Consider the following 220,701-nt stretch of genomic DNA (forward strand, 5'->3'; position numbering starts at 1 on the left):
AAAGGGCACTACAATAGCTTAATGAAATATCTATCTATATACTAGACCTAGTTCGAGGATTCGGGTTTTTTATAATTTCTACTAGAGCTTTACCTCGAGATTTGTTACTCTAGATTAGGTAGGCCTTAACCTTAAACTCGTCGTAGTTTATAATCCTATACCCTTATAGAGCCGGTTCTTCTTCTTCCTTAAACTAGATCTAGTAACTACTAGCGGCCGTCAGTTACTACCTAGATCTAACATCTTAAGGGCCGTATTCTATAAGGTGTCGGTTGTTAGGTAGAGGTTTAGAGTAGTTAGGAAGCTTTACGTTTAAGACACTAGTATAATCTCGACCTATCTATTGTTTCCGAAGCGTAGGGATTTTTATGTCCTTATTAAATAGAATCGGGCTATAGTGTTCCTTAAGCTACGGAAGTATATAAAGGAGCTTAGGTTTACTATAGTCCCGTCGGAAGTTAAACTTAGAGGGATTTAGATCGGTCTTCTTTCCTAGGTACTACTAGTTATTCGTCGCTAAAAAGACATACCCTTATAAGATAAGGAATAGCATCGCGGGGTACCTATTAGCCTAATGTTCCGTACTACTATAGTTATAATAGCACCTATTAAGCGCTTTAGACTACTCGCGGTTCTATAACTACGGGCGCTATATTAAGTAAACCTATAGTTTAGGCACGCGATCGGGGTTTTCTAGTTATATAGACCTTTGATTTTCACTAGGGTTAAAGGATCTAACCTCCGCCGCGCGACCTCGTTAGTAAGCCCGAATACTTATTTCTACTATTTTCTAAATAAGGTCATCGTCGATAGTAGCGGAAACAGCCGGTTTGTTAAGTATATTAATCTTAGGGATCAAGCGCGGTATCTACTTTATAACTAACTAATAAAGCTACGGTAAAGTAAGTAGAAAGTCTATATATACGGCCTTCTATCCTTCTTTACTATTAGCGATACTTGTCGCCTCGTCTAGTATCTTTTAAAAGCGCCGAAACTTCTTAGGCTACTTTAGATAGAGCCTACATTTCTTATAAACTACCTTAGTAACTAACTCTAGGAGCCCCTAAAGTAGAAGACGGCTACGGGAGCTATTATCGAGGTCTTTAGGATCAATTAGGTTACTAGAGGCTACGAAGAGACGGATAAACTCCTTTATATCCTATTCCTCGGGGCTTTTCCTTTACTCGGCCCGGACTATCTCTTCTAGATATTCTCGACTTCCTAATATCGAATAGGTATCGAATCTCGAAAATTTAGCTAAGAAGGACCTCCTAAAGGTACTCCGCCTCACTTACTATCCCTCTAACCTTATTACTAAACGTCGGATAGTAGTCTCGTAGTTACGCTCGAAACGACCCTAGAAGTTGTCTTTCTTAATTAATAGCCTTAGTAGATACTAGTCTATAAGATTATTGAACCTCTCCTAGAATTTAGTAGCGTTCCTACTATTAAAGAGGGGGTTTTCCGGACTCCCTAGAGCAGGGAAGCGAGGTCCTACATTTTCTATAGTAACAGTAAGACGGCTAAACAAGGCTACTATCGCATCCGGACTATAGGGTATTCCTAACGTTATAGTGCCCTTATTTAAGTCATCCTCTTCTTAGTCATTTCGTCGTGCTCTTTCCTTACCCTTATTAGAGCCTAAAGCCTCCGGAGTGTTATCTTTGTCGCTATCCGAGTCTTCTATCCCTTCTAGGATTGTGGCCTCCCTATAAGGCCTATAGGACTTCGTTAGACTTTCTAGTAACTCTCGGCTAGCTCTAATACTAGCAAACGACTCGAACCTCGATAAAGATATAACTAAAACTTATGACCTTGTTTGTAACCGTAACCTTACTCGTTACGTTATACTTACTTTACTTATTACTAAGAGCCTTGACCTTAGGTGCCTTAATACCTTGAGATTTTGACTTCGAGTCGACCTTAACCTTGATTTTGCTAAAATGTACTAATAATACCACCGGGTATATACTTGAAACCCCCCCTTATTAACTACTAAAATATAGACGACTAACTACCCTAGTAAGTAAGGGCGCGCCTAGTGACCTTAGGATAGTTTACGCGTAGGTGTATATATTTGCCGGTCTACGGGCTGTGAAATATATATATAGTGGTCCTAAAAGATAATAAATCTAAAAATTTTAGATTCCCGTATTTTCGCCTTATAGAGAGATTCGTCGTAAAAAATTCTAGCTTCCTACTAAGGTCGCCTCCTAACTATATATATCTTAGTAGTACCCCTATATACCCCTACTACGTAATCAACCGTTAAAGGTTAACGAGATTCGACGCCCAAATTTTAGGGTCTAAAGGGGCCCTTAGCTCGTTAATACTAGCTAGTAGACGCGCCTTAGCCTCGGGGCTACTAACCGGGCTACTAGGCGATTGTAGCGCTAGGATAGAGAAGGAGGGGCCCTATATAGGGTCCTATCGGGCCTATTTCGCTAGCTTCTATATCCTCGCTAGCTTACCGGCGATTTCTTCTACTATAGCCCTCTAGCTAACTACTTTCTCCCTCCGTATTATAGCTTTCTTCTATTAGTATGCCTCCCTATATACGTTCTAGGCCTCCTCGCTATAGCTACTCGTCTATACCCGGCGGGCTCTCCTTACTTCTCTTACTACCGTAGTGCACTTCGGCGTCTAGTATAGTTTAGACTATATCGTTAGTTAGGTAATCGGAACGTAAAGTAAGGTCGCTTTTCCTATTTCGTCTATTAACCCTAAGACTACCTCGTCTATCTCGTCTTTACTATTATATTACTACTACGCGATCTAGACTAGCCTCTCGGAGTTATTAAGGTACGTCTAGATATTAGTCTAGTAGGCCTTTCTCTAGTTTAGCTTAGGGGTTCTCGCTAGTATACGTTATATCTATATCGTAATAGAGGTCCTAACTAGCATATAGTCTAACGACGCCTCGAGTTTATATTCGATCCTATAGTAGGTCACTATATAGTAGTAGCTATCTAAGATCTAGGAGAGGTCGATTATGCCTTAGAGTCCCCCTCTCTTCTAGGTACCTAGGTCCTTCGGGGTATTAAGGGCAATTACGTTGCTTACTATTAAGTTGAGTACTTCGTCGGCTATAGGGTACGGCTATATATAGCTTTCCTAGGAAGGGTAGTATATATTAAAGTCTCCTACTACGATATAGCACCCTTATCTCTTAAGCGTACTGTCTAGGTGTCTATAGACCCTAAGGTCGCGGCTAGACCTCGAGGCTAGCGGTTATATATATAGGTTGTATATCTAGGTACTACCTACGTAGCGGGAGGTAATATCGCCCCCGCCTTCTTCGTCTACGTAGTACACTACCTCCTAGTCGGATTCTAGTATATCCTTGCTAATATAGAAGCACGTACGGGGTCTACCGTCGCCTCGTAGGTATGTCGTATAGCCTAGTAACTTATAGGTCGTTAGTCTCTTATAGTACGGGTTAATCTATAGCTCCTAGATTACTAGGACGTAGTAGACGTACGGGTCCGCCTCGTATAGGAAATGGTTCTAGACTATATCCTTACTATAGTTAACGTTATACTAGATAATACTAAGCGTATCGAGGCTAGTTATCGGCATCGATAATCATTTCCTCTATAGCGTCCTATGTCCTACTACCTTATACGTCCTAGTCTACGCCTATCGGCTATATACTAAAGGGGAGCCGGGCCTAGTTAGATTCCCTCGCCGTAGCTAGTAGAGTACGTGGCCTCCCGTACGCCCTAGGTTACGTATCCTTTATATTATTCTCGGCCCTAGGGCGCTTATACCCGACCGCCGCTAGCTAGTTCCGGTATAGACTAGCCTTACGGTCGCCGTAGAATCTTAGGGCGATAGTTCTGTTTGTAATTGCCTTGTTTTTCGCTAGTTTCCGCTATAGGCATTCCGCGCTATACGATAGGTAGTACCCCGGACAGTTCGCGTACCGTCTCGTAGCCGATATATAGTCCCTAGATATATAGTCTCCTATATAGTTCGAGTAGGCCTACTTATTTATATACGTATAGGTTTAGTATCTATACTATTAGCATTTAAAGTATTAGAGGACACGAAAGGATAAGGAGTACTTTTCTACTATCTTAGGGCTATATTACTAGATTAGGCCTTATTCTATCGCTAGATCCGCCGCTTTCGCGTCTTATAGCTATACTATTAGCGCCGAGGCCTTCTTGCCTTCTAGCCATTTCCTATAGAGCCAAGTCGCCTTCTAGATTAGAGAGTTAAGAGTGACCGGGATGTCCTCTTAGAGAGCGCGTAGGTAACCCTAGTTAGTTAGGTCAAACTCCTTAGGCATATCGTAGACTAGGATCGTAAATTGCTTTGTTAAGACCTTCGCTAATGCCGTAACCTTAGATGCCTACTATAGCTATGCCTCTAGGTGCCTCCTAGTAGTAGTAGAGCTAGTATAGATCTATAGAGTACCGTTAGACTGTTAGTTTACTATAACTACCCCTAGTTAGTTAATTCGTTAGGCGAGCTCCTTATTCGATAGCTTAATAACTTCGGCCTAGTCTTCCTTTACTATAATACAGATCGTAACTATATCGTACGTTAGGCGGGAGCCTAGTATCGACGCCGCGACTAATACCTAGCTATAGAGGTATTGATTCCGGGTGGCCTTACTAATCGCCTAAGACGTCGTTATTATTTCTTATTACCCTCGGTAATACGATAGTATAAGCGCCGTACGTAGCTAAGTGATTATTACCTATAGAGACCGGTATAGGAGCTAATCGTTAGTTTCTATACTTTTTACGTCCTCTATAAGTTGCTACTAGTTGTCTTAGGGGAGCTTCGCCTATAGAGCCGTAGGCGCCGGTAGTACCGTAGCCTAGGCTACTATTACCTAGGAGTTGCCTAATGTAGCTAGGCACCTCCGCGGCGTTTAGAGCTAAAGAAATAGGGTAGAGAGAACTTTAAGCTATATTAAATAGGTACGGGTAGATAGTAGCGGAGTAGAGTAAGAGATCAATCTTTAACTAACTAATAGCACGAGTATATAGCAATATATTAGGAACCAATATGTTGATTATGTTAGATGTCTATCTAAGCTAAAGGGGAGAGAAGGTATCTCCCTATAAGCTAAGTCATCGTAGATGCCTTAGGCTACTAGATCACTTCCTAATTATTGACTCCCTTTGAGATGCTATATCGTAACACTCCTACTTATCTCGTATAGGAGGTTACAGTCTGCTCACTTCCTATTAATAGTACTTGGACCTTTTTATAACAGGTTTAGCTAGCTTATAAACCTCTAGAAGTGTAGACTAGTCTTTGGTTTTATAAACCCGTCTATAAGTATCTTAGAGGTTAGGGTGTACTTAATAGTAATAAGCCTCCTCTACTAAAGTTTCCTAATAGCGTTATAGGCAATGTCAATGTACTTCGACTTGTTATAAACATGTGCATCTTTTACTAGGGTAAGGGTAGCTTGATTATTACCTCTTAATTGGACTAGTCTCAAATTTGATATAGTCTCCTAGTTTCTAGTAATTCTTAGTTAATAGGAACAGTCTCCTACTAACTCTAGACAATCTATTTCTCTTAGTAGTAAAGCTAGGAATTAGGACTGCTTCGTATATACATTTATAGCTATATATTCAGCCTCTATTATAGATGTTACTACAGACTTTTGCTTCTTACTTATCTAAGAAACTAGTGTCCTATAGAGGAAGAAGACATACCTAATGATTGAGACTCTGTCTGCTTTATCTATTATATAATTAGAATTATAGTATCTAATAAGGTGTCCTTTTCTAGACTTTAAGAACTAAAGTCCTAGATTAGGGTATAATCTTAGGTACCTAGTGATCTTCTTTAAAGCCTTTATATAGTAGGTAGATGAGTCACTTATAAATAAGTATATCCTTCCTAGGGCAAAAGTAATGTCTGGCCTTGTGATTGTTACTAGCTATATCTAAGTACTATTAATACTCTAGTACTCTGCCTTGTCACACCTCTTATGTATATGGCTTGAAGTTTTAAGGGCCTTATAGCTGTCTATAGGTGAGTATGTAGGTGCTGCCTTCTTATAGTTCATTTCTATCTTAGCTAGGCTGTCCCTAACAAAGTGTCCTTAGTCAAGTTTTAGGATTCCTCTCTTCCTGTCCCTTATGACTCTTATACTAAGGATCTTTTTAGGTTCACCTAGATCTTTGATCTTAAAGATCTTGCTAAGTTCTCTTTTGAACTAGAGAATATCTATTAACTTTAGTATAGCAATTGGAATGTCATCTATATATATAAGGATTATGATCTCCCTCTTCTTATAGATAAGTAGGTATAGATCTACTTCTGACTGTGTGAATCTAATCTCTCTAAGCTTTGATATATAGAGTTGATTCTAATCTCTAGCTACTTACTTAAGTCTATATAAGCTTTTAAGGATTTTGAACACTATGTTTAGTAGAAGCTCAACTCCTAGTAGTAGTAACATAAAGATGTCTTTATAGAGGGTGCTTTCTATAAATGCATTGTTTACATCCACTTAGTAAAGATGAAGATCCTTCTTATATATAATAGCTATAAACACCCTAAGGGTGTCCTGTCTTACTATAGGTGTAAATGTCTCTATAAAGTCAACACTTAACTTCTGTAAGAAGCCCCTTATAACTAGTCTAGCCTTGAACTTTTCAATAGCTCCACTAATACTTCTCTTAATATTAAAGACCTATCTTAATATAACTAGATTTGCTCCTTTTAGTAGAACAGAATTTTCCTAGGTGTTGTTACTCTATAGAGCATCTAGTTCCTTTTAGATTGCTTCCTTCTAAAGATGTCCCTATTCCTTGTCATTTATAGCATCCTTATAGGATTTTAGAATTAGGACCTCTTGCTTATATATAATAGCTTCTATAGTTACTATAAAGGCTATTTCCTTAACTTCTTCTAGGAATTTGCTATCCTATAGTATTGAACTGTCCACTGATTATATAGCTACAAAGAAAGCTTAGTAAAAAGCAGTAAGGTTCCCTAAGAGGTCTATTACTTCTCCTACTTTAGTAGTTAGTTCGGGCTTAGGGACTATAGATTTTAGGGCTTTCTGTTTTATGTCATAGCCCTCAACATTATAGTCAGCCTTTCTCTTTCTAAGGGATGATTTAGGGACCGTTACTTATGACCTAGTAACGTCTATTTCCTAGGGATCTAGGGAGCTTCTCTTAATTAGCTGATCGATTTTCTGAAATTCCCCTACGTTCTCCGGAGGTTAGGGAAGTTATACAAACAGCTTTCTTAGCTAAGCGACTTTAGGGCTCTTAATTAGCTAATCTATTTCGGGGGTGCTCTAATAAACGCCTAAATAGTAGGTAGATTGTCCTAAGGATACGTTCTTCCTCGGCCTTCCTAAGGGCTTCCTAGCTAGTACACTGCTTAGTAGATTCAATGTTAGAACATTAAGACCTATATCACCTCTAGGCTAGTCCTTAAAGAAGTCTATATATATGTGTTGTTTAACAGCTCTTATGTCTAGTTCCTAAAAGAGCTAGGCTTTAGCTATGTTTTTAACATACCTAATAAACACTACTTCTTTACCCCTATTTATTAGCTTGTCACTTCTTACCTATTAAGGTTAGGATCTTGTGTCTATATAGACAATAGCTTTGCATCCCTAAACTTTTAAATGGTTGATGGTCGGTTTGATACTATTAAAAGCCTTATCTAGTAAAACCTTGAACCTATCGTAATCTAGGCTATTTAGTAGTTTATTCCTTATATAAGTTTGGGCCTCTAGTGCTTGAGGCCAAAATTCAACCGGCATTTTAGCCTCTTCAAGCATTGCCCTTATAGAGTCCTCTAAGGTTTATATTGACCTCTTAACTAGTCCATTCTATAGAGAGTTATATACCTTAGTCGGCTCGAGCCTAATCCCTAAATCCTTCTCCTACTACTTCACTAATGTAATAAGTTCTTTTGTATTGTCAAGTCTTACTACTTTTAACTACGCTAATGATTTCCTCTCTACTTTGATCTTCTAGTTCTAGAGAGCAACTAGAGCATCTTCTCTTTTCCTAAGAGGAAAGGTCTACTTCTTCCTAGAGAAGTTGTTAACAATCTTAAGCTAGTATTTAAATCCTAGTCTTGAGATTGGTAGTAGGCTATATATGTCAATAGATATAAGGGCAAGTCTTTCAGGTCTTCTCTCTATAACTTTGCCTTTATACTTCTTTATCTTTGCTATTGAACATACTCTATACTAGTAAAAGCTATCCTTAGGGATAGGAATAGGTTCTTTTAAGTCTATTACCTTATAAAGATTCTAGAGCAAATTCTTCCTAAAGTGTACAAATCTTCTATACTAAAGCTCCTACTACTTTAGGTTGGTCTCTAATTAAGTAGTCATAAAGGCATTCTCTATTAGTGGTGTACATAATGAGTAATGTGCCCGTTCTTATAGGAGAGGAGAAATCTCATTAATAAATAGAACCCCCCTAAGGAGCTTTGTCTAGACAATAGTCTTACTAGAGGAAGAAACAAGAGAAAATGATAGAGGTTATACACCAAACTACTTACTAAACTAGTTCTATGAAACCAGGTTTACTCCTAGCTTAGGTATAAGTAGGACATCTTCCAAAACAACTTTTCTACTAGCTCTCCTACTTATCTCTACATTCCTAATATAAGTGGCTAATAAAAACCTACCTCCTACTTTGATCTATTTCTTCCTTGTTAAGGGAGTTATAGATCTAAAGAGGCAGCTTTAGTCAGTTATATAGGATGAAGCATAGGAGTTAAGTAACTACTCTGACGAGGAGAACTTACCTTAGACTTCTATAGTTAAGTAAGCCACTTTATCATACTCATCATTATTAGACATTGTCTCTAGGGATGAGCTACATAAGTCACGTGACTCTTAGGCGGAAAACCTTTTTCTAGTCTTCTTTGCTTTAGAGGTATAAGACTAGGCCTAGTTCTTCTAGAGTAATAGTATATTAGAGCTGAGTTTCTTCACCATTTTCTTAAGTTCTTCTATAGAGGACTTCTCTCTTAGTGTCCTCCTTAAAGTAGGTAGTAGAGTTCTCTTCTTCTTAATATATATTATATTCTAGGAAGATAGTAGTTAGGAATAAGATCTAAGGACCTTTCTTGCCTTAGGTAAACTAGGGCAGTCCTTAATTAGATGATCCTTCTTATAGAGAAGGTAGGAGAGTGGTCTTACTAGACCTAAGGGCTTGACCTAGGTGGCTGCCATGCCATACTCAGCCTTAGAGGGATCCAACCTAGCTTCTTGAGCTTCAAGGATCTTTAAGGTCCTTTCATGATCCATCTTTGGCTGAGCTATGATAGTATCCCTGGCTACATAGTAGTCAGGTGGCAGTGAGCTTAAGAGCTGGGTCATCCTTACATTAGCTTTCCTATAATACTGACCCTCTAGGTCAACATCAGCAATCCTTTTTCTAAGAGAAACTAGGTGTGTCTATACAGATCTAATAGTGAACTCTTCACTCATCTTAAAGGTCACAAATTGCTTTGTGAGCTTATATATATAGGTTGGTAGCACCTAGCTATACTTGTTCTAGAGATACACCTACTTCTTAGCAGCTCTTCTAGATTTATATAAGCCCTCAAGCTCAAATTCATCTTCTTCTATAATCCTACTAAGGATACTAAAGTTGTACACTACATTGTGTCTTGTCTATATTAGCGTATTAAGGATCTCTTCGGTTGTAGCCTCTTCTTAGAGTTTTAGAGTCTTGCCCTTGATGTTGTCAAAAGACACTTCTATTAGGTCATCAATTGCAAAGAATGCTAATTAGCTCTCTATCTTATATCTCTAAAGGTTGAACCATCTCTTCTAATTGTCCCTCCTAAGAATTGGGATTTTGCCTCCCTTCTCCTCTATCTTCTCTTAGTATAAATCTATAATGAATTGGATGTAATAAAGCAAGGTGTATATATTCTAAGGTGGTAGCTCAGATCCTGCTAAGGCTTCTAGTATAGAATAGGAAAGTTCGTAGTTGTAGATACTAAGGCCTACTTGGTAAAGTAAAGAAGGAGCGGTATAAGGTCTCGGGGCTAGGACATAGGTCTGTCTCTCCTAGTAGAGCTTCAAATGACTTACTTGAAGTCCTTCTTAATAGTATCTCGATATAGTTCTACCTATAGAGTATCTTTAAGGTATTGGCTTTAAGTAAGCCGTATAGAGTCCTTGTCTAGGTTACCTATTACTTAGTATCGAACTAAGCTCCTTAATAGGATAGACGGGGTAGACTTCTGATTCCTAGATGTTTTCTACTACGATAGTAAGGGATATAAGTAACCTATACTGATATAGGTTACTCTTATTCCTATATAAACCCGGGCTTATAACCTATTAAACAGGTACGGGTAAATAGTAGCGGAGTAGAGTAAGAGATCAATCTTTAACTAACTAATAGCACGAGTATATAGCAATATATTAGGAACCAATATGTTGATTATGTTAGATGTCTATCTAAGCTAAAGGGGAGAGAAGGTATCTCCCTATAAGCTAAGTTATCGTAGATACCTTAGGCTACTAGATCACTTCCTAATTGTTGACTCCCTTTAAGATACTATATCTTAACAAGCTGTCTAGATTGAATAAGGTAGAACTCCCTCAATTTTAGGGGCAGTGGCCTACTTTATAGATCGTTAGAATAGCCTTATTAAGAGCTTTCGAATGTGTCGTGTTTTAGGGCTATAATAGATCGATATCCGTATCGATCCGATTATAAGATATATATTTAGCTAGGAAAAGAGCCTCTATAGGGACCCTTATACTAAATGTCCGAAAAAGAGCTCAAAACCTTACGAGAATAGCTAAAGGAAAAGCTAGCTAAAGGATAGATATAACGATCTACCTTAAGCGTAGGAACTCTATATATATTCGTTCTAAAACCAAACGGGAAACTACGACTCGTATAAGACTACTAAAAGTTAAACGAGATTACGATTAAGAACCAATACCCGCTACCTATTATAGTCTCCCTATAGAGTGTATAGAAGGTAGGGACAGAAGAGCCTTAGAGTGCTTAGAAGTTGTTAAGAAGTAACAGTCTAGCTTAGTATATAAGCGCTAAGAATTATATACCCCGTAACATTTACTACGGGACCTAGCCCTCTAAATTCACCCCTCTACTAAACCTTAACAGATTCACTTCGGCTCGTAACTATATAACTTACGGTACTCCCGCGAGTACTCGCGACCGCGCTAGACCCTAGAAGAAGTATATAGAAGACTCGGAACGTAGGGCAGGTTGGAATAAGGTTTTGAGCAAAGCTACTAAGCGCGGCTTCGTACGGGTTAGCCCTATTAATACGGGGATACGTACTCGTGAGGGTCGCGTATAAATATCTAGCCTTCTTTAGGCCTCTCTTACTTTCTTCGTCTTTCGTTTTGTGTAGCAATTATACTTTACCCTTTTGTATCTACACTTCGTACCTATATTCTTACTTTCACCCTTATATCTTATAGGCTAGGCTCTCGCCCTAATATTACGAAAGACTAACAAACCGTCAACTACTCGAGTTATCCTTATAGGTGACCACGCTACCGATAGAGGTGTTAACCTCGACAACTAAGACACTCTATTCTACTTTAGTAAGTAGACTAATATCCCCTTCTCGAACGCCGCTACCTTCGGTACCTAGGCAAACGCTAACCCCGACACCGCCTACGCTCTTATTAACCGCACCGTCTCCTCTTTCCGCGAGACCGCCTAGTAGGTCGAGTAAGCAAACAACTAAGCAATATACCTTTAAGGTATTGTGAACACCTTCTAGAACCTCGCCCCGTACGCCGACGATAACCGCCGCTAGTACTTCTCTAAGAAGGTTAACGACCTAGACGAGTTCGACGGTAATAAGAGCAAGTTTAAGGCATTTAAGACACAGCTCACTATTAAGCTATTAGCTAATGCCGACCACTTTCCGTAAGAGAAGGACAAAGTTACGTACGTCTTCTCCCTCCTTCGGGGAGACGCCGCGGCTTAGATATAACACTATATCGACGACGCTACGTAGACTATCGGCTGCCCGGACGTCCTTACCTTAATATAGGACCTCCATACTGCCTTTAGTGATCTAGACCGTAGAGCCACCGCCTAGAACGCTATCTATAACCTCCTCTAGAAGAACAAGAGCTTCGCCGAGTACCTCGCGGCCTTTAACCGCGACATCGGGTTTACCGGCTATAACGAAGAGACTAAGAAGAGCACTCTCCGCCGTGGTTTGTTAGTAGAGCTTCTTCGAGCCCTCGAGGACAAGGACGTCGGTACTATAAGCTTCCGTAAGCTCGTCGAGACCTACTAGCGCCTCGACTCTAATATAAAATACACCGCCTCTCTCCTCGCTTCCCGTTCTTAAGGTCGTTAGCCTCGTAGTCCCGGAAGCCACTTCGCTACTCTACTAGGCGCCGCCGCTCCTACGGCTCTCCCTCCCGTCTCTATAGGTAACGCTATAGATCTTAGCGCTAGTACCGCCGTCCCTCGAGTCTAGGGCCTCGTTAACGGTAAGCTCACTCCCGAAGAGAAGCTTCGCCGTCGCTAGGCCGGACTCTACACCTACTACGGCGGTCTAGGCTATATCGTAGCTAACTATCCGTAGCTCGCTACCCGTAACGCCCGTAAACCGGTTCGCGGCGCTATCGGCGCTATCGAGCCTACTCCTACTACTCCCGCTAAGCAGGAAAAAGCCTAGGTCTTCCTTATCGACGCGATAAAGACTAAGAATAACGTTTACCGAAAGTGAAGAGAGGAAAGAAGTTGAGGATTAATATAGTATAGCTAGACCTATACGACGAGACGGGCAAGGACTACGCTTATAAACCGTTCGTTACGAATATAAATATCGGCTTAAAGAAACTCTCTTCTTCTAATCTTACTCTTATAGACACTAGCGTACTAGGCGAGTCTTTTATAGACTATAAACTCGCGACCTCTCTTAACCTCGAGCCCTAGGAACTAAAGTACCCTCGTACCCTTAAACTCTTTAACGGTACGGAGACTACTACTAGTAAGATTACTTATATTATATACACGTTAATCACCCTCGGAGGCAAGCGTATGTCGATTACTAGCTTCCTTACGTCCCTACCGTATTAGAAGTGTATCCTCGGCCTCCCCTAGTTTAGACGACACCGACCTATTATCGCCTAAATCCCCCTAGTTACCTATCGCCTTCCTCTCTAAGAAGATGACCGCTACGGAGTATAACTACGAGATCTATAATAAGGAGCTTCTCGCTATCGTTAAAGCTTTTAAAGAGTAGCGCCCCGAGCTCGAAGGCTCTACTATACCCGTCTAAGTAAGCTCCGACTATAAGAACCTCGTCTTCTTTATAAAGAGCAAGCTACTTAATCGTCGCTAGGCCCGCTAGAGCGAGTTCCTCTCCCGGTTCAACTTTATAATCTCGTATACGCCCGGTAAGGCTAACTCGATAGCCGACGCCCTTACCCGCCGCCCTAGTAACTCTCTAGTTAATCGAAGAGGGGGCCGGCAAATCGTAGAGTAACAAGTCATTAAAGAGTACAACCTCTCTTCCGAGCTTCGAGAGTACCTATCGAACGGCTAGCCTACGCTCGCCGCTTCCTTTACTACTCTCGTACTCGCTCCTACCTACCTTAACGAGAATGATAATGAATCCGAGCCTAAAGAATACGCCTCGGACGCTAAGGACTTAAACGACGATAAAGAGGGCTTAGTAATAACCGACGGCTTATCCGAATTAGACTTTAAGGGGTTTAATAATAAGGAGTAACCCGAAGGCATTATAGTACGAGTACGAATAGCGTACGATACCGATATAGACGCCTAAGAGTTAGTTTAGGCCCTTAAATCTAGCGCGAGGACATTCCCGGGCTTCTCGCTATCCGAGTACGAGCTCTAGGAAGGTGTCGTCTACTTCCGTAAGAAGCTTTACGTACCGTAGCCCGAAGGCTCTAATATCCGAGCTAAGATTCTTTAAATTATCTACGACTCCGCCTCTAGGGGTCACCTAGGCGTAGCTAAGACCTATAAGCTCCTCGCTAGGTATTACTAGTGGCCGTATTCCTAGAAGGCCGTCCGCCGCTACGTACTAAACTACGCTACTTACCGAAGAGCTAAAGCTAACCGCTACCGTCCCTACGGTCTCTTATACCCTCTCCCGGCTCCTAATCGTCCGTAGAAGCACATTACTATAGACTTTATTACCGATCTTCCTTACGGCAAGACCTTTAGCGGCGTGAAAGTAAAGGCCCTTCTAGTGATCGTAGACCGTTACTCTAAGGACCGGTATATAATCCCGTGCTAGAGTATGACCGTAAAGGAGACTACTCGCTTATTCTACGAATTCGTCTAGCGCTTTTAAGGCCTCCCGGATAGTATTACCTCTAACAGAGGCACCTAGTTTATCTCGTACTTCTAGAAGCGTCTATATACTATCCTAGGTATCAAGTATAACCTCTCGACCAGTTTTTAGCTACAGACCGACGGCTAGACCGAAATTACGAACGCTATCCTTAAGTAGGTCCTTCGTTACTTCGTCGACTACTACTAGAAGGATTGGCCTTAGTATATCCCTACGGTAGAGTTCGCTACTCGTAACTAGGACTCGGAGACTACTAGCTACTCTCCCTTCTATACTACGAGAGGTTACTACCCTCGTATAGGTATAGAACTAGAAGAACCTCTCCCGCCTACCGAAGACGTAAACGAGTAAGTAGTAGACGAGTTCGCTACTATACTCTTATAGATCTATAAAGAAGTCTACGACGAGATAGTATACGTATAAGTAATCTACGAGGATTAAGCTAATCGTCGTCGCTAGCTAGCTCCCGACTACTAAGTAGGCGATATAGTCTACCTTAACTCTAAGAACATTAAGACGGACCGCCCCTCTAAGAAGCTGAACTAGAAGAACCTAGGTCCTTTTGAGATCACCGAGCGTATTAGTTTACACGCCTACCGTCTAGCTCTTCCTACGAATATAAAGATCCACGACGTCTTCTATCCCGTGCGCCTTCGGCCGTCGGCTAAGGACCTATTCCCGAACTAAAACTAAGACATACTAGGTCCTCCCGATAAAGTAGAAGTCGACGAGCCTATTAACCTACCTTCTAACGACTATACCGTCCGTAAGATCCGGGGAATCCGCGTAGAGCCTAACGACGTTAAAGGACTACCGCCGATTAAGTATAAAGTCGAATAGTAAGGTTGCCCTAAGTAGGATACCTTATAGGAACCTATCTAATATATCATCTTTAATCGTTAAGCAATCGAAGAGTACTACGCCCGCTTAGACGGCCTAGAAGTTAATATCGGTAGGCTCTTCGAATCTAAGCTCTTCGACGGGGCTTACTAATAGTATATCGACTATAATATTAGGCCTAGGCCTAGTACTAAAGCTGAACATCCTCGATATATAGAACTACTACGGCTTTGTAGGAACTTAGCTTTGTTCGGGGGGGCTACTATTATAGTCTCCCTATAGAGTATATAGAAGGTAGGGACAGAAGAGCCTTAGAGTGCTTAGAAGTTGTTAAGAAGTAACAGTCTAGCTTAGTATATAAGCGCTAAGAATTATATACCCCGTAACATTTACTACGGGACCTAGCCCTCTAAATTCACCCCTCTACTAAACCTTAATAGATTCACCTCGGCTCGTAACTATATAACTTACGGCACTCCCGCGAGTACCCGCGACCGCGCTAGACCCTAGAAGAAGCACGTAGAAGACTCGGAACGTAGGGCAGGTTAGAATAAGGTTTTGAGCAAAGCTACTAAGCGCGGCTTCGTACGGGTTAGCCCTATTAATACGGGAATACGCACTCGCGAGGGTCGCGTATAAATATCTAGCCTTCCCTAGGCCTCTCTTACTTTCTTCGTCTTTCGTTTTGTGTAGCAATTATACTATACCCTTTGTATCTACACTTCGTACCTACATTCTCGCTTTCACCCTTATATCTTATAGGCTAGGCTCTCGCCCTAACACTACCTAATATCGAAGAAGTATAAGACAGATTAACCGGATTAGACTAGTATATAAAGATTGACCTACGAGATACCTTCTACGCTATATAGATAGCAGAAGGAGAGGAGTAGAAAACCGCTTTTAGAACACGATACGGACTTTACGAATTCTTAGTTATACCTATAGGACTGACTAACGTACCCGTATCCTACTAGAACCTTATTAACGAAACACTGAGAGACCTACTCGACGTATACGTTATCGCTTATATAGACGACATACTAGTCTACACTAAAGGATCCCTATAGGAATATATTAAGCAAGTCTAAGACGTCTTCGAACGACTTACGAAGTTAGGATTTAAGACGGTACCGGAGAAATACGAATTCTATAAGAAAGAAGTCAAGTTCTTAGGCTTTATTATTAGTACGATAGGAATCACGATTAATCCTACTAAGATATAGTCGATTAGGGAATAGCTAGAACTAAAGACAGTTAAGAAAGTATAATCGTTCCTTAGACTCGCTAACTATAACCGGAAATTTATTAAGGACTACTTAAAGACAGTAGCACCTATAACGACCCTTATACGAAAGGACGTTATATAGAAATAGGGAAAGGAGCAATATAAAGCGTTTACGAAACTTAAGGAACAATACGCTTTAGCCCCTACGCTTCGACTATTCGATAGTAGTAAGGAAGTCTATATCGAGACCGACGCGTCCGATATAGTAATAGGCGTATATCTTATATAGACATATAATAGGAAACGATACCTAGTGGCCTATTACTCCCGGAAAATGACCGTAGCGGAACAGAACTACGACATCTATAATAAAGAGCTTCTAGCTATTATTACTACTATATAATATTAGAGAGTGTACGTCGAGGGCCTACTAAAGTTAACGATTCTTTCAGACTATAAGAATCTTACGTACTTTACGACGACAAAAGAACTTACCCGAAGACAAGCCCGCTAGTCGGAGCTACTAGGACAGTATAAGTTCGAGATTAAGTATACTCTAGGAATAGAGAATGGCCGCGTAGATACGTTAAGCTAAAGAAGCGACTATATAGAAGGAAAAGAACTAGTATAATATAAGATACTTAAAACGAACCCCGACGGAAGTCTTAGTACTAATATAAGAGAGTTTAATAACATTGTACGAATCCTAAGCGATAAGGAAGAACAGTTCTCTATATCGTAAAGAAAGTACTAAGTACTAAAGGACCGAGAAGAAGAATATATTCGATAACATTACGACGAACTAATCTACGGACATCCTAGAACTTCGAAGACAATTGACCTAATATAACGTAGCTTCTCATTTCTATAGATAAGACAGAAGGTGTTACGCTATATTAAGCAATACGTACACTACTAACGAAATAAGGCTATACGACAGCTAAATACGGTTACCTATAGTTTAGGACACTACCGACGAAACTATAGGACGAAGTTATAATAGACTTTATTACGAAACTCCTACTATCTAAAGATCAGGTCACCGGACAAATGTACGATATAATACTAGTTATAGTCGATAGACTTATAAAATACGTACGCTTTATTCCTATATCGGAAATATATACTATAGAGTAGCTCGGATACCTCGTACTAGATAGATTAATCCGATACTACGGATTCCTAGAGACATTTATTACGGATAGAGACAAGCTCTTTATATCAAATTACTAGAAGACGCTTATAGGAACGATCGGAATTAAGTACAAGTTGTTAATAGTATACTATCTAGAGATAGATAGGTAAACGGAAAGAACGAACTAGACACTTAAACAATATCTACGGCACTACATTAAGTACGTATAAGACAACTAGGTTTCACTACTACTAATAGCGTAGATTGTACTAAACAACTACAAATTAGAGACAACTTCTATAATACCGTTCTTCGCGAACTTTAGGAAAGATCCTAACTTATTTAGAACACCTAGATCCTATCTATAAGCCGAAAGAGCTATCGTGACGCCAGAGACTCTTAATAAAGTCTATAAAGACGTAACGAAGGTAATTATAGATAAATAGAAAAAATTGTCTTAATAACGGCAAGATATAACAAAAATGGCACCTCTACTAAAAGAGGGGGATAAGGTCTATCTCCTTATAAAGAACTTTAAGACAAGGAGAAAGACTAAGAAACTAGATCACGTTAAGGTCGGACTATTTTTATTGTTAGGGCGAGAGCCTAGCCTATAAGATACAAGGGTGAAAGCGAGAATGTAGGTACGAAGTGTAGATACAAAAGGGTATAGTATAATTACTACACAAAACGAAAGACGAAGAAAGTAAGAGAGGCCTAGGGAAGGCCAGATATTTATACGCGACCCTCGCGAGTGCGTGTCCCCGCATTAATAGAGCTAACCCGTACGAAGCCGCGCTTAGTAGCTTTGCTCAAAACCTTATTCCAACCTGCCCTACGTTCCGAGTCTTCTACGTGCTTCTTCTAGGGTCTAGCGTAGTCGCGGGTGCTCGCGGGAGTGCCGTAAGTCATATAGTTACGAGCCGAAGTGAATCTGTTAAGGTTTAGTAGAGGGGTGAATTTGGAGGGCTAGGTCCCGTAGTAAATGTTACGGGGTATATAATTCTTAGCGCTTATACACTAAGCTAGACTGTCACTTCTTAACGACTTCTAAGCACTCTAAGGCTCTTCTGTCCCTACCTTCTATACACTCTATAGGGAGACTATAACATTTATTGACAAAGTTATAGGACTAGTTAATGTCACGGCCGCTCCGCAAGTGAAGGATTAGCAAAGGGGCACGTGACCTCAGATCACGTGACGCTCGGCCTAAAGCCGACCCGCAACACCTCGGCCCTTAAGTATAGGCCTCGACCTTAGAACCTACTTCTCTCTTTAGCTATCAACTTTGTTAATACTATACCCCTATACTCCCGTACTATAGCCTCGTAATAGTTAACTACCGACTATAACTACTACCTAACGCCAAAATCTACCTAGTCTTCTATATCTCTAAGCTAGAACCCGTAGACGCTAGAATACCTTACTAAGAGAACTTCTACTTTAAACCGGAATTAGAAAACGAATTTGAAGTCGAAAAGATCCTAGATAAGAAGGGTTAGAGATACCTTATTAAGTAGAAAGGATATAATAACTCGGAAAATACCTAGGAACTAAAACCTAACCTACGAAACTATTAATAAAAAATACAAGAATTCGAGCACGAATACCTACCTATCTACTACCTTCGAACACGGCGTTCCTACCGGAGAGACTAGAGAAGTCAATCGCGTTATTAATAAAATTAATCGAGGACTATACCGTAGGAGAGAGGCCGATAGTTATATCCGCCGTAGGATAATCAACATCTTTAATTTCGCTAGAAGCCTCTATCTCCGCCTCTAGACACTACGCCTTCTTACGCGTACGCTCTTTAGCTTAGCGAAGTATCGCCTTGTCCCGTATAAGCCGCGCTAGAACCTCTACGAGCTCCTCCTTATCCTTCTCGACCTTCTTTCGATACTCTTCTCGAGTCTTATTAAGAGACTCCTAGGAAAGGTTAACGTATTTCCGACCCTAACGAACGTACTCCGAGTAACGAAGACGAAAACTACTCTCTATAGTAATATAAGAGAATCCGTTAAAGAAACAATAATTATACGCGAGATCTACTAGACGGCCGAGTTCGTTAATTTCTTTCGCGAGCCGGAGACGATTCTTAGAAGAAGAAGACGACATCGTTACCTACCTACGATAAGGGGACATTATATTATCTTATATAAGCTTCGGGACGAAGCTAGGCTAGAAGGGAGATAGTATTACGGTTCGGATAGAGCTACGACGATATATACGGCTATTAGCCTACAGGATTACGTACGCTATATAAGATCACTCGCTTACTAGTAACTTAGTAATTCGAGATCACTCGCTTACTAGTGACTTAGTGATTTGAGATACTAAGGAACGAATCTCCTTTATATTTAGGAACGCTAAGAATCCCTTATAGCTTCGGGGCGTTTAACTTACTGTTTAATATTACTATTTAGAATATACTATAACCTAACCTCTACCTTACTACTACTTAGTCTTTATAAGACAAGATAGCTACTACTTTATTACTTTCCCTTACCTTCTATTAGCTACGAGATAAACCCCGATTAAGCTTAGTCTTCTAATCTTATAATATTATTAGGTTATACTAAACCTAACAAGCGCTATAGGAAAAAAATGTACTATTAGCGGTTATAAACCTCTTAAGGTAAGCGTAGCGGAGTAGAGCTCTCTACTAACCCTTCTAGACTAAAAAGTAGCGTACGATCTACGCTACCGCTACCCGACGTATAGTCCTTATTATACGACGACATAGGCGTTAGCCACGAGTATATGTTTGCGAGTTCGCTAATAGGCACAGTGCGGTAGGTCACGTGACCCTAAAACTTGAAAGTTGACCAATCAGAGCGGGCGCCAAGGCTAGTTGAGGGCTGGTATAGAGCTTCACTCCCTCGCTGACGCCTCACCTACGTACTCGCAAGCTCGTACTCCGATGTGGCTAGCGCTCGGTCGCTACGCTTAAATAGAGACCCAGTCGATGTCATAGAGTTTGGCGCATACATGCATATGCTTTTGCGCTGCCTATACGAAGGCAATGCAAAGTGACAGTCAAGATGTCGATGGAGCCTAAACACCTCACCTTACTCACGCCTGGTCCAATCGAAGTCGACGATGATGTCTTACTTGCAATGCAGCATGGCGCCGAAAGCCATACAGGCCCTGACTTTGGCACTGTCTTTGGCGAGACCTTGCGCATGTTGCGGCAAATGCTGCAGACTCGTGACCCTGCCAGCCAGCCATTCATAATGAGCGGCTCTGGATCGCTGGGCTTCGATCAAGTCGCTGCCAACATACTGGAGCCCGGGGACGCCGCTCTCGTGCTAAACGTGGGATATTGGGGCGACGCTTTCATCGAATGCATGCAGGCATATGGCATCGTTGCCGATGGAATCAAGGCTCCTCTTGGAGGCCAACCAACGCTTGTGGAGATCGAGTCAGCACTGACGGCGAGGGATTATAAGGCCATTACCATCACCCATACGGACACAGCTACTGGCGTTCTGTCCGATGTCCCTGCGATTGCACGACTGGTCCATAAGGTCTCGTCGGGAACTCTGGTCATCGTTGACGGGGTTTGCAGCATTGGCTGCGAAGAGATCATGTTTGACGACTGGCAGCTGGATATTGTGCTTGGGGCTTCGCAGAAGGCACTGGGAGCACCCGCGGGTCTTTCCATTGTAATGGCTTCTGGCCGAGCTATCGAAGTGTTTCGAGAGCGAAAATCACCGCCGAGTGCGTACTTTTGTTCGTGGAGGAATTGGATTCCGGTGATGCGCAATTATGAGTTGGCGGAGCAGCCGCCACTGTACTTTGCGACACCGCCGTGCCAATTGATTCGTGCTCTACACGTGTCGTTAAGTAAGATACTCCGGCAGCCTTTGCCTGATCGACTTGAACAGCACAAGAAGGTCTCTTGCGTGGTCAAGGAAGCCGTCGCAGAGATGGGGTTGGAGCAGATTGCTACGAGGCAGGAGGACCAAGCGCACAGTATGACCGCTTTCTATCTGCTGTCAGGGCTGAGATCGGAGAACGTCTTGCCATTGCTGGTTGGGAAAGGTGTCATGTTGGCGCGTGGCCCGCAAAGAGAGATCGCCGGACAGTACATACGATTTGCGCACATGGGTGTTTCTGTGACTGATCCAGAACGTAGTGATATTGTGAATGGTATAAAAGCGCTTCGCGAAGTCCTGACAGACATCAGCGATAGCACAAGGAACGGAACGTAGCTGCTTCAACTTTGATTGCGTATACATACCATCGTTGTCACAACAGCCAAGGGGTTTACTGCCCGCGCAGGTCAACTGTGGCCAAATGCTTCCAAGTTCGATTCTCCTTCCATCGCAGCATTGCTCTAACGTTCGCGGTTCCTGGGGTGGCCGATGCTGCTTTGTGTATGGGTCCTTGGAGTCCGTTCTCTGCTTGGAATTCGTAGATAGCCAGATACTCGGTCTGTCCAGCAGGAAGATCCTCTCCATAAGCCCTCAGACGCTTGAATCGTCGAGTGCGAACCCAGCCAGGTATCTTGCCCATCATCACCACATGCTCTGATTCGTACCACTCGTTGAATGATTCATCGTCAGCTTCATCAATTCTTGTAGAAACAGCGAGATGGATGGGCGCCAGGCTAGCACTTTGGCCTGTGGCAGAAACGTTGCGATATATCTTCCTGGCTGGGGAAACTGATGCCTCGAGCACAGATTGTTCCCAAGCTGTTGATGTTCCGCCAAACCGAGACTGGGCTTGCTCGTCAAACTGGGCCAGAAGAGAGATGTCGGGAAGTTGGAAGACGAGGCGTGATAGAGGCGTAAGGTCGTCCTTTGCATCATAGCAAGAGAGTGTGCTTAGATTTGGCAGTGAAAGCTGCAGCAGACCAGCATCTGTAGTGTCCCGCCTCTCGAAGACTGGCAGCTCGCGTGTCGTCTCGATATAGACCTCTTCATACCCAGACTGTGCCATACTGTATGCATATGTTTGGCTCAAGATGTGCCATGGAGCGGTAGGGCTTGTGCATCTTTCAAAGGTCTCCTCATATGACGTAGCGTGCCGTGCACGCTTCCAAGCCGGCCACTGTTTGCTGGTCTACCTCTCTGGCCGCCTACCGTGTTTGCATGCTCTTTTTATTCATCTCGTGCGAGAAGAGTCCTGCTGTTGTGACAGCAAGGCCGGAACGAACTGGAGGCTCGAGCTAGTGTCGTCAGACTGTGTCCGGATGGTCGAGGACGTTGCCGCAGCGTTTATTGTATGGGCGGTATTTCCCGAAGAAGGCGATGGCTCGACAGCGCCAAACTCGATCGTGATATTGTCAAGCGAGTAGTGTACATATGCAAGTGAACAAGGGACGAACAGATTGCAAGAACGGCTTGGCGGGAGTGAATGGCAAGGAACACAGACTAACGTGCTCCCAAAGCTGACCAACGAGAGCAGGGCATATGCGTCTGCGGGTGGATCTCCTTCCTCACTTGAGCGATGAGGTCTTCTCGATAGCACGAAATTTCAAGCCTCAACCCGCCACCTCTGGAAGCTAATGGCCTGGATGCCTCCATGACTTATCGTCCTCACATCGACTGTCAATGACCAGGGAGCTCGTACATGAGAACAAAGTCCTAAGGAGGTGCCCCATAGCCCGCGAAAAATGCTGATACGCCTGTCAAGTCCCCCGACACATCTGAAATCCTCCAATCAGTTCCTGAGCTCGCCGTCTCACGCTGGGATAAGCAGTCCGATGCGACAGGCAGAGTAATGGCTCTACAATGCCGACATGCGTTGAGAAAGTCTTTCGAGTCGTCAGACTGTTGTTTCGACGATGCACTTGTCATAGTGAACGAGCTTCTTCGCCACAGCGAAGCAGTTCCTCAGATATAAGATCCCATGGGCTTGTGTCGGAATCCAGTCCTGATGGAAGACTTTCGGCGAGAACTGATTTGATCACGAAGTAGTGACATTTAATGACCGGGGCGTTAATGGCACTGAAAACACGGCTGTTTAAATCCAGGGAAGGGGGAGCTGTTTGGATCTCATCGGCGACAGGAAAGCCGACACTTTCGACATACTCCTTGTACGCAAGGTGCCAGACTTCGACCCATCGCTGAAGTCGTTGCGAGTGCATCGCCTGGTGATCTGCCTGACGGACTCGCATACTGTGCGACATGCCAGAAATGCTTGAGGGCCGGACCACCTGTCTCGTGTGTCTGCCAAGAGACAACTCGCATTCGTCTCCGCATGTCGATGGTCTCTCCTTGGCTGTCTCGCCACGGGTCCTGCTTAATTTCTGTTGGTCAGAAAGGCCACATCTATGCGCTGAATCCCCGAGCTGTAAGGTGGTCAGTAACGTTGCGAGAGCATCAACGGCATCTATCACCTTGCGTTGCTTCTTGCAAATTGAGCATTGCGCGAAAGAGCCATCCGCCTCGGTCGTTTCTCGAGATGATTTGAATCTGAGCTGCAAAGGCAATGGACAATTGTTTTGATGCGGGTCGTCTTTAGATCGAGGTATGCTCTGGTTGATGACACTGATTTGAGCATGTCGATTTTCAAGCGTTTGATAGAGTCATCTGATCTGCCCTTCTCGCTTTGGTACCTAACAAATAGGTAGTCCTTTATTTTCAGGGCATTCTTTGACTGGATCCGCTTCCGAATGGTAGAATACCGCAGTTGCACGAGCAAGCCCAGCTGAAGAGCCCCGCACGCCATGTTCTACAGTACGCCAACGCCACATGTTTGCCAAGCTCTTCAGCCCCCCCGAACCGTCGCTGAAGGATTCACGGCGAGCTGATCTGATGACCGTCCGGGCACGGTGCAGCAAATGGAAGACGGTCTACTCTTCGATGTGCCGGCCTGCACTCTTCATCGGGCCCCACGCTCTTCATTCACCTTCAAGATTGCAAAGTCGGGAATGAGTCAGCCGATACGACCACAGGCCAGTACAAGGTGAGCTCTGGCGATGGTTAAGAAAAGCCACTCGAGATACATTAGACCAGTGGGTAGTATCTGCCGACAAATGGGCTCTCGATAGCATGAGGCGTCAGAGACACCGAAGAGCAGCTGTATTGGCGCAGGTATTGCACCATCAAGGCTCCAGATCGGACATGAACCACAGCTTTCCACAACGGTCGAAGCCTTTCACTGACCAGTGATTTCGACGACCGGCTGTAACGAATGTGTTGAGCATTGCAGGCTCGACGCACGCTTCTTTCCGTCCACAACGCTGGCCTATAGCACCACGCTCTCCGAGTCCGTACTGCAAAGGTCCACTATCTCAGGCACGCTGGCTCTCCCGGCTGCAGGAACCGTCGCAGTGCGGTAGGATTTGATGCAAGCCTTGGGCTTCAGGCCTTTCGACTGGCGTTCTTGCATCGTTGATTTCGCCTCACGGCGGTGACTTGTGCTAGGTTTCGAGATCCTGTATGGCTGCACTTCTGTCTTCTGTATGCAACCTCTCTGATCCTTGGAGCTGCGGTTTTGCTTGAGTGCATCCCGCAGACCTCGATTTTGAAGAATCGTGGCTCGGCCGTTGTTGATGGTCTCAATTTCTGGTTGAGCTGGTTCATCGTGGTCAGAGCTGGTGATCATGATGAAGTGTCGAGGCTTTGTCACTGGAGTGATGGTAGACACTGAATCCTCAAGTTTCATCGTTCCGCTCGGCTTTGGATCATGGAAGCGACCATTGTCGGCATTGGCGTTCCCACTGACAGTCGTGAGACCGTCCCACCGCCCATCTTCTAAACCGACCTCCGTGAGCGCGTAGTACTCAGCTCACACTTCGTCTAAGCCGGTGTATCCAAGTGATGACAGATATTCGACGGCCTGACCCAATCGTTCATGGCTTGGAGTGGACATGGACGAATCGAAGTCATTCTGCTTTGCCGTAGGTCCGCACAAGGCCGTCTGGATCCTTTGGTATTTCCAGGAGCCCCTGGTATCGTCGAAACGACCTATAGCTATGCGAATTGGACAGTGCTTCATCCTGAATGTTTTTCCGATGGTGGTGTGCGGAACAAAGCCATTGTTGACATCCATGGCAAGGATCGCGCAAGTCCCGTTTGATCTAAATCGCGACCATCGCGCGTGTCACGTGCGAATGAAGGCGTTCGACTTTAATTGTGGGACAATGAGGCGAAGACGCAGAGAGGACGGAAGTATTGGTAAAGACTGAATTCCTTTGTGCCCACATCGACCTCGTCAATACGAGTAGAAGCTAAGCGGGAAGATATCCATCGAGTCCATCAACTGCCGAAGCAGGAGACATCAGAAGGCCGTCAAAGTACGAGCAGAAAGAGATGCGAGCCCCCAGTACTGTCGAGGTGCAAGCCGCAGAAAGAAAAAAACAGGAGTGGCATGCAGAGCCAGTGGCGACATGGCGCCTTTTACACTCCCTTCAAAACCATGAAAGCAGAACTTTTTCTTCCTCCACCAGCGTCATCCCTGACGATGCGCTTCTTCCTCATTTTCATGCGATGCGAAAACAGGGTGCTTACTCGTCGGCAGTGCCGCTGAGCGCCCTGTTCTTCCAGTATTCGACCTGTGCCTGTAGGTCTGCGATCTGTCCCTCGAGGTCGTCACGCTCCTGCACCTTCTTCGCTCGTGACTTGCGGGCCGCAGCGGTGTTGCGAGCTCGCTTGAGGGCAACGGTGTCGCCCTCGTCAACGACAATAGGTGGAAGTGGCTTGTCTCGCTTACGGGCACCAACACCAGCGACCTGTGAGTGCTTCACGATAGAGCTGAAAGGAGTTGGTGATGTTGTAGTAGAGCTGCGCTTGCGTGCATTGCCATCTCCGCCTGGGTGGATAATAATGTGGTTTGAAGTTGTGCGCTCCATCTTTGGTGGCATCGCGACATCATTGTTGTCCTCGGGGAATAGAGAGAACCAGCCGTTGCTGGCTCCCATATCCTCGGTGAAGAGTGGTGAGGTCTGGTAGTCGTCCGGTGTATCAAGCAGAGTGGAGCCGGGAGTAGTAAGATTGGTGAAGGATGTTGACGGTGGTACCGAGTCGTTGTGCAGGTCCTTTGGAGAGATGGTGCCGCCAACGTTGGAGTCGCTGCTGTTGATGGCAGTGAAGCCGTTGTCGCCCATGAGCTCAAAGTCGTAGCTGCCGCTGCTGTAGCCGAAGAGTTCGGCGTCCCCAGCAGCGCTGAGGTCGCCGAACGTGCCATCGTAGGCAACGTTGATCTCTGTAGACATGGTAAGAGATGGATCAGGCGTCAACGATCTTGGTGCTGAATTACCTGCGCCACCCATCGCGAACGATGTTATATCTAGTGTGTCCTGGAACTGCTGAGTAGTCTGGTCGCCCAGGTTGCCGGTCGAGTTTGAGTGAAATAGAGGCACAGGTGGTCGAGTGGGCCGGGTAAGCTGAGTGTCGATTTCCTTTGGTGGAGCTGAGTTGATGTATCCGTTCACGCGGAACGCCGCTGGGGTCGCGGTGTCAAACGAAGGAAGCAGCGTCGAATCGAGCGATGGAGCTCGTCGAGAGGAAGCCGGAGGAGCGTGGGTCGGCGTAGTTGTCGGCTGGAACAAGTCGAAGTCTTGCGTGAACACGGGTTGAGGCGTTTGCCTGGGATGCAGCACTGGTGGAAGCCATGTTTGCTGTTGTGAAGCCGTGGTGGACGGCGGGTGGGTTTTCACAGGGCGATTGTCGAGAAGACGGGGCGCGTTGTTGTGAAGGTCCGAAGACGCTTCGAAAGTGGAGAGAAAGTTGTTGATGGGTTGGTTAGTTATGGTGACGGGCGGGAGGCTCAAGCGGAGGCAGCCATGTTCGTGACTGTCTGCTTGGTGATGTTGTGTGTGTGCGCGCGCGCGCGTGTGTGTGTGTGTGTGTGTGTGTGTGTGTGTGTGTGTGTGTGTGTGTGTGTTGGTATGTGGTGTGATGAGGGAAGGAAAGAGAAAACAAGCGGGGAATCAAATCAATATCACTTGTTCGTGCGGAAGCCGCGGCTAGCGTCCGAGCGCAGCTCTGAGTCACCTCGACCTGCAGGCTGCAGCTACGGGTCGCCTGCACTGAAGTCTAACTCCGGCGCCGTCGATGTGCTTGGATATTATCATCAACAATACAACACCATATCCGAAGCGCCCAGTAACGACACGCCTGCATCTCATTGTCATGAGCTTCCCGCGTGCAAATTGGCGTAGTCGCCGGCGATTCAGTCCTTTCACTTGGCGTCACGTGCGATCCGATTGGGCTAGTCTCGCAAGGCATACCGATGTAGGATGTACAACTCGAGACACCGTCTGCACAGCCCGCATAGAAAAGACCTCACCGCAGGCTGTACTCGTGTTGGCCGCCCACAACTTGCCCGGCCGCCCTCTGTGCCCTGGACTCTGTACTCTGTAGGGCGGATGGACGTCTTCACCGGATCCCTTCACAAGCCAATGGCATCGAGTCTGTCTGACAAGGCAGCGACGTCGTGTCCGGCGTGAAAGACCCCACCACGTGCCCACTCACATTCGCGCGGATCGACACGTGCAACACGTTTTCATCTCCACATCGGATAGTTCTCCCGCTAGCTCGGCTCTTGTCGAGAACACATCAACCATGGCTGCAGGCGGGCAAGGTCAGCGGAGTGAGTACTGCACCATAATACCGACGTACCATCTTCGTCTCATCCATACTAACTGCGCATGAAGTTGACCTAGCGAGTCTACCGCCCCAACAACTCTCGCAAGTGAAGAAGCAGCTCGACGATGAAGTCCAACACCTGACCACTTCCTACCAAAACCTGCGAACAGCGCAACAGAAGTTCCGCGACTGTGTGGTCAGCATCAAGAATGGCGTGGCAAACAGCGTGAAAGGTAAAATTTGCAGCAGCCTAAGGAACATCTCATCCCTAACCGTAACCCCAGAGAAACCGTTGCTGGTCCCTCTAACTTCATCCCTCTACGTACCTGGGACACTCGCCGACGAGAAGAATGTACTAGTCGATGTGGGAACGGGCTTCTATGTCGAGAAGACGACAGGCGACGCCGAACGATTCTACAATGGGAAGATTGAGGAGCTGGGCAAGAACATCAAGGATTTGGAGAATATTGTGAACAGCAAGGCGAATAACCTGCGGTTGGTGGAAGAGGCGCTGAGGCAGAAAATGATTCAGCAGCAGCAGTCTGGCCAGGCGAGCGCGGGAGCAGCATAAGTCTGGGAGGGAAATACATGTCGTCGTCTCGAGACGAGAGACAGTCAAGAAGGATCTGCATTGTGGTGAGCTGAGAAAATGCACGCCAGAGGAAGCACAGCGCTCGCCCTTTGTGAGGAGGAGACGACATTTCGAGGGTCCACGAGGGGGAAATCGCCGGAACGGACATTCCACGCGGCGACTTTCGTTTCTCACAACAAGAACGGACGACCTTATGTCACCAAACGCAACAGTGCTGTGAGAAGCATGGCATTTCCCACATGGGCGTGCCTCGCTGCTACTGCTACTGGTAGCCATATCTGTACCGCCACGTCTGCGCCAGCATCGTTGCCTGTGGCATCCGAACATCACAAAAAGACCATCGCGATAAAATTGAAACCTTACTCCAGCTCTCCATGTCAAATCTCATCATCGTCAACGACAAGCCGCGCCCACACCCCAAACTCAACCTCCTCGGAGATCAGTCCCCAACCTTTCAGCTCAACTCCTTTCTGCTAACATTCCCATTCGTGTCAATTTACTCTCAGAAACCCTCCTGCCAACGGAGCCGCGCTCGTCTTGGATGGATCCTTAGCGACCTGGGATTGCGTGCTGTTGGCTGGCGGCTGGATTTGCTCCGTCAGAGGAAGGAATCTTTGCTGAGTGCTGTTCTCCGTTGAGGCGGTTGTGGTGTTGGAGGCGGAAGAAGACGGCGTGAGGGCTGTGCTCGGATTAGTGGCCATCTTGTGAGACGTGGTATTGTTGTTGACCGAGTTCGTGTTGAAGAGGGAGTTGTATTTTTCCCTTGTGGTGTTGGTAGGTAGTCGATGGTCGCGATTCTCGTGTAATCTGGAGAGTGAAGTATTTATGTTATACCAACACATGCTTGCTAGAGATGACGGTGAATATCTTGACGCGCGCAGTGGGTTCACTACACAGGAGTATCGATGGTAGTTGCCATATATATTCGCTGCTTATACTCGATTGATGCAGTCAGCGACCTCGAGTCTATACATGATTCTCGACTCTCTACACATCGTCCGGATCGTCCTGTATCAGCTTCGCATAGTCATCAGCAGAAGCAAACGTCGGCAACGACTTGAGCTTCTTCTTCTCTTGCCGCTTCTTCTTGTTGCGCGCAGTCTTGTCCTCCTCCTCCTCCTCCTCTTCCTCCTCATCTGATGCTTCACCACCGAACGGCACATCGTCTTCATCACCCAACATTGCATCGTCATCGCTTTCCAGTTCTGGCAAATCGTCCATGTCACCTTCATCATCTTCAAAGCCATCGAGCTTGGCGAATGCATCGGCATCACCTTCATCGTCGCCACCTCCGAGGTCCAGGCCGGCTTCAGACTCGTCGTCAGATTGATCATACGCGCTGTCGAGATCGTCCATGCTGATGTCATCGTCCTCATCCAGTCCTTCCACTTCTGGTCGAGATGCAGCGATAGCTTGCCAGATCTCTTCCTCCCCTTCGTCTTCACTGTCTTCGTCATCGCCTCGTGCTTTCTTCTCTTTCTTGGCAGACTTCCTCTTCTTGGCGTTACCGGCCGCGTTGAAGTAGCTGTGGAAGAACACCTCATCCGCCGCCACATCCTCGACCTTCTTCGCCCAGAATTTCTCCGTGTTGACGGGTGTATTCCCGACGCCGCTTCCACCCGATCTGACGAGCAGATCGGCCGAACTGCTGCCGGCAAGTGGCTGCATGATTGAGCTACCATGTACTTTCGCCTGTTTTGTGCTTGGGTTGCGATAAACGAAGCGGTCCAGAAAGTGCATGAGCGTGTGCTGAGTTGGATCAGGCTTTGGCGGCATCTCTTTCGTGCCACACACGGCCTCTGCAAACAGCGCGACAGAGGGATGGAAATGGTTCAGGAGCGGAAGAATGTCCCACAGACATGTCCTCTCCGCTTTGGCGTGCTCAGGATCTCGCTTTCGTGGGTCATATATCACCTTGGGCGCCGATGCTGCGGCTCCATCCACTGGCACGCCGCCATCTTCTGGCACATCGACAAAGTGTTCCTCTCCGTCCTCATCATTGACCTCGGCTTCTGTCAGCATGCTGTGTATGCTTGGGAAAGTGGTGCTAAGTTCGCTGACTAGGAACAGTACACCGCAAGCAAAAGGCGGCTCATGCATGGTGATGACCTGCAACATCCTCTTCACGAAAGCGTGTACACGCTTAGCGTTCAAGTCCACCTTCAAGCTCTTGTAAAGTAGGTTCAAGTACATGACCTGCTTACTTGAACCGAATAGTCGCGAGTCCAGTAACGACTCGTACAGCGTGCGGTAGAATCGCTCGGCGCCCAAGTGCTTGCGTGAGGAGATTTGCTGTAGCAGCATCAAGGCTTGAATGCTGGTGTTGAAGTTGGCGGAATGTGCCACACGGAATATGGTATTCAGCTGCTGTTCGAAGGTTGGATCGCTCGTGTCGGCGTAAGGAAAAGCTCGATTCACACCGGCCAAGACCTGCGAGATCATCTTGTCGTGTAGCTGCACGGCCGCCTCTTCAGTCCGCTCCTGCGCCTTCTGCTTCTTCGCTGCCATCTTACCTGCTTTGCCACCACCACCTTGCACTTTGCCGTTCGATTTCAGCGGTGCACTGTTGACGCCCGTTGCCGGGGCATTGGTCTTCTCGACAGGTTTTAGCAGCTGGACAAAGAGGCTAAAGTAAATCTCAAGCAGCCTGTTGGCAAGTTCCTGGTCTTTCTGGCCAATGATTGTTTGGTTGAGAGTGATGATGGCGTAGTACTTGGCGTGATCGCTCTGGCCCGGCCGGAACAGACAGTCGGCCTCGATGCTGTTGGTGACGATGGTTTTCAGCGCAGGATGGGATGTCTCAAGCTGCAGCAGCAGATGCGAGGCCCGCGATGCAATCTTCCTTTCTGTATCTCCGAGCTTGTTCACCAACAGTCGCAGCAGGTTCTCCTCCTGCTCCGGCTTCTCCTTCAACAGCTCCCACACGAAGGTGATGGCCTGTCTTCGCGAATACTCAATCTCATCGTTGCACCACGTCTCGAGGATCTGCAACAGCTCGAAGATTTTCCTCTTCAACCAGTCCTCGAATGCCCAGAAGATCAGATGAGCCTTCTGCACACGGCTCGGCAGCGCTTCGCGCACCGTCCAACGCGCGCTCTTTCCCTGCAATGCACCCAGCAGTGCGGGCTGTTTCCCAAAAGCACGCAACTTGCGATTCGAAGGCAGCACATCGCCCTGGCCCAACATGTCCTTCAGCGCTGCCACCGCCTGGAGCGCCTGATTCCTGCTCTTCTTCTTCGCCAAGCCCAGTAGACTGTCGAGTGCCTTCATAGTATGCAGCGGCGATTCTTGCACCCGCAGCGTGAGCGCCGAGATCCTGTCCTCCAATGTACCCGATTCCATGATTGTCGACAGAAATTTGGCTGAAGCGGATCCGCTGAGGTGTGCGCCATTGTAGACTTTGTTCTCCGCCTCCAGCAATGTCGTCGCGTATTCGTGCAGCTCGTCGATTGTCCGTTGCGGGGGCAGACTCGTCACATCTTGCGTGTCGAGGGCAGGCAGTTCGGCGGCGTGCCAGTCGGATCGTGCTGGCAGCGTGAGAGATGCCCTGTCCTCCTGGCGGCCATAGTCCGGCTTGAACTTCCTCTGCGGGCGACTGTCCCTGTCAAACGACTTTCGTTCCGCATTCATCTTGGCGCGGCGACTGTGTTAGTGCAAGGACAGCATCGAGACGCCGTAGAAAAAGTGCTGGAGTGCGGCAGATCGTCGGGACAGGTTTTCCTAGCGTCGTCTCGTGCTGCGACGCCAAACGCCATCGCAACACAGTGCACATGATGCATGTACATATACCCTCTCCCACATCATCGCCGTGCTTGCCTCGACCTCCTGCATGAAGGGCAGCCGTGTCCCGAATGTCGGTGCAGCATGGCCTGAAGACGCTGTGGTGCGGTAATGCCGCCTCTTCCTTCGTCCGGTCGATACACGCGCAGAGGCGCGCTTTACACGTCAGTATCGGACCAGCTTCAACACATGTACATGGATACATCTGTCTAACCAGCTCCACAGCACGATGGCCGCAATCGACTGAGTAATTTCTGGACGCCCACTCAGACCCGGACAGCCAACACAGCCGACAACGCCGCCGAGGATGGCCACGATCTGCTTGTGCGGGCGGGCTTCCTCCGCCAGGCTCACTCTGGCATCTTTCACCTCCTGCCGCTGGGTCTGAGGGTCCAGGACAAGATCGAGAAATTGATCGACAAGCACATGCAACGGATCGGCGCTTCCAAAGTCTCGCTCTCATCGCTATCTTCACAACATCTGTGGGAGAAGTCTGGGCGTCTCGATGGTCGCAACAAGGAGCTCTTCCAGCTCAAGGATCGCAAAGATGCCAAGTACCTGCTGGCACCCACTCACGAGGAGGAAATCACGACCATCGTCAAGAATGCTGTCCACTCGTACAAGGACCTCCCACTCCGACTTTACCAGATTTCGCGCAAGTATCGTGATGAAGCACGGCCGCGACAAGGCCTTTTGCGCGGACGAGAGTTCATCATGAAAGATCTCTACACTTTCGACGTGACCGACGCTCAAGCTATGAGCACGTACGAGGAAGTGCGTGCTGCATACAAAGCATTCTTGGACGACCTCAATCTGCCTTACCTGGTGGCCAACGCGGACTCGGGCAACATGGGTGGTAGCCACAGTCACGAGTATCACTTTGCGAGCGCCAGGGGTGAAGATACCATCATAACATGTCAAACATGCGACTTCTCGGTCAATGAGGAGCTCTACTTCCCAGCCCACCGTCCTGCGCAGACGGAAGATGTCGAAACTGCACCAACTGCTGATGCTAGGCAGCCTGCAGATGATGTGCCTTATCAGATATGGTACGGCCAAGTCAGTGAGTCGCTTAATACAACAGACGATGCATCGCAAGAAACATCTCTCGACACATCTGGAAGCGCCCCGCAGCTCAAGACTCTAGTCCAAGTCTTCTTGCCCAACGGACCGTACGAAATCAATCTTCATGCTATGAAAAAGCTGGTGCCCAGCATAGATACGACCGAGACTGTGAGACCAGAGGAGCTCTTTGGTCGTCTCGAAGAAAGCAAGACCTTGAATGATCCAGCGGAGTGGCTTGTGTTTCGAGACCCACGAGTTCCAGTCGCTGCCATCATCAACACTGTCGAACACTGGACCCGCCACGGCCAGAACAGACAAATTAGTCAGACCGCACACTCTGCCATTCCGGACATCGATGTCTCACCATTCACACTCACCAACGCGGCTCGCGATGATTTGTGCCCTCAATGTGGGACTGAAGGCTCCCTCACGTTCAGCCGGGCTGTTGAGATCGGACACACTTTCCACCTCGGCAAGCGTTACAGCACACCTCTCGAGGCCGTAGTCCAGGATGAGAACAATCAGCAGGTCGAAATCGCCATGGGCTGTCATGGTATTGGCGTGTCGCGACTGCTGGGAGCTTCTGCATCTCTCCTGGCTGATAGCAAAGGCCTCAACTGGCCAATTGCCATTGCGCCTTTCAGTGTGCTCGTTGTGGCCGCTGGAGGCGTCTCTTCGACAGAAGTGGGCGCTCTGTACGACGAGGTCGATGCCAGTCTCAGCAGCAATCGGATCGATGCCATCATCGATGATAGGGACCGACCCATGGGCTGGAAGTTGAACGATGCAGACCTCATCGGCTATCCTTTCATCATTGTCCTGGGCAAAGCCTGGAAGCAACGCAGAGCGGTCGAGCTACAATGCCGGAGACTGGGCATTAAGGAAGAAGTGCCGGCTGATCAGCTCGTTGAGAGAATCTTGCAGTACAGCAGCAAGCTATGAAATTATTTGACTCATCATGCCTACAATGCCATGGAGCATGGTGGACCACGATTGGGGCTTGACATTGCCCCGTGAACAAATCATGGTCTCGGTGGAGCCCCCCCCCCCTGCGAACGCGGCTCCCTATGTTCACTAGCGTGGCAGAAGTTTGACGTGGACTCCTGCAGTCGAGGACATCGAGGTCGCTCGAGTGTCCTCCGGGTTCGCGACGCAAGTCAGACCTACAATCGTACTGAGGCGGATTGAGCTAAGTGCACCGAAGCCTCTGAAGCACTTCTGGCGAGCTACCAATTACGGCTTCTACTCCCACAATCGTACTACTTAGTACTTCACAGATCTTGCCAGCCACAGTTGGAAACATGGCGAGATACAAAGTTCAACGACACCAAAGTCCTACTTCACGGCACAGATGCACTTGAGCGTCACGAAGCACCTACACGGTGCCACAGCTCCCCTCTCCATCCGCTGACTCACGGTCTACTTGTATTCACAGCATAGTCACAGCCCCACTTTCCTCACTTACGTTCTTCCGTCACATGTACTCACATACGTGTCACTTGCACGCATAACGCTTTGTCTTTCTGATTAGCAACTTGCACTGCTACACATACACCACCACCACCACCACCACCGTGCCCACCAGTTGCTGGAAGTGCGTCTGGCTGGGTGGCTACTCACTGACAACACGAATACCGACTTGTTCGTTTGCAACGCCTACACCACCACCGTGCTCACCAATCGCTGGAAGCGCGTCTGGCTGGCTGGCTGGCTACTCACTGATAACACGAATACCGACTTGGTCGTTTTGGGAACTCCAGAATTGCCGTGGAAGGAAAAGCGATGGCACCAACACGCGCTGAGAAAGGTAAAGGGGCAACGGGAGGGGCAGGGGCACGTGGTGGAGAAGGAGAAGGAGGAGGAGGCGGGACAGGAAGACTGGGAAGAGCTGCCACTGGCAAGAAGCGTAAGGCCGATGAAACAGAAACCGGATCCGAGCCGACACCAAAGAAGCCCAGGCGGCCAAGAAGGAAATTACAGAATTCTGCAGCAACTGTCACCAATTCTGATGATGAAGACGATATGGTGCAGCCCGCCGCTACAGCCTCGAAGTCAAAAAAACGCAAGGACGCCCCGAAGAACTCGAATGCCGATGCCAATGAGTCTACCAGAAAGAAAGCAAGGAAGACTGCTGACACGACTGCCGCGACTCCCAACGATGATTTGCAACAGCAGGAACAGGAAGAGCAGTCGGCAGGTAAGAAGTCGAAACAACCACCTCAGGACATCAGGAGGCACAACGTCGAGTGGCAAGGCTACCGACCAGGAGAGATCGAGTATCGCACCGCAGATGGGCCCAGGTATGTGGGCTGGTTGGTGGAGTATGTCGATCAGCGGAACGCCAGCAAGATCTTTTACAACGGTGCAGACTTCTTAGAAGGAGGACCTTTCGCCTTCTTGCACCCCAGGTACCTTGCGCCTATCACACTCGCGGGATTCAGGGCTGGGAACCACGTTTTCGACAATGTTCACCAAGCATTTCTGTATTGCAACGCTATCATGCAAGCCGTTGCTCCAGAAAAACATTCCACGCTGTGCGAGGTCAATGGAGATGCGGTAAGCTCGAAGTCTTTGCCAGGCATCCTCATGTCTCTCACAGTCGTCCGCAAAAAAGAGGACGTCAATGCTGCGCACAAGGTGACGAAAGCCACATACGAAGATGTTGCGAACAGCTTCCGAGAGCTGTCCATCCAGGACCCAACGTGGGCCAAACAAGTACAGGTCATGTGGGCTGATGACATCAAACGGGCATGTCTCAAGCACCTCACGCGCTTGAAATATGACCAAAATCCGGTTCTGCGTCTTGCACTGATGATGATGGGGAAGTGCCCGTTGTTCTTCGCGGCAAAAGATAAAGGCCGTGGCGTTGGGATGATGGCACACCAGGTGCCACTCCGCAAAAGCAAGACGAGGCCCTTCGATGGCCAGAATTTGGAGGGGATCATTACGCAGGAGGTCCGAGAAGACATTCGGCGGGACGATGAGGCGAAGGCTGGTAAGGTGGTGTGGCCAGACAAACCCTGCCTGCAGTTCTTCCGCCTTGGAGAGAGAAGACATCAGGCCAAGCAGGCGACCAAGCTTGAGCCCAAGGCGGAAGCAGACATTGCATCGGCGCAGCTCAAACACCGCGACGAATGGATCGCTTCTTCCGAGCATACCAAGGGATGGCTGAACTACCTGATGTTGGCTGAAAGAAAACGCAAAGCAGATTTAGCGAATTGAAATCGACGGCAGGCCAGCCAGCAGGAGGCACTTAAGCGCTCTCCGGAAGTTGCATCGTGGCTGGACATGCTGATCTGATTTCTGCACTTTGATTTCTACACTTTGATGGTCAGCGAGTATGTACTTTACCAATATTTCAAGTATGTTCCGGAGAACTTCGACTTCAGCCAAGTCCACTTCTCCATCAGTGGGCGGTGCTGCAACATACGGAGGATCATCAACGTGATCGTGTTCGCCGAATCCGGACAAGCGATCGGGCAAGCTTGGCTGCTGTGGATATCTCGTGCCGCTCGCGTTATCGACCTGTGTCAATCGACGACGCTTGTGCCTCTGTGAAGGGCCTTTCTGTCGCTTAGTCACTGTGCGTGTGGAAGAGCAGTCTGGGGACGAGCTTACATCAGGTGCACGCGGGCTTGCGTCAGGTTCTTCGAGATCAGACTCGCCGTCGTGGGCGTGTTCCTCCCGGAACTTTGACTCAATGTCGTTCAACTTCCGAGCAAAGTCGCTTTCTGGCGTCTGGCCCCTCGGTCGCTTCCCGAACGCTGTACTGGAAGATGTCGCCCAGCTCCGAGCATGTGCTGGAGCTCTGCAATCTCCTTCTTAGCATCCGCGAGCCTCTCTCGCAGCTGGCGAGCTTTACTTTCTTGCGATTGTACTTCTTTGCCAGGTCATTGAAAGACTTCGTCCACACGAGCATGTCGCTCTGTCCACCTCGCTGCGCGGCTCAGGCATAAGCGGTTCGTCCTCGGAAGAAGATGATGATGACAGACGATCACTCTCACGAGGTGACAACTCGCCTGTCAGGTAGCTTGACGAAGGACCTGCCGAGTGGTTCAAGGCTGTTGAAAGGGCGCGGTGCTCACTGCACTCGCTTGAGTCCCACATGGCGGAGTCTCTGGTCGTTGCTGGAGTGCGGCATGGAACCGGTCGGATCGACTGCAGGGTGACTACTCGCGCAGAGATGTGCCCTCATGTCACTGTCACGGTCAAGTCGATCTTTGCACGCCATCGGTACTGTACACCGGCTGGAAGGACTTCTGGGCGGTCTTTGACGTGACATGATGTGGGTGGAGTTGCGCGCCGTCACGTGGTATCGCGTCTCAGCTCTTCCCGTACCGGCTGCCTGGCATGATAGGAGATACATCTTTTACTCATCACCACCACCACCACCTATCCTCACCACACCACCTCTTGGGCCGGAAGTGCTTCCAGCGTGGGTACTATTGCTCATACTCTGGAAGCGGACTTGGTTGAAATCACACACGTGGCCTCACGTCTCGGCTGCCTGTGGCATGATACATCTTTCACTGATCATCACCACAACCACCACCACCCATCTCTCACCACACCCCCTCTTGGGCTGTAAGTGCTTCCAGTGTGGGTACTATTGCTCACCTACTTGACTCACCTACTTGACTCACCTGGTGCCAAAGCACTCCCACAGCAATGCCTACATCGATTGAGAAAGACTTCGGCCTGGAGCTTAAGCAGCAAGGCATCATGTCCGACTTTGCAACCGTTACCGCCTCCAAGCCCAGTCGACCGGTTGGCAAAGCTGAGCAACACCTTGCGGAGGCCACTGCGGCCAATGCAGAAAGTCTTACTTCCCTGAATGCCTTGGGCAGTCGAGCTGCTGCAGCCGCTAAGTGTGGTGACTTTAACACGATTAACAACATCCGAGGTGAGTTCCCTCTCCTGACATCTGAAGCCTTGGCTGACTGTGTCCGCACTGAGATCAGTCGATGTCTGTCATGGCGTACGTGGTGCAAGGACCGATCAACAACGCGTACATTGACGTTCAAGACTTGAAGATGGAGGAGCTTCATCAAGATCTGGACGAAGCCAATCGAGTGCTCGAGGAGCGTAAAGCCACAGCTCAGCACCAAGTAGCTCTGGCAGAGAAAGCAGTTGAAGACAGATACCGCAAGCAGCTGAAAGAAGCCATCGAGACTGCGGACGCCGAAGCGAAGCGTGCGAACACCGAGATCTCCAACAAGAATGACCTGCTCCAGCACCAAGATAAGGAGCTCACTGAGCTGCGACGACAGAAGAAACAGCTCGTTGTCAGTCATCAGTCTTCTTACGAGCAACTTCGCCTCGATGCACAGCGCCAGATCGACCAGCTGTCGAAAGCTATCGAAGCGCTTCGCGAAGACGTAAAGCGTGCCGTGGAAGCGACAAAGTCGGAGCAACGCAAACACAGCACAGGCCTGCGCCATTGTGCCGAGCAGAAGATGAAGGCACTCGCAGAACTGAAGGCAGAGCATCAAGAGGAGCAAGCAGTCGATAAGCACGAACTTGAGCGTCTCCAAAAAGCCTGGGCAGTGTTCCTCGGCAGCTTTGTGACGCCGATCAACATCGTAAAGAACAAGAGAGTCTTGCTAAGTCTTTTTCCAAGCAAGATGAGTTTGCTTGCCAGGATGTTCAGGCATCAGCACCGTGGGTCCTCCTCTGAGTATCAAGGACAGCTACTTCACTTCGGATTCACTTGACAGGAGACAGCACTGTCACATGAAAATAGCCACAGGCAGCAGCAGCAGGTGCCAAGTCTGGCAGCATATAATATGCTTTTTGCACTCCAACTCGTCCAATTACTACCGCTATACATATTCTTGCACCTGGATGCCGGCTTCGCTACAGCATCTGGTTCTGCATCGGCTTTCGTCTCGACAAGGCTGCTAACGCGCACTCTCTACGACATCAACCTATCCATCGCACCATACGGTCTACACAGCCTCAACACAGACTTCTCTGGTTGCACATCTCCCAATTGAGCTTCCAGCATGGCTGCGCCGACGAACGGGCACGATCTCAACTCAGAAGAGCGAGGTAATGAGCAACAGCAAATCAAGGCAATATCAACCGCCCAACGCAAGCGCAAGCGGAGTGAGGAGGAGCGGAAGAAGAAGGAGAAGGAGGAGGAGAAAATTTTGTTGTCGCAAACAGAGAAGGAAGCAATAGCTGCAAAGACCTACGCTGAGAACGAGAAGGACACGTTCGAACGACAACGTCAATCTGTAGACAATGATTGGAAAGCACGCATCGATCTTTCTATTGGCCACGCCGATTTGGTCGTCGGCGACACATATGAGAGTAACGAACTCAAGGCCACCAGCCTACTCAAACGAGATCTGACAATCGCTGAGTATGAGTATCGTTTCGTCCGCTTGGACGGTGAGAGCGAGGCGGAGGTGAAGAGGCGTGTCAAAGCATATCGAGACAAGACTAATTTCGACTTTGACCTGTCTGATGATGATGACTACCTTCCGAAGGTGGTGGATCCAGCACTGCTCTCCAAGATAAGAGGTACGTCCTTGCGACTGAAAAGCCCACGGTGATACTAAAAATACCTCCAGCGTTGAATAGGCAAGTTCCAAGGTGGCTCTATCGCGTATCATCATGGCAAGGTACGAAGAGTACCAACGGGCACGATCAGATCCACTTCCACCTCCCTGCCGCTTACAAGAACGATCCGCCCCCCCCCCCTTGGCGATCCAGAAGGCTGGAACTATGTCCTCGTTCAGACTATCGACGATGAGTACAACGACCTCGGCCAACTGATCGAAAAATTGGGCCGGCGACTCCTCTGGCTTGATCGGGAAACGATCCCACCCTTTCTTGGACGTCGTCTCTGCTTTTTGCGCTCGTGCTGGCTACCGCATGTCTTGCTAAGAAGCAACAGTTCGTGGTGATTCACATCATCGATACCACCGAGGTCAGACGCTTCGATGATCCCAAGGTGCCAGTGGAGTTCTTTCTTGCCCAAGATCTGCTGAGGGAGTTCGATATCCAAGGCTGGAGCGGCTGGAACGCAGGTCTCGAGCGTCCGAAGCTACGCAAGCCGTACTACACACATGAATGGATCACGCACCACGCTGTATATGTTCCCCAGGCCAGCGAGACATCCGCGTACGAGGCCAAACTAGAAGATCTTATCGATGGCGGGCTCTACGAGCTGATACCGGAGCTTCGTACGACCGAGGAAGATGACATGAAAGGATTGTACCACAGGTGTGTCTACACACGCAGTTTGACACATCGCAAGATCAAACCATGCGTCAAGCCGATAACGCAAGACGATCTCGATCTGGCAACACGACTCGCAGAGAGATTCAAGTGGAAGCACAGAGTCGGCAAGGAAAGCAGAGTCCGCCATCTTGATTCTGGCAGGAAGCCTGCTCTTGTGACACCTCACGTCAATATCATTCTGGACCTCCTGGGCATTCACGAAAGACCTGAGCAGAATCCAGTGCTTCGGAACTGGGCGATGTCAGGCGTCGGAGGTGAGGTTTGATCCAGACAAATCCCGTGCTGCTCATGTTGACTTTCTCTAGGTTTTACCTTCTGTCCTGCCGGATTTCGTGGCCTCACTCGGGTTCCCAACAACATCCCAGAACAGATGCAGACCGTCGAGCTGGCACGCGAGGTCTGCCAAGCTCTGCACGCCGGCCCTCTACCACAGACAAAGGTTTGGTTGGCGGACAGCAGATTCAACTGGCGCGGTAAATGGCTCTGGACGGATGCTTTCTGCATCAAAATCAGACAGAAGGATCCAAAGAAGAAAAGGAAGAGCACCGATAGCAAGAAGAAAGGCAAGGACCAACCACCGGACCAGAATGATGCGTCCGATGCCAACGACACAGCCAATGACGGGTCCACCATGACAAACGATAGCAATGCATCGACAGACCAGAGTCCAAGCAGTGATGATACTCTGCCGCGCAAGCGTCAGAAGACCGGCTCTGCTAGCGAGTCTTTCGCCAACGCCGCCGACCCTGCCGCCGACACAGTCATCGACCGCCAAGCGGAAGGCGATGCCGACGAGACATCGCCGGTTAAGGCGGCAGGCGACGTGGCAGTGGAAGCAGTTGCACAGCAGCTGTTGGCCATGGCATAATATGGGTAGGAACAGAGGTGACTGCTACGACCAGGATGGTGGAGTGCACCCCACATGAGCCAGACATGAGTATGACTTACACCAACATAGATACCACAGAATAGACATTAAACTACTACAATATCATATCCCTTGTCCATGTTTAGGTCACCCTTGAACGCCTTGCAAGCAGTTGCTAGTAATGTACATCCCCAAAAGGAAAGCGAATCCAACCTCAGCCAGAATCAGACTCCATCGTCAATCTCATGAATGATCATCAAGCAAGAAAATTCCTCCACATCATCAGGTCTTGACCGCTTGCCCAACAGCCATCAACCCGACCGCAGTAATCATAATCCCTAATGGCAACAGATCACACTCCTGCAACTTCCCAACAATGAACGGATTCTTTACATGCGGCACAGCATCATGCACCCTGTCGCGATGACCTGGTGGGGTATGACGCTGAGGTCTACGCTTCTTCTTCTCGTCCTTCTCACGACCACTCTACCGCCGCCTGGAAGAGCGCGTATCATACCTGTCCCTCGGCTCATCATCATAATGCCGGTGATTTCGCCCTGAGGAATGCCGCCCTCCAACATTTGTTCCCGCCTCAGCGCGAGTCGTGTTCATAGTCCGTGTTGAAGCAGACCGCTCTACCGTCGGTCGCGCAGCGGGTCTACCACCATCGCTTGGCTTACGGTGATAGAGCCTCCTGGCGGTATCTCTCGCGCTCTCGGAGATAGCAGCAGGAGGCGCATCCTTGGTGAATGTCTTGGGTCGTTGCTGTTGCATCGACGAGTTTGAATGCTGCTGTCTCGTCGAGGGTCGTCCCCCGTCATCGAAGCGCACACTCTTCCTGCGCGGCATCGTATCCTGCGACGAAGGAGAAACAGTCGACTCCCGTCGTCGTGGCCTTTTGTGGTCCTCTGCTGCTAGTTGTAGGCGACTCATGTCTGGCGGGTTGCGGTACGAGTCACCCCGGGGCCGTGATCGACGACCACTGCCGCTGGCAACAGTAATGTAAGGGAAAGCGCTAGACACCTTTGAGAGTCTTGGCATCGTTGCATAGGAATTAGAAACGTACTGTCTTGGGTAGGCGCGATGCGAGTATGCATCGGCGGCTTCACAGTCGTTTATATAGGTGGAGATGTGGTCATCGAGGACACGAACCATGACGACTGTTTTCGCGCGGCGTTGCAGCAGTTCTCTGGATCTCGATTTCTCAGGCCCAATCGGTTGGGAGCGAGTAGGTCCTTAGGTGTTTCGGCTTCGAAGAATGGAGGGTCGCTGGTGATACTTGTTACCCAATACAGCTGGGATCCGCCTGGTTGTCGGGTGTTGGCAGTCGGAGAGTTCTGTCACAGGTGGCAGGGATCTGGGGGCAGCGTGTTCTGCGAATAGAATAGGAAAGGTTGGTTGGGGAGGGGAAGGGGTCAAGGAAAGGACATTAGATGGGCAATGATTACCTTCGGTGGTGAATGTGTGGAAAGTGCTGCTTGCCATGGTGATGATTGCAAGTCGTATGCGGTTCGTGGCGGATGGTTCATTCAATGTTTGTGCCGGGGTATGGCTGCGTCCGTCGTTCGTGGACCCTACTTTTGGACGGCCCAGACACGCAGGTACCAGTGTGACGAATACGCTTCAGGGTCTGCCAGGAAGGCTAAATCGAGTCTCAGCGGACATCGTGATGACTGTGTCGTTATGATGGCATGGTTCGTTTCGAGCTCTGCCTGGTTGTTTTTGTTGGTCGTTCTGTTGATTGTGCCGCGCGTGTGGCTTTCGAGCACGTCCGCAGCCCTGGATGCGACCGTGAGAATTCTCGGAAAGCAGCTTCTGAATGAGGCTGCGCCTCGTTGCGAGTAGACTGTTCCTCGCCATCGCCCCTTTTGATGCCCGTCGTCTCAAATGTTGGGTCTGGCTTACTCTTCGATTGTTTTCACGACTTCCCAACCGCCCTTGAGCTTTTCCTTCCACAGGCTGACCCGGTTGTCACCACCAGACACTGCAAGTACGTTTCCGGCCATGCTCCAGCTCACGCGCCAAACAACGACTTCCAATTCCAACGTCTCACTGTGCCACGCACTCGGGTCGCTTATTTCGGCGCCTGCCGGTAGTGTCCATATTCGCACGGTGTGGTCCTGGGATGCGCTCGCGATGTAGGATTTAGAGAGCGGTGTGGGTGACCAAGCCACATCGCGTACCCAGTCGCTGTGTCCTTGTAGTGTTGTGATGTTGTCGTAGGTGCCTGTGGTGGCATTGAAGGACCATATCTTGACCAAGTTGTCCGAACCACCCGTCACGAAGCGCCTCACTGGCGTCGGCGCTTGGCCTGGAGCTTGTGCGCTGGTCAGCTGTCCCGGTAGGATAGCTGGGCTCCACGACACAGAGTTGACACCTAGGCCGTGAGCGGGGAAGGAGGAGTGTGAGAAGGCATTGTTCTCGAAGGTCAACACGCTGACTTGGCCATCACTGCTCGCTGCTGCCAAATGGCATCCAATCTCGGGAGGCGACCAGGCAATGATGTTGACGGAAGCGGTGTGGTGTGTGAACTCGTATATGCGCTGCCATTGGTTGTTCTGCTCCCGCCAGATCAAGATGCGACCATCGTAGGAGCTTGAGGCGAGGATTGTGCCGAACTTGGGATGTGCCCACGCGACAGACCAGACTGCGCCCTCGTGACCCTTCAGTGTCTCTGTCAGGCGATGTTGCTCGCCCTCGATCTCGAAGATCTTGATGGTCTTGTCGGAGGAGCAGGTCGCGAGTCGTCTGCCGTAGTAATCGAGAACCGCGTCGTGCTGGGAGGTGGCGGTGTTAGAATGCAGGGCATGGTAGGGGGGATGGTGCTATTGTGCTCAGCTGTGGTCCCGTACAATCATGTCATCGTGGCCTGAGTTGGAGATGACTTGCGCCTGTGCGTGTCAGCTGCTGTATTCTGGGCGGAATATCGTATGGCTATCAGATGCTCACCATGTTGATCAGCTGTATGGCGTGTACTGGACAGCTGAGGGTGTATTCTCACCGAAGGCGTGGAATTTGGCAATGTGTTCTGCAATACTTGTCTCCACTCTCTCCAAGAGGACAACGGCCACCGACCCTTGCCTGTGAGCGTGCACGTCGCGTCTCGGTTACTGCCGCACCTTCCCTGCTCACGTGCGACGTCGGCAGTTCTAAGATCACAGACCGACTTGGCCGAGGCATCAGCAGCAGCAGCAGCAGGCGCAGACGTGCTCTTGTGATGGCCTTCTGCCGATGACAATCCCGTGTCTAGCATTCTCCTATTACTGTCTCGTTTCTTGCCATGTGATTCTTGTTTCTCCATTGCACCGACTGGACCATCTCTGCATATACCGGCGTCTTCCTTTGACACCCCATCACCACCGCCACCATGGCAGAGGCAATGTGTGGGCCGTCCAACCCACTGCAGCAGTTCAGGAAGCAAGGCAACATCGACCGCACACTCCAGCAAGATCGTCTGGCTGCACGCCACCACCCGGCTCAAGGCTTCCGCTCTCACGACGCCAACGCGCGATTGCTCGATCCCGAGTTCGAGGCCTTTCAAGCTGGCTTAGAGCCACCCATCCTCGAACATGCACACGCACTCCAAGCGCCCCAGAGCTCTGGCGGACCTTCGCAAGCACCGTCGTGGGCAGCGGACTTTCACCAGATGCACATCTCTCCCCAGCCGATGCAGCAGCATCCCCACTTCCAGGCAGGACCAAGTGCTTCAAACTGGGCACAGGACTTTTCGACACATCTCTCTCAGACCGCGCCCAAAGCGCAGCACTCCTCGCAATCGCCGCTGGACTTTGAGCAAAGAGCGCGAGGCTTCGGCAACCTTGGCTTCCAGAGTCAGTTCGCCCAGCCCAGCTATGCCCCGGCCGTGCAGTCGAAGGGCAAAGAGCCGGTCGTGGCGGAGCAATACGATGAGACAGCCTTTGAGCGGGCCTTTGACCAAGCCCGGGCAGACATGATGGCTGACGTTGAAGACACCGCCCAAGAGAGTATCGCGGTTGATGATGTGCAGGATCTGGTGGAAAAGATCGAGGCTGCAGCTGAACAGGAAGCCACGCAGATGTTGAATGAATCGAACCAGGATCTGGAGGATCTTCATGCCATGCCGAGAATGCACGGTGCCGACGTAGAGCTTGAGGCACTGGATGAGATTCAGCAGGAGGAACAGCCTGATGAAAGACAACAGCAAGAAGATGATGCTCTGGCGGCCACTGCGCAGGAGCTTCTGGGCAAAGTTGAGCACAACACATCGGACAAGTTCAAGAACAGCCAGTTCCTAGGATTGATGCGCAAGCTGGCGGACAGAGAAGTGCGAGTCGAAGGTGACAAGATGGTTGAGACTGTCAGTCCCACCCAGTCAGATCCCGAGCCCGCACAAGCACACTACTTTCACACCCACGCGCCTGTAACGGGCAACGTCCCCGACTCTGTTGTATCTGATCACGAGTTCGATCACTGGGAGTCGCCGTACACATGAGAGTGTGCACACCCAGAATCAAGCTAACATTGTGAGTAGGCGAACGCCTCATCCACCACAGTCGCGGACGATACGCTAAACGCATCTAGCATGGCCAATGCGCAACACTTCTATTACGGGAAGCCGCAGCCTGCCCCTTTAGCCGCGACTACTGTCGATTCCCGGCCGCCTGATTATGGTCTCAGCATTCCGCCGCAAGAGCAGGATCATGACATGGGCAGGGTCAACCCAAGTGATGGGAGAGACGTAGTCGACCTCCTCGACCAGCCCGGTGCGATAACCGATGACATTGGTAAGTCACCTTTGTCACTCGGCAAGCGAAGTGCCTTTTTCTGATCTTGCGCGAGCTTCGCGGACGTCCATCTCGGACATGCTGTACGGGCGTCATGGCATCTTGTCCATGTCGCCTTGATGCTTCCCATCTGCATGTCGAGTCCTCCACGGCGAACGCAAGCTGAGCTTCTTTCTCAGCATACGACCCGCAGTTCGCCGAAGCACCAGACCTTGTCAGCGCAATGACCCGCATCGCTCGTTGAACTGCGCTCTGACTCCGTGACACAGACTCGGAGTTCCTGATGACTTCTCCATACTATCAGCCATAAATTCAGCGGCCACTCTGACCAACCGTTGCAGAGCCACCGGCACTTCACTACAAACCCTGGCCGAACGCTCACATTTACCGCACGGCCGCTGGCTGCTTCTTTCGGGACGATATAGCAGGTGACGAGTTGGGTTGAGGAACACGAGGGGTGTTGATGAGACACTGCGGTCACGACTGGCAAGCGGGATTGGCATGCTCTCACCACATCACACATCTGTTGCACTACTACTTGAACGTGATGGGAGATGCTAAAGATTGAAAGCTGGACCTGGTCAGGAATGTCAGAAAAAGACAAACAACTTCCATACAAATGCTACATAACGCCAGCCATGGACTGCATCGACCTCTTACAGAAGATCAACAGCCAGGCTCTGAGAGTGAATAGCGAAACCCCAAGCTCATCAATACCTAGGTGTCGCCAGGGTTTCTTGGGTCAGGGGGTGACCAGGGCCGTGGTCCTGGTGGGGGCATGCTACCGACTGGCGTTTCGTCGTCTGTCACAGACCTCTCAGCTTTGCAGCGCGAACCTTTCGCAAATAGCACTTACCTTGATAAGGCATCTTTGATGATGTCCTTGGTGGGTGATACTGGTGTTTGGTGGTGTGATAGGATTGGAGCTGTTGGTATTGGGAGTGGTGGATAGTCGAGTGGATGGTGGTTGTGTTGAGGAGAAGGAGTGGGAGGAGTAGGAGTGGGAGGAGTACCCTCTTATAAAGTCGAATTGAGTCTGTTTTACTGCGTTCACGATGGTGAGAAGGACTGAGAGCTGGCACGGGTGGCGAAGCAAGAGGGAGTGCTTCACGAATGTGTATACATCAACAGCCGTGGAGACTGTACGCATTGGGAACCGCCATTGAGGAATGATGCGCTTTGAAAGTGGCGCTGAACAGTTTGATATCAGTCACTGTGGCAAAAACGTCGTGCAATCAAGCAAACGATATGGAATGAAGATCGAGATCCTTGATGTTAACGCTCCGATAGAGCAATCGCGACTTCCAGGCCGCGCTGGATTCATTCAATGTTGTTTATTCTAGCTTGTCAAACGAGTGACGACGAGATTCAATCAGGCATTACGCGCAACCAACTCCTGCGCTTTTCAATCAGATATCTTGTACAGCGTGACTTTGACAGCCGAAAAGCAAAAGATGACCCGGCGTACACTTGTATGCACCTAGAATCTCAGATCCCAACCAATCTTTGGTCCTATCACGGGCAGCTCTTCTGCCACCGACTGTACGTCCTTGTCACCTCTGCCGGACAAGCAAATGACAATGTTCTGATCTTCTTTCATCGTCTTGGCCAGCGCCATTGCACCAAAAATGGCATGGCTTGTTTCCAATGCAGGAATGATGCCCTCCAGTTCCGACAACTGTCTGAACCCGATGAAAGCCTCAGCATCCGTGGCAGCGATGAACTTGGCGCGCGAGCTATCCTTCCAGCCTGAGAGCTCTGGTCCAACACCTGGGTAGTCAAGACCTGCGGACACTGAATGGGTATCCTCGATCTGGCCTTCGGCGCTCTGAAGAACGTAGGTCCGTACACCGTGAAGTACACCTGGCTTGCCTCCTGTCAGAGTAGCGCTATGCCTGTTCGTGTCGACGCCGTCACCACCAGCTTCCACGCCGAGTAGCTGGACGCTTGGGTCGTTCGAGAAGGGGAAGAACATGCCAGTAGCGTTACTGCCACCGCCAACGCACGCCACGACGGCATCCGGTAGGCGGCCGGTGAGCTCATGCATCTGCTCCTTTGTCTCGTTCCCGATGACACTCTGGAATGTTCGTACCATGGTAGGGAAGGGATGAGGTCCTATCGCCGAGCCGATGATGTAGTGAGTTGTGTCCAGCTTCTCGACCCATTTCCTCAAGGCCTCGTTTACTGCATCTCGTAGTGTTCGTGAGCCAGACTCGACTGCAACCACACTCGCGCCGAGAAGCTTCATGCGGAATACGTTCAATGCTTGGCGCCGGACGTCCTCTGCTCCCATGTAGACTGTGCACTTCATACCGAACCTCGCACAAACGGTAGCGGTGGCGACGCCGTGCTGACCCGCGCCTGTCTCTGCGATAATCTCCGTCTTCCCCAGCCGTCTCGCGATGAGAATCTGGCCGACTGCGTTGTTGATCTTGTGTGATCCTGTGTGATTCAGGTCCTCGCGCTTCAGATATACGTTCGCACCATAGCCTTGCTCGGCCTCTTTCCGTACATGTTCTGTCACGCGTTCTGCCTTGTGTAGTGACGAAGGCCTGCTCATGTACGGGTAGTACGACCTGAACTCTTCCCAGAACTTCGGGTCGTTTCGTGCATCGTTGAAGCCTTGCTCAAGCTCCGCCAAACAGTCCATCAGTGACTCGGGGACGTACTGTCCACCGAATTGTCCAAACCGCGAGGGCATCAGCTCGGTGTCTTTGCCCTCTGTGTTGAGAGCTTCGAGCTGATCTGCTAGGCCAGGACCGTTGGACTCCTTCACGACAGCATCGACGTGGACGGTGCCGTTCGACGGTAAGCTCTCGCTGTCGGGCTGTTTTGTAGGGTCCGCAGTGGATATCTCCTTGGGTGCTTCTCCGTTGGTCTTGTTCACCCAGCCGCTGCCGTCGCCACCTGGGTTCGCGGCGGTTGAGATATCATGCCCGTTGGATTCACCACCATTGGTAACACTGACAGCAGGATTCCGTCGCTGAGTGATTGTGTGGCAGTATTCCTCAACAGCTTTGGCTCCCTTGCCACTTGCAGCATTCTTGATTGTTGTGATGATCTGACTGCCAATAACGACACCCTCTGAGACTTTACCAACTTGCACAAAATGCTCACGAGTACTCACACCGAAGCCGACAGCCGCCGGCACGCCTCCAGAGTACTTGTGAACTCTGTCAAGCAGATCTGGCAGGCCGGAGCTCAGGGCTCCCGTAGCACCTGTAACACCCATGCGTGATACGACGTAGATGAAGGAGTCTGCAATGCCACATAGCAACTTCATACGCTTCTCACTTGTAGCAGGAGCAATCAATGGCACATATGAGAGGCCGTATGTTGTGCAATGCCCTCTGAATCGGACCGCTTCCTCTGGTGGCAGATCGACCATGATGAAGCCGTTGACGCCTGCTGCTTTGGCATCCTGCAGCATACGCTCTTCGCCGTATGCCAATAGCGGATTGTAGTAGCCCATGAGCAGTACGGGTGCTCTGAGGCCTCTACTCCGTGCAGTCTTCACGATGTTCAAGCAATGTTTCGTAGTCGTGCCATTGGCGAGTGCCTGTGTGTTGGCGGTCTGGATCGTAGGGCCGTCGGCGATTGGGTCTGTGAAGGGTGTGCCCAATTCTATGATATCGGCCCCGCCAGCTTCCATGGACAATAAAATGTCGGGAGTCTCTGCAATGGTCGGGTAGCCAGCAGTTGTGTATGTGACAAGGGCAGGTCTGCCCTCGCTCTTCGCTCGAGCGAACGCCTTCTTGATGCCGTCCATCTTTGCAGCTGCTTGTCAGCCAAAGTGTATGCGGTCTTGATGTGCCCCAGATGGATGCTGCGTTTGCACCGATCGGCTGGTCGAGGGATTGGGATTCGTGTAGCAAGCAATATCAGTCACAGACTGTGGCGTGTTGATCACAGCGACTTGGTGGTAGAGTGTGATTTGTGTAAAGGTGTGCGGTGTGCGGTGGGAGAACGTTCCGAAGAAAGTTGGTCGAACAATCCAATGCTATGTATGACTCGATCATCATCGTCGTCGGCCGGGATCGCCGTGACGGGACCAGGCGTTGCTCGCGTGCCTTCAACTTTTTGAGCTTCAGGCAAGAACGAACGCTGCACTTGCATCCGTCTCAACACCTTGCTCACTGCGCTCATCACACCACAACATGCTTCAACAACGACTACTACGATCTCTGCAGCAGGCCACACGGCAGCCGCAGCTTCTGCGCGCCTCGAACATCCACAGCACACCCTTTTGCGCCGCCACGTCAAAACTTGCGCCAGCCACATCACATCAACTGCTAGGGCGAAGATGGTATTCGGAAGCTACAAAGGAGTCTGAGAAAACAGAAGAGCAAATGCTAAAGGAGAATTCTGGCGAACAGAATGCTAAGGACGACAAGAGTGCCGCGAAGGAGGACCCAGTGCAGAAAGAGCTCGAGGCCAAGAAGAGAGAGGTCATCGATGTGACAGATCGCTTGAAGCGACAAGTGGCCGAGTACAGGAACCTCCAAGAACAGACGAAGCGCGAAGTCGCTGCTGCGAAAGACTTTGCGTTGCAGAAGTTCGCCAAAGATCTGCTGGACAGCGTCGACAACCTTGACCGTGCTCTTGAGAATGTGCCCCAAGAGAAGCTCACAGATGAGAACAAGGATCTTGTGAACCTGCACAGTGGGCTGAAGATGACTGAGACGATCTTGATGAACACTCTCAAGAAGCACGGTATGGAGCGGATAGACCCCAGTGCCGAGAACGAGCCTTTCGACCCCAACAAGCACGAGGCAATGTTTCAGGCGCCCCAGCCAGGCAAGAAGGATGGTACCGTCTTCTATACTCAGCAAAAAGGATTCGTGTACAATAACCGCGTACTCAGGGTAAGCTCGTCACCTGCCACCACTTCTACAGCATGCTAACACCTTATCTAGGCGGCCAAGGTTGGCGTTGTTAAGAACTCATGATCTTTGTCACAAAGTTGTATTATAGGAAACGCTAGGCATGGCGCCTGTTCAGGCGCCCGAGGTGTGGGAGCAGCTGCTACAGCAGCGTAGAATTGTACAATCTCATCTTAAGTTGCGCCAGCACAAGCGCAGAAGGAAAGCATGGCGCTGGCGGTTGTACATATGTGCAGCATCATGATATAATTAGTGCCAGGACGACTACTTTGTGACATCTGGTAGACCCTATCGGCCCTCAGTTTACGCATTCAATCCAACCATTGACCCCAACAGGAAGATGCATCAGGGCTGTCACAACTCCACTCTCTCGCAAGTGTGCGACGCAGCGTCTTAGGTACAATACATACTGCGTGTAGTCTCGATCTGCTTCGCGGTAATGATCATACATCCAGACTCTTCCTTCCCGCAGTGGAGAGAATGGACATGAGAATGGATATTATTATCATGCACGTCTATGCAAACACCAACTTCGGGTTAAGCTTTCGGCAAAGACGTGCCGAATTCGTGAAACAATCTTCTCACGAGTCACGACGCGACCTTTGACGCGTCCACGGTTCCATCCTTCGGCAAGCAACACAACGCCAAGCACTGTCTGACAGAGCTGACGGTAGGGCCGAAGACACCTGCTCCGCACTGCCAGCTTGGGCGACAGACAGCGAGACCTAGCCGCGACGATTGGTGCCACCATCTGACAAGATGCCCTCCATCTCCTTGCTCCCGCCGGCGGCAGAGCGGGCGAACAATGACATTGCAAACCCGTTGCCAGCAGTACTTCAGACGCCATCCGGACTAGCTATGATCGAGCTTCAGGGTAGCGTGCTCACAGAGAATGCGGATGCTGGAATGGTCCTCGAGCTAGGCAACTTGGTGTTTCCACCTGCAGAAGACGACGAGGACGAGGACGGCGACTGGGACGGCAAGCGGGTCTTCCTCTTCATAGGCAAGCATCAGCGAATGGCCGGCGAGGTGAAGAAGCTCGCCAAACCCGTGGCTGTTATTCGACGAAGGCCTGTCGATGCCAATGCCAACTCCTCTATACCCGGAAGTGAGGATGTCGAGATTGCGGAGATTATTTACTACAGGATACTTTTTGCACACCGCCCCGAGCCCGTGGGGGGCGGACAACAAGAACAACAACAAGAAAAACAAGAAAAACAACAGCAACAACTGGCCGAAGAATGAACCTGCACACATTCGCTGGAGCCACTTGAACAGTGCTTCTGATTAATCAACATGCTGCGACGCGGCACAACAGCGTACTAAATTTGAGGTTCCCGTCAAGACAGCCAGTGCTTGGTCACCTTCGCGAGACAACCTGCATGTTGGCCCTACGTGCCATCCTCCGCTGGGCGCGGCCGCATTAGCCCTGCTGGCGCACACGGTATGTTACAGCTGCTGCTATAAGATCCCATCCTCCTGCCTGCACCTTCAATATCGTTGCTGGGGACTTGCAATCACAATTTCCGCACACTGTCTTCGTGCTGGATGCCCTATATCGAGGATCTATCAGGCATTACCTCGCTCTCCTTCAGTAGTCTACGGACATTGGAAGGGCCCAGCTTTCATTATTACCCTGGTACGCCTCTCCTCAGCAGTACTGTCATACGATTGGTGTAGACACAGTGTACGTCTCGAATCAGTCCCCGACGGCACGGTCGACGCCTTGCCCTTCAACTGGCCCATGTAGACTAGAGCTAATTTTTGGACAGTTGAAGATCGTTACTGACCGTCTCTACAGACGCCAGTTGGCCCCGAAGACTGTACTTCATAAGATCCTGTGACATCTCAGCACAATGGAGGCATCAAACGACCGGGTCCAAATGCCCCTTGCGCTGATAGGCACATTTGCTGCGTTGGTACGGACTTCGAAAGGTCTGATATCTATTACGCTAACAGTCTGGCAGTCATTCACCTACTTCACCGTCAGGACAGTCTACGACTTGTTTTTCGGCCCTTTGGCCCGTATACCAGGCCCAGCTCTCAGCGCCATCTCTCGACTTCCCCATGTGCGGGACTTACTCAGAGGGAAGACTGTCGACACAATCACTGAGCTGCACAAGACGTATGGAGACGTGGTCCGATTTTCCCCAAATGAAGTGTCTTTCATCTCTATAGAGACGGCATTTCCAGACATCTATGGCTTCCGTACAGGAAAGCTCAAGGGTCACGTTAACATGCAGAAAGATTCGGTAAGCAGTTCCTGTGGAGTGTATCCAAACGTGGCTGAACTAGCAACATCATGATTGCACCACTATCTTCTCAGCACTGATCCCTCACTGACTCCCAACTTTTGCAGGTCTGGTACGCAAAACCGGCGAACGGCGTCCCTTCCATTCTGATTGCTGACGATGAGTACCATTCAAGAGGACGAAGGGTTCTATCTCATGCATTCAGTGAGAAGGCGCTGGCCGAGCAAGAGCCCCTTGTTCAATCATATGCCGACCAACTGGTCGACCGTCTCAGGGAAGTCACTGCAAAGACCGGTGAAGCTCAAGACATGTGCAAATGGTACAACTGGACCACGTTTGATGTCATTGCTGATTTAATTGTTGGAGAGCCATTCGGGTGTCTCCAGGACCTCACAATGCACAAGTATGTAATCTCAACCGCTCGGTGAGATGCCTCACGTGCTGCCAGCTGACACCAGACTTAGGTATATCACACTGTTGTTCCAGTCGCTGAAGGGGTTCCGCATTAGTTACATCCTACACTATTATCCCTGGCTCCAAGGCATTGGTAAAAAGCTTATCCCTGTAGAACTACTGGCGAAACGAAAAGAGTTCCAAGGCTGGGTGAAGAGTCAGGTCAGGAAGCGCATCGAAAGGGATACACAACGTCCAGATTTCATGACGCAAATCCTCGCAAACAATGGCACTAAAGGAGCTGCTTTGACCAATGAACAGATCGACGCAAATGCCCACCTTATGCTTGTTGCTGGCTCGGAGACCACCGCAACCCTGCTTTCTGGCGCAACCTATTGCCTTCTCGCGAATCCGGACAAACATGAGACGTTGAAGCAGGAGATTCGTGGTCGCTTCAAAGATAACAGTGACCTCACGCTTGCGGCAGTCAACGACTCGCCGTATCTAATTGCGGTTCTCTCTGAAGCACTTCGATACTTTCCGCCGGTTCCTGCTGGCTTCCAGCGACGTGTGGGCCCTGGAGGCGAGTTCGTCTCGGGCTACTACATCCCGGAGGGAACGTCTGTCTCCGTGTCGCATTATCCCGCGTACCAATCAGCATACAACTTCAAGGATCCAGACGACTTCATCCCCGAAAGGTGGCTACCGGACCAGCCGACATATGCCGAAGACAAAAGATCCGCTTGCCAACCTTTCAGCTTCGGCCCAAGAAATTGCTTGGGCAAGAACCTCGCGTATGCCGAGATGAGGTTGATACTGGCCAAGGTCATTTGGTCCTTTGATCTGGAGCTTGAGGCAGAGTGTCGCGACTGGATGAAGAGGTGTAAAGTGGTCACGTTGTATGATAAGCCGCCTCTGATGGTGAAGGTCAACGATGTGAGAAAGTAGTCGTGAGCAAAGGAAAGCGCTTGGAGGAGCGATGCCATGCGGCATGGGGTCATACGGCGTGGTCTGCAAGCAAACAAGTTTAATGTGTCGATGCAGTGAAAGTGACATGAAGCTCTAAGCTCGTCAGCACTTCTCACCCGCGGTTCAGAGCACTGCTATGCTTGAGTTAATGATTTCTCGAAGCACACGCAAGAATGATGACTGCTGCATGCTATTCCCGGCATGAGATGTAGTCTGTGTGCCAATGGCACGTGAGGCATATTTTGGATTGTCCCGACATCTTCCGAGCAGCACCCAACAACGGCCACAGTCTTCCTCGTACTAGTGTGCTAGCATGAACAGGTGGTGCAGCCATTGTCAGCCCCCGGAGCAATAGCTAGAGCGGTTGTCATCACCTAGCAAACTGCAACCTCGGTATGATAAAGAACCTTAGCTCCCGCGGGTCGAGGGGCCCTACCATGCATTTGGCAGCCCAGACCATCCGCTCTACCGCAGCAAGAGTCACGAGCTTAGCATCGATGCTAGTATACAGTCACGCCTACCTCACTCTCCTATTACGCGCGCACCCACTGCACATATTGTCGTTCCCATCGTTGTCCAGGCCCTGTGGCCTGTAATCGCCCAGCATGTCGTGGAAGAAGTCAGGTTGGTTCCAAGCACTGCCCTCTGCTGTCTGCGTGGTGACGTTGCTAACGACGGTGTGTGAAGCACAACTGATGGACACCATCAAGCACTATTCGAACTTCCCCGCGACCGGAGTGAGTCTACGGCAGATGGTGCAGTTTGGCAGCAACCCGTCCACCGGTATAGTGCACGCAATTGATGTGCAAGAGCATGCATTGAACGACAGCAGGCACTCTGTTCCGCGCCTCCCAGTTCCTGTCTGAAGAGCTGCCCATACGTCTCGCACACCGGGTACAAGAGCTTGGCGATCTCCCAGATGGACTCAACGAGATGGAGAGCATCAAGCGTGTGCAGGACTGGTACGCGGAGTCGTTCGAGGTAGGTTGTAAGAGCGGGCCATGCATGAGAAGGGCAGTCTGACGTCCATACACAGGAGATCACGACGCTGTCAAAGCCGAGCCTGACGAACGAAATCAGAGAGCGACTGCTGAAGCCTGCAAAGGCCAATGGCAGAAACTCCAGAATCCTCAGCGAAACAACGCACAATCCCAGCATCAAGCCCGGCCAGTACAAGTCCGATGCAAAGCTCACGGCGAACGGCGAGACCGACAAGGAGAATGTTAACGGCAACGGCAATGGAGCAAGACGAGCTGCTGCACGACGATACTTCAGCGCCGCCGACGATGGAAACGACTGGCCTCCGGAGCTCGAAGACTACAACACTCGTTTTGCCAAGACTCTCGAGAAGATCAAGAGAAGGCACGACAGCGTCGTCACTACGATAGCCCAGGGTATCCTCGAGTACAAGCGCAAACGGCAAAGAATGCAGATTGACAACAACATTCAGGCCTTCTTGGACCGTTTCTACATGTCGCGAATAGGAATCCGCATGCTGATCGGCCAACACATTGCCCTGACCGACCAACGTACGCAGAGCGACCCAAACTACGTGGGAATCATTTGCACCAAGACCAATGTCAAAGAGCTGGCACAAGAGGCTATCGAGAACGCGCGATTTGTCTGCGAGGATCACTACGGCCTTTTCGATGCGCCCAAGGTGAGGCTGGTGTGTCCCGATGACCTGAACTTTATGTACGTTCCAGGTCATTTGTCACACATGCTGTTTGAGACCCTCAAGAACAGTCTGCGAGCCGTCGTGGAAACACATGGCCAAGATAAGGAAGAGTTCCCAGTGACGCAAGTGATCGTGTCCGAGGGCAGGGAGGATATCACCATCAAAATAAGCGACGAAGGCGGAGGCATTCCCCGAAGCAGCATTCCGCTGGTCTGGACTTATATGTACACGACCGTCGATCAAACGCCGAATCTGGATCCGGACTTCAACAAGAGCGACTTCAAAGCACCCATGGCTGGCTTTGGATACGGTCTACCCATTTCGCGCCTGTACGCGCGATACTTTGGCGGTGATCTCAAACTGATCTCGATGGAGGGCTACGGCACTGATGTCTACCTGCACCTGAATCGTTTGAGCTCCAGCTCAGAGCCGCTGCAATAGCAACTACCAGTCATGAGGGATGAATGGAAAGGTGTCTTGAACGCACCTTCAAACACTTACAACAGCAAGGCCGTCTCGCCAACATCTCGGGGATTGACGCGCGCCGGAAGGCAAATCGAGGCGGCGGGAGGAGATCGCATCGCGGGAATGACCATGGCCACGAGAGCGATGAAGCTAAAGTCGCCCAAAGCAAGTATGTGGGACTTGCAGACCCGGGAGGTCAGCGCAAGGCGACAGGTTGGTGATGTTGCGGATAGTATCAATAGGCCGCCGAGTACTGGTGACAGCGGCGAGAAGCCGTGGTGGAAGAATGTTGGCATGGAGGAGGGAATGTGAGCGCGATTATGTTCGAATGCCAAAGCAGCATTTTGCGGTGTTCAAGGCGTTATGGTGGCGGGTTCTGCCTAGCGACTTGCACAGGACATGGCATATGACAGACAAGGATCCGTCTGTTCTTGACGATTACAGTGTACAGTGTACGTAGCTTAAGAGCGCTGCAAAGCTGCAAAAGAAACGATTATTCATTGATGTGAAAGGAGCTTCGCACGCGCTCGACGGATGACAAGCGTATTACCACGATGCTAGCCACGACTTCAAAGGTGCCCGCGGTATCTGTAACGACTTCCTTGAATGAACGCCAATACCTTGAGCGTGATTCAAGCGTCATTCGTTGCTCAAGATTACGATTACATCGTGCTCGACCTTTCCAAGCAAACGCCAGGTCACAAAGACCCTCCACTGCCGCAAAGATGCTCCCGCAGACTGTTCCTGCAGTCCTCGTTCTAAAGTGTAGCTTCCACCGGGTATATTGAGCTCACTTCACGTCTTCCATTTCGTCGTTATCATCGTCCTCCGCTTCATCGCCTGTACCACCATCACTTTCGGGCTCGCTCTTCAGCACAGCGGACTCTTCCTTGACACCAACACCATTCTCAATATTAAGCAACCGCGCGGTATTGTCGTTGAGCTTGTAATTGCCATTGAAATCGCCGCTCTTGATCAGGAAAGCTATACCCTCGAGGTGTTCTTTGATGAAGGCTTCCGGCTGTCGCAGACGTTGACGCAGAGTCTTCATCTGCCAGTACTGATACTCGGTGAAGCATTGCTGGAGCGCGTCGATGAGCTCGTTTGTTGACATGCGCACGGCCTTCTCCTTTGGCTGCTTCTTCTTCTTCTGGCCCTTGCCTGGCTTCGAAGTGGTGCTGCCGAAGGTGAAGCCGCTGTTGGTCATACCGGGGTGCCACTTTGTCTTGTCGACGGTGGCGTTGAATGTCGTCTTCTTACCACCTTGGAGCGCCTTGTCGTACGCTTTCTTGAAGTAGTCGAGTGAGGTGTCGTCCTCGACTGCCTTGGCCACAGCTTCGTTGACGATGGGTGGTTGGAGGGTGATTTGCTTCGGAATAGCGGTGCGGTATGTGCCAGGCTTCCTTTGTCCCCCACCATAGCGGTCGTTCTTGTTAATGCCTGTCGGTCTACCAGCAGCCAGGTTCTTGCCCTGCCCGAATTGCTGCGCGCGATGGCCGGGAAGGTCCTTTTCTGAGAACACGATCGTGTTGTTGTACGTGGTCGCTCGAACATCGAGGTTGTACATCTTGGGCAGATCTTTATGCGGTGCAAAGCGCTCGTCGTCCTTCGGAGTGAGGAGTCTGATCTGTGCCTTCTGTGGCTCGTCTGGCTTGCTGTGATACACGCGCAGCTTTCCGACTTCTATCTGCTCCCCATCTGGCGCGTTCTGATAGATCTCGTTCCATGCTTTCCACATATCCTCTGACACCTTGATCAGCCATGCGCCTCTCTGCGTTTCTGCCTGGGTCGGGAATGTGAGGTCGGTGTCGTCTTCGAATTCGTCGATGTCTCCCAGCTTTGAGGGCGAGTCCGCCGGGTCGACTTTAATCTCGGGCTTCACTTCTGCCATCGTGTCGGTAGTGATGTGGTTGTTGTTGTAGAGAACATTGAAGTTGAGATCACCAATGACAATGACTGTCGCGGCTCGCGCTAGAGCTCGGCCCGGTGATCGACAAAGCGGGATGCTCCGTTCCGCACGTGCACACACCTCCTGGCTTCACATGCTGAACACAATTCACTTCACATGGTGATGCTAAGCTGCCTGGTGCTCATCGAAGCTTATTGCTTCGCGCATCAACCCATTGGCCGTGATGACTACTTACGCAAATGGAAACATTACTGCATGCTCCTCCACCGGCATGCACGAGATTGCGATGATGGAGACTGGCCGGACCCAATTTATATACATGCGTCACTGTACATTGCTTCATTATATACATATGACAAGGCTCGCAGCGACCCTGCCTTTCCTTCGTAGCGAACGGCTGACCGGGCTTTGCTTTGGTAATGCCGGATCACGACCCAGCCTGTATCGGTCGTGTACCTGTTGCGAATCTACAGTCTCAAAGCACAACTCAGTTATCATCAGGCTACCACCGGATTCCGCTGGTCAGCTGAGGCATTCGAGTGTTGAGACGCGATCGATACGCGAAAGATGCATCATCAAGTCGTAACAATGGTCACATCTAGCCCACATCTCTTCACATCTTTCGGGACACTGCAATCTGACGACCATCGAGAGTGCATGGGCCCTGGATGTCGGAAACTCGATGGCGGGGCGAAAGCGGGCAAGATCAGGGATCTACCCGAGTCGTAATGCTTGCAATCGTGCTCAGAGATTGCAGACCTCTTTCCGCATGACCGAGAGTGGGTCGACTGCTGCTCACGGTGCGAATGCGGTCGTACAAACGTCGCAAATGACGGAGAACGTCAGATGGTGTTGCGCGGGAAGTTCCGAATCCTAGCCGAGGCATTGAGCGGCTGGCATCTCACAACAAGATCGGACTTTCGTGATGTGTATTCGAAGGCCCCAGCAGATGAGGCGCTCTACAGGCGCCATGCAATATCATTGTGCCGTGAATGCTCAAGTGCTCGAGAACATATGCTTGAACTTTTCGATCTTGGTCGAAATGTACTTTTCGACTTCCGGACTGTTGATGCCTTCCTTGCCATCCGTTTTCCACGCAAGAGGAATCATCGGCACTCTTTCGGTAACGCGAACCTCACGGTTAGGCCCTTCGACAGCTCGGATCTTCTCCGGGTTGTTGGTAAGAAGACGGATGCCCCGTTCGCCGCCTAGTCCGAGGTCCAGCAATATCGCAGTGGCTAGACCGTATGATCGAGCATCACCAGGGTGTCGTAGAAGAATGTTCGCTTCCATTGTGTCATGACCCAAATCCTGGAGATTGTAGGCCTTCAGCTTACTCAACAAGCCAATGCCACGTCCCTCTTGTCGGAGGTAGACAATGACTCCGCCACAAGAAGGTAGCCTTGCCTCAGGGGCATGTTCTACAGCTGGGGAGCCGCTTGGCGTCGCCGCAGGCAAAGACATCAATCGTGCCGCCTCGTCCAGCTGCTCACCACAATCGCATCGCGCTGACCAAACAGTCTCCCCAGTGTAGCACTCCGAATGTATGCGAACAAGTGGTGGGCCCAATTCCGATGGGTATGAGGAATAGCTCCAGTCTTCTTGCGCAGATGACCCCGAGCTTGCAGTCGTGGATATGCTGTTTGAAGTGTCGATCTGCGCTCCCGATGCAATGACGGGCGGCCTTACGGCAACGCCTGCATCCTGCCGTATCTGGCCCAATCTGCTATGCGTGCGCCCGGGAAATAGCGTGCCTGTATATGCGCCTCTGATCATGCGGTCTCTTTCCGATTCCCCAGGTCGCGGAGCGTCAAGACTTTGGCTACGTATATGTGGTCCAAACACAATCGCTAGGTGCTCTTTATTATCTGCACTGTTGTGGTACAAGTGGAGAAACATCTCCTGGCCGGTGGTGGTCGGAATTCTGGCGCGAACCTCGCATTGCACCTCGGGTAAACGTTCCAGCAGTTTCGGAGCGCCATGTTCGCTCGCGGCGTCACGCGCGGTAGTAGGCACACTCGTGGGCAGTCTGTCGTGTCGCTGACCGTTTGCAAAGGGCGTGTGTGGAGGTGTGAAGGCGGGACTGACTAAGGGCGGCGGGTGAGCGGAGTGTGTCGAGAAGTCGTTGTCCAGCTGCAAGTCGGATACATTGTGGTCATGATGCTGCGGTTTCGGCGAGGCAATGGGCGTTATGGCCGGCGAGGCAATAGATGGGAAATCGGGCATCTTGCAACTTGTCAAGCGCAACGTCGGACGACTGCATGTGTAAATGCAGGTGGACGTCCTGGCTGATGACATATTATCGAGCCGAGAGCGGAGCACCGAGTGTCGGACCGCAGCACGTAGTCTAAGATTGGGTCCTCTACCGAGACGTCTTGTGCTGCGAGGCTTCCACCTGTTTCGATGGTGTCGAGATCTCAGTGCTTACTCTCGAGTCGGGTCACATCGGCTGCAATGGGGGCATGTTACATCTTGATGGACGGCAGCTCCGGGCAACAAGCCAGAGCAGCGATATGCTGTTCCATTTCGGGCGGACCTTCGCACAGCGAAGCGCGATCAGGAGCCCATGCAACAAGGCCACACGAGTGGACTTTGGCTCAGTACGACCGTAGGTGTGCGCGTGAAGAGCCTCGGAGATCTGGAGTACATTCATGGGCTACGAAAGTGCCTGGCCTTTCCTACTACGAAATGCATGATTGCCGAGCGACACTGGAGCCATACTGTCTCGGACTCTAGCCCTGGTCACTGGAGGAGCCACGGACATTGACACCCAAGGACAAGAGGTACGTTGTTCATCTCCTTGCAATCGTTGTACATGTATTCATCACTCATGGTGTCTGTCGATAACGCAGGCCTGTCCTTACACGGCCTCTTCTGGGTCTTCTCTATCTCTATGCTCTCTTTCTTCCAGCAAAGCTCGACTTTCTTTCTCTGCTATGATAGCCTCCTTGCACTTCTCTTCGTGTCCTTTCCATCCTGTGCCTGCCTGCACAAAGACCATAGCAAAAGCTAGCAACGCTGCTCCATACCATAACGTCTGCAACCCATCCTCGTAACCTTTGACGGCTACTTCTCGTTCTATTCCGTGCAGTTGGTCCACCAGGGCAGGCGACCCAAGGAGTCTTCGCACGAGGTCGTCTCTCTTCATGCCTCGCTCGGCGAATTGAGAAGCGAGCGAGGCTGCCAACGTTCTCGTAAAGAGGCCTCCGCCCACGGCACTTCCGAATGAGCCAGCGAACCCGCGGAACGTCGCATTCAGCGCTGTGGCAATGTAGTGCCCCTCTTTCGGCGTTAGGTGCAAGACATGAGCAAGACTATAATTAAGTGCGGCACCTGCCGAGCAGCCGTTAATGAACAAGACAATGATAAAGCCCACCGGGGAACCGTTACGGTGTGAAAGCATCCCTAGAACGAGCAGAGTCACCGGGAAAATGGCGTAGGACACTACGGTCGGAGTCCAGAATGAGCCTTTACGCCTGATGTGTAGCCAGCCCGCGAGCAGGCCGCCTGTTGCAAAGCCTGCATTCGTTGGGATCAGCATCGCTCCGCCGACCGAAGGTGGCCATTGCCGCACTGCAATGGCATATGTTGGCGCATAGAAGAGCACACACCAGCGGCTCATCATGTAGCCGACCGTGCCGAGACAGGTGAACAGAAGTCCACGATGTCTGAGAAGCGCCACGGGTATGATAGGGTCATATGCCAGATATGCCTCGACCAAGACGAACGCAGTAGCTACGACTACAGACAGGATCAGTGGGAGAATCGGAATGCTTTTCGGCGAGCTGAGTGCGTAGAGCATGAGTACCAGCGAAGTCGTGAGTGTGATAGCTCCGAGATAATCGATGCGACGCACTCTTTTCCATGTGCTGTGATCTGACGTGTCCTTCTTGCCCGAGGTAAAGTCGAATGGTAGCGCAAAGAACAGCATGAGACCAGCAAGTAGAGCGATAGGGGCCTGAATCCAGAACAGAGCACGCCACCCGATAATTGGTAGGAAGAACCCAGCCCCAGTTGCTCCAACTGCGACGCCGAAAGTGTAGCCCGAGTTCAGTAGCCCAATCGCGAGTCCCTTGCGCTTGCTGCCAGTCAACTCCAGCACTATGATTATCGAGATGGTAAAGACACCGCTGGCCCCAACTCCAGCAACGGAACGCCCGACCAGGAAACTCTCCAGTGAGGTCGCGAATGCGGTAATCACTTCTCCAATGGCAATGATGATAGATGATGCGACAATGCAGAGCCTGGGCGTGAACACGGCGCTGAGCTTTCCATTCAAAGGCCCCAATGCGCTCGTGCATATCAGAAACGAAGAAGTGAACCAGGGCGTAGAGTCGAAGGCGTCTAGTTCCGAAGCAATAGCGCTTTGTATTGTTGTAAGCATGGACATGTTCGTTGCTATCAGAAACACTAAGGTCCCGAGCGCAATCGTAGAGCAGACTGCTCGTCCGAAGCCGATGCTCTGGTTGGCTTTGGTATGCTCATCATCTTCGGCCATCGAGTTGATGCTTCCGCTGCTCGACAGCGATCCCGCCTTAGCAACGAACCTCGGAGCAGTCCTTGCATCGTTGTCGTCAGCGTTAGCAACTTCGCTCGCGGCGGCGGGAGGTGTTGACGGGAGAAGGGTTGTTCGTTCAGTGGGAACCAATTCTGAGGTCTTCAGCCGAGCATTGGGTCTGCCCTTCGCACCGTCTCTCGACATCCAGTAAGTTGGCAGTCGCAGGAGCAAGAAGTGCCCAAGTTCGAGGTCCGTGCCGGCCTATGGTGATGCGTCGTGTGGCACTCTGTTGGTCTCGCCACAGTTCAAAGATCGTCGTTGGTTCCAGGCTCGGTTCCAAGGTTCAAGTCCAAAAAAAGACGAATACACAACGGCGACATGCATGAAAAACGAGCGTATCGATGAACAAGATGCAAGTGACGGGATGTCGATGATAAGAATTCTGAGACGATGTCGGCACTGATTACAAACACTGTGTCCCTTGTCCGAATTGAGTTTCGTGCCTGCTCGCGTGGCGACCACGGACCATGCAGCTTCCTTGTTGATCATGTTGTGTTACCGCATCTCTACTCCGACTTCTGTGCCACTTGCAAAACGACTTGTTGGCTCTGATCACGAGAACTCCTCGAAGACCTCGGCGTCAGGCCGGCCGCGAAGCCGCTCTGCTAGCCATGTCCGTCCACCGTATCATCGTTCAGTCCGCTGAGAGCACTTGAACGATCTCGTGGCTGTGGAGTATATTGAAGACTCGCAAAGCTATTAGAACCGCTCCCACGACCATGCTGGACAATTGTACTTGGGACTCTCGCTCGGAATTTCTCAATGGCCCTTCTCCTCGCCACGGGATGCCGATCAGCCGCTTAAGCGGAGATGATCGCTGCCTTGCGTGAAGCGAGGGTGGCGAGGATATTGTACTGTCACTCGAAGAGTCGAGTGCGCGCTGTTTGTCCTGTCTCACTAGACGCGACTTTAACAGACGCCAAATGATATACCATCATGGAGCAAAGACAGATCAATGTCGGCGTTGTGGGCGCTGGAATCGGAGGGCTGATGGCCTCAATTGCCATAGCAAGAGCAGGAGGATCGGTCACTGTCTTGGAGGCTGCATTCCAGCTAGGCGAGATATGAGCAGGCATTCAGATGACCCCCAACGTGGCAAGATTGCTTATCAAATATGGGATCGATAAAGTTATAGGAGACGATTTGGTCCAATTCTCGGAGCTGAATCTGCGGCGAAAGGACGGCAGCAAGGTCGGGCATACTGGCATCAAGGACGTGGAAGAAGTCACTGGCTTTCCATGGTGGCTCGTCCACAGACACCATCTGCATAACGGCTTGGTCGTGGTAGCCAGGAAGGAGAAAGTTAACTTGATCACGGACAGCAGGGTAGCCAAGCTAGAGAGCAAGCAAGATGGTAGAGTGGAAGTTGTGACAGAAAAGGGAACTCGTCACATGTTCGGTCTTTTGATTGAGTCAGATGGTGTGCAGTCAATCGTACGCAAGACTCTCTTCCCAGATGTGAAACCGCGACCGCCGACTACCAATTCCGCCTACCGGGCGATGGTGCCCTACGAAGAAGTTCGAAAAGATCCCCTGACTCGCGAGCTGGTAGAGGATGATAGTGGCAGGCTGAAAAAGACCATGGAAGTGTGGATGGCACCATTGGGATACAGTAGGTCGTTTTGCTCGAGATCACCTGCATTCGTCTTTGTGAAGTCTACTGACACGTTCCTGCTTCGTAGTCATTTCATATCCAATCTCGAATGCGAAGGACTTCAACATGGTTCTAAGCCACTTCCACGATCCGCCCGTAGATAAAGTCTGTGAGGTCAGCATTGATGAGGTTAAGGAGCAATACAAAGAGTACGATCCTCGAATCAAGAGGATGGTCGAAAAGATTTGCCCTCCCATCTCACGCTGGCCATTGCTGCTCACTGGGCCATTACCTTCATGGTCGAACGCCGAGAAGAATATCGTCTTGATCGGCGATGCAGCACATTCCATGTAAGCGTAGAAACTCGGGCATTGCCTTGAGATGTACCGACGTCAGCTCGAAGGACAAACCATATGGCACAAGGTGCTGCGACCAGCATGGAAGACGGAGCATTTCTGGCTCGATGCCTTAGAGCTGCGATAGAAAGGCGCCTTAGCATCGCTGAAGCCATTCAAGTCTACGAGATCGGTCGAATGCCCAAAGCGAGCTACAAACAGCAGATAAGCTACTTGAATGGATGGCTCTGGCATCTGCCCGACGGCGCAGCTTCAGAAGCCAGAGATAGAACAATGAGAGCCGAGTTGGAAGGACACCAGCCCATCAAAAGCGCGAACCTGTATGGCGATCCAACTACCGTTCTTGAATGCTACGGCTACGATGCTGAGGCCCATGCCGACCAGGAGATTGCTACCTTTGCGAACGCACGAAAGCCAGCCAGGGACGGAGCGACGACAATCGTCCAAAGTGAGGCTGACAGGATCGCAAATTGGTTCCTGCCCAGAGAGCATCAGTTCAAGATCAAGCCAAGGATGTAAAGACAACTCGAGTAATCAACATTTACAGCGAACCTTGAAAAGTCTTTGGTGAGATGCCAAAGGTTGCTAAACTATACCTTCCAAGACTCGCAGCTGTCAGCAAATTTAATCGCACACAGTGTTTTCCTTGATCTCGTCAATACTGGAATCTGCAGTCTCTGCGACTGTATGAGCTTGTTGAGGCATCAACTCTACGGTGGCGGTTGCGGGACAAGCTTTCGATGCACGGCATAGTAGCAGGTCCGCATCATCCGATAGATATCCGGATGACGCAACTTTATAGTCGCTTCGGGGAATGCATAGTTTGTGTGACATGTACAGCTTTGAGGGCGAGTCCGCCACAGGGCGTGAGCTGCTTCATGCCTATGACTTTTCATGTCTTCCTGTAAGAACGACGTGCTTTTAGACGACGCTTTCTTTCGTCAGCTCGAGTCACAATTTCCTGGCGGTCCTCAGTCGCCATGGTTCGTGTATGCGATCTTAATTCTCCAGGCCAACGATCATATGGACCTAATCGGAAGTACCTGGGAGTATGTGAAGTCGGAAACGCCTGACGAAGATGAGTTGTTGGTTAAAGCGAGGAAGATGCGTGAAGCTTTGCTGAAAGCCAGTGTGCTGGTCGGGTTCCCAAAAGTGATTCCTATTATGTTAAGTTGGCTTGTGGACCAATGCTGAAGTGTCTCAGGGCATAAATGGCTGCATAGCGTTGCGCAAAGCTATCCTGTCGAGCTCGCCGGACTTGGAGAAGAAGCTCGACCAAGATCCATCTCTCCGACAGAACTTGCAGCGAGCGGAAAAGGATGCGAGAGGCAAAGCTTTCTTCTCCAGAATCTATGCTCAACACACCGAACGTGTGCTTGACAACATGTCCAATGCTTCTGGCGGTGACCTCTTCGAATTCGCTATCAACGCGGTGTATGGCTGAAGAGTCACGTCTCAACGCCAAGGAGACAGGGGTGTTGGAATTCCTGGCTTGCTATGCCACTGGGTGAGTCTCAACAGTGATTGTCCTTATGATTGGGTCTAACGCCACAGCAGGGGCTCAGTCTGAACACAAGCCAAAGGACATGTGTATGGTTCGCATAACCTGGGCAACTCCAAGGACGAGATCTATGGAGCGATCAATATTTCCAAATTGATAGAGCAACAGCTTATATCGTGGTTACCAGAGAACCCGCGGAAAACTGGTCGTGGACTGCGAAAGCGGAGAAGTGGTGATGGCGCCTCTTGCATCCGTGCTGGTGGGACGTCGACGGGAGGTACACTCGCAAGGAGTGAAGTTGATGGAGTAAAGTGGATTGTTGCAAGTCAGACGCGTGATCATTGTGTCAACAGGGGTAACTCGATCGATCTTTGTACCTGCATTAGCCGCGATGTTAGCGCGAGGCCCGAGTCCATATGACGCTGTCACTTTGCTCCGGCATCACATGCCTGCTTGTGCCTTGTGAAGATACCTGTACCTGCATACATGAAGACACGACTCCTGCATCTGCAACAACTCTCCTCCCACTGACACCACCATCTCACTGACACCGTTCACCCCCAACCTCACACCACGACCAGATACCATACACAATCGTGCTTCATCTCCACCGGCTGTGCATTAGGCTCAGACCACGATCTACACAACCGACATCATTGCAGCCCTCCTCGTCCCACAACATGGCGCGAACAACACGCGCGGCAGCAGCCAGAGCGAGCACGACAGCGACCGAGACACAGCAGCTATCAAGCCCGCCTGCAACACCACTTGCTGGACAGGGTAAAAAAGTCGCCAAAGGTGCAGCCAACGTGAAAGTGACCAAGAAGCAAGAGGCACCAGTGACACCTGCAAGTGGCAAGAAGCGCTCAAGAAGGGCTGTTAAGCAAGAGGACTTCGACGTAAACGAACTCCCCCACAATCTAGGACCAGCTCTACCTACACCAGGCGCGGAAGATGCGCCACCTCCGAAGCGGGCGAAGCGTAGCAGGAAAGATGAGGAAAATACAGACGGTGCCGAGGTCAAGCTCGAGGACGTCGAAAATGTCGAAGAAACAAAGCCTACGCCCAAGAAGACTCCAAAGAAGGCAAACTACGGAGTCATACTCGGCCAGACGCCTTTCCCGGACTACCTGAGACCGACTCCTGAGGAATGCTTCGAAGTCACTCGTCTACTGGAGAAGACGCATGGTTCAGTCACAGTCCCAGAAGCTATACCGGCTCCCTCGCTGGATGTGGCAGGCTGTGGAGAAGTGCCCTCGGTGCTCGATGCTCTGATTCGAACAAGACTCAGCGCCAACACCACAAACAATAACTCAAGCACAGCGTTCAGAGGCCTCGTAGCACGGTTCGGCACTATCAAGGAGGGCATCGGCAAGGGCAGTGTAGACTGGGACGCTGTAAGGAGGGCGCCTCAGAACGAAGTCTTCAAAGCCATCGAACGCGGTGGTCTTGCCCAGGTCAAGTCGAAGGACATCCAGGCGATTATACAGATTGCTTACGAGGAAAATCAAGAGAGGAAGGCGGCTTTGATGAATCCATCGGACGATCCAGCCGGCGCTGAGAACGAACCGGAGAAGGAGAAGCAAGATGAAGTCGCCAAAGCAAAGCGGAACATTATTTCGTTGGACCATTTGCACCTGCTGAGCACAAAAGATGCATTCAACAAGATGATCAGTCTGCCGGGTATTGGTCCCAAGACAGCTTCTTGTGTCTCTCTATTCTGTCTGAAGAGACCATCCTTCGCTGTTGATACGCACGTCTTTCGCCTTTGTCAATATCTTGGCTGGGTACCAAAGTCGACCAAGAAAGGCGAGCCGAAAGTAGACAGGCACACCACATTCTCCCACTGCGACGTGCGGATTCCAGACGAGCTGAAATATCCCCTGCATCAGCTGCTCATCGCGCACGGAAAGGTATGCCCAAGATGCCGAGCAGCAACGGGTATGTCCAGTGCAAACTGGGAAGAGGGTTGCCCGATCGAGCATTTGGTTAAGCGCCACGGCCCCAGAAAGGGCGGCGTCTCAGTTGCGGCTCGTAAGAAGGCCAAAGAAGCTGCACTGGTCTCCGAGGAAGGCGATGCGGCAGACGAAGGCGGAGCAGGAAACGCGAGCGAGTTGAGTGATGCTCCAGAGGGCGGCGATGCAGCTGAAGGTGAGGATTAGGTGCACCCGAACAGACGACAACAGAACTTCTTTTGACCATGAATGATGAGACAGATTAGAACATATGGAATGATTATACGATAGTTAAGCGTAGCGACCGAGCGCTAGCCACACCGGAGTACGAGCTTGCGAGTACGTAGGTGAGGCGTCAGCGAGGGAGTGAAGCTCTATACCAGCCCTCAACTAGCCTTGGCGCCCGCTCTGATTGGTCAACTTTCAAGTTTTATGGTCACGTGACCTACCGCACTGTGCCTGTTGGCGAACTCGCAAACATATACTCGTCGCTAACGCCTATGTCGTCTAAGCACTGTACGTCGGGTAGCGGTAGCGTGGATCGCATGCTACTTTGTAGCCTAGAAGGGTTGGTAGAGAGCTCCACTCCGCTACGCCTACCTTTGGAGGTTCACAACCGCCAACAGCACATTTTACTATACGAGCAAGACACCCCTGTATACACTTCGATTTTGATTGGCTACCGAGCGAGCTTCACTTTCGTTCGAGACAAACTTCCTTCCAACGTCACTCCCGGTGCCTGGCGCCGATCTGTCGCGAAGAGACCGCGGCGCGGAAGACGAAGTGTAGTCGTTTAGACGCGTCGTCCGCAAGACGATAAAGTGATGGCAGATCCTCTTGCGACGTAGAATCTGATTTCGCCTAGTTTTAGTATTTCGGACGCGATCAAAAGACATACATTTACTGAAAACAGATACCAGCGGTCATCACACAGCTTTCAATCTCAGCGTAAGGCCCATTTCTACTCTTGCAAAGAGTATTTGAAACTGACATCTTGAAGAGCTTGCACAAACCATGGCTTCTTCAACAAGCAACGTCTGCCTCTACTTCCTCGCGATCTTCCTCCCACCCGTCGCAGTCGTTCTCAAAGCTGGATGCGGTGCCGATTTTCTGATCAATATCTGCCTGAGTATTCTAGGATGGATTCCGGGAGTGATTCATGCTTGGTACATCATCAGCAAGAGGGAACGAGTGGCAGTGGCGTAAGATGTGGCAGTGGATAAGAGCTGGGATAATAGAGGAGCGGAGAATTGTAGCGGGTGATAATGTTTGAATGCGAAGGCGACTCTGGGTACTTAGGCACGAGCATTGTAATGAGCGCGAGAGAATGTATCGAAGTGTTGTCGTTGGCAGAGACGGCGAAGTGGTCTTGGGCAGCGTAATCGGCACACCTGCGCATCCATATCTGTATTGAGCCATCCTGAACGCTGGACTGCAGCTTGTATAGTGGCATCACAGAGATGTCCTCATGCTTTATGTGTTTCTTCTTCAGTGGAAAGTGGTGTCAGGCTGGCCCGGCTGAAGGATGTGCGAGTACCGTAGCCCTTGCTCGATTCGACCGTGTGCAGTCCATGCTTACAGCCGCATCTAGTGAGTCCGGCACGTCGCTCCATCTATGCCATCGATGATGCAGAGAGAGGTAGCGGGTTGTGCTCGTGCAGTGGAATCGACCTGCACGACATGACCGGAAGTCGCTCATAAATGGTGGAATCGCAACTGTCGTTCAGGTCATCGCCAGCGGCTTCTATAATGACACTGCGCGCTGATTCATGATGTCGCCGTACGATCCTATGATCGGACTTGTCGAGTCGCGAGATTGAAAGGAAGACAGATAGCTGAGAGCCTGAGAAACATGCAATCTCATCCAAGCCAAGGCCAAGACTTGCCTTTTGCGCAGCTCTCTACTCTTTCACATCAACTTACCACACCTCATCATGACTTGCAGACCGTTACCTGCAATTACGAGTAGTTGATGCCTGGATGCCTTTTACTTCTTGCGGATCCGCTCGCTTCAGTTCGAAAAGAGATACCGACACCGTCACGATGGAGAGGCGAGGAGGTTCAGCGACAGCATGCAGACGGCTGCATCCATCTACACCAGATTGACGTGCATTTTGCTACTTCAAGCAGGAGAGCAGCTCAACTCGGCAGTGTAATCCTCTAGGCGAGCCATGACACCAATCAGTTGTGCCGAGGCTAACTTGTCCTATGTGCAACAACCTCCGTAGCACACGTTTATGCAGTCAAAGGCCACGTTGGCTGGGACCTGCGCGAATATGAAATGCAACCACGACATCGCCAAGAGACGAGGGCATGTATATATATATAGATAGATAGATAGATATTTCATTAAGCTGTTGTAGTGCCCTTTGGCCTATGCAGCTATGCTATCTTGTTTTTGTATATATAGAGGGGAAACCGTGTTGGTGAAAACCCCTCCTCCTTCCCGCCTGTCTTTTCCTCCTAGTTGTCGTCTTAAATTTCCCTTGTTAGGGGTACGCTAGTGTCATGGGCCTGCCCTGATGACTACCCTATCTGCAACCCCCCTCGCTTCCGCCTCTTGTCTATCCACTCCTCCGTCTCGCTCGCGAGGCTAAACTACTAGAGGTATCCCTACTGTAGTATCCACCGAGAGATTCGGCGAATGTTGCCTTTGTCCCTAATGATTGACTTGTAGTCTCTCCTTCCCGCTCGGTGCCTCCAATTTCCCCTGCCTCTCGCCCACTACGGGCATCGTAGTAGCATATGTTCTGGGTTTTACGATGGGTAGCCACACTAGCAGGCTGGGCTATAGATGTCTAGTGCGCGTCTCCTGAACAGGTAGGCCCTTAATCCAATGTGTTCGGACCTGATTTGGATCGCTATGCTTGCTTCGGCCCTTGTCAGGTCCCTATATAGCTGGTAATTGTGTCTCTAGAAGGCTCGGAGCGCTATCGGGCCTGTTGTCTTAGGGGGCTTCCTTTTCCAGTCCTGCTCCCATAGGCAGCTCGCTATCTGTTCCGCTAGGCTTTAGGTCTTAGCCTTGCTCCCGCCGGCCTAGCGAGTCCTACGCTCCTCCTCCTTTCGTGCTAGCCATTCGGTGCTTGTCTGTACGGCCGTAAAGGTAGTAAGGTCATCCTCTTTTTGGCTTGTCCTATGTCCTGCCCCTCTCCGGTAGCGGCTTTCTATCTTATTCTTTGCCTCCTAGATCGTGGTTTGTACTAGGTAACCTGTCGTCTTTGCCGCGTATTAAATTCTTATTCCCCGGATGTACTGGCCGATTAGTAGTATTCCTGTCTCCATTTCTACCGTGCTTGTTAACGTTGTCTTGTATACGCCTAGTACCCTATGTAGGTTACCTGCCTGTGTCCTGTTTAGGGGTTACTCTATCCGTTTCGGGATCGGCTTGCCTACGCCTCCTGTTCCCTAAATCTGTGCCCCGTATAACATAGCTGGTCTAACGATCGCCTTATACATTACTCTTGCCTTATCGAATGTTGCTCCCTATGTAGATGCCGTAAGCCTCTTTATCGAGGCTTCATTAACTTGCGCTCGACTCTAGGCTTTCTTAATCTGTACATTCTAGCTTAGCTTCGGGTCGAGCTAGATCCCTAGTACTCGTAGCTCCGCTGATGGCTTGGTCTCGTAGCCTTGGATCCTTACCGCCGCCTTTATATTATAGTATGTTCTCGCTTTACTAAAGTGTATAAGTTAGTACTTTTTAGGGGCGAACCGGGCACTATGCTTCTTTACCTACTCCTCGCATTTCTTGTGCCTATCTTTAAGGAGGCGACAGTTCTCTTCTGTCGAGTCTGACTAGGCTAGGATGTTTGTATCGTCTACGAACCCCGATGCTGAGGTTTGCGGAGAGGTGAGTAGGGGGATTAGATCCGACATAAATATCAGAAACAGGATAGGGGAGAGAGTAGATCCCTAAGGTATTCTAGTCTCTGCCTTCACCGGGTCGGACGTGTACCTTCCTAGGACTAGGTATGTCGTCCGTTCCTAGAGAAAGGAGTAGACGAACGTCGTTACCTACTAGGGGATGCCTTTCTGCTGTAGGATATGTATTAGCCTTTGGTATAAGACGTTGTCGAAGGCCCCTACGATGTCGAGGGATAGTAAGGACGCCGCTCGGTTCCTGCCGTAGTGCCAGAGGGTCTGAATTTGCTCCGTAATTAGCTCTATTACTATTAGTGTCGATCGCTAGCTTCTTCCCCCTATCTGTGTTGCTGGGAGTACGTGGTTGTCCTCGGCAAGCTGCGTAAGTCTCTAGGCTACTATCTTTTCTAGGACCTTCCCTATCGTATTTAGAAGTGCTATTGGTCTGTACGACTTGGGCTGAGTATAGTCTTCCTTCTGTAGCTTGCGTAGCACTACTGTCATAGACTCTCTGTACGGCTTCGGGTGATACCCTAGCCGTAGGCACGCGGTAAATAGGTTTGCAAGGCTCGGCGCGATCTCTTCTCTACACTCTTTTAATAGTACGTTTGGTATCCTGTCTAGGCCCAGGGCTTTTCGTCCTTTTAGCTTACTTATGACTCCTGCTACTGTGTTAGAGCTAACCGTCCAATCCATGTCTAGGGGTTCCGGGTATGTGCTCGGGTCGACGTCCGTAAGGTCTGCCTCTACTTGCGTCGAAAAGAAATGGTCGGCTAACGCTTTTGCCTTGCCCCGGGGCGTAGCCTAGGCAATCCCTTCGCGGTCTACGATTAGGGGGAAGTGAGGGGCTTGTTGCTCTTCCGGTAGTCGTGCCCATTTAGCAAGTCTCCACATCTATTCCGGGTTTTCTGTAACGAGCCCGATCGTCGCTCTCTAGTCCTGTAGCTTATCGCGTCTTATCTGTGCCTTCTTCTCTTGTGTCGCGTAACAGTATTGCTCCTACGTCTCTTAGCAAGGAAGGAATCGTATTTAGCAAGCTAGCTACGAGATAAGGTGACAAGTCTTAACCGCGCTTTCCTACTTATCTAGCACTACCGTGTAGCCTCGTTTCGAGAGGTTAGCCCGGAGCAAAAGCTTCCCTCTACACCCTCCCTCCCTGTTTGCTCCTTAAGCTAATATCCACCTCTATAGGCCTAAGCCCTTTAGTGCTCTCTATTGACCGACATGCGCATCCGTCCTCTCGGGCTGTACAGACAGTGTCAGCCGTCGCTGCTAGTATATACTACGCCCTAGGTTTTGACGCCCTTCGCGTTACCGCAGCCTATCTCTAGAAAGCGGCCATCTATGCCTCGCAGGTTTGCTCGGGGCACACACCACGCCGGGTAGCGTACTCCTTGCGTTTCCACCTACTAACCAATATGAAGTTCCTTATTACCCTGCCCTCGATCCTCCCCGATTACAGAACTAATCCACTTGCATTGTACGTCTTTTCCCCGTCCCAACAGCCGTCTTTTCCTTGCTCAGGCTATCGTCTTTTCCTCGTCGCAATCTACCATGTCAGACTAGGTGCGTTGTGTAGCGGGACAGGCAGTGCCTTAGGCAAAACCCTCGTTCCTATACCGGGTGTTCAACAGGCCCTTACAGGCTTCGTCGCGTGTCCACCTACCTACCGCATTGCCCGCTGGCAAACACTAGATTGTTTCGTAGTCCGCTCGACGCCGTCGCATAGTCCGCTCAGTTGTTGTTCTGTAGTCCGCTCGTCTAATGTTCGTCGCTCAGCCCGCTCGGTTTGCAGTCTCCGGAGGTGAAAATTCTGCACTTATACCTGAGGTGTCCTGTCGAGCGTATAGGCCACGGTTCCGCGCCCTTCTTACACGTAGAAAGAAGAAGGACTCGCTCCCGACACGAGTACACGCTCGTCGGATGGTTTTCATACCCGTTTTGCTGGTAGTCCTCTGTTCGCCGCGGCTTCGCCTACGTTGCGCGCCCGTCGCGCCCACGACGCTCCAGCGTGAGAATACTTGGCTCTCTCGTAGCTAGACGAGAGGTTCGTAGCCGACACCACGTACAGGTGATTCTCGTCGTCGACCTATATATATATACTCCCAGAAAAGAAAGCAAGAGGCAGGATTTTGCCCGGACACAACGAACTTCGTAATTCATTGGCGATATGTTTCCATCATTTAACACTCGGCTGTCATTTGCACTGATATCAGCAGGTATTGTCACGGCTCAATACCAGTACGGCACCTGCACGGCAAACGAACAGAATGGCGTGTGCATATCGACAGGCGAATGCGGCGGCAGTAGCACAGCTGGTCTTTGCCCTGGCCCTTCCAACATCCAATGCTGTACCTACGGCCGCTTCAATAACGCTGGCGTAGCCGGAACTTGCGAGTCCAGGTCGACCTGCTCCGGAACTACGTACGTTGTTCCAGCTCATTCGTCAATCGCATACTGACAGCCGTGCAAGCTATTCGGGCCTTTGTCCGGGCTCATCAGGTACGTGACAACAGGCTCACACATTTCCTACCCCATGTCTCAAATCGAGGGAGATGAGTTGCTTGTGGACGATGTCAGGGTATGTAGCAGCTCTCTAGCAGCATAGAGAACGGGAAATGCTGACCATTGCAGGAATTCGAAGTCTGCCTGGGCAATGCCGTATCGTCCGTCAGCCTGAATGCTAACCAATACGGAGCATTGGTCTCGTGGTCTTTCAACGTCGGTTGCGGCAACATGAGATCGTCCACACTGGTCAGGAGACTTAATGGGGGTGAGAGCCCGAACACTGTGGCAGCTGAAGAACTTCCCAAGTGGAACCAGGCAGGAGGCCAGACCGTACGAAGTCGGCGACTTGAACGAACGGGGTAGGGCATGCATCCGGTTTTAGGTTGTCGTTGTTTGTCTACAAGCGTTTGTTAGAGGCAGTATATAGATTTCGGTTAGTCTTGAGATTTAGAGAGTATGAACCCCTTCGCCGAGAACACGATTTCCTACCGTGCTGGGTCTCACCAGGAGAAGACAGGAAGAAGTGCAGCTCTTCCAGACAAGCACCAGTGTTGGAGCTTTGCCGTGCTAGTTGAGCGAGCTTCAAGTGGATGAGGGAGGCATGTGCGCCATGTCGACGCTTAACAGCTCGTACTGGACAATCACGTAGTGGAGGCTCTTCGGGTACCTGCATTATCTATTCAGCAGCAAGCAGCCAACATCCACATAGGGTCATGCTCTGACGAAGCCTCCAAGACAGGAACATCAGTGAAAGGGCCGCGGCGTCTCAGCTCCGCACCTATGTGATCGTGATCGGTCCTGTCCAGCACCACCAAAGCGGCCTATGATGTCGTGGGTAGAGATCTTATCACTCTTCGATGCGGCATAGCGTCGAGTCGAGAAAATGCTCCGGGTGCGTGGTTCTCGAGCCACATCGCAGTGATGCAACACATCGTCATACTTGTGAACGCCACATGCGTCAAGGCTTCAGCTGCGCGGCCCGAAGCACAGCTCTTCAGTGAAAGGCACCTGGTGATCCGTATCTGCCCAATGAGAATGGGGTAACGTTGCGTTCGCTTGGGCCGTGGTGGTGCGAGTTGAAGCACATGCCAGATGACGTCTTTTCCTGGAAGTGTGAGTGTGAACGTGCTGGGCTGCAAGTGATGTGCTTGTGCTTGTGAAGGTGGGGGTAGAAATGCACTACCCCTCCCGCTGTTTTGTTGCTCTTGCTGCAGTACATAAGTTTTATTGTTCAAGTCTCTTTCTTCTGCTGAACATCACCAACAAGACTCAGACTTACCAAGCTACTCCCCAACACCCGAACAAACAAACAACCACCGCAAACATGTCCGACGCACTGTAAGGCCTACTGTTGATGCTGCTTCACTGTTCCTCTGCTGACAACTTTCTGCACAGCCGCCAATCCAACACCGACAAGGCCGCCTCGGCCCTCAAGCCAGACAGCCAGAAGTCCGCCCTCGAGCAGGTCCAGGACAGCGCCAAGAGCACCGCCGACTCCGTTGCCGGTACTCTCCAGCCAGGTAAGCCGTGCAACAGCCAGAATATCAATTCTGCATACTGACGATACCTCGTAGAGGGCGAGAAGTCCATTGGCCAGAAGGCTTCCGACACCGTCACTGGATCCGGTGGTGATGCACAGAAGCAAGGCGAGGGTGTCCTCCAGCAGGCCCAGGACGGTGCCGCAAACCTTGCTAACCAGGCTAGCGAGACCATCAGCGCTGGCGTGAAGCAGGCTCAGGATGCTCTCGGTCTCAACCAGGGCGGCAACGCCGGCACCTCTGGCCGTACGTAAACCCCATTGCGGATTCCATCGTGGTGGCTTTGACTAACAGTCACAAACAGCCAAGTAAAATGCTTTACCCCTCGGCGATCTTGCACGACCGACTTCGATGATTCCCCCAGGCACGGCCTCAATTTCCTCGACTTAGATTGTTCTCGATTAATGGTTTCGAGCATGGCTAGGGTTAATAAAGTCACGACGACTTGATATGGAGATGCATCTGACATACCTCTTACGATGATATGAGCGATGGGCTTTGAATACCGACAGAATCAACATGAAGGTTTTCTTGCGCACGTTGTGTCATTTTCTTCATACTGCACCTTTGATCAGCTGACTTGGTGCCTGCCAGCAGCATGTCACTGACCGTGACCGCACGTTTGTGTCGCTGAAGTTTTACATTTGTATGGGAAATGCTTGCCCCCGTGGGCCGTGGTAGAACTACGACAATGTCGGAGTACAAGCCTAGGAGGTACAAGGCACCTCAACTTTCGCACGCACGGGCCATCACGAAAATCCGCCGGCGCCGAGGTCGCGAAGCTGCTGTATGTTTTTAGGACAACGTGTCTGTCGGTTCCCATAGGCCACAACTCCTCACAACAGCGTTGCATCAGTGTACATATATCTTCGGCTTCTTCCCCTTCGGTCCTTTCTTCACGATGCTGCGTACAGCGACTGCCAGACTGCCCGGCGCAGAAGTTCGAGCTCTGTCTTTCTCGCCTGCAACTGGAAGCTCTCTCCAGGCCCCCGCAAGAAGCTTCACTACTGCACCCTCGACGTCCATAATCCGCATACCAGCTCGTCCCAGACAATCGACACCTCCCTCCACTGCCTCCGCCTCCGCTTCCGCCAGGACGTTCACGAGCACCGCCAAGATGGGACGCAAAGAGAGTGATGCATTCGGCGAGGTCGAGGTCGACGACAAGGTCTACTGGGGAGCCCAGACACAACGCTCCCTAGGCAACTTCAAGATCAACCAGCCACAAGACCGCATGCCACCGCCCATCGTGCGCGCGTTCGGTGTCTTGAAGGGTGCCGCTGCTACCGTGAACATGAATTTCGGCCTGGACCCCAAGCTGGGCAAGGCCATCCAGCAAGCCGCCAGCGAGGTCGCGTCGCTCAAGCTGGTCGATCACTTCCCTCTGGTCGTGTGGCAGACTGGATCCGGTACACAATCGAACATGAATGCAAACGAGGTCATCTCCAACAGAGCCATTGAGATTCTTGGTGGTCAGATGGGCAGCAAGAAGCCTGTGCACCCCAACGACCATGTCAACATGTCTGCCTCCTCCAACGACACCTTCCCAACTGTGATGCACATTGCCGCTGTGCTGGACTTTGAGGAGTCGCTCTTGCCAGCATTGAAGAACCTGCATCAAGCCATGAAGCATAAGCAGGAGCAATTTGAGCACATCATCAAGATTGGTCGTACGCACTTGCAGGATGCCACACCACTCACGCTTGGTCAGGAGTTCAGTGGATACGTCACACAGCTTGAGTACGGCATCCAGCGCATTGAGTCCTCGTTGCCACGTCTAAGGATGCTTGCGCAAGGTGGAACCGCCGTCGGTACCGGCCTCAACACCTTCAAGGGCTTCGACGAGATGATTGCACAGGAGGTCAGCAAGCTGACTGGAAAGCAATTCATCACAGCACCCAACAAGTTTGAGGCATTGGCTGCTCATGACGCTGTTGTCGAGGCTCATGGTCAACTCAACACTCTCGCCACATCGTTGTTCAAGATTGCGCAGGACATCCGCTTCCTCGGCTCTGGCCCACGATGCGGTCTCGGCGAGCTTAATCTGCCGGAGAACGAGCCAGGCAGCTCGATCATGCCTGGCAAAGTAAACCCAACCCAATGCGAGAGCTTGACGATGCTTTGCTGTCAAGTATTTGGCAACCAGGCAGCCACGACATTCGCTGGCTCGCAGGGCAATTTCGAGCTCAACGTCTTCAAGCCTGTCATGATCCGCAACCTGCTGCACTCTTCCCGTCTGCTTGCCGACGGCATGAACAGCTTCCGCGAGCACCTGGTTCTGGGACTTGAGGCCAACGAGGCGAAGATCTCAAGTATAATGAAGGAAAGTCTGATGCTGGTTACCTGCCTGAACCCCGTGATAGGATATGACATGGCTTCCAAGGTCGCCAAAAACGCGCACAAGAGAGGTATCACGTTGAAGGAGAGTGCCATGGAGCTGGAAGCGCTCAGCAGCGAGAAGTTCGATGAGATTGTTCGTCCGGAACTGATGATCGCACCAAAGGATGTGCAGAAGAAGTAAGATACCCTATCACATCTGTAAACCTACAAAAAGGATCTCTCACATCACTCGCTAGCACACGTGGCTGGTAAGCATAGTGACTCGCCAAACCATTTTCTTCTTATGGCAGCTGGCAGTCCATTTCGAGACGTTGAGATTTAGTCTTTCGTTTTAACCCGCCGGAGTCGTGACTGCTGGCGGTGCTCCCACCTTGGTGATATAACATACTCTGAGTGGCATGGTTGGTTGGCTGCACTTCATTATTGTGCATTCCGCCTATGCGAGGTGGTCCATCTTTTGCGGTATCTGGTCAACGCGAACAAGGTACGTACCCACGCCCACAGGCACCGCCGGCACATTCGCTTGACGCTAATGCATAACATATGCACAGATGTGCCGAGCAAAGCGCGACCAACAACAAGTCGTCGATGAGATGCAAAGCTAGCTGATATACGAGGCGACGAGAGTCTCATGGCCTATAAGGTAGAAACGACGGTAGGTACGTTGCGCAATTCCACCACAGCCACAACTTGATCGCAATTCTCGACAGGAGTCACGCAGTTGTACTGGAGCCAGTCAAGGACATGCCTTCATCAGGCAACAGTAGTAAAGTCAGAGTCTCAAGATACAAGGTCGCGACTGCTATTGACGGAAAACGTAGGAGACACAGCAGCAGTTTGTTTGTGTGGAAGGGTCTCCGCGATGCGGTGCTCGGTTTGACAGCAAGAAGTCTCTGGATAAGCACTGTCGAGAGAAACATCACTCTTCGGCGGCTGCGCTGCTGTTTCGTTCTGGCTTCTCGTAAGAAGCTGGTGGGTCGTTGCCAGAACGACAGCACATAGCACTTCCCGTGTGGCCGCGAAAGTAAGCCCGACTTAGGCGCAGGCTTTCCTTTCCAAGACGATACCGGCCTTGCCTTGTTGAAGAAGGTCTTCCGCTGTCTTCGCTCAATGGACATCCCTAGAGCACGTAACACGCCGACGGGATATAGACTGGGGAATGGAGGAAGTTTTGGTTAAGAAATGCTTTCGTACTATAGCAGTCATCAATCGTGATAAGCATGGTTAACATCAACAGACAGAGGCCGCCCAGATTAGTTCCTGTTTCGCCCAGGCTAGGCTATTACTTTCCAACAGAGCCCATGTCACAATGAACGCGTTCAGAAGAAGCCAAATATGCTTCTTGAAGGGGATGCAGCTGGGTCGAATCTCCTCGTTCGATCACAATCGCTTGACCTGTTTGGCCGCCGATCGTCGTGGCGAGGTACTCTTCGGTCTATTCCGGATTGACTGGCCATTGGCCTTGTTCTTGGTTTGACACCGGTAGGCATGTCGATAGTAGGGCGTCTTCCATTTCCCTCCATCGTGTCTGCCGATGTATATCCATTGACGGCAGCCGCCGCATAGCGCCTCAGCGCCTGCAGCACTATTGGCAGGTCTCCATTCGACAGGCTTGTCAAACTCTTTACCGGTGGTGTAGCTTATCCCGTGGGTGTAGTGCATGTGGTACCAGTACGCAGAATCTTTGAGTTTATGCCTGCTGATCATCAGCGGTACGGACTGTACTGAATGCGATTGGTAGTTACCATGATGAGCATAGACCGCACCAGCCCTCGCGCTCAGTCCCGTCGCCCCTAACCCAGCGTGCTGTGTACTGGTCATTGACAAATTTCGGGTTCTGCCGGCGTGGAATCGCTTCGTCAGAAGTCTGTTGTGGAGGAGGGTCTGTCCTCGCTATAGCATTGTCAGATGTTGGGATTCGTGGTCCTGGCTCCATGTGCGCGCCGAGCCATGAAGGAGAAGCTTCAACAGGGTCTGATGCACGCCTTGTGATCTCGAGATTCATGAGCGAATGTGCTTGCTCATGTTGCTGATCATAGGCGCTCCATGGAGATGCACCGGTATTCTGCACGTGGCCACTGTAGGGTCCTTGGGTGGGTGAAGCAGAAGGGCTTGAGAGTAAGCCAGCATCTGGCGGCGTAGTCGAAGCAGGCCATGGCATTCCTTGACCTGAGAGATGTTGCGGGATGTAGCCATAGCTAGAGTACGACTCAAAATACGTGCCGTGGGCGCCGCTGACGAAGTTCGCGTGCTGGCCGAGAGATTCTGTGGGAAGGTGTACTGGCAATTGTGACCGGCGATCGTTTGGAAGGTCATACACAGTCGTTGAGGGCACATGGGTGGATATACCATCGAAATCCACAGGTCCGCACCAATCATCCCACTCCTCGAATGCAGTACTCTCGTACTTGGAGTTCATTGACACCAGCTCGATCGACAGCACACCGAAATATGACTTGGACAAAAGCCGCTTGTAAGGTGAAATGAACAGGTCAGAAAGTGGATATCAAGTCTCCGTAGCAGGTCGATCTCTGTGGTCAATATGACTATCTGGCGCAGTCTGGTGTGTGGCAGACTGCATCCCTCTGGATTCCCTGTACACGGCTGTGCCGCTGCATGAGTCCGCATCGAGCCAGGTTTAAAATGATGAAGACGGAGGCACTACCAGTTGGCATGCATTGGTTGCTATAACTTCAAGCGCAATACACAGGGGTGCATGCACGGAGATAGTCCTCATGGACAGCCCAGAGCTTGCCCACATTGCGAATTGTGGCTGCATGAAGGTCCGCTCAAGATGATCGAAGTAAGGGGTTTCGGCAAAGCGGCCATTGGCCAGTATATTCATGCTGGTGGTGCATTGCCGCAACGATGAGTGGTCAGACGGCCTTTTGGATATATTGACCACAAAGGAGCCATCGCACAGCATCCAATATCTGGCACACGCGCGGAAGGCTCGAATCGCGGACATTGAGCAGAAGGAAGACTGGCCGCGCCAGTACGCACAGAGGTTAGATCCTGGTGATACCGGAGTCCAGACTCCATCGTAAGTGATCCCGTGCATGCGCAGTGCCTGCAACTACATGAAGTCACGTTGACATTCCTCGACGCCTGGCGTATTCATGCACTCGGCACGAGCACGATAACACCGGTGAGGCCAACGGGATCGCTCTTGCCGGCCATGTGTGCGGCTCGCGAGCATGGGGAATGTCTCGGCTGTCCATGGTCTAGCAGTACGGGTACCTCAACTGGTATGTGCTTCGTCATCTGACCTGTGAGCAATGGCACTAACCGGGGCATCAGCTCGATTGTCATGTTTGTTGTGCTCATACTTCGAGTGCATTTGGAGCGACTACCAGAACACGCTGCCCAAATGGCTGGCTGATTCTGCCCAAGCCGACAGCGAGCAGGAGCGACGTGAAGTAAAGATGCGTATAAGTGCTGGCCATGCTCAACAAATGTATAGCGCGGTGTTTTGGGGCCCAGACTCAGGTCGACGGCGCTGATGGTGTCGCACAGAGGAGTGATAAGAGAGAGCGACACTCACTTGCCAGACGGCGAGACGCGCTGAAGATGCCGTCCACGTGCCGCGCTTGCTCCCGTCATCTCGTGTTCTCCCGTCGCCGTCCACCGAAATCCACTCCGCTTGGCTTGGCTCTTCGGCGCCACGCTCGCGACGACGACGACGACGTTGTTGCTGTTGTCCAGCGTCGCTAATGACTGCATCTCGTCACGGCCGTTCTTGGCTCAAGCCATCACCATAGTCTAATCGTCTGAGCTTCATCGCCGCCCTCAGACCTGACCGCATCGCTACCTCGGCATGCCGCATCGCCATGCCGCTGTCCAGTGACCACCAACCAGGATTGTATCGTTATTGTCATGACAATGCCAGACCTGGACTCAGACGTGGAGGCTTTGGCTCGCGACATTGGCCTACGCATCAACGAGGAGCTACCGCGGATACTAAGGCAGCTTCTGAACGAGCGGCCTGGTGTCGATGGAGGCCAATTCCACTTCGAATGCAGTCTGTCAAGCGGACATGCTGCCTTCGGTGACAGGCCGCAGGCTGTCAGACTGGCTTCAGTCGATATTCCTGCAGACGTCGGAACGCCAATAACTTATCATAGCCCACGCGAGAATAGCGACAGTATTCAACAGATTTCTGCCCGCCAGTCCTACACTCCGACCGGTTGCAGTGCCCCTGGCTCTCCAGACAGGCCCTCTCGACCCAGACTGCCGGCACCGTCAACACCAGATGATGACCCTCGGCCGGCCAAGCGCCGAGCTGTTGGGGGCCTCAGAATAGGCAGAAATTCACCGCCGCTTGGGAGCAATGCTATGACCAGAAGTCTCGAGAGTGATGCCAGAGTCTTTCCGCAGCGTAAGAAGCGCTTGTCTGAGAATCCGGCTCTTCAGCCATCTTCCCTCGATAAATTTATCGGTGGCATTTGGGAAAGCATCTTCAGTGGTGTTCGAATGGATCCAGCGGAAGTCATCGAACAGTGGCAGGCTATAGAGGCGAATGGGCAGCCCAGGCTCCTGATGGATTCTGACACAGCAATTGCATCCAGCGATGATTCATCCATCGTTAGAGGGACCATGTTCGGTCGCATGAACATCTTAGCTCGGAAGATAAGTCAGACAAGTCGTACTTGCCGCTCTTTAGAGGTCATCGTCCAAGCACATTGGGTGCAAGCGTTCGATGATCGTGTGTCGGAACTATCCTCATCCATGACCAAGGAGAAGGCCAAAAAGACCGCCATTTCAGAGGCTTGCATGGATTTCAGCTGGAGTGAGAAGGAGCTACGAAACAAAATGGCTATCTGGCGTGGATACCACGACATTCAGAATACTGGAGGGTGGGCAGCACTGGTCTTCGCGGGTATGGGCCTTTATCGATTCTGCAAGTATCGAGTGTCATTCACAGAGGAGACCTTCCAAACGCTTAGGTCTCTCAGACATCGTTTTGAAGTGGCCGCTGATACCTTGCATCCTCGCTGGAGAAGTCTTTTGGCGATTGTGGGTGCAACAACAGAGAGAAAATACACGGGACACCAACACGACTGGGTAGTCAATTCTCCGAACAACGAGGCTGTGCCCCTTGCAACCACATACCATCGCTGGGACAAGAATTTTAGCTACATACATCTTGATGAGTCCGCGATTGATGAAGACGCCTGGGGATTGTTCGATCCGCGAACAGTAGTCCCTGCGACCGACCCGGCCTCTCAAACATGTCAGACCTGTGGCGAGCAACAATCTGACGACCCCCGGACCAACCACTGTTCGTGCTTTCCGAATCTCTATGGGAGTGCTAAGGCTGGTTTCATACCAGTACAGGTGTATCGCACTCCCAACGGCAAGAATAACGGCCTGCTCGCTTGTTCCGCATTCGAGCGAGGTGCGGCTGTGGGCGAGTTTATTGGCGAGATCACCGCCGGGCTAACAAATATGGATGTCATGGTTGGACAGACGGAGCGTGCTGCTTATCAAATATGGCAAGGTAAGCAGGGCAATCACACACGATTCGTGAACCACTCGTGCCAGCCGAACAGCCAGTTCGAACGGTTCGTGTGGCTGGGCACGCAGCGGGTTGTGCTTGTCTCCAAAGGCATTGAAGCAGGTGAAGAAGTAACGGTAGACTACTCTGACACCTACTGGAAGGTGAGAGCAGCACTCATGAAGGTTGTGTCATCTGCCAATTGCTAACATCAACAGAATCTTGACAAAGCGTGTCTGTGTGGACATCCTAAATGCCGATTCAAGGGCAGATCGAGACCGTTGCTGACGCCTCCCGAATCAACCTGACCAGCGGACTGAAACCTCTGGATACTTACGATATCTATTGTGTATATATCTAGTCGACTATCAACGCTCAGGCGACTGGATCGACTGCCTTGGTTTGAACCTGGTGGTGAAGTTCAGCTGTCGCACAAACCAAGCATTATGAGTCTTCCACTCCGAAACTGGATCTGCCATGTCCACTTCAAAGTTTCGCAAAAAGGTGGGCACCAACTTGTAGATCTCTAACAGGCTGATGTTCTTGCCGATGCAGGTCCTCGCACCTGCTCCAAACTGCAGCATGCTGGCTTTCATCTCCCTCAGCTGATCTGGCTTGGCTTGGATCCATCGTTCTGGTCGGAAAGTATCTGGATCGGCACCGAAGACTTCCGGGTGACGGTGGACGACCCATGGATTACAGCCAACAATAGTGCCGCCCGGGATCTGGTGGCCTAGTATGTCCATTCCTTGAGGAGGTACGACGCGCTCAAGAATCAGGCCTAAAAGGTAAGGTAGGTTAGCTCAAACGTCTCAAGGAAATGGGCCGCAGCCGTCATGAGTATGTCTCAATGGTCTCAACCAGGCTTCACTTACCAGGTGCCGGGTGCAGGCGCATGGCCTCTTGGACGACCGCATCGAGGTACGGCAGCTTTAGACTCTCGGACCAGCTCACTCGGTTGTGATCCCTCTCTGCTATAGATCCGTCGCGAGCAGCTTCGTCGAGCTCCACCATCAATTTGCTGTAGACCCTTGGATTCTTGATCAAGAAATAGAAGATGGAACTAAGGCTTATAGCCGTCGTCTCAGAGCCTGCGAAAATCATTGATGTGCACGAGCTCAGGACCTGCTTATCGGTCATGAATTCGGGATGATCATGCTGTGCTTGAGTGAACTTCATCAGGAGATCCACGCCTTTCCCCGAAGCCTCGTTTAAGGAGCCATTCTGCTTGATCTTCTCCATCTCGGAGGCCCTGTCGGCGGACTGCGCCAGCGCGAATCGAGTAACGGGGAACACAGTCTTACTGATGCCCCATTTCTGTAGCTTGAGCTTGATAGGATTCTTCTCGAAGATCATGTCAAGAATCGGCATCTGGCCAACGGGGGCACAATAGTCCAGGAATTTGCCGACAAAACCAACAATGCCGTCAACATCCTCGTCTCTTTCCACGAAGCCCAGACGCTTGCTCCAGGTCAGCTCTCCGATGACATCAAAGGCGAAGTATTGAAGCCATTTCGAGAAGTGGCAGCTCTTTCCGGTGTCGCAGTATCGACGCTTTGTCTGCTCGATGAAGGCGCCCATGGTACTGTCGACAAGTGGTTCATAGCCAATCAATGAGCTCATGGAGAAGGCGTTGTTGACACACCGGCGATAGGAAGCGTGGTAGTTTTCATCCTTGGTACTGAACAGCGACTGCAAACGTTGCCCCTTGGCCACAGCTTGCTGGACGGGGTAGAAATCTGATTTGGTCATTTGCTTGTTCAAGCCACTAAAACATTAGGGAGTCAGTCCATCGTATTGACGAGAAAGCGCAGAGCTGCGCAATCGCAACAGAGCTAGCAGTCTCTCTCAGCACGAGCCTATAGAGGCCTGTTGTCGTGCGCATTGTCGTGTGTGAGACAAGTGAGCGGTTTTGAGATACTGCTAGCTCCGCCGCAATTGTATGTGCTCCCTAGCATTTACTCACTAGATGATCTTGATAGCCTTCGGATCCGCAAAGGACAACACGTTTGGTCCTAGTCGAACCACATCGCCGTAGCGTCGGTGGAGCTGTATGTGAGTCTGTTCCGCACGGCGACTGCGAACATCGAAGTATCGCCACCAGTCCGTGAATGCTGCATAGGTAGGTCCTGGATACTTGTCTAGGCCATGATGGTACTTGTTGCGAAGTAGGTAGAGCCCAAGGAATGCGGCGAGGACTAGGGGCCAGTATGCAAGCAGTATGCTAAGGATTATGTCTGCGATCATGTTGAATCCGCAATGACTGTGCAGTTGAGTGCTCGGAATAAACTGGCAATGAATGGTCAGTAACGGGACAGACCACCTACGATATATATAACCTTCCTGGCGCCATTGTCAAGTGCCGATGCCATGTGATAGCGTTACACGAGTGGCAGCATATTTGCGATTCACGGCGTTACGGCAGATGTGCTGAGACCGTAGGGATAGGGCTCACGCGTTTCCTTCGGATCCTGGGCTGCCCTGGAAGGTCTGAAAGTTGGGTCCATGCTCAGCGATGAGTGCTCGCTAGTTAATTGACTTGCCATCAGTTGACATCGAGCAAGTGCCGGTGATCTCCACAGCAAGTGTGTACGCCGCGTGGAGTACTCCAGATTTTGAACGGCAGTTGACAAAATCCATATGCCGAGAGTAAGAGCGCTCTTACTCAGATGATTAGATGGACAGAAATTTCCAGTAATACGGTCGGCCATGATATGTGCAAGCATATACATGCTTGCGATGGTCAAGGCCGACCGGGTGTAAGACATGTGCTCCAGTGAAGTCTTGTCGGCTACCATAGTATTGCAACACCCAACGAGTCAGACCCTGTGGTAAGAACGCATACTCCTGTTAAGCCGTCAACCCGACGCAGGCCATGAGAGATGTGCTTGTCAAGCTTAAAGGTAGATGCGGTCGTATGTTGCCATGGCGTGTCATCATGCTGTACATCGGTAAGAAAGCCACCGCAGCGTTAATCTTCAGGTATCGCCATCGGCGTCAGTTGTCACCGAATATGCTCAGGAGCATTTGACGTTGTGCATTGCAGTTTGGTCCAAGTGTTGATGTCGCTCCACGATCTTAGTGTCCTTCGTCTTGCTTGCCAACATGTTGGACGCCATTGAAGCCGGGGATTTTCGCACCGTCGACCGTGTGTATTGGCGTCCATGACCTCGCTTGGCGGACTGGCCAAGCGATGACAGTTGTGAGCGATCTGTCATTCTGAGAACATGGTGTTTTCGTTGCGGCATCGCGCGGCAGTAAGAAAGATCCCTTTCGACGAACATCGCATGCGGTCACCGACTTCTCCGCTGAGGCTGGAGTGGAGCAGCTCGTCAGAACCTCCACCGATGCTTGTCCCGATCTTCAAGAGCGCACGAGGGAGTCTGACGTAGCAGTCTTGTATAGGCGAGTGGAGTTCTCCCGCCTAGAAATCTCCGTTGGTCTCCGTTGGTCTGCGCGAAACCGGGCATCTTGCCACGCTCAGATCGTGGCTGCTGCTGCTTCATTGCCCTTGATATCGCACCGGCTGCCATGACATCGAGCAGACAAAGCTTGTAACTCCAGTAGCCCGCAGGCTGTTGTGTAACGTGGATGACGCGAGGGGCGGCCGACGATGGGAGGTGTTTCTGTCGCTGCGCACTATGTCATCGCCCATGAGATCGTCGACTCAGCGATGCGGCGAAATCTTGCATGTCGTTGACTGTTGTCGTGATGGTCGCGCGTCACTGCGCGTGTGAAACACTTGCAAAAGGGTCACTGACGGACCGCTAGTCCCACTTGGCCACGTGAGGTCTCCGAGAGACCACCTAAACTTCAGCCTCAAGACAAATCAGACTTCTGGACTGATCGACGATTGTGCATGGATTGCTCTCGTGCTATGGGTGCCGATGCTGTACATGATCTATCTCCCTGCATGTTGATATCTGGTAAAGATGGCTGTCTAGACCGAGATGGATGCATGGCGGAACGAGCTACCCTTCCACATAGCGACATGCATCGTGCAAGGACCATGTTAATGCGGTCGTCGAGCAAATACGCATGCTGGCCATCTTCTTTCCTTTCGCCCATTATAGCTGGTTCCTCTCCAGGCAGTGTTACTTGCTATAGTGGATAGAAACCGGACTGCTATGGCACCCAGGGTCCCAACATTAGCCCAGAGTGAGTCGAAATCAAAGTTCTTTGAAAGACTCGATCTGAGTAAGGATGACCCGGCGGACAAGCAACTCTACGCGATGATGAAGGTAACGCAGCTTTTAGTGGTGTTGTCGTGTTTATGCTGATGTACTCCAGGTGGAAGCTGCTCAAGGGAGGAAGCGCTTGGTCGAGGACCACCCTTCGTTTGTCGTTACGCGTCGTGTGAATGATTTCCACTGAGATCCTCCAAGATATGAATCCATCAACGAGACTGCGATACACCGCGAGATCTTGATCGTATATCAACGTGCGAGTCGACAGACGAAGGCCATCTACGATCTTGGCCGCGACGTGGATGGGGTCGAGGAAGAGAATTGGATCGTCCGATGGTACGTACGATGGTACCGGTGAATCGATACCCATGCTACACGCTCTCTGCACAGTGCCAGTCACTCAGACATCCCACGTACTCGTTCCGTACAGCTGGGTCTGAACTAACGGTTTCTTCGATTTGCAGGCTCCTGTGGCATGCCTTCCGGTATCGTGATCAGCGCAACAATAGAAGCCGCCGCCCAGCATCTTACCCTTGCGGTTCCGGAGAAGATGGCCCAGCTCGAAACAGCTCAAGCCAATCCACAACACCAGCTTCAAGCACCGAGCCTGCCTGTACTAATATCTCCCAGAACAGTGAAGGTACTTGCCGATTTGCTCGGACTGCTGCTTCACTGCGGGTGCTAATGCTCATGTTGTAGGGTCAATACCGCCTAGTGGGAGCGGAAGATTTTGGGATCCTGTTCGTAACAGCTGGCACGAGCCGTGACACAGCGCAAGTATAGAAGGTTCGCCGCCGGCCGAGGGACGTCATTAGGTGTCTGTTGTATCGGTGGCTCACAAGTCTCCCGGGTGTCTATCGCATTGTTGCCCTCGATTGGAGTCCTGCACGTGATGCTTCCTTACCTGACATACCCAGTGCGGTATCAGTCACGCAGCGGTACAGGGGCGCACTGACACTCAGCTATCCAAATCCAGGCCGTGCCCACTACGCCGGTCTACGCGCCGAGGTTCATTGATTGTGCAGCTGCAGGTGAGATCGAAGGCCGAAGGAGGTGTGCAGCCATGATCTGTAAGGCGCGGCGCATCAGTGCCTTTGGTATGCTCACTCTTCTGGCCTGCTGCTGTTCTCTGCAGCGTCCACCGAAACCAAAAGCTGATGCCCACCTGCATTATGTCCTGTGATCGAGGCGATGGCTCGAAATCGGAATGGCAACGGAGGGGCCACGCTGCCTCAAGGGCGGTGCGGTGACTACGGAAAGGCGAACTCGAGTCAAGGCGACGTCTTGCTGGACTGCTGGATCTGGGGAGTGCGGGTTTCGTCGGTGGTTCCTCCTCACAGCTCGCCGAAAGCTGGAACACGTATCAATGGTCGCGGCCTGACTGACCGATTGAGTGTCGACATCGACCTGAGGTTGGAACAAACTGCAGTGGACTCCGGTCACGGGATGTCCCAGCATATGATCTCCAGCAAGTTACACAAGTGCCATCGATTGCATGGGATGTCAGTACCCTAGCAGTCTTCGTCACGTTGACGACAGAGTGTCCACTCTCTGTGATAGCTTGGCAGCGAGTGATGCAGCCGACATTGCGTTGTGCTGTGACAATACCTCGAAGACAGCAGCTGCAATTCCAAAGATTCCTGGGACTCACAAGCACTTATACTTGTGCCTACACCATCCCGGCCCTGCCGAAAATACAGACCGAGAGTGCTCCCAGGATTGTAGGCGGAGATAGCGCCGTCATCGACATCGACGATGGCATGGGTCTCGAGATGTTGAGCAAGCACGTCTGGCGTGAACACACTTGATGAGCATTACAATTCGCTCTTGCACCACGCGCACCTCCATCGATAAGCCTCGAGGCCAATCTGTAGACTGATCTACAAGGCAGTCCACTTTCGAGCTCATAGCTACGAGGAACGAGGAGCTGAGCGAGATGCGCAGATTCACTCCTCGTCGGCCTGTTGCAAGTGGAGAATGATACGTCCTCGATGTCACGCATAGCTCATGTCGAAGAGGACTTGCATTAACAAACGGTATTGGTCAGGCTAGCCGTCACGAACGCCTTTGAACAATGCATCGACTGGCGTGTGCAGCAGATACTAGCATTTGCCGTCCATGTCGCAAATCGATCACAGTAAGCAGCTATCGGTGCGGGTAAGTAGGTCAGAAGTGAATAGTGAACAATGCTGCGTGGAGCGAGGAAGAAGGAGCATGCTGCTGTTGATCAAGGTTACATGTACAGCACCGTATGTAGATCTACAGAGCCTATGCATACATGCAGACGCTAGAATGGTGCCGGTCAGTGGCACGTGGTGGCACGGAATTGACTCCACAGGCGCGTCGTCATTTCAGCTGGCCGTTTACTTCCACATGCACCCGCAGCCTACATGTCCGGGTAGTCTCTCCTGTTCTCGTCGATTCGCCTTTTCTGGCAGCAAACAACAGATCCACAGGACCATGCTCCATCGCATCTTCCGCTGCTAGGTGCAGCTACGCAGAATGCCGACCACACATCTTCCCGGTACGTGCCGTGCGCTTCATCATCCGTCGGCGAGAGTGTTCCAGCATGCAGCAGCAGTGGTGATGGCGATGGTGGTCCGAGGCCATCCGTGGACCGTAGATGTGGGTTGCATGGACATGCGCTGATGATCCATCTCGCAAACAGGCCACCTGGACTCACTGCGACAGAAGGCGCGACCGAAACACCAGCTGCTGGTGCTCAAGTGCTATCCGCGACTGCCCAAAAACTCCACCGCAGACGTTAAGCCCAACTCATCGGAGCTGAGCTACCTCCTGTACTATGCCTCGACCAGGCAGGACAAGCTGACCAAAGTCGGCACTTTTCTCGAGCAAAAGACGGCCCACGATGTGTACCGCTACCAGAGCACCCGTGTGCTAGTCACGCTCCAGATCCTCACGGCATTACTCGAGCACAAGGAGATCAGCCGCGCCAGTGGCTTCGCGCTCATCGCACCTTCGGTAACCACCACTGTCTCCGTGTAACTACATGTACAAGACCATCGGCTGATGTCATCAGGTGCTGCGTATCTTGCGTGATATCATAAACAACACCAACGACATCAGCTTGATCGAAGCGACTGCCGCCACCTGGCATGTCTTCTGTCAGCACCAGGATGTTGCCAACCTCGCCGCAGACTCGGAGTATCGCACGCTGTATGAGGAGGTAGTACGTCTGTACGGCTCGCTAGCCAAGAATCATTCCCACAAACTAGGCAAGTCGACACAGCCTGTCGCCCACCACGATGCCATTCGCCTGCGAAAGACAGGCGCTGAAGCAGTCAAGAGCATATTCGGTATGAGCGAGCTGAATCGCAATTGGAACCGGGAGTATCATGCCGCAATTGCTGCTGTTCTCACCAACCTTCGCTGCGATTCGGAGCATAAAGATGGGACAAATGAATACCTGCAACATCTTGTGGCAATGAGCACCAAGAACGAGGAAGAGGATCGTCCCTCAACAGTCAATCGCCGACAAAGCATCGCCACAGTTCGAACGTTCTCGGGGCTGCCAGATGAGCAAGACCCCGACCCTCGCACGGCAGAAGGCACCGCACAAGATGCTGATCGATTGGAAGAGGAAGAGGTCGGCTTTCTGGCACTGGAATGCATCAGGGCCATATTCCAATCCCAAAATCGGGCTCAGATCCGCGATGGGGCAGTCGCGTTCATGCGCTACGTAGCGGATGAGGCAGAGCGGTGTTCCGCTGCGGACGCAGTATCTGGTCTTCAGCTGTGGGCCGCAACACTGTTCCAACTGATCACGTCGTGGACGCCGGTGCAGGTAAGTCAGCTGGAGCTCATGGATCACAACTTCGAGCTAACCGCAGCAGGACCGGTTCATCCTTTTGTTCACGGCAAACGAAACTCTCACCAGGCACCCACTGGAGAAATTGCAAGACTTCCGTGTGGCATCATTATACGCAAAGTGCATCTTAGGCGTGCTACGCTCGGACATGAATCTGATCGGTCTGTCGGTGATAGACATGCTTCTCGGCCTCATCAACCAGACAATACGCTTGGCAGCAGCTGTTGCGCCTCGCCAAGTTCCTGCGCTTCATCAGCAACCAGCGGCCGACCTCGAGCGGACGAATACAACAACTTCACAAACAGGCGCTGCAAGTGAGCTACTGCCGCTGCTCAAAGACTGCATCGCGAATCTCGCCCGGCACGTTTATTACGCAGGCCAAGTGACGGATATGATTAGCTTCATCATGCTTCGAGTCAAGGCAGACCCCTCCGCTTCTGATAAGGATACGACCGTCGCCACAGATGGCGGCGTAGGTGACACGAGCTCAACATTGACTCGTAATAAGCCAGCTAGTATCATTGGTGGTGGCTTCTCCAGTGGAAGCGGGCGCCACACTGCGCTCGAGATTGTCAAGAACATTATCGAGATTGCGCAATCAACACGGCAGTACTCAGCGGGCTCCACCACGATTAATCGTCATGCTGTTCCTCTGGGTGTCTGGGAAGGCTCACAATGGCTCGCCAAAGACAGCAGCGAACTGGTACGACGGACCTACCGAGAAGCACTACTGGCCTGGGCCAAGTATGAAGCGGATGATGGGGATGCCGCTCTGATCGACTTCGAAGCCGCCGATTGCATAGAAAGATTGGCGGATAGCAAGCGACCGGCATCTTTGCACGGTAGCACCAGTCAAAGCCATCGCAGCGCGCATCCACAACTTCTGATGCTGCCCAAATTTGGAGAAGAACGAAGAATGAGCTCTGGGAAGAACTCGGAAGGCAGCGAGGAAAAGCCACGGGCGAGGTCGAATAACCTAAGGGATATCATCGATGGGAAAGTCTTTGTTCCTCCTCGAGAGATGGACGGAAACCCAATAGACGTAAGAGCACTGATGGCGACAGTAAAGGTTGACCGCAGCAGAACGGGGCTGAGCATGGAACCTCCATATTATTGAATTCCACAAAGCCGTATGTGCAGTAAATGCCATGCAAGGTTCACGTACAGCCGTCTCTCTCTAGCGAGCACTCTCGGCTCATACGAATTCATTCCTTCCTCGCCATGAACGCCTTCGCTAATCCCCGCAAATGTTCGTGTGTCGCGTAGCAATGATACCTTTCCTTCTACCAACCCGCTCCTCGCCGCCCAGCAGGCTTCTGTTGATGTGTCATCCTCGCGACGCGCTCTTGATCCTTCCAGTACTGATACTCCCCGTTCCATGTCTCGAACCAGTACTGCATATCCGCCGCGACTCCATCCGGCCCGCGCGTATACATCCACAATGCCAACGCGACCAGCCCTCCCCAGAACGCTATCCTCCTAGCCATGCGGAACCAGAAGATGACGGTTTGGTAGAGCATGTTGAGGATCTTGAGGGATATGAAGAGGATGACGAGTAAGAGGGCGATGGTGGCTAGGTCGGGCTTTTGCGAGATCTGGTCGAGGAGCGGCAGCATGTAGGATTTGGCTGTGAGGGCGAGCGAGAGGCCTTGACGGAGGTAGGGGTACAGGCTGAGGGCGGCTTGGGGGCCCATGAGGTAGGAGGTCCAGTCTGTGCGGGCGGTGGGTGTTAGTTCGAGTGGATGTCGGGCGCAGCGTTTGGGCTTGCGAACATACCTTGTACTACGTCCATGATCGCTGTCGCGTGTGAGTGTCGCTGTTGGGTTGAGCTTGGTGGAGAAGTGAAGTCGGAAGATGCAGTTGCTTTGCGATGCAGGTGAAAAGAGGTGCGCTGATTGTGCTTCTTATTTGTCTGCTTCCTGAAGCGAAAGGTGATTCATGTATGTATTGCCTGACAGCTGTTCTGAGACACCACCTGCAAGAGGAAGCTCAAACATGTGATTGTGATGGCGACGCCACAAGCACACCAGCCACAAAGTCAAAGTATCCCACGTGTCATTCACCTATCTGCCATCTTTCTCACAAAAATTGTGTTCACTTTCACGTCGTCATCGTCATGCAGCCTCGCACAAATGCCTGATACCGCCCGCTACGTTGGTGAGAGGCTCAGTCTCAAGCGCCAACTGTGTACCATTCGATACATTGGCGCTGTAGCAGACAAGCTGGGCGAATGGCTAGGCGTTGAGTGGGACGATTCTGACCGCGGCAAACATGATGGCACCCATAATGGTGTCAGATATTTCACCTGTAAGTGCTGTCGATCAGATTCTTCGGGTAGGCACACGTTCTGAGGCTCACGGTGTAGGCAGAAGCCCGACATCTAAACCTGGTTCCTTCCTCAGACCGGACCAGCAATGGGATCAATCCAAGACCTTTCTGCAAGCTCTAAGAGAAAAGTACATGCCCGAAGATGCTGGCACCGGAGGCGACATTGTCTATTTCTCGACGAAGCAAGCTGAAGAGGTCGGCTTCGAGAAGTTCTCAAAGCGGCAAGCACGACTCCAGGGCATTCATGTTCTGGTGCTTGATCATATAAGCATTCGTTTTCAGAATGAAGACCGCGAGACGATCACTGAACTATGCTCCGATATCACCGAGCTGGACTTGAGCAGCAACTTGTTCGAAAGCCTGGGCGAAATCGTTGAGCTTGCAGTGCTGTTCCCGAAACTCACACATCTTACGCTCAATGGCAACCGCTTCCCTATCCCTGATGATTGCAGCAAAGCTGCTCTTAAGCAACTAACGGGACTTCGCAGTCTCGGTCTGTCAGACACACTACTGAGCTGGACGGAGATCGCCAAGGTAGCATGTATTGCACCCAACCTCACAACCCTCTCTGCAGCACGCAACAGGTTGAATCGTGTTACATCCGACCCTTTGCCATCTACACTGGCACATATCGTACTATCAGACAATGATTTCGACGCGCTGTCCGACCTGAGCGGGTATGTACTTGTAGTGTCGAGGCACTCAGGCCCCTGGCTGAATCTGGTCGACATTCTCTCCTGAAGCTGTATACTGATGCATTCGCAGGCTCTCCTCTTGCACGGGACTTAGCTCGCTTACACTGAAGCGCTGCCATATCTCTACGAACGGCAACAATGCATCAGACATCATCGTGTACAGTAGATCACTTCAAGTGCTGGACATCGCGTACAATCGTGTTGCCAATTGGGCGCTTTTCGACATCCTTGAGGAGACCTTTCCAGCTTTGGAATCCCTGGTCATCACTGGCAACCCGCTGTATGGCAGCCTATCGTCTGTAGAAGGGACCACATTGACTGCCGAGGACGGCTACATGCTTACCATTGCTCGCCTGCCTCGCATCAGCTTTCTCAACTACAGTAAGGTCACTGAGAAGGAGAGGCTGAATTCTGAGACATACTATCTGAACCAGATTGTCTCCGAGTTGGGAAAGACGCCCGCAGACAAACGCCCGCAAGTGTTACGGACACATCCGAGATGGAAGGCATTGTGCGAAGAGTATGGCGAGCCTGCGCCGAAAGAGACCAAGTCCGATACCATCAATCCAAGCAGCCTAGCAGCGCGCCTCGTCACTATCGACTTCAACGTCAGCGCTACATATGATTCCGCAGCTGTGACACGGAAAGACACGGTCCCGAAGAGCATGAATGTGTATGCGCTCCTTGGCATGGCTGGCAAACGGCTCGGTATCATGCCACGGAAGCTTCGACTGATCATGGAGACTGGCGAGCGTGACCCGACAGGCAGCGAAGCAGGCCACGCAGGGCCAGAGTGGTGGGATAGTAGCGACGATGAAGACGAGCAGCCGAGAGTAGGCCAAAAGCTTGTTGCGAGAGAAGTTGAGCTCGTTGCGGGTACTCGGCCTATTGGCACGTATATTGAAGGTCGAGAAGCACAGATCCGAGTCGAGGTGAAAGGCCACCATTGAGGTCTTCGAGTCGTCAGCGCTCTCGAAGCCGGGGACAATGGCTACTAGGCAGCAAGTCCTTTGATCGCCGCTGCCGATTCTGAGGTGCTTGAACTGGCACATGACTAGCACCAGACTGTTCACCTGTGCACATGATCCGACCCGCTCGGCCCACTCCATTTGCAGAGGCCCATAACTCATCACAGCACACTTCTCCAACACACCACCTTCTGATACCACAACACCCTTCCTAATCATCGGCAATTACGCGCGTATAGTAGCATTACCACCCGCAACGTGGCCTTGATACTACTACCCTTCTGCGACCACTCTGTGCGACAACATGCCTTTGCCTAGCCATCAACATGGGGCCTCGGTTCCTGCTTCCGGCGAGTGTACGATCGCTTGCCCGACAGACATGGAGGCTGCGCTCGGCGCCAACGCCGTGCGATGCGCAGAGATGGCTGCTTGTGCGAGTCCAAGAAAAGGAAAGACACCTTACGAGCAGGAATTTGCCAAGCGCGTTGAACAGGCTACATATCAGGTCAAGAAGCTCACCACTACCGCCCACAATGCCATGAGCAAGCAGCTCTACTCGCAGTCCGGCCTTCAGGATCTAGTCGGCGCGTTCGGCGAGCTCCTCGAGAAGGTCGCGGCACAGGACAAGCGCAAGCTCAAGCCCAAGGGAGCGGGCTACGAGACTAGGACTATCAACACCTTTCCGACACCAGCCATTATTGTGGTTAATACTTGGGCCATGCTATCCTCCTTGATCGACGACGTTTATACCCTCGACCACCACCGCACGTCGCCGCAACTCGCTGTTGACCTGGAGGGCGCAAAATTCCAACGCAACGGAGACATTTCTATCGTCCAGATCTCCAGCCACGAGCTCGACAGTGTCTACCTCGTCGATATCTACACTCTTGGAAATGCAGTCTTCGATGTCAAGGGTGCGAAGCATTCAACTTGCAGTTTGAGAACCATCCTCGAGTCGACTACCATCTCCAAGCTGATGTTCGATTGCCGTACCGACAACGATGTGCTCCTCCACACTGCCGGCGTGAGGCTCGCTGGAGTGATCGACCTGCAGCTCCTGTTCCTTGCGACTCGAACCAAGTCAGGAGAACGCAAGAAGTTGCCGTCGCTCCCAAAAGTCATCGGATATGCGGGTGGACTGCTCAATACCGACAAGCATAAGTGGAACTTCGACAAGCACTGGGGCAGAATCGCGATGACGACCGGACCCGACGAGGCACTGGAACTCATAGAGAAGTTCGACGGCGAGTGGAACAATAGCGAGTGCGGCAAGCTCAGCGGCCAGGAGGATTACAAGTGGGTCAACCAGCGCCCTATCTCGAAACTCATTCAAAAGTACTGCGCTGCTGATGTGGTCATGTTACCAGCGGCATACGAGTACTGCATCAACCACCGATTCTGGAACGAGGAGTGGGCTGACCGAGTTGAGAGGGAGATGAAGTGGCGATTGGGCATGGCTGATGCCGAGGTCTTTGAGCACAACTATACAGTGCTCCAAGCAGCCCCACCAGGCTGGGATAAGGTCAAACAGGTCGACAAGACAGAGACTGCAGGGAAAGTCGCCGTGAAGGCAAGCACCGCGACATTGGTAGGCTGACACGGGTCTGCATGATGGGGACAATTGAAGATCGTTCTCTTGCATTCGTTGTCTCTGGATAAGAGCTAGTGGCATATAGGACGGCCTGGCAGAATCATAAGCTGCAGCAAGCCCTCGGCGTTCACACTGAAGTCCGACGAACAAGGTCAACAAACCTCGTTGCCAAACTTCCACTCCTTCGTTCTGTCGACAACACCTTGTTCGCCAGTCGCACCAAATTCGGCGTCGGTACTTTCTCTTCTCCCACAACATCTCGCTTCGTCATAGTCGAATTGGAAATATCCACCAGATGTTCTCGCGGTATGCTGGCATCCACACGAGCCTTTAGCCTCCTGGCAGCATCGGCGAGTCTCTGCACCGTCCTCGTGTTGAGCGAATCCAAGCCAGCTACTACATCCGATCTGGATGTGTCGAGCAGCAGGGCGGCTGTACGTGCTAGTAGATCTCTCGCTGATCGTGTTTGAGCTTCGTGTTCTAGCTGTAAGGGAGTCCTGAAGGGCATGCCGATAATGCTGCCTGTTGAGGGCGGTTGATGGAGAGATCTTCTCTGATGAGTGTTTCGTGGTGTCCAGTCTAAGGTTGAAGAGAATGCGGGCAGTGCTTGTGTGTCTGCTATCGGGACTGGATGTGATGTTGCTGTTGGTATTTCGTTGCGCCATAGAGGCGAAGCAGAAGCGATGTTGAGGATCAAAGCTTGTGAGCTGAGGACTACTAGTCCGTACGTGAGACGCATGGTGAATGGAAGGCGTTGTACGCTTCAGGTAGCGAACGCTTGAGCGGTTGGCGTTGACGATGGCAAGGTAGCGGAGTGCAGTGAGAAACGGTATAAACAATCGAGCCAGAGAGAGAGAGCGATGTTCACTGGGTCGGTACACTCCAAATGAACAAGGAACGAAGATGCTCGTGATGTTGATGGTCTTGAATGGTGCTCATAGCTGGACTTCGGGTACATATACGTTACGTCTGTCTTCTGGCGCTATCGTTCAGACACAAGGCATACCATGCAGCCTTTAGTCGCCGTTGTCTGGAAGTGAGGATGAGCACAGCATGGTCAGAATCAGCGACGGGTCTGCGCTTGCTGACCAGGAGTCTCTCGAATATGGTATCAATTCTAAGGCAAAGGATGGTCGTTGCCGTCCAAATGGACAGAGAACAGTATGTTGCTGAGATTGCTACCCAGACTCGGGATGCTTGAGCCACGGATTGGGTTCCAAAAGCGGCAAGAAGATGGGACCGGTCATGGGAGGAGAGTTAGTGGTGCTGCGATCTGTTGAGAATCATCGTCTGCGTGAACGGCGCGTCCCACGCGGTATCGGGAGACGCGGGTCTGTGAGGGGAACTGAACCAGCTAGAAATGATGTCTTTCGTGAGCCTAATCTCATCGTCAATATTTGTAGCCTGTGACGACAGGGAGTGCAGCTATAGGCAATTGGGGGTATTATTTTGTCACAACTCAGGCTCCCTGCACAACGGCTCTACTTGCCTGGTTCTTCCCCTGAGCAAGTCGTTTTCAGGGTCGAGTTCATTCGGTAGTACCGGTCACCGAGCGTGTGGAAGGACATAAGAAGTCCAGATTCGTCTGGCCGGGTCCGTGAAGCCGATGAACCGGCCTACCGGCCACGATGGAAACATGTTCCGTACCATGTTGTTCGAAGGCTTCTCCGGCTTCAACGAGCTTTTTCTCACGTGGCTGTCACTGCGTGGCATGTTGTGTCAAGATCTCGAAAGTGCTCCGACAGCTGCCCCAATGCATAAAGGCTTTGAGCGAGCTGCCTCGCCCCTGTAATGGTGATAAGTCGATCAAGTCGAAGGCAGTGGATCTTCGCTGCTCATTGCGACAGAACGCGCCAAATTCGCGAAGCTCAGAAGTGCAATGAGCTGTCCTGGGCCTTGACTCACTTGTGATTCACATCTTGTTTACTTGTAGCCAAAGAGAGGAGGGCACCTTCCAAGAGCCGAGATGCGCAAGGCCGTTCGCGATGTGCCAGTCGTAGGTCGCGACAAAGATGATCGCGAGCTATACGACAGACCTTGGTCGAGCATGTGCTAACGTAGAGTGCACGGGAAGTGGCACGAAGGAAGCAAGTCGGAACCCTCGGTCTTGGCATGGACGATCCAGTAGTCTGGTTATGGTGCGCTTTCTTTTGCAACCTCCGGGCTCCTCTCCAGCTTCGATGAAGGTCAGCAAAGTTTCATAAAGCTTTCAGCAACTCTCGACCGCGCTCTGCTGATAATCCTGGAGTTTGTCTCATTGACTGCCCTCCCTCTAAACACGTCAGCCTCTAACCTCGTTGACGACGGCCGCTATGGTAGAGCACGACCCTTCTGGAGCTCTCACATATGTGTCGCAGCGAGTCACCATGGAATTGGCGTACGACCTGACTAGTGACTAGTCCGTTCATTCCATGTCTTTCCCACACTGGGTCGTCATAGTGGATGACCAGCACTGAAGCAGGCTTCAAGACGTAGCCGTCCTGCAGCGCAATTTGAGTATTGCTTTCTGATATCACTCTTGCTTCAATCTCGTCTGTTTCCAGATGGCGCCAACCACATCTGGACGATTCGATACGGGCGCATCTCAAGTTGTAGGTGTCTCTGCTCATCTGCATCGGCTTCGACCTACATCGCAATGGCGCCACCACGGGACCCGCAATCAGCAAGCATAGGGCCGGCATTTTCCAGCTCTACCAGGTCCGCAGCTCTCTACAGGATCAGATCCGTTGCAGATTCGATCTCGGATAAGTTGTCCCTGAAAATTATTCAAGCTAGTGGACCAGCGCACATCTTTAATCCGACCAATGTTCGTATGCGCGTAAGATGGAAGGATAGCGGAGGGACGCAGGATCCCTGTCCCGAGATGGCACTCCTGTGGCGTTCACGAGACAATCGGAAGGTATGAAGATGCCATAGTCATAGCCCTGGCACATGGCACGAATGCTAATCGAAATTTCGTTGCAACAGGGACGACAGTCGATAGCTGTGCCTCGTTCAGCGTCTATTGTTGAATCGAGTCGCTTCCCGCAAGGACCGCCAGCTTTCACGGCCAGCTCCAAAGGGATATCTCGAGGTGTGTGGCGCATGCTTTCGACATTTCCCTACTATGATATGGCCTTTTGGGTGGCCTTCTGGTTTGCCCTTGGCTCGGCAATCTACACAGTGAGCAGGCATGTATCACGCATGTCCCGTGTGTCGACTCTGTGGAAGACTGACTGCTAGCAGTCTGTTCGCGTGGATCCCTGTTGCGTTTCCAGAGACCGAATTTGAAGGCGAGAAATACTATCTGGTCGGGCTACTTGGGGTAGTAGGGGTGGTCGCTTATCAGATCGGCGCAATGTTGGCCTATCTAGAAGCTGTTAACGACGGTTGCATCCACGGCAGCTTCCTGCGGCGATTCCTCGAAGTCCATGAGACGGACGAGAAGCGTCTCTTCGATCAGAAACTACGCCTGTTTGCACATCATATGCTTCCGAGCAGGCGCAAGAGACGCGCGGGCACCAACGTCCATCAGACCATAGAAGAGCTTGAGGGAGGCTGGGAGGCTGCCACCGGGGCGGACAGTGCTCTTCAAGCGAGCGTCTCTCATGCCGATTCGGTTCCGCGACGAGGTGGCTTAGACCTGGGCATCGAACAGGGACAAAATCGCGAATATCACCGCTTTCGGTGGTGGCCAACGTGGGAGAACTTCAAGTCACACCATCTCTACGAGATCGGGTTCCTGGCCTGTAGCATACAGTTCCTGGGTGCGACAATGCTCATTGCTCCTGGTATTGTAGCCCTACCAGGAATTCCAGAATCGGTAAGACCAAGAAGTTAGTCCGCCAGTTGATGTATTTAGACTAACCAGGATATCCATAGCTAGCTGATTGGGAGCTGAATGTGGCCTATTGGGTGCCAGACAGTGAGTACCACTTGACCGTGCACCAACGAAACGGGAATTTTTTGCGTGGCTGATTCTTTTTGGCAGTAGTAGGCTCCGTGGCCTTTGTCACGGCTAGCATGATGCTGATGCTGGAGACGCAGACAAAGTGGTATAGACCGAACTTCGGCGTTCTGGGTTGGTGGGTGAGCCTCTGGGCTGTGATGGGCTCGGTTGGCTTCTTGCTGTGCGGTGCACTTGGTGCGGTAGTCAGAAAGTACCATTGGGCCGACTACCACGCGACGTTAGCCAATAGCTTGGGGAGTGCAAGTTTCCTGGTGGCCAGCTTGCTGATGTGGTATGAAGCGGTGAACAAGCGATCGATATCAGAGCTGCGTGAGGTTCCTGGGAAGATGTGATCATGTTTCAATGTGTACAGCCGGTAGCATCACCATTGTTTTGAAGGGGCATTGCGTTTGATTCAGGTCCGGATATCGTCGCTGGGCTGTAAGATTCGGCGTACGTGCATGCAGTCTTGACGAAAATGTCCTGCTGCTGGTGGTAGTGATGCGATGGTACCAACGTCAACGTGGGAAGCTGGAGGAATGATTCACCGTGGGCCGACAGCCTGAGATCAAAGCAGACGACATTGACTCTGCCTCGAGGTCTCCATCCTCATGCCATGTATTCTTCCGCCGGCGGAAGCGGACGTATCGACGTCGACATGTGTTGTTCGCACGATGGCTGGCCCGACGGAATTCACGACGATCGAGTAGACGGCGCTAGAAACCTTGGCTGTGTTGCTGCTGGACCTCGCGCTTCTCGCTCACCAGCCCCCCCACCGTCACCGTCACCGTCACCGTCACCGTCACCGTCACCGTCACCGTCACCCGCTACCTGCAATCGGAGCACCGAAATGCTCAACCAGTCCACGCCCAGGAAGTGGTCGCGATCGAACAGAATCAACGGAGTCGGCTCGAATACTACTACCACCTGACACCGCCTCCATCTCCACCTCCACCTCCACCTCTGCCTCCACAATGACCGACCGAGAGTCTTATCCGTCGCCCGGCCCAGCGAGCAATGGCCTGCCGTTCTACCAGCAGCAACAGCAGCAGCAGCAGCACACGGAACAACAGGCGCAAGAGCACGAGCGGCAGCATGGGTCTGCAGAATCGCGAGCTGGCGTTGCTGCGCCGACCCAGACAGACTACAATGCACAGACACCGTCACAGTCAAATCCACAGCCACCGGCAAATGCACACCATGAGGTGCCAGATGATCCGCACCTGCGCGCCAGTATCATCAACAGGATCGGCAGCTTTGGGACCTTGGGAGCGCCGCCTCCTAACATGACGCGCCAGTCCCCTCCCGCGACACCCTCCTCTGCAATACCCCAAGGATCGGTAGCATACGCACAGTACAATGGCTCTGCCGACGCTGCTCCACCAGCAGCAGACAAGAACAAGGATAAGAGGACGAAAGTCAGTCGTGCCTGCGACGAGTGCCGGCGCAAGAAGATCAGATGCGACGCGCTCGACGAGACTGCGAACATGCCATGCACCAATTGCGCTCGTACGGGCGCGAAGTGCGCCTTCAGTCGACAACCCATGAAGCGTGGTCCGAGTAAAGGCTACATCAAAGAGTTGGCAGAGCGCCTGAATTCGCTGGAGCAGCAGGTACAACCACCTCACCTGCAACAGCAGCACCGATACGAGATACAGCAAGTCCAGCAGGCCATGGCTGAGCAAGCGCAGCAGACGGGCATCTCGCCATACCATCACGATCCTCGCCTACTAGATCCACGAGTGGGCGACAAGCGAACACACGAAATGGCAGAAGCTCTCCACAATGGTCAGGTACCGTTACAAGCCCAGCAGCTACCACCGAATCCGTACCACCAGGCGTCTGGGTCCAACCAGCCCTTCTGGCGTCACAATCCTAACGAGAATCGCCAGGATCCGGTGGGCTTTGCGTACGAAGCCGAAACTACCACAGCGATCACGAGTTTCGACTGGGACGAAGCCGTTATCGAAGAGTACTACCGCATCATCCATCAGACCTTTCCGTTGCTGCCCAACAGCCGACATCGATTGAGACAACGACTCGGTGAGTGCCCTGCGTCGTTGAGGGAAGCGTTCCTGGCTGCGTTGGACTGCTTGATGCGGACATTCCCTACAACGGCGCTCCCACCCAACGATAAATACCCACAAGCACTGAAACGCACGGCTGAGCTCCTCGCTCAATACCCCTTCGACAATCCCAGCTCACACACGAATGCTACAAATCTGGTCTATCTTCAGACTCTGATCCTGATGGCATTGGAAAGCGACAATCACGGCCCCGCCACGATAAGAGGTCAAGCAGGCCCGAGTCGCGCAGAGTGGCTAGGCCGTGCTGCCGGTGTCGCAGGCCAGCTCGAGATCAATGTCATTCGTACTGGCAGCACTTCTGTCATGGAAGGTGATCGCGATTCTGAAGAACGCCTTGCCAGACGTGTGTGGTGGGTGCTGTTCATCCTTGATAGGTGGCACGCTTCGTCTACCGCGGACCTGCTCAAGTTGCCAGAGAATAGCGTCGTGTTGTTGCCCGAGGATCAGATCTTGCTGGGCGAGTCAACTTACCATCTAGCGCGACTGTCATTCATCATAGGCCATCTCGCAGCGATTCTGACCACGACCAAGACTCCATCGACAGATGTGATGGCGCCGTCGAACCCGGCATCCTCCTTGCTTGGTCTGACTCTGGCAGGGGAGATCGACAGGTTTCGAGAGTCGGTAGAGTCGGTCTGGGGCTCCTTAAACCTCGTCCACCTCAGCTATCACCACTGCCATTTACTCATCAAGCGTCTCAACCCTACTACGGAGCCCTCAGAACTCGTGGGTCATGCTGTGAAGGTGGCCACTGTGCTGAACAGCCGCCTCACGCCTGTCACGCCACTGAATCACCATTTCGGAGCGTTGGCCGCGATGACGCTGTGTGAGCTTTGCGATGTTCCAAAGACTCGTGCAGAAGCGGCTAAGGGACTGGAGCAAATGGCGGAGTGTCTGGGTGAAGGTCGAGGCTTGGCAGGTCGACTCGAAAGTGAAGGCTGGGATGGCGCTGTACGCGAGCTTGTGAAGAAGAAGCGAGAGAAACTGCAAGAGCGGGAAAGCTTGCAGAGCCTCGCGGAGACCGCTGTGGGCGACAATGCGAACTTTGACCCTACAATGCTGACAAGATATGGGTATCTCACGTCGCTTGGTCAAGGCTTGTTCGGCAGAGATGGTCTGTAGGCAACTTGTCGACGGCAGTCCTCATGCAAGCGTGTCGCTACATGTGCACTATACGCTCTGGAGTTGAACAACCACTCAGTACCTAGTAGACGGTAGCTTCAAAGCATGGGTAATACACATATACCTAGATGATCAATGGTGGCCCATGATCGGTCAGTTCGATCAGCAAGTGTCTCGTGATCGTGTCTGCCTCCCGATGCAATGTGCATGAGCGGCATCGTAGTACAGCACGTACAAGCGCCAATGAGATATTCTGTAGGCGAAGCATGTCCTGCTGAACGAACCAATGCTGCAGCCAGCGCTTGGACAACTTGGCCGAAAAAAGAAAGCCGCCACGACTTCCTGATCTTCGTGCCGATCATGCTCCACCTTCTTCACCTGTGCCAATCATGCAATGGGTCTCGACCTCCGCAACAACATGCAGGTACGTGTGGGCTCAGTAGCCACTTGAACCTCACTGTCACTTCTGAGCTTCCACTGACAACAACCATGTCAGCCCCGATCACAGTGCGCAACCTCACCGCGCAACCGCTCACGATCAAGGTCGTCGAGCGGTATGAAAGCCCCGACTCGCAGGATGGCTCGCAAGAAGGCCGGCGTGGATCTGCTTTCAGCGTTGGCAACATGACCAAGAACTTCACGAACATGACCACTACTCTCATGAGCAATGTTACCGGTGGAGCGCCGCCTACTCACGCACAGCTCGGCGAAAAGGCCGAAAGGTTTGCTCGCGAGGAAGTTGATGTCCGCATGGAGCCATTTACCACTCACAAGACGGATATCAAGGCCAGTGAACGGAAGCCGGGCGATGTTCTACGACTGACAGTGCATGGTGATGGTCCTGGACGCTGGCGCATTGATACTCCCACGCCATCGGCAGCATCTCATAAGCTCTTGCCACTGGTGGACAATCCAGCGCATGACTATACGGCCATTCACCTGCCGCAGTCGTCATTCCTGGCCATCGTGGAGTCCACTGATCAGCGCAACTGGATGAAAGAGTTCGAGGTGAGTGTGATGGGACGATATTTGAATACTACGCCAATCGATCTGCGACGATTCAACGCTCTCTTATAGCACTGACATTACTCCAGAATGAAACCCCACTCTCTGCTCTCAGTATACCAGGCACGCACAACTCTCCAACATGCCACAAGGCACTGCCTTCCGTACGTTGCCAAGCCGTCGGACCAAAGGAGCAGCTGACCAACGGCGTACGCTTCTTCGACATCCGCGTGCAGCCAAGCAATCCCGAGGACGCGAAAGATGACTCTCTCAATCTTGTGCATGGTGTCTTTCCAATCTCTCTCACGGGTCCGAAGAAGTTTCGTGGCCTCCTGAACGAAGTCGAGGAGTTCCTCCGCGAGAATCCAACAGAGACAGTTATCCTGTCGATGAAGCGCGAGGGACCTGGAAACGCGACGGACCAGCAGCTTTCGGTCATACTTCGTGATCATTACGCAGCTGATACAAACAAGTGGTATACCGAGCCACGAATCCCCAAGCTTGGCGAAGTGCGTGGGAAGATCATACTGATGCGCCGCTTCGCCCTTGCAGATCGGCTAAAGCAAGAGCACGGCGGCCGAGGATGGGCACTGAATGCAGAAAACTGGGCGTACAACACCCCAGACTGCACGCACGGCGACGTCAGAGTCCAAGACTTCTGCGAAGTACTCGAAACGGAGAACATCGACAAGAAGATTGGCCTCTGCTGTGATCACTTTGAGCGAGCTGGGCAGGTAGTATGCCCGGTTCCTGGAGTCACTACCGACGAAGCGAACCCGGTTCCTGCAGGTCCTCTGTACATCAACTTTTTGTCAGCGTCGAACTTTTGGAAGGTTGGATGCTGGCCGGATAAGATTGCTGCGAAGCTGAATCCTGCGGTGACGGCATTCTTGTGTGAGAAGCACGATGTTGGCGACAAGGGTGCTGATGGACCAGGTGAAGCGTTTCCTGGTGATGGTGGTGTGGGCATTGTTGTGTGCGACTGGGTCGGCAAAGATGGCGATTGGGATCTGGTCAGGACGATCGTGACGATGAATAGTCGCTTGCTGCTGAGGCAACGCGGCCGGGGTTGGAAGTGAAACCGATGTCCAGGGGACGTCGAGGTTGTGTGAAAACGACAGATCTCTATCATCCTACAGGTTCTTATCATCCTACAGATCATGTTCAAGATCCTGCTTATGCTGAGGAACGCTTGTGCCAGCTTCCGGCCCTCGACGGTTGCTCCGTGCGCTTGGCTTACATACTTTTATTTTGCAGCTCAGAGATCACGGGTGAACTGTGCCCCTTTCGTAGACTCTCTGATGATGTCGTTGTCGAGGCAGATTGCAGACGTGCACTTCTGGACACTTCATAGCTTGGGACTTGGGCCTGCCCTGTGGCCACGGCCGTTGCCGCTTCCTGCTCCATAGCTGCAGACACCCCGAATGTGTCACGCGTGCAACCACCGAGGGAGCAAGAGCTATAGACTCATGTAGTACTGAAGGCAAGGACACCACAGGAAATAACCACGTACCGGGTCTATGCATGGTCACGATCCCTACACCTGCGACTGCAATATCCTCCAACACACGTACAGTTCCATCTTTACACATCAACGACCGAACATCTTGCCCGCTGCACGTTCACGTCCCTACAACGGGACCTCGCAAGATGCGCCTCCACCTCATCACCGCGTTGGCATTCGCCGCAGTCACGTCCGCGCAGCAATACCAATACCCAGATCCCGGTTCCAAGAACCAGCAATTCACCCTCCTCATGACTCGAGGCGTTGGCGAAAGTCGCACGAACTTGTCTCTCACGGCTGTCAAGAGCGAGGAGGGCTCCGAGGTCTTGCTCCTTGTCGGCGAGGATCCTGTCACCTGTGTTGGAACGCCAGGTCAGTTCGATGTCATCAACACATGTGCAGCACTTGATGAAAGACACCTTTGCTGACCAAGTCTCCCTCCAGCATACCTCAACGCCAGCCTCAGTAATTATGAGGGTTCCGGCGGCGAGCATGTTGCGCTTCAACTCGATGTCGAGGGACAGAGATATGGAGTCTCGGTACCACCCATTGTAAGTCGTGAGACGAGCGCTTGACGAACGCCGGACGCGATCAGCTAACCATTCAATTCTCCGCAGGGAGGCATGCACGGCATCGCATACAGCGTTGCGGCTGACAAGGACTCCGCCGACTTCAAGTTTCAAGTCGTGGACAACGAAGTCTTCTACCAGCCATCATCTGGAGCCAGCGTATTCCTAGGTACTTCATGCAGCTTGCGTACATGTATGATGAGTGAGAGTTTTGGCTGATAATGTCTTCCAGGCTGCGACCGAGATCTCGACGGAGAGACCAGGTCGATTCTGTCGTGGGGATCTGCACCGTTTCCACAAGGATGCTGGCCTACTTCAGTGCATCAGAGGTGCAATATCGAGGGTAGCAGCGTGAAGTGCAATTGATTTGCGTTCGAGCTGGCGCGGTGCGGAAGCGTCGCGGCGTGGATGATGAATGTCATGCTGCGTTGTGGGAGAATGCGCAGTGTCTACCTGTGGGCACTGGGGTACGTGATTGCGTTGGTAGTAAGGACGCTTACTGAGTAGCATACCTATTGCCGCTAGCCAATACTGAATTTCTGCCTCGAATTTCATCTACTTCAACTCTTGCTCCGTGTCTCATAAGTTGGTATCATGGGTCTGAATCGTATCAATGCCGCGAGCGGTCTATGCGGCCTGAGCCTGTTTCTGGACCGAGTAATCCTTGAGAAACTCTGGGTCGTTCTCAAACTCTTCCTTGAGCTGGTGAGAGTAAGCAAACGCGGTGTGGATACTTGCTCTTGAGAACTTACAATATCAAGGCCACCGACAAGCTCACCGTCGACGTATACCTGCGGGAACGTCGGCCACTCGCTGAACTCCTTCAGGCCTTGTCGGACCTCGTCATCGGCCAGGATGTTAAAGAAGCCATATCTGACGCCCTTCTCCCTAAGAATGCTGACTGTCTGCCGGCTAAAGCCACACTGCGGTGCTGATGGGGTCCCCTTCATGAACAGCATGACTGGTGCTGCCTTGACAAGCTCCGACAAACGCTGGTCCAGCTCCTCCTTCGACTTGGGGGCGTCCATCTGCTCGGCGCTATATTGCGGAGCTGTCGAGGGATCCGAAGCACCTGGAGCATACTTGGCCACCCCACCTCCGTTGGTCTGTGGCTGCTCCGACTTGTTCACCTTCTGAGCTGGCGGTAAGCTCTCTCCCCCAGCGCCACCTCCTGCGTACCTGTCGATTGTGCTTCGTATGTGGTTAACATCCAAGCCAATGATCGTCTCGAGGATCTTGCCACCTTTCTGTAGCGCGATGAATGGGACTTGCGTGACGTTGTACTTTTCGCTGATGTCTGAGAGTTCCTCGGCGTCGATGGAGAAGAAGGCTATGCGTGGTGGGCTGGTCTGTTCGTATGTGGCGGCGAGGGTGGAGAGGACGAGGGTGATCTTCTGGCATGGCTCGGCCCAGTCGGCGTTGAAGTAGACGATGGCCAGAGTGCTCGGGGGCAGGGCGGCGACGGTGGCATCGAAGTCTGCCTCGCTGGCCACGGGCTGCAGGGTGCACGTTGGCCCTGCGTGTGAGTTAGTTGTCGCTCGCGCGTGACTTGACGAAGAATGCGCCGGAAGTGCTGTCGACTTGCCTGACATGACCGCGATCCTGTTGGTGATTGGAATGGTTGCGATTGTGGGTGTGTATGCTGGTAAGGCTGCCGGCTGGTATGCGTTGGTGATGGTGTGGTATGTGGTGTAGATGTGTCCAAGGTAAAGAACATATGCAAGACATGATTTCTAACCAGCAAATGACGAATCAGATAAGCCGGCTAATATTTGAACCATCTCGGCCAACATTTTCTGAAGCTTTGGTCTGGTTCTGGCTGGAAGGCGTCAAGGATTAATGACATTTGCCCTTCTCAACATCAACCTGCACAGCGCAACCGGCGCATACACGCCCTCGCACTCGCCACCATGTCGCTGCCTATCAAGGAGATCAAGCCCAAGAATGCGCGCACCAAACGTTACCTCGAGAACAAAGGCCCGCAGGACGTCGAGAACCCGCGAACCACGCTCTTCCTCAAATACACCACCACCAGCGAAGTGCTGCAGCTCGCCCTGAAAGATCTCCACTCCCTCAAGCGACCGCTCTGCATCAAGTTCGACAAGAAGAACAGCATCCACCCCTTCGAAGATGCCTCCTCGCTCGAGTTCTTCGCCGACAAGAACGATGCCTCTCTCATGCTCTACGCTAGCCACAGCAAGAAGCGCCCGCACGCCTTGACCCTGGTCCGCCTCTTCGACTTCAAAGTCCTAGAGATGCTCGAGCTCCTCGTCGACCCAGATACCTTCCGATCATTATCGCAGTTCAAGAACGCAAAAGCCGCCGTCGGGCTGAAACCACTCCTTGCTTTCTCCGGCAGCGCATTCGAATCGCCGACTGCGAACGCTTACACACAAGCGCGGAGTATATTCTTGGATCTTTTCAAAGGCCCGGATGTGACAAACGTAGACGTGGAAGGTCTGCAGTACATGATCCACTTCTCGGTGGACGAGGAAGAGAACGAGAGTGTCAAGCCACAAATCCACATGCGATGCTACTTGATCAAGACGAAGAAGGGCGGAGGCGTGAATGTCAAGGTTGACGTGGAAGAGATGGGTCCGAGGATAGACTTCCGCGTGGGGAGGACGAGGGAGGCAGATCCGGATATGTGGAAGGCGGCGATGAAGCGGCCGAAGACTCTGGAGGTGAGTATTGTTGTTTTGCTGGGGAGTGTACGTGCGCTAACAATTTCACAGGCCAAGACGAAGAAGAACATTGAGACGGATACGATCGGTGACAAGGTTGGTCGTATTCATATGGGTAGGCAAGATCTCAGCCAGTTGCAGACTCGCAAGATGAAGGGTCTGAAGCGCAGCCGTGATGTTGTCGATGACAACTTTGACGATGCCGTGGGTGGAGCATCGGAAGACGGCGGCGTGTCGTTGACATCGGGTAAGAAGGCGAAGGTGTAAGCTATGGGTCATCCGACGGTTGCATTTGTACGGCTTCATGTGCTTGCGTTCTTAGCGTGGCGTTAGACGAGCTTCGTCCGGATGGCAAAATTGTACAAATATTGAAGGCAACCATGAATTTTCGACTGCTTGTTTCAAGATCTGTTTCCCATATCGACGACATCCCGGTCGTCCCCAAGAATATTCCCAATTGCCTCCATGCCATCATCATAGCCGTCTCATCATCGCTCGCGTGTCACAGGACCAACGCCATATCCAAAGTAGCACAGGGTATCCGATATCCAAATTTCATCCGTTATCCAATGTCGACCAGCAGTCAGTGCTTCATGCACCTACGAGCCCAACCCTCTGCCCAGCTTTCATACCAACCCAGCCTCTCCTATCCCGGCCAGTTCGGCCTCTGCCTAGCCAATTGTACTTGAGCGCTCCTGTCAAGCGCTCAACATTTCCTTGGGCCACATCGCCCGTCCGGCAGGACGCAAGGACATACAGGCACTGCAGCATCCTGGCAACAGTCTCAGTGACCTTCGCAGGGTCCGCCAGTGGAACAGGCGATGCTTGTGGCTGGCTGGTGACACCAAATGACCCAGGTCCACCTAACGGTGAGTTCAGATGCGGCATGCTTGTCCCGAAGCTTCCAGCTGATGTGTTTGAAGTTGCCCGACTCCGACTAGCGAGGCTCATGGCTCCTCCAGAAGAATTACTTGCGGCGTCGAGAAGTGTCGAGCCTTGTGAATTGAAGCTGCTGAGGCGAGGACTTAGACTGCCGGCAGTCCCTGGTCGTTCTGCACCCGTCGTTGCAGGATCACTTCGAGCATGTTCTCGACTCTTCGTTCCAGCTTCGGGCGAAACTCCTGCGTTTATGTTGTCAAGCGATAATCTGCTAAAGATGTTCATGAGGCTCTCGTGCTTGGGCAGGATCACGGTATCTCTGAATGCGATCAAAGTGATGCGCCTGATCTCGAGTTCATCGGCGAGATTGGCCATCCGACCCGAGCCACCAGCTGATGATGGTCGCTCGTCGAGCTTTAGCGACTCTGGTACTGCGCCCCAGAACTCCTGCGCTTCTCGGGGTGTCATGAGAGTGCCTTTCCCTTTGAATTCTAGCTCCAAGGGCAGAAAGACAGCCTGTAAGAAAGGAAGTATAGCGCCGTAGACGCCAATCCACATCTCAACCAAATTTGTGACGAGCCTATCATCGGGTATCGTTCGCAGTGTTTGAGCTAGGGAACTGAAACCAGTCTGTAGAAGCTCCCGGACGTCCTCAACCAGGACGACTGGAGAGCGTCGTTGAATACACCGCCTTATGTGTACACTGACCAAAGCATTGAAATCTTCGATAGGGGTTCGCAAGTTCTCTCCCGAGAACAGATTGAGCAGTCGTGCTTTTAGTAGTGGCCATGCATCGTCTGGACCTATGCCTGGCAGGCCCATCTGTGCGCCAATGTTGCTGAATGCCTGGGCTGTGACCGGTAGCGTGGTATCCGAAGGGAATGAGAATACACTGGCGTTTACGGAGGGTGGTCCAGTAAGCGTGTTGTCGTAGCTACTAGGCCCTAAATATTGGTCGGCTGTTCCTCCAGACGTGTTGGAAGTGATCTGGGTCAAGTTGAGATTCGCTGCTGCAGCTGCAGCCTTTTCCTCCTTCTTCTTCTCTCTCAGTGCTCTGCCGCCATGTCGGAGGTCGAAGCCGGACATGGACTTTGCGAATGTACTAGGGCCAGGCGAGTCCGGCGCGAAAGAGTACAGTGGCTGCGGCTTATCTGGGTTTGTGGCTTGCGAATTGGAGTGCGCTGACGACAGAGGTAATTGTGTCGGCTCGTCACGAAGCTTGTTCTTTTGTCGTGACAAGAAGTGATGCCGTTTCTCCTTATCTTTCTCCGATATGGCCGGGACCAGTGTCGATGTGGAAGCATTCGCTGAAGAGTAGATAGAGCTGGCCGCAGAAATAGGGTCCACCAGACTAGTGGTTGAAGCGTTCGCAAAGCCAGGACGCAGAAAGTGGGAAGTCGAAGGCGTCTTCCCGGGAGAGGGAAATGCTGGTGGTGCTTTGCTCTCCTTATCCTTGGACAGCGCAATGTTCTTTGGCTTGAAGAGCTTCATCTTTGAGCTTTTGCTCTTTGGCTCTTTATCGGGTGGTGGTCCCAGTGCGAAGGAGGATGGTACTGGCGGAGGCGGCACACCCGGCGATGGCAGAGGACTTCTGCCATTAGGGAATGCGACATTGGCTGCCGTTGTCGCAGCTAGTCTGTTGCCTCCTACAGTACCGTTACTATACGAAAGCCCAGTAGTGGTGGACAATTGAGGACTATGATGATCACTTGGCCGTCTGCTCCCAGGATGTCCTGCAGTATTGATCGGTGCGAGACCAGGATATGAGCGTTTGCGTTCTTGGCCTACTTGTGACGGAGGTGGCGATATATGATGCATCGCCGCCTGAGCAGCGATTTGCGATGCGCTCAAGCCATTGTTGTTTGCAGTAGCATGCGGCAAAGAAGGTTCAAAAAACCCTTGGCTATGTTGCCGTGCCCGGTGACCAAATTGTTGGCCTGCCATTCCTGGCGAAGCCATTCTGTAAGTGCCATCGACGGAGCCTCGTGCTTGAGCAGCGTGGCGTGGTATACCCTGAAGTGTTATCGAGCTTTGACTGGGTGTCAGTCCGCCTGCAGTCGCGGGTCGAGCAGCTGGTTGCTGTTGTAGATAAGGGGACCTTTTATTGGCAGACTGCGCGATGATTTCTCTGGATTCGTTGGACGCAGTGGAAAGGCTCGATTCGCTCCGCAGTGAACCCTGGGAGAGTGACGACTGCGATCGATTCCCAGTGGGAGAACGCGGTCTCGGCGGAGGCGTGAGATCAGAATTGTCCATGTTTGTTCACTGTGTCTGCGTTGTGCCCTTCAATGTTCCTTGCGGCCACACCATCGTCATGCGGCATGTCGCGGGTCTCGCAAATGCTCAGACTCAATTGCTTGCCGACACAGTCAATCACGCGATACGATACCACATAGACTGTTGTTGTTGTTGTTGTTGTTCGCTCGGCAGAAGATAGGAATAGGTACTCATGCAAGGTCGATCAAGGGAGCAGAAGTGTGGAAGCGGGCGGTGTTGTATCGTAGGGCTGACTAAAACAAAGCTAAGCGAACCTTAAATTTGGCAATTGCGATCGTCGGGTTATGGGAAAGGCACGAGCTATGTTATCACTGCCGACAAATGACTTTGAGAACATATTGTATCACCAGATTGAAATTACTGATTCGATCATGTGAAGTTCGAGGATAAACTTTGTCAGCTACGTACAGCTATGGGATCCTCTCAGTTGTCGTAAACGAAGGACAGTCGATGAAGGAGCGTATGAGTGGTCAGGTTCCCACCTTGCCCCAAGGACGAGGGCAAACGCTGGCCTTCGCGCAGACTGAGCATCAGATGTCCTCGGTCCCGGAGGACCGTTGGACTGAACCAGCCCAAATCCGGAGGAAGAGGATGCCAAATACAACTGCACTGCAGCGCATCTCTTTCAAAACATTTTCTCTTTCAAAAACATTTGTACGCTCGTTACCCGTCAGCTCGAACAATCTCGTCCCTGGACTCAACTCGCGCGGGGCAGCAGAGAAGGTCCAGCGCATAAGATCGCGGCGAATGAGCGGTCATGCCCTAGGAAGACCCTCTCACGAAGATCGGAAATCCGCCTAATGCTAGCACCTATAGCATAGCAACAAATGCCCGGTTCGTACTCCATGCTGACGAGCTTCGTGAAGTTCATCTCTGCAACGGCTCACAGTCGCGATACTCTGCATCTATTAGCGCTTGGGGCAAGCCACGCAAGCACGTCAAGTACCAGGTAGTGCGAAGTGTAGTCCGGAGCAGCGGTCTCAACCCGACGCAAGAGACATGGAGGAGAGGAACAGGGTGGATGGGGCCTCGAGGTCGACTAACCACAGGAAATACAACGCCTTCGCTGCCCACACAGTCGACCAGATCGCCAATGGACACTAGAGTGCGTCCAGTCAAGGGTATCTGTAGTGGCCCGGATGCTGGTGTGGTGGGTGGAAGGGGTTTCGCTCCGCTGCTGAATGACAGGAGCAGAGCACGACGCAAGAACGCTCACAAAAGAAGCTCAGTTTGCGTAAATACCAACCGAAGTTGCGTGATTCGCCCATGCCTGCGCGATGGCTGCAAGGCATAGCGACCGGAGCACTTCCTCGATCTGAGCATATTTAAAGTCTCTTCTGCAGTCGTAAACCTCGTTCGTGTGATCATACGGATGACTACGGGACTCTCTCAGTCGACGGCCAAATCGAGTTGAGAGGAGAACGGTCAGGTGTATGACTGATTCAGTCCATGACGATCTGAATCAACGTCCAGGGTCCACGAATGGATTTCGGGTTGGGTTCTTTGCTTCATAAGTACTGAGGAAGGGATTGGTTTGCCGTATCGGCGAGGTGACTGCATAGTCACCATGACTTGAGGCTCGGACGTGGTTTGGAGTCGGACGACGTATTGCATCGTTGACGTGTTGCCCGCCGACAATTCCGATCTTCTCGTTTTGCGAGGTCAGACCAATGCGAGCGGTGGAGGATGTAGCGCCACTGTCCTCGAAAGTCGGCAATGGGTTCGGTGTCAGTGTGTACTGCTGATCCTGCCACTTGTTTGCTGTGTTGTTTCCTTGCTCGGCTGGTGGGTTCACCTGCCCGTGCTTGGGATATTGTTCCAACTCATATTTGTCTTGACGGCCTGTTGGAACTGGTGCGGGATAGAGACCGCCATCGCCACCCCTGAAGAGCAGATACACGGCTCTGGCGATGCCACCTAGCACCAGCACTACCCAGACCAACAGCAAACAAGTGGATATGATTGCTTCTTGGCGAATCCCAGAGGCAAATGCTTGAATGACATGGGCGACAATACTTTCGATGGCATCGGCTGCCGCACCGTCCGAACCTGTAGCCAAGAGATCTGTCGAAGAGCCAGACAGCTTTTGAGCGGTACCTAGCGATAATGTGTCGTTTGGGAGCAACGGGATGTCGATTCGGGCATTCTCGCTGACCCAGTTCAGGCCTTTCTGAATGCCCGCGATCTTGAGGAACACAAGACAGTCCAGAACCTCTTTGATTGGATCATAGAGGACTGTTCCGCCGAAAGCGTCATCCAACCCGTCCATCATCGTGTCCACAAAGACATTTAGGGTGTTGTTGACGGCGTTGGTGGAGATATTGACCCATCCGAAGACATCATCATTTATGGATGTGCTCGTATCGCTGATGATGCGATTTGTGCCGATAGCCCATTGTTCGCTCGCATTGCTAACCGAGTTGACAACTTTGTCCGCAAAATCGACCACTTGGTCCTTCAAGGCCGGAACTTCCTTCTCAAGCGCCTTGAGGAGAGTGTATTGACAGGCACAACCGAGAAGACCCGCGACCGCCAGTGAAAGCACGAAAAGCGCTGCGGGAGTGGTCGCATATGCTACTGTCCAGCGGACAAGGTTACGGCGCCGCTCAGAGGAGAATATTCTCGAGATCCACAGACCAAATCCAGAAGTGTGTGGTCTTGACACCAGGTAAACTGCGTCCATTGCGTCGAATGCATCGTTCTTGACCAGGTGGGCTCGCTCCTGCACTTTGTTCCAGCGGTGGTATTCTCGCCATGCCATAGGGAACATGACAAGTGTCGCCAAGGCGACGAACACGCCCAGAAAGATTGTCTTCCACTTCCGCTCAATGGAGATGAGATCGTCGAAGAAGCCATCGATGGCGTCGTTGTCGGAGCAAAAGGATAATTGCTCTTTTGGTGGCACTGGAAAGATGGATCCGTTCATGGAGTATTTGGGCAAGCTTTCGTTCAGCAGCTTTTTGACCTCCTCGAACGGGAATCGAATTGCTTGGTTCGTCAAATTCTGAACTTGCGCAAAGGTCGGGATCGAGTTGTTGAGATCCTGCAGACCTTGATCATATCCGCTTGGTAGTTCAAGGTTGTTGAGTTTGTCGATAGCGTCAGTCAAGTCGATAGTCGGTGCCTTGTCATCGTCCTTGCCAGTCAGTACATCCGCTATGGAGTCCACGCCCGAAAGGAATCCGTTCATGGCATCCTGAAACTTGGAGGCAATATCGCCAAGGTCATCTCCAATGTCTTTTGCCGTGGTGTTCAGGAAGTCGCCCACTTTCTCCGCCACGTCAATCGCAATGTGCAAGCCGCCGCGGATCGCCAGAGTCAGTAGACAGACGTAAGTGCTGGTCATCAAGTTGATGACAAACACCACGATTTCCTCAACGCCAGTCAAGCTTAGAACAAGCATCTGCATAAGTCCACTGATGGCCTTCTCGATGCCCCTAGCGCTGAGTTCATTGACGCCTTGACTCATGTAATGTGGCATGCTGGCCATCGCGGAGCCCATATTCTCAACAGAAGTGCAGGCACTAAGTGCTTGTTTCCTCGCACTCCCGAGGTTGTCGTCGATACTTGCGATTGCGAAAAGAGCCCGTATCAGTACAAGAAGAAGAAGAATCGTCCACCGGTTAATCCAGGTCTGTGAGAGGCTAGCTCGAAGACCGAGGTATGGTGTCAGGTATGGTTCATTCTGTGAGGTAGGTCGTGTTGCTACCTGCGCAGCGCAGTAGTCGCGCGTCTCATGACCGCCAGCGGAAAGAGAAGGAGGCGCAGGATTTGGGGTTTGCTGTTGGTTCTCTGAGGGTGCCATGCTGTAGGCCGGCAGGAAAGTCGGTTGGCACCTGTGGGAATCTATCTCAGCTTCTGGGTAAAGCGGAGTGCAGCGTACTCAGGTGCGGTGTGTGAAGGTGACGAATGTGTGTGCCGTGGCTTTTGAAATGGGGGTAGTGAACAAGTTATGCTGTGTTGTGTGTTGCTGTCGCCGCCAGGGCTGTTATGCGTAGTGCAGTGGTGAATATTCGGGTGCTTGAACGCGGTGAAAATGTGCAGAAGGAAATTCGTGACTTCGTTGCTAGGGAGGAGCGAGCTCAAGGCGAGTGCCTATTGTGAAGGACAAAAGGGTAACAATGAATAGTGGTGATGACGCACCATGGTATTTCTTGGAATGACCGGTCATGCGGCCATTGTCGCTTTGTCTGAAACACAGCATGGCTTCTCTATGGCGTTTCGAGTGCCGGCCAGTCGTTGTTGCGTGTGCCCAAAATAAGGCATACTCGCATAGCACGGACCTCGAGTCTGCAGGCGTGCAGCGCTCACGGTCGTCAGCGGCCAACCAAACGGTGCCGCGAACAGCTTGATGATGGAGCAAGGCCGAACAGCTTGATGATGGAGCAAGGCCGAACAGCTTGATGATGGAGCAAGGCCGAACAGCTTGATGATGGAGCAAGGCCGAACAGCTTGATGATGGAGCAAGGCCGAACAGCTTGATGATGGAGCAAGGCCGAACAGCTTGATGATGGAGCAAGGCCGAACAGCTTGATGACGGAGCACATGGCCGGCGAAGCGTGTCTGGATGTTCTTCCTGGGACGATGTTCTCGTGCTTGTGTTCCATCGGAAGAGCCATGTGGTGTTGCCCGTCGTTCGCCGGCCAGGCAGTTTCTGCTGATGATGAGTGCGCTTCGGTCGCGCAGTGCACCTCAGAGACGCCTGAGTGTCGTCGCGCAGCTTCTCGGTCGAAGTGTCATGGACAGAGCCGTCGGGCGCGCTCCTCCATGTCGCTGTAACGAGCGACAAAGGAGGCGTCGCGTCCTTCACTTCACATGGAGATCGGCAGTGTTCTTGTATTTGTCGTTGCTGTGGCGCGAGTCGCGCTAGACTAACTAGCAATCGCCTCCTTCCCTGTTTCGTGTCGCGTAGAACTACAATGGCTTGGGACTGCACTCCACGACTTCACTTCCTCTATTCAACCCGGACAGTCCTCTCCCGCTGCCTGGTCTGCATTCGCATGGTCAGCGGGCCTTTTTGCCTCCATCATGAGCCTCCTATTCCCTCTGAGCCTCGCTGATCGTTCTGCTGGCATATTGAGAGGACAGAGATTTCAAGCCTGTGTCGGCGACATGACGTGTACTGGCAGGGATAGGACCTGGAATGCCAACCAGCTTGTCCTGACTCCTGATTGCTCGGAACGGCTTGGCCAGTAGTCGTCCGTAACACCTCACTTTGTAGTGTGCTATCTGCTATATCCATCCCATCGCGAAGAAGGCCCACCTATAAAGCTGAGCTCATGCCCGCCAGGACAGATAGAGTCCCGGAGATGGCTTTGCTCGCCGACGAGGCGGCATGTCGTGGTAGCTGCTGTCCTTCCTGCTTGCCGTACACTGGGTGGACTACTGTCACTGCAGATGGCACCATTCATGCAACGACGTGCGTTCACACTTGCCCATAGTTCCCCCTTACCGGAGCCCGAGAAAAGGGACAACTCTTTGCGCTCCAGCCTCAACCAGCCGTGTCATGAGAACACCTTCACTTTTCCGTTCCCGTTGCTGGATGCGCGCGCGAGGGGTATAAGAGGTTTCGCTTGCTCTGTCACCACGTGGACCGCATCAACCACCTTCAAAGGGGTAGCCCTCCTCGCTGCTGAGATCCTCTGAGCCACAGAGCAAGTAAACTCAAGCACCAAAAGTCAGCTCCGAGCGGGAGCGCATCAAGCAAAGACGCTATCGACCCAACACCACGCATTACTCCTTGCACCTGCCGCTTTGGCTGCGGCATTGAGCACACCGCACGCTTCCAACAACCTCGTACCTGCCTCTATGTGGTATACGAAGAAGCCTGCTACTCCTATCGACAATTTACCACCAGGCACGTGCCAGTCAGGCAACCTCCTGACAGGACCGCTGCCTAGGAAGTTTATAGCCGTCACGCGTGGCGATCACATTGTCCCGTGGACCTCTATTGTGCTTTGGAACGACATACAAAAGCACACCAACGATACGCCGGTTGGTGACGGATCGTGACATACACTCAGCGAAGCGACAAGATATCAGCGGCATATCCAACTGGCATATCATAGTTTGCGGCCGAGCAAGAGGGACAGTACCGGCTGGCCTCCAGCGGACACAACGACATCAGACAAGGGAGTACGCTCACTTGCTCAAGGTATGGGCTCTTCCAAGTGTCTCTTATGTTCTCGTACATCTCATTTCGCTTTTCTTTTGTCATTTCCTGAAGGCACGGTCGCCATGCCTTACTGACCCGCAAGAGCACAGCTTTCCATCGAGCCCCGATAGGGAGGATTCTTGAAGGAGTACCTCCAAGACAGAATCGACCAGGTGTATTCAGAAGTCATACTTCACCCACTCGTCCGCCCAATTCCGGCGACGCCATAAACCAACGTAAAGAGAAGCACGATTGACTACGGGGACTTGCGGAATGTCAATGTCAGTGCCAGTGCAGCAGGCCAGCCACAGTTTCTCGAAGACGTGGATCTCACCAAACATCTCCGGAAACAAGCAACAGGAGAGGGCGAAGGCTTCTCGAATAAGATTCTGCAAGAAGTCGGAGGCATGGACGAAGGATATGAATCGCGAGCAGCATCGCGTCGATTTCGAACGAGAATGCGAAGATCGAAAAGAGAAGCAAGCACATCGAGAATACAACAAGCAGAAGGGCCAGCGGGCCATCAGGGAGCAATACGGTATCCCAGTGACTACATCCCCTCGGCCTGGAAGCCTGTTGGCCAACAAGATTGAGTCTGCAGTCTCTGACCCGATGCAAAATCTGGATCTGGTACCCGCCTTCTACAACAATTTCTCAACGGTACTGTGCCTTCCGACTGCCTTCTCACGAGGCTACAGCATCAATCGACTCGATCCAAACTGGGCGGAAGGCGGGACTCCAAAGCCAGAGCCCAGATTCCCCGGCATTGCTGAAAAGCAGTACGAAGGAGACGGGCGCATCGCAACCGACATGCTGCATCGCCGCTTCCTCGGTGCTCCGCGGGTGCCTGGCAACGACACAGTCAACTGGTCTCAAGCATCCATCATCCCTCAGTACCCGCTTGACGACACTCGACTGTACCACGACATCGCCCTTCGTGGCATGCCAAACGCCCACGAGGGCATTGTTGTCGAGGAACTCATGTTCCGCTCGTACGAGTGGGATGGTCGACCATGTGCCGGCCAGCCAGCCGTGACCGACGAAGGCGTCCATCTCCTCGATGCGGACCTGCTGGCGTACCTGGACGATTAACGGGGATGGCAGCTCGTACCCTTCATCAGGACGCAGCGAGCAACATTCACGGCAAACGTTATCGCGATCGCCATTATACTCTGGGCTCTTCTCCATGGGCTGTGGGGCCGTCTGAACTACTACTGTGGGAAAGCACGGCACTTCCTCTATTCATCTCTCCTGAGTGCCTGCCATCTGCTCTACGCAGCGCACACATTGCCGGTCAACGTGTCGCTAACCGACAAGGCCAACTCCCGACCACTGGTCGACAGTAGCAGAGGGGGGATGGATACAAGAAGACTCACGACCCAGACTACCACAGCCTGCTTCAGACAAATCAAAGGCATTGTTTTCGCGTGGGATCCTGGATAGCACCGTTGGAAAGTGCGCGCAGCTTCGACCATGCAACACTACTACTACCACTACCATTACGACTACTACTACTACCACCACCCTAATACTCTTCAAAAGCGCAGCCTGTTTCATGCGCTGCGCAACGACATGCACTTTGGGCGTTTCTGGTTTTTGAACACGATGGACTATGAATTTCAATGACTCCAGAACTCTGAGCATTTTGGATGCGACAAACTCTCTGCATAGCGTTCTTTTCTAAAATGTGCTGTTGGCGGTTGTGAACCTCCAAAGGTAAGCGTAGCGGAGTGGAGCTCTCTGCCAACCCTTCTAGACTGCAAAGTAGCGTGCGATCCACGCTACCGCTACCCGACGTACAGTGCTTATTATACGACGACATAGGCGTTAGCGACGAGTATATGTTTGCGAGTTCGCCAACAGGCACAGTGCGATAAGTCACGTGACCCTAAAACTTGAAAGTTGACCAATCAGAGCGGGCGCCAGGGCTAGTTGAGGGCTGGTGATAGAGCTCCACTCCCTCCTCGCTGACGCCACCACCTACGCTCGAGTGTTCGCAAGCTCACACGTCGCTACGGTGGATGGCTAGCGCTCGTCGGTCGTTACGCTTAACAAGTGATTTCACTTTACAAAATGAATCGATCTGGATCCGAGAGAGGACAGTGCAAAAAACATTTGTGAGCGCAACACATTTTCAAGATACTGTTACATGATCCCCAATCTGAGCGCCTGATATGATCTGACAATTTATCCCTAAACAGCAAACAGATGATGTGCACGATTCACTTACTAACGGAACAGACGTAATCCGCGCAAAAGAGTCTTTCGCACACTAAGGTCGCTTGCTGCCCTGCTCAAAGGCGTCAAGTCGAGCGACGAGGCTCTCATTGGTGGCTTGAAGGCTTCGAACCTCGCTTGTGAGCGCCATCACAGCTTGAAGCATGTGATTCATGACCGTAGAGTCAGGCACAGCAGTTGGAGCTGCGACAGTACTCACCGGTCGTGTAGGTCGAAGTGCGTCTGGGTGTGCCGAAGAGCTTCCTGCGACGGGGGTGCTGGCCTCGGGAACTGGTGGAAGACCAGCCTGAAGTCTGCTTCTGCGCACTCTGTTGGCTTTGGTTGGCGATGGAAGAGGCTTGCGCTTGATAGTGAGAGACTTGACCGCAATATCAGGGCTCTCCATCTTCTCAAGGTCAGCATTGTCGTAGGCTTGAGATTGTCGCTGATGGTTCTCGCGGATGAGCCTACTTGGACCTGCAGTGGTGTCGTTGGGTGCACGGCCGAAGTTCGGATCAGCAGGCTGCTTGCCGTTGTTGCGCCCACGGCCTGGGGGCTGTGGGGTGGAAGGCGTAGGTGGCAGTGGTGCGTGTGGTGTGAACGCTGGCACAGGCGCGGCAGGATCACGAACCCTGTCACGATGGTATGACTGATACTGTGATTGTCGTGCCGAAGATGCCGGTGGAGGTGGTGGAGGTGGTGGAGGTGGCGGTGTGGTGGGCATGGGAGGGGTCGGGAGAGGGCGGTCGGAAACGAACTCACTTCGGGGAGCAGTCGCTTGACGACCAGGCTGGTAAGGCTGGAACTTGCCTTGGGAAGGTGCACTCGGCAGCGGCTTGTTGCCGTTGTGTCGATGGCCCCTTGCGTAGTCTCTGACGAATCTGTTAAAGTCAGCCTGATCGATCTCAGGCGGATGGCTTTGGTGGAGTTTGGCCCATGCCTGCTCTGGGCCATCATGAACTCCCGAGCATCGATTGAGATTGCTGCGAAGCGAATTCGCACGGAAAGGCGGTGGAGCAGGCATGTACGGAAGCCTGGGCGTCGCGATTGTAGGCCGTGGTTCAGTAGCGGGAATCTTTGGCGATGGATCAGCGCTCAGCTGTGTGGCCGTACCTCCAATGCCGCGGACTTGGAGTGAAGGTGGAAGTCCGTCAAGGCGCCTATCGCTCTGGTCTCTTGTAATGTCGCTGCGGCGGCCATGGATATTGGAAGGGTTGACTGATCCTCTGAAGTCGGCAGTGCAAGGGGTCTCGAGGTCCTGCGTTTCTGTGGAGTTAGTACTTCTTGCAACATCAGTTGCTTTCGTTGCGAACGAGGCAATCGATGCTGGTGTTGGTAGGGCTGAAATAACATCGCCAACGACAGGATGAGAGAACCGAAGACCTCTCACTGGCTCACTTACCGGGACTTCAGGGCTGTACTCCCCAGTCGGGTTAGCGAGAATGAATGTCGTTCTCTTGATCACCGGCTCAGGCTCAGGCTCCGGTCGTGGTTGTTGAGCGTGAGTGGAAGGACCGCGGCGGACTGGTCTCGGACTTGAGGGAGCCCTCGTGACCGAGAATGTGTTCTGGACAGATCGTCGCTTTCTTCCTGCTCTTCGTCTCCATACCCTGACAGCTTTTTGCACTCCATACCGCCAGATGGTCTTTGGTTTCGAGATGTGGACGGAAATGGTTGTTGCAGTGGAAGCAATTGTGCGGATGGTTCGTGCACTGGTGCTGCCACGACGAGCGACACCATTAGCTGGAGAGTTGAAGTTGATCGCCGAAGCGAAACGGCTCCGCTTAGCTGGGTCTGCCTGCAGACTAGCTTTGAGAGTGGCTGACGGCATGTTTGACAGTTTTGATGTGACCGTCTAGAACTTGGGGTTGAGGTTAGTGGTCGTTGCGGCTTGAGAGACTCGTTTACTTGAGTAGCAGGCCTGCTACTAGGCCCAAGTTGAACTTCTGTGAGTGCTCAAGGATGATAATTGCCAACGACAGACTGCGCTGAGGAGAGAAATCTTCCTAAGCTTAGTCCGATGAGCATATATGCTACTGTACTGGGGCGCGAGCTGTGCAGAACAAAAGAGTGGCCAAAGACTTGCATATCTCAAAGAAGCGACAAAGACGCTTCTGATACAATGTCGATTGTTCTTTGTTGTCGAGCAGGCCTTGTTGAGCATGGTATCGTTACAACCCCCACGCGCATTGCACTTTCCTGGCTCAGCATTGTCTACTAGACAAGGCGAGGGAGTCCATTATCAAGGAAACCTGACGTCGGAGGTGTTGCTTCGGCTTTGCGACGCACATTGCTGGTATTGTGCATCCGAAGAGCCTCGCCCTGGAAGGGTGCTATGATTGTGTAGCGTGTCTGTCTACCATGTATGCCGTGATGTTATCGAGTCGTAGCGCATACCTTCGTGTAAGCGGGATATCGTTCCATGTCCACTCCCATCATCTTCCTGCCCAGATACCTTGACCCAACGACGGGCGCGATTCATTGACCGGTCTCTTCGCCACGCGTCCCTGGCTCTTGACGCCTTCCACCACTCTCTCCAGCCCAGTCTCGACCACAACACCACCCACGATCATCTCTCCCAGCACTGCATGCAACGTCTCAAAGTTGAAGATAAGGTCCAGCTCGCAGACATTCTCGAACAGCCGGTCGAGCGCCTCAACGAAGACTTGAACGAGATCCAGCAGTGCAAGTGGCGACTCGGTCGAGGTGGAGATCAAGATGAAGTACAGTGTGGCATAGTGTCGGTAGGTCACGAGCGAAGGCGCATCGTTGTGCTGCTCATGTGGCTGGGTGGTGGTTGAAGGCGCGAGAAGTGGTGGCAGCGGCAGGAAGTTGCAGCTGGACGCCGGTCGCGCAGAGACGAGGGTGAAGATCTCGGAGATGAGGCGTTGCTGGACGGATGTATCCTATGATGACCATGTTATCCCTATGTTGTTCCTACCTGCAGACACCATCGGCAACGACGTGGACATGCAGCTGCCGCAGCGTGCATGTGTGTCGTCAAGCAGCGCGCATCTCCCTTACCAGCTGGGTGTAGAACTTGGTCAGTCGTGGCTGACCATTGTTATTGAACACCAGTACGGCGTTGATCATGTCGCCGGATGTCGAGATGCTATATGTTGAGAACATACAGGCCGCAGGACAAGCATGTGGGTGTGGGCGTGTCATGTGACTAGATCACGTGACTAGGGTTTGCCAGCCCATGGGCTGGCAAACATCCGGACACCTAGCATCTACCTACACCAACACTGGCGATACTGTATGTAGATACACGCTATCCCATTGGGTCCTTCTTCGTCTTTTGTGTGATCCGCCGTCTTCTACTGCTGCGCAACTCGTACCTGTTTAACACTATATAATCAAGTCTCGAGAGTCAGAGATGCTGATCTGGATGTTGAGACTTGAGGCCTGAGGCTTCGCATGACCCTTGCAACCAGATCAGGACAGCCCGCTTTCCACACTTCTCAAGACCACCTAATCACATCACAACCACAAGATATCACATTTACAAATGAGAAGAGATTGATGGGAGAACAACAAATTGAGGGCAGCTCTGATGAGCATCATATTATCATCGAAAGACAACGCTGACAAACGCTACAGCACCCCAAAAAACACCCATGTGCGCCAACGCCATAAACTCGCCGCGACGTCCTATGCAATACAACCGTGGCGCGTCCTGCCCAACGTCTCTGGTCTTCTTCACCGCCGTCTCTACGTGCCACACGAAGTTCCGGGGACTGTGCAGCGGTAGAGCCATGGATCCGCGGTTGATACTATCGGAACACTCTCCTCAACAGTCGAGGGCACAGTCTCCGTGGTAGGTGATGGAGCGTCTGTCTCGCTGCTCGTGGAAGATTCTGCTTCGCTGCTTGTACCGAGAGAGATCTCGCCGGTCATGACGCTGGTGATGGGAAGATCGAGGAGTGGTCGGAGTGGAGCATCGCGTGTGGTGACTGTGCTCGACGTTGTCATGGTAGGAGGATTCTGGAACCTCAATGACACCGTGGTGACTGTGCTCGAGACTGGTTGGATTGGAGCATTCAATGACACCGTTGTAGTGACTGTGTCTGTTGGTGGTGAGCTGGTCGATGTCGATGCGACCAATGTCGCGGTCACTGTCACAGTTGGAGTTGACAGCGAGGTTGGCTCGGATGCAACCGCTGTTGAGGTGACCGTCACGACAGGAGTGGAGAGCGAAGTTGGCTCAGATGGCACAATCACGACCGTGGTGGTCGACGGCGCTGGTGGTGTGACCGTAAGGTACACGACAGAAGTGACTGGCTCGATAGTCACGGTCGTAGGCTCGGGTGATATGGTCATCGAAGCTTTCGAAGCGTTTGGCTCTGATCTGGTGACCACAGCTGACTGCGTGGTGTTAGCTGAAGGCTCTGCAACAGAAGACGATGGACTTGCCTGGATTTCCTGGCTTCGCTTCTGGTTCACAACATGGACCGCGATGACGACGGCGCCGATGATCATTGCAATGATTGCACCAGCGATGACAGCCCAAAGCCACATCGGGCGCTTGTTCTGCTTGCGCTTGCTGGGAGCCAACGTGTCGTAGTCAATGTCGACGACCTGTGGCTCAGCCTCGCCAAACCGTTGCATCTCGTAATTGACGCGCGACTCGTACTGCGGTGGGAAGTCGCCAGGTGTTGGGTGTGAGAGTGTGTCTCGATCAAAGTTGGAGGATGCATGAGCGCCAGCGCCCTTCTCAAGGTCTGATGAGAACATGTTGAGGATGTGTGATGAGGATGACCGCTTGGAGCTCGTGGTCGCTGATGCAATGGTTGCAGACTCCAGTATTCGAATGAGCTGTGGTATCTGTACTGTGAGTCGTTGGCCGTTGCTTGGTAGATGCGAGACTGCTTGGATGGTTGGTGAAGTTGACCATCTCTTGAAGATATTTGTACCCAAACAGGGCAAGTGTTATTGAGCACTTCACAATGCGTTGTGTTATTGAAAGCCAATAGACAATCCTTCAATAAAGGCTACAACACACAACGCCTTTGTGTATTGAGAAGTGAATTTGGGTCGCTGAATAGGAGTCACGTGGGTGTGATCTCCACACATCTTCCGCTTGCACTCTCTTGCTGCGGAGACGAGCAAGAATTGCTTGTCACCGATCGTGATGGCTTGCATCTTTCATCGAGCGTGTTGAGAGTGTTGCTGTCTGCCATTGAGGTGTACCTGCTGTCGCCATCGTCGTCGAAAGACCAAGTATCGAGTCTTTTCTATAGCAGTGCTTGCCACCCTCATCAAACCATTTTCACAACTCGTCATGTCGCTTGACTTTGGACTGACTGGCGTGCACGTCTTGATAACCGGTACGTTGTCGGATGGAGGAAGCTATCGGCTGAATTGCCTCCGAGCCTCACCTCGCTCGCTCTGTATCCAGTGGCGGAGACACTGCCACCTGCTTATTGACCGTCTCTGACTTGGTTTTCCAGGAGCTGCGGGCGGTATTGGTCTCGAACTTGTCAAGACGTTTCGACTGTTAGGAGCAAGAGTAAGCGCCCACTACAACTCGAAACTCGGCGAGCTCGCAGATATACCAGGCCTCGTAACTCTCCAGGCAGATGTCCGGGATGAAGCGGCAGTTAACAAGCTATTCGAGCAGGCTGCCGAGAAGAATGGCGGTCCCGTGTCGGTGCTTGTCTGCAATCACGGGTGGGTGCAAACGAAAACCCCGACTTCATTGTGAAGTGGCTGCAAGCGAGTAGCTGACTATATCTTCTGATTCCAGCATCTGGCCAGCGAACAATACTCACATAGTGGACATGGACTTGAGCCAGTGGAAGAACACGCTGGACGTCGATCTGACGGGGCCATTCCTGCTGTGCAAGGCATACCTGCGGGCATTGCGCTCCGCACCAGATGAGACCAAGGCGGTGGCGAGTATCATATTCATTGGCTCAACAGCTGGCAAGTTTGGCGAAGCGAATCATGGCGACTACGCTGCTTGTAAAGCGGGATTCATGTACGGCATGGTGCCGACGCTGAAGAACGAGATTGTGGAGATAGCACCACGGGCGAGAGTGAACAGCGTCAACCCAGGCTGGGTGGCCACTCCTCTCGCTGAGGGGACCTTGAAAGACAAGGCGGTAGTTGAACGGGCTTTGGCAACTGTCCCACTCCAAAAGGTGGCCCTGCCTGAAGATGTTGCAAGGCAAGTAGCAGTACTGTCCTCGCCACGCTTAAGCGGACACGTCAACGGCGTGAACTTGCAAGTCGGTGAGTATTTCACAGTTCATAAATCCACTTCGACGCTGACTGTGAACCAGATGGAGGCATGGAAGGCAGACTTCTTTTCCCACCAAGTCTGAAGTAGCTGGGACTTCAGCTCAGGTTTCTTTTCTGACACTTGCCGGTCAACCACCAAGAGCAGAAGTGAGAGTGCCGAACTTGACTGCCATCTTCTTCACAGGGCGGTGTCTCGCCATCAAGCTCGAGCAATCACTTCGTCTTTGGTGTTGTGACGACGCGCTCGGATGAACATTGTCGCCGGGTCTTGTTAGAAGCGTTGGAGTGTCATCGTAGAACCGCCGTGTCGAGCTTCAGGCAGAGTAACGTCTTGTCGCGTGCACTTTCGCGCGCAGCCATGGGATGGCGTTGTGCGGTTGGAGATATCTCAGCCCCAAGAAGGTTCATAACGCGCTCGCGTGCCGGCAAATACTATCTCGCACGTACGCATTCGCTATTTCGCATGTAGATTCGCCGAATCCGGCAAGTCTTAGGTACCTAAGGCACCAAGATCCGACATAGTCGTGACTCGTGAGTGCTTTACTCTTCGAAGTTTAATCTAAACTGCCTCGAGGACAATGACTTTTATTACCCCCCCATCCCCCCGACGGGGCCTTAAAAAGCATAGGGTACGAGGTCTCGCAATTTAGGTATCAGTGCTCTTTAGATATATTTTATTTGGAGTCCATCTAACCTCGCTACTCAAGTGCGAAGTCACTAACTTCAGCAAGATTCAGGCCAGATCAGTACATGCGAAATAGCGAATGCGTACGTGCGAAATAGTATTTGCCTCGCGTGCCCTGTCGAGTCCTGGGATCCCTGCAGCTGCAGGACGTGTTGTTATATTTTTGGATCGAATCCGAACCTAAAATTCGTGCGCGATCCTCCTCCACGGACTCGACGATGAGTGCTGCGAGGTGCACGTCACTGCTGTAACGGTTTCCTTTGTCACGACCACGCGAGCGATTGAATGTGGTATTGCGCAAGGCGCAAGCGGTGATGCTCTCGTCAGCGGTGTGAAGCGACAAGAAAGTGCGCAGAGATTGGTCGGTTCATCCATGGAGGCATCTTTAGCAGCATACGTATCCAGCTGGGCCAGGAGACCTGACCATTGTGCGGTAACGACCCCTGTTGTCCCTGAGATAGCGCGAGAGGGAGTTGTCCGTCTGGTCAACAACCTAATCAGGCGCCGCTGACAGCTGATTCCTGCTTAAGTGGTGAAGGTCGTGTGTTCAATGTTGTGGTTTGCTTTCTGTCCAAATATCATGTGCCACCAAGCCTTCCGCGGCTGTTGTACAGGCAATGTCTGAGGCGTCCACTACCACTGTGCTGGCCCCTCCACAAACTAGCTCTCCTGCAGCTCCATCTAGTCCACCTGCAGGCTCAAGTGTCACTGCAGAAGCCGTTGCGACTGCGACAACGCCTACTTCTCCCGGACCTGCAGCGCCCAAGGTGCGCAATCAAGCTCCTGGCATACCCGATAGGCGGAAGAGCCTGCGACCAGCGAACAGTCGAGCTTCGCGAGGGAGCAAGAAGAGCAGCGGTGTGCCCGCCAGGCTGTCGATGGCCGATATGGCTTCGGAAATGCGTGTCAAGGATGTAGACGAGGAGGACGCGGACAAGATTGTGAGCCCCAGCTTCACATCCGAAACGGAAATATGTAGATCGTGGGACTGACACTGCCTCTTCTAGGAAGAGCAATTCGAGGACGCAGAATCGACACCACGGCCGGCATCGACCGAGCCAGAAAGCAATGCACACGACCATGTGACGACCAATGCCCATGCGCAAGAGGACGAGGAGGGTGGAGTCGACGCCGACGCTGTGGTCGACAATGAACCCCCGATCACGATTGAGGATCACGACAGCGACAATCAATCGACTGCGAAGATGCCGAACGGTGTAGATAGCGAGGAAACGGCAGCTTCAGAACAGCAGTCGCACTCGCGGCAGACGACTCTCGACAGTGTGCAACTGCCTCCATCAGTCAGGAAACCTTCCCCAGCACCCAGCATTCGGGATCGGAGTCTGTCACCTGGAAAGTCGCGCTCTGCTTCACGCCAGCAGTCACCTGTCCGAACTATGCAAGGCCTCTCTGGTGAGCTGCCGATCATCTCGCAACCCCCACCCTCCTCCGCCGGCCGACTTCAAGCGCTCGAACGCCAGAACACGGACCCTATTTCTTCTCCGCCGCAGCCAGGTAACCTAGCGCGAAAGGCCTCGAGTGGCTTTGGAGCGCTGTTAGGCAGGATGGGCAGTATTAGGAAGCCTGCACGATCGCCGCCAGCGCCGAGGCAGGAGAGCAGGTTCAATGAACGGCGCGGCACTGGAGCGTCACTTGCTTCAGTGGACGGCAGCCATACGCCAGCCATACACGATGGTAGTAAGCTCAGCCTACAAGATCAGTTCTCGAACCTAAGACGGCAGGAGGAGTACAGCATCCACGAAGGCAATGGGCATATCTCGGAAGAGTCAGACACAAGAACAGAAAGGGCACAGAGCGATGCGAGTTCCCAAACATCCAAGACTCCAGGATGCGAAGAGCGGGCCAATTCAACTACGGCACTGAAGTCGCCGCCATTGAATCCAAGCCTACCTCCTGGGACTGCTTCGGGCGTGTCAGCAGGTCCTACGACAGAACCTCGGGAAGTCAATTGGGATCTCTGGCAGAAGCTAGTCTACGAAGGTCCTGCTGCCGTCGCGAGGGCCAGCGGACAACAGCTCAATCAAGCTATTACTTCTGGCATTCCCCCTGTCATCCGTGGCGTGGTGTGGCAGGTGTTGGCTGAGAGCAAGAATGAAGAGCTGGAGAGCGTGTATCGGACACTCAAAGCTAGGGGTACAGAATCTGAGAATCGTCCAGCTCCATCGCGGCCAGGCTCGTTAGTTGGTGCCAATGGAACCGCCATTGACAAGGATGGCGTCACGTCCGATGCCTCGAGTGAGCACTCGGATCGTTCGACGACTGCGACGTCCGGTGTCGCAAGCCCTCCAACTTCGGTGTCGGTTGAAAGCACTGGGCCAGAACTCAGATCTAAGCTTCTGGAAGAGAAGCAGAAGCGAGAGGCGGTTGCACTCCAGAAGCTTGAAAAGGCAATCAAACGAGACATGGGGTCAAGGACATCGTACAGCAAGTTCACACAAGCGAACGGACTGCAGGATGGACTTTTTGGTGTCTGCAAAGCCTACGCACTCTTCGACGAAGGCGTCGGGTATGCGCAAGGTATCAATTTTATCGCGATGCCACTGCTCTTCAATCTCGCCGAAGAAGAAGCATTTACGTTGCTTGTGAGGCTTATGAGCAAGTATGATCTCCGGAGCATGTTCACGGCAGACATGACAGGCTTACACTTGCGACTGTACCAATTCGAACGGCTTTTGGAAGAGTACGAACCTGCAGTGTACTGCCATTTGCGACGTCGAAACGTTGCTCCCCAGCTTTACGCCACCCAGTGGTTCTTGACCTTGTTTGCATACCGGTTTCCGCTGCAGCTAGTGTTACGGATATACGATCTGATACTCAGTGAAGGGTTGACAGCTATTCTCAAGTTCGGCATCGTGCTTATGCAACGGAACAGAGAAATCCTGCTGCAAATGAGGGACATGAGTCATCTTACCAACTTTCTGAAGGAGAAGCTGTTTGACGTCTATATCGACAAGTCCCCGTCTGCCTCATCGCTCCTGGACTCTGGCTTCTTCGGCTCAGTCAGTGGCGGTGCCGACAAGGAGCTGTACAGAGCGGATGAGATGGTTAGAGACGCATGCAGCATCAAGATCTCTGACGAAACCCTGGCACAATATACCGTTGAGTGGGACGAGACACAGCGCGTGGACCGCGAACGTGAAGGGGAGTTGGAGAGCCTGCGCACTGCGAATGTGGCGTTGACAGCAAGGGTGAAGGCGCTCGAGGAACGCGTGCAGCAACATGATTCCGAGCACGTCAACATTGCGCAGGATCTTGTCAAGGTGAAGCTTGAGAACGACACGTTACTCGACGAGAACGAGGGCCTCAAACTGAAGGTGGGAGAGCTGCAGAAGATGGTGGATGCGCAGCCTGCCGAGGTCGAAGAGAGACTAAAGGAGGAAATGGATCGAATCATGCAGCGGAATATTGAAGTGCAAAATGAGAACAGACACTTGAAGGAGGAAATGGATGAGATGGAACACGAGCTGGTCAATTCCAAGATGGCTCATGCTCAGGTAAGTGCACCGTCGAGGAAGCCTTGCAGCAAGTACTCTACTAACCTCGTTTTAGACTCAAGCCGATTGCGACGCCATCAAGCAGAAGTGGTCGAGCGTGCAGGCACTGCTCAACGAAAAGTCGTAAGCGTGTCGATAGTGCTCTCTTGACGACGTGCATCTTTGGAGGCGTTTGACATGGGTGCATCGGCCATGGTATGTCAATAATGAAAGGCGTTGGGCATTTCTACCTACGGTATAGAAGCTTATGGGCCTTGATGGGGTCAGGCACCGGGAAGGAAGTGAATGTGTACCTAGGTACAGGGCACGATTCATACCTAAAATCTGTAGCGCCAATGGCGCACTACCTACAAAATCGGCAATATTGCATAGATATGTTCCTTGTGCTGCCGTCTGGCTGTAGCCCAGGCACTCATCTCTACAACAGTCCGATCATATGCCTGCTAAAAGTGCAAATCATGGCGCGGAGCATGTGCTGAAGGCCAGTGAATGAAGGAAGGTGCTGTCGGCATGCACGTAGCGAAGTTCGGCGCGCGAGGAAAGTGACAAGCGGCAGAGATGCCTTCTTCCTTGACGAGCAAAAGTCCCCGCAGATGCAGGTACAAACGAAAAGCTTTTCGAGCACTTTCCAGAGCAGTAAGGTCGTGTGGCCCAGCAGCACAATATTCGCGCAACAGACCATCTCGCTCTCAGCAAACTTGGTGGAGTCGACGCCGTGGTGAAGTTGCACTTTCCAGCACTGTGCACAGACCCGGGGGTCCCCATGTCTTCCCACCCCAAGGTCGACACATCGATACCAGCATACTACCAGCAACCGCAACAGCAACAGCAACAGCAACAGCATCGACACCCAGACCAGAATCTCGACCAAGCACCGCCGCGACCGCCATCACCGCGAGCGCCTGCATACAGTCCGATCACGCCGAAAGTGCAGCCAGTCCTCCCCGTGCCCGTCGCCTCTGCAACGCAGCCACCATTCGTGCCGCCCGATCATGGAGCCGCCTTCACCTTTCAAGCGCCAGTGCCGGATGCACACACCCAACAGCCTGCCAGGGAGAAGCCCTTGATCCCGCCGACAGAGTACATACCGCAGCCGCCGAACCTGCCCTTCTCGAGTGACGATGCGAGCGATGCGATAGCACTCCGAGCGGCAATATCGACCCTGCAATTCCAGAAGAAGAAGGCACAAGGCGACCTCAAAACGCTGCAGAGCCTCAAGCAGCTAGCACTGGACGATCCCGCGCACTTCAAGACCGAGCTTGCGGCAGGAAAGCTGACGGAGCAGAGGCCGACGCTGGGTGACCTGCGCGCCATACTGGACCAGGAGAGCGACGGTGATGACGAAGATGAGGATGACGATACGCCTTTAACGAACGGACGACTTGAGAACGGCACGAATGGCCGTGCGACAGCAAAGAGGTCTCTGTCGCCACATCTACCTGCCGAAATACCGGACTCGCAGCCATCTCAGCCGCAGTCGCAGACAGATACATCGGACAAAATGGACGTGGAAGCTGTAACACCGTTCCCGCGGATACCTGGCCCACAGAATGTAGTGAGAATGCCATACGTCAACTGGGACAAGTATGGCATAGCTGGTGACTCCCTCGAGAGCTTGCACGCGCAGCAGCAGAAGTGGCCGGGAAGCGCAGGGACTTCGCAAAGCAAAGGCAGGGAGTATACTGTAGCTGCTCCATACTCACCCTTTGTGGACAGCATCGATTCACAACAAAGGGCCGAGGGCGACGGCAGGAAAGATTCTGGGGCAACGTCAACGACGCCAGGAGGGACAACAAACAGCGACCGTCCTATGGGAACACGAAGTAGGAATGAATGATAAAAGACGACCACGGACCACGACATGGAAACAAGTTCCACTCAAAGGTAGATAGACAGGTATCACAACTCTGGCGACATGTTGTAATGTCCAGTCTGTCCGTTGCGGGCCTACCTCTATTCGAGCCTCAATGTCCTGGCAGACCAGTGTATACCAAAGGCGCGTCTGCCCGATACTTTTGAACGGGCATGTGGTAAAGGTCACGAATCAGCAGGTCCTCGATCTTGATTGTCACGCGGCAGACGTAACGGTGAATATCAGGAGCGATGCTGCTCTACTCTCCTGCCAATTCTTCGTCATGTTCTCTCCTCACGACCTGCTAATGCTAACCAGAATGTCTAAAATATCAACCAGTGCCATTTCTCGCCGGACCAATGCCAATGCGCAAAAGGGCTTGCCCCGTGCACTCCTCAGCATAGCAGCACTGTCAGTCAATGTCGCTATGAATCCTCATGTGGGCAGGAACAACCGCGCCGACTTGGAAATACTGGAACAGGCAGTCCGACTCACGAAGCCATGGATCGAAGCCATGCTGGAGGAAATACTGCAGCACTTCCCATCACTTGCAATCCACGATAGCCGCCCCGCAGCAAGGCGACCGAAGAGTCTGCAGGACAAAGGACTCCTGGGAGTACTGCTATCACTACTCTCTGCGTTCTGGAAAGTCAGCGGGTTGCTCAAGTCTGGCAATGGCGTTCCGCGGCAAGCAAGAGTGTTGAGGCGATTGCATTCTGTTTTGAGTACTGAGCTTGCTAGTGCTGAGAGGGAGATTGAGAGGTTGAAGGCGTTGGTGGGAGGTAAGCCACATGCAAGGCGGAGACGTCAGGGGACGAAGAATACGGGGACTGAGGATGAGTGGGAGGACGTTGCCGCTGTTGATGCTTCAGGAGAAGCTGCAGGGTCGAATCGACGTGAAGGCACTGCTGTAGAGGATGATACAGTGCTGGAGCGTGAAGAGGTAAGCGCGGATGTGAAATCTACCAAGACACAACGGCAGAGCCAGAGTCCGCAAAGGATACCGACAGCAAATCCTCCTGGACTGGACGCTTCTGAAAAGATCGATCACACTTCGAGACATAGCGACTGTTCGGGCTCACGACGCACTTCTAGAAAGACCTTGAAAAGTGCGCAAAACTCTCCACACTCCGACAAGAGTGCCGCAGGACATGCGAGCCCTAAGGTGGACGTTGTGACTGCAGCGCGCCAGCAAGACAAGTCGCCGGAAACCCGCTCAAGCTCGAAAGATGGTGGCCCGGCCAGCAAGGCCACGAGAACAGATCGCAGCAGCCATAAATCGCCTGGCAAGTCTAGCAAGTCATCGAAGGAGCGTGTAGACTCAAGGGTCTCTGAGCCGGTCTTTCATAGGGTGGATCAAGGATCGCAGAAGCCATCCACTAAGTCATCAGCAAAGTCTCACAGCTCACAGCCTGCGAAAGACAAGGAATTGTGGAGTCCGGCAACAAGTCGCAGTGGTACCGCGAGTACACACAGCAAGCGCAGCACCGTCATGAAGGAAGTAGCGCCCTTGGGGGTGAATAGTGTTAGCCCGCAAAGAGGACGAAGAGCGTCGCCCAAAGAACTCACCAGGACGCACAGTGTCGAAGAGGCAGCGGACGTCACTACTCATCGCGAGCGACAAGCAGTAGCTACTGGAAGCCAGGAGGCTATCAACGGTCAAAGGATGGCCGAAAATGGAGTAAAACCGACGAAAGTAGTTGGGATTACAGGACGCTCGCATGCATCCAGTAGGGCAGCATCAGAGGCGGCCAGTCCTCCAGCACCGACCCATGCGACAGAAGGCTCTGGTGCGCCCGAAGTCGGCGCGCCGCTCCAAGACAACACGCAGAAGCCGCGAAGCAATGCATCAAGCAGGACTTCAAAGACATCAAGATCCAAGCGGCACTCGAGCCACGCGAAGCAGGACACAGACGTTGGTGTCCAGGCTGAGACTGGCAAGCCCGCGATATCACCATCCTCCCATCACTCCGCAAAGTCTGACAAGTCCCGTCGAGGCACACCTCAGGCGCCCCGTTCCCTATCGACAGGCATATCGTCACCTGTGAAGTCGCGTGGCAAGAGCGGATCAGCTTCACCTGGAACCGGAAAGCATTCAACTTCGCGCTCTTGTTGTGCCTCTAGGATGTCCAGCGAGTCGTCTAGAGGCGCGCAACCAGAGGCAAGCGCTCCATCGGCGCATGGATTGTCGACGAGGAGAATGGCTAGCAGGACCAGCTCTGTATCGCTCGAGGACGCACAACACGGTAGCGACAACGACAGTGCCTCGAGTGCCTCAGCATCAACCACAAAGTCGAAGCGAGGTAACCAATACTCGCAGCAGACAACGTCCGAAGAGCACGAAGTTGATGCCGCCAAGCGGTCCGAGTCCAGAACCAGCTCCAAATCGGACTGTCACTGCCAGCAGGCTTCTCGACCTCGGAGGTGCCATCATGCTGGATCTCTGGCGAGCAGTGGTTGCGATTCGAAAGCGTGGTCTTGCGAAGTGAGTCTTGATGCGCAGGGGGTTTTGCAGTTGAAAGCCGAACACTTTCACAGACGGGCAGATGGCTGCTAGATCTTTACGTGTTTCTCGTCGATAGTTGTGATTGATTTTACAGGATTGGGTAGGTGCGAGCTTTGTTGTTGTCCAGGCCTTGTGGTACGGAATATGGGGCTGTTGTTCGGTCTCTGCATCTGGACGCAGCTCGTCGTGCTCGTGTTCCGTACAATACATGATATGTAAGCAGCTCGGAGTATGCAAGTCGGCAGATAGTGGTGCGATGTCTCTCCATGGCTCAGGTACAGTGTTGTTCGATTTAGAAGACCACCCCTCGGATGCGGGAGAACGCGTTGTTTCGCGTGCGGCGTGCCTGCCATGTGTCCCTCGGTCGTTGCCAATCGCAGCAACGAGCAGAACTCTAATAGACGGGAGCACTCGGTGAGCGATCATCGCGATGCGAAGAGACGCCTTGCCTTGCCTTTTCCTGATATGAGTGCGGCCGCGACGATGTGAACCTGAGACCGGCCTGTCGTATGACTGACCAGTGTTATCGCCTTCGATGGCTACATGTACGATGTACTACATGAGGCGAAGAGAGCACCGTTGATATGTGGCGACCTCCAGCTTGAATGCCTAGACCCTGCTCTCGGATGTGAAAGTTCGATCGGGTCGGGCGCTCTGCCAGAACGAGCGGCGATCGTCTCGCGGTCCCACGTGCTGATCTCCACGCCGTGTGCGTCTTTGAAGTTCGGGGCGACATTGCAGTGGAGCATGACGACAAGTTGTTTCAAGCACGCATGCACGAGCGAAGAGGCCGAGGTCAGGCAGTCAGCGAGGTGATTGACTTCGCCTTCGTACACAGAGCTTCCGGCGAATGTTAGGTCACTTAGGCTTAGGTTGGCTGAGTGCCACCACGATACGGCACTCGCCAGTGGGAACAGCACACCTGGCCAGCGACATCCTTGGCGAGCACAAGGCGCACGAAAGCGTAAGCCTCGCCAGCCGATGGCACGCTGCACAGCTGCGTGGACGGTGGAGCTGAGCGGTCCACCCGCCCGTGCATCCCATCTTGCAAGGATCCGACCTTTCTTCTCTCTTCCAGCATCCCGCCGACTTGTTGTTGAGCCTCTGCCTCTACCATACCGCCGCCATCTGTGACACGGGTGGTACAGGCGCACGAATCATGCCCCGGTGGCAGAGAGCGCGACAAGATTCACAGCATCCCTGCCAGGAATATCCGTGAACGCTCAACGCACGTCCAACGTCTCAGCATGACCCCACTGGTAATTGAAAGCTGGATCTGGTGGTCTCTTGTTATTCTCATTGCAATCAGTAGATTGTAAGTCTAGCGCTACCTAGTGTTGAGCTTCGTCTGACCGACCTACAGCATCTCGAGATGGCTGACGCTGGGCTCAACCGATACCGCACGGATACGCATTCCAAGATATCAACTCGATGACTACATTATGATGGTTGTCCTGTGCTTCTACACGACAAATATTGTTGCTATCAACATAGTGAACGACCACGGCTCAAATTTACTGCCGCCGGGCTTTGACGTCGCCTCCCTCACGCCAGAAGATATAGCCGAGCGGTCATGGAGCAGCAAACTGGTGCTCGTGGTGGAGCAAACCCAGTGTGTGACCATCTGGGGAGCAAAGCTATGCCTGATTATCCTCTACCACCGGCTCACGCAGCTGCGCTGCGAGAACATTGGCATCAAAGTGCTTGCCGGCTACGTGATCGGCAGCTTTGTCATTATGGAGATCCTCTATTTTGGAGTATGGTGCCAGCCTTTCCACAACTACTGGGCTGTACCGACGCCATCGCGACAGTGCGATGCAGCTACCAATCACCTGATTACGAACGCGACTTTCAATTTGAGCTCGGACCTGATCATGCTTGCGATTGGGCTGCCAATGTTCTTGCGGATGAAACTACGGTGGAGGAAGAAGGTCCCCGTAGTGGGCGTCTTCAGCCTGGGAATCTTTGTTGTCCTCGCTGCGATCCTGAACAAGGTTTACAGCTTCTCACAGCCCTTCGGATCCCTTTGGTCTTTCTGGTACGTCCGTGAGTCTTCCACGGCACTGTTGGTCGCCAATCTGCCGTTCGTGTGGAAATTCTTCGCCACTGTCACTGGGCTTCAGTCGTCAAAGGGAGGAACGCGAAGGGGAACTGCAGAGCTCGATACAGCCAACAGCGATATCCAGCGGGAAAACAGTATGCTCAGCCTTTCGGCATTCTTGAACGAGTGGTCGGCCGAGGACTCCGAAAAGGTCGATAATCTTCAAAGGATCAATTCCCGCCAAGCGACGGGTTTGAGCTTGGGCGAAATGTTGACCGAGAATAAGGAGGAACGGCCAGATGCTCACGATTATGCGTATGGTCCTACGCCGCCATCGAGTAGGGCAGTCGTGAATGATGGCACGGTGCACGAAACGATCAGGCGCGATTCGGATCCCGATCGACGGAGGAGCACTACGCCAGCCTCTTCGACGTTACCACCATCCATGCAAAGTAGCTGGACCGCAGGATCCTTTGTGTAGAAGTGATCTAGGTCGGGAAGGAACGTGGCAGTCTTGAGGAATTGCAAAGCTGGTGGAGATGGCGTTTATGGCGTTGAGGATTTTGTCGCGAAGATACCCAAGGGTTGTTTTGAAAGGGGAGGGAGGATTGAATAGCTTGCAGACTCACCATAGAGGCATGACGTGTGTATTGTACATAGAGAGGGAGACAGTCTTGAACGAGCGTGTCCTGGGAAGATCGTGGCGCGGAGATTCTTTCGGCCCGACCGTTGCAGCTTTCCATCCTCCATCCTTCCAAGTTTGTGGACGAGCTTGCCTCGGTCATCCTCTCCACCACCTCCAAGATGGCAAGATGATTGCTCAGACCTGCGGACACGCTGTGGCGACGACAGCTCAGTGTAAGTATGATGCGTCGACGTCCGGCGCATCACTCCATCCCCTCTACTTGGTACTGATTGTGGCCAGCCACACGTTCGATCTCAGAGCGGGGCTGGTCGACATTGTCAACAGCCTCACAACGGCGCTAGACTTTGGGTCCTCAAATGAGCATTCACGGTTCACCCGTTTCGCGCCTGACATCGTACAGAGCATCGAACTGTGGCTCTGCCAACCACGTACCAAAGCCGGCTACGTCTGTGTACGTCAGGGCCGCCCGCCAGCGTGCAGCGCGCACTGCCATAGAGACCACGTGCATGTTTACACGCCGACTCCAGGGACGTTTGTCATCTTCGTTGGCGGCGAGCGCTTCGTGCAATCCCCCAAGACCAAGACTTGCCGATGCTCATCAGCATGGCTCCAACATAATGTTCTACGGAACATATATCACAACGAGCACTCTTCCAAAGATGAGCGCTGACCTCGTACTTTTCTCATAGGCGCACACGACTATGTTCATTTGAACACAGCGGTTGGCAAGTACCAAGCAGAATCTGGCGATTCCAGCCATGTCTTCCTACCACCGCATTTCTGTCCATTTTCTATTGCTTTTATGCTGTTCAACATGCGTCTCTGCCCGGCTCACTCATTCATTCACGTTCGTTTGCAAAAGGAAAACATGCTTGGGCTCATGACTGTGGCTGCATTCGCAGTAGCTGCGACCGCATGGGAGGGCGAAGATTGGCAGTCACACAATGATTGGCAGCAGCACAGCAGGCCTCTGATACCACACGTTCATAACACTCGCTTCTGGTCATCGGGTCCTCATCCCTCCTCCTCCTCCTCCTCCTCCTCTCCATCGTTATCTGGCACGACCGCGACTGCTACCACCGAGCCGTCGGTTACGTCAAGGCAGGCCGTGCCGTCTACTAGCACGGAAGTCGTATGGGCCACCATAGACATCACCACCACGGTCTGCACGGCCGAAGCCTGCCAAGCAGCACCCACATCAGCAACACCGATCATACCGGGCTCTGGAGCAGGTCACGGCGATTTCAACGGCCCCGGACCAGATTGGAACTTCGGCCCTGGACATGGTCCAGGAAACCTGCCGCCTGGATGCGCTTTTCCTTCCAGTCCTCTCTCGAGCGACAAGCAGGCTGGACAGTCCCTTTGGGGCTCACTCTGCCAGCCAACCTTCCCCAAGTGGCTACCAGACGGCGAAGGCAAGCAGTATGCTTCCGCTCCGTGGGGCGACCGAACAACCAGGAATGCGGATGGTGTAAAGAATGACCATATCCCAGTCACCGGCGTCGTCCGGCGATATGACTTTACAATCACACGCGGCACAGCAGCACCCGATGGCGTCGTTCGCAACGTGTTCCTCGTCAACAACCAATTCCCCGGGCCAGCGATTGAAGCCAATTGGGGTGATATGATCGAGATTACAGTACACAACAACATATCCTACCCACTGGAAGGCACCTCCCTGCACTGGCACGGGTTCTTGCAAAGAGGAAGCAACTGGATGGACGGGGTTCCTGCTGTCAGCCAGTGCCCGATCGCCCCGTTCCACTCATATACTTACAAGATACCCGCACAACTATACGGATCTAGCTGGTGGCATGCACACTATTCGGCGCAATACACGGCCGGCATCGTTGGCCCTATCATCATATACGGCCCTTCGCAGCTTTCCTACGATATCGATATTGGTCCAGTCATGCTTAGCGACTGGTATCATGTTCCCTACTTCAGTATTGTCAGCGATGCCGTAGGGACCGACATGTCGGTGATACCTCCAGTCAGCGATAGTCTGTTGATTAACGGGCGCGGCCGCTTCGATTGCTCTACACCATCCTACGACAATGGAGCCGAGTGGCTAGCTAGTCACGTCAGCGTTCCAATGACCTGGAGCTGCACTGAAGGCGCAGAGCTAGCGAAGTTCAAGTTTCGCCCAGGAAAGACGCATCGATTGCGGCTCATGAACATGGGCGCAGATGGAGTACAGAAGTTCTCTATAGATGGTCACCAGATGACTGTCATATCGTACGACTATGTCCCAACAGTCCCTCACATCTCCGACGTAGTCACACTTGGCGTTGGACAAAGGGCCGATATCTTGGTCACAGCCAACAACTTTAGCACCAACATGTTTTGGATGCGCTCCTCCGCCCCTGGAGGGAAAACATGCGGCGGCTCTAACATGGATGAGGTTCGAGCAGCGATATACTACGAAGGTGCAGACACAGCAGGCATACCGGCCACCGTCAGTGCCGTCAACGACACAAGCTGCGAGAATCTCCCGCTCAACACTACACAACCCGAATATCGAATCACGCCATCGGCACCACAAGACGCTTTCGTCCACGATATCAGCATCTCGCTGGTCCTCAACTCGACGGGCAATTACGAATGGCGCATGGCGAACCAGACCTTCCACGCAAACTTCAACGAGCCACTTCTGTACAAAGCGGCAGAAGGCAACGTAAGCTTCCCATACGATCCTCAGTGGAACGTGGTCAACTATGGCACCAACAGATCCATCGTTGTCAACGTCACAAACCTTACACCGTTTGCCCATCCATTCCATTTACACGGCCACAACTTCTACGTCCTGAACGTGGGAAACAATGGTACAGTATGGGACGGCACAGCTGTCAATCCGTCAAACCCAATGCGTCGGGACATTCAAATCATTCCTGCCTTAGGATATGCCGCGATAGCGTTCGAGAACGATAACCCCGGCGTTTGGCCATTTCACTGTCACGTTGCGTGGCACTTGTCGGGTGGCTTGGCCATGAACTTCATTACACGGCCGGAGGATATTCCCAAGATCCCGAGCGAGGAAGCGCAGCAGACGTGTCGGGATTGGGACTTTTACAGCAGTAACAACATCGTGGATCAGATCGATGCTGGATCATGAGGAATCATGAGGCTCATTGACCATAGGCCAACACATCTGCAAGCAGGAGGCCAGGGGCGGTAAAGAGCAATGGATTTCGCCACTGTGCGATGAGCAAGGCCTGGCGACAAGGTATGTTGTCGCCGCTACGTTCGTTGACTTCACGTTTGGAGAGCTGCTGGAGGGTCGCATGTCTGGGAATGTACTATGCGTCGACACCTTATACCCTCGACTACATCATCCGGACCTCGCTACTCAGCTATATGCCAGCGTGTTGAAGCAACGGCCTGCGCTTCGATAGGGAGGGAGTCGAAGCGCTCGGCGGCATTCGACTTGGTCACCAGCCCTCGGAGGGCCAGGCCGGCGATGAGCGGCAGTTCAGAATGCAGCTGTAAGATACTAGGAAGAACGGGATGTCTGCGATATCCCAAGCATTGGTCGAGAAGTGAGATTGAAGGGCAGGTGCAATTGTATCATAGGCTCAGGTCATGTACCGACGAGGTACCGCAGCATAGTAAAAATGCCATCGACGTTGCAAAGCACGATGTACGACTTCAACTACATGTGACGAGCGCCATACCAGCAGGCGGGGTGGTGGTATGGTGATAATGTCCGCCGAGAGGAAGAACTGCGGAAGCGAGTATCGTACATTATTCATACAGGACACTATGGCATGGAGCCTCCACATGAGCTGTCAATGCTCCTGACCCTGGTCGTCCAGCTGGGAGTTGCGTTGGTCTCTCCAGCTCTGTCGGGTGACATACAGAGCCATATTCTGCGCTTCAGTTCTGTCGACCGCAGCCCGAAGTCCCAAGCTGGCAAGAAGCTTCAATTGTTCGGTGTGCTCATGACCGTCAAGATGTCCTACCACACCACAGTGCATGAAGTTCAGATTGCGTGACTATGGTCTCGCGCTGTCTCGGAGAGTGTCCCGAGGAAGGCTTTTGAGTGCGGGAGGCCGGAATGGTTAGCTTTAAGACACGGTCGCCAGTACGATCCGTCATCGTCAAGACGCTCATGAAATGAACTCTGACGCCCTCTCTTTAAGCTGCCCGGCGCTTCTGCCGGCGTCCCAGAACAGCGACGTTGCCTCCTGTACATCAGCTCCACTGATCACATTGCCGTCACTACCACGAGCACGAGCCAGAATGCTGGCAGGAGCCAGGAGCTGTAGCGCATAACGAAGAGAGACAGTCTCGCCACGTCGCGTGAGCTCTGCTAGCGCATCTGGGCTTAATGTAGCGGAGACCTTAAGCGCTTGAGGGTTATCTGCAAGCTGTGGCGCTGTTGGGGTCGCGAACTCGAGCTTCGCACGGGTTTGAATGATCGTTCGTATCTCATCCGCGGTGTATGGATGTGTTGGGACGATTAGCAGGCGTGCTAGAAGGTCCGGAGGAAGACCATGGGCGGAGATGAGACCAGGGTCGTTGGCCAGGACCGAACCAGTGCCACGGATCGTAGTCTGACCCCTGTTGGAAGCCAATATGACAATGGGCGAAATGCTAGACTCCAGAGCGCGATTGAGGTAAGTGAAGCATTCAATGTCGAGCATGTGCACCTAAATATCAACGTTAGGTGTGTTTCGACAATACTGTCTTGTCATCTCAAACATACCTCATCAATGAAGAGGACTCCAGGAACCAGCTCCGCAATCCCCTGGTCGATGTACTTGTTGACGACCTTGTTGATCTCGCCGCGCAGCTTCTCGGTGATCTCGGTCTTGCGCGGCTTCATCAGTTGACCCATCATGCTCATCACATCTTGACCACCTTGTGGTCGCGCATTTGCAACGTCCAGATCGTGCAGCGTAACGTCTTGTACAATGTCCTTCTTCTTGTGCACATCGCCCTTGGGCACCGGCACGTACTCTTCTGCTTCAAGGTCGAATTCTGTGGAGAAAGCGTCCGACCTCCCCACTCTCTTCACTGCTCCAGTATTCGCTTCGATATAGATGACATCTCCTAGTCGTACACGCTCTTTCTGGATCGCCTCGTAGATACTAGGGTCTAGCCTCAGCTTCTTCGTGCCCTTGGAACTCCGCAGTGTGATCAGGAGATGAGAGATTGTCCTGCCATATGCGCCCAGCGGGTTTTCGCTCTCCTCGGGTGTCAGCTCTGCCACTTCACCCTCATACACTTCCTTGCGCTCCTGTACCCGCAGACCAATCGCTCGGCGGAAATTCTCCATCAATGCCTCCGTCTTCTTCACTTCTGCACTGTAGACTTCACTCCCAGTCATGGGGCAGAACGGCACCTTGGTTCCCAGCTCGTGGCTGACCGCCAGAGCGAGCGCCGTCTTTCCGGTACCTGGACCGCCAGCCAGCAACACAGCCTTGCCTGCCATCTTCTTCGCCCTGATCAGGTCCACCACCACACCACACGCTTCTCTTGCCGCGGTCTGGCCCACGAAACCGTGCGCGTTCGGATCGGCATAGCCATCAGATCTCAGACCAAGGCCCTTGATATGTGAGTGCGCTGCCGTCCTGTTCTCCCTTGAATTCGATTGCTGCACTTCGCGTATCTGCACTGGTTGGTTGCCGGACTGTGCCGATGCTGCTGGCTGCGCTACGGCGCCATTCGAGGCCATTTTGCTCGCGTGTTGCTTCCCTGCCTGGCAGTTGACCGCGTCGCAGAGGGAGGATGTGGGATTCAGGGTCTGTAGAGTGTCGTGCTCTCCACGTCGAGGAGTATGCTCATGCCAATGGGACGATGGTGTCGGGGAGAAGAGGCGCGATGATGTGTGTGGAGTTGTGGTCGTGTAGAGATTGTTTGGTAGCTGCACGTGGAACTGCGAATCTAGTCGCGATCGCTGGAGCTGGCGGACGTGAAACGCCCTTCGGCGGAATGATCACCCTTCGCCGCTCCAGCCAATCATTGCGCGTGGTAATCACGATGCTTGTGACGTCTGCTTGGTAACCGAGATACTCGCCTTCACTGCTACGAGAAACATCCTACGCTCAAACATCTTACACCGCATACCACTGCCTTGTCTTGGACCTGGACCTCTTACTCTTGGACCTCGTAGCCTCTCCCAGGACACAATCATGGCCACTCTACGATCCGCAGCGCCGCCCATTGCGAGTATATTCCGCTTTGCCTCACAGCCGACAACCGGCAGACGATGTGCACAATGTCTCAAGGCCCAACGATGTCCCTTCTCCTCTTTCCGACCCAGAGCAGCCTCCTCGAAGCGACCTCTAATGACCGAGTCAGCACATAGGCCGCAGTCTCTAGAACCTCAGATGCCACCCCCGAAGAACAGCGGTGCACCAGACACAAGCATCTCGGCAAGTCAGCACCAGACCTGGCCACCGACAGGTCCGTGGGAACGTAAAGATGGTGGTTCGGCCTTGAGCGAACGAGAAGGCGAGGCGCAGAAGAGCAAGCCCACACTAGCGTCGACAACAGGCCAGCAGACAGCCAAGCCCTCAATAACACCGGAAGCCGCAGCGACAAAGCCCAAGAAGAGCAAGCTACGGCCCAGGAAAGCACCAATTGTATTGACACCTAAAGCCGTGGAACAGCTTCGAGGGCTGTTCGATCAACCAGAGCACAAGATGATTAGAGTGGGTGTAAAGAACCGAGGCTGTAGTGGACTGGCATATCATTTGGAGTACGTGGATAAGCCGGGGGCATTCGACGAGACCGTAGAACAAGATGGCGTAAAAGTCTTGATAGACAGCAAGGCCTTGTTCAGCATTATTGGCAGTGAGATGGATTGGCTGGAAGACAAGCTTAGCGCGCGGTTTATCTTCAAGAACCCGAATATCAGTAAGTCCAAATTCTTCGCAGTGCCCAGCAGCAATCCTGTGCTAACACATTCGCCCAGCGGAACAATGCGGCTGCGGAGAATCGTTCAGCATTTCGTGAGAATATATGTACAGGAAGCTCTTCGGCATTTGCATTGCAGCGTCTCAGCGACCGTGTCCTTCACGACCTATCATATTTATACAGCTGGTGAGCACTAGAATTTGCCAGGCTCGAAATCGACCACACGGACATTCTGTATGATGTCTTTCAAACTTGCAACGAACTCCAGGTGCGCTGGATCTTTCTCAAGGTAGTACTGACGATCCTTTTCGTTTTCAAATTGGGAAACAAATCCATGAGAAAACCCTCCCCACATTGACATGTTAGTTTCATGTCTGGGTGGGTCGCCGGGAGTGACCTCCTACTTGTTGGCCCTCAGGGCTGTTGTCTCGTCCTCCGCCATACGATTTGACATAGGTCTGTTTTGTCTCCGGATGTATGCAGTTATCTTTCAGTGCTAGCATACGTTTGCAGACCTGAACGTGATTAGTCGCTCCTTCATTCTTACAGCCTACTCAAGAGCTCACATCTTCGACTTGACTGTGAGTCGTGGTAGGCTTGAACTCGAACAGCACTATGTGTAAGATCGGCATGGTGGAAGATGACAATGCGAATTTCAGTGTATTGATTGCACTGCAAGGTAAAGACTTCAATGTTGGTAATGGATAACTCGAAGGCATGCCGTGAGGTCATGCTCAGTAAGCTTCGGCGTCGACTTCGGGCACACGCTCCTCCCCTACTAACACCAACGCTGGCTACATGTACTGACAAACTTGGAGGTGCATTCGCGATGGCAAGAGCGTACCTAGCGACAGCTTAGCCCGAGATAGCAGATTACATGTAGACGGTCCCGCCGATGCAATCCATATCGTCCGTCACTCCAGGCTGAGCGCGTCGCGACCACTATCACAATCTACGTATACGAAGCATGGACGAACGACCCATTGATGTTGTGGTCCGCTTCTCGACGTCGAACCCGGACATTATCCTCAACATTCCGAAGCCTGGCGCGATCTCGAACCTCGCAGTGAAACAGCGAATCCGCGCAGAACTCGAGCCTCCCGCGTCGACCTCCCGCCTGCGGCTGATCCATGCCGGTAAAGTACTGCAGGACGGTGCAGCGCTGTCAGGGAGCGTCAACGTCACGCCCGCGCCACCGTCACGCGGCGAGGAGAGGAAGAGCGCGAAAGCCAAAGGCAAGGAACCTTTGCGAGACATCAAGCCTACAGCTTCAAGAGTCTATATACACTGTTCGATTGGCGATGCGTTGTCAGCACTGGAGCTCGCGACAGAGGCCCGCAACGCTGAAGCAGCAGATGTTGCACTGGGAACAAAGGCTCTCCCGACGGACACGCCTGCAGATGTGGAAGCGTCCCAATGCAATGCATCAACCACGACTCCTGCCCCTCGAGGATTTGATCGTCTGCTCAGCGCTGGATTCTCTACAAGCGAGGTTGCTGCGCTACGTACCCAGTTCCTGGCTATCCAATCGCATACCCACACGCCAGATACCATGCCGACTGGACCGGATTTGCTTGCGCTAGAGGAGCGCTGGCTCGACAACACTTCAAACCCATCAGCTGGAGGCGGGGATGGTGATACTGGCGGCTTCGGGTCTGAAGATGCGGGAGGTCTCGAGGATATGCTGTACGGCAATCTTATTGGTTTCTTTTGGCCGATCGGCGCTATGTGTTGGCTGATGAGAGAGGAGGGGGTCTGGACGCGTCGACGACAAGTTGCTGTCCTCTCGGGATTCTTGGTTAACATCACGTTCGGCTTCCTTCGTGTTATGAATTAGGCTGGGTCCCTTCGTGTTCGACCACGGTTATGAACGTGGTTTGCGGGCCTGCGCAGATTGATTCGGCGTTTGACAGCTGCTCTCCGTTCCAGGTCCTGGCTACTACCTCCCAGCTTGGCAGCCATGACTGGGCACTCGCCAACCCCAGCTGCCCGTGGCGATTATCGCCAGTGACGTAGACCTGGTGGTCTTCAGCTATCACAGCTATGTGGTTATCCCCAACCGCCATGTCCAGAACATCAGGCGCCTCGCCATCTCCACTGGGCAACTCCACGAGCGCGACTCCACTCTCACTGGCCGACTCGAGAGCGTGCAGGGGCTCCGTGCTGCCTGGCGTCGTATTACCCCATATGTATAGAGCGCCGTCTCGAGACAAAGCAGCACCGAGCCATCCTCCGCTGGCAATCTTGTCGATATGCAGACCTCCCAGAGCTTCCACTGCTCCAGGCTTATCGGCCGGAGTAGAGCCTTCGCCTGTCACTGGTCTTGCAAGTGTCTGGTATCTGGCATCTCCCCAGCTATAGACCTCTCCGCCGTCCATAAGCAGGACAAAGGTGCCATGATTCGCCACCAACTGCTTTGGCCGGCCAGGGAGCATGTGGTGACTGGGCGGATAGTTTTGCTCCGCGCTAGGATCTTCGAACCATTGTTTGAAAGATTGCACGTTCTCAAACTCCACTACATGGCAGAGCCGGCCATTCGGAGCCTGCTTGAATGAAAGCGCAATCCGATCATTTTGAGCTAACGCGATTGCGCCGATCAATGGAGAGCTCTCTTCGCTTTTGAGAACAAGTGGCATATGGGTATCAGATGCTTGTGGCTCATTGACTAGGTAAAGCCTTCCTTGATCGTCCAGACAGCCCACAATGCCATTGTGGTCCCCAAACGAACTTCTCAACTGTACACCAGGGAACGTCAATGGAGCAGAACAGCTGGGTGGATAATCCTGGTTGCCCATGCTGAAGACTTGCCCTGTTGCCAGAACTGTCGTACTCCAGCCGCTGAAAAGGACCGTTGTACTGCTGCCGGCAGGACTGTCTATTTTGTTGGTAAAGATTCTGACATCGCCATCTCGGCCGAATAGCTGGTGGTGCGCATTGCAACCAGCGACCAACAGATGACTTCCACGTTTGGTCGAATTATCAACGGCTGCAGCACAGTTTGCATCATTTTCTGCTGCACGGACAGAAGCATCTGCCGTGCTGGCCATGTCTTTGATGTGAAGTACCCGGGTCCAGCATGTACAATCGATCGCTCAGAAGCCCCCAGGGCAGGTGACAAATTTGATTGCCGCCGGGCGCTTCGACTTGCTATTGAAGCAAAGACCTTTGCTTGAACACGCTGGCGTGCAGCTAAGTAGCAAGGCCGTACCGGTGCAGTCGAGCTTGCAGCGCGTCGCCTTAGGTGTCTTTTACGGCCATGCGGCGTTAAACAGCATTTCAAGAAGTAAAGTCGAGAACCAAGCCGGCAACGTACTTTGTCACCAGCCCTTGCCACCTCGACGCTGAAGACTTGCAGTCAAAATCTTGTATGTTGCTGATGGCTCATCTATATGTGGAAGCTAGCGTGTAGGGTGCCGGTAAGTGGACAGGCACAGAAGAAGCGAGATCGCGAGCAGGAATCTTCACCCCGCTACCGGTCTCTTGCTGGCAGTGGTTAAGCAACGAATGCAGGTACAGTACCTGTTACTTGCCACAGCTTATGACGAGGCTCAAAACGGGGTTCTGGTTAGCAAAGGCGGGGCATGTTGACGTGTGTGTGTGTGAACAATGCTTGTCAGACATCTGCAAGATGAGGAGGAGACCCGCTGATCCGCGTACAAAGTATGGCTGGTGAGAACTGAGAGCAAAGTGAGCATTTCTACATCTTCTCATACACTCCACATCAAAGCAGCCGATATGCCTAACACCAAGACTGTACGAGTCCCACATCTTGGTGGCGTTGATGCTGCCTACCAGATGCCCAAGCCGTATGACGGGAGCAAGCCAACACTGGTACTCGTCAACAGCTTCACCACATCATCAGAACTGTACAGAAGCCAATATGCCAATGCTGAGCTCAACAATGCCATGAATCTCATCGCCATCGAATTGCTTGGTCATGGCCAAACGTAAGGTGTTGCATGCGATCTACAAACGACCGCTATTAAGCTCTACATGCAGGCGCACCAAGTCCGAAAACTTCACCTACTGGGACACTGCGATCAGTGAGTGTGGTCTTGATAAGGCCAACTGGCGCTGGTCGATGGCTGCTAATGCTCATCGTTACGCGAAGTGAGTCTGCAGGTTCTCGATGCTCTTAACATCAAAGGCAAGGTTTTCGTCCTCGGTACAAGCCAGGGAGGATGGATTTGCGTACGAATGGCGTTACTGGGGCCTGAAAAGGTACATTGAAGTCGTCGCAATCGACTCACAAAACGCTAAGCAGGACTCAGATTGCCGGTATTATCCCTCTAGGCACATCGATGGACTATGAGAGTGAAAGGACAAGGCTGCTTGGCTGTTGGGATCCCCTCGATCCGCTCGCACAAAGCATCAACGAATGGACCACGAATGAGGTCACCCAGGACTTCAAGCCCTCCGAGGATTACTGCAACTTTTTGATCGACATCGGATTTGGCAAGGGTATATCTGCCGACGATCGGAAGTTCTGGATGTAGGTTCACACGACTGATCGTTGTGCCCACGCTTACATTACACAGTGACACAATCCAGTCAAATTATGCCGGTGATGACGGCCGACGCCGCGCTCGCATGGCGGCCATCAATTTGAGAGAGCGTGATGGTCTGCACAGCAGACTGTTCGACGTTCGTTGTCCTGTCTTGTGGATGCACGGCACATCCGATGCTGTCTATAGCGTTGCGAATGCGCAGGAGGAGATCAAGTTCTTTGTGAACAGCCCTGATGCAAAGTTGCAAGTCGTGCAGGATGGTCAGCATTTCTTGAGCTTCAGCCATCCGAAGGAAGTCGATGGTGCCCTGTTGGACTTTGTTGGCAGGTATAGCAAGTAAGCGTAACAATGCATACCTCACTTCGCTGGTCCAAAGGCCATCCAAAGATAAAGCGTCCCACTGGTGCTCTGAAAACGCAGCTTCCGCTGATTGACCAGACCTGAGATCAAGCATATGCCGATGCCGAATATCATGGATGAAGAACATCGGAAAAGTGAAGATGCTTTCCTCACGCGAGGCATCACATGCCTCACTTTAGTGAGCCCCTTCCTTGCTGAATCGTGTGCAAATTTTGAGCTCACTTGTTGCGACAGAATTTCTCTATAGTGTACATGAAACACCGAACAACAACTACCATCGACAAAGCGATTAGCTCCTTCTTACGCAACGAGTGACACGTTCGCACCAACATGCCACCAAAGACAGTCAAGAAGAAGAGCGGCGTCCATGACTTCGGCGGCGGCCCCAAAGGCAGTGCGAAGATAACGAAGACTGGCAAGACCAGCACTAATAAGACACCATTCTCCGGTACTAAGAGAAAGATCGGCCGGGTCATTTCCGACAGCGCGAGATATGACGAGACTGAAGACAAACTCAAGGTGATTTCCGAAGTGTACGAGGTTGCTATTCGCAGCTAACAACTTGCTCTATAGAAGCGTACCAAAGCTCAAGATGAGGATGAGGCAGCATATGAGCCTCCAGACGGACAGGATGATGCTGAAGAAGACTACTCGTGGACTGCCGCGTTCGACACGCCGGACGAGTTGTCGGACGATGATGAGGACGATGAGAACGATGAGCTCTTTGAACCAGTCCCTCGCGGCTCAGGTTGGACATATAAGAAGGTCAAGGAGGATGGCGCCCACAAGGCTCGAGAGCAGGTGAGCAAGGAGACTCGCCAAGAGGGGTTCCTCAAGAGATTTGTAAGTGGTGTCTGCTTACCGAATGAGTGACTTGTTCACTTGCTGATGGTAATCCGCGCAGGACAGAGACAACCTCAAGCTCGATGCTAAGATACTGTCGAGAGGGCTGATGAGGTCTTGATTTGCTCGATGTAGAGTATGCATCAATCAACGAGTGACTCGTTCTTGAGATAGAGTGGCCTCCTGTTTCGTACATGGGAATGACTGCCTGGCAGCAACTCTGCCTCGCAAAGTTGACTTCGTGGTCTCACTCAGCCAGGCACCAGCTTTTACAATCTGTTGATATAATCCTGAATGCTCAGCACCTGAAGACTGACAGACCAGGACTCCAGGCACACGCCTATGGAGGATCGTTTCCCAGGAAGTTTGTCTTCGGAGAAGCACCAGCGTCACAGCACAATGCACCATCAGCTACAGTCAAACCTGTTGCGGCTACCATCAGAGCTTCGAATTGCCATGTATGAATACATCCTCGACCATATCAAGACCCAGCCGTTGTACATCGCCAGAGATGTATGGACGTGGAAGAAGCCATGTACAGCTCGGAGTCAACACTCGCGTGGATGGCGATTTCTCAATCTACTGCTAAGCTGTCGCCGAATTCACAACGAAGCAGCGGACACCCTATACCGCAAGCACGGGCTTTGTCTCATCGTCGACTGCACACAAGACCTCAGCTCACAATGCCTGGTGCGCCGGCGAATCTGCCCGATAGAAGGTTATGCGAATGTCTTGAAGCGAGTCCATAGCATACGCTTGAAATTGTTCCTGACGGGAGAGCTTTGCCAGGCTAATGTGATAGTCGCCTTACTGTCTTGGATCAAGGCCGTCTTTGCGGAGCGACACACTCCGCTGGAGCGCATGACCGTGGAGTTCTGCGCCACTTGCTGGAAACTGGAGTGCAGGCCGACCGCTGTCATCTACACGGCACAAGGCTTGCGTGACCTTGCTCCTGCCCGATTCGAATTTCAGTGTGGGTTTAGTGGGATGGAGACGGAGGATGCCGTGATAGCATTGGCCGAACATGCGAACAAGAAGCGCCGGATACCAATCCAGCCGCTCTCGTCGGAGGAGGCTTTGGAGAGATTGTTGCAGGCATGGAGCAAGACTGTTCGCACAGGTATGTTGCATATCCAGGCACCGGAAGTGTGCTGACGAAAGTAGATATGGCCACTTCCATAGCCCATCGGTGGCTCAGGACTAAGCTGTTCGCGTGATAGTACACTCGGTGCGGTCTGGAACTATGTCTTCAGTAGCATATCTATACATAAAAATCAAGCCTCGTATCTGAAATCGCTTGGAACACCTTTGACTCCATTATACCCTTCATGCCTCATCTGTCTCATCTGAACTTGCTGACAACTACAGCAATGATCAAGATGACCAGCACCGTGATGATAGCAACTGTGATGATCTTGTTGGTAGCCATTCTATTGATGAGTCAGTGAATGAGCTTGCCTTATCACCATAAGCCGGGTAAGTACCTTCTCGCCATGCCCTTGAGCGTCTTGTTACTCCGATCCGTGTACCCTTCGCTTTCCAGCAGGGTCCCACGGGTGTGCTCTATTGTCTCGCGCTGTCTGCCCAGGTCGGCCAGAGTGTTCCTGCCAATATCCTCCGTCTCCAATGCTATCCGTTGCGATTCCCGTAACCTGCCACTTGAGCGTTCCAGCCTGTCCGTACCGCTCAGCAACTGTTGCCGTTGTTCGAGCTGATCGTCCTGTGTTGGGTTGTCGGTATATCGCTTGCCGAATAGCGCCTGTCTGTCATCGTGCAGGCTCTTCAGCTTCCTCTTTGCCGCGTCCACATCGCTCTCATAGTTCCTGAAGCGCTGATTGACCTTCACTTTCGATGCCTGTGGGATGTTCTGTTTCTCCAGCCTCATGGAGTCGAGCAATTCTTTGGCCTCCTCCAACGCTCGGTCAGCCTGGGCTATCGCTGCTTTCCGCGGCTCTCCTTGCAGCTCAGGGATCTGATCCAGCTTTTGCGATATGTCCGCCTGTACCAGCTTCAGCTCTGCTTCGTAGTTGCTGAACAGCTCCGAGCCGGCGTCGGTGTCGAGAGGATTTGCCATGTTTGTAGAGCGGCGTGTAGACTGGAAAGGGAGATAAGGAGGCTTGCCGATACTTGGAAAGGCTATCGAGTATCTTTAGTCGTCGCAGCGGATATGTGTTATGTCAGTCGGTATGGTTGGGTTGATGCCTCGGAGGACTACTACACCCCAAGATCACGAGCGAGAAGGATGCAGTCGCGACCATGTGGCGTTGGTGGCTGACAGACGAGAAAGGAAAGTCGCACCCACACTCAAGCTACCTACTCTACGTCGCACGTTCTTTCACGTTGTACATATAGCTTACCAACGGTATTCACCCACTCAAGCTCTCACAACTCCCAGCGTGAGTCGGCGAGATGGCAGCGTACTGTCTCCACTGCCAGGCAACGCCACCGCCACACGCACGTGTCGGACAAAGTCCATAGACTCGCGGCAGGCGGCAGCTTACTGCATTCGGGCCTCGACTGCATCATGAGAGGCGAGTTCCTAATCCCAACCAACTCCGATCCTGCCTCGTTTCCTTATCCACTCCGTCTATCACTATCACTCGTAATGTCTTTCACTCTTCCAAGCGCAAATGCAGCTCTTCAGGCGTAAACAGCCTGAGGCTTCTCAGCCGAACAGCGCAAAGAAACGGGCTATGGATCGTAAGAAGATCGCCATTGTGGGCAGCGGCTGCGCTGGCTTGGGTGCTGCATGGGCTTTGAAGAATAGCAGCGAGCATGAGGTCCATATCTTCGAGAAGTCGGAGCGGTTGGGCGGTCATACCAATACCCAACTCTGGAAACATGGTTCCCAGTCAGTGCCTGTGGACACGGGGTTCATCGTCATGAATGCCGAAACGTATCCGAACCTGCTGCGATTCCTCGATGAAGTCGGTGTACATCCAGTCGAGACAGAGATGACTTTTGGGGTAACTCGCGATCACGGTGCCTTCGAATGGTCTGGCGAGGCACGCGGCATATTCGCGCAGCGACGCAACCTTTTCAGGCCAAAGCACTGGCGGATGATTTTCGACATTATCCGCTTCAATCAGTTCGCCCTGGACTTGCTGGCCGATGAAGACGATGATGAGATTAGGTTTTCTGGGTTTTCTAAGCGCAGCAGAAAGCATGCAGCAGATATGACCATTGGCCAGTATCTTGAAAAAGCAGGATACTCGCAAGGTTTCTGCGATGACTACCTCATTCCCATGACTGCGGCTGTTTGGAGCACTTCTCCCGACAAGGCCAGCTTGGAGTTCCCAGCGCAGACGCTGGTACGCTTCATGTGGAACCATCACCTGCTATCGACTGTATCACAAAGACCTCCTTGGCTGACCATTCCGGGCGGCTCGCAGCGGTACATCGACGCCATTGTCAAGCAGTACCCAGAGGGTCGACTTCATGTGCATACTTCATGCGAGGTTGCAAATATTCTACGTCCTGCTCGGCAAGGTGAAGGCCTCGTGACTGTCTCGTGGATCAATGCAAAGACAGGTCGTATTGAAGGCGATGCTTTTGACCATGTTATTCTGGCTTGCCACGGCGATGAGGTCCTACCTTTACTTGCAAAGCACGGTGCTCCGCAACAGTCAGTATCATCGGCTCCGTCCAGCACGCGAAGCAAATCGACAAAGTCGAATGGATTCATCAAGTCCTCATCTGGTGTTCAATATGTTACGCAAGAAGAGCTTGACATCCTATCGACCTTCCAGACCATCGAGAATGTTGCTTACCTGCATTCGGATCTTGACCTCATGCCGAAGCGACGCGAAGTCTGGACAGCATGGAATTATCTGGTGAACTCAGCACCCTCAAAAATGTCTCACCCTGCAGGCGTCAGTCTGACCTACTGCATGAACATTTTACAGCACCTGTCAGAGGATACGTTTGGACCTGTGCTGGTCACCATGAATCCTTATCGCGAGCCTGACCCTCAACTGACACAGGGCAAGTTCGTGTATCGGCATCCCTTGTACACTGTTGAGGCTGTAAATGCTCAGAAGAGACTTGGGACAATCCAAAACCTTCGCGGCGTAAGCTATTGTGGTGCTTGGACTAAATATGGCTTCCACGAGGACGGCTTCAGTAGCGGCCTTCGAGTCGCCATCGAGCATTTAGGCGCACAGCTGCCATTTGAGTTCGTAGACTCAACATACAGTCGAGGCCACAAACCAGAGCTGTTCTGGAAAGACTATCTGCTTCGGCTGATATTGCTGGTATTGCTTCTTGTAATCAGGGTTGTGGAATGGTCGGCAGGACTGCCTGTAATCGCGTCACTGATAGGCGTTGCATCCAGCGTGGCAGGAATCATGCTCGACATTTGCGAGCATGTTGGCGTGATCTAGATGATGTAGATGGCAGTGGCAATACCAGACATAGATGTAGAAGTGTAGATACCCTTAGTTTCAAAGCCGATCTGCAGGACCCACCTTCAAACACACTTTCCTCCTTCTCAACTCGCACCACCCACACAAACCGCACAACATGCTTCCTCCTATACAACCAGAGATACTGTCTGCCAACCCCAAGTTTGACGCGCTCTATCGCGACCTGTGCACCAACAAATTGGAACACGATGGCACTACCAGACTCGACGCGAAAGCACAAAAGGAGCACGATGCCATGGTGGATGAGCTAAGGAAGGCACGAGTCGCAAACGCGAAGCAAAATCTTGTCAGAGCGTACCTAAGGACTGTCTCGTTCCGTGGTGATGATCTTCCAGATGAGGTGTGAGCGATGTACTTGTTGCGACTGATCTTGATTAACAGACTGCTAGCTGCAAGAACTTGTTTCGATTATCGCTGCCACATTGCAAGCTCGGCTTGCAAAAGAAGACGCTCATCTTCTACGAGACGATGTGGACAAGTTCAAGGTATGTGCATGCTGTGGTACCATGATAGCAGCGGACTTCTGACCCTGCCACTAGGACAACATAGCCCTCATCGCCCTTGTGGTATCGCATGCTGCCGCAGAAGACATCACGGCTTTGGCTCGCATACAATCGCCAGAACAAGCACTGGACTGGAGAGACATGCCAACTCGAATACGCGATAGGCAGACCAGTATCGCCAAGGCAGATGCTGAAATCGCGACCACACGCTTGAAGCTTGTGCACGAGGCTTCCGATCTACACCATCTTTATCGCAAAGTCATGGAAACAAGTATACGACTCCTGGAACAAACAATACACGGATCAGTCGCCCGAAGCACCAAAGCGAAAGCCGACTATCTTGCGACTGTGGCAGAGGGAATGAGCAGGAAGCTTCAACTCCAACACAGCCAGCTTATGAACCAGGTAGGGTCGTCCGAGCTGCAAGATGTCCTTCGCTCGAAATCCGACGATCTGGGTGGAGAAAGTATGACGCTACGCAGGAGAACCCGAGAGCTCGAGGAATATCTCGAGGAGTATAGGAAGGCTCAAGCAGTGGAGGGTCTGGCGGAGGAATACGCCGCAATACTGCGGGAAACGGATCAGGTTCAAGCCGATGTTGAGAGACTTCATTCAGCAAGGGAGAAGCGCAACTGAGAGTCGTTGCAACGACTCGTCTTATGCCTCGCGCAATGCTGCACCGCCAATGGAACTTATGTTCTTCGCATCGCTTCAGCACACCAGCAGGTTCACGCAACGGCATCGGTAGAGAAGACGACAACACGGTCAACACCACAGCAAATTACCACTAAATGACTAAGCTCGGCAATGGAATTGGGCGTCACGGGTGCCTGGCTGCTGATACGAGATATTTTACCGAGGCGCTTCTCCGACTTCTGTTGGTCGACCTTCTTCACCCTCGTACATGACATTTTAACCTTGCTGTGCCCTATTATCATGATGGAGAAGGACGATCTGAAGAGGCTAAACGCTAGCATCGACGCAGTCGCTGACATGGTACGTACGTATACGGGCACTGCAGCGCATATTGTGGACTGTACAGCGATGGACCAACCATGTCAACCCTATCGTGATCTACCAGGGTACGCCACAGTCGTCGTGAAATAAAGTCAGACGATGTGGCACTATCTCACTGTTGAAAGTCTTTGTTTTATGAAGCGGAGGTTGAGATATGGCAGCTAAGCGAGCAGAGGAGACTGCACGATGCAAGAGAATCATTCGTGGAGTCGCAGAGCCAGTTCGCAAGCAAGTCAGTCATTCCAATTCGCGAAAGCGTCTGCGATCCGGCCTGTGGAGGTCAGAAATGCGCGTTGCGCCGCACAAAGCTGCCATGCTCTAAGCATTCCTCTCGGATGCTGGCAGGTTCAAGCAATGGCATGAATAGCGAAGCTGACGACGTATTCGATGGCATTGATCTTTATTGAGGGCACTTGGACGCCCGCAGTGGCATCATCTCTTCGACGATATAGCTAACTTATTCCTCTCTATAGGTCGTATCTGGAGCGCCTAACCACTTTTCACTCCCATTCCTGAACAATGTGAGTAACGCGACTGCCGTGCTGTTACACCTAACACCCGCCTTGGAACGCTCCTGGCCTCTTATCACCTAGCTGACCTACGCTACCTTTAGATGGAAATTGTGGAGGCCGAGCAGAATTCGCCGTCAACGTCGCGAATTGTTTACCGCTTCCCAGTCGTTCCAGAGTATCTGAATCCGGCTGGTGGCATTCATGGTGGTGCGGTTGCCACAATCTTCGACATTACCACCTCATGGTTGCTCTTTGTATGTGATACAATGACAATGGCAGCTTATTCGATGGGCATGATCTGACTGCCATCTAGCTCATTGGAAGGCCCGGATTTTGGGAGCGTACGGGTACTACCAGGACTCTAAACTGTAGCTACCTTAGGCCCGCAGCTGGAGGACAGATCATTAGGCTTGAAGCTGAGGTGAGTGATGGTGTGATCATTGGTGGCAGGACGGCTGATCGTTTCAAAGGTCGTCCATGCTGGGAGACGGCTCGCTTTCTTGAAGGGTATCATGATGAGAGAATCTGATGGCGCAAAGATCGCGGCATGTGAGCATCACAAATATAACGTCGAGGGCGAGTCCAAGGTGTAGCGCAAGTCGTCTCTCATTGAGCGCTGTAGACAAGAATAGATGCCGCCGAGCGCTTCGTGCTATCCCCAAAGCCAAAGCTGCGGTATGAACCAATGGATGATCAACTTTGGGCCACAGCGTGATCGGCGCGAGAAGTGCACAGCTATGCGACAAGTGCTTCATGCAACAGCCAATATCAGAGTTGTAGCTGACACCTGCTGATGTGTTGAAGCGTGGCGCAGAGTGTCGTAGGGGCGAAAGACGCCGCGCAGCTACGATCCACACTAGTATAAACTGTGGCGAGACAAACCGCAGTCCGCTTCATCACTGATCCGCGTTCGAGAATGTCATGTACACACGATGTTGCCGACCCTCAAAAGTCTGTGACTCTGCCATTATAACTCCAATCGCCACGCCATCTCAGTGGATCATTTTTAGGTCCGCCGACCTCACCAGTCTGCGGATTGGTATCGCCGTCAAACTCAGGTGCTGCTCCCCTTCGCACGTTCGGGTGTAGCTCTTCTCCATCGCCCTTCGCCGCCAGTCGTGCTCTTTCTCGTAGCTGTTCAAGCATCTTGTCTGCCTCGCCTGACCTCACTGTGGCATTGCCGAGCTCTGCACTTTCAGCTGCCACATCGACATCCTTGTGCTTCTCAGTATCTTGTTCAGGCTGCTTTGGGGTGCTGAAGGCGCCCGTCGATTGCTTCTGTAGTCGCTCGAATATTTCTTGCTCTTCTTTTGGAAGGCGTGGTGGAGACGGGCCAGTACTCCAGGACGACTTGATGGCGGTCGAGGCTGAGAACGGACGGCGAAAGAAGCCAGGTCGAATGGTTCGGATGACTCTGGTGCACTGCATAATGACTGTGGGCGTGGAAGTATCGCTTGAAGCAAGGCAAACGTGAGTACTGTTACATCATGGATGTGTTCGCGATTGGCAAGGGCGGCCGATGACGGTAGAATAGCGCCACAACACGAAACTGTCGCGCGGCGTAGCTTTGTTCCCGGCGAGCTTGACTTCACTTCGCAGCAGCGCTCGACTTCCACGTACTCAGGAGTACGTGCACTCAACATCTGCCTTGAGCATGATGAGTGTGCCATGGCCCAGAGGTCTGGAATCGATAGCGAGATATCAGCCGATGACTTTCATCGTTCCTGCCTTCCAAAGCACCAGCACATCGGGAGCTGCATGTGTTGAGGATGTGAGATGACAGCACAGTGCCAGTGAGTGTGTGTGTGGTGAACAAGTGAATTGGCTCACTGGAGGGGAGATCCATGAGTGTACCTTCCTCACATGCTATCATACACGTCTCAGAACTCTTCGTGACTAACATGCTCCGCTTACACCGTTTCGTTCTCCTTCATCTCACACAAGCAGCAACACTGCACTTCAAACAAAGCTACAGCCGGCATCAACACACTCACGTTCCACGACTCACACAACTGCTACTTGGGCACGAGCTTCCACAGCATAATCGGCTGCATTGTGCTATCTCAACCACCCGTTCAACATACCAACACCTCCCTTGACCACCAAACACCCGCTAGCTTCGAAACTTCTACCACCCACCATGAGCTGTCGTGATTGGCCAGTCGTGCGGCTGTTCTTCAGCGGCTTCGAAGTGCCAGGTCCGCTCATCGCCAAAGTGTCGAGACTTTGGAAGCTCTACCACTTGCTTCGTGGTGATTACAGAGCCGCTGTCAGACGCCTCCACGAACGCTACGGTGAGTGGACAAAGCCTGCTCGGCCTCATCTCCGCCCGATCAGCTGCGTCCATGCTTCTGGTCGGCGCTTTTGATCGACGAAGACGCGCCTACTAACAGCGCGATAGGCCCACTCGTCCAGATCGCTCCGCACGAGTACAGCCTCAGCGACAAGAGTCTCGTCTACGTGCCAAACCTCCACCACACCTCCAGCATTGTTCTGCCATCTTGTCAGCACAACCTCGCACGCACCTTTCGCATGGCGAATCTGTACAGCGCAGAGAGCCAGATTGACTCTTGCAACGAGAGCCTATTCGCCCTGATCATGAAAGCTGGCGACAAGGGCGACATCGTCGACATGCCGGAATTGCTGACCCGTTACGCCCATGAAGTCATGCTTGCCTGCACCGTCGGACAGCGAGCAGGGTTCCTTGAGCACGAGTCCACGGAGCACCAGATCGACATGAGCGTTCTGAAGAACTGGAAGTTCTACGCCATCTTACATGGCTCTTACCTGCGCTACCATCCTTTCATAGCTAGCATGATCAAGCGCTGGCACGTATCTGGCGGGTCGAGCGCCCAGCTCATGATGAGACTGATGCCTTCAAGACTGACTAGTGTTCTCGGCTCCTCAATCAGCTCCCAGAGCTCCGAAGCGATGTCAAGCAATGCTGAGCTCGAGACTTGCATCGCCTTGACAATGGCTGCTGCAGATCCAACGGTCGCTCTCATCACCACCGCACTTCATTACATCTACAGTACACCAAACCTACTCGAGAAGCTCCGGGCAGAGATAGCTGCAGCGCAGCTTTCGCCACAACCTACTTTCAAGGAGCTGATCTTATCTCGCCCAAGCATGCCAACGCTGCATGCTGTTCTGCTCGAGTGCACTCGGCTACACCCGCCATACATCACAGGACCTGAGTACCGCTCAGCTAACGGCGAGGTTGACGGGGAGCAGAAGATACCACCGGGCGTAAGTCACATGCTTCATTTCGGAGGCCGCGTGCCACACACACGCGCACCATCATTGTGCGACGACTGACAATAGCACAGAGTACAATCGCGCTTGAGCCGACAATGATACACAATAATCCTGGTCGTTTTGGCGATGACTCCAACGTCTTCAACCCAATGAGATGGCTTGATGCGTCACTAGCGTGTGATTTGCAGCGCGCGTTGCTCGCGGTAAGTCCCACAACAATAGCCACAATACCTGACCTCCCAGCCATCTTTTCTATTGTCCATGCAGAGATTGTTCTCAATAGCGCTTGGTCTATAAGAGAAAATCTTCCACTCGAATTCTTTCTCTTCTTCTTCTTCCTCTTCATCAACACGACACTGCACCCAAATACACCACACTTGCCAGCAAAACCGCTCACACCTCTACAGTTCAACATATCAGACATGACCAACATTGAGGCAACCATTCTACTCATCGCGAGCAAAATCATCACCCGGTTCACCACCTTCTGGGACTCCGCCAAAATGCAAGCCACCGAGGTGTTCACTCAAGCCACCGAGAAATTCACACTCTTCCGCTTCTACCTTGCCCAAGGCATTCCACGCAAAAACCTGGGCGTTCTGCTCCGCATCAACCCTATCGACTCATCGACCAAGAAAGCAGAGAACGTCGACGCTGCCACCAACGACGGTGCTGCCACCACCGACGGTACTGCTGAAGCTGCCACCGACACTCCCGCCGACCCTGCTGCCGACACCATTGCCGACACTGTTGCCAACGACACTGCTGTCCATACTTCTACTGACAATACTATCGACAATGCCATCGACGATTCCATCGACAATGCTGTCGAAGTTACCACCAACACTCCTGCTGAGACTGCTGTCGACCCTGCCACCAGCTGTGCCACCGAAGCTGCTTCCATCAAAGGTGACTCCACCTCATCTACCGAAGACGACAACGACGTGTCCAGTACAGCATCTCTGCCGAAGGCTGAGGCCGACGTCACCATCTCGACTTCAGGACCCGACTCGTCCTCGAACGGCCTCACCCACGTTGCTGCAGCATCTTCACCGAAGGCTGAGGTGTCATCTGGCGCATCCGCTACAAGCAGCAGCCACCGCGGCTCGGGCTCCAGCAAGGCGAGCTTCAACAGTGCCGGCAATCGCACCACCGCTACCCTTCCTGCCGCTAACCAGCTCGCCACCATCTTGGGTGAAGACGATGCCAACGAGCTGTTGAACGGCCGCTTCGCACCAAGCCGTAAGAACTTTCTCGGCACCAAGGCGCTCTACACCAAGCCCATTCCAGACGCCTTCCTCCGTCGCCTCGTCCATAAGGCTCTCGAACAGACCCACGGCTGGCGTCTCTGTCACTACAACAACCCTGACACCAACATCATGGCCATCGGTCTCCAGGGCTCCATCCCTCGCGCCTACAGCAAGTCCAAGCAGCAATCTGGCCAAGGATCCAACAACAAGCGTCCATACAACAAGAACAACAAGAACGTCAACAGCCGTGGTGACAACAACAAGAACTTCAACAACCGTGGTGACAACAACAAGAACTTCAACAACAACCGCAGTGGTCACGGCAACCAGGTCTCCAACCGTGGTGGCAACCCAGCACCTGACAACACCACCACCGCGCGAGCACCACCAGCAGCTGGTGCCTTCCAGGCCAAGTGGGCCAATTTTGCCACAGAAGAGGGCGCCCGCGTGGACTACTGGAAGACTGCAGAGGGCTACGCAGAGCGCCAAGCGAAGATGGCCACCAACGATGCCGCTACCAAGGCAGCCGGCACTGATGCTGACGCTCAACCACGCTTCACCACCACATTCAAGCAGACGAACGGCGAGACGGTCACAGGCAAGCTGGGAGGTCATCGCAAGGCCATCAACGTCGTGAAGTACTGAGAAGACCTTTCTGCCATCATCACCATCGCCGGCGATGTGATGTGAGCGATGGGCTGCGAAGAGAAACATGCGTGACTTTTACTTGTATGCTAGATCATCCACACTACTGATGGGCTCGATTGCACACACCGATTGTGCTGGCAACTGCTTTTGTTTTTAGTTAAGAAAAGCTTCCTCTCACTGTTGTGCCTTCCTGTCACTTGTCTTGAGCAATCGATCTGTGCATAGCCGTTCCTTGCTGTCGTCTCGCCACGCAAACATCTACCTCGACACAAGAGTGGCAGAGTACACAAGGTGGCTTCTTCTCTCATGCCTTCGACTGATGTGGGCTTGTCAATGGATCAAATGACGCTGCTGCGAATACACTGGACACGAATGGCGTCAATTTTGTTCAGCAAGATCTGTGCGGTAATATCAATCTCATCGAGGTTCTCGAGGCAAAGATGACATCGCACGCATTGTGATGCGAGGAATGTCGTCAACTCAAGCACTATGCTACACCGTTAAGAGTAGAACACCTCTATAAGTAACAGCAGCATTGTGGAATGGTCCCACACTGGATCTGTCCGGTAAGAGTAGCAATCGACATCACAGCGCCCCGTGCGCCTACGATGTGCCGCTTGATACTACGCATCGCTCTGACGCCCCCGTGCAATCGAGCCACAGCCTCTTCAGTGAATAGTATGAAGTGCCATTGCTTGCATGCCACTACACGACATTCACAACTTGGTCTTGATGAGGAGTCGGCAACATGGTATCAAGGGTACTCTTTGTTGCCTCTACGCAATAATTTGACAACACCTTCGCAGTAGTGCACACAGCGCTCTATACTATACATAGACCCGGGTATCTGCCCAGCTCTCTTCCAATATCATATCCATACCCTCACCACAGTACTCAGGACCACCTCTCACACCCGCCATCATGGAACCACCAGTACCACCGCACCCAGTGCCGCATCCAGGCCCAGTGCCTCCCTTCTACGACGCAGCCAAGACCTCCGTCCTGGACGCCATCTGCAAAGGCGACTACGGCGCTCTTCTTCGCAGCTCGACACCTTCCCCGAAGCCCGACAGACCTCGCCATCAGAAGAAGTCACTGCGCGAGAGGCATGACGAGTATGCCAAGCGCATGGATCTTTGGCGTTAGAGGACTGCATTCACGGACAGGCGGCGGAGGTGAATGCAAAGTCGATCACGGACCACCATGAGTCGCTGCGATAGAATGGCGCAAAGGGGAGTAGATTTTTCACCTGTAGTGAGCTTTATGCCACAATGCCCGTGCAAATTTCCCTTCATCTACGGATTCTTTGACTGATGCACGAAGCGCTTCCCTCGCATGGACTGCTAGTATCCTCACAAAGCAGTCGCGCGCCATTGCGTTGGAGCGGAAGCCTCGTCCTTGATATCATAACGAGGCGCTCGGCGGCAACGGACTTTGTCATCAGCTCTTACTCTTCTCTCGTCTACAAAGTTCTTTGGTCATTCATCACATCATGCAGAGTTCTCGAAAAAGAACGTCGGCTGGCCTGGCACAGCATTCTCTGCAGCCTGAGGCAGCTCTGTGCGGTCCTCACCGACCTTCACGCCCGAAGCACCGGCAACCACCTTGCCCTTCTTTCCCTCCTGTTCCACCGCCACGATCTCCACAGATGCGCACTTTTGGATGGTTTGTTGTAGACCAGGTACCATTTCGGTCAACACTTCCACTTCGTCGAATGCCAGCTTGCGCTCGAAAACTGTGCTTGGGTCGATGCCACCCTCGAGGCTCTTCTTGAGGACTTGCACGAATGGCATTGCTCGCTTGCTCTCCTTCTTGTCGATAGCCTTTGACACGCCAGAAACGTCAAGCTTCATGTCAGAAAAGTTCTTCCGCACGATATCGATGATGCTGTCCTGCCATTCTGGGTACTTGAGAGCGCAAAACACGGTAAGCTTCTTGTCCTTCTTCGGGTCGTATGAAGTCTGCTTGCCCTTTTGCATCTTCTTAAGCTGAGCGCCTTCAGCGCTGGTGATGTTGCTACTCGTTGAGCGCACGTAATCGCGCGCAGCTGTAAGATGCGGCTTGGTCTCTGGAGCCTGAGGGTAGAGAGCGTTCTGAACAGTCTCCGCCTTTTTCAGGACCTCGAGCCAAATGTGCTCAGCCCAGTGGGGTGCTACAACGGTCACGTTCAATGCTTGCAGCTCGACATAGCGCCTCACCAGATCGTGGTGCATGCCGATGCCGGCGGCCTTTGTCACTTCACGATAGAAATCGCGCGCGCCGGCGAAGTCGTACAGTCCGTACTTCAGGGCCGACTTGTAGTTTGTCTCGCTGTAATGCTGCTCAACTTCCTTCACTAGACCATTGATCTCGTTCTCGAACACCTCGTCCCAGAAGTGCTTCTCGCCAGTGCGCTGAATTGAGTCGTTGGTCTTATGTCGCTCGTTCTGGCGGACTTGGTCGTAGGTTTCGCCGTCTTTGAGAAGACGAGCATCATTAATGACGCTCTCGCACCACAGACGAAGCTCGTACATGCGAAGAATGTTTGCATTTGCGACAGTCTCATCAAAGTTGGCGTCCTCGATCGTGTCGCCAGCATCTGCAAGCGCGATACGTGTTGCGTCGGCGCCGAACTTCGCTATCGAGTCTGACAGAGTAAGGAAGTTTCCTGTAGATTTCGACATCTTCTCTCCGTTTAGCAACAGGTGTCCGTTTACACGCACAGCACGTGGCCAGTACTCTGGCTTGAAGAGCGCAACGTGGACGTAGAGGAAAAAGGTCAAGTGATTCTGGATCAGGTCCTTGCCGGAAACACGAAGGTCCAAAGGATACCAGTACTCGAATTCGCGTCGCATGCGGTGAAGGGTCTCTTCCTTGATCGAGGTCTGGGGGATTTCGTCCGTCCGGTCAAACAACCAATCCCAGACTTCGTCAGTGAGTTCTTCGGGCGCAATGTTGGCTTCACCACGCTCCTTGCCGAAGATGTCCTTGTGTAGCAAGTGTGCAATGGTATAGTATGACATGTAGATGGTCGAATCTGACAAACTTTCAACAAGCTGGCTTTGGTCCCATGGCAGCTTCGTGCCCAGACCGTAGCTTCGTGCGCACGCCCACTGAGCTAGCCAGTCCATGACCTGTACAAAGGCGTTCTTGGTCTCGGTCGAGAACGTGTTCAGACCGTCGCCGTGCTCATTCTGAACATGCTTCAAGACCTTGGGCTGCCACTCTGGATCACCAGATTTCTCCGGCGTACCATAGTTCATGAACCACTGATCGAGATGCCCAGCAACACACTCATCACCGGATCTGCTGATGACTTGACCATCGGGTTCTGCGTATGCAAAAGCTTCACCAGCGTCGAGCAGCTGTTGTCTCACCAGAGGCTTGGCTTCCTCGACGCTCTTGCCAGCAAAGTCACCGTAGATCATCTTGCCCTTGTAAAAGCCCTCCTTGTAGGCAAGCTCTTTGGCTTCAGCAAGCTGCTTGGCGTCCTTCGGTGAGTTGATCTTCATCGTTTCAACCAAGTGCTTCGCCGTCAAGTTGCCGTAGGATGGCGTCTCGATGATGGGTAGAATGTCCATGTCGACCCACTCCTTCTGGATCTTGTAGTACTCGGCCTTCTTCGCGAGATCCAAGCAGGTCGCATAATCGTCAGGCGAGTCGGATGGCACGCTAGTGACTACCCCAGTACCCTTTGTCGGCTTGACAGACTCCATTGGCAAGATGCGCACGCCATCCTTCTTCGTTGACAAAGGTGCGTTGACGAGTGTCCCGACAACATCCGAGCCTTGCAGCTCAGCGACTTTGGGAAACACACCCCATTGCGGGAAAATGTTCTGGAAAGCCATGTTCCGCGCTGCCCGATCAGAGATGAAGTAGTACTCCTTGCCCTTCTCGATCTCGTAGATGCCATATGTGACAGCTGGCCCGACGAAACAGCAGTTCTGACCATACATGGTCTCTGGTCGTAGAGTCGCTGGCACGAAATAGACATTACCACCTTCTGGTATCTTTCCCTCAACTTTGCTCTTGGCAGCCTCCGCCCATTCCTTGACGCGGAGCTTCAATGCAGTGTACTCTTGCACGCCGACACCTTCGCCAGACTGTCTGTCGTGGTCCATACATGCCTGACCATCCTTGGGCGAGTAGACTGTGTATCGCTTGCCGAACTTGATCTTGCCGAGCTCTTTCAGACGGTTGACCTGCCATCGAACGAAGGCATCGTAGTATGGGTTGGCGTCGGTGGTAACCATGGATCGTCTCCAGTCGACACGGCAGCCCAGGTTGTTCAGATCGCGCTGCCAGAGTGGTGGAAAGTGTGTCAACCAGTATTGAGGATCGGCGAACCTGTGGATCTCTTCGACGGGGATCCCGAGAGCCAACATGATCTGGAACTGGTACTTGAGTGCGACGTTGGTCTTTGCGTTTGCTTTTGACTTCTTGGTGCTGAACTTGGTGACGTCCTCCTTGGTCGTCTCCTGCGTGGGCGCCGGTGGGTTGCCATTGGGCTTGTTGTTCTCGTCCTGGACCTCGTCGGCAGGACACTTCTCGAAGTTCTTGCCAAACATGTCAATCTCGCGCACCAGCTTGTCTGCACAGGCCTTGATGGGCATTCCCGTGCAGTGGAAGCCCTGGGGATACAGCGCTCGCTTGCCTTGCATGCGCGCCCATCCGACGGCGAACTCCAGCTTACTGGCGGTGAAGGAGTGGCCGGCGTGCGGTGTGCCGTTGACGTAGGGGTAGGCCATGGTGACCATGTACTTGGGGTGCTTCTTGCGCAGCTCCGCGGGAGCGATGGAGTGGTATGGCACTTCCTCCAGCGACGGGGCATCCTGCTCGAAGACCTTGCTCAGCTGCCATTGCTGCTGGTACTTCTTCTCGCTGGCAATCAGCGTGTCCCGCTTCTCCGTGTTCTCGATCTTGAGCGTGCCCTTTGGCTGCTGGGCGGGGGCCAGGGCGTCTTTCGTGGCCTGAACGGCTGCCATGGTCGCGGGTGGCGGAGCGAAAGAGCGCAGGCCACGCAGCCGTGGCGTGGAGAGGTAGCGAAGGAGCGACGTGGTGAGTCAGGCGGTATGAGAGGGAGAGATACCCTGTGTGTGACGTGCGGCAGTGTTTGTGACTGTGCTCTACTGAGAGCTCCAAAGTTTTGGTTGCAGCGGAACGTGTCCCGCGAATGGAGTGTGGAGGTGTTGCACCTTGCCCAGGTACATCCATCTGTACTAGCACGACTAGGTACCTACAGCAGCCTCCTCTCACAACGTCAAGCACAAGGTACATCTCCCAAAGTACATCTACCCTCCTTCGACATGGCCAGCCTCTTCGCCGGCCTGTTCCGCAAGGCGCCCCAAGTGCCAGAGTTCGCGCCCAAGTTCCCCTTCTCCCTCGCGACGAATCCATACCGCTGCAAGCGAACATGGCCACCGGACTTCACGCAGCTCTCCCCGAAGCATCAGTTCCGCCTCGAGCGACGATATAGGAGGAGGTCGAAGCTGAAGTGGGCGCGACCGAACTGGACCAAGGGCGTCAAGCTGGCACAGTGGGGCAGCATCGTCTTCGTTCTCGCCTACGGAGTGCTGTTCATGCAGATCGACGACCGGAAGACACCATTCGACAAGGTCAGTAGGGCACGCGAACAGACCGGAACGATGAACTCCACGCGAGAGCAGACGTCAGACGACAACAGTCCCGTTGCAACGAAGCAGCCGTCATGAACATCGACACGGCGCACCACGATACGAACACATCCATACCATGCCGTAGTATGCCAACATAGGAGAGGAACGGGCCGAGACTACAGTCGCAGCCTTTCACCGGCTTGTACAGCTATGCTCAGCGCCGCAGTGAACAAGGACGAGCAATACCCATGCGATCGCGAGGTGCTATTCCGTCTCCATTGGACGTGCCCGTCACAGCTACTGAAACGCTGAAGGCCCCGATGCTCCAGTGGGGCCTTGGAACTGGACGGTTGCATCGTTACTTTGGGAGTCCTCGGTCAAATTGGAGCCGTGAACGAGAGCGCAGTAGAACGGGCATGTTGTTACGGAGAACGAACAGGCATCGAACCCAACATCTGGCCAATACGAAGAGACCGATTTCACGCTTCCCGGATTCAAGGATACCGTATGGATCCCTCCCATTGCCGACGTTCGCACAGACCAACATCGGCACCGCGCCGGCGCTACGGATCTCTTCACAAAGACTTCTTTCACAGCTACTTATTCCACTACCATTCGTCTCCCTCCATCAACAGCGACCCTTGCCGGGGTAGCTCAATCGGTAGAGCGTGTGGCTCTTAGCTTCTCAAGCGAGAAAACCTCAAGGTCGAGGGTTCGAGCGTATGTTCACTCAACCAGCTTGTGGTGTGTCTGTCAGTGACTAACGTTCATCCAGCCCTCCTTCGGCTATTCCTATACAAAGTCTTCAGACCTTTCATTTTTTGCACTCTTTTTGCGTGTTGATAGCTTCTCAAGACTGGGATGCGTCCTGCCTGTATCCATTACATCAACGGGCATCGACCTGGGGGTAGATCATCGTCAATATAGGCTAAGCGACAAATCGAATGGCCGTGCAAGTACAACAGCGCTCATGTAAAGAGTAACGGGGACGTGAAGAGGCTAAGCAGCGCGCCGAGCAAGAGCGAAGGCGAGGTTCGTACTGCTTCTCATTAGAGCTATACCAGCTTCCTCTTTCCGCTGACCGGAATAAACAATCACTGTCCTCCAGCAACACGGGAGTCCCACACTCAGTCCAGGCCAGCTGCGCCTTCATGCTTCGAGCCTTCATTAGTGCACTATTTCCAGGATCAATCACACCAATCTGTTCTACATCATCTAATATCTATGCTTACCTTGTCTCCCGAGCAGCATGGACACACATCCTGACAGTGTAAGCGGTCTGCTACAAAGCAGGCATATCATAAATATTGAGCTTACACAAGCTGGTGACGGAATGCAGAATGAAAGTCCGCATGCAATGCAAGCTGCGATGTCCGTCCGCTTCTCAAGACGCATCTCCTGGTACCCGCTCAAGCCCACCAGCTTTGGAGTCATGAGAGCAGTCGCAGCTGCTGACGCTATGAGCGTGATTGTAACGAAGAAGGTCTTCATGATTGTAATCCGTGTAAGGTCTTACTGTAGCGATATTTGGCTCGATGGCCGGTTTATGGTCGAAGGCTAGTCCTTATCTATAATCTTCTAATCCTTTATGGTTTGCCAGGTTCTCCTCACTGTCGACAGCCTATCCTTCCAAATTATGTTGATCCGCTACCCTATTGGACACGACCTCGTCGGCGCCTTCGATCCAGCCTCTTGCCCCTACCTCGGCAGAACCTCACGAAACCCCTTGATGCTAGGAGATACTAGTTCTAGACCTACCGGGTAGGGCTCTTAGCTTCGCAAAGCGACATCACCTTAAGGGTTAGTGCTTTCTTACTACAATCGTCAGCCTTGCGAGCTTCTTACTAACAATGCAAACAGTCGTGGTATGTTCATACCAAACCTTACAGCATACTATCAACAACATCTTCTTTTGCGTGTTGATAACCTCTCAAGACTGGGACATGTCCTGCCTGTATCCGTTATACCAACGGGCATCGGTCTGGGGGGTAGTATATCATCGTCACTCTAGGCTCGCTACGACCTCAGATCACCTACCTCTTCTTACTACATCCACTTCCCTCAGATCCGTCATGTTATCGTCTATCCGAGCCTACAAGCGAGCATGCGACAACGTGTGTCAGGCAATTTATTGCTCGGCCGTCAATGCCCCATCGACACGAGCAATAGCAAGTAGTGGTACATCCTAAGTGTCTTGATCTCCAGGATCGTGATCCTACCCTGATCTTCAGGACCTACTCGCCTCCCACAAAACGTAGTTGAAGAACGATGCATCACTAGCAAGTTGCAGAGGGAGCTATGCTATCCAACGAGTCTCTCGTTGTATCACCATAGATGCCTCTACAGATCCTACCGATATGCCTCTCTCTCAAGTATATCAAGCCAGACATGACCAAGTGCTGTTGACAGAATTGATTGCCGCCCAGGTCACTCACACAGCTAGCTAGCCTGCCGAAGTCTGCCGTAGAGTACTATTCATCCTGACCTACATCTAGCATCGCGCGAGCGCGAGCGCCTCCCACAGGTTGCCATGTCCACGCATTGCTTCGGCACGCCGGCATGTTGAAGCAACGAAGTCTGTAGCGAAGACAGCGACGCGCTCGGCGGCAAAGAACTTTTTCATCAGCCCTGGGACATCCATAGAGCATTTCTCGACTTGGCATTGTAATGGGAGTCATGTCAATCACACACATGGCTTAACGACAAAGGAAAACCAAGTTAATCGCGTATCTACATGCTTCTGCTGCTGCTTTGCTCTCTTCCTTTGGCACTCAAGCGGCAATGGATCTCTTCTGTCTGAGAGAGAGCTCAAGCTTGCCTTTCTTTTGTACTATACACGACCCCTTCTAAACAAGTCTAGCAAGTCTACGAGAAGCTCTTGGTGAAGCTCTGCACAACCTCCTTCAGCTTGCCCTCAAGGTCCTTGCTGAGCGCACCGTCCTTGTCAATCTGCTCCAAAAGGGCCGATTCGTTGCTCTTCAAGTGGTTAAGAAAGTCAGCCTCCCATTGCAGGATCTTGTTGACTGGGACACTGTCGAGGTAACCGTTGACACCAGCGAAGATAAGTGGTACCATCTCGTTGACGGCCATTGGCTGGTACTGCTTCTGCTTCAGGAGCTCGGTAAGACGCTCACCACGGCTCAGAGTCTGCTTGGTGGCGGCATCAAGATCGGAACCGAATTGTGCGAAAGCTGCGACCTCACGGTACTGAGCCAAGAAGAGCTTGAGGGAACCAGCGACTTGCTTCATGGACTTGAGCTGGGCAGCAGATCCGACACGGGAGACAGAGAGACCGACGTTGATGGCTGGACGGATACCCTTGTAGAATAGTTCGGATTCCAAGAAGATCTGGCCGTCGGTGATGGAAATGACGTTGGTTGGAATGTAGGCAGACACGTCACCACCCTGGGTCTCAATGACTGGGAGGGCGGTGAGGGAGCCGGCACCGAACTTGTCGTTCATCTTGGCGGCACGCTCGAGAAGACGCGAGTGGAGGTAGAAGACGCTGCGAGAGATCAGTAAATGCCGAGAAGTCGGTGCTGCGGTGGATTGACTCACTCTCCTGGGTAGGCCTCACGACCTGGTGGACGACGGAGGAGCAGAGACATTTGACGGTAGGCGACGGCCTGCTTGGACAGATCGTCGTATACGATCACGGCGTGCTTTCCGTTGTCACGGAACCACTCACTAGAATCCCCTAAAGTCAGCATCGTGTCATGGAACCGTGGCGTAGTGCTGTGGTATAATTACGTACCCCATGGAGCAAGCGGTGAAAGGCGCGATGTACCTGTGGTCCTCCTGTTAGTGTCGCCGTCAATGCGTAATGCAGTTTGATGTAGACTTACTGCAATGGAGCAGCCTCAGAAGCGGTGGCGGCGACGATGACGCTGAAAATTGATCAGCAGAATTCGACCACGAGACTGTAACGTTAGGGTACCTGTATTTCATGGCGTCGTTCTCTTCAAGTGTCTTGACGAGCTGAGCCACGGTGGATCGTTTCTGACCGACGGCAACGTAGATGCAGTAGAGCTTCTGGTGCTCGTCGGTGCCATTGTTCCATCGCTTCTGGTTGAGCATGGCGTCAAGGGCGACGGCAGTCTTACCAGTCTGACGGTCACCAATGATCAACTCACGCTGACCACGGCCAATGGGCACCATGGCGTCGATGGATTTGAGACCGGTCTGCACTGGCTGGTTGACAGACTTTCGTGGAAGGATACCGGGGGCCTTCATCTGGGCACGGCGACGCTCGGTGGTCTTGATTGGGCCCTTTCCGTCAATTGGGTTACCAAGAGCGTCGACGACACGGCCGAGCATCTCCTGGCCGACTGGGACATCGACCTGATGTTGTGGTCAGAGCTGATCTCGCCAACGCTTGGCGTCTGCCATGAAGATACTCACAATCTCTCCGGTACGCTTGACGGTCTCACCCTCCTTGACCAATCTGTCGGAACCGAAAAGCACAACACCGACCTGGCCGGCCTCGAGGTTCATGCACATGCCCTTGACACCGGAGGCGAACCTGATTGTCATTAGCCCGGTGTTGCCACGAAGAGGCCCTTGCGCTGTACGTACTCAACCAGCTCCTCAGCCTGGACGTTGCTCATGCCGTAGACACGTGCGATACCGTCACTTTTGTGCGCATTAGCCGCTGTACCATGTGTCGCTGCACATTCGTGTTTCATCGTACCCGACAGTAAGAACTCGGCCAGTCTCGGCGAGACCCGACTCCTCCTGCACGCCACGGATTCTCTGCTCGAGGATGGAGGAGACCTCGGTCGGCGAGGCCTTGGTGTCGGCGGCATAGCCACGGTAGGCGTTGACGGCGGCGGGTGCAGTGCGCTGCTGTTGATGGAGAGATGATGTTAGCGCGCTTGTCCCTGAGCTGGCCCGGGGGCGCTGGGCACGTCTGCACAGCTCCAGAGGAGCTCCAATACCGCCTCAAAACGCGGTCCGCAGTGGCTCTGGGCCCCATTGAGGCCACTGCTGGTGCTTCGGAGTGGCATTGGAGCTCTGTCGCGGGCGCAAGAGGTGGTACTAACCGCTTGGATTCTGCTGCCAGCGGACAGGGCGCCGGCCGCGCGAGCGCTCGTCCGGATCGCGTTTCTGAACATGGTGGAGGTACTCTGGAAGCTGTGTGTGATTACGGCCGCTCCCACAGCGTGTTGTAGATGGATGGAAGAGTGGGGAGTGGGTGGTGGATGGGAGATGTCGTGGTGTGAAGACCTTGAGCTTGCCAGTTTCCGTCCCACAGCGTCCGTGCTGCCAGTTAGCCGATCTGCTCCGACGCAGACAAAATGCCTGGCCACTGCAGCGTCACGGCAACCTCGATTCCACACGCGATTGTATAGATATACGGACACGGTTAGGACGGACTACAGATATCTGTTGCAGCCAGCATCTACATCGACTGCCAGATCGCGGCGCAGGCCTCGAAGCAAGCAATATTTGGCCCGGCGGTCGTGACTGGCCGCGTCTTTTGGCTCCTCACATCTCGCATCCACCTCGTCAGCTTGATCACCCTCTCCTCACTCTTCCTCGCTCACACACTTCACACCAGTCGATGCCGACCGATCCATCTCCTTCGCGAACAGATCGTTCTGACAGACTCCATAGCAACATCTTCAATCATGGCCTTGAACCTTGAAAAACAGCTCCTCTTCGTATGCGCCACTGTCCTTGACATGTATCACAGTCGATGCTGATATTCTAAAGTATGGTTCTTACCACCATGATCCGGTACCAACTGATGATCCGACCGCATTTTAACCTTTGCTCACATGCCCAGGTCAACATTGGTATCCACATAACCTTTGTGCCGATACTGCTCTTGACGGGGTTCCTTTTCGTGTGTAACGAAGTTCCAATGATACACATTAGCACTGACCTTACGGCTAGGGAACGAATACTCCCGCTGTATCAGCCCCGGAATGGCTGTCCATCCCATACTTGCCGTATAACCTCGGAACCATCGCCTGCTTTCTGTACTCATCCTTGTACGTCCTCATGGAACCAGTCGCAGGCGCAATGCTGGCACCTCTTCTCCTGGGCGGAACAGCATACGCCAACCACCTGACTTCAACACACGGCATGAAGGCCAACTACATTGCCATCGGCGTTCACATCTTTTCCTGGGTCGTGCAGTTCATTGGACACGGAGTCTACGAGGGCCGAGCTCCTGCACTGTTGGACAATCTGGTACAGGCGATCTTTCTCGCCCCGTTCTTCGTCTGGCTGGAAATACTGTTCGCATTCCGCTATAGGCCAGAACTAAAGGCACGCCTGGATACTGCTATCAAGGCAGAAGTTGCCAAGTTCAAGGCTCAGAAGCAGGGCCAGCAAGCGAATGGTGATCTCAAAGCGAAGGACGTCACCAATGGCCATGCGAAGTAAGGGCTCTGGACCTCACGACAGATGGATCTTCAGTCGCACATGTTTGGATCACGGCCGCAACAACGATACTACAAGGAAGATTTTAGTTTGCCCAAGACACGACTCGACAGGCTCAGAAGATGGCGTGGTTGCAGCATCAGGGAGGCGGGTCTTCACAGCCAAAGTTATGATTGCGGGATAGGCGATTCTTGTGGGTGAATGGCATGTGGCATTGTATAGCAAGAGGTGTAAAGGTATCTCACATGTCCTTGCAACCACCTTTGTTCTCTGTTGGCGTTGCGATTCCGTCTGCTTGGTAATATACAATGGTTGCCCGTAATTGCGAGACATCCCTCTCCTCCCCGAACGCCTACGCTAAAGATATCATTTCATTGATCTGGTGGATCGAGCCGGCCTATGCCGCAGAAGTAACTTCTTGAGTGGCCTTTCCTTCCTCCGTGGACCTAGTCGCACTATCATCCTCGATCTCCGTGGCTCGAGAAGCATCTCTCGCGGTCACTGTTGGAGGTTGCATGTTCGCAGGTCGTTCCTCCACCTTGTTCCTGGGTCGCCAGTCTCGTATGTGCTGGACCGATCCACCCTCTACCACCAGGTCCTTGCTGTCTGCTGATCTTCCTAGTACTGTGCCTTGTAGCCTGGGGTCATCCCCCGTCTTGCTGTGCTTCTTCTTCAGTATCGTAAGGAAGTCCTCTGATCGCACAACGCCACCTCCCACGCCGACAGCTGGCAGCATCGCAGAAGTCACTTCTGGCGCGGCCACCCGCTTGATCTCTCTGAACTGTGTCGAGTCGTAGAATCTGGTGAAGTCTCGTATGTCTCTGGTGTCTTCATCCTCCCTCTTGCGCTTTTCCGCCACGACGCGCGTTCGACCTCCGTTCTCTGGCGCGGCTAATTCCGTGAGAGGTATTCGCAGTCTCTCCTTCCATGCTTGCTCTGCAGGATCGTCCAGGGGGATCAGCACGCCGCAGTCGGATAGCGCCATGCGCACATCTGTGATGGTCGGCACTGGATCGTTGTGGCTGGATAGTGCATGTTGCGCAGTCGCGGTCGCCAGAGCCATCAAATGGCGCTCCGCCAGGTTCACGAGTGTGTCCAGAACCGAAGGTTTGGTGCTGTGGAAGCCTGCGGCGCGTAGAGTGTGGATGATGGTGGGTCGCAGCAGAGCTCGGTGGATATCGTGTGCTTGCGACATGATCGCGAAGTATGAGAGATATGTATTATCGCAGTATCATGTTGGTGGCAGAGTCGCGACGCCGATAGTGTGCTCGCGGTGGTGTGTCGTTGTGTATCGCATGTGAGCCTGATCGAAGCAAGCAAGTGAACTTCGTCTTGGTGCTTACTAACACCTTGCAATGACTTCCTCAATTCTTCCACTTCGGACCCCATTCATCACAACAATGGTTGCGCGCTGAGCGATTGTCGTTGACGCGCGGATATTCGACATGGCCTCGAACCAAATCCGCCAGAGCTTACATGTATGGCAAAAGCTGAATGCGTGAAGAGCGCACCTGCCGGCCTCCCTTCAAGGATCCCTTCCTCCTTCGAGGCCTTGCTGGAAAATGCTCCGAACGGATTTTCTACAGTGGCCCGACAACGCTGCGAATACAATGCAATGTGTACGCGCTGGCAGCGTAAGCGCGAAACGTTGCCTCATTTTGCGACTATGCGCGAGAGATGAGCTGCCACTAAGCGCCTAGAATCCAGCGAATGTCGCGGCACAGCATGGTGCTCATCATGCTTAAGGTGCGCGGGGGCGTTGTAGCACATGTGTCCCTCCCACCGATTTACGGAATCTACGATGACGAGAAAGATCAATCACCTACACTGGCAAACACCTACACTGCTGCTCTGCTCTTTTCTGGTGGGTGTTACGCTCGCCATTGGTCATCATTGCTTCTACCAGTCTCTCCACGGCAAAGAGGTATCTGCTGGATCGATAAGCATCATCGGAGTACAAGCGACACAGCGGCAACTGGTCTCGGTGGCTGGCGTAAGCATTGCCTTTGTGTTCAAGGCAAGCCTCGTCTTGTGTGCTTCTGTTGCATACATTCAGCTATTCTTCCGAGCCAATCGCACTCGGGCTTTTACGATCGAGACCTTGGATCACTGGTATGCCGCCCTGGAGGATGTACGATCCTTGTTCTGCATTTCGACATACTACAGGTATCCACTGTTGACATTGGTAGCCTTGACAGCATGGTATGTTCCAATACTGGCGTAGCACTTGCAGGCTTCACTGACTGGTCTATCAGGCTGCTTCCGATAGCAGCTGTATTCGCCCCAGCAGCTATCTCGGTGACGTTCGATCAGATTCATCCATCTATGACAAGGCCACTGCCTGTGCCTCGCCCAGCGTTTGACAGTCTGGCTTTCGGCAGCTACGTTACGAATGAATGGACCAAGCTCTCGAATGCGACAAGTATCGTTCTCAAAGGACCAAGTGCCGAGGTCTCTCGAATCGCGAGTGCGGTGGCTGCAGGAGGCAATGTTCTGCCTATCGCACCTCCTGCGAGTAATACGTCTTGGCAGGTGACTTTCGAGGCACCAAGACTGCGGCGTGAGGATATGGATCTCAATCTACGTGCAGCAATACGACAGAACGTGTTGCAAGCTCTTCAAGAGTCCACGGCCAACACTAAATTATATCCTGCGTACGACGGCAGCATTGGACCAGTCTTGTCTCAGTACATGCCAGCGTATCTGTCTTGGACGAACGCATCTCAACATGATACCGAGGTACCTTCCGTCAAAACCAGTAACAAATGGGAACTCATAGCCCAGCGCTATCTATACGATGCTGAGCTCAGCACCAACCTGTACGTCGGCATCTTCCCTCGCGCATTGAACAGTTCCTCACTCGGTCCGGACATCTTTCACGGCAAACTTCTCGACCATAACGAGGCTCGTGCTGAACGCCGTAATCAACGACGAACAGGCGCGCGAAACAATACCGGGTAAGGACCCATTACCTAAACAGATCGCTCAGGCTACACTACGAGTACGGTCAGGGAAGGCTGCTAGACTACCACCTACGCTGTAGTCTCATGGAAGCCAGGGCAGAAACATCGTCAGCGGTTGCGTCTGATCAATCTGGCTTCTGGTCGGAAAATCTAGCAGCATCCCGGGCTTACTGAAGGCGATGTTACGACAGAAACATCTGTCCGGGCACTAGCTTGCTTGAACCACGAAGTGGATCCAAGTCACGGTCCACATAAGAGGGCTATCTGGCGAATAAGATTGTCTCGCTACTCAGCACTCTGTCTTGTTCTAAGCAGAGCGATTGTGCTCGAAGGGTTCCGGCATACCATTACATTACATTGCTTGGGCAGGGCATCATGCCGGCAAGGCGACAGCTCGACAATCCAGCGTGAATACTGATCGGAGGGGCGTCTCCAAGTCAAAAAAGACCGAAGGCCACGAAAAGTCTTCGGTAGCGATTGACTGATGTCGACACAGAAGCCCATCTTCACCAAGTCACGTGAAGTCGCGTGTCAACAAGTAAAGCGGTGGGCTTCACCTCTTTGCCATCCAAAGCAATGATCACTGGTGAACCATGTCGAGATATCGAGCAACTAGGACGCGCAACCACAACGATCGCGTCCCACTACAGCTGGCACACTGGATAACACGGCAACGGTAGCGGGAAGCACGCGCACGCAGCACGATAACATCACGCGTGGCGCGTAAATTGTCGCACTATGCGACTTCGCGTTTCATGTTTTGAGAGGTGCACGCCAACGGCAGGACAACACCGCAAGAAGCCCTTCAGCGTCGACCAAGTCGGAACTTCGTGGGACGCTGTGGAAAGAGTCTGCTTGTGCCGCGGACAGGAGTTGTGAAACTACTGAAGTGCTGATTTTCTAGCTGCCTCACTAGGTTCGTTGACACTTTGCAGGACGGTTTACTGTTTCATGCAGATCAAACAATGGCCACTGAGCGTGCAACACAGTGTGCCTCTACAGAAGGCCGGCCTTGAAAGCTTCTCCAAAGCTTATCCAACCCGCATGAAACATTGTCCACGGCTGCACACGAAGCCAGAGCGAATCAGCGTGCACAAGCTACAAAGACTCATTCACGCAATAGTCGTGCTTGGTGAACGTCAAGTTGACGAATTCGAATCGTCCTTGTCCCGGCTCATGGATCTCTGTTCACAATGCGTTATTGTTGTCTCACAATCAGATTGTGTTGTACAGTGAATGCGCGTTGTTGTATTCAGCGCCCCAGTCTACATAAATGTTCTTCAGTCGCGACACTTCTAGTTTCCCCTCATCCCTTCGATCATTACTGACCACACCACCGAGCATCTGCATATGCCCGGCTTCTACGCTCTTTGAAAACACAAGCAACGAATCAGCAACAAACACTCTTCAGCAACATCAACTCTAGCCGGTCTAGAGTCGTCACCATACTCGGACAACCACAGACAGGCGTTCCTTCGACAGCGAACAACATGGTCTTCAGCAGCATTCCATCGTTCGCATGCATTGCGCTGCTCTTCTCCACCACTGCTTTCTGCCACATGGTCATCAACTCTCCTGTACCTTTCGGGCAGAAGACCCTCACAAACTCACCGCTTGCCTCTGACGGTTCTGACTTCCCCTGCAAACAAAGAAGCGGAGTCTACGACATCACAGCCATGAACCATATGGTTGTCGGTGAGCCGCAGGTCCTCAACTTCACGGGCGAAGCGTCACACGGTGGCGGTACCTGTCAGCTCGCCATTAGCCTGGACAAGGCTCCCACGAAAGAAAGCACATGGAAGCTCATCCAGGCCTTCGAAGGCGGCTGTCCGGTCAGTGCCGATGGTAATGCTGGCTCCCACCCTTTTACGTGGTCGATTCCTGACTCCATACCATCAACGACTGTCACATTTGCCTGGATTTGGCATAATCGCATTGGCAACCGCGAAATCTACATGAACTGTGCCCCGATATCCGTTACTGGGGGCTCAACTTCATCGGACAAATACGAGAGTCTACCAAATCCTTACTTCGTGAATATGGACGACACTTGCAAGAGTCAGGACTCAACTGACTTGATCATTCCGTACCCGGGCGAGTATGTTCTCAAGGATTCCACCAACCTTAAATCCGCAACTGGTTCGGGCTGTGCTGCAAAGGCGGCTGCGCAAACGTCTGGTGTGAAGGGCTACAGCAGTGCTACATTAAATGATGGCGCAGCTTACAGCGCACCTGCCGAGACTAGTACGCCAGCAACGAGCAACGTCCAGACCATTTCGCCAGCATTGAGCGAGACACAGCCAACTTCGGCAGCAAGCTCTATTGTTGCATCCAGCACGAGCGCTCCGGGTTACACATCCGCCCCAACCTCATATCCCACAATGACTGTGTCCTCTGGTCAAGGTGTGTTCGGCCCTGGATCTACAGCAGGGTCTGCCGCAGCGCCTATCGGAACTGGGTCCTCAAGCAGCTCTTCTGGAGCTTCCAGCGGATCCTGTGCGAGCGACGGCGAGCTCATTTGCAACGGTGCCAGCCAGTTCGGCATCTGCGGCCACGGCAAGGTTATCTACCAGGCTGTCGCCGCAGGGACGCAGTGCAAGAATAGCAGCATTCAGAAGCGATCTGACAGCAACGTCCACGTTCGACGACATGCACGCAACTATGGGGCTTAAGCTCCTCTGATCGCACTGACGGCTAGTGTACATGACTGACGCATTGATGGAGCATTACGCATAGAATGAGCATTTTGCATTTGCACGGCGTTTGGTGTGGCCTTTGAGCCTGGAATATGGGTTGGGTAGCATGCAAGCATGCATATCGACAGATCGGGCATGGAAATAGGCGTTTTGGGAGTCTTTGATAGTAATGTAATGTCGCAATTGCGACTTGGGATCACTTCTTGTTTCGATGTTGTCTTCTTGTCTGGTGTCTGCTGTGAACATGATGTCTCAGGCTTGCTGTTTTCGGAGCTAACCCTAAAACATAGACGGTGGGTCTGAGCTGCCAGATGCACGTCTTCCCTCCTCGCGACATTATTCGAGCTTCAAGCGTGTTCTGGATCGCATTGCATCCCCCTTCACCACACTTTGCGCAGACCGGCTCATAGTGAAGGTCTAGCTCGGCGACCACAGAGCACTGCTTAGGCACACTGCGACCCCGATTCTGCCAACACCATCACCACAACACGGCGCGATCTCCACCACCCACCACCACCAGCGGCAGACCCGCGCGGTCTTGCTTGCACCACTAGCACCAGCACCACCGCCATGTCCGCTGTCAACTCGACCCGGGTCAACGCGCCGCAGGCCTTCGTGTCGAGCTTTGCGCCGCGCATCCGCACATATGGCAACTCGCTGTTGACTCCCGTCGTCCCACAAACCATCCTCCCTCCCGTGCGCACCACCAAACGAGGCACCACCGCCATCAACTACGCCGAGGAGTTTGACGATGATAGCATTGACGAGTCGGACGGCCCTCGACGCGCGACAGGCCTGCGCACGGCTCAGCAGCGGCGCGAACCAGACCCGCTGGCGGAGAAGGCCAAAGAGCTGGGCAAGGACATCTATGCGCCGGTCGATGTGCAGGGCATTTGGCGCGACTGGATGGGCAAGCCAAAGCGCATTCTGACAGAGCGACAGATGCACGTGCAGTCTGCTCTGCCCACCACCCTCATACCCATCAAGATCGACCTTGAGGTCGCGCCCTTCAGGCCTGAAGCCGCGCTGCCTACGCCCAACAACGCCAAAGACTTTGGCATTGACGAGAACCTGCCCGCGTACAAGGCCCCGGAGCCGACGCCGCCCTATCGACTCAAGGATCAGTTCCTCTGGAACCTCCACGAGGCACTGATCACGCCAGACATGTTCGCGAAGACTTTCGTGGACGAGCTGGACTTCCCGGTCATGAGAAAGCAAGCCATGATTGTGGAGATTGCACAGCAAATACGGCTGCAATTGGAGGAACATGCTGCGACTGCACTACACCCGCTCTTCCAACCAGAGGCAGCTAACCCTGCACCGCCCACTACCAATGCTCCGACGCCGTCGTTGAGGCCTGCAATGTCACGAGAGCATTCGTCAACACCTCTGCAAGCAGAAACACCAAACGGCGCCTTTCTGCAGCTGCCACTCACGAATGGCCACAATACATCGTCCGACCCTCCCAGTCCCATGGCCAACGGCCTATCGACCTCTGCTTTAGCTGTTACTGCGCAACCATTGCCCAAGGACCCTTCGGCATCGTCAGCTCTCAATCCACCGGACACGCATCGCTGCATTATCACACTGTCAATCAACCATCAGAACAAGCTTTACACCGACAAATTCGAGTGGTCTCTGCTTCACCCTCCAGGATTCCCGGAAGTGTTTGCTAAGCAGACCTGTGCTGATCTTGGACTGCCCGGAGAGTGGGTTCCTAACATGGCCCATGCTATCTACGAGGCGAGCTTGCGATTGAAGAAGGACATGATTGACAATAATGGCACGTTGGCTGGGGTGGTCGGCAGTGGCGTCGACGGCTGGGGTGTGATCGAGAATGAGGCCTGCGAATATCATGGCACCGCAGAATCGGCACTTGGCGTTGGAGCGGGCTGGAGATTCGACGAGGACGGACTTGGCGTAGACTGGGAGCCAAAGCTTGAAGTATTGAGCAAAGACGAGATCGAGAGGCGAGAAGGAGACCGTGAACGACAGATCAGACGACAACGGAGAGAAACGGCGCGCTTCACAACCAACTACTCGCTGCAAGCACAGAGCAGTGGTCTGGGAGACTATTTCTCTGGCGGGCTTGGAGCATCACAAACGAATGGCGGGGCGGACGATGAACGCATGGGTCGTGGGGAGCGGGCAAAGAAGAAGCGCCGCTTCAGAAGCTTGTCGCCTGCTGGACGGGAGACGCCAGAAGTCGCGGGCTTCGGCGGCACGACGAGTCAGTTGTCTGAAGGGGAGCGGCAATATTGGAGCTGTTCACACTGTTGCATTTGGGGTGCTGCCATCTGGGGAGTTCGCGATGGTCCTGCAGGGCCTCGAGTAAGTCATGTTGGAACCTCATACAAATTCAAATTGCTGACAACATTTACAGACTCTCTGCAACAACTGTGGACTACTATACGAGCGTGACAAGCGACTGCCGCCTTGGAATCACCGCCTCTTCTACCACGAGAAGAATCAAGGATCTCGTGAAGCTCATATGCCGCAATTCGGACCAGGAGCAGCGGCGCCTCCGCCACGTCAATCGACACATCTTCAGTCAGACATTGCTTCATTCCCGACACTGACACCAACTCAGACGCCTCGATCACTGCGCGAGGATCTGAATCCTTCATCGCACTTGTACACTGGTGCCTCTTCGGGTGGCCAAGGTCAAATAAGTGCTTCAACCATGGCCGATATTGTCAACTATGCAGAACCTGGCGAAGACCTCGACTGGACGAAGATCACTGAACCACGCGAACGGAAACGATTACAGAACATTATCAATGGACGAAAATACCGCGAGCGCAGACTGGCCGCGGAAGGGCATGGAGGCAGTGGCGGTAATTATCCCGGGGCGGCTGGCGTGGGAAGCTTCTTGAGCGCAGGATATGGGCAGCGGCAGTCCACCTTGCAGCAAACACCATCGGCTATCAGCATCGACTCACCACAGAAGTGAGCAACTGCTGCTCTATTTCGGATGACCTGTATCACTATTGCACTTTAGCGTGGCGAAAGGGAGATTGCATGTGCGGCGATGAAATGATGAGAAGAGTATTCCGATCATGTCGTAACTACTACCATCGTCCAGCTGCGCACCCAGCTGACTTTGAAATAAAATAGCAATGCCAAAAGCAAGCGCTCGATCGCTAGCGGACCGCCAAATCCCAAACATGATGACACCATAGCTTCCACAAAATCTCCCTCGATGGACAACGCCCACATGCAATCACCGTCGCGTATCGTCCTTCACTCCTCCATGCTTTGGCCCGTGGCGACCTTCTTCATCTCCGGCTCGGCCACATCCTCGCCAGCATCCTCCGCCTTACGCTTCGCACCAGCGACAGCAGCCACAGAGCTCGGCACAGCGTTTCCCCCGACATTCACCTTCGGCTTGACTCCCACCGCTCCAACTACGTTCCGATCCCCGACAATCTCCAGACCACAGTTGATCGTCAGATTGACCTTCAGAGGCCGTCGTCGCGAGTCTCTCGCATTGGCGTTGGCGGCGTTGATCTGGTTGATGGCGTGGAGGAGGAGTGTGCTGAATTTGGTTGCGTCGGCCAGAGGGGTTGAGGAGGTGGGTACGAGGTTGTTGGAGCCGTGGATCCGGTGGGCGGAGTTGATGGTGAGCTTGACTGGTTCAGCTTCTTCCTCGTCTTGATCGTCGTCGTCGTCGTCAGAGTCCTCCATGTCTGATTCGGAGTAGGGAGGTGGTGCAGTTTCTGGGAGTTGATTGTTGCGGGCTCGCTCTCGGAGGAGTTTCTGGGTGAGGTGGGCGATGGAGTCCATTGTGCTGCACTTGTTGTGGTGAGGTGATCGGGTGCCGGGAGACCAGGAGGTGCAGCAGAGCTCGATGTCTGACTGGCTGCGGTGTCTTGAATAGGCAGTGGCACAGTGATGAGATGTGCCAAACGGAATTACTGAAGCCGGGTGATCGAAGTTCTCTACGCAGGGAAGCCGAGTATCTTGCCTCACAGGCGGAAGTTTGCTTCAGAAAGCAGACTGCGCGATAGTAGTGAACCTTCGTGAACTCGAAATGTGAATGTTGATGACAGAAGAGAAGTCAGCGGTGAGACGAAGAGAAGTTGCAGACTTATGAGTTGCAGCACGACAATTGGAAAATGTCAATAGTGGCAGGAGTGGTGCTGAAGCTTGAAAGTGCTATTGTCGCGTTTGCTATTGTAGATTGAGGGTCGTGTCATGCATGCATGTGCCACAAACTGGCAGCCCACGGCAGTCACGCCCTGCGACGGAGGGGAACTTGCGGATTGCCCATTGGCAAGTCGCGCCCTCGCGCTGCCATACGAAGCCTGTGCTATACAGCAGCTGCTGGTGTATGGTGCAGGGCGCGTGTGGGTGCTTGACGACCGGGACAATCGCATCTTCAATTAGAGTTGCTATTGTCGAGGCAGGCCCGGGGAGGTTGGAGTCCGACAATGGGGAAGGAGCCCGGTTCGGCCAGAAAAGTGGAGCTCGCTTGGCGTCGGCTGCATAACCACACACCACATTGACAAGTGCAATGACGGATCGCCACTGCTCAGGCATCCGTGGGAGAAACAAGCTACAGCTATTGCCTCAAGTCTTGTGCTCTGACTATCTACGCTGCAGGCCCTCGTCCATCAATCCATACCCTGAACGAACGAAAGGGACCGCGACGTGCATCGGTGTTATTGTACTGCCTACCCGGTGACAATTCAGTTGGTTCGTACCGAAGTATAGCCATCCATCTTTGATCGCACCGGAGTCTGCATGTTGGATCATTCCATTTCGAACCAGCGTCTTCACAACATAGTTCTCTGCTGGCACCAGACCGGAGCCACCTGGAGGAGTATCGTTCACCGTCTCCGTGACTTCCGACTGCTGAGTATCGACATAGTAGATCGCATTCTGCTCCGAAGCGAAGATGTAGACACGTCCAAGATCATCTGCAGTGAAGCCTGCTTGCTCCGATGCGCACTGTCCCGGATCTTGGACAGCTGCAAGCACGTCTGCGTCGGTGGCATTCGGATCAATGACAATGCTTTGAGGGACGTAATAGAATCTCCTGGAAGCGAGAACCCCCCAGTAGAAGTTTCCGCTTGCAAGTGCTATACCGTCAGCGCCTGTTGTGCAGAAGTTCCTCTGCGTCCCGTTCCAGCAATACACCAGTTCCCCATCGTACGAACCAACATAACCTTCATCAGCTCTGACCACGGAGGTGTTGAACAGTCGTCGTACGGTACTACCATCTTCTAGATTGACGGCCAGAATTGAGGAATTGTGGTAGACTCATCGGTGATGAAAGCGTAGCCATTGGTGCCCAGCGTGTTGTTGATCCGCACGTCGTTCGCATTCATACCATGCGCGAGCACATCCTGGCTTAAGATGTAGGTGCGGATGTGCTGGCCCGACTGGTTGAATGACATGATCTTCGCCCCTCCATAGAGAGCATCGCTACCTGGCTCAGCTGTATAAGGAATGCCGCTGTCCACCACCCAAAGCTGGCCTATGCTGTCCAGAACTATATTCTGCACGTTGACGAAACATGTTGAGGGGTCTTGGTCTTCTGTGCAGTTCTGAAACGCAGCATTTGGCCAAGGTTCCTCATCATTGAAGGTTGTGCAGATCACCACGTTGTTGGGTGTCTGGCCTGAGTTACGAGGGTAGGTTAGGTATACTCTGTGGTCGTCGTCCACGGCCAGGCCAGTAGGCGCGTTCTGTGAGTCGTGCACCGCGTCGAGTGGGGGTCCTGTCACGCCATAGTCCTCTGGATATGCACCGTGATTGTAGCCAGGTCCAAACGGGCGAAATCCGGATGTGTCGAAGTATGCGAGAGCAGCCGGGACGAAGGAAAGGAGCGGATAGTGCGACAGCATCACGATTTAACAGTGAGCCAGTTTTGAGCACTTTTTGTACTGGTTGTGAAGTTGGAGATGACTACTTGGCTCGCATAAGATGTCAGGTACCAGAGCTTGGCCGGAACATGATGAGTAGCTCAGATTTGGGAGACTGCCAGGTTGCGGGGAACATGAAGTCTGTCTGCACGACTAGCTAGATAGTGACGTCTTATAGTGGGACTCGACTCCGAGGGCGGTCAGTCGAAGAGGTTGCCGCCGTGCTCTCGGAGAGAAGTAGCAGCGAGCGCTGCGATATAGACCCAGTACCTTGAAAACTTTTGATGCGTTCGAGGCGAGGCGCGGTAAAGTGCTTCCACTTCTTTAGTGATAGTTACGCTTTACTGCTGCTCCTGTAGTGGTCAAAAGATCGTCTGGCTCTTGCATAGTCAGCTGATGCCTTCGTCCATGGCCCTCGATCGGAGGGAGAAAGAGTACCATAGCTCCGGACATGCAAATCATTACGAGCCGACCGGTCTCAAACGTCATCTGATCCGTGCGAAAGTGGTATCATAGGTAGGCACCGCAAAAGTACATTGGTGGAAGTGTTGGAAACCCGGATGAGCGTTGACATTGAAGGCATCCATCAGTATATGCAGGATGATTGTGCCTAAGTCGAGCGGGGATGCGCTGCAAGGCTATGCCGTCCCATGACGAGTTCAGTGCTGCACTGCTTAAGCAACAAGAGCTACACAGAGGGCACCGCGTGGTACCTCGCGACTGGGATGAAAGAAGTTCGCTGGCCCCGTCGTAGCTTGATGAAGCCGCACTTGGTGCGTTCGAGCAAGGGTCGAACGCCATGATCCTGCACGAGTCCAGGTGCCTCTGAATCTCTCAGCAACGTGAGCCTGCTCTGATCCTGATGATGGTAGGTAGCAAGGCCGTCAGTCCGTGTGGACACCAGAGGCTTCGTTCAGCCTCCATTCTTGAAAAGGGCTTCGATATGCTGCTGGCTGTTCTTGTAGGTTGTGTCAAGGTAGTGCAGCTTCTTCTCCAGGTTGGCAATCTCCGCTTTCACTTCCACTGCCTCCTTGGCCTGACGAGCCTTGACGTCTTCAGTAGAAGTCAGAACAAACCTGTAGACATTGTAAGCCGCGGCGACTCGTCATTGCTCTGAAATGTCCCACATTTTGCCGACTCCGTCATATACAGGAGTGTCCTTGGGCAAGGTATCGAGTTCGGTCGAGGATAACTGCAACATGCGATTTTCTCGAGTTTTGGCCGCAATCTGTGTCCGCACGATTCCAAGCTGCTGCTGCGCAAAGGCTGCTTTTTGCTCGATTTCCTGCAGTAACTGCACATCTGGTTAGATAGACGGCGACAAGGGGAGGACGACCCAATGCGGACGAACCTGCTGCAGCTTCTCGTTGGGAATAGCCATGACAGTGTGATGTTGAATGCACGAGCCGTCAAACACTGCTGGACAGGAGAAGCTGCAAGATTATCCTCCGGTGTTGGGGTGCGCGGTATCACGTGATGACGTGTCGTGCACTTGCGGCTCCGATCGGATGTCGATCGCGCCTGCACCATGATTGTGTTGCTGACAAGGTTCTTGTCCGCTGCAATCTGCTGCTTGCTGCTTGTTGCTGCACTTAGCCACCAATTTCTGCACCTTGCGAGCGCACACTTCTCCCACTGTAGTAGCAGCTCACCGTGAGCTGTTCGAAGACTTGGCATGCCCTCATGGCTACCCTCCATCGCGTATCCGCCGGCGAGGGAGGACGGATACTGGACTCCGCATACTTCCACTATCGACTGGTGAGTAACATACATAAGCCTTTTTGAGCACCTCGGGCTCTCGAACGCTCTGGTCCCAACTTGGGTCCCCTAGGCTGACATAGCTTTAGGTGTGAAGAGAACTACTATGCAACAAAATACTCAGCCGAGATCGTCAACTCCATCACGAACCTGCTCTTCGTTTGGCTCGCAGTGGTCGGTATGCGAAGTTGCGCTCTCCATGGACACGACAAGATATTCTTCGTCACGTTCGCAGGATATCTTCTCACCGGCCTCGGGAGCTTCGCGTTTCACTCGACACTGAAGTATCCAATGCAATTGGTAGATGAGCTCTCGATGATCTACACGACATGTTTAATGACATGGGCATCACTCGCACATCGACGCTCCGGCACATTTCAGGTCGTCCTCGGCGTCCTGGTCTTCGCACTCGCTCTATTTATAACGTTGTACTACCACTACCTGCAAGATCCCTCTTTCCACCAGAATGCCTACGCGATTCTGACAGCGTTCGTACTGATTCGGTCCATGTGGATCATGGAAATGAACATACGACCGTATTTCCGCAACAGACACGCCCTGCGCATGCCACCCGGAAATACCGCGGGCACAGAACATGATCGAGCTGAGCAGAAGAGGCAGGATGACCGAGACCGCTGGATCTTGGGTCAAATGTGGTTCTTGATCATAATGGGTATTCTGATTTTCCTCGGCGGATTTGGCATCTGGACGCTGGACAACGAGTATTGCTTGAAGGTCCGGCGGTGGAGACATGATATCGGACTACCTTGGGGCGTGCTACTCGAAGGGCACGGGTGGTCAGTTCGCCCTTTGTCTACAGCCTCTGAAATCAGTACTGATGTTTGATAGGTGGCATCTCATGACAGGTTTGGGTGCATACTTCTACATTGTTTGGGGAGTGTGGTTACGGCATTGTCTCGAAGGTCGGCAGGACGAATATGAGCTGTCATGGCCGAGCAAATTGACGTCCATACCACGTATCGTTCGGGCACGCACAACTTCCAATGGCTTCACCAAGAAGAGTAGCTAAAGGCGCATCCGCATTGCAGCAGCCTAAAGTATCATTATACATTTCACTGCTGGAACGATCAGCAGTACGTGAGTGCAGAAGGAAATTGTACCGACGGCGATCTCTGCCAACAATAAGAGGTACTTCGGTTATGGTTCTCGCTAAGAGGCATAGCGTGGATCTCTGCGCACGCAGGCGTGAACTCCGAACCAGAGAGTCGCCCGCTGCGATTCAGCAACAAGCGTGGTGCTGCTGGATGGCGAGCTCTGTCGAGCATCCAGTATTTTCATCGCATTTCCTATGTCACGGCGTTTGATGCTTGTCACTGCACCACACCAAAACGTCACCCCATGGGGCATGTGCCGTGGTCGGCGAGGATCTTGCTCGTGCGGATGAAGTGAGCCGCCAATCGCGATTAGCTTCTGAGTGGCTAGACTCGAACGCGTCTTCTAGACTACTGGTCGAAGGGGATCGGCTGACACGACCAAAAGCTGGAAGCCGCATCTGCCGCATCAATTTCTTCTCAAAAGTCGCAGAAAAGGTCACATAATCGGCGTCGACTCTCGCAATAATTTTGCGGTGTCAGTGTATCACATGCTCGCGGCAGACAGCTGCTCTACTAACGGCCGCAACACAGTCGCGCCGAAAAGAAGGTCAGACAAGATCGGGGGTCATGGCGCGGCGTCGAGGAAGCACGTTCGGAGCTCTCTGCGTGTCCGACCTCGACCTCTCCGGCTTTAGCAGCTGGCATTGTGCATTATCAATCCATCATCATCCCTGCCGGCCGCCATGCACACAGTGCACACATGCACGCAGGCTCGCAGCACGGCAGCCAAGCGGTGGCGAGCACTCCAGTTCGCCGGCACCTGCCAGTGCCACATTCACTGGCGCTGGGTCACTAGTGTTCTGTGGGCATTGTCAACTCCGAACGTTTCTGGCGTGTCGACGTTGCTTGCACACTTGCAGTGACTTGTAGCGAGCATGCGGCATCTTCGAGCTCATGCGTCCTGCCTCCTGCCTCCTGCGTCGGTTTCGTGCCGTCCACTGGATGATGGCGCAACATGTCGCACATAGCCCATACCCCAGGTCCCCAGCCATGTCAGCGCGGAAAGGCGCCTCGCCGCGAGCGGAGCTCCACTCAGATGCAATGCTCGTCCGTATCCTCTTTAGCGGAGATAACTCGCGCGCTAGGTCTGGTCACAATCGTCAACCGTACCCCTCTTGCCCTCGTACATCTGCTTGTGTGGTGGATCGCGGGACCTAAAGTTGGCGCTTCATTTCATCGTTCTTTCCAGCTTCTCATCATGGTGTTTCTTCCGTCCACTCTGTTTCCTACTTTCTCAGCCGCGCCAAGCACTACTGTATGATGGGCTCTACAGCAATGGATCCTCATCTTTCACACTCCGAGGCCTCGTCCTCGCCGCCAGACACAACCGAGAATCGTCCACAGCCAGCAAAGCGAACTGCTGCTGATGCAGGCTTGAAGCCCAATGGCATGCGACCTACCAAGAGCGTCAAGAGAAGAGCATCAAAGGCATGTCAGTGTTGTCGCGCACGCAAAGTTCGTTGCAACGTAGTCGAGCATGGTCCTCCATGTACGAACTGTCGGCTAGACGAAGTCGAGTGCATCGTATCCGAAAGCAAGCGCAAAAAGTGAGCACAACTAGGCAGGGCTCGACTGGTGCTGAGCATCAAACTTACACTGGACAGGAAATGGTCGAACAGTGGCATTGAAGAGTCGCCACATCAGGCCAAGGGTGGACTGCCTTTCAATTCTACAATGTTCCCAATGTCGGCACAACCGCCCTATGAGCCACTGAAACGCCCCGAGCATGTCCCACACGCGCTGTGTACGTGATATCTTGATGATCTGTTGGGAAATGCCATGACTGACGAAGATGCAGATCAAGACTTGGGGAGGGACATCAGCCTGCCAAGCAATCAATCATCTAGGCCATCGATGTACAATCCGGACATGATGATGAACATCCAACGAATAGGCCACAAGCCTTCTGTGTCTGAGCCGACACCCTTACTTTCCAGCTTGATGCCACCGACAATGCCGACGTACTCTTTGCCGCTCTACATCAAGCCTCTTCCATCGAAGCTCGATCTGCAGGACATCGTGTACCTGGAGAAGAAGGGTGCCCTGACGATTCCAGCCTCTGGATTTCGTGATGAGTTGCTCAAGAGCTTCGTGGAGTTCATCTATCCGTATATGCCGCTCCTGAGCGTGCACGACCTCGTGGCTACCATAGACAGCAACGACGGTACTTCTTCCGTCAGCTTGCTCCTGTTCCAAGCAATCATGTTTTCAGGCATTGCGACTGTCGACATTCGTTATCTGAAGGCCGCAGGATATGCTACGCGTAGAGATGCTCGGCGTGACTTCTTCCAGAGAACGAGACTGCTCTACGACTTCGACATCGAGATCGACCGTATCTCATTGATTCAATCCCTCTTGCTAATGACATATTGGTATGAGACGCCCGATGATCAGAAAGACAGTCACCACTGGATGGGCATTGCAGTGTCTTTATCGCATACGATCGGTCTGCATCGCAACCCGGAGAAATCAGTTGCGATGGATAGCTCGAGGAAGAAGCTGTGGAAGCGGATCTGGTGGTCGACATACATGCGCGATCGCCTTGTGGCGCTGGGCATGCGCCGACCGACACGAATCAAGAATGCTGATTTCGACGTCCCAATGCTGGACATCAACGATTTCGAGGTAGCTGTGCTTCCCGAAGGACCATCCTGCATGCCTGCAGACTGCAAAACTCTGCGCAACGCAGCCTTGCAGAGGCAGCTCGCTGTGATGTGCATTGAAAGTGCCAAGTTGTGCATATGCATGAGCCACGTGCTATCAGTGCAGTACTCGGTGCTGAACAACAATCACGGTGTGCTGAGCGAAGAAGGCAGCACCAAAACGACAATGCATCTCGTGGCGAAGAAATGGGATCCAGAGCTCAACGAGGTCCAGGATTGTGACCAGGAATTGCAAGATTGGAAAAAAGAGCTGCCTGAGGAGGCCAAATATGTTGTGCCGTCGTGGCATGACGTGGATTCTGGCAACGAGAGCATCGTGCTCAATCGGTCCTTGTTGCACATGATATACAATGCGACGCTCTCAGCCTTGCACCGACCGCAGGTACTGCCTTCGACGGCAATGCCAGCTCGAACGGCGCAGTCTGACATGCTCGAGCATTCTCGCAAAGCTGTTCGCACGGCAGCCAGCGAGATCACGAGTATTGCGTACGGGCTGTTCAATCTCGACATGGTCCGATTCTTGCCAACCACGGGAATCTCTGTACTACTACCAGCGATCATAATCCACCTCCTTGACATCAAGGCGCCCGACGAAGCCACACGACGGTGGAGCCTCCAAGGCTTCTGCCAATGCATGCAAATCATGGGCAAGCTGCGAGACATTTACGCCGCGGCAGACTACTCGACAGCCTTCCTCGAAGCAGCCATCCGAAAAGCTGAAATCACACTACCTCAAAAGTCGGACGAAGTGAAAGAGCCGAGAAACGTGATCACATCGGCACAAGGGCTAGTCGACGCTGGACGAAGGATGCACCTCTTGCCAGCAGCTCCCGAGTCTGGTGCGTTGACACCACCGCCGGATGAAGCCAGGCCGCAACAGCGTGAGAAGGACCCGCTCACCGACGACGATATCGCGCGAAAGCTGAATTGTTATCTAGCTTCTACGCCTCCCGACTCGGAGCAGCATGATGCGCACGAGCAGCAGATGGAGCTCGGCGGACAGATTGGCTTGCATGCTGAATTTGAGCCTGATTTCGACTCGCTGATTAATCTCGACGCTGCGGGCGATGTGTGGGCGTTGGAGGATGGTGCGTACGCTGTGTCGGGTGAGAGTGGTGGGTTTATGGTTGATGGGATGGATTGGCTGAAGGGGCTGCAGGATGACGGCTTGTCGACTGCTGTATACATGTAGATTGACAGATAGGTATGATGATGATGATGTTTGCGAGCAAACGCAAGCATATTGTATGTATGTGAATATGAAGTGGTCGATGCACACGTTATAGTGAGGATGAAATGCATGAGTTTCTGGCCAGGCACAGGCACACCGATCGTGGCACGATGTCATTGGCGGCAGCGGCAGGCGCTGGGAGTCGATGTAAGATCCGAGGCGCCCCCTGCACGAATTATTAGTACATGTAGTTCTAGTATTACTTGCTGGAGCTGGCTGCAAACAACACATCCTTCATCATCGCGGTGCCAGGCAAAGGCAGCACCAGCACCAGCACCAGCACCAGCACCAGCACCAGCACCGCTTGTTTATCTGTTGCTGTACACACGATGCGTTTGGGTGCCCGCATTTGATGGCTCTTGTCTCTCCTTATTTGCACTCTCTCGTTTGTTTGAGCATACCCATTCTCCACCGACAGCAGCCCATCGACGTGTCGCTCTCACCGCGTCACTGAAGCAGCACTTCCCACTTCCCTGCAGTCCACCAACGACGCGTCCACCACCACCACCACCACCGCTCTCGGGCACGCCAGTAGCGCAGCAACAGACGAGCGATTCGAAGTCGCTCGGAGGTCAACGTCGTGGAAGGTGAGGAAGAGAATGCATTGCACCAAATTGCACTGCATCACCACCGAGCGACATGGACTGATACACGACCAGGCACACACGCCAGCACCGCGCCTCCGCCAGCACCTGCACCCGTACCTGCATCGCCGCCCGCTCCCAAGTATGGGCTCCTCCTGAACGATCGAGCCGAGCACCACCACCATCACCATCATCACCACCACCACCACCGCCGCCCATCCGAGGCCCATCACAGTCTGAGTCCTGACGTCGTCCGCCAACCACCTCCGCGAACACCGGCAAGCCTGAGGAGCATAGACACTAGGGACACCAGGGACACCAGGGACACCGGCTCTGAATACTACACTGCTGCTTGGGGCTCTCCCTACGAGTTCTCGCCATCCCAATTCTCCCGATCCGCACGCACTGCCGTCTCTGAGCAGGCCGCCAGCGAGGATCCAAACGAGCTGTCGCCAAGTCCCAGCTTTGGTCTCGAGCATCTTGTGCCCAGTCGATTGAGCGACTTGAGTCTGCCCCAGCCCGGACTGTCTGCACTGGGCATACAGATAGAGGACGTCTCCGACCCGGCCAACACACCGCGCTCTCGTACACAGCGTTGGGTGCAGCTGCCGCAGCGCGAAGAGCATCCGGAGCGAGCGCATTGGTGGAGTGACGAGTCGGCACATAGTCGATCAGAGAGTGAAGGCAGACCTCGAGCACCATCTTCATCGAGCTCCATCCACGGCCCTGGGCTCCGTGCCGGCCGGTTGGGACATAAGCCACGTGAGGCTAACCGAACGTTGGACCAGCAGTCTTTTTGGAATACGCTTCGGGAGAAACGATCGAGCGACATGGCCACTCTGTTTGATTCGCGCTGGGCGGCGACCCTACCGCCTGATGTTGACTCCTCGCTGAAGCGAGCACATGAAGAGAAGCAGGGAATGTTGAGTTCAAGATGGGCCGACGCAGACGAATCAGAAACTTTACCTGCGCAGCCAAATCCAGATGCTTCGCGTGCGCAGAAGTCGGTTGATGGAGTATTTGCATCGAGATGGGCAGACACGCCTGAGCCTCAGGAGTCGGAGCAGCAGAAGCAGCTTGGCGCGCAGGACGTTGTGGGCAAGACAGAGTCTACAGGAGCAAATAGACTGCCGGAAACGCAGAACGAGGTGGAAGATAAAGTGTCCGTCTTGAAGCCAGCCGCAGGTCCAACGACTGCGACGGGTGACCCATCAGGCGTGTCCAACGCGACAGATGCCACTGTCCAGCCTGTGCAGGCCTACATCGGTGCGCCGCCTACCTCTCCCACACGTCTGCAGCCTCCACGGCTGAAGAAACGCGTAAGCTGGCGAGGCAAGAACATTGTCATCTCGATACCACGACTTGATTTTGGAGCGACTGGTCTTGCCGTACCTATGAGTGACTCCGAGATCCGGGATCGGATGCAACATTTTCGTGACGCTGGATACGACACCAACGGACATGATCTATTGCACGATATGGGCGAGAGCGATGGCCCAGCTCAGGTCAAGTCTATCTTTCCAGACGAGTCGGAAGCACGCATCTTGCCGTCCAAGGATCAAGTCAAGGTGCTTCTCCCGGACCTCGAAAGATGGAAAGCCTATACAGACTGGCTCACGGAACAAAAACTAGCAGCGCTTGGGGTCACATTAGGCTTCGACGAGCCGCCGGCTCAAACCCCAGCTCAGGACATGTCGCGACAATCGTCTACACAATACCCTCCTCTGCCTTTCTCGCCTCCGATCCCCTCGACGTCGGCCGGCAGCATGGGACGGCCGCCAATGGCACGAGGACACTCGCATACAATGTCTGTGGCTGCACCCATCTCACCTCTCCACGGTCCTTATGGTCATATGCACAGACACTCAACGTTCACTGGTGCCATCGGGCTTCCTCAGCTACAGCCGCCGCAACCACATTCTCCGGGGTTCCCTGGCTTACAGCAATTCTCCCCACAGCACCAATTTGGGATGTCAGGCATGCCGCGTGGCGGCTCGCCTGCCCAGATACCTGCCTTCCGGCAAGATCTTGGATCTATTCGTGGGCCGGGGTCTCCTCTCAGTCACCAAATGCTGCCTCAATCACCCCAAGACTACAGTCGCGGCATGATTGAGGATCAGAGGCGCAGACAGCATGCTTACTCTCAGTCTATGCAGCAGCCAATGATGTCTAATACTTTCGTTTCTCAAGGCTCGAGCTTGCGCCCCACACCGGCGTTGCCAGAGCTGCCGGAAGATGACGATGAGGAGGATCTAGAGGAGCCTGATGCATCAACGTATGTGCCACCGCACAAGCGCTTCCAGGCTAATCCCGAGATTGCGGTGCCAACTCCAAGAGGCCATCGTCACAACATTAGCGAAGGCCTGGAGCGAGAGCTGTTGGAGGCCGAGCAACGACAAAAGACTGCCAGCCGAGACTATATTGAAGTCACAGAAGAAGGCGATTCCACTGATAGTAAATCAAAGGCCTCGTCCAACGGCGTCCGCAAGATTGAACCACCGAAGGCTGAGGAGAAGGATCCGCTAGGCTCCGAGCATCCTGTGCAAGTGACTGCACACAGCCATAAGAAGAGTGCATCACGGTTCAATGTGGCCGCACCCGCGTTCACGTTCAATCCAGGCGCCAACTTCCAACCTAGTGCCAACTTCCAGGCTGGGGCGGCATTCCAGCCGCCACAGTCAACGTTCAGTTTCGGCGCTCCTGGCCCACAGACAAGTCAGCTTCCAGCTTCGACATTCAGCTTTGGCGCTCCTGCTCCACAGACAAGCCAGCACCCAACGGCAAATCATAGGAGACATCAATCGTCGGGCTCTTTCAATGCAAGTGCGCCTGCCTTCAAGCCCGCAAGCTCGGAATTTAGCTTCTCATCTGCTAGGCCTACCATGGGGTCTAACGATCCCAGCGCCGCCGCGAAGGACATTGCCCAAGAGCGTGACAACATTGTGGATAAACTGCCAAGCATATTTGGGAAGGTTCAAATTCCCGACATTGTCAAACCAGCAAGGAGGTCCAAGGCGATCGCGATTGTGCGCCCCGAGGAACTCAAGTCTTCCGCGTCCGCCAGCGAACACGAGGATGGTGAAGGCAGGGTTGCCCAAGGCGAGGCGAAGAGAAAACAAGTCAGGAAAGTCGAAGACGACGGGGATGATGTGCCACTCTTCGCTGAGCCTACACCGATCCCTGTGACAGTGCCAGCAGAGAAAGTCCTGGGCTCCAACGACGGCCAGCCCATGCCCACCGTGGCTGAGGTTTCAGGAGAGGAAGACGTCGCAGATGATGTCACCGAGAAGGACACGGACATCATCGAGGCTTCTACAGCACAGTCTTCTCTGAGTGGGCTATCAGTCTCGAGCTCTGCGATGCCTGCCTCTCATGGGCATAAACACTCCACCTCGCTTTCGGCGCTAGCGAGACCGTTCGAGCCTCCCGCAGCAAACGTTACCGAGGCGCCTGCTAGTCACAGCGGACAAGATGATACCGACTCCATCAGTGAGCTTGAGGAAGGTGAGATCAGGGAAGACGGACTGCCGTCCATTCCGCCCGTTCAACCTGCGACCCATACCACCGTTGGTATCAAAGCCCATGATTTCGCGGGAGGACTGGTCACACCTCATGGCCAATCCGAGCACTCAACTGCGCATGTCGACCAAGAAGAGCAACCTGAGCCATCGTTCGACGAGATTGACGCTGTCATGCGCCGCATGAACGAAGCGGGACCAGATCTGGAGCCACGAAAGGAAGTATCACCCGAGAGGTTACCAAGTCCTGGTTCGCACCCAATGAAAGGAGTCACATACCTGGCCGAATGGTCTCGTAGCGAAGCTCCAAGTCCAAGCCCGCGACGACGACAACAACAACAGCACGAACCATTCATCGGTGCCCAACCCAATAATGGCGACCACGGCCTCAACGGATGGCCAGAGATTCGTCAGCTGAACAGGGCGGAAGAAGTGGCCACCAGTGACTGGTCCGGCGTATTGTCTCCTCCAGATGAAGACAAGCTACAACAACGGAGCGCCTTCTTCGACAGCCACATTGACAGCGTGATCGGGCGTGTTGTCGACCAGCGTCTCCAGCCACTGGAGGAGAGCCTGCGCAGCATACACAACACTGTTGTTCGTCGCAACAGGTCTTCAGATCTGAAGCTGCAGCGAAGTCCTTCGAACGTTGAAAGTGATGCCGACGATGAAGATGAACTCTCTGATGAGCGTGAACAGCGACCCATCTCCCGCGGCCGAGACAAGCGCGTCGATCAGATCAAGGCGGCAGTGCTTGAGGCTTTGAGAGAACAAAGTCCAATGCGGTCGCAAACATCGCTCGATCTCTCCGAGCTACACTCTGTCCTTGCCGACATGAAAGTATCTTTCGCGAGGGCAGCGTCATCCAGCCTCGAGCTTGACGATGTCCGCGCCGTGGTCGAGGATTCTCTCAGTCGACAAAGCCAGGCAATTGTTCCAATTACGATTGACGAAGGCAAGGAATCTCATCGGAGACAAGTCTCTGAGCTGGAAGGTCGACTCAATGAAACTCTCGCCGGTGCACTCGAGGAGGCGAATCACAGACGAGCTGTTGAGGAACGTGAAGTGGAGGCAAGACGACAGCTTCGATTGGCCGAAGAAGAGATCCACATTCTGCGCAATACGGCTCGCGACGACGAATCACGAGTACGTGCCATGGAGCAAGAACGTGAGGATATCCTAGGCCGTCTCGATCGAGCTGAAGACTCGCGCCGGATTGCCGAAGACAGGTTGGAGGATGCTGAGGCAGAAAAGGAAGCTTTGCAGGCAACACTGGAAGAGTATCGGGCGTCGAGCAATAAGTGGCGTCATGACATTGACGACGGCAAGCGTTTGCGAGAAGAGCTGGAGTCCACCATTGCGGCCATGGAGCGGCAGAGCGAGGAGTATCAGGACTCAACTCTAGGAATGAAACGCCGCCTGGAAAAGCTTCATGCTGACACTGCCACCGCGGCAGGACAACTGGCGAGCGAGAAAGCAGTCTGGAAAGCCAGAGAGGAAGACTACCGTGCCAAGATCGAGACTTTGGAGGCTCAGAACATGGTATTGAGCAGAGAGCGTGCTCAGCTCCAAGACGAAGTGCGCATTGTGCGCGCCAGCGCTGTGGAAGCCGCCGAAGTGCGACATACTGTGGAGCACATTCGAGCCACGAACACATCGCTGGATGAGATGGTTCGCAAGCTGCAGGGTGATGTGACTGAGCAGCAAGCTTTGGCGGCACGTTTCGAACGTCAGTTTCACGATGCTCAAGAGTCTGGCAGGGCGGAGGTGCATCGCACGCGGATGTCGTTGGAGACCGAGGTGGAAGCCGCGAACCATCATGTCAACCTGGTCCGAGCAGAATTGGAGTTGGAGCTCGCCAAAACACGTTCTGAACTAGAGAATGTCAGGATGGAAGCGGAGACTGCGAAAGAGCGTCACGAACATTCGATTGAGCAGGAAGAGACTGTCAGAAGGGAGGCTCTTCGTAAAGTCAACCATGCGAACAGTGTAGCCTTGGACGAAGCCAGACACAAGTACGAGTCTGCTATCCAGGAGCTGACCGCACAGCAGACTCGCGCGCTCACTCATGCCATTGAGGATAAGAATCGCGCAGAAGCTTTCCTTGGAGAGAAACTCTCGCTCTCCGATGCCAAGGTCCATCACCTCCAGGACAGAGTGGCGCACCTTGAGGAGAGACTCGAGGTAGCCAAGTCAGCAGCACAAGCTGCCGCACAAAGCGCCAAGATCTCGAAGACAGCGGTACCACCAAGGGTCCTAGCGAGTGTGCCCGAGAAAGTCTCTCCACAGGCTCTTCGCGAATCGATATTGGTGTTACAGGAGCAATTGCAGGCTCGCGAGTCGGAAATTGAGCGCCTGCAGGCTCAATTCCAGACCGAAGGTGTGGCCAGGGTCAAGGAGCGCGACGCTGAGATCACGTGGCTACGAGAGCTCCTCGATGTACGAAGTGACGAGCTGAAGGACTTGGTCAACACCCTCGCCAAGCCGAACTTCGATCGGGCCGCTGTGCGTGACACAGCCATTCGGATTAGTACGAACCTGGAGATGGAGCAGCAGGAGAGAGACCGTTCTAGTCGATCAGCGCAAAACCAAGCGCTCGGGGCCCAAGCATTGTCCAGCATTTCCAGCTTTGCGACACCCAAGCTGGCATCCGCGTTTAACAAGTGGAGGGCCAGCATGGAGCCCAAGGCACTCAAAGACAGCAGCTCTGTGCCTACAGCTCGGCAACGCCCTGAGCAACGCAGACCTGTCAGTCGCTCCTACACTCCGTCGAAGGCACCACCTAGGGCGAATCCCGCAGACTATTCCCTGGGACTCATGACACCACCCGCCAGCAACTTGCGTAGTTCTCCTATCCCGGGAGCTGCACCAACAGAGCCCCGACTCGAGATCAGGAGTAACTCTGGAGATTCTGCACTGAGCATTGTCGAGCCACACAGGCCACGCAGCCGGCATGCTTCCGGCACTTCGGACCGTCTAGGAAGTCCTCTGTTTCATGAGCAGAGTTACGATCACGACGCGGCAGACAATGACATGCAGCAATTCGACGACGATCTCGAAGACGTCGCAGACTCCGAACCACCAGCTTTCCGTAGCCTCGAGGCCGAGCTGGAATCTCAGACTGTAGAGGGCGCCGAGTAGATGGCGCAGTATGAACGACTGATGTGAAAGATTTGCTGGACATAATTTCTTTTGTTAAAAGAACCTGTTAGATGTCGGAGCTGAAGTGTTTGGATTTTTTTGGTCGATTGGATGGATTTGCATCTCAGGCGATGATACCCCGATACCCAGATTGGAACCTGATTTTTTCTTGAACATAGCGATAGCGTACAATGTAATTAGCTCTAGGGGAAGCAGCAGATACGCAACCGACCCCCTTGAAAAGAAGCACTTCGGCGCATAAGCCGGAGGAAGGGCTAACGTGCTTCACCACCGAGCGGGCCACTTTTGCCAAGAACTGTACCACTTCTATAGATACAGCTATGCAACCACCATTACAGCGTGTATTGTCTTCAAACGAGGCCAAACTGACCTTAGCTGTCCAGGCCACGAAACGCGACGCGACAATCACGAATCGACTTGCTGCAAAGGTATACGACGCGTCTCGAACTACACTAGGGTATCGATTGAATGGACGACCTCCTCGGGGTGACTGCGAGCCCAATTCGAAGAAGCTTACAGAGCTAGAAGAGAGGGTGATACTTGAGTACATACTCGAGCTGGATCTTAGAGGTTTCCCGCCATCAAAGGCTAGTGTACGAGCAATGGCCGATTCATTGCTACAAGAGAAGGGTCTCAAGCCCGCTGGTCTCAATTGGACAGACAGGTTCATTAGGCGGCATCGTGAGCTAAAGGTTCGCATTACACGTGGATACGATCGTCAGCGAGCCCTAATAGAAGATCCAGACGTTATCGAGAGGTGGTTCTTGCTTGTGCGTAATATGAAGGAGAAGTATGGCATCCTTGACCAGGACACCTACAACTTCGACGAGACAGGGTTCATGATGGGTGTCATTACGTCTCAGAGCGTCGTTACGGGTTCAGAAAGGCGTGGTGGAAAGAGGAAGGTCGTTCAACAGGGCAACAGAGAATGGGTAACAGTGATTGAGACCATCTGTGTAGACGGAACAGCGCTCCCACCCTACGTCATCCTTGCAGGCAAATAGCACATCAGTTCCTAGTACCAAGACGGCAACTTAGGTCCAGACTAGACAATCGGGCTAACAGAGAACGGCTGGACCAATAATGAGTTCGGTATACGGTGGCTAGAGCATTTCCAGAAGCATACTATAGCTCGTACGACCAGGGTATAGAGACTGCTCATTATCGATGGCCACGAGAGCTATAACTCGAAGGCATTCCAGAATCTGTGTAAGGAATACAAGATCTTGGCCCTATGTATGCCATCGCACGCCTCGCACTTACTCTAGCCATTGGATGGAGGTTGCTATTCGCCTTTGAAGAAGGCATACGGTGCTCAGCTCTCGGGCTTAGCACGCTAGCGCATTACTCATATCGACAAAGTAGAGTTCCTACGCGCCTTCCGGGCAGCCTATGACGCTGTATTCAGACAGGAGAACATCCTATCGAGCTTCAGAGGCGCTGGTTTGGTTCCATTTAATCTATAGGTAGTGATAGACAAGCTTGATGTCAAGCTACGTACGCTAACCCCTCTAGCTCCGGACTCTACCCCTTAGGAGTCGAAGACACCACGAACTGTAAAAGAATTCGACTCTTATTCGACACTAGTAACGAATAAAATGCGTGCCCGGGCAGGTTCATCGCTAAACTCGTTATAGGAAGGGGTGCATCAGCTTATGAAAGGGAGTAGAGAGATAGCGCATTAGATAGCTCTTATACGAAGCGAGATCAGTAAGCTACGCAAGTCTAACGAGGCCCTTATATAGCGAAAAGCACGAAAGCGTAAGTACATTCAGTCTAGAGGGTCTCTAACCTTCGATAAGGCGTCGCAATTGATACCTCTAGAGGATACTAGGAGGTAGGAAGTGAGTAGAGAGTCGCTAGATAGTGTTCGGCTAGCACTAAGGCTACGACGCTATAAGCGATATAGCGAGTCGGGGCATAACGTACGTACCTATTAAGTAGACTTGCTAGATAGCGAAGAATCTAAAGAGGAATTGTCCTCCTAGTAACGATTCTTCAGGATGTCGTCGTATTAAGATACCGTCGTAATCAAAGTGAAAGTGGTACAGTTCTTAGCAAAAGTAGCCCGCTCGGTAGTATAGCCCGCTCGGTAGTAAAGCACGTTATAAAGTATATATAATATAGATAACGGAGGATAACGCGAGGCTCCTAGAGGACGATCTCGACTATTAACAAAAGTGGCCCTAAAACACGACACATTCGAAAGCTCTTATTAAGGCCATTCTAACGATATATAAAGCAGGCCACTACCCCTAGAATTGAGGGAGTTCTACCTTATTCAATCTAGATAGCTTGAAGTTCTCTTCACCCTATTTCTTTAGCTCTTAACGCCGCGGAGGTGCCTAGCTACATTGGGCAACTCCTAGGTAATAGTAGCCTAGGCTACGGTACTAACGGCGCCTATAGCTCTATAGGCGAAGCTCCCCTAAGACAACTAGTAGCAACTTATAGAGGACGCAAAAAGTATAGAAAGTAATAATCAGCTCCTATACCGGTCTCTATAGGTAATAATCACTTAGCTACGTACGGCGCTTATACTATTGTATTACCGAGGGTAATAAGAAATAAGGACGACGTCCTAGGCGATTAGTAAGGCTACCCGGAATCAACACCCCTATAGCTAGGCATCGGTCGCGGTATCGATACTATATCCCCGCCTAACGTACGATATAGTTACGATCCGTATTATAGTAAAGGAAGACTAGGCCGAAGTTACGAAGCTATCGAGCAAGGAGCTCGCCTAACAAATTAACTAACTAGGGGTAGTCGTAGTAAACTAATAGTCTAACGGTACTCTACAGATCTATACTAGCTCTACTACTACTAGGAGGTACCTAGAGGCATAGCTATAGTAGGCATCTAAGGTTACGGTATTAGCGAAGGTCTTAACGAAGTAATTTACGATCCTAGTCTACGACATACCTAAGGGGTTCGACCTAACTAACTAAGGTCACCTACGTACTCTCTAAGAGGACAACCCGGTCACCCTGAACTCTCTAATCTAGAAGGCGACTTAGCTCTATAGGAAATAGCTAGAAGGTAAGAAGGCCTCGGCGCTAATAGTATAGCTATAAGACGCGAAAGCGGCGGATCTAGCGATAGAACAAGGCCTAATCTAGTAATATAGCCTTAAGATAGTAGAAAAGCACTCCTTATCCTTTCGTGTCCTCTAATGCTTTAAATGCTAACAGTATAGACACTAGACCTATACGTATATAAACGAGTAGGCCTACTCGAACTATATAGGAGACTATATATCTAGGGACTATATATCGGCTACGAGACGGTACGCGAACTGTCCGGGGCACTACCTATCGTATAGCGCGGAATGCCTATAGCGGAAACTAGCGAAAAACAAGGCAATTATAAACAGAACCGTCGCCCTAAGATTCTACGGCGACCGTAAGGCTAGCCTATACCGGAACTAGCTAGCGGCGGTCGGGTATAAGCGCCCTAGGGCCGAGAACGATATAAAGGATACGTAACCTAGGGCGTACGGGAGGCCACGTGCTCTACTAGCTACGGCGAGGGAATCTAACTAGGCCTAGCTCCCCTTTATTATATAGCCGATAGGCGTAGACTAGGACGTATAAGGTAGTAGGGCATAGGACGCTATAGAGGAAATAATTGTCGATACCGATAACTAGCCTCGACACGCTTAGTATTATCTAGTATAACGTTAACTATAGTAAGGATATAGTCTAGAACCATTTCCTATACGAGGCGGACCCGTACGTCTACTACGTCCTAGCAATCTAGGAGCTATAGATTAACCCGTACTATAAGAGACCGACGACCTATAAGTTACTAGGCTATACGACATACCTACGAGGCGACGGCAGACCCCGTACGTGCTTCTATATTAGTAAGGACATACTAGAATCCGACTAGGAGGTAGTGTACTACGTAGACAAAGAAGGCGGGGGCGATATTACCTCCCTCTACGTAGGTAGTACCTAGATATATAACCTATATATACAACCGCTAGCCTCGAGGTCTAGCCGCGACCTAGGGGTCTATAGACACCTAGACAGTGCGCTTAAGAGACAAGGGTGCTACATCGTAGTAGGAGACTTCAATATATACTACCCTTTCTAGGAAAGCCTTATATAGCCGTACCCTATAGCCGACGAAGTACTCGACTTAATAGCGAGTAACGCAATTGCCCTTAATACCCCGAAGGACCTAGGCACCTAGAAGAGAGGGGGACTCTAAGGCACAATCGACCTCTCCTAGATCTTAGATAGCTACTACTATACGGTAACCTACTATAGGATCGAATATAAACTCGAGGCGTCGTTAGACTATATACTAGTTAGGACTTCTATTACGATATAGATATAACGTATACTAGCGAGAACCCCTAAGCTAAACTAGGGAAAGGCCTACTAGGCTAATATCTAGACGTACCTCGGTAACTCCGAGAGGCTAGTCTAGATTACGTAGTAGTAATATAATAGTAAAGACGAGATAGACGAGGTAGTCTAAGGGTTAATAGACGAAATAAGAAAAGCGACCTCACTTCACGTTCCGCTCACCTAACTAACGATATAGTCTAAACTATACTAGATGTTAAATAGGTACGAGTTACGTAGTAGTAGAAGACGGCGGATTACACGAAAGACGAAGAAGGACCTAATAGGATAGCGTGTATCTATATATAGTATCGCCGGTGTTAGTATAGGTAGATACTAGGTGTCCGGATGTTTACTAGCCTAAAGGCTAGTAGGCCCTAGTCACGTGATCTAGTCACATAACACACCTACACCTACATACTTGTCCTACGGCCTATATGTTCTCAACACTCCTACTTAGGCCACATAGTCTCCTACAATCCCTTTGCGTAAGCTAGAGCTACCTTACAAAGTTTTGGAACTACTAGCTATTAAGGGTGTAAGGGCGCGCGTACCATAGGGTCCGAATGAGATAGTTGGTGTTCTACGAAGCTACGAAAGAGGAGCGCGAGGCGCGGCGAAGTTATAAAGTAAAGCCAAGCCGCGCTAACCCGATGCAGAAGGTCCGCGGTTCAGCCGGGCCGACGCAGCTACAGTGAGGGGTCGCGGGCTGCCCGTGACAGTACCCCCCCTCCCAAAACACGCCTCAGTCCTCTGAGCGTTATTCACCTTGTGAGGCCACTTGCCTGTCGAGCTCCATAATCGCGCGAACGCCGAATCATCCTCTAGTGCCCTGTCGTCATCCGATAACATCGCATTCGCTCTATCAAGACTATCCTCGACCGGCTTCCTTCGAGAAACATGTTGCCTAGTTAGCTGGCTTGCCCCAGATCTAAGTCTGTCTTCGGCTCGCACTCGCGTATGATCCTTATGACCAAAGTTGGGTATCATTGCAGGCTCTGTAGGCTCCACTCGAGTATCGAATATGTGCGGAGCAGATTCTATTAGAGGCAAGGCTCGAGGCGACTCATTCGTGACGGTGTCTTTCGGAATGACCCTGATCGAGTTGAGCCCGAGTATCTCAGTGGCTGGTAGGGACCAGTCAGATGGAGCTGCGAAGCCTACAGGCGTAGACAACTCCGGCCGGTTATGGTGAAAGTCTGCAACAGCGGCGGCTGCGTGTTCAAGCATGTCCTCTGCAGGTTGCCAGGTCTCACCATCCTCTTCGTTCTGATATCCAGCCCATTTCACCTTGTACCATGTATCTACTTTGCGCTTGTGCCCCTTCTTCACCTTGCCTGCCCGCTTACGGGTGTACATGTCAAGGATCTTTTCCACCTCGTACATGTGCGTAGGTGCTGCCACTACATCGGCTGCTGCATCAGCCTCGGTGGTGTCAGGTTCGATAGTTATCGGTGGTGGCGGCGCCAGATGCTGCCCTTCAAGTGGTGGGAAATCGGGGTGGTCGGCTCGTTGTAGTAGTGAGGTGTGGAAGCAGTTATCAAGTCCTACTAGAGCGTCTGATAGTTTCAGTCGATAAGAGAGTCTGGCCGGCATAACTTCCGTGATCTGGTAAGGGCCGGCATATCTCCTGTCCAGCTTCTTAGATGGTCGAGTCGTGCGGATGTTCTTGGTGCTAAGATACACCCAATCACCCACCTTGTAGTCTGGAGGAATGCTTCGGTGGCGGTTTGCTGCCTCTGCTTGGAGAGCTTGTGACATTCGCATATTCTCTTGAAGGTGTTTGTGAAGCTCGCAAATTCGACGCACAAAGGTTTCTGCTGATCGCGCGTCCAGTCGCTGGAGAGTGGTCAGTCCTCCCTCCTTTCCAGCGTTCAGGTCAACTCGCTCTATGAACTCAGGGTTGTATCCTAAGGTGGCGTAGAACGGCGACACACCAGTAGTCTCAGACAGGTGATTGTTGATCGCGAACTGAGCAAGGCACAGCCATTCTGCCCAGTCATCCTGTGCCTCGTTGGTGAACATGCGGAGATACTGTTCCATCGCCTGGTTAGTGCGTTCTGACTGTCCATCAGTTTCTGGGTGATACGAAGAACTCAGCTTGCGATTTGTGCGGAGCATCTTGCAGAGTTTCTTCCAGAAGGTAGCAACCCACTGCTTGCCACGGTCTGATGTAATGGTGTCAGGAAACCCGCGCCGACAGAACACATGTTTGAGGAAAAGCCTTGCCGTATTCTGTGCTGTCATTGCGCCAATAGGGATCAGCTCGACTTCCTTAGTGAGCCTGTCAGTGACGGTCATAATGTTGTTGTAGACCATGCCGTCAAGAGTGCTGTCTGGGAGTCCGACAACGAAGTCGACTGCAATGTGTTTCCAAGGCCGATCTGGAACAGGAAGTGGCTGTAGTAATCCTAGTGGCTGGGAGTGCAGAGATTTTGTTGTACGGCAGGTGCGGCAATTCGCGGTGTATCTGCGCACGGATCTCGCTAATCCAGGCCAGTAGAATTCACGTGCTACGAGTTCATAAGTGCGAGCTCGTCCTGGATGGCCTGCTGCTGGAGCGTCATGGTTTATCTTGATTATCCTGGTCTGTAAAGCTTGGTCATTTGGTACCCATAAGCTCCAGCCGTCGTATTGGTTTCGAACATATAGCAGGTCGCCATCCACTTTGCAGTGTGCTGGGTGAATCTTCGCTCTCTGTAGCAGTGTAGGAGTGCGGTCTTTCTGCAGGTCCTTAATCGCGGTCTTGAGCTCGTTATCGGTTACGTACGCCGTCGACATTCGATACTCGAGTTCGGCTTCCCGCTGACTTTCACGCGTCGCCGGTTGTTCAGTAGGCGCATCTCGTTCTGTAGGCATAAACTCTTCAGCTTCAGGGTTTAGCGGTACTGGTTCCTCTTCTTCCGGCGCATCTTCTACTGTTGCCTGTAGTGAGGCGATCTTAAGGAATCGCTTAGGAGGCAGCAATGTCTGATGCTGATGCTGGTTCCGAGGGTCGTCCACCCCCTGCGGAAGGTCCTGGCTGCGTCTCGTCAGGCTGTCTGGCTTTGTACCTTGAAGTCCTGGACGGTATATTATCTTGAAGTTGAACTGTGACAAGAACTCAGCCCAACGCGCTTGTCGCCGATTTAGCTGCTTTGTCGTCATGAAGTATTCCAGGTTCTTGTGGTCGGTGTAAATCTTGACTGGCTGTGAGTCCTCATCATCTGCCTCGCAGGCGAGCTCGGGTCTCCATTCCTCAAAAGCCTTGATGATGGCTAACAGTTCCTTATCATAGATTTCATAATTGCACTCCTGTGGACTCAACTTCTTCGAGTAGAAGGCCACAGGATGTAGCACACCATTCTCGTCATACTGCGAAAGCACGCCGGCGTTCACAAAATCTGAAGAATCTGTCTCTATTACTGTTTCCCTGCCTGGCACGTAATGTGCGAGCATGCCGGCTTTGCTGAACGCAGCTTTCAAATTGTCAAAGGCTCGTTGGCAATCTAGTGACCATTGAATCCTTCTGTTCTTGTGATTGCTTGGTCCGTCCGACTTGGTCAGGTTTGTGAGAGGAGCAGCTATGCGCGAAAATGCTTCGATGAATCGCCTGTAGAAGTTGGCAAATCCAAGGAAGGCCTGGACATCCTTCAGGTTCTCAGGAGCTTCCCATGTCTGAATACATTCGAGTTTCTCGGGGTCCATCTCGATGCCGTCAGGGGTTATGATTAGCCCAAGATACTTCACCTTCTGTTGGTGGAATTCGCTTTTGTCGATGTCCACTGTAAGTCCTGCATCGCGTAGCTTGGTGAGAACCTTCCGCACGTGTTCAATGTGCTCCTCCAAGGTGTCACTGAAGATAAGTACGTCATCCAGGTAGGCCGACACAAAGTCGTCTAGGTGTTCTTGCAAGACCTTGTTGATGTATGATTGGAACGATGCTGGTCCGTTGCACAAGCCGAATGGCAACACTAGACACTCGTAGATGCCGTATCGTGTCGCAAACGCTGTCAACCACTCGTGCCCTTCAGCTATCCGTAACTTGTTGAAGGCTGCTACAATGTCCAGCTTTGTGAAGTACTTCTTGCCGTGCATGCGGTTGAGCGTCTCTTGTATCAAGGGAATCGGATACCGGTTCTTGATAGTGATCGCATTCAATCCTCTGTAGTCGATACAAACACGCAGCCCACCTCCAGGCTTACGTACCACTAGCACTGGTGCAGGAGACTGGTTCGTCTTTTGCCCTGCTTTCCGCACCTTCCCTTCAGATGTTTGCTCGTCTAGCCATTTCTTAACTGCCTCGTTCTCCTTCTCAGCTAGGCCGTAGGGCTTGCGGTATGGTGGCTCTTGTGGACCATCAGGCTTAATGTGAATCTCATGATCTACGCCTAGTCGGTGAGGCGGGAGTCCTTCATGATCCTTAGCTGAGAAAGCGTCCGCAATATCGTGGTACATTGGCGGCAACTTCTCCTTCGGGTTGTGATTGAACTGCTTGTTCAAGAATTGGTCCAGATCATCAGCAGCCATTGCACTCAGCTTAAGCTCTCCGCCGTCGCTCTCACGCCTAGTGGGCATGATGTAGAAGCACTCAGCCCCAGGCCGGTGCGCGTACATCCCCCACGCGCGTTGAGAAACGCCCTGGCAGTCCACTTCTTCATCGTCTATGTCTTCCAGGTCATATGATGAGACATTCAGCTCTGCCCCTCCTGCTGTGAAGCTCGCGGCATCTCCAGTGAAGGGCTCTGGTCCGTACCGTACTGGTGCCTGCTTCTTCTTCTCGCGGTGGTTCAGGGATTGCACTGTTGTCGGTGTCTTATTCTGTAGACAGTGACCAAAGCAGTAATCCGACCTGAATGCCACCTCGCCTGTCTCCCAGAAGATGTTTGGGTTGTGCGCTGTAAGCCACGGCAGGCCAAAGACGATGTCGTATTCGAGGTCGGTGACGTAGCATAACATTTGCTCGTGATGATCGCCTATGACTACGTCTACAGGGGCCGCGTGTGTAATCTGCCGCGCAGTGGCCGTTCCATCTCCCAGTGTTAGTCGTCGGCTTTGCGTCAAAGGGATCAGGGGTATTGTGTATTTGCGTGTGAATTTCCAGTCAAGAAAGAGAGAGGTGGAAGCAGAATCTACAAGGCCTCGAGCCTTTCTCTGTTGTATCATTACGGGTAACACTATGTGAGGGTACACAGCTGGCTGTTGCTTATCCAGTGCGCATGCCGATATCTTAAGCTCCTCACTATAGTCTGTTACCGTCTCTTGCGTTCCGTGTCTCTCAATCTCATGCTCTTTCTGTCCTAGGAAGTTCGGGTGACCGCTGTCTGCCACGCTTAGGCAGCGGTCGTGCCATTTCCCTGCCGCGGATCGGCGGCTAGGGAACTGAGGTTCGCGTTCGGATTCGGCGTGGTATTGCGTGGACGCGGTGGGCGATAGTCGCCATCGTACCCATACATTGGGCATTCAGGGTTGGTCGACACGTGAGAACCTGTACGGCAGCGGTAGCACTTACCCTGCTTCTTAAGGTCTTCGCGCTGCTCACGGTTGAGCGCAGGCAGGTTCTGTAGATGTGTCGGCAGATCCTCCTTCTTCTTGGTACCAGCGTACTGTAGTGGGCGCTGTACCAAGGCACCTGCTACACCGGCAGCGGCACTAGCAACTGCGTTGCCGTTGTTCTGGTTGTTCTGGCCGCCATTGCTGTTCGAGTTGCCATTGCCCCGGGGGCGCTCCTTCTGCGGGTATAGTCGATCTGTCTCGTAGAAACTCTCGTCCAGTGCGGTGCACTCCTCGATAACGTCTTGCATGCTGTCTAGGCGGCGGTCGACTTCGCGGTCGCCGAAGGTCTTGATGAAGTACTTGCGGTTCAGTCGGTTGCGGAACAGCATGAGCTCGGTCTCATCGGTCCATGACATCCAGGCGCGCAACTTCGAGTAGCGGGCATGGAAGGCTACAAAGGTTTCGCCTTGTTCTTGCTTGCAGGTAGCAATGTCAACCATAGCCTTGGTTCCCTCATTGCGTGTGCCATATTGGCGTGTCATCCAGTCTAACAACTCTTCTCCAGTCTTGAACTCGTTGAAGGACTGCTGTCCAGGCACAGGGATCCTCGGCTTGATGCTTCGCTGAGGATCACCTTGTGTCCACCCATACACGAAGCGCAGACCATCTGCCTCAGTGCGGAAGGTTGCTACAGTCAGCTTTAGGAGAACACTGCTGTACCAGCTGTCGAAATTGGGGTCGTCATCGTTCTTGAAGTGCTTAGGGTCGGGCACACCCTTGCCGATCTCCATGCCGCGAGTGAGGGTGCGGTCAATGGTGAAGAGACGTTCTGGAAGGTCAACCAGTGGTGTCTGGGTGCGGGTGTTGCGCATTCTCGAGTCACGACTGTTGTTGGGTCCTGGTCGCGGACGGTCGTTGTCACGTCCTCGGCCATTGTCGCCACGGTCATCGTCGTCTCCATCGTTATCGTTATCACCACCACCGCCACCGCCCCCTCCACCAGCAGCTTCGCGATACCTACGCAACAGCTGCTCGAGTGAGGTCTCGCGTGGGCGGGAACGAGAGGGTCGGCGGCCTGAGCGGCCCCTGCCTCCGTTCTGTGTGGTGTCTCCTGCCTCAAGCCGAGCCTTCAGGTCATCGACTTCTTGTTGCAGGGCCTGGTTCTTCGCCTCAGCATCTTGTGCCTTCTTCTTCTCCTTCTCGCAGATCTCGCTGAACTGCTTGCACAGGTTGTTGGCTTCCTTGTATTTCTTCCCCAGCTCTTGCAACTTAGCTGGGTCGCAATCCTTCTTGCTCTTGAGATCTGCTGCCATTTTCTGTGTGACAAGCTCTTCACTTCGCAGCATCTTGTAGATGCGGTCGTATTCGGTGTACAGCGTGGTGTACTGGGTGTTCTGGAGGTCGTTGGCTCGCTCCATTACATCGAGTTGTCTGCCCTTAGTAATTGCCGTGTTGACTGCTTGTAGCACGAAGTCGTGGGTGGTCTTCGGGTGTTGGGATGCAAGGGTCGTGAGGTTGTCTGGGGTGACATTCTGGTATTCGGATGCGAGAATGTGTTCTGCCTCGTCGAGTGATAGATACACCTCGTCTGGGTCGCCGCCTGGGTTCTCTTCGAGCTTGAACTCGAACAGTTCTGTAAAGTCAATCTCACCACCTTCTTCTCGCTCGAAGGCCTTCTGGTAAGCTTTATCAATCTCTTGTTGTAGCGCGACACCGGTGTCTACTGTGACCCGCCGGTTGTCGTCCTGTGTCTGACTCTGAGGAAAAGAGGAGAGGTCGGGGAAAAGAGATGTGCGCTGCTTGCTTTTGCCCTTAGGCTTAGGTGGCGGTGGCATGCCGCCGTTCGCTGTTTGTGAAGTCATGTTGTCTGGGTTCGGGGGAGGCGTGACGGTGCCTGTATCCTGACTGTCTACGAGCGCGCGACCACCTGCTGATGGTGTCGCCGCGTTGCGTTCTCTAGGCATCTGCGCGCTGTGCGCCTTACCGTGTTCTGTGTTCTGATGCGGCTCTGCGCGTTCTCGAGTTCTGCGGTTCTGTCTGTTCCTGTTGTTACGCGTCCCTTACCTAGATCCGCGATCTGGGTAGTAAGGTAGAACAAACTGTAAGGGCGCGCGTACCATAGGGTCCGAATGAGATAGTTGTTGTTCTACGAAGCTACGAAAGAGGAGCGCGAGGCGCGGCGAAGTTATAAAGCAAAGCCAAGCCGCGCTAACCCGATGCAGAAGGTCCGCGGTTCAGCCGGGCCGACGCAGCTACAGTGAGGGGTCGCGGGCTGCCCGTGACAGCTATCTTCTATATTATAGCCTCCTCGCTTTGTAGTATCTTATAGATACGGTTATACTCGGTATATAGCGTAGTATACTAGGTATTCTAGAGGTTATTAGCTCGCTCTATTATATCGAGTTGTCTACCTTTAGTAATCGCTATATTTACTACCTATAGTACGAAGTCGTAGGTAGTCTTCGGGTACTAGGATACGAGGGTCGTAAGTTTATCTAGTATAATATTCTAGTATTCGGATACGAGAATGTGCTCTACCTCGTCGAGTAATAGGTATACCTCGTCTAGGTCGCCGCCTAGGTTCTCTTCGAGCTTAAACTTAAATAGTTCTATAAAGTCAATCTTACTACCTTCTTCTCGCTCGAAGGCTTTCTAGTAAGCTTTATTAATTTTATATTATAGCGCAATACCGGTATCTACTATAACCCGCCGGTTATCGTCCTATATCTAACTCTAAGGAAAAGAGGAGAGGTTAGGGAAAAGAGATATACGCTACTTACCTTTACCCTTAGGCTTTAGTAGCGGTAGACTACCGCCGTTCGTCTATAAAGTTATATTGTCTAGGTTTAGGAGAGGCGTAACGATACCTATTTCCTAACTATCTACGAGCGCGCGACTACCTACTAACAATATCGCCGCGTTACGTTCTCTAGGTATTTACGCGCTATATACCTTACCGTATTACATATTCTAATACGACTCTACGCGTTCTTCGAGTTCTATAGTTCTGTCTATTCCTATTATTACGCGTCCCTTACCTAGATCTACGATCTAGGTAGGGTAGTAGAACAAACTATAAGGGCGCGCGTACTATAGGGTCCGAATAAGAGAGTTATTATTCTACGAAGCTACGAAAGAGGAGCGCGGGGCGCGGCGAAGTTATAAAGTAAAGCTAAGCCGCGCTAACCTAATACGGAAGGTCCGCGGTTCACCCGGGCCGACGTAGCTATAGTAAGGGGTCGCGGGCTACCCGTAATAAGGGGGTGATTATTAATAATAGTCTAAGTGTACCCCTTACTATATATTATAGAGCATATAGGCTTAGTAAAGCTTATAAGGTATATAATCGGTCTTAGCCTATTAGAGTAATAACCCTATATAGCTATATAGCTATAGACTTAGTAGAATTTACTATCGCCTATAACGGTAATAGGTACCTCGTCTACTTCTATAATCTAGATACCTATAGACACTTCTAGTTTACTATTAAGAACATAGATTAGTAATCGGTATTAGCTTGCTTTAATAGCCTACTAAGCTTTATTAACTTTATTAGTCGTAGGTTTATATACTTCTATAGCGATAACAAGCCCGCTATTAGGAAGGTGTTTCGCTTAGTTATTAATAATAACAAGATTAAATAGTACAAAACCGCGGAATACGCGCCTACGTAGGACCTAGTAGAAAGAGCTAGAGCTCTAATTATTACTAGAAGTAGAACTATTTGTATCTACGTACGATTACCGGAAAAGCTTTAGCTAGAATATACTATAGTAGCGGTATATATCCTCTAGCGATCCCTTATCTAGTTAAAGGGCTAGAAGACCCTATTCGAATTAGTAATAAGACAAATTCCGAGCGTAGGTTATATAGTAGTATATAGCTCCCTTATATACGTGTTTATCTATAGACTAGATTAGCCTAGTAAGAGCGAGAAACTCTAAGAGAGAGCGCTTATAGGCTACCTTATAGGATACGACTCTACTAATATCTACCGCGTATAGAACCTATTAAAAGATAGGGTTATACAAGTTAAGGACGTCCTCTTCGATAAGACTACGTTCTATAACCTATTACGCCTAATAGTAGGGTATACGACCCCTATCGAGAACATCGTAATAGCGGAACTGGCTAAAGAGCCTAAATAATACTACGACCTATATATCGCTTATTACGAGTAAGATATAGTATAGGCCGAGGGGGTAGAAGAACAGGCTTAGTAGCCGTATACCTAATAACCTCGAGACGCCTACTAAAAGCTCCTTAGGTAAGAACTATACTAGCCGTAATACCGCGAGTTAGTAATATATAACTAAAAGGACCCGCAAATCGAGTACGTAAGAGATCACGTAACTTAAGACAATATATAGCAGTTAGTATATAACACTACTAACTACTACGACACCCTATAGTAGTAGATAATAGATGCCCTTACCGTAGAAGACCGTAAGGAGATTATAGGCAATACGGACCCTAATCGCGAGCTATATCTATTCATATTTATACTACTAGAAGACGCGTTAATATATAACGCGTCTGGCCCCCGCCCAACGCACGATGCAGTTACGATCCGCATTGCAGCAAAGGAAGACCAGGCCGAAGTTGCGAAGCTATCGAACAAGGAGCTCGCCTAACGAATCAACCAACCAGGGGTGGTCGCAGTGAACCAACAGTCTAACGGCACTCTACAGATCTATACTAGCTCTGCTACTGCTAGGAGGCACCTAGAGGCACAGCCACAGTGGGCATCTAAGGTTGCGGCATCAGCGAAGGTCTCAACGAAACAATTCACGATCCTAGTCCACGACATGCCTAAGGAGTTTGACCCAACCAACCAGGGTCACCTACGCGCTCTCCAAGAGGACAACCCGGTCACTCTTAACTCTCCAATCCAGAAGGCGACTTGGCTCCATAGGAAATGGCCAGAAGGCAAGAAGGCCTCGGCGCTAATAGTATGGCTACAAGACGCGAAAGCGGCGGATCTAGCGATAGAACAAGGCCTGGTCTAGCAATACAGCCTCAAGACAGTAGAAAAGCACTCCTCATCCTTTCGTGTCCTCCAATGCTTCAAATGCCAACAGTATGGACACCAAACCTACACGTGTATAAACAAGCAGGCCTGCTCGAACTGTGCAGGAGACCATATGTCTAGGGACTGTACATCGACTACGAGACGGTGCGCGAACTGTCCGGGGCACCACCCATCGTATAGTGCGGAATGCCCATAGCGGAAACTAGCGAAAAACAAGGCAATCATAAACAGAACCGTCGCCCTAAGATTCTACGGCGACCGTGAGGCTAGCCCACACCGGAACCAACTAGCGGCGGTCGGGCACAAGCGCCCTAGGGCCGAGAACGATGTAAAGGATGCGCAACCTAGGGCGTACGGGAGGCCACGTGCTCTGCTAGCTGCGGCGAGGGAATCTAACCAGGCCCGGCTCCCCTTTAGTACACAGCCGATAGGCGTAGACCAGGACGCACGAGGCAGTAGGACACAGGACGATACAGAGGAAATGATTGTCGATGCCGATGACTAGCCTCGACACGCTTAGCATCATCCAGTATAACGTCAACCATAGCAAGGATATAGTCCAGAACCATTTCCTACACGAGGCGGACCCGCGCGTCCACTACGTCCTTACAATCCAGGAGCTATAGATTAACCCGCACCATAAGAGACCAACGACCTGCAAGTCACCAGGCTACACGACATGCCTACGAGGCGACGGCAGACCCCGCACGTGCTTCTATGTCAGCAAGGACATACTAGAATCCGACTGGGAGGTAGTGTACTACGCAGACGAAGAAGGCGGGGGCGATATTACCTCCCTCTACGTAGGTAGCACCTGGATACACAACCTATACATACAACCGCCAGCCTCGAGGTCTAGCCGCGACCTAGGGGTCTGCAGACACCTAGACAGTGCGCTCAAGAGACAAGGGTGCCACATCGTAGTAGGAGACTTTAACATACACCACCCTTCCTGGGAAAGCCTTATGCAGCCGCACCCTATAGCCGACGAAGTACTCGACTTGATAGCGAGCAACGCAATTGCCCTTAATACCCCGAAGGACCTGGGCACCTGGAAGAGAGGGGGACTCCAAGGCACGATCGACCTCTCCTGGATCTCAGATAGCCACTACCACACGGTAACCTACTGTGGGATCGAACATGAACTCGAGGCGTCGTCAGACCACATGCCAGTCAGGACCTCTATTGCGACACAGATACAACGCACACCAGCGGGAACCCCTAAGCCAAACTGGGGAAAGGCCCACTAGGCCAACATCCAGGCGTACCTCGATGACTCCAAGAGGCTAGTCCAGATCGCGCAGTAGCAATACAACAGTAAAGACGAGATAGACGAAGCAGTCCAGGGGTTGACAGACGAAATAAGAAAAGCGACCTCACTTCACGTTCCGCTTGCCCAACCAACGACATGGTCCAAACCATACTGGACGCCGGAGTGCACTACGGTAGTAAGAGAAGCAAGGAGAGCCCGCCGGGTGTGGACGAGCAGCCATAGCGAGGAGGCCTGGAACGTATACAGGGAGGCATGCCAACAGAAGAAAGCTATAATACGAAGGGAGAAAGCAGTCGGCTGGAGGGCCACAGTAGAAGAAATCGCCGGCAAGCCAGAGAGGATGTGGAAGCTAGCGAAATGGGCCCGACAGGACCCTACACAGGGCCCCTCCTTCTCTATCCCAGCGCTACAATCGCCTAGTGGCCCGGTTAGCGACCCCGAGGCCAAGGCGCGTCTACTAGCTAGCAAGTTCTTCCCGCCCCCAGTCGAGGCTGATCTAAGCGACATAAACAGCTCTACTCCCCTAGCCCCTAGCATCGCGGTCCAACAGGAGGTGTCCGAGGGAGAAGTTGCCGCTGTGCTAAGGAAGTTGCCGGCGAAGAAAGCCCCGGGGCCGGATGGGATCCCAAACGAGCTACTAAAGAAGTGTAGAGATCAACTAGCCCCAGCAGTTGTAGCGATCTTCAACGCCTGCCTACAGACCGGGTACCACCCGATAGCTTTTAAACAATCGACGACAGTGGTCCTACGCAAGCCGCAGAAGGAAGACTATACGCAGGTAAAGTCGTACCGCCCAATTGCGCTCCTTAACACTCTTAGGAAGGCGCTTGAGAAGCTGGTTGTAACGAGACTCTCCGAGGCGGCAGAGGAACACTCCCTACTCCCGGACACCCAGATGGGTGCGCGCCCACAGCGATCGACGCTATCCGCGATGGAACTTATCACCTCTCAGGTAAAGGCCATCTGGTATAAGAATAGGGACAAGGTGGCTTCCTTACTTAGCCTAGACATATCGGGAGCCTTCGACTACGTGTCACACCCGCGGCTACTCTACATCCTAAGGTCGAAAGGACTCCCTGAGTGGCTTGTCAACTTCGTACGGTCCTACCTCCAAAACCGTAGTACGTCGATCCTGGTCGGCCAGTACAGAAGCCCATTTCAAGCAGTCCACACTAGAATCCCGCAAGGCTCAACGCTAGCACCTATTCTGTTCCTCTTCTTTATGGCGACGCTGCTCCCAGCCCTAGAATCCCAGAACACCGCTGCGAGCGGCTTCGTAGACGACACAAACATCCTAGCGTGGTCTTCCTCGACTAAGGAGAACTGTAGGCTACTAGAAGAGAAGCACAAGATCTGCGAGGACTGGGCTAGGAGGCACGGGGCTCGGTTTGCCCCAGAAAAGTACAATCTGATACACTTTACGCGCCGGCCACGGTTCCACAATATGCAAGCTTCTATCCAGATATAGGGGCACACGACTAACCCGGCAAATCAGCTTAGGATCCTCGGACTATGGGTGGACCCGGCGCTACGGTGGAGGAAGCACGTATAGGCAATATTACGGAAAGCTGAACAGAATATGGCATCATGCCAGAGGCTCACTGCGTCCACATGGGGGGCGGACTTCCGGCAGTCACGACTTCTATATACGGCTATTGTACGGCCAGTCCTTACCTATGGCAGCCAAGTGTGGTCCTTAGGCGAGAGGGCCTGCCTATCGAAGGGACTCGTCGCGCCGCTAGCGAAGATCCAAAACCAATGCCTAAGGAAGGTCACCGGGGCATATAAGTCGACACCAACGAGGATGCTTAAGCACGAGACCGCTATACCGCCGATCGACCTATACATCCAGGGACTACGGACCTCCTACTTAGGCAAGTCGGCACAGTACCTAGTACAGAAGGTCATCGCCAGTGCAGTCGCAAGGGCCCGCGAATCAGTACCAGCGCATAGGGGCATTCGACCCGGAAACGAGCCGAACTACCGGGCAAGGGACGAACAGCTAGCAACACAATGGGAAGGTGAGAAATCGTTTGTAGAGCAACTATGGAAAGAGAGGTGGAACAACCAGGTTGTAGGGCATAGTAGACGCCCTTAGCCAGCGGGACAACCTAAGGAATGGTCAGCTACAAAATCCGCGGTCAAGCACCCCCCGAAGCTCATCCACTACCGCCTTACGAGGGCACAGAGTAGCATAGCAACCCAACTGCGAAGCGAACACATCGGCCTCTAGGGGTACCTATCATGGAGGAAGGTTCCAGGATACACGAATACTAGCTGCCCCTGCGGCTATCGCTCCCAGAACGTACGGTACGCACTCCTCGTCTGTCCGAGGTGGTCGCTAGGAAGGGGGGAGTGGATGGCAAAGGCGAGGAACCGGACGATTGGGGCACTTCTTAACAACGCTAAGGACCTACGGCGCATTACGAACTGGATACTAGAGAAGGGCTGGCTAGAACAGTACCGCCTAGTAGGAACAGTGCAGGAAGAGAGGACACGACGCAGCGCGACGAGACCGGCTAGGAGCGGGGGCTAACGGGGTAGTGACATGGACTACGTACGTTCAGAGGGAAAGCTAAACTAGACAAGGAGTAGTCGGGGGCGGGAAGGGTTTTCACCTATTCGGGTTTCCCTTTGTACATAACAATAGATATATACCTGCATAGGCCGGATAGGGTCCTAGAACA

The 220,701-nt window shown here is 52.5% G+C and overlaps 88 protein-coding genes across 88 annotated transcripts; 56 read left to right on the top strand and 32 right to left on the bottom strand.

Moving 5' to 3' along the window:
- Positions 1–20,554: 20,554 nt before the first annotated feature.
- On the top strand, positions 20,555–21,727 carry CLAFUR5_01853 (Alanine--glyoxylate aminotransferase 1; the record flags this gene model as incomplete). The annotated part of the gene is made up of 1 exon (XM_047901001.1): positions 20,555–21,727. The coding sequence occupies one exon, from the start codon at positions 20,555–20,557 to the stop codon at positions 21,725–21,727; it is 1,173 nt and encodes a 390-aa protein (XP_047755365.1).
- Positions 21,728–21,782: 55 nt separating this feature from the next.
- CLAFUR5_01854 (uncharacterized protein) lies at positions 21,783–22,457 on the bottom strand (the record flags this gene model as incomplete). Its single annotated transcript, XM_047901002.1, has 1 exon — positions 21,783–22,457. One exon carries the CDS (start codon positions 22,455–22,457, stop codon positions 21,783–21,785), a length of 675 nt encoding a protein of 224 aa, XP_047755362.1.
- A 2,253-nt stretch (positions 22,458–24,710) lies between these two features.
- Positions 24,711–25,070, bottom strand: CLAFUR5_01855 (uncharacterized protein; the record flags this gene model as incomplete). The annotated part of the gene is made up of 1 exon (XM_047901003.1): positions 24,711–25,070. One exon carries the CDS (start codon positions 25,068–25,070, stop codon positions 24,711–24,713), a length of 360 nt encoding a protein of 119 aa, XP_047755363.1.
- A 901-nt stretch (positions 25,071–25,971) lies between these two features.
- CLAFUR5_01856 (Cross-pathway control protein A) lies at positions 25,972–26,736 on the bottom strand (the record flags this gene model as incomplete). The annotated part of the gene is made up of 2 exons (XM_047901004.1): positions 25,972–26,669; positions 26,724–26,736. 2 exons carry the CDS (start codon positions 26,734–26,736, stop codon positions 25,972–25,974), a joined length of 711 nt encoding a protein of 236 aa, XP_047755497.1.
- A 1,294-nt stretch (positions 26,737–28,030) lies between these two features.
- Positions 28,031–28,625, top strand: CLAFUR5_01857 (putative prefoldin subunit 5; the record flags this gene model as incomplete). Its single annotated transcript, XM_047901005.1, has 3 exons — positions 28,031–28,058; positions 28,123–28,287; positions 28,339–28,625. 3 exons carry the CDS (start codon positions 28,031–28,033, stop codon positions 28,623–28,625), a joined length of 480 nt encoding a protein of 159 aa, XP_047755498.1.
- Positions 28,626–29,633: 1,008 nt separating this feature from the next.
- CLAFUR5_01858 (Ribosome biogenesis protein NOC1) lies at positions 29,634–32,276 on the bottom strand (the record flags this gene model as incomplete). The annotated part of the gene is made up of 1 exon (XM_047901006.1): positions 29,634–32,276. One exon carries the CDS (start codon positions 32,274–32,276, stop codon positions 29,634–29,636), a length of 2,643 nt encoding a protein of 880 aa, XP_047755166.1.
- Positions 32,277–32,497: 221 nt separating this feature from the next.
- Positions 32,498–34,433, top strand: CLAFUR5_01859 (Proline--tRNA ligase; the record flags this gene model as incomplete). The annotated part of the gene is made up of 2 exons (XM_047901007.1): positions 32,498–32,590; positions 32,652–34,433. 2 exons carry the CDS (start codon positions 32,498–32,500, stop codon positions 34,431–34,433), a joined length of 1,875 nt encoding a protein of 624 aa, XP_047755167.1.
- Positions 34,434–35,273: 840 nt separating this feature from the next.
- On the top strand, positions 35,274–36,713 carry CLAFUR5_01860 (uncharacterized protein; the record flags this gene model as incomplete). The annotated part of the gene is made up of 1 exon (XM_047901008.1): positions 35,274–36,713. The coding sequence occupies one exon, from the start codon at positions 35,274–35,276 to the stop codon at positions 36,711–36,713; it is 1,440 nt and encodes a 479-aa protein (XP_047756336.1).
- A 1,446-nt stretch (positions 36,714–38,159) lies between these two features.
- CLAFUR5_01861 (uncharacterized protein) lies at positions 38,160–39,205 on the top strand (the record flags this gene model as incomplete). The annotated part of the gene is made up of 2 exons (XM_047901009.1): positions 38,160–38,394; positions 38,448–39,205. 2 exons carry the CDS (start codon positions 38,160–38,162, stop codon positions 39,203–39,205), a joined length of 993 nt encoding a protein of 330 aa, XP_047756335.1.
- Positions 39,206–39,496: 291 nt separating this feature from the next.
- On the top strand, positions 39,497–41,610 carry CLAFUR5_01862 (uncharacterized protein; the record flags this gene model as incomplete). Its single annotated transcript, XM_047901010.1, has 4 exons — positions 39,497–40,019; positions 40,080–40,120; positions 40,396–40,996; positions 41,048–41,610. The coding sequence occupies 4 exons, from the start codon at positions 39,497–39,499 to the stop codon at positions 41,608–41,610; spliced, it is 1,728 nt and encodes a 575-aa protein (XP_047756334.1).
- Positions 41,611–43,511: 1,901 nt separating this feature from the next.
- On the bottom strand, positions 43,512–44,562 carry CLAFUR5_01863 (uncharacterized protein; the record flags this gene model as incomplete). The annotated part of the gene is made up of 3 exons (XM_047901011.1): positions 43,512–44,387; positions 44,463–44,501; positions 44,560–44,562. 3 exons carry the CDS (start codon positions 44,560–44,562, stop codon positions 43,512–43,514), a joined length of 918 nt encoding a protein of 305 aa, XP_047756333.1.
- A 415-nt stretch (positions 44,563–44,977) lies between these two features.
- Positions 44,978–46,683, top strand: CLAFUR5_01864 (uncharacterized protein; the record flags this gene model as incomplete). Its single annotated transcript, XM_047901012.1, has 3 exons — positions 44,978–45,946; positions 46,121–46,373; positions 46,643–46,683. The coding sequence occupies 3 exons, from the start codon at positions 44,978–44,980 to the stop codon at positions 46,681–46,683; spliced, it is 1,263 nt and encodes a 420-aa protein (XP_047756340.1).
- Positions 46,684–47,090: 407 nt separating this feature from the next.
- Positions 47,091–47,242, bottom strand: CLAFUR5_20134 (uncharacterized protein; the record flags this gene model as incomplete). The annotated part of the gene is made up of 2 exons (XM_059462971.1): positions 47,091–47,176; positions 47,230–47,242. The coding sequence occupies 2 exons, from the start codon at positions 47,240–47,242 to the stop codon at positions 47,091–47,093; spliced, it is 99 nt and encodes a 32-aa protein (XP_059318873.1).
- A 611-nt stretch (positions 47,243–47,853) lies between these two features.
- CLAFUR5_01865 (Tryptophan synthase) lies at positions 47,854–50,142 on the bottom strand (the record flags this gene model as incomplete). The annotated part of the gene is made up of 1 exon (XM_047901013.1): positions 47,854–50,142. The coding sequence occupies one exon, from the start codon at positions 50,140–50,142 to the stop codon at positions 47,854–47,856; it is 2,289 nt and encodes a 762-aa protein (XP_047756339.1).
- A 388-nt stretch (positions 50,143–50,530) lies between these two features.
- On the top strand, positions 50,531–51,322 carry CLAFUR5_01866 (GrpE, mitochondrial; the record flags this gene model as incomplete). The annotated part of the gene is made up of 2 exons (XM_047901014.1): positions 50,531–51,238; positions 51,290–51,322. The coding sequence occupies 2 exons, from the start codon at positions 50,531–50,533 to the stop codon at positions 51,320–51,322; spliced, it is 741 nt and encodes a 246-aa protein (XP_047756338.1).
- Positions 51,323–52,015: 693 nt separating this feature from the next.
- Positions 52,016–52,501, top strand: CLAFUR5_01867 (uncharacterized protein; the record flags this gene model as incomplete). The annotated part of the gene is made up of 1 exon (XM_047901015.1): positions 52,016–52,501. One exon carries the CDS (start codon positions 52,016–52,018, stop codon positions 52,499–52,501), a length of 486 nt encoding a protein of 161 aa, XP_047756337.1.
- A 611-nt stretch (positions 52,502–53,112) lies between these two features.
- CLAFUR5_01868 (Cytochrome P450 monooxygenase lcsI) lies at positions 53,113–54,849 on the top strand (the record flags this gene model as incomplete). Its single annotated transcript, XM_047901016.1, has 4 exons — positions 53,113–53,175; positions 53,224–53,508; positions 53,616–53,911; positions 53,973–54,849. The coding sequence occupies 4 exons, from the start codon at positions 53,113–53,115 to the stop codon at positions 54,847–54,849; spliced, it is 1,521 nt and encodes a 506-aa protein (XP_047756342.1).
- A 626-nt stretch (positions 54,850–55,475) lies between these two features.
- CLAFUR5_01869 ([Pyruvate dehydrogenase (acetyl-transferring)] kinase, mitochondrial) lies at positions 55,476–56,989 on the top strand (the record flags this gene model as incomplete). Its single annotated transcript, XM_047901017.1, has 4 exons — positions 55,476–55,494; positions 55,558–55,653; positions 55,703–55,851; positions 55,907–56,989. The coding sequence occupies 4 exons, from the start codon at positions 55,476–55,478 to the stop codon at positions 56,987–56,989; spliced, it is 1,347 nt and encodes a 448-aa protein (XP_047756341.1).
- A 12-nt stretch (positions 56,990–57,001) lies between these two features.
- Positions 57,002–57,325, top strand: CLAFUR5_01870 (uncharacterized protein; the record flags this gene model as incomplete). The annotated part of the gene is made up of 1 exon (XM_047901018.1): positions 57,002–57,325. The coding sequence occupies one exon, from the start codon at positions 57,002–57,004 to the stop codon at positions 57,323–57,325; it is 324 nt and encodes a 107-aa protein (XP_047755241.1).
- A 478-nt stretch (positions 57,326–57,803) lies between these two features.
- On the bottom strand, positions 57,804–58,904 carry CLAFUR5_01871 (Transcription initiation factor IIF subunit beta; the record flags this gene model as incomplete). The annotated part of the gene is made up of 1 exon (XM_047901019.1): positions 57,804–58,904. One exon carries the CDS (start codon positions 58,902–58,904, stop codon positions 57,804–57,806), a length of 1,101 nt encoding a protein of 366 aa, XP_047755242.1.
- A 1,014-nt stretch (positions 58,905–59,918) lies between these two features.
- Positions 59,919–61,148, bottom strand: CLAFUR5_01872 (putative GTP cyclohydrolase-2; the record flags this gene model as incomplete). Its single annotated transcript, XM_047901020.1, has 1 exon — positions 59,919–61,148. The coding sequence occupies one exon, from the start codon at positions 61,146–61,148 to the stop codon at positions 59,919–59,921; it is 1,230 nt and encodes a 409-aa protein (XP_047755243.1).
- Positions 61,149–61,782: 634 nt separating this feature from the next.
- CLAFUR5_01873 (MFS-type transporter M2) lies at positions 61,783–63,624 on the bottom strand (the record flags this gene model as incomplete). The annotated part of the gene is made up of 1 exon (XM_047901021.1): positions 61,783–63,624. One exon carries the CDS (start codon positions 63,622–63,624, stop codon positions 61,783–61,785), a length of 1,842 nt encoding a protein of 613 aa, XP_047755244.1.
- Positions 63,625–64,290: 666 nt separating this feature from the next.
- Positions 64,291–64,548, top strand: CLAFUR5_01874 (uncharacterized protein; the record flags this gene model as incomplete). Its single annotated transcript, XM_047901022.1, has 2 exons — positions 64,291–64,353; positions 64,432–64,548. 2 exons carry the CDS (start codon positions 64,291–64,293, stop codon positions 64,546–64,548), a joined length of 180 nt encoding a protein of 59 aa, XP_047755237.1.
- A 12-nt stretch (positions 64,549–64,560) lies between these two features.
- CLAFUR5_01875 (FAD-dependent monooxygenase OpS4) lies at positions 64,561–65,428 on the top strand (the record flags this gene model as incomplete). Its single annotated transcript, XM_047901023.1, has 2 exons — positions 64,561–65,092; positions 65,163–65,428. 2 exons carry the CDS (start codon positions 64,561–64,563, stop codon positions 65,426–65,428), a joined length of 798 nt encoding a protein of 265 aa, XP_047755238.1.
- Positions 65,429–65,511: 83 nt separating this feature from the next.
- On the top strand, positions 65,512–65,949 carry CLAFUR5_01876 (uncharacterized protein; the record flags this gene model as incomplete). Its single annotated transcript, XM_047901024.1, has 1 exon — positions 65,512–65,949. The coding sequence occupies one exon, from the start codon at positions 65,512–65,514 to the stop codon at positions 65,947–65,949; it is 438 nt and encodes a 145-aa protein (XP_047755239.1).
- A 375-nt stretch (positions 65,950–66,324) lies between these two features.
- CLAFUR5_01877 (uncharacterized protein) lies at positions 66,325–66,874 on the top strand (the record flags this gene model as incomplete). The annotated part of the gene is made up of 2 exons (XM_047901025.1): positions 66,325–66,582; positions 66,635–66,874. The coding sequence occupies 2 exons, from the start codon at positions 66,325–66,327 to the stop codon at positions 66,872–66,874; spliced, it is 498 nt and encodes a 165-aa protein (XP_047755240.1).
- Positions 66,875–67,611: 737 nt separating this feature from the next.
- CLAFUR5_01878 (Putative DNA glycosylase) lies at positions 67,612–69,093 on the top strand (the record flags this gene model as incomplete). The annotated part of the gene is made up of 1 exon (XM_047901026.1): positions 67,612–69,093. One exon carries the CDS (start codon positions 67,612–67,614, stop codon positions 69,091–69,093), a length of 1,482 nt encoding a protein of 493 aa, XP_047755235.1.
- An 807-nt stretch (positions 69,094–69,900) lies between these two features.
- On the top strand, positions 69,901–70,092 carry CLAFUR5_01879 (Plasma membrane proteolipid 3; the record flags this gene model as incomplete). The annotated part of the gene is made up of 1 exon (XM_047901027.1): positions 69,901–70,092. The coding sequence occupies one exon, from the start codon at positions 69,901–69,903 to the stop codon at positions 70,090–70,092; it is 192 nt and encodes a 63-aa protein (XP_047755236.1).
- Positions 70,093–74,917: 4,825 nt separating this feature from the next.
- On the top strand, positions 74,918–75,257 carry CLAFUR5_20011 (uncharacterized protein; the record flags this gene model as incomplete). Its single annotated transcript, XM_059462870.1, has 2 exons — positions 74,918–75,171; positions 75,221–75,257. The coding sequence occupies 2 exons, from the start codon at positions 74,918–74,920 to the stop codon at positions 75,255–75,257; spliced, it is 291 nt and encodes a 96-aa protein (XP_059318874.1).
- A 26-nt stretch (positions 75,258–75,283) lies between these two features.
- On the top strand, positions 75,284–75,618 carry CLAFUR5_01880 (Endolysin; the record flags this gene model as incomplete). Its single annotated transcript, XM_047901028.1, has 2 exons — positions 75,284–75,328; positions 75,382–75,618. 2 exons carry the CDS (start codon positions 75,284–75,286, stop codon positions 75,616–75,618), a joined length of 282 nt encoding a protein of 93 aa, XP_047756120.1.
- An 811-nt stretch (positions 75,619–76,429) lies between these two features.
- Positions 76,430–77,105, top strand: CLAFUR5_01881 (heat shock protein; the record flags this gene model as incomplete). The annotated part of the gene is made up of 4 exons (XM_047901029.1): positions 76,430–76,593; positions 76,651–76,775; positions 76,830–77,039; positions 77,098–77,105. 4 exons carry the CDS (start codon positions 76,430–76,432, stop codon positions 77,103–77,105), a joined length of 507 nt encoding a protein of 168 aa, XP_047756119.1.
- A 589-nt stretch (positions 77,106–77,694) lies between these two features.
- Positions 77,695–79,314, top strand: CLAFUR5_01882 (Fumarate hydratase, mitochondrial; the record flags this gene model as incomplete). The annotated part of the gene is made up of 1 exon (XM_047901030.1): positions 77,695–79,314. The coding sequence occupies one exon, from the start codon at positions 77,695–77,697 to the stop codon at positions 79,312–79,314; it is 1,620 nt and encodes a 539-aa protein (XP_047756122.1).
- A 1,199-nt stretch (positions 79,315–80,513) lies between these two features.
- On the bottom strand, positions 80,514–81,552 carry CLAFUR5_01883 (Meiotic expression up-regulated protein 26; the record flags this gene model as incomplete). Its single annotated transcript, XM_047901031.1, has 2 exons — positions 80,514–80,829; positions 80,879–81,552. The coding sequence occupies 2 exons, from the start codon at positions 81,550–81,552 to the stop codon at positions 80,514–80,516; spliced, it is 990 nt and encodes a 329-aa protein (XP_047756121.1).
- A 1,457-nt stretch (positions 81,553–83,009) lies between these two features.
- On the top strand, positions 83,010–84,938 carry CLAFUR5_01884 (SET domain-containing protein; the record flags this gene model as incomplete). Its single annotated transcript, XM_047901032.1, has 2 exons — positions 83,010–84,794; positions 84,849–84,938. The coding sequence occupies 2 exons, from the start codon at positions 83,010–83,012 to the stop codon at positions 84,936–84,938; spliced, it is 1,875 nt and encodes a 624-aa protein (XP_047756124.1).
- A 60-nt stretch (positions 84,939–84,998) lies between these two features.
- CLAFUR5_01885 (Cytochrome P450 monooxygenase cicH) lies at positions 84,999–87,002 on the bottom strand (the record flags this gene model as incomplete). The annotated part of the gene is made up of 4 exons (XM_047901033.1): positions 84,999–85,411; positions 85,506–86,398; positions 86,597–86,919; positions 86,970–87,002. The coding sequence occupies 4 exons, from the start codon at positions 87,000–87,002 to the stop codon at positions 84,999–85,001; spliced, it is 1,662 nt and encodes a 553-aa protein (XP_047756123.1).
- A 1,755-nt stretch (positions 87,003–88,757) lies between these two features.
- CLAFUR5_01886 (uncharacterized protein) lies at positions 88,758–89,584 on the top strand (the record flags this gene model as incomplete). Its single annotated transcript, XM_047901034.1, has 5 exons — positions 88,758–88,871; positions 88,921–88,979; positions 89,016–89,153; positions 89,282–89,457; positions 89,517–89,584. The coding sequence occupies 5 exons, from the start codon at positions 88,758–88,760 to the stop codon at positions 89,582–89,584; spliced, it is 555 nt and encodes a 184-aa protein (XP_047756126.1).
- A 1,735-nt stretch (positions 89,585–91,319) lies between these two features.
- CLAFUR5_01887 (uncharacterized protein) lies at positions 91,320–93,763 on the top strand (the record flags this gene model as incomplete). The annotated part of the gene is made up of 4 exons (XM_047901035.1): positions 91,320–91,341; positions 91,486–91,799; positions 91,858–92,622; positions 92,669–93,763. The coding sequence occupies 4 exons, from the start codon at positions 91,320–91,322 to the stop codon at positions 93,761–93,763; spliced, it is 2,196 nt and encodes a 731-aa protein (XP_047756125.1).
- A 166-nt stretch (positions 93,764–93,929) lies between these two features.
- CLAFUR5_01888 (uncharacterized protein) lies at positions 93,930–94,438 on the bottom strand (the record flags this gene model as incomplete). Its single annotated transcript, XM_047901036.1, has 2 exons — positions 93,930–94,357; positions 94,423–94,438. 2 exons carry the CDS (start codon positions 94,436–94,438, stop codon positions 93,930–93,932), a joined length of 444 nt encoding a protein of 147 aa, XP_047756128.1.
- A 340-nt stretch (positions 94,439–94,778) lies between these two features.
- CLAFUR5_01889 (Tubulin-specific chaperone E) lies at positions 94,779–96,619 on the top strand (the record flags this gene model as incomplete). The annotated part of the gene is made up of 3 exons (XM_047901037.1): positions 94,779–94,953; positions 95,012–95,651; positions 95,740–96,619. 3 exons carry the CDS (start codon positions 94,779–94,781, stop codon positions 96,617–96,619), a joined length of 1,695 nt encoding a protein of 564 aa, XP_047756127.1.
- Positions 96,620–96,941: 322 nt separating this feature from the next.
- CLAFUR5_01890 (uncharacterized protein) lies at positions 96,942–98,234 on the top strand (the record flags this gene model as incomplete). The annotated part of the gene is made up of 1 exon (XM_047901038.1): positions 96,942–98,234. The coding sequence occupies one exon, from the start codon at positions 96,942–96,944 to the stop codon at positions 98,232–98,234; it is 1,293 nt and encodes a 430-aa protein (XP_047757338.1).
- A 121-nt stretch (positions 98,235–98,355) lies between these two features.
- Positions 98,356–98,967, bottom strand: CLAFUR5_20012 (uncharacterized protein; the record flags this gene model as incomplete). The annotated part of the gene is made up of 1 exon (XM_059462871.1): positions 98,356–98,967. The coding sequence occupies one exon, from the start codon at positions 98,965–98,967 to the stop codon at positions 98,356–98,358; it is 612 nt and encodes a 203-aa protein (XP_059318875.1).
- A 2,433-nt stretch (positions 98,968–101,400) lies between these two features.
- Positions 101,401–102,509, top strand: CLAFUR5_01891 (uncharacterized protein; the record flags this gene model as incomplete). Its single annotated transcript, XM_047901039.1, has 3 exons — positions 101,401–102,030; positions 102,090–102,132; positions 102,199–102,509. The coding sequence occupies 3 exons, from the start codon at positions 101,401–101,403 to the stop codon at positions 102,507–102,509; spliced, it is 984 nt and encodes a 327-aa protein (XP_047757339.1).
- A 621-nt stretch (positions 102,510–103,130) lies between these two features.
- Positions 103,131–105,365, top strand: CLAFUR5_01892 (uncharacterized protein; the record flags this gene model as incomplete). Its single annotated transcript, XM_047901040.1, has 1 exon — positions 103,131–105,365. The coding sequence occupies one exon, from the start codon at positions 103,131–103,133 to the stop codon at positions 105,363–105,365; it is 2,235 nt and encodes a 744-aa protein (XP_047757336.1).
- Positions 105,366–105,566: 201 nt separating this feature from the next.
- On the top strand, positions 105,567–107,449 carry CLAFUR5_01893 (1-phosphatidylinositol phosphodiesterase; the record flags this gene model as incomplete). Its single annotated transcript, XM_047901041.1, has 2 exons — positions 105,567–106,373; positions 106,460–107,449. The coding sequence occupies 2 exons, from the start codon at positions 105,567–105,569 to the stop codon at positions 107,447–107,449; spliced, it is 1,797 nt and encodes a 598-aa protein (XP_047757337.1).
- A 571-nt stretch (positions 107,450–108,020) lies between these two features.
- CLAFUR5_01894 (uncharacterized protein) lies at positions 108,021–108,809 on the top strand (the record flags this gene model as incomplete). The annotated part of the gene is made up of 4 exons (XM_047901042.1): positions 108,021–108,246; positions 108,319–108,425; positions 108,492–108,612; positions 108,676–108,809. The coding sequence occupies 4 exons, from the start codon at positions 108,021–108,023 to the stop codon at positions 108,807–108,809; spliced, it is 588 nt and encodes a 195-aa protein (XP_047757342.1).
- Positions 108,810–109,070: 261 nt separating this feature from the next.
- CLAFUR5_01895 (Monothiol glutaredoxin-3) lies at positions 109,071–110,035 on the bottom strand (the record flags this gene model as incomplete). The annotated part of the gene is made up of 2 exons (XM_047901043.1): positions 109,071–109,145; positions 109,196–110,035. 2 exons carry the CDS (start codon positions 110,033–110,035, stop codon positions 109,071–109,073), a joined length of 915 nt encoding a protein of 304 aa, XP_047757343.1.
- Positions 110,036–110,353: 318 nt separating this feature from the next.
- On the top strand, positions 110,354–111,394 carry CLAFUR5_01896 (Ribosome production factor 2; the record flags this gene model as incomplete). The annotated part of the gene is made up of 2 exons (XM_047901044.1): positions 110,354–111,127; positions 111,179–111,394. The coding sequence occupies 2 exons, from the start codon at positions 110,354–110,356 to the stop codon at positions 111,392–111,394; spliced, it is 990 nt and encodes a 329-aa protein (XP_047757340.1).
- A 324-nt stretch (positions 111,395–111,718) lies between these two features.
- Positions 111,719–114,262, bottom strand: CLAFUR5_01897 (Target of rapamycin complex 2 subunit bit61; the record flags this gene model as incomplete). The annotated part of the gene is made up of 1 exon (XM_047901045.1): positions 111,719–114,262. One exon carries the CDS (start codon positions 114,260–114,262, stop codon positions 111,719–111,721), a length of 2,544 nt encoding a protein of 847 aa, XP_047757341.1.
- A 1,483-nt stretch (positions 114,263–115,745) lies between these two features.
- Positions 115,746–118,088, bottom strand: CLAFUR5_01898 (Plasma membrane fusion protein prm1; the record flags this gene model as incomplete). The annotated part of the gene is made up of 1 exon (XM_047901046.1): positions 115,746–118,088. One exon carries the CDS (start codon positions 118,086–118,088, stop codon positions 115,746–115,748), a length of 2,343 nt encoding a protein of 780 aa, XP_047757344.1.
- A 2,622-nt stretch (positions 118,089–120,710) lies between these two features.
- On the top strand, positions 120,711–121,529 carry CLAFUR5_01899 (uncharacterized protein; the record flags this gene model as incomplete). The annotated part of the gene is made up of 1 exon (XM_047901047.1): positions 120,711–121,529. One exon carries the CDS (start codon positions 120,711–120,713, stop codon positions 121,527–121,529), a length of 819 nt encoding a protein of 272 aa, XP_047757345.1.
- Positions 121,530–122,709: 1,180 nt separating this feature from the next.
- Positions 122,710–124,485, bottom strand: CLAFUR5_01900 (uncharacterized protein; the record flags this gene model as incomplete). The annotated part of the gene is made up of 2 exons (XM_047901048.1): positions 122,710–123,912; positions 124,057–124,485. The coding sequence occupies 2 exons, from the start codon at positions 124,483–124,485 to the stop codon at positions 122,710–122,712; spliced, it is 1,632 nt and encodes a 543-aa protein (XP_047757064.1).
- A 604-nt stretch (positions 124,486–125,089) lies between these two features.
- CLAFUR5_01901 (AP-3 complex subunit sigma) lies at positions 125,090–125,747 on the bottom strand (the record flags this gene model as incomplete). The annotated part of the gene is made up of 2 exons (XM_047901049.1): positions 125,090–125,560; positions 125,679–125,747. The coding sequence occupies 2 exons, from the start codon at positions 125,745–125,747 to the stop codon at positions 125,090–125,092; spliced, it is 540 nt and encodes a 179-aa protein (XP_047757065.1).
- Positions 125,748–126,368: 621 nt separating this feature from the next.
- Positions 126,369–127,391, bottom strand: CLAFUR5_01902 (uncharacterized protein; the record flags this gene model as incomplete). Its single annotated transcript, XM_047901050.1, has 1 exon — positions 126,369–127,391. The coding sequence occupies one exon, from the start codon at positions 127,389–127,391 to the stop codon at positions 126,369–126,371; it is 1,023 nt and encodes a 340-aa protein (XP_047757066.1).
- A 547-nt stretch (positions 127,392–127,938) lies between these two features.
- CLAFUR5_01903 (3-oxoacyl-[acyl-carrier-protein] reductase MabA) lies at positions 127,939–128,988 on the top strand (the record flags this gene model as incomplete). The annotated part of the gene is made up of 4 exons (XM_047901051.1): positions 127,939–127,984; positions 128,108–128,327; positions 128,404–128,891; positions 128,942–128,988. The coding sequence occupies 4 exons, from the start codon at positions 127,939–127,941 to the stop codon at positions 128,986–128,988; spliced, it is 801 nt and encodes a 266-aa protein (XP_047757067.1).
- A 1,214-nt stretch (positions 128,989–130,202) lies between these two features.
- Positions 130,203–133,227, top strand: CLAFUR5_01904 (GTPase-activating protein GYP5; the record flags this gene model as incomplete). Its single annotated transcript, XM_047901052.1, has 3 exons — positions 130,203–130,526; positions 130,593–133,100; positions 133,156–133,227. 3 exons carry the CDS (start codon positions 130,203–130,205, stop codon positions 133,225–133,227), a joined length of 2,904 nt encoding a protein of 967 aa, XP_047757068.1.
- Positions 133,228–133,863: 636 nt separating this feature from the next.
- Positions 133,864–134,937, top strand: CLAFUR5_01905 (uncharacterized protein; the record flags this gene model as incomplete). The annotated part of the gene is made up of 1 exon (XM_047901053.1): positions 133,864–134,937. One exon carries the CDS (start codon positions 133,864–133,866, stop codon positions 134,935–134,937), a length of 1,074 nt encoding a protein of 357 aa, XP_047757069.1.
- A 130-nt stretch (positions 134,938–135,067) lies between these two features.
- On the top strand, positions 135,068–137,441 carry CLAFUR5_01906 (uncharacterized protein; the record flags this gene model as incomplete). Its single annotated transcript, XM_047901054.1, has 2 exons — positions 135,068–137,313; positions 137,360–137,441. 2 exons carry the CDS (start codon positions 135,068–135,070, stop codon positions 137,439–137,441), a joined length of 2,328 nt encoding a protein of 775 aa, XP_047757070.1.
- Positions 137,442–138,705: 1,264 nt separating this feature from the next.
- Positions 138,706–139,980, top strand: CLAFUR5_01907 (uncharacterized protein; the record flags this gene model as incomplete). Its single annotated transcript, XM_047901055.1, has 2 exons — positions 138,706–138,773; positions 138,822–139,980. 2 exons carry the CDS (start codon positions 138,706–138,708, stop codon positions 139,978–139,980), a joined length of 1,227 nt encoding a protein of 408 aa, XP_047757071.1.
- Positions 139,981–141,013: 1,033 nt separating this feature from the next.
- CLAFUR5_01908 (oxidoreductase ptaK) lies at positions 141,014–143,260 on the top strand (the record flags this gene model as incomplete). Its single annotated transcript, XM_047901056.1, has 1 exon — positions 141,014–143,260. The coding sequence occupies one exon, from the start codon at positions 141,014–141,016 to the stop codon at positions 143,258–143,260; it is 2,247 nt and encodes a 748-aa protein (XP_047757020.1).
- A 587-nt stretch (positions 143,261–143,847) lies between these two features.
- CLAFUR5_01909 (uncharacterized protein) lies at positions 143,848–144,140 on the top strand (the record flags this gene model as incomplete). Its single annotated transcript, XM_047901057.1, is given in 2 exon segments — positions 143,848–143,884; positions 143,902–144,140. The coding sequence occupies 2 exon segments, from the start codon at positions 143,848–143,850 to the stop codon at positions 144,138–144,140; spliced, it is 276 nt and encodes a 91-aa protein (XP_047757021.1).
- A 114-nt stretch (positions 144,141–144,254) lies between these two features.
- Positions 144,255–145,825, bottom strand: CLAFUR5_01910 (RuvB-like helicase 1; the record flags this gene model as incomplete). Its single annotated transcript, XM_047901058.1, has 2 exons — positions 144,255–144,797; positions 144,854–145,825. The coding sequence occupies 2 exons, from the start codon at positions 145,823–145,825 to the stop codon at positions 144,255–144,257; spliced, it is 1,515 nt and encodes a 504-aa protein (XP_047755805.1).
- A 457-nt stretch (positions 145,826–146,282) lies between these two features.
- On the top strand, positions 146,283–147,108 carry CLAFUR5_01911 (Iron-sulfur assembly protein 1; the record flags this gene model as incomplete). Its single annotated transcript, XM_047901059.1, has 2 exons — positions 146,283–147,009; positions 147,068–147,108. The coding sequence occupies 2 exons, from the start codon at positions 146,283–146,285 to the stop codon at positions 147,106–147,108; spliced, it is 768 nt and encodes a 255-aa protein (XP_047755804.1).
- Positions 147,109–147,377: 269 nt separating this feature from the next.
- CLAFUR5_01912 (uncharacterized protein) lies at positions 147,378–147,641 on the bottom strand (the record flags this gene model as incomplete). Its single annotated transcript, XM_047901060.1, has 2 exons — positions 147,378–147,524; positions 147,576–147,641. 2 exons carry the CDS (start codon positions 147,639–147,641, stop codon positions 147,378–147,380), a joined length of 213 nt encoding a protein of 70 aa, XP_047755803.1.
- Positions 147,642–147,976: 335 nt separating this feature from the next.
- On the top strand, positions 147,977–148,846 carry CLAFUR5_01913 (DSC E3 ubiquitin ligase complex subunit 3; the record flags this gene model as incomplete). Its single annotated transcript, XM_047901061.1, has 1 exon — positions 147,977–148,846. The coding sequence occupies one exon, from the start codon at positions 147,977–147,979 to the stop codon at positions 148,844–148,846; it is 870 nt and encodes a 289-aa protein (XP_047755802.1).
- A 27-nt stretch (positions 148,847–148,873) lies between these two features.
- CLAFUR5_01914 (uncharacterized protein) lies at positions 148,874–150,056 on the bottom strand (the record flags this gene model as incomplete). The annotated part of the gene is made up of 2 exons (XM_047901062.1): positions 148,874–148,894; positions 148,953–150,056. The coding sequence occupies 2 exons, from the start codon at positions 150,054–150,056 to the stop codon at positions 148,874–148,876; spliced, it is 1,125 nt and encodes a 374-aa protein (XP_047756818.1).
- A 688-nt stretch (positions 150,057–150,744) lies between these two features.
- CLAFUR5_01915 (uncharacterized protein) lies at positions 150,745–151,857 on the top strand (the record flags this gene model as incomplete). The annotated part of the gene is made up of 5 exons (XM_047901063.1): positions 150,745–150,956; positions 151,009–151,052; positions 151,121–151,230; positions 151,281–151,501; positions 151,548–151,857. The coding sequence occupies 5 exons, from the start codon at positions 150,745–150,747 to the stop codon at positions 151,855–151,857; spliced, it is 897 nt and encodes a 298-aa protein (XP_047755800.1).
- A 350-nt stretch (positions 151,858–152,207) lies between these two features.
- Positions 152,208–152,841, top strand: CLAFUR5_01916 (uncharacterized protein; the record flags this gene model as incomplete). The annotated part of the gene is made up of 3 exons (XM_047901064.1): positions 152,208–152,396; positions 152,451–152,720; positions 152,782–152,841. The coding sequence occupies 3 exons, from the start codon at positions 152,208–152,210 to the stop codon at positions 152,839–152,841; spliced, it is 519 nt and encodes a 172-aa protein (XP_047755799.1).
- Positions 152,842–154,062: 1,221 nt separating this feature from the next.
- On the bottom strand, positions 154,063–154,794 carry CLAFUR5_01917 (Vesicle transport v-SNARE protein vti1; the record flags this gene model as incomplete). The annotated part of the gene is made up of 2 exons (XM_047901065.1): positions 154,063–154,150; positions 154,205–154,794. 2 exons carry the CDS (start codon positions 154,792–154,794, stop codon positions 154,063–154,065), a joined length of 678 nt encoding a protein of 225 aa, XP_047755798.1.
- Positions 154,795–155,350: 556 nt separating this feature from the next.
- Positions 155,351–157,102, top strand: CLAFUR5_01918 (uncharacterized protein; the record flags this gene model as incomplete). The annotated part of the gene is made up of 1 exon (XM_047901066.1): positions 155,351–157,102. The coding sequence occupies one exon, from the start codon at positions 155,351–155,353 to the stop codon at positions 157,100–157,102; it is 1,752 nt and encodes a 583-aa protein (XP_047755809.1).
- A 139-nt stretch (positions 157,103–157,241) lies between these two features.
- On the top strand, positions 157,242–158,283 carry CLAFUR5_01919 (uncharacterized protein; the record flags this gene model as incomplete). Its single annotated transcript, XM_047901067.1, has 3 exons — positions 157,242–157,484; positions 157,534–157,629; positions 157,684–158,283. 3 exons carry the CDS (start codon positions 157,242–157,244, stop codon positions 158,281–158,283), a joined length of 939 nt encoding a protein of 312 aa, XP_047755808.1.
- Positions 158,284–158,454: 171 nt separating this feature from the next.
- CLAFUR5_01920 (uncharacterized protein) lies at positions 158,455–159,769 on the top strand (the record flags this gene model as incomplete). Its single annotated transcript, XM_047901068.1, has 5 exons — positions 158,455–158,643; positions 159,138–159,185; positions 159,278–159,430; positions 159,490–159,597; positions 159,647–159,769. 5 exons carry the CDS (start codon positions 158,455–158,457, stop codon positions 159,767–159,769), a joined length of 621 nt encoding a protein of 206 aa, XP_047756546.1.
- A 352-nt stretch (positions 159,770–160,121) lies between these two features.
- CLAFUR5_01921 (Succinate dehydrogenase assembly factor 4, mitochondrial) lies at positions 160,122–160,604 on the bottom strand (the record flags this gene model as incomplete). The annotated part of the gene is made up of 1 exon (XM_047901069.1): positions 160,122–160,604. The coding sequence occupies one exon, from the start codon at positions 160,602–160,604 to the stop codon at positions 160,122–160,124; it is 483 nt and encodes a 160-aa protein (XP_047756533.1).
- Positions 160,605–161,316: 712 nt separating this feature from the next.
- On the top strand, positions 161,317–164,329 carry CLAFUR5_01922 (Pisatin demethylase; the record flags this gene model as incomplete). The annotated part of the gene is made up of 4 exons (XM_047901070.1): positions 161,317–161,470; positions 161,578–162,425; positions 162,506–162,637; positions 162,842–164,329. The coding sequence occupies 4 exons, from the start codon at positions 161,317–161,319 to the stop codon at positions 164,327–164,329; spliced, it is 2,622 nt and encodes an 873-aa protein (XP_047756935.1).
- A 924-nt stretch (positions 164,330–165,253) lies between these two features.
- On the top strand, positions 165,254–165,478 carry CLAFUR5_01923 (uncharacterized protein; the record flags this gene model as incomplete). Its single annotated transcript, XM_047901071.1, has 1 exon — positions 165,254–165,478. One exon carries the CDS (start codon positions 165,254–165,256, stop codon positions 165,476–165,478), a length of 225 nt encoding a protein of 74 aa, XP_047756545.1.
- Positions 165,479–165,822: 344 nt separating this feature from the next.
- On the bottom strand, positions 165,823–169,296 carry CLAFUR5_01924 (Leucine--tRNA ligase, cytoplasmic; the record flags this gene model as incomplete). Its single annotated transcript, XM_047901072.1, has 1 exon — positions 165,823–169,296. The coding sequence occupies one exon, from the start codon at positions 169,294–169,296 to the stop codon at positions 165,823–165,825; it is 3,474 nt and encodes a 1,157-aa protein (XP_047756547.1).
- A 321-nt stretch (positions 169,297–169,617) lies between these two features.
- CLAFUR5_01925 (uncharacterized protein) lies at positions 169,618–170,022 on the top strand (the record flags this gene model as incomplete). The annotated part of the gene is made up of 1 exon (XM_047901073.1): positions 169,618–170,022. The coding sequence occupies one exon, from the start codon at positions 169,618–169,620 to the stop codon at positions 170,020–170,022; it is 405 nt and encodes a 134-aa protein (XP_047756548.1).
- Positions 170,023–171,053: 1,031 nt separating this feature from the next.
- On the bottom strand, positions 171,054–171,417 carry CLAFUR5_01926 (uncharacterized protein; the record flags this gene model as incomplete). The annotated part of the gene is made up of 3 exons (XM_047901074.1): positions 171,054–171,101; positions 171,159–171,188; positions 171,244–171,417. 3 exons carry the CDS (start codon positions 171,415–171,417, stop codon positions 171,054–171,056), a joined length of 252 nt encoding a protein of 83 aa, XP_047756761.1.
- Positions 171,418–172,791: 1,374 nt separating this feature from the next.
- CLAFUR5_01927 (ATP synthase subunit alpha, mitochondrial) lies at positions 172,792–175,040 on the bottom strand (the record flags this gene model as incomplete). Its single annotated transcript, XM_047901075.1, has 8 exons — positions 172,792–173,431; positions 173,485–173,623; positions 173,681–173,713; positions 173,772–174,267; positions 174,328–174,448; positions 174,502–174,558; positions 174,617–174,771; positions 174,969–175,040. 8 exons carry the CDS (start codon positions 175,038–175,040, stop codon positions 172,792–172,794), a joined length of 1,713 nt encoding a protein of 570 aa, XP_047756772.1.
- A 516-nt stretch (positions 175,041–175,556) lies between these two features.
- CLAFUR5_01928 (2-hydroxy-palmitic acid dioxygenase MPO1) lies at positions 175,557–176,319 on the top strand (the record flags this gene model as incomplete). Its single annotated transcript, XM_047901076.1, has 4 exons — positions 175,557–175,589; positions 175,642–175,665; positions 175,715–175,774; positions 175,825–176,319. The coding sequence occupies 4 exons, from the start codon at positions 175,557–175,559 to the stop codon at positions 176,317–176,319; spliced, it is 612 nt and encodes a 203-aa protein (XP_047756933.1).
- A 394-nt stretch (positions 176,320–176,713) lies between these two features.
- Positions 176,714–177,511, bottom strand: CLAFUR5_01929 (uncharacterized protein; the record flags this gene model as incomplete). The annotated part of the gene is made up of 1 exon (XM_047901077.1): positions 176,714–177,511. One exon carries the CDS (start codon positions 177,509–177,511, stop codon positions 176,714–176,716), a length of 798 nt encoding a protein of 265 aa, XP_047756934.1.
- Positions 177,512–178,084: 573 nt separating this feature from the next.
- Positions 178,085–179,277, top strand: CLAFUR5_01930 (uncharacterized protein; the record flags this gene model as incomplete). Its single annotated transcript, XM_047901078.1, has 2 exons — positions 178,085–178,518; positions 178,572–179,277. The coding sequence occupies 2 exons, from the start codon at positions 178,085–178,087 to the stop codon at positions 179,275–179,277; spliced, it is 1,140 nt and encodes a 379-aa protein (XP_047756293.1).
- A 1,492-nt stretch (positions 179,278–180,769) lies between these two features.
- CLAFUR5_01931 (uncharacterized protein) lies at positions 180,770–181,951 on the top strand (the record flags this gene model as incomplete). Its single annotated transcript, XM_047901079.1, has 1 exon — positions 180,770–181,951. The coding sequence occupies one exon, from the start codon at positions 180,770–180,772 to the stop codon at positions 181,949–181,951; it is 1,182 nt and encodes a 393-aa protein (XP_047756292.1).
- A 594-nt stretch (positions 181,952–182,545) lies between these two features.
- Positions 182,546–184,928, top strand: CLAFUR5_01932 (Chromatin structure-remodeling complex subunit sfh1; the record flags this gene model as incomplete). The annotated part of the gene is made up of 2 exons (XM_047901080.1): positions 182,546–184,306; positions 184,359–184,928. 2 exons carry the CDS (start codon positions 182,546–182,548, stop codon positions 184,926–184,928), a joined length of 2,331 nt encoding a protein of 776 aa, XP_047756295.1.
- Positions 184,929–185,218: 290 nt separating this feature from the next.
- CLAFUR5_01933 (uncharacterized protein) lies at positions 185,219–185,761 on the bottom strand (the record flags this gene model as incomplete). Its single annotated transcript, XM_047901081.1, has 1 exon — positions 185,219–185,761. The coding sequence occupies one exon, from the start codon at positions 185,759–185,761 to the stop codon at positions 185,219–185,221; it is 543 nt and encodes a 180-aa protein (XP_047756294.1).
- Positions 185,762–186,565: 804 nt separating this feature from the next.
- CLAFUR5_01934 (uncharacterized protein) lies at positions 186,566–187,827 on the bottom strand (the record flags this gene model as incomplete). The annotated part of the gene is made up of 2 exons (XM_047901082.1): positions 186,566–187,157; positions 187,214–187,827. 2 exons carry the CDS (start codon positions 187,825–187,827, stop codon positions 186,566–186,568), a joined length of 1,206 nt encoding a protein of 401 aa, XP_047756297.1.
- Positions 187,828–188,758: 931 nt separating this feature from the next.
- Positions 188,759–189,226, bottom strand: CLAFUR5_01935 (putative prefoldin subunit 1; the record flags this gene model as incomplete). The annotated part of the gene is made up of 3 exons (XM_047901083.1): positions 188,759–188,921; positions 188,973–189,139; positions 189,197–189,226. The coding sequence occupies 3 exons, from the start codon at positions 189,224–189,226 to the stop codon at positions 188,759–188,761; spliced, it is 360 nt and encodes a 119-aa protein (XP_047756296.1).
- Positions 189,227–189,520: 294 nt separating this feature from the next.
- Positions 189,521–190,633, top strand: CLAFUR5_01936 (Alkaline ceramidase 3; the record flags this gene model as incomplete). The annotated part of the gene is made up of 3 exons (XM_047901084.1): positions 189,521–189,603; positions 189,693–190,400; positions 190,453–190,633. The coding sequence occupies 3 exons, from the start codon at positions 189,521–189,523 to the stop codon at positions 190,631–190,633; spliced, it is 972 nt and encodes a 323-aa protein (XP_047755674.1).
- Positions 190,634–191,975: 1,342 nt separating this feature from the next.
- On the top strand, positions 191,976–201,855 carry CLAFUR5_01937 (Cutinase transcription factor 1 beta; the record flags this gene model as incomplete). The annotated part of the gene is made up of 4 exons (XM_047901085.1): positions 191,976–192,265; positions 192,323–192,462; positions 192,517–194,469; positions 195,272–201,855. 4 exons carry the CDS (start codon positions 191,976–191,978, stop codon positions 201,853–201,855), a joined length of 8,967 nt encoding a protein of 2,988 aa, XP_047756298.1.
- Positions 201,856–220,701: the final 18,846 nt, after the last annotated feature.

This window comes from Fulvia fulva, chromosome 1 (assembly GCF_020509005.1).
Source record: "Fulvia fulva chromosome 1, complete sequence".
Taxonomy (NCBI): domain Eukaryota; kingdom Fungi; phylum Ascomycota; class Dothideomycetes; order Mycosphaerellales; family Mycosphaerellaceae; genus Fulvia; species Fulvia fulva.